Here is a 288,358-nt window from a genome sequence, read left to right on the forward strand (position 1 = left end):
CTTTTTACTGTTTTTCTTCAAAAAGCTCAAAGTGCTTATACTTTTATTTCCTCATTTGTTCTAACATTCCAGTGTGGGAGGGGAAGATTTATGATAACATTATTTATAGAGGGAGAAATTGAAATAGAGATTAAGTCGCTTACTCAATGTTGCATAGTTTGGGTGGTGGAGCCCACACTGGAATTTGGTTCTCCAAGCTCCTGCCACAAAGTGGAGAGAGCATGAGTTTTGGAATTAGAGAAATCTTTGTTTGAACAATCCAGATTTCTGCCCCTTAATAAGAATGTGGCCTTAAGTCAATTATTTCACCTAGGTCTCAGTTTTTCTCTTCTGTAAAATTAAGACCATAAAACCTCATACTAGTGTAGTGAAGATTAATTTAGAAAATGCATGTAAAGCCCTGCCACAGAGTAGTTCCAGAATAAGATTAGTTCCACCCCTAACCCAGTATTATCTGGTTAGATTTCAGTACAGATTTTAAGTAATCAAAAAAGAATCCTCCATGAATACTCATTTCTTTCTCTAGCCTCATCTTCCACCGAGAGCAAAACACGAATAAAAATGCTTCAACAGGTCGTTGAATTCAATGGGAGAACTTCTGCTTCAGGAGAGTTATTCCTGTTGGGATAATTAGAAGAAACAGTTCTGTGGAAGACAAGATAGTAGAGTGCAGTGCTTCTAAAACTGGAGAAGGTATCAGAGTCACCTGCAAGGCCTGTTAAAACACAGATTGCTGGGCCGCACCCTGGAGTTTCTGATTCACAAGGTCTGGAGTGGGGCCTAATAATTTGCGTTGGTAACAAGTTTCCAGCGTGATGTTGGTGTTGCCAGGGTAGGGAGTACACCCCAGAGAAGCACTAGCATGGTGAAGCGAAATTCAGGGGGTAGGGCCCAGCCATCTGTGCTTTAACAAGACTCTGGGTAATTCTGATGCACTTACCAGTTTGAAAACCACTGGCATAGTGATGCAAAGCATCTGAGGATTCAAATCCTGACTACACCGTTTACTAGTCAGACAACTGGGTTGGTTGACAGACCTCCAACATATGTGAGTCCTGCGGGAGCCTGACAAGGTCGGGATTCCTCTCCCTATCGCTCTAAGCTTCTCAGTGGAAAGTGAAGTTAGTGAGTCCTGCCAATCCAGGCTCGGTTTTTCACTCCTTCACACTGTGAGGCACGAAAAGTCTGCTTAAATTTGGGTATTAGGGAAAAGTATTTACAAACACTTCTGCAATCATAAAAATAAAATAAACAAGGCAGTGTTGTAAATAAAGCCAAAGGCAAAGGCATTGTTTACATTTTAAATTCATAATAACAGGTTCTGAACCATTTCCATTTTCTTGCCTTTCTTAGTAGAAAATTTTTAAAAAACTTTTCCTCCCTCACAGTTTTAAGAGATGCTTGTAAATTTGTTTTGCAGATAGTATGCATGCTAAGAGGATCCCCCACCCTCCTTCCCATATCTGGCCTCTCATACAGAATCTGCCTCAGATGTGCCTTCCGGATTTTGTGGCTGAGGAGTTTCTCCCACCCCCCCCTTCCCTTCTTTCCTGGCTTGGCATCTGACCCTGTGGGTCCTCCTACTGTCCCAGTTCACAAGTGTCACAAGTATCCAGGCTGGCCCCAGGACATTCTCTGGCTTACCTACCTTCATTTTTCCTATTGCAAAACCCTCTACTCTTTATTTCCTTAACCTTTTCTAGAGCCTATTGCTAACCCACAGTTTTCCAAACTGCGCCCACCCGCCCCCAGAGTGATCCACAGGAGGAGAAATTGTTCCCACTGATGGTGACGTAGGTTGACTTCTATCCAGTCCTACTTGGTACGGGGTACGCTCAAGCGTTTATCATTGTCATCTTGAATTCTTACGACAATCTAGAGGTGATTACACACCTATGCATATATATGCACACCCACACGCAAATGAGGAAACCCGGGCTTCAAGAAGTCAAGCAACTTGCTCCAGGTGAAAAAGTGAAAAGTCCATAGCAGGATGCAGGCAAGAAGATTCCAGAGTCTCCCGGCTCTTGGCTTCTGTTCAAATTCCAAGTGATGCTGAAATATAGGAACATAACCTGCCCTCTGCCCTTAAGCAAAGCGCTTCAAACTCTTGTTAGGAGTAGATGTAAAGGGACGCCTGGGTGGCTCAGTGGTTGAGCGTCTGCCTTTGGCTCAGGGCGTGATCCTGGAGACCTGGGATCGAGTCCCACATTGGGCTCCCTGCAGGGAGCTTGCTCCCTCTGCCTCTGTCTCTGCCTCTCTGTGTCTCTCATGACTAAATCAATAAAATCTTAAAAAAAAAAAAAAAAAGGAGTAGATGTAAAGATTCAATACGCACAACACAAGGTAAAATCGAGAGCCACTGTTTGTGGTATTGGGTTTGGTATCTTTGATCGGAGGAGGAAGGTACAGATAATGCAAGGTACAGATGATAACCAGCACCTCCCAGGGTTCGGGGACGATGCACGGGGTTAGGCACCTGCAGCGCATGACACGTAGTAAGCATCTAGCAGGGAGTTAACTATCATCATTTGGAAAGGACTGGAGAGGGACACCTGGTGGCTCAGCGGTTGAGCCTCTGCCCTTGGCTCAGGGCGTGACCCCGGGGTTTCAGGATCGAGTCCCGCGTCGGGCTCCCTGCATGGAGCCTGCTTCTCCCTCTGCCTGTGTCTCTGCGTCTCTCCCTCTGCGTGTCTCTCATGAATAAATAAATAAAATCTTAAAAAAAAAAAAAAAGGAAAGGAGTCTGGAGGCCGGCTGTGTAAGTGTGCACGCCCGACCCCCGCACCCAAATGCTCCCATCCTCGGCCTCGTGGCGCGTGAAAATAGGCGGCTGCAGCGGACCAAGTGCGAAGCGCAGTGAGGGGCGCAGGCGCCTCCCGGGGCTTCCGAGGGGCCTCGGCGTCGGAAAGGGTGAGCGACCAGCCTGGGGGCGGGCTTAGCGCGCTCGGCCCCGCCCCCGCCCCCGCCCGCAAGCCCCGCCCCGCCCCCCGCAGGCCCCGCCCCCGCAGGCCCCGCCCCCGCCCCGCCCGGGAGGCGCTGGCAGCTCAGCGCGGGAGCAGTTCCGGTGCCAAGACTCGTCCCTCCCCCGCTTCCCCGGAAGTGCTTCTCCCAGGCTCGGGCCGGAGAGAGGCCTTGCAGGCACAGCTGCCGAGCCTCGGTCGGCTCCGAGCAGGGGCTGGAGCCCGGGGTCCGCGGCCGCCCACCCGCTCCCGCCTCCTGCCAGCGCCCGGGCCGGCGGTGAGTGGCCGGGGGGGCGCCCCGGGACGGCGGCGGGGCGCGGCGGGGCTGGGCTGTCGGGCTCCGGGGAGGGGGCTCGTCGGCCGCCGGCGCCCCGGGCGAGTGCGGGGGGCGGGCGGGGCGGGGCCGGGGCGCGGGGTCCCGGGACCTGAGAGCGGGGCCGGGCCGGGCCTCGGCGCCCCGGGTCTCGGCGCCGCCTCCCGGGCGCGCTCTCCGCCGCCGGCCCTGGGCTCGGCCTCGGGCTGCAGGTCCCGACGTTGGTGCCCTCGGGGGCGGCAGCCGGGGGTCCTCCGCGGCGCTGCTCGTCCACACGCGCCGGGGGAGCGCCTCGGGACGGCGCCCCGGGGGCACCGGGTGTGCGGGGCCCGCAGCGCGCCTGCCCCGCTCCCCGCTCCCCGCTCCCCGGAGAGCCTGCTCGGGCGGCCGCTGCAAGGCGTTGAGGAAGACAGCTTGCCGGAGGGATATCAGTACTTAACTTCCCTTATTTTCTCCCACACTTAAAAAAAAAAAAAAGGAAAGAAAAAAGGAAAAAAAAGGGGGGGGAAAGGGAAGCTGTTCTCTAATCGGCGCTCCTGATTGTTGTGGCCACCCCGGAGTCACAGTGGGATGACGGCTTCAGCTTGCGGTTATTGCACGAATTGACGGCCGGAGGTTGGAGAATCACTGTGCCCCCTCTTCCCTGAAGTTTGTATATCTTCATATATGTCTTTTTATTATTTTTTTAAGATTTTATTTATTTATTCATGAGACACACACACACACACACAGAGGCAGAGACCCAGGCAGTGGGAGCAGCAGGCTCCACGCAGGGAGCCCGACGTGGGGCTGGATCCCTGGTCCCCGGGGTCACGCCCTGGGCCGCAGGCAGGTGCTCACCCGCTGAGCCACCGGGCTGCCCTATACCTTCGTATTTTTGGACCTGTCATTTTCCTTAACTTTCAAAGACTGTTTTCTTTCTTTCTTTTTTTTTTCTCAGTGGCTCCTTAGAGGTTCCAGTTGTGCTGCAATGCAGAGGTTGTCACAGGTGGATAGAGGTGGTGTGTGTGTGTGTGTGTGTGTGTGTGTGTGTTAAGCTGCATTTTGAGCTTTACCTCGGATAAATTGAGAATTTCCTAGAGGAGAAAACGATGCAGTAGGTAGGTAGTGTTTTTTAGTGGACTTAGTTCTTAGCTACTAGACTGTGTGTGGGGGGGGGCAGGGGGGAGGTTTGTATGCAACGAGGCTTTTCTGCATTTAATAGTGATTTTTCAATGATGATGGCAAGAGAATGCAAATGCATTCACTGAGGGTTGTGACCGGCTGCAGATGACCATTGCATTTTTTTTTATTTTTATTTTTTGCAATGTAAAGTGCACACAAACCGTTTATTGTGAAGCCAGTGACCCTTTTCCTGTGCTTCTCACCTTGTGCTTATATTAAGATGTATACTGTAGTTTTTTTAGGTACTTATCTCATTCTCTCTCCTCCCACTGCTGAAAGGGGAGGTAATATCCTGCATTAGGGAAAAATAGACTGAAGTGGTGAGTTCAGTGAGCTCTCTTCCTGTGCAAAAGAAAAGTTATTTCAGTGTTGTTGATTTTTCAGCAGGCAAAGGGTGGCTGACTTTTTAGAAATTCTTGTTTCTTTTATTCCTTTATTGATTGTGGTCAAAGGGTGGTTGATTTTTACAGTCCCTGGTGGGGGGAAAAGTTAAATTAGATTTAGACATTGTGGATTCTTAGCCATTTGCAATGCTTGATTGTTTAGAGCTTACGGTTGGAATATTGGAATTGAGAAAACCTGCAAAAGGAGTCAAGTTAGATATGATCATGGATCCATAGTGCAAGTAGGATAGTATGATAGGTTTTTTGATAGTATGATAGGTGTTTTGAAGGAGAAATATTTAAAGAATTGTAAGAGCAGAAAAAGGCAGTTGGGGAATTTCAGGTGCCCTTAGGCTCTGTAAATTTCATTAGGTTCAGGTCCATTCGATAGATGTTGAATATTTGCATTGTAAATTTTATTGTATTATTGAAGTCAATGAGTACTGAATTTTTGCTATGTTAGGCATCAAGCTCTGTTAGGCAACCGCGTAGGAATGAATATACAGCCGTAACCATTAAAATTCATGTTTTGGCAATAATTTTCTAAGGTGTGTCAGAAATCATGAAGAGGTGAATTGTATTGCTTGGGCATATTAAAATTTTTTTTCTAATTAGAGGTGGGTGTTGTGTGTTTTATGAAAAGTACTGTTAGGCATTATAGGATACAAAGATGAAGCATTTGGTCTTTAGGAATTTGAAATCTAGAAGTCCTGAGATGTAAGATATTTACATAAAAGTATGTAAATACTGTGTGAGTGGGATGACCTAAAGTTTGGAGTTCTATGAAAAGAAAATGGGTTCATTTTTAACTGGAGTAAGCAGCTAAAAAGTAGAAAGTGGTGGAGATAAAAGAGCACTCTGAAGCTGTTGAGCACTTGGCATCACGCTTCATGCTGGTCACACTACGTACATTTTCTAAGCTTCACAACGACATAAAAGCATCTTAATAAATAATGAGGGCAATGCTTAAGTATGTTAGGTAGCTGAGCCTCAGTTTGAATCCAGGTCTGCCTGGTGTCAAAGCCTGTGCATTTCCACTCCATCATGCTACTTCTCAATAAACTGGTAGCCTGAGTTTAACATTGCAGAGGGTGAGACTTTTCTGACACAAGAATTTAGGGGTCGGGAGTAGGTGGATGAAGACTTTTCAAATAAAGGGAGTGATGCAAGTGCAGGCATGGAGGTGGGAAAGTTCACTGTATACACAGAAGAGTTAATGGACAGATTGCTTAGAATATAGGGTTCATTTTTGGCAATAAGAGTTGAGGTTTGAAATTTTATTTTGGGGCTGGATTGAGGAATATATATATATATTTTAAGATTCTGTTTATTTGAAAAAAAAAAAGATTTTATTCATGAGAGAGACAGAGAGAGCGAGAGAGAGGCAGAGATACAGGCAGAGGGAGAAGCAGGCTCCATGCAGGGAGCCTGATGTGGGACTCGATCCCAGGTCCCCAGGATCAGGCCTTGGGCTGAAGGCGGCGCTTAACCGCTGAGCCACCGGGGCTGCCCAAGGAATATATTAAATGCTGTATTTAGGGGTTCAACATTTAGGAGGTACTGAGAAGCTACTAGGTCTCATAGTGTAGTGTGCAAAATGATTTGTTGTAGAAAGCCAGCTTTCAAGATACATACTGGGCAAGGGCAGTGGCATTGAGATGGGGTGGGTGGAGGAGGGATTGTTGGGGAAGGTTTAGAGAAACTGGAAGATGAAAATTATATTTTAAGTGTGGATGATGGTGATGGTGGTACTATTACTAGAAATATAGGCAAAGAGGTGCATAATGAGATCAGTTTTGAATACATTGAGTTTTTTTTTTTTTAATATAGTTGCAAAACCCTGGAAATGCCCAGAGGCTTTTGGAAATGTGGGTTTGTAGTTCATGAGAGAGGTCAGTGTGAGGCATGTATTAAACATGGGTGTAGAGAATAACACAAATAGATGTACTAGTTGAATCGGGGTAAGGAGATGAAAGAGCCGAGAGGGACTTTACAAGGAAAGGGGAAAAAATGAACCTTTATTTTTGATGGCATCTGCTTAAAACAGAAGGAGAAGATAGTCTGTACTGTATTCTGCTCCCTCTCATTGCAGATTCAGATGGAGTACAAAGACTCTGATCATTGAAAATCTAATGGGGAAATAAAACTTTCTTGCCATTGCTAGCAAGAATATTATGCTACGGTTTCATGGAGGATGAACTATTTCAGACTTACTTGTTCCAGGGTATTGGGCTCTAGTTACTTAAGAGCTGTTTGGTCGTTTCTCTTGAGCGTTTGTTGGCAAGTGATATGTGAGGATTTGGAAGCAGATCCCTGGTAGGTATTCTATTTATTTAAATTTATGACTTTCAATTTTGGTTTCAATAACAAAAGCCTTTGAATATTCAAATATAATTTTTGTCCCTCCTATTCCTACTGGCTGCTAATAGTGCCTTTCATGGAAAACCGTAATCAATTGCATATTTTTCTTCCAACTCTCTTTTATAAGTATTTCTGATTAACACAGATAGTTTTGTCTTTAATATTCTGATTATCCTAGAGGGCGGGAATGATAAGATACTTTCATCCGTTGTGTAATGATACATATATAAAGCTATATATTTTTATTTGGAAACTAAGTACTATGGACTTAAGGAATTTCATGTAGTTTTCTGTTTGATATTTAAGTGTGGGGAACCTGTGTATTAATGTGTAAAAGATTTTTTAGTTTGCAGAATGAGGCTTAGAGTTGTAACTTTTTGAGGGCAAGTTTATTATTTTTAGACTGAGTTACCAGGCAAGTGTTTATTTCCTTCTTGAGAGTTAATACATTCCTTTTGTTTTTGAGGAATATGTTTTTTACTATATTACAGGCACTTGGGAATGTCCTAAGAGTCCTGCGTCAGTCTCCGTGGAGGCAGGGGGTTTTGTGTGTGCTTTGTCTGGGCTGGTTGGCTTAGTTGCAGTGAGCCTGGTATTAATGAGGCAAAGGTCAGGAGTTCCATTTAGCTTCGGTCTGAGTGATGGCCCGGGAAGTACACCTCTAGCCAGCTGTCTTGGAAATTCCTCGGTTGTCATTGGTCACGAAGGTGACTGGATTAGGATGGATCTTTATACCACTGAAAAAATATTAAAGGAAACCTAGCATAATGGTTAGTAATTCTGACTCTGGAATTAGAGAGACCTGTGTCAAAATTCTTGGTCTGCAATGTTGGGAGAGTCCCTAAACCTCTCCAAGCCTCTATTTCCTCATTATTGAATAGGTTAATATTTGGTTTGGGCATGTCCTCCCGTTGTTTTCTTTTTCCAAGTGGGAGTTAGCTGCTTAGACCTGTGGTTCCCCAGTGCTGGACTATGGAGAGGTGTCAGCCCATGACAGAGTTTTCACTTGTCTGAAATGAGAATGGGTTAGCTTTTCATAAAGCTAAATCTATTGAATTTAAAAGATAATATTTTTTCCTAAAATTATCTTTTACCATTTTTGACGGAAGCATATTCTTTTATGAGATCATGATGGTAGCAATTGGTTGTTATTTTCTTTTTAAATGTTCTTGGCAAAATAAAAGTTGGCAACTCTGCTGGTCCCCCAGTTTTGTCTTTAAGATTACCGTTCTGTGAGATCTGAAAATCTTGACTTAAACAGAACCAGGGAATTGGGGGAGATTACTTATTCAATATATCATATATAGTCTGGTTTGGGGTACATTCTAACCCTTCTGTTGCCCTATAGAGGCTGTATTGTGATTCTCACGACCACTGAATTTAATCTTGTCGGGTTTTACTTTAAGACTTTTAAGGAGCAGTTCAGATTATTTTCAGTTCAGACAAAGTTGCTTCAAATTATTTAAGTCTGTATTTCTCAACCAGAGTCCCAGGAGGAAACTGGTGAACTGTGGGGGCTGCCTGGGGGTGCTGATGTAAGTCATTACTCTGTTGATTAGCCAACAAGATAAATAACTAGCCTTTGACATAGTGAAGTAGTAGAAATTGGCTTTCCTTTTCACCTCTTCTGCAGGGAAGCTAGAGCAAGAAAAGCTTTTTTTTTTTTTTTTTTTTTTTAAATTTAATATAGCAAGTAAACCTTGTACAAGTATCAGTATTCAAAAATGCTTTCTAGAGAAAGAATAGTTCAGCACTTTGCATAATGGGTTATGTAAGTGGAGCCACAGAAGTCCTCATGGGGACACAAACCAATTATTAGCATAAGCGCTATTGAAATTGCATTCAGTTGACTAGATGAGAAGCATTTTGACTCCCCTCCGTGCACTTAGCTTTGGAGGGGTGGGTGCGGAAAATTTAAGGCGCATACCTAGCCTAAATGACTGTTAAATTAAGGCTTAACGTTTGTTTCCTTTTAGTGTTTTTGGTTAGGTAATTTTCAAAATTGGGAGTGTTATAGAAATACTGAATATGTGTTAGAATGCCTAAAGCAAAATTTCAGATTAAGCTGATATAGGTTAGGCCCTCTGTCTTTTAATTTTAAAGGAACCTGAAAGTTTGCTGCATTAGAAAGTAAGGATGTTGTTGTTTTATAGTTTCGTTGTATACCATTATTTCTGGTAAATAAAAGACTCATACAGAATTCATTTATTTTAACAATGCTTACATTTTTCCTTCAAATTACTCCTATTGGCAGAAATGAATGGTATGCTCAGGAGTCTGGAGAGGTAGTCCAAAGTGTCCTGCTACAACTAGAAAATTTCACGACTCCTATAGGGTTTTATTTTTAAAAATTCACACAAATTTCATGTTTTGCTATTTTATGTAGATGTAAACAGTATTATAAAGTACTGTCAACCAAAATTGGTGCCCTGAAGAAGGGGCAGTATGTTCATCCTATGGATTTTCATATCCCTATGATATGGCTAGTGGCACTGTGCTTAACTGTTTAATTTTAGCTCATTTAAAAAAAAAAGCTGTGTTCTAATGGTTTTTGGTGGAACACAGGATGGTGGACAATTATTAACACTTTTACATGCTTTTAACAAACAGACTGTTTTGAATACTACCATGGAGCTGTAGTTTCATAGAAATCAAACGACTTTAAAAAGAGATTTAATCAATTTTAAGATGTTCATTTATATTTAAGATTATTGAATTATTAATATATTTCTATATTGATATAAAATATATTTAAATATAAAAATACAGCAGCAGTGTCTAATTGAACTTTCTTAATTATGGAAATGTTCTGTATCTGTGCTATTCAATATAGTTGCCCTTATATGGCTACCAAGCACTTAAATAAAATGTGTCTAGTGATACAGGGGAACTAAATTTTAAATTTTATTTGATTTTAATTAATTTAAATGTGAATAGCTCCAGTTGAGGCTAGTGACTACTGTGTAAGAAGTGCTACCCTCAAGGGCTGGTAAGACATGGAGAAGGGAGGTTAGAAGCCTTCATACCACTGCTCAGCTTAGTTATAGGCAAAATTAGGCCCTTGATACATATTTCTTAATGAAATAGTATTTTTACTGTTTCCATTTTTTTAAAGAATTTATTTATTTATTTGAGAGAGAGAGTGTGTGAGAGAGCACATCAGAGAGCACAAGCAGGGGGAGCGACAGAGGGAGAAGCAGGCTCCCTGCTCAGCAGCTAGCCTGATGGCGCTGAGCCCACCGCCCTGGGATCATGACCTGAGCTGAAGACAGACACTTCACTGACTGAGCCACCCAGGTGCCCTGTGTTCAATTTTTTAAAAAGATTTATTTACTTACTTGAGAGAGAGCAGAGCGAGTGTGCATGAACTGGGGGGAGGAGCAGGAGAGGGAGAGAGAAACTAAGCAGACTGCACACTCTGTTGAACCCCTCAAGGCTTGATCTCACCACCCTGAGATCACAGCCTGAACCAAAACCAAGAGTCAGAGGTTTAACTGAGCACTCCACCGAGGTGCCCCCATTGTTCCGATTTTTAAGACCAAAGTTTGTGAAGTGTTCTAGGTTTTTTAGAGAGTGATCACTAGTCTTGATTTTTTTCTTCTGCATTGATTTTTAAATTTTATTTTTATTACAAAAGTGTACAGTATCCTGAATGTACAATTTAAATAATTATAAAATGAACTACCACTAACTGGCTTGAAAAATTGAACATTGCCAGTATCTTTGAAGTCCCTTTATACTCCTTACCACTTGTGTTCTTGGACACTGGACACGCTTCCTAAGAAACCACCATCTAAATTTTGTGTTAATCATTCCCTTTTCCTTTTAATTTTCATGAATTAAAGAAAATTTCATTTCCCTCTCTCTTCCAGTTTGGAAGTTAATGTAGTTTTATGTAGTTTTCCTTTATTTTAGTTTTTCCTGACTCCCAACAAATTAGATATTATTATGTTTTAAACATTGTTGCTTTAATTTGCTTCTACATTTACAAGTGTCTTTGCTCAACATTTTCATTTGCATCTTGGACCTCTTGTTTGGGATCTAAGATAATTTTTTCTTTGCCTGAAATATATCCTATACAAGTTTCTTCAGTGAGGGTCTGTTGTTGGAAAACTTTTCATCTGTTTGAAAATATTTTTATCTAAATCCCATTCCCAAGATGGGCTTTTCTGAGTATACATTCTTTGTTATTTTTTTCTTTGCTCATTGTAGATTTTATCCCATTCTCTTCTGCCTTTTATTGCTGCTGAAAAATCTGTGATCCATCTAATTGTCATTCTTTTATGATGACTATATTTAGAATATTTAGAATCTGATTTCCATACTTTGATTTTGATATGTCTAGAAATTGATTTCTTTTTATTTATCATGCTTGGAATTCACTAGGCCATGGAATCTGACAATTGGTGTCTTTTAACAGTTTTGGGGGACTTTTGGCCATTTTCTCCTCAAATTTTATCTTCCATGTATTTTATCTGGAACTTGTATTTGAGGTAGGTCTTCTTACTCTACCCACCATGCCTCTTAACCTGCCTTTCATTGTTGCCATTTCTTTATCTTTCTGTGTTGTGTTCTGGATAGTTAGATAGATCTTTTCTTCCAGTTAGCTAATTCTTGCTTCAGCTATGTTCAACTAGGTTATTGAATTAAAAAGTTTTTTTCACTTTGTTTTAACTGTTATATTCATTTTTTAAATGATTTTATTTATTCATGAGAGACAGAGACAGAGACAGAGACAGAGGCAGGCAGAGACACAGGCAGAGGAGAAGCAGGCTCCATGCCAGGAGCCCAATGTGGGACCCGATCCTGGGACTCCAGGATTGTGCCCTGGGCCAAAGGCAGGTGCCATATCGCTGAACCACCCAGGGATCCCTGTTACATTCATTTTTATAGTAAAATATACATAAGTAGAATTTACCACTTGAAACTATTTTAAAGTGTTCAGTTCAGAGATGTTAAGTACATTCACTGTCACCACTGTCCATCCCCAGAACTTTTTTATCATTGCAAACTGAGATCTGTGCCCATTAAACAATAATTTCCTATTGCCCCTTCCACCTAGCCCCTGGCAAGAACTATTTTGCTTTCTTTTTTAATGAATTTGACTATTCTAGGTACCTCATATAAGTGGATCATATAATATTTGTCCTTCTGTGTCTGGCTTATTCCATTTGCCAGACACAGGGTTCATCCATGTTGTAGCATGTTGATTGAATTTTAAAAAAATTTATTTACTGTTTTCATTGTTAGGAGTTTTATGTAGTTCCTTTTTAAGTCTGCTTTATCCTTATTATTTTTTGGTGGTCTTAACTTTTTCTTGTCATGTTCTTAAGCTATCTTTTATTTCTTAAAAACGTATTAAATATATTTATTTTATACTTTGTCTCTGATAATCCTAATATCTGAAGTCTTTGCAGATATGATTCTGCTGTTTGTTTTGCTATGTTAATTTTTCAGTGTTTTTTCCCTTCATTTAAAAAAAATTAAATTCAGTTAATTAACATATAATGTATTACTGGTTTCAGAGGTAAGGTTAGTGATTCATCAGTCTTGTGTAATACCCAGTGCACATTACATCAATGTGCTCTCCTTAATGTCCATTACCAGTTACCCCATCCCTTCACCACCCTCCCCTCATTTATTTTCCTGTGACTGAGTCTCTTATGGTTTGTCTCCCTCTTTGATATCGTCTTGTTTTATTTTTTCCTCTTTTCCCCTGTGATCCTCTGTTTTGTTTCTTTTTTTTTTTTTAATTTTTATTTATTTATGATAGAGAGAGAGAGATAGAGAGAGAGGCAGAGACATAGGCAGAGAGAGAAGCAGGCTCCATGCACCGGGAGCCCAACGTGGGATTCGATCCCGGGTCTCCAGGATCGCACCCTGGGCCAAAGGCAGGCGCCAAACCGCTGCGCCACCCAGGGATCCCCCTCTGTTTTGTTTCTTAAATTCTACATATGAGGGAGATCATATGGTAATTGTCTTTCTCTGATGGACTTCGTTTAGCACATCTTCTAGTTGCATCCATGTTGTTGCAAATGACAAGATTTCTTTTTATTTTTTATTTTTTTAAGATTTTTATTCATGAGAGACCCAGAGAGAGAGGGGGTGGGGGCAGAGACACAGGCAGAGGGAGAAGCAGGCTCCCTGCAGGGAGCCCAATGTGGGACTCGATCTCTGGTCTCCAGGATCAGGCCCTGGGCTGAAGGCGGTGCTAAACCACTGAGCCACCTGGGCTGCCCTCTTTTTTTCTTGATGAAAAACTAAGTACAGTAATATACCTTACATTTGTATAGGGTTTTCTAGTTTGTCAAGCATTTTTATATATTATGATTTTATTTTGTAGTTCTGGAAACAAAGACTCAGAGACATAGCTAATAAGTAATAAGCATTGGAATTCAAACTCTGGTTTTCTTTTTTTTTTTAAATTTTTTTTTTAATTTTTATTTATTTATGATAGTCACACAGAGAGAGAGAGAGGCAGAGGCATAGGCAGAGGGAGAAGCAGGCTCCATGCACTGGGAGCCTGATGTGGGATTCAATCCCGGGTCTCCAGGATCGCGCCCTGGGCCAAAGGCAGGCGCTAAACCGCTGCACCACCCAGGGATCCCAAACTCTGGTTTTCTTAAGGTTCCTTTTACTAGCTATATTTGCCTCTTAAGCATGGTCTGTGTCTTGTTCATTGTTACACTGTCAGTATCTTGGACTTTTGAATGAATAACATAGACACATAGACGTGAGTTGCTGTCTGACAACTGTCTTATAAGGTAGTAGTTCTACTGTAATTGTGTTATTTATGTATTTTATGTTTACATATACTATACATATACTATATAAAATGTATAATTATGTATTTGTAATCACCGAGAGCTTAGGGCTTGTGTGGAGGAGTTTTTGATGCTTGCATAACCCTAGTTAAGATTTTTCAGATCAAAAATTGGATGTATTCACATATAGCAAAGACAATTTGGTTTCCTTGAGAACATTAGATGATGAAGATTAATGAGGTGGATTTTCTGATACTAATTCAATTCTTTTTCTCATTATTACACAAGTCTTTAAGACTTAGGTGATCAGAGGAAATGATTCGAGGTTTTCCTAAGGTCATTTTTTGTATTGATAAACTGGGAGGTAGTAGTGTTGGTTAATGGAATCTTTTGACCTGGTGAATTGATGGAAGCTGGGCCCTATCCAGATTCATGCCTTTTATCTCTTACCTCTAACCTTCTATCTCCCATTCTTGGTTAAAGCTAGAGGGACTTGGGTATTGAATCTTGGCTAGAACATGAATTCACTCACTGAATCACTGAGTCAGTAAATAGTTCTTGGGAGCCTGGTAGGTATCAAGAACCATGCTAGGCATTGAGGTTAAAATGGAGAATTAGGATGGATGTAGTTGCCGTCATGTAGCACAAACTAGAGGTCATGAACTATTATATCCTTTGTCTGTATTCGCCATTTATATATTTAAGTTGAATATATGTAAGAAAATCTTTATTATGTATTGAAACTTTTCTGGCAAGAGAGAATTCTGAGGGCTGTTGCTTAATGGAATATGTAAGTATAGGGTTTGAGATTCAGAAATATTCAGTTAAGCATATTCTGAAAATTGACTGATATTTTCATTTAAATTGAAGTCTTTTATTAAAGCCTTTTATTAAAGGCTGACCTAAATAAGTTATGGTTCAATCTAAAGACTGCTATTTGCCCCATATGTGGTTTTGTGAACAGTATGTAGTAGTGTCTTGGAAGTTCTATATTTCATGGCTCATTTTACATTGCTTTATCTCCCACGACCTCAAAAAAAAAAAAAAGCATAATACATATGCAAGCACGTGTATTTTTAAAAAAATTTTATTTTGAGGGACAGACTCATAGGAAGTTGCAAAAATAACAAGTGTCCTATATATTCTTTGCTCAGTTTCCCCAAGTGTTATATAGTTGTCACACAAAATGAAAACCAGGAAGTTGATATTGGTATGTTACTGTTAACTAGACTACACACCATAGACAGATCTCACTATTTTTTAAAACCTGCATTTCTCTGTGTATGTGTATAGTTCTGCATAGTTTTGTATGACTACCATAATCAAGAACCGTTGCATCACCACAGAACTCCCTAGTGTTATCTCTATATATTCACAACCCCACCCAACTAGTTTTGCCATTATGAGAATATTGTGTGAATGAAATAATACAGTATGTAATCTTTTGAGATACATACTTTAAAAATATAATTTGTTTAAAAAAATTTGTTTTAAAGATTTTATCTATTAAAAAAAAGATTTTATCTAATTTACTTGAGAGAGAGAGAGAGCAAGCACGGAGGGGACAGGAGAAGTAGACCCCCGCCAAGCAGGGAGCCTGACGCAGTGCTCCATCCCAGGCCCCTGAGATCAGACCCGAGCCTAAGGCAGACACTTAATCAACTGAGCCACCCAGGCGCTCCTAATTTGTTTTAATTCAAAAGTAAAATAAGATTTCAGAAATGTTAGACAATGGAAAAAGCATATTTTGAAGTCACCACTCTAATAGTCATCATTTTGAAGTTTTTTACAGCCTTTTTCGTATGATGTTTTATATCATATTTTTAGTATATGCTCAATTTTGTTTGCTTTTTTTAAACTTAGTGTTGTATTAAATATTTTCTGTTGCCATCATACTTAATTTTCACTCTTATAAGAAATGTTGCAGAAAACACCTTTGAGCATATAGATTTCTTCATACTTTTAGTTATTTCCTTAGGGCAGATTCCCAGATGTGTGATATTGAGCCAAAGGATATGAAGGTTTATTAGTCTTGAAACATTTGGTCAAATTGCTTCTCAAGAGGATAGTATTGCTCGTACTGTTTCACTGTATCCTTCTTAGATTGGGTATTAGTGTTACTTCCCTGCCCCCCCCCCCCCCAACGTAATAAGGTGAAAAAGGTACTTCATTGTTCTAATTTTAGAGTGCATTTCTTTATGTAACATTTTTTTTTCCTTGAAGAGGAAAATTGATTGTAATGTCAGAATGACATGAGCTTTTAAAAATGTGATTTTTGCATTTAAGTAATTTAGAAAAGCATTTTATTATCTGTTAGTGTTCAACAGTTTTGAGCAAGAGGTTGAATCACCAGATCCTTCTCTTTACCTTAACTGTAACCTCCTTAGTTGGCAGGTTTGTTACCTGCCAAATGATTGCCAGTTTCTGCATTACTTCTCTCTGGTCTCCACCATCATCTCTTAGTTACTGTGGTCAGTCTGGATCCTGGATCTTTCCCGTCTGTCCCCTCATCAGAGAGTGGCTGCTTCCCCCATTGGTGCTGTACCAGCACATCATTCATTTTTCCCGTGTTGTCAGCTTTAAGGCAGGGTTGTGCTGACTTTCCTGTGATGTTCTCCTTATGGTTAAGCCTAATCCTGGAGACTCTGTACAGTCTCTTGGGGCTTTCATTGCCATCACAGAGGTTATATGGCTGATAATGTATGGGGATACAAAAAAAAAATAACAGAATATAAGGAAATTGTATACTTTTTACTTTTCTGTATGTTTTAGAAGACAGCAGCATTATATTCTTAGAGCAGTAGACCATCAAGGTAGTAAAAAACCCTTAATGTAAAACAAATTTTTAGTTGAATGTTACTAAGTGCCAGGCACTGTGCAAGTACTTTATTTAGTCTTTACAATTTTCCCATAAATTTTTGGGGTATCTAGATATGAAGATCTTATATATGATGGGGAGTAGATAATTGAGAAAGTTGGCTAGCAGGAATCACCAAAAAATGATACATTATTTGTAGTAGTAATTTGGATATACACTACATTCCTTCACCATTTCTTTCCCTCTACAGCGTCAGTATTTTTCTTTGTGGATGGGTCCTTTGATTAGAAATCTGGATTGTGGGGACGCCTGGGTGGTTCAGCGGTTTGGCGCATGCCTTTTTGGCCCAGGGTGTGATCCTGGGGTCCTGGGATCGAGTGCCGGGTCGGGCTCCCTTGCAAGGAGCCTGCTTCTCCCTCTGCCTGTGTCTCTGCCTCTCTCTCTGTCTCTCTCATGAATAAATAAATAAAATCTTAAAAGAAAAAAAAAAAAAGAAATCTGGATTGTCTGGGGGTGCCTGAGTGGCATAGTTTGTTAAATGTCTGACTATTGGTTTTGGTTCAGGTCGTGATCTCGGGGTCTTGACATTGAGCCCCAAGTTGTGCTTTGCGCTCCGTGTGGAGTCTGCTTGGGTTCTTCCCTTTCTCTCTCCTCCTCCCCACTTGTTCATTTTCTCTAAAATAAATAAATAAATCTCAAAAAAAAATCTGGATGGTCTTTTTAGCATAACCCATACCCCTAATCTGTTGGATATCATAACAGCATCCCTTTCCTATAGAAGGGAGAATTTAAGACATTTTCAGTGTGTTTTAAAAAATCTTTCTACAGTTTTATGCTTTTTTTCCTTATTCTTTTAAGGCTGTTTTACATATGCCTAATTCCATAATAACTTTTTAAAGAATAATTAGCCTTTGAATCTTTCTGAACTTTTCAACATAATTTTCAGAGAAAACAACCCCTTTCACACTCATCATCTGTCAGAAACAGCTGGCTCTTGTTAAGCATCCAGCTCATTTGGTGAGAGCAGAAGGGTGGGGATGTATTAAGAAAGTGGTCTACTTAGAAGACTACCAGGTGCAAGCGGTCAGCCTGTGGTGGGCATCAAGGAGTGATTTATGGAGGGATTGGAGAGCTTTATTTCTGTAAGTTATGGTAAAGTAGAGGCCTATTAAAAGAGTTTCTACTGAATTATTACTCTTATTTCCATCTTTGAGATGAGAAAGCTGAGGCTTCAGAGAATTGAGTAACATTTCTGAGGTCAGACAGGTAATAAATGATAGCGTCTGGGATTTCTATGTGGCATCTATATAGATTCAAATATTGCATGTCCTCATACCTACTGCCTTTCAGATCATCTCATTTAGCCAGCTCAGTGAGTACTCTTGAATGAATGGTCTTCAGGCTTGGAGGTAGTGTTTTTGTTGTTCTTTCGCATCTCAGGTCCTAGGAGCATTTTGCATTTAATATTTCTTTTGTCCTAACTCTGTAAAAAATAAAAAAGGCGGGGGGGCGGGGCAGCCTGGGTGGCTCAGCGGTTTAGTGCCTACTTTCGGCTCAGGGCGTGATCTGGAGACCAGGGATCGAGTCCCACGTCGGGCTCCCTGCATGGAGCCTGCTTCTCCCTCTGCCTGTGTCTCTGCCTCTCTCTCTCTCTCTCTCTCTCTCTCTCTCTGTCTGTCTCTCATAGTTGAATAAATAAAAATCTTTAAAAAAAAAAAAAAAGGAAGAGTGCATTCCCAGGTGAAAACTAGGCTTATAGTCCTTTGTTTTAATTTATGTTGGATGTGCATACGTGAGAAATATGGCTAAAATCTTGCAGTCTTGTAACTCCTGAGGAAATTGTGAAATAAAAGACTTAATGGGGGAAAATGGCGTGAAGAACTTAGACATAAACTTTGCTCTTCCTCCTATTAAATTTCCTTCATAGTTTGGGATCTGACCAGTCATCTTTATCCATGTCACTACTTGTTATTTCATGAAGCATCGATTGGGGCATTAGGATTTAAAGAAAAAGATATTTTCTTGTAATGCATAGATGTCTTTCTGTGCTCACCCAGAATGCGTAAACCTTTTCCTGATAAATGTATTGTCAATATTTAGAGTCTGGTGTTTTTAGTTTGCATTTTGCTTTTCTAGAACAGTTTTTTTTTAAAGCCACCCTAAAATACTCTCATTTCCATGACTTTTCAGATGCTAGAATCCAAAAAAATTCTGCCACAAAATAAAGTAAATGTATTACATAGTAAATCATTGGGTTTTCTATTTTTATCACTATGACCAGGGCTTCTGATCACTATGAGATAATTGGTGTTACCACATTGAGTTTTAATTCCAGCCCTTCGAAAAGAAATTTGATTATTTTAGTTAGCATAGAAAGCTGTATTTCAGATAGTGTATGAGACTATTAGGCTATTTTTAAATGTTGAAAATAGCTTAAAGAACTGTTTTACCTTAGGTGGTACTTGACTCAGAATTGGAACCATTGATATGGATTTAAATATTCATTTGTGTAGTTGTTAATCCCTGACTTTGATATGATTATAATCAATAGTTTGATTAGCGGCACTTTTTTTTGCAGCAGTACTCTTTAATTGAGTATGTCAAGCCCCTCAGACACTCTAGAACCATAATGAACAGTTTAGTAATAAATATAGAATAAAAATGAAAACTGTCAGTTGATAACATTCTTGTCCTTTCTCTTTGTAAATGTCAAGATATGTAAACTCCACATAATAGTGCTGAGGCACATTTTACCTCCTGTTTTCTTAAGTATATCCTTATTTCATGAGTTTGTTGTTTGCGTTAGTCAGAATATTTGAATCTGGCAAAGGAATGTATGGATTCTTTGATATGCCAGCTAGCATCTTTCATTTACTAGATGTATTCTAGACCTTGTTAGACTAATTGGTTATGACAAACCTTTGTGCTATTTAGTTAGATTTTTTGTTTTGTTTTGTTTTAAACAGATCATCAAAAAAAAATAAACAGATCATCAAGTCTGTAAATTTAGAATGGTACATAGCAGTATAGCTGTGTGCGTAGATGCAAGTCAGTGTTAACAAGAGACCCAATACAAGGATTTTTTTATTTTATAAAAAATAAATTTGATCCTCTGCCTAAATATTACCATGTTATTTACTTTACCTCCCTTCAAGATTATTTTTTCTAGTTTTCTGGTCTTATAATTGAACAGTCATATTGTAATAAACTTTTGAAGCAGAGGAGGAAGAGGGCATCAGATTAGTATTAGCAGCTGTTGTATTATTTGTTCTTTTCATCTAGTAGCAAAACCAAAAATCCTGTTAAGTAGCAATGTTTAAAAATTAGCTTTAGAGTTTGAACTGTTTCTTTTAATTACCAAGGGACTATACTGTGTTCAATGTTACTTGGCATTTAAGAGAGAAAACCGCTGGGTGGCTCAGCAGTTGAGCCTGTGCCTTTGGCTCAGGGCCTGATCCTGGATTCCCAGGATCGAGTCCCATGTCGAGCTCCCTGCAGGGAGCCTGCTTCTCCTTCTGCCTGTGTCTCTGCCTGTCTCTCTGCATCTCTCATGAATAAATAAATAAAATAAAATAAAAAGAGAGATAAAAAGAAAATTGTATCTTAAAAGTTTGTTATTTTGCCATTTGAAACTTATTGCCCATGACTTTGTCCTTACCCTTCCCCCTGTTTTTTTTAACTGCCTTTTTGGATTCAGTGGTTTTGGCACTTAGATTCTTTACTGATACTTTTGGTGCATGTAGCCATTTGAGATCTAGACCCTAGGAATTCCAGCCAGATAGTTTTTTGTTCTTTTGGTAAAGCACGGTTTCAGAGTGCTGACAAAATTATATGGCATCCAGTTTTATTTCTGTAATCAAGGTTGCTTTGTGTAAGATAAATTCTTCACCTATTTCTTCATCTATTATACTTTGTTTTGACTGATGCAGAGTTGCTGAAGCTGTACATGTGCTCACTAGGGAGGAAATGGGAAACCCTCTGCTCTGGTGCTTTGGTTATTGGGCAAGCTCCATGGGCCTAGATTCTCGGTCCTAGTGGACGTTGCCTGCAGATGAGGAAGTAGAGCTACTCATGCATCAGAGGTCGGGGAGAATGGTCTAGATTCCTTAGCAAACTTTTAACTTATTTTTTTAAAAAAGATTTACTTATTTGTTTGAGAGTGAGTGAGTGCAAGCAAGCACGTGTGCGCATGAGGGTGCAGGGGAGGGGCAGAGGGGGAGTGAGAGACTCTCAGATGGACTTCGTCCTTGTCACACGTCTCCATCTCAGGACTCTGCGGTCTGACCTGAGCTGAGACACAGTCAGCTGAGCCACCCAGGTGTCCTTTATTCATGTTTAACAACACGGGCAATATGAGTACATGGTCCAAAATGTAAAGGTACAAAAGGATTTCTTGTGAAAAGCAAGTCTTCTACCTCTCTAATAGGTCCCCTTCTTGAGACCGTTGTTTTTGTAGCAGGTTTTCTACATTGACAACCATATCCACTATTTTTATTAGCTGTGTCGTATCCACAGTATTAGATATACTATAAATTCCCTTTGGTTTATGTGAAGCTTGTTTCCTATCTTTTCTTTTATAAATAATGTGGTAGTGAGTATTGTATGTATATTTCACTCTTGTGCAAATATATTAGTACTTTAAATTTTAGCAGTGAAATTTCTTTGCCAATACTATATATATGTGTGTGTGTGTATATATATATGCATTAAAATTTTTGATATGTAGTGACAAATTGTTCTTGTTGTATTCATCTCTAAAGTTAGAATATTAGTTTTATAAGGCAGTGTCTTGAAAAGTATGATCACCAATTTGTTGTATGTTGTTTGTAACTAGATTTATTTTCCTTATTTTTATAATAAGAGGGATGCAGATGGATTGCTCGAAGATACTGCACAAGACATTCGCTTGTTTACTTTATCCAAATGTATTGTTTTAATTACTAGTAGTCATTTTAATTTTTCTCTGTTATGTATGTAGGTAGCCTCTATCTTGTAAATGTGTTGTTTAAAAAGGGTTCTGACAAGGGGCTGGCTGTAGGAGAAATGAGTTGAAAAAAAGGAATTTGGAATTAGGAGCCTATTTTTCTAGTTAGTCATATAAAAATGGTGTTTAGGTTACTAGGTCAAGCCATGAAAAAATGATGTAACCCCTTATATCACAATGTTCAAAACACCCTTTATAACACTGGTGGAAATTCATCCATCCTACTGCATCCCTACCTTAGGGAGCTGGGCTGTGATTTCTGTTACCTGGGGCTGGAGAGTAGGGGGTTAGAGAGGGTGATGCCTGAGGAGCTGAATGCCTGGAGAGGACAATGAATGAGTTGGCTGTAAAAGAATGAGAAACAGCAATGGAATGAATATAAGGTGGTTTATTCCTTCCTTTTGTTGCTACCTGGCGGTGCAGGGTAAGGGAGGGAGCAGGGAAGTGAGACGGATAGGATTTTCTTTCCTTTACCTTCTTAGTAACTTGCCTCTTTTATTAGTCCCATTCAGGAGATCCTGATACCTGGGAGTCAGATGAGTTGAGATGAATTAAGGCTTGTTGGAGGTGATGGAGAGGGATGAAGAGTAAAAATGTCTGTAGGTGTCAGAAGGTTTATAGAGTCTGAGGATAGGGAAGTGGATAGGACGAATTTCTAGTGATAAGACCAAGACAAATGCTCATCTATAAATAATTTATAGCTCTTTTTTTGTTATTGTTAAAGCTTTTTTTTTTTTTTTTTTTTTTGGAGGCAAGTGGGTAAGCAGTGTTGAGGGCATTTTAAGCGTTTTCAGGGAGAGAGGACATTGACATCTTGGCTTCTTGTGGATTTTTTTAAAGGGTACTCTAACCATTCCTCCCTGAAGAGAAGACACACAAAGGCTCTGACTTAAGAGAATGTTCTATTGTATCCCAGTTAGTTTAAAGGTATCTGAGCTGGTCTCACTTGAAGTGGTAGCAATAATTCTCTATTTGGTTCCATGGTGGAGCAAAACAGAGTTGACTATACAACCGTTGTCCTTCAGACATGTCTAAATTTCTCAGTCTATTTATGAGCATCAACAAACACTTTGTGCATACTTCTGCCATGGGTTGAATGCGTCTATTTTCCTTTAATTTAGCTTAAAACTAGTAATGGAATTCCTGAGGTTTGAGAGGAATAGTGTTGGCAAGCTTAGTTTTGAAACTAAAGGCAAATTAAGATACCAAGCAAAACAGGAGACTATTACTTTAGAAAGGGATCTTAAAACTCTGCTGACATTTGCAAACCCAGTGTCTTATATTTATATAAGCTTTAGATAGGAACTGCTATTTTTCTAAAATTGTTGGTTTAAAAATAATTGTTACATTTGTGCATTTTAAAAGTTGCTTCTAACACACTTTGGGTATGCTGGAGTTCAGCCTTTTCAGCAAAGTAGTCAGACATTTGGGCATCAGCCCTTTTGGTCTCACTCTGTCTCAGACCATTTAAGATAATTAAGATGGATTGTGGATGTTAGGAATTTGATAAGCTTCCATTAAAATCTAATGTGGTTTTAAAAATTGCTTAAAGTGGCCTTTGAATATGTTAAAATATGCTACCATCATATGAGTTATGAAATTTAGCTGAGTATTGCTAAAATGACAAATGATAGCACTTGTCATTTTGATGTTTGTTCTTTACTGTTTCATTGCCTTTGGAAGATATTAGCTACAGGTACTCTGAAGGATTATACTAATTAAAGCTGGGCCTTTCCCTGATTAAATCTATTTAATTCTAACTTTTGTGTGCATGCCATTAGTATTCATTTGTGGCTCAGTATTTATGCAAATTTTGCCTATCAATCCCTGAGCTTTTTTTGAGTACTTATTCTGTGTTAAATCTATGTGTATTTTGTTTTGTTAGGCATCTCGTACTATTTTTAAATTTCTCCAGTACAAGAATTATGTTTTTGTATATTCTTTGGCCGTTCCCACAATGCAATGCAATGAATGCCTTCTTGTGGGGTAGACACTTAGAACTTACTTGCCTGCTTGGCCACTTAATAGATACTTACCCAAAGCTTACTTTGTTCTAGAGGCTGAGGATACAAAGGTAAGGACTCTGCCTTCAAGTTGCTTAGACTTTGATAGGAGATTCAAAAAATAATTATAGTACCTTGCATTCATATTTTGAAATTATATTCGAGAGGGCCACAGCTCTACCTCTGATACAAGTTTTTATACTCTTTCTAAAGAATAGAAGCTAACATTTTTAGGTGTCTAAAGGGCTCTGTGTCAGTTTATCTCCCTAAATCCTTTGGCACAAGCATGATACCCATTTTAAACACGAGGAAACTGTCTTATAGAGGTTGTATAATTTACTGAGGCCACTTAGCTAGTAAGTTGTAGAGTTGGGATTCTAACAGCATTCTTTCATTTTTAGCAGAATTTCTTTCTTTCCTCTTTTTTTCCCCTTTCTTTTTTATACCAGGATTTCTTAACTCTAGCACTGTTGACATTTAGGGCAGTGGTTCTTTGTTGTGAAGGACTGTCTTGTGCATTGAGGGATGTTTAGCAGCCTGGGCCAATACTAGGGTAAAGCGAGGAGGCACCTAACGCAGAAAATTTAAGGATTCATTCAATCTCAGGATTTTCAAAATGCTTACCTGCATTTAACTCTCACTTCTGAGAAAGTTCTCCCACACCTGCCTGTGGCTTCTAGATTTTGATTCAGTATTCTCTGGTAATGATACTAGAACTAAAGCCCCTAGGCATGTTCCTTGGGAGCTGAAGCACAGTGTGAGAGGAGGTTTTTGCATCCTTGTTTCCCTATGTATGTGACTATCATAAATAAATAAAAATTAAAAAAAAAGCACTAAGTATATACCTTCTAAATATTACAGAGTTTAGAACTTTGAGGTGATATGTTGTAAAACAAAGATACCAATTGCTTCAAATTAATGAAGACCTACCTAGAGCAAAAACTAAACATTGTATATATTCAGCTTAATTTACTTTGTGGTCTAGCACTTTCCTGCTAGTGTTGATTTTATACCATTAGAAATTCCATTAATTATTTTCTCATATCTCTGCTAAAATATATTTTTGTTGTATGGATACCTTTTGATTAACTGGACTGTAGTTTGCATGCTAAACTCAATCTGGGTTGTTGGTGTAGTTCTCTAGAATGGAATCTTTCAAAAATTGAGTATATATTAGACCTGAATTTTAGGAATATTGAGAAATAGCACCCACAAAATTATTAATAGCATCAGATTTGGAGTCTTAAATAGTTTTAACTTATATTTAACTTTCTGATAAAGCATTCATATTTGACTTGTGATAGTAATGTTTTTCTCTTTTTTTTTTTAAATTTTTTATTTATTTATGATAGTCACAGAGAGAGAGAGAGAGAGAGAGAGAGAGGCAGAGACACAGGCAGAGGGAGAAGCAGGCTCCATGCACTGGGAGCCCGACGTGGGATTCGATCCCGGGTCTCCAGGATCGCGCCCTGGGCCAAAGGCAGGCGCCAAACCACTGTGCCACCCAGGGATCCCTGTTTTTCTCTTTTATATTGGTAGAGTTGGGGCTAGTTTATAGTAGTTCCTGAAAAGCTAGGGGAGTAGAAATTCTTAATATTATAGACAATAGAGAGCCACCATTAAAGGCTGTTGAATAGAAGAGTGATTTAGTAAAGGTAACTTTTAAGGAATATTATTCTCACAACTATATATATAATATATTGGGCAGCAACCTTCACAAAGGTCAGTTTAGAGTCTGGCAAGAGGACATATTGAGAGTCTGAACTAGGATTGCTTGAATAGGAATGGAGAAATGAAGCTCGATGGGAATATTTTGTAGAATATATTTATAATCAAGAAGATTATAAAAATACAGTAAATGTATAAAATGCAGAAAAATGTGAAGAAGATGGTACCTATTTTTATTTCTATCATTTAGAAATAGAACCACTTTTCTCAGGTATATTCTCAAATATTCTCAGGCATTCCTTTTTAGTTCTGTTTCTTCTTATGTCCTGCATGCACCCTCACCCCAAATTTTGGAGAAAGAGTCCACAAGGTCAGATTCTCTTCTCATAGATTATGAAGTTTTTAAAGAAAATGGCTTTCTAAGATGACATAATTTTATTCATATAAATATGAAGGGCAAAGGAGCCCAATAGGTGTTAGAATGAATGAATTCATAACTGCTGGAATTCAGTGAATAGACAAAGAGAATGCCTCGATTTTGAGATCGTGTGAATAGAGGTAAAGGGGAATTTGGTTAGCTTTTGATGGTGAAGTTGGAAGTGGTGTTGGTAGTGATAGAGTGATCCAGAAGAGAATGGGTTTTATTTGCAGATATTGAATCAATGTGCTGGCATATCTTAAACTGAAATCTGGAGCTTAGTTGAATGTTTGAGGTGATCGCAGTGACAAAATGTGGAGAAAGAACTGAGTTTAGAAAATAGCCACAGTTCTGGTCGGAACAGTGTTTCTGACGTCCGTTTTTTGAGGAGCACTCCAAAATGCAATTATTTCCTTACTGTTGTTCTTTAAGTGACTCTTTTACTGAAATTTATTTTAAAGGGAAACATATCGGTACTAAAAATGGCAAACAAAACAAACAAACAAAAAAATAAATAAATAAAAATGGCAAACAAATGTAGCTTGCTTTAAACAGTTGGCAGTGGAAAAATGAGAGTGATGACACCAAAGATAATGGTATTAAATTTTAGCTAGGGTACCATTGGGTGTTAAATCCTCTGAGTTTAACTCAATAGAACAAATGAAATGAAAAAAATAAAACAGTAAGATTTTGTAATTAAAGGCCTGAGGGCTTGCTTGACAAGCTAATAACTTTCCCATGAAATTATTCATTATTATGTGTATGCCACCTACCGTAGTATATATCTCATGCTTTCAGAAACACTGAGCTGCGGTAGAGAAAGTGGAATCTGCTGTGGAAACAGAGCAGCTAGTGGTCAGACAGATGAGAACCAGGAAAGAGCAATGATGTCCTGGAAGTCTTAGGGAGTTTCAGAAAGGTATATGTGATGCTGTTGAAACATCAAGGAAAGGTTTTTGGTCACTTGTTCATCAAGATGTGGTGTTGTCTATTTAATGCACCCCAAGAAGTTTCTGCGTTCTGGTGATTCTGATATATTTGGATTCAGCCAATTCCCATTGACAGATACGTAGAGATTAATAAAATATTTTCTTATTGTGTTAGCAAGTTTTATCTGGGGTATATATAAATAGTGAACAAAAATGTGGAGAAGGAACAAGACAGTCATGAGGGAAATACATCCATGGCTTTCAAATAAGTAACTGTTAGAATGTAATTTTAGTTATGTTGTTATGCTTATGACAGGGATTTTAGCAGGACTAGGTACTTCAATAGTAATGATTCAGTAAATGGAGTTTGTAGATCCAGTAGTAAACATGAATTAGGCTGCCATATATATAGATGAATACATAACACACATACCTGTGCACACATTTGTGCATGCACACGATTATGGTTTCCCTAAACAAGCATTTCCCTCTCCTCTTTTTGGATCCCATTTTGAGAAATTTGATTGTATATCTTCATAGGGATAGGGAATAATTTTGAGGAATAGTTATTATTACCATTTTTTAAGATTTTATTTATTTGGTGAGGGAAGAGCGTGCGAATGTACAAGCAGGGGAAGTAGAAGAGGGAGAAACAGGCTCCCTGGGGACCCTGAGCAGAGAGCCTGACCCAAGACTCTATCCTAGGACCCTGGGATCATAACCTGAGCCAAAGGCAGATGCTTAACCAACTGAGCCACCCAGGTGCCCCAGGAGTAGTTATTATGTAGAGGTTTTATCTCTGAGTCATACTCCAAGGTATGAACCAACACTGGTCCCAGATGTGAAGTTCTTTTACTTTTGGTGGTTTGGTGAAATTAGTATCTTAACAGTTTACTTTGATTTGTGTTGTCCTGAAAATGAAAATTTGTCCTTGAACTCTGAATAAATTTTGGAATTTTTTTTTGAATTTATAGTGCTAAAATCATTCTGTGACTTACCCATAATGATGCTTTGTTGTTTTCTGCATTATAACATTTATTTTAAAGAATATCTAAGTAGAATAGGTGCTTTCCACACTTTATTTCAAACTGAATTTAGGTGGTCCTGATTTAAGATTACCTTTTTAAATTTAAGAAAGACTTATTTAGGAATTTAAGAAAATTCATTAAATTGATATATATGACGATTCAGCCTTAGTCCCTCACCCCCTTTTTAAAGAATGAGATGAAATATAGACAAAATACATAGTGGTAGTTGCCAGACCCCCCAAGCCCTATAACATACCTGAAGTGTAGCTTTGCCTCACCTAACCACCATTTATAACAGTGATTCTGTTCATGACTCCTAAGCAACCAAGCAAGAAGTCATTTTTTTGGAATGTACTTTGTTTGAGTTGGGAAGTGCTATAGAAGTAATTGATTCTGGCAGAAACATATGTTAAAGGAGAATTGGGTATCTCTTTTGCCATTATCTGCTCTGGAAAGTGCCCGAGTCTGAAGTCTGTATCTAGTGGAAGTATGATTACTAAGATACTTCTTTTGTGTTGTAGTAGAGCCTTTAAACTTAGTTTAAACTTATTTTGAGCAACATTTGATTTGTTACAACAACAAAGAAGCCAGATGGAAATGTGATCCACTGTGTAGAAATACGCTCTACTGCTCATCTGGAGATTTTTCTGGTTCTGAGTTTCTTCAAGCATGTTAGGATTCTTCAGCTCTGGCTCTGCACAGTGTGAGGTGGTTGTGTGGAAAGAGGCAAGGGCTTGAACTGGCCCCAGTCAACTGAAAGTAAATTCCTCAGTAATATTATGTTGAGATTTCATTATCATATTGTTTACTAAAATGGCATTCTACTATATTGATATATTTACCAGGCTACAAACATTCTTTAATGGATTGCATCAGTTTAGGCATCTGTAAAAGCGTATGTGAAACAATTATGTATGGAGAAACACATATCTGTTTTGTATTAAAGGGAAATTATTTATTAAGATGGACTTTGCTGGGTGCAGCATGTCCAATTGATAATGTAATTATTTCAGTTTCTTAGAATAAAAAAAACCTCATAAAGAACACAGTGCATTGTGAATTTTGTTGTGGACAACCCATTCAGGACACACTTATTGCTTGCCTATGTGCTAGGCATTTTTTAAGGTGCTGGGTATGCACCAGAGAATAAGAGACATATCCCTGTTCTGATGGGGCTTTTATGCTAGTGAATGAAACGTTCAGCAAACAAATGAATATATGTGATCTGGTAATATGATAAATGTGAAGGAAGTGAAAGCAGGGCAGTTTCCAGTTGCCAAGTGTGTTCCTCATTATGATTAGCCTTCTTTAGTTTTCAGGCAAATTGATGTTCTGTGTCAGACCTCCCTGTTGTGGTGTTGCTGTTGGTAAAAGGAAACCTGCCGCGTACTACACCCTTGCCCTCCAAGGAGTCCCTGTATTCAGTTTCTGTTGCTGTGTAACAAATTGCTGCAAACTCATTTATTGGCTCTCAGGTTCTGTATGTCAGAAGTCTGGGTGCAGTGTGGCAGGATTGTCTGTTCAGGGTATCAGGGTATCACAAAGCCAAAATCAAGTTGTCCTATGGGCTGGGTTCTTGTGTAGAAGATCTTCCAAAGCTCATTTGCAAAGCTCAAGTTGTTGGCAGGACTCGTTCTTTGCAGTTGTGGGACTGAGATCCCATCTGCTTGCTGGTTGTTAAGTAGGAGCCACACTTAGCTCATACAGTTTGCCATAGGGCTCTTTCCATCTTCAAAGCCAGCTACGGAGGATATCCCTCCTGGCTAGTCTGTCTTGCCCTCCGATCTCCCAGGCTTCTCTTGCCTTATTTCTAGACCTAGACTTAAAGGGTTTATGTGGTTAGCTCCAGCCCACCTGGATGATCACTTACTTAAAGTCAACTTTTTAAGGGAGTGAGCTTAACTGTTTCATAGAAATGAGATCGCCAAGGGCTTTTTTGTACCCCCAAAATGAAAAATGGTATTAGTTAAATGTTTTTACAAATTTTTAAAGATTTTAATTAATTAATTTTAGGGAGAGAGAGAATGTGAGTGGAGGGCAGGGGGATCAGCACAGAGGGAGCGGGAGAGAATCTCAAGCAGACTCTGTGGAGCTCAGTGCAGGGCTTGATTTCATGACCCTGATGAGATCCTGAGCTGAAATCAAAAGTCAGACACTTAACCAGCTGAGCCACCCAGGCGCCCCTTTACAGGTTTTTAAAAAAGAGCCTTTAAAGGAATTTGAAGCATAGATCTGGGAGACTGAAATGAGACTTTATTTGGGAGACTGCAGTGAGAATATATTTAGGAAGACTAATGAAACAAAGTATAATTTACAGAGGAGGGCAGCCCCGGTGGCACAGCGGTTTAGCGCTGCCTGCAGCCCAGGGTGTGATCCTGGAGACCCGGGATCGAGTCCCACATCAGGCTCCTTGCATGGAGCCTGCTTCTCCCTCTGCCTGTGTCTCTGCCTCTCTCTCTCTCTCTCTCTCTCTCATAAATAAATAAATAAATCTTTAAAAAAATAAAAAAAATAATTTACAGAGGAAAAGAACTTGTCTACTGTATTAGCAATTGCATTCCATTTCAAAAAATTTTTCGGGTAGAAAAATTCCTATAATGTAATAATGTCTTTTGTGTTTAATACATATTAATAAAACTTTAAAAACACACACATAACTTTTCCTTCACCATCAGAGTAGAGTCATAGAGTCTGACATGAGTAAATGAACAACCAGTTCCAATTCCACGCTTCCTAAGTTGGTCACAATTGTGCATCTGGTTGTAGAAATCTTCTAATTCTTAACATGTTTCCACTTTCCATTCCTAAGAAGTACTGCGTGTCATATGGTACCTGATATTACCAATGAGGAAATGGAAGCAAAGGAAGTGTCAACCTTCCTTTGCAGTAAATGGTTTCTGGCTTTTGTGTTGGGAGTATATTTCTGTGGGAACATTCCTCTGCTTTCAGTGGTGGGAAAGTAGGATTCACTGTGTAGTTAACCTTGGAAAACTAATTCCATGAAATGAAGGATACATATAATATAAATTAATCTGTTTAACAGGGTTTAATAATTGCTAAGATTGTATTCTCATACTAGGGAAAAATTCACATCTATTGAATCAATGAACAGTATGTCCCATAAGTTTTAATTTATATTTTAAAATACACAGGTGGTCTTAGTTACATATAAACAAGAATACCACTTAAAAGACTTGTAGTGGAGCATAAAAGTTTTATTAGACATGGAGCAGTGTTCCTGCCAGTAACTCGACATTTTGAGGACAGATAGCATCCCATTTCCAATTTGAGATTGGGTACAAAAATATCCTTGGGCTGAGAATAGTCATAGTAAATTGTACCAACAAAAACCTTTTGTGTATTTGTAGTGGAGGGAAAGTCTTCATTGTGTATGCATGGAAAAATGTGATATATGCTCTTTATGCTTTAGATGGGACCTCATGTTTTCTTTTCTTTTTAAAAGATTTTATTTATTTATTTGAGAGAGAGAGAGCACAAGTAGGGGGAGTGGCAGAGGGAAGGGGAGAAGCAGGCTCCTCGCTGAGCAGGGAGCCCAATGCAGGACTTGATCCCAGGATCCTGACCTAAGCCCAAGGCAGGTGCTTAACAGACTGAGCCACAGAGGCCCTAAGGGACCTCATATTTTCTAATGATTAGAAATTAATGTACCATTAATTTTCAAAGAAAATTTCAAAAAATGTTTCTGTACATGAATTCCTTGTTTGTTTGCTTTTCTGTTATTTTCATCTTTGGTTAATTAGAACCTCTTCCCCTTCTGTTTAATTTTTCTCTTCTCATCATACATTCTTCAATTAATGCTTTTGTACTACTTTAACCTAAAATTTTCTCCCGTGTTCAGTGAAGTTGTCTTCAGATGTCTTTTATTTTCACCCTAACACTGTTTGAGTTGGCTTTTAAGACATGCTTATTTTGCATAAATTTCTCCTCATGGAGAAGAGTCACATCTAGCATTAACACTTCTGGGAATTGTTTCAAAATTTAGTTTATTGTCTTAATGTTAATAAGACTTGCAGAAGTCTGGTTTTTGGTCCTATATTCCAAAGAATATATTTGATTTTGTTGTTTTAATTGGGTTGTATAACATTTGGTTTGCTCTCAGGTCCTTCATAAAATTAAAATGAACTTTTAGTTCTCTTTCTAGTTTATCCAGTATTTTAGAATGGTACTACAAATATAATTATGCTAATAAATTTGGGAAGTGCACATATGTATTCTTTATGGGAAATTATTTTAATAAGATAGAATACTATTAATAACAAATATATTTAATAAATGCTAATATACATTATTAAATATATTTAATAATGTTAATACTATAGTCAGCTATTAGCTAAAACTTTGTGGTGGCAGCAATTAAAAATTTTATTTTTACAATTAAAAATGTAATTTTTAATAAGATGGAAGTTTATATAAAGTTTTTTATACTTACAGTGAAATATAGCTAAGGTAAAATGGTGTCTAACTGTGTCCATTAGGGACTATTTTGTTGGTCAGATATTAAACTAGTCTAGTACATGATCATTGAAACAGACTAATAATTTGATACATAATAGTCTATGTTCTATGTATGTGGGTGTGCATGGCACATGAACTGATATATTTTCAAAAAATTAAAAATAATAAATTCCTGAGAGACTTATATAGTACTTTAGTGATTGTTACTATTCATTATTGAGTTTGCAAATATGATTGGTAAAACACTGATCTCAGTTTCTGCTTTGTTCTTGACACCCACTACAGTTATTTCCTTATTGATAGAATACAGATAATAAAATGTTAGATTTTCTTTGAAGATTTATTTATTTATTTGAGAGACCCAGCACCAGCACAAAGTGTGAGCGAGAGGAGTAAGAGGGACAAGCAGACTCCCAGTTCAGGGTAGAGCCCGATGTGCAGGGGGTAGGGTAGGGCCCAGGGAGAGAAAGTCTTAAGTGGACTCTTCCTTGAGCACAGAGCCTCCAATCTCACGACCCTGAGATTACAACTGAAGCCCAAACCAAGATGCTTAACCGACTGCACCACCTAGATGCCTCAGTAATGTTAAAGGTTAATCTAAGACAGATGTTACTTAGGAAGATGAGTACTAAAAATCACGCAATATATCCAGAGTAAGTAGAAATAATCCACCACTACATGACTGCTTAGTGGAGCAAGTAAGAACATAGATTTTAGAGTCAGATTACCTGAATTTGAATCCTGGCTCTATCACTTAGCTGAGTGACTTGGGTAAGTAAGTGATTTAATATAGGATCTTCGTGCTTCAGTTTCTCCATCTGTAAGGTGGGGATATCATACCTATGTCATAAGGTTATTAGGAAGACAAATTGTAAAGTGCTCAGAGTAGTTAGTGATACAAATAATAAACACTATATAAATGTTGGTTAAATAAGTAAGATTTTAAGTTATAGTTTATGGGACAATTCATCTTTTTTTTTAGTCATTTACCAGAAACCTAGGATCCTCCAGTCTCTTCATATTGCAGCTTCAAATGTTTGCCAGTTCCTAAGACTTATTGCTACCACCATCAATTCTGCTTCCCTATTTCTGTATTTCTATTTCTTTTACTTCTGCTGCTGCTTCTCTTTGTCTCCTTTTTCTGCTGCTGTATCGTCATCGTTGTCATCGTAGTCGTCATCGTCATCATCATCATCATCATCTCTGCTAAGTTAGGGTAGTTTCCAGAGGTGCCATTGGAGGCCACATGGCAAGTTGAAATGCTAGAAGGAGGTCACTCAACTAAGAAGTAGTAAAGTGGCAGATCTGGGCTTAAGACTTTGGTCCCCCACTGCAGGTCCCTTGCCATTTGTACCGTACCACCGCTGCTCTAGAGTGCTGAAGGCTGTCCTTAGTGGTTTTGTGGCTCTAGTCACGACTTCTTTTCCCTGCTTCTCCTGGGCGCACGTGAACACACATGAAAATATTAGAAGAAAACTTAATCACACCCTTCGTATACGAAGTAAATGGGATCACTTACTTCAGTGCTGGATTTCTGTGGAAGCAGGAAGGAGCACCTGGCTATCACTCGGGGCGTTTCAGGTGGGAATGGAATGGGGAAGCATGAGGATCTTTTGCTTCTGCCTATGGGGAAACAGAAGGAAGTGAGAGGATATAAGGGTCTATGACTCCTACCTGCTGGATCAATGAGTGTTTTTCAGTTTGTGATGACTATTTTTTTAAGATTTTATTTATTTGTTTATTTGTTTATTTATTTGAGAGAGAGCGAGAGTGCGAGTGCACACCAGCACAAGCAAGGGGAGGAGCAGGGGGGAAGAAGAGGGACAAGCAGACTCCCAGCTCAGTTCGGAGCCCTATGTGAGGCTTGATCTCACAACCCTGAGATCATGACCTGAGTCCAAACCAAGAGTCCGGATGATCAACTGAGCCACCCCGGCGCCCCTGTGATGAATATTAATCTAGTTTGGAATACACTAGTAAGAATGGATACTGTTCATAGATTTGGAAAAGCTGATAAGATCTTATTAACTTAGAGAAGGAAAAAATTTAGGTGTAAAAGTAATATTATAATTTCTGAGCAAGTTTATAAGTTTGTGACTAACCATATGGTATTAAAACTTGTAAAAAAAATCTTGTGCACTTCGTGAATGTGATTATTTTACAGTGTTTCATTTAGGTATATTAAGCATTTTTCTTTTTCTTTTTTTAAAGTTTATTTATTTTTTTTAGTAATCGCTATACCCACTGTGGGACTGGAACTCATGACCGCAAGATCAAAAGTTGCATGCTTTATGACTGAGCCAACCAGGTGCTCCTTCTTTGACTTTTATTTTATTTTATTTTATTTATTTTTTTTTTTTTTTTTTTTTTTTTAAGATTTTATTTATTTATTCATGATAGTCACACAGAGAGAGAGAGACAGAGAGGCAGAGACACAGGCAGAGGGAGAAGCAGGCTCCATGCAGGGAGCCCGACGTGGGATTTGATCCCGGGTCTCCAGGATCGTGCCCTGGGCCAAAGGCAGGCGCCAAACCGCTGCGCCACCCAGGGATCCCTATTTTATTTATTTTTTTAAACAGTTTTTTGTTTAAAGATTTTGTTTATTTATTCATGAGAGACACAGAGAGAGAGAGGCAGAGACACAGGCGGAAGAGAAGCAGGCTCCATGCAGGGAGCCCCATGTGGGACTCGATCCAGGACTCCAGGATCATGCCCTGAGCCAAAGGCAGACGCCCAACCACTGAGCCACCCAGGGGTCCCCCTTCTTTGATTTTTAATCCCTACTTATATTGCTGTCAGCTTACAACCAAAATAATTTAGATTAAAACATTGAAAAAATTCTGTATATGAATTCTTGAAACCATGACTTTAGCTCTGAAATTTGCTGCCTGAGCATCATCCTCCCTTTCTCTGACCATTAGGATGGCCTGTTGTCTAGAGGACACACTGGAATGGTAGTAGCATATCTTAGTTCATTGGAAAGACCATGGTTCTGGTCATAAAAGTTTCATGGTCTTAAGTGAGATCTGTTTGACTAGTGCATATTACATCAGACTTACTAAAAAATGGGTGTTGTTTCTTTTTTTACAGTGGCTATAGCATTCTAATGCTTTTGATTGTTATAGGAGATTGAGGTTGATAATGAAGTCAATCCAGTACTTAACATGTAAAGTTGTATGCAGTATAATGGATATATTTTATGCCTGGGAATCAGGAAATCTCATCTGTCCTTATATAGTTTTGTGCCCAAACAAAGGTCTCTTTATGGAAATGTGATTATAACACTCTTATTTTTCCTCAAATAATGGAATAAGGCTAATCAAAATAATGTGAACATTTACTGATACACAAGATATGTGGTTGTTGGTTAAGTTTATTTTTTTCTCTGGCTAATTTTCCCTCTGTTTATTACTTCATTTATTTTCTTTTTTCTAGGTCAGATTACTTTTTAGAAATTTTGCATACATTTGCCTTCAGTATGTCATTATGAAAAAATTTTAGTATACAGCAAAATCTAGATAGGCATTGATCTTTTCAAGTTTCTTCAAATACTTTTCTACTTGGGACCCAAGTAGAAATGCCTCTTTCCTTTTTCAAGGCAACTATTTTATCTTCTCTAAATTTATAATTATCATTTATATTTTATAGTTTATTTTTTTAAAAGACTTTTATTTATTCATTAAAGACACAGAGAGAGGCAGAGACACAGAGGGAGAAGCAGGCTCCCTGCAGGGAGCCCAATGTGGGACTCCATCCCTGGTCCCCAGGATCACGCCCTGAGCTGACGGCAGATGCTCAACTGCTGAGCCACCCAGGTGGCCCTATATTTCATGGTTTATTTATTTATTTCATAGTTTAAAACTCAGTAGTTTCACTCTTTTATATCATTCATGAATTGTTTGCATGTGGTAGTCTTGGCCAGCCCCACCACACACTTCACACCTCTTCTGTATTGCTAAATTTCAAACTCCTTGAGTGCAGGAGTCTTGTCTCATATATGTTTCTCCCTTTCGTGTTTCCTAACATGTGGGCACTCATTGATAAATAATTAGGTTTTCTTTGGTTGCTGTATCTCTGACTCTGTTTCTTGTTTCATTCTACGGGTTTTTAATGTAAATAATATAATCTGCAATAGTCCTCCTTCATCTGTGGGGGACATGTTCAAGGATGCTTGGCACCACAGATAGTACCAAACCCTATTCACTGTTTTTTCCTATACATACAAACCTATGATAAAGTTTAATTCATAGCATAAACACAATAAGAGGCTAACAACAATAACAAGTAGAACTACAGCAGTATAGTGTAATAAAAGTTATGTGAATGTGGTTTCTCTCAAAATATCATACCTATTCTATACTCACCCTTCTTGTGATGATGTAAGATGATAAAACGACTACCTGGTGAGATGAAGTAAAGTGAGTGACATAGGCATTGTGATGTAGCATTAGGCTAACTCGACCTGACACTGTCAGAAGGTGGATCATTGCGTCTGGACTGCCGTTGGCTGTGGGTAATTGAAACTATGGAAAAGGGGACTGGGATTACTGTATATGATTTTAAGGCTCTTACGCCTTTGTAGTAGTGGTTTATATTTGTAAATTTGTTATGTGGTCACTACATGACATTGAGCAATTAGATGTTTTAAATCAGCATAGTCCATTAGTACTACTAATGGAAAGGGACACCACATCTCATAGTTTTTTATATGAAAAGAGCTTCATTAATTTAAAAAATTAATAGATTCTGATGTAGTTGCTCATGGTTTTTATCTTGTGCTTTGCAGCGTTTTCTTTTTCTGGAATGAGGTTCTTGGTTTTGACTGTGTAGAAGAAATATGTTAATTAGATTATATTTAGTTGGTGAGTTTGTACCCACAAGAATGTGACTTTTAAAAAGTTGCAAGTTGCTACAGTTCTTGCAGATAAGATTGTTTCCTGTTTTCTTTTGCATATTTAATACTTTGTATATTTTTCCATGAGGTAGCCTTTCAGTTTGTCTGTTTGTATTGTTTGACATTCAGACTTAAATATAAATTAAACACTACCATCACTGGTGCTTACAAATACTAGCCATTGAAAATGTCAAAATTTGGATTTGACCCAAGAGTTACAAATAATACAAGCTTTTGTATAAATATATCCAAATATATATTCTTAGGGGAAAAGGAATAAATAAAACACTGTGTTTATGGAGTAGTTTTAAACAGTTAGGCTTTAGAATTGCTACATACCCAAAGTATTTCTCCAGTGAATTACATACTGTATCAGTTCACGAATTGTGTTATAAGAAAGGTATTTAATACCTAACTGGACCTCACTACTACAGAAAATTCAGTAGAATTAACAGAAATCAAAATAATAGTTTGAAGAAATGATGTATACTCAATTGAGACCATTTTAGATCTTTTTAAGAGGACAAAATCTAAAAAAAAAAAAGGACAAAACCTGTTTTACCTTTTTAAAGTTTTACTTAAAAATTAAAGTGATATTTGTACACATGTAGTTTTAAAAGTCGAGTAATATTTCAAAGCTTATAAAAATAGCAGTTGCCTCTCTCTTTTTACCCCTCATTCCCAATCTTTAGAGGCAATTAGTTTCAATTGTTTTAGCTATTCGTTTTGATACTTGCCTTTATTTTTCTAAGTCACTTCTGCTTTGTGTTGGCTTTTCATTTTAGACAGTAGTTCATTTTAGTAGTAGTTCATTTTGACTTCCTTCTAAGAAAAATGAGGATTAGTCATTGTAATTAAATCTACTGCCTGCAAACATTTACATAAACTTCCTTTTCTGTCATAATTCCTTTTATAGGATATCGGATATTTTGGGTAAATTCTTTATTTAGTATTTAAATTTATATGACTATGTGAATATTTTTCACAGCTGAGTCAGAAATTCACTAGGATTGCATTTCTTTTATTGTCCAACTTATTGTTTTCTCAAATAGTTATCCCGAGTTTGAACTTTTATGTACGTTGTGCCTATTATTAATCCATTTGCAATTATCTGACACGTCTGAGATGCTTTCAATATGGTTGGATACATCAGGCAATCTCTCAGTTCCATTTTCTTCTTGGAGACTACCCTTGGTATCCTATATAGAGTGCAAATTTTCACATAATTCTTCCTGTTTTTCAGTAAGGAATTTTGTTTTCAGTTGTGGCTTGTGTTCTGAGATCAGGGTCTCCGCTGCATTTTCTCCAAAGATGCATCTCTAAACTTTCTTTCATCAGGGATGAGGAGAAGATTGGTTTTGGGGAGGAGGCCACTTAAGTGAAGTTTCAGTATATCATCTCATTTCTAGCCCTGTGCTGTATTTTTGTTTTCATCAAGCTTCCAATATCTGAATTTCTCCAGCATGGATCCATTTACTTCTCTTTTTTATTGTGATCATATGATAAAATATACTTAACATAAAATTTTCCATTTTAACCATTTTCAGTTCAGTGGTATTAAGTACAACTAAAGGCAGGTAGCTATGTTGGCTATCAAATTAGGATTTATAGATGTTCTCCCTGGTTCCTGTTGTGTTGACTGGTTTTGATTCTTCACACTTACTACAACTTCCTCTTCCCTCTCCCTAGCAAACCCAGGATGGTGCCACCATGCTAAGACATACTCTGTGCTGCTGCGGCAGTTTCATGGCAGTGAGAACCTGGTCCTTCCTTGGGGAGTGATTTTAGGAGGTAGACTGTTACCTAGAAATTTCTGTAAAAGTCTGTTATTCAAAGTTTAGTTGAGGTATGTTCTCGTCTGTGCAGTTTCTCTGAGTGCTCTTGGCAGAATTAATTACTTCTTCTGGGCCATAACACCTGTCAATAATTTTATTTTATTCTAACTACATTAGATCTACACTAGATAACTTCATTATGTGATCTGTCTCCTTTCTTTCTTAAACCTATGGTTCCACAAGGTTTGGAGAGTGCTCCCATGTTCTAATACAGTTTAGGGTCCATAATAAGTAATAAATTATTTACTAAATGAAAAAATAATTCAACTGATTGAATATTCTACTTTCTGGCAAGTATATTGTCATCACACCCTTTATCACCAGTGTCCACTGAAAGCTATGCCAGGACCTGTTAAGTGCTTTTTGTTTATTGCTGAAGATTAATTCTGTGTGGTGCTTAGAGATGTGGTAAGAATGCTTGGGTTCAGATAAATAAGCAAGTTTCTTAACCTTAAACTAGCTTTAGTTTTTTTTTAACCTGTAAAATAGAGATAATATCTACCAGGTAAGTTGTGAGGATTACATTAATACTTTTCTAGTGCTAGATCCATGCCTGGCACTTGTTTTATAGTGAAGCTCCTTTTCATCGTTATGGGGAAATTACCTACTATAATATCATTAGACTCTGATGATAATACATGATGATTTTTGATAGAAAATCAAAGTAAAATGACAAAACTAGTTACTATTAAAATATTTAGTTCTTTGAACTTTGTATACAAACATGTTCTGAAATGATCTCCATGGACAATAACAGATTATGGCATCTAGATAATTAAGCTGGGAGAAATAGTGCCCTCCATGTGTTATATACCTGTTAAAATTCTGTATTCCTTAAATATAATCTAAGATCCCCAGATTCTTTTAAAAAGAAATACATTAGACAGCAGTTTCAATATTCATGTTCTTTTCCTTCCTAAGGAGAGTTTTAGGCAGCTCATTGGTGACTTTGATATCTGGCATGCTTGTCGTCTTCCAATATCCCCCTTCCAAGACTGTGCCAAAGTCAAGAGCGCCTTCCTTCATTCAGTTAGTGGTTATAGAAAACTTGCTTATGCATCTACGTTTGTGGATGCAAGTGAGAATAAGGCATAATTGTTTTTCTCAAGGAACCATCATGTCTTCGTCATTTCAGTAATATTAAAATCAGATGTTTTGGCAGAATGTACTCACACTCTTTGACCCAGAATTCCATTTACAATACTTTATAAGTGGAATAAAAATGTGCACAGAAATTTATGTACAAGATGTTCATTAAAAAATTAATTATAAAAGCAGTAAAAAAGATATGAATTTTGGTACATCTATTATATTTTCCAGGCTTTCAATTAAAAACACGATATTACTTAAATCATTAAAATTGTATTTAAAAAAATCTGTTCTGGTCACATTATGTGGGTGGATGGGTAGAGGGTTAGGTCAGTTGTTGAATTCCATGATCCATTAAGAGGAGTAGTAAGGTGCTCAGGTCTGTGTGTGGAGCCCCAGTCCCACCACTTGCTGCACGTAAGACTCTGGCAGGTTCGTTCTTTAAAGTTCTATAAACTTCAGTGGTTTTTCCCCCTATCTATAAAATGGGCATAATAGTAGTAGTTATGAAGTTTGTTGTGAGGATTAAATGAAACACTCTATGTATCCTAAAAAAAACAAACAGAAACTCAGATTTTGGGGCTCTTACTGTTACCGTTTTTCTTTACATTCAGTCCTTCCTTAATGGTTTTTCTCCATGATCTTCCTCCAAATCATTGTCAGGAATGGCAATGTTTTGTTTGGTCTGACAACTTCCATTGCTTTGTAATAGCCATCTAGAGGTTTCTGAGGCTTCTGTCAAGCTCTGTAAAGCTGTCACCTGTTACCTCTGTCAGCCACTTTCAAAGGAGAGGAAGTAGCAGTACTGCATATGTGCCTTGGGTTTGCTAGCCTTGCTTTATTTTATTTATTTTATTTTATAATAGTCACACAAAGAGAGAGAGAGAGAGGCTGAGACACAGGCAGAGGGAGAAGCAGGCTCCATGCACTGGGGGCCCGACGTGGGATTCGATCCCGCGTCTCCAGGATCGCGCCCTGGGCCAAAGGCAGGCGCCAAACCGCTGCGCCACCCAGGGATCCCCTAGCCTTGCTTTAAACCTTCTTTGTCTCTTTATACACATAGTCACTCTTTTCTCTTTTGGGTTTTAGGTATTTTTTGTTTTTGTATCCTATTTTGATAGGAGTTTGTTAGCTCTCATCTGCCTCCTTTTGAAAGCATTTTGATTGTTACTGTTATTGTTTGATTGCATAAATTACTCCTCATAATAGAGTAGTAATCCAGAGATAAGCCTTAGGTCACCTTTAGTCCTGTTTTTTCTAGGCCTCTTGAAATACAAATACAGCTAGCTTGTAAGGCTGACTTGAACACGCTTCATTTATTTTTTTCAACATGTCTCATTTAAAAAAAAAAGAGTTAGGTTCTATGTGAACTTTTTCTTCTTACTCCCTAAGTAGAAAGCCCCTACTATGTTTAGCTTTAACCAAGTGCAAAGGAACTTGACTGTAAGGGATTATGGCCCTCTTTTAGGGCACGTGGATGATAGCCAGGAAAATTTTGACATTGTTAAATGGTTTAAGTTTGAATTTATGTTGTATAGGTATAAGTCATGCAGTAAATTATAACTAATAAATTATAACTTGATTAATGAAATATCCCTTAGCACATAGGCAAAAATGATTTTGTTTTATAACACATCTTGGAAGTTATAAAGAAGTGAAATTATGGATACTATAAAAAGTCTTTATTTTTTTTAATTTAATTTATTTATTCATCACACACACACACACACACACACACAGGCAGAGGGAGAAGCAGGCTCCCTGCAGAGAGCCCAGCGTGGGACTCGATCCCGATCCCGGGTCTCCAGGACCATGCCCTGGGTTGAAGGCGGCGCTAAACCGCTGAGCCACCTGGGCTGCCCAGTCTTTACTTTTCTTGATGACTTTTTCTACATTGATAAGTCTAGACTATTTATAAAGTATTATAAATCAGACTTTTATTTATATTAAAAAAGTATTAACAGTTGGATTTTGAAATCACTTGCCTTTAGTGTTTTTTCGTAATTTTTAAATCCAAGAATTAATACCATATGGTGTTCAATTAACTTTATTTTTGACTCAGTTTGAAGGACAAGCTGAAGATGTTTTAATGGTATTACTTAGCTGGAAATCGGAAGACAAGTTCCCCATTTAACGCGTATGGCCTCAGCTACATCTGTCCTATAACTTTTGTCCGCTAATGCATGATTGTCATGAACCCTAGAAGTCGATGGCCTTCTTTTTTCTTACCCCACAAACCTCTGTCAAAATTTAGGGTTTTTTTCCACTAAATTTTTTGGATACATTAGGTATATATTAGATGTCAGTATGCATTTTTAAATGCTTATTTTTTCTAAATTTTAATAAAAGACTGTCACTTTTTTTAAAGACTTATTTATTTATTTATTCATGATAGAGAGAGAGAGAGAGAGAGAGGCAGAGACACAGGCAGAGAGAGAAGCAGGCTCCATGCAGGGATCCCGACCCGGGACTCAATCCCGAGTCTCCAGGATTGCGCCCTGGGCCAAAGGCAGGGGCTAAACTGCTGAGCCACCCAGGGATCCCTGACTATCACTTTTTTAAAAAGCTATATTTGATTTTGTTTAGATTGTTCTTCTAGTCATTAAAGCTTAGTTTTAAGCTTTATGGTAAAGCTATAAAGTAACTGGTAACTATATGGTAACTGGCTCCGAGATTGAAAATGAAGCAAAACAAAACACATTTAGTCCCCCGGTTTCACTCTCCCTACAAACCTTGTATCACATTTATATTGACAAGTAATAAAATTAACATGTTTGAGTTTTGACATTCTAAACAGTGGAAAAAGCATTATTGAACTTTAACATAGCTCTGCAGAGAAATCTGGCAGAGGAAAAGGAGTGTGTTTTATATATTGAAAAATCAGCCTGTGGCAATCAGGCACTTACTTGCTCTGCACTGTTTTAACAGAGAATTGAATAGTTTTGTTAAATACAGATATTTTACCTAGTTGTTTGTTAAAACAAAAGAAGGAATATTTAAGGCCTTTTGATGATCGTTTTTATACTTCTGACCTTAAAATGACCCCTAAAAGGAAGAGGGGGTCCCTTGGTTGTAGAACCTCAAGTCAGTAGCTCCTGCCAGGAAGAAAGCTGTTGAGAATAGATACAAGGTGGTTTAGGCATTTTAGAAAAATCTCTTGTCACCTCAGTGATAATTGCTCTCCTTGCATATAGGCATTTTCATGTGTCAGTGCTTATTATTGACTATATTCCTTTGAAATCAATCTAAAATTGATTAGTTATTTCTCATCTTCTAAATTAGGAAAATGATTATCTAAAATTTATAAAAATAAGATTTCCAGGACCTTAGAGGATAAATCAGTCAGTTGAAAGTGAACAGTACTTTTGTGTCTCTGGAGAGATTTAAAATAGTCTTTTTTTGGGATCCCTGGGTGGCGCAGCGGTTTAGCGCCTGCCTTTGGCCCAGGGCGCGATCCTGGAGACCCGGGATCGAGTCCCACGTCGGGCTTCCGGTGCATGGAGCCTCCTTCTCCCTCTGCCTGTGTCTCTGCCTCTCTCTCTCTCTCTCTGTGTGAGTATCATAAAAAATAAATAAATAAATAAAAAATTAAAAAAATAGTCTTTTTTTTTTCCCTTCTGGGGGTGGGACAAGTGAAGATGGATATTACCCTCACCTGATTTGTCAGTAAGAATTCTTGGTGGCCGGAAAAACCAATTCAGACACATCGTGTATTTTAAAAGGATACTGATTGGAGCTCGGGGGCTCATCAGATCGTTGCTCCAGGGTTAGAGCACAGTGTTCAGGGCTAAGCGGCCAGAAACAATGCCCCAAATCACATTGCACAATAATTCCCAGGAGGATGCTGGTAGCTCCAGAGACAGACTGACAGACGCCACAGCCTGCCCCAGGGACACAGCCCGCTCTGGGTGACTCTAAGTGCTGCCACCTCTGCCCTGGACTTGACCCTGCTGCACTTACCCATCGTTAGTGTGGGAGAGAGCAGTCGCTTTTGGTCTCTCTCTCGCCTGCCCACTGGTTGCCCCTGTCTGGGCTGGGCCTGTGTGTTTGGCAGAGCGGTGCCCTTCATGTACAGATGGGCTGTGTGCGGAAGGCTTGAGCTTTTGAAATCATAGACTAGGGAGGGAGCTTACATTCTCACATTTAAGATGCGGAAAACTATTTGACCTTCTGAAATCATAAGGTAGGGAAGTTGCCAGACTTAAGGGGAGGTGCAAATGCTCGGCAGACCAAAAAAAAAAAAAAAAAAAAAATGAACATTCACCACATCCAGAGTTTTATATGTAATGTGTTGAGCCCTCACTGTGTGACAGTCACCATGCTAAAGGTGTCCTGCAAGTACTATTGCAGATCATCCTCACAGCATCAGACATGAATAGGCCAAGAGAGATTGCACAGTTAGTTCAGAGCTGTGATTCCAAAGCCTGTGCTTATAACGTCTGTATTAAACTGACTCTAAAAAATTCCCTGCCCTCCCTCCTGATACATGTAGCTCAAAAATCTTGTAAATAAATCCGTTAGGTTGATTATTCAGTTTATTAAAATCTTATGCATGGCATATATGTACTTAGGCATTTTAAAGGAAGTTGAAAATCTGTGGCCTTAATTTTCTCTATTTTCAACTGACTGAATAATTTGATTCTTTTTCTGAATTGTAATTTCTCATTTTGTGACTTTGCCACAGGCTACAGCCTGATATAGTGCTTTCTTTCTTAATATCAGTCTTGGAAGCTGGTTACTGAGTGTAAGGGAGACAGACAAGAAGGAGAGGGGACATACGGTGACCAGGACTGAGGCCGGAAGGGAGAAACATCACACACACACACACACACACACACACACACCAGGGAGACACAGACAAGTACATATAGAAGGAATGAGAGGGATGGGGATGACATGACACACATATTATCTTATAAGCAGCATTCTTTGTGTTGTTATTTGTAATGGCAGCTTGAAAAACAGTGGAACTCCCCTTCCTCTGCTTTAGGAAAGTCCTCGAAGCCCCCTCCCCGTTTTTAGGTTGGATTCAGTGCTTCTCTAGAGTAAACAGTAAGTTTTAAGCCTCTGTACCACTTTGCATTTTATTTATTTTATTTTATTTTATTTTATTTATTTTATTTTATTTTATTTTATTTTATTTTATTTTTTACAACTTTGCATTTTAAATTGACTTATGTGCCTCTTTTTTAAAGCCAAAAAAATATGATATCTAGGAGTAATAAACAGGAGCTGTTATTTAACTTGGGATCGATCCAGCTTGGTTTGGGGGGAAGAATCATAGAGAGAAACTCCCATAGTTACTATGATGTCAGCCAAGCTAGAGTATTTCTTCATAAACCACAGCTCTTGTTAATTATTGCTTTAGCACAAGTCTGTCTGTCCTGCAGATTTTTCTGTGCCACCAAAATAGAGCTTTATAATGTTATTTTATTCACTTGTGCCTTTGGGACTAAATGGGCAGCTATAATTTTTATGAAAGTGAGTATATCAAGTGCCCTTCTCCATACATGTTCTTGTAGGCAGTCTAAATGTGGGTTGGGTGCTAGAGAAATACATGATGTAAGGTAAATGTCCGTGAAATTAAAAGCGATTTTTGTCGTCTTTACATATTACATTTTTAATACTGAATATACTATGCTTTTTGTCCTTACCTCCATCTGATCTTTCTTAGGATATAAATTTTAATTTGTGAACTCTTACTTTCCTATGAATTTCTTGTTTTGTTCAATGCTGGCTGTATACAAAGGATTTTTGATAAATGAAATTGATGTTACTTACTCGGCCATTCTATTACTTTACTTTGAGATTTATGCCTCTTTTATTAACAGTTTATAGTGGGCCAGCAATCCTCAAGTGGGCAGTAGTCCTTTTATTAAGCTACCAGGTTGAAAATATAATGTTGGAATAGAGACGAGTTTCTTATCTTTATGGACATTAGCTAATGGTGAGTTTAATTAGTCATCCTTTAAGGAATGTCCTGCTGGGCCAGAACAGTGATCCCTCCAGCGAGACTCTCCTAAAGAGTGCAGCAAGGAGACAGGTTACTTACTGGAATCCTGTCATTCTTAAAGGACATGTAGACCATTTCTAATTTCCTTTTAACATATACATATTATACTCAGAATTCATGCATTCTTTTGAGCTCTTCAGCACGGCAGTCTGTTCTGATCAAGTTATGTATGCATTAAGCTAAAATTATTATTACTTATAGATTTGTTGGAGTGGGTAGCTCTGGGGGAAAATACCATTTATAACATGAACTTAGTTCTTCTTTGCTCAGAAGCCGTTTCCATTTCTTCACCTGTAAAATATAAAATGATTTCACAGTTTTTTTTCCCCTGCTACTCTCAAAATCTGTTCCGCTATTTCTAATATGGCCCATTTATGAGGCTTGTCTTTCTCACCCTTCTTCTTAGCATTTTTCTCCCTACATGCCGTTTAAATATAGAATATTAAGCAAGTTCTTTATGTATCATGAGGGAGGTACAAGTTATGGAGGGTCACTGAATTCCTTTGAATTATCTGATGGCTGTAACTAAAAGTTCTGTGGATTTTTAGGAGAAACGCTATTTAATAGATGTGGTTCAAAGAAAACAGGTACAGCTTGTATTGAGTGCTTCAAGATATGGATTTACTGAAGGTCCTTTCATGCGGCATGCGTTCTGCTTTTTAATTCACTAGAAGCTAGTTGAAGACATTGATCTTCCTTTGTCCCTTGCACAATACCCATCATGAGAAATTCTCTTTAAAGAGTTTAGTTTTGGAAAAATATGTCTCTAATATATTGCTGAAAAATATTTAGAACCCACCAGAACTATTAAAGAATGAAGATGGTATTTTCTTCCTAACAGATAAGGGAAGAATTTAGAAAAAAATTATAACTCTTCTTGGTTGACTTCTATTTTTGAAGTTCTGGGTTACCGCATAGAAAAGGGCTGAAGTGAGCATTCTAAAAATTGTTTCCACTTTTGAGGACATTAATAGAGTTGGGTGACAGTTCCTGGGACATATATGTAGGATGATCGCATCTTCAAGAAGAGGCTATCAAATACTAAGGTCTTTGGTATTCAAATAACTCAGCTCCCTGAAATAAATAGTATCAAAGGTAAACCTGCTTTAATCTCCATAGTGACTATTTTATTGTGTATAGTATTAAAATTTATGAAAAACAGTAAAGCCACAGACTCTGTGACATTTAGATTGGTATAAATTTCCTTGTTAAGTATCATATTGAAGACCCAGAAGAAGAAAATTAACTCTGGAAATACTTACCTTGATATTCTACAATCCGCATGTTAAAGTGTCATATTGTTTCTTACTAAGAAATATATTTTTATCATGGCCAGCTTGTGTGTAGCATGTTTGCATACAAAACAAAAATTTAAAAAAATAAACAGTTTTTCATACTGTATGTGTGTGTGCCAGGGGAAGGAAAGGAAGGAGAGAGAGAAAGAGACAAACATTAACTATAGGGAAGGATCGTATGTATGATAAATTTTTAAGAAACAATATGCTATACACTTCCATTTTGTTAAAAAAACAAAATAGCAAATGCTGTAGGTGATGCCCCCAACATTGACTTCAAAACCATAAGGCTATGCCTTTATCCTTATTTAGTCTTAATGGTAGGTCTGCACATAAAGTATTTTGTCATGGAGAAACAAACACTAAAATCCTAAAGTTTAAAAAACGATAGTGTTATTTATAATTGGTATTCTGGGGAGATGGAAGTGTGCCCTACCCTTCGTCATTCCTAACTATCAGTGCAATGAATTAAAATTGAGGGAGATTTTTTTAAAGCATCAATTTATGCTTACAATTCCCAGGACACAATCAAGAATTTGGAAGACCACCATATGTATTTAGGCCTTTGGAAACTTTAAATCATCAATCTGCTGAGTCTCTTCTCTGTAAAAGAATCCATTATTTAAATGGCATGATTTTTAGTCAGTGGGGATAATTTATTCCAAGGAATTTTCCCTTTCTCCAAATAACTAGGACACTTGTGAAGCAAGGCTGTCTTTCCTGGGTGATGTATCTTAATTGTAATTGTCTTCTTATTTTACAATAGGTATGTTACTTTTATTGTGTGCATCTAATAAAAATCAAGTTTACCTTTCTGAGAAAATATTTCTACAAAATATTTTCTGACTAATGGATTCATTAAAAATTAGATTCTGTTCAGTATAAAGAACTGCGTTCCAGGAAGTATTATCCCATGGAATCAGGAACTAAGATGTTTCATGTGAGAGAATTTTCTAGAAAACGAAAATTAGGAATCGTAACTCAATTTTGTTGTAAATTTTAAGAAATTAATAGGATACTTTAATATATGTATTTGTATACATCTGTATATCTATATCTATGTCAAGAGTGAGATAACTATTTCAAACATCTAGAAAAGTATAGAAACCATTTTGATAAAACACCTGTCTACTCCGTCTATTAAATCTTAACGCTTTTTCCCTGACTTCTCAGAGTATATGGAATAGCCATCAGTGACTTAAAGTGATATAGGAAATCATCGTGAAAGCATACTAGTTAGCGAGCACTGGTATGCCTAGCTTACTCAGGTCCCTTAGACCTCAACACACCATATTTTTCTGATTCATCTTTTAAATGTCATAGGTTTCTCATTAATATATAACAGTGAATCTTCCCCTTTTGTCCTCTTATCTAAAGCAGCTTTGGAAGAATGGAACACATTTCTTAAATGAGCTGCCTGGACTTACATGTTCCTCCTAGAGGGCAGATGTGTTTGTGACTAATCATTTTTTTCCAATTTACTGCAGATTATAATAGTGAAAAGGAAGAAGGATTTTGTATCGTGGGAGCTGTTTCTTTCTGGTTTGGACAAGTTACTTGACCACTCTGTGTGCTTTGTTAATACCTTTCCCATAGAGAAGTTCTGAGAATTAGGTGAACTAATGTAAATAACTGGCACACAGAAGTTGCTCAAGAAGTGGGTACCTGAGTCATTCAGTCCGTTGAGCGTCCAACTCTTGATTTGAGCTCAGATTGTGATTTCAGGGTCCATGGGATCAAGCCCAGCATGGAGCCTGCTTGTGATTCTCTCTCCCTCTTTCTCTGTCCCTGTTCCCCCATCCCCTCACTTTGTGTGCACAGATTTTCTCTTTCTCTCTCTCAAAAAAAAAGTTGCTCAAGAAAGATTACTTTAATATCACAAGGCTTCTTTGAAGTGGTTGAACTTGCTAAAGTCTGATTTCTAAATGAGTGGGGGGTATTTCTGCACAAAAATACTCAAGACTTGTATTACCTCCCCAAACAAAGCAGATTTTAACATAAAATTTCATCATCCAACCCTTAGAACCCCTGCTGATTGTTTTCTTATACTGTTGGTTTATTTTTGTACCTAAGGTCTGATAGGCACATAACAAGTGCTTTGTGAACCTTAAACTAAGTGAAAATAGATTGTTCAGATGAAAGGTATGTGGATAAGTCAGTTTTGGGGCAATTCTAGAGATCTCTTGCCAGAACTGGTATCTTTGTTTTGGTCTTCAGAGACCATTAAATGTGATCACTGAGTCATACTTGCTGTTTTCTCTGTCCCCTGGCTATCTCTCTTAAGACTCTGAAGCTTGCCAGCCACAGGATGTTTAAAAGGCAGAGTAGGCTTTAGCCCAGGGGAGTTTGTTTATTTAAAGAAAAATAATTAAGTTCAAACATCCCTACCATGTCATAGCTAGTCTAGTCATGTTAGAGTTAGTGAGTTCTTTTGATTCTTTCTGGTGGTCATGGTGCCTAAAGGTAACAAATTTGAAAGCAAATTTAAACTTTTCCCGAGATTACTTGGAACTTTATAATGTAAACCCAAAGAGAAGTCCCTAAAGGAATGGGAGGAAAGGGCCATTTATTTTGCAGGTTGTTGTTTTTTAATGGGACTCATTTAATTCAAATCCTTTACCACCCCTTCCTAGAGTTATAGTACAGATGATTTAAAAACAAAACCACAACCAAAAAAAAAAAAAAAAAAAAAAAGAAGAAGAAGCACTATGGTGGCTATATCTTTATTAATTCTTTGAAGTTGGGACCATAAGAATCTTTTAAAGAATGTTTTATAAGGGGAGACATCTGGGTGTCTCAGTGGTTGAGCGTCTGCCTTTGGCTCAGTTGTGATCCTGGGGTCCTGAGTTTGAGCCCTGCATTAGGCTCCCTGAGGGAAGCCTGCTTCTCCCTCAGCCTGTGTCTCTGCCTCTCTCTCTCTGTCTCTCATGAATAAATAAATAAATACAATCTTTTAAAAAAAAGAATCTTTTAAAAGGGACTGTAGAGTTCTATAGATGTTTAGACACAAAGATACGGTGATTGGTGACTTACATATTTCAGATGATTATCATCTCCAGAATATTTCTTCTTACATATTCTCTGCCAGATAAGAAAATCTGAGACAGATATTTTGGGCTTGCCAGTGGTACAAGGAATCTCATGATGAGATAACTTGTAAAAACCAAGTCCTAGAGGAAATGGAGGAGGAATAAGAGATAGCTGGTGTTCCAGGCAGAGGGAAAGACAAGTCCTGAGGCCCTGAAGTGAGAATGTGCTTGAAGTGTTTAAGGAAAGGAAAGAGGCCAGTGTGGCTGGGATGGAGTGAACAAGGGAGAGAGTGGTAGGAGATGACATTCCAGAGATGTGGGAGGGAAGTAATAGATCCTTATGGCCTTTGTGAGGGATTTTGTCTTTGAGACTAGTGAGATGGGTTCAAGTATAGAGGCTTTGAGTGGAAGAATGGAATGATGTGACAAATTTGATTGACTTAATGAGGTGAGCAAAGGGAGAGGCTGAGAGATCAGATAGGGAACTTGCACTTGAGAACTCAGGTGCTGTGGACCCTCGTGGTCAGTGTTAAAAGTGGTAACATTATGGGTTGTCTTTTGAAACTGGAGCTCCTAGGATGGGCCCTGAATGGGTAGTGATGAATATTTCTGCATATAGTGTTGGATTGACCCATTTTTTAATGATATTAAGGTTAATCACTGGGTTCAAATTTTGTTTACTTGATTTATCCATTATAAAGTTTCCCATTAGTCTTTTACGTAATGGTTTTAGCAACCATTGATCATTTTTTAGATCCAGTATTTCATTAGATGTTACAAAGTGATGATTTTCTGATTTTATCATTCCTTCTACATTTATAATTTGGAGTCCTATAAAAAAGAGTTTTCACCTACTGACTGCTTGGCTACTCAAGGATATTTTCCATATAAGAAAGCCAGAATAAGGGATCCCTGGGTGGCTTGGCGGTTTAGTGCCTGCCTTGGGCCCAGGGCATGATCCTGGAGTCCTGGGATCGAGTCCCATGTCGGGCTCCCTGCATGGAGCCTGCTTCTCCCTCTGTCTGTGTCTCTGCCTCTCTTTCTTTCTGTCTCTCATGAATAAATAAATAAAATCTTTAAAAAAAAAAAGCCAGAATAAGTGCTTGATTCTTTCTCTTTATCAACTTTCAGAATAATAAGTTAGTGCTAGAGCAACCACAAGGGATGGCCATGATGTTTAAAAGTATATTTAAGTTTCACTGGCGCCTGGGTGGCTCAGCCAGTTTAGTATCTGACTCTTGGTTTCATTCAGGTCTTAATCTCATGGGTCATGGGATCGAACCCCACGTTGGGCTCAACGCTCAGTGGGAGTCTGCTTGGCTATTCTTTCCCTCTGCCCCTTCCTCCGCTTGCATGCTGTCTCTCTCTAATAAGTCCTTTTTTTTTTTTTTTTTTAAGATTTTATTTATTTATGAGAGACACAGAGAGAGGCAGAGGCATAGGCAGAGGAGAAGCAGGCTCCCTGCAGGGATCCTGATGTGGGACTCGATCCCTGAACTGGGATCACACCCTGAGCCAAAGGCAGACGCTCAACCACTGAGCCACCTAGGCATCCAAATAAATGAATCTTTAAGAGAAAAAAATATATTTAATGTTTGAATCAGTGGGAGTCATTACCATTTTAATGTTCAACATGTCATTTGATGTTCATTTGATCTTAAAACATGTCTCTAACATAAAAACTGCAAAACAAGGTCTGAGAAGTCTAACTTCCATCCCTGTCCCTTACATTCTGTTTTCTCTTTTCTCTGTAGATAACCATTTAAAAATGCTTTCAATTTATCCTTACGTTATTTTTTCTCTTATGAAAGAAAAAAACCCCAAGTCTGTATTTATATTTGTAGTCTTCCCATTTTTTTTTTTTTTAAACAAAAGAGTAGCATCATATGGAATACTAATTCAGGTATAGCAAGGGAAATAGAGAGCTACTACTGGTCTCCTTGAACGTTGTTCTTGAGAACTGTCAACTTTTTATTCCATGTAAAAGAGTTTCTTGTGTTCCTAGCTTTCTCCACAACAAGCAGCTAAAAGAACATACATGTTAAATAAAAATAACCTACTTGCAACATTTAGCAGTATTTAGCAAGATTGCTTATCTAGCAATTACCCTTTTGGGAGTTTTCCCCAAAGATTGCAACAATAAAATTTCAGTGATATATGAAATTCTGTTCTTTGAAAAATTCTTTGTTCTGTTCTTTGAAGACTGATACCACAGTTTGTCATTTATTTATTTATTTATTTATTTATTTATTTATTTATTTATTTTTAAAGATTTTATTTATTTATTCATGAGACAGAGAGAGAGGCAGAGACACAGGCAGAGAGAGAAGCAGGCTCCATGCAGGGAGCCCAACGTGGGACTCGATCCCAGGCCTCCAGGATCAGGCCCGGGCTGAAGGCGGCTGTAAACCGCTGAGCCACCCGGGCTGCCCCACAGTTTGTCTTTTAATTATGGGCCGAGTTTACTGGGGAAAAAACAATAATGGTGATGTAGTTGGCATTCATATCAATGGTGTATGTGTGGAAGAGATGGCATTATGAGACTTTGCCATTTTGAAATAGTACCAGGTTAAATATTTCATCAATTAAGATTATATCACTCATCAATTTATTTGTTCTTTCAATAAATATTAACTGGGTGCTTCTTGTGTGGCAGTCATTGTCTTAAGTGCTCAAAAGATACCAGTAAATAAAACCAATAAAAATCTGCTCTGGAGCTTACTTTCTCTAGGCCATGAGGGCGGGAGAAGAGACAATCAGCCATAATCAATTTACTGTTTTCAAATGTGGAGTTTTGGGGCTCTTCTTCTACATCTCCCTCTTTTCTTTTTCCCGTCTGTAAATGGCAATCTTAGGAATTGCAAGACCCTGGTGGGTGGAAGGCATTGAGGACTAAAGGATTTATAGATCTTTATACTCAGTATGTGTAACATAACTGTATAATTCTGGTCCTGTGGGATGATAGCCTATTTTCCATCTCTCTCACCTCATCCTCAGCCCTGTTAATGTTTTTTTATTAAAAGGTTACTCAAGAAATTTTTTGATCCTTTTATAGACACTAAAATTTAGAAAATTGTCCTTAAAGATTTTATGCTTTTCTTACATTCTTAATGACTACATTTTTATTTCAGAAATGACCATTAAGAAGTAGATGCCCAGATGCAAAAGTGATGAAACAGTCAATTTGTCATAAAGTAAGATGCAGCTGTGGCTTTTCAACCAGATTAGTAAGTGTGGCCAAAATTTTTTTAAACTTTATACTTATTTTATGTATTTTGAAAAACGTTTAACAAAAAGTATAGTGGACATTTTCTTAAGTGTCAACTTGTATTTCTGTTTTTACTTTGGATTGTAGTACAAATTAGAGCATGTAGCTCTAGAAAATGTATGTCTGTGCTGTACTTTTTAAGAACTATAAAGATAATATTATAAAATCATAACTTGAGAGGAAATATATGAAAAAGAGTCACTGTAATACCACTATCCAAATATAGCTACTTTTTAATTTTTGGGACATTTGTTTTCCTTCCCAGTCTCTGTTCTATACATTTTTTTTTAAATCATTTTGATTATAGTGTTGTGAAGAATATGCTTCTTTTATATCTTTTAAAATTAAATTTGTTTCAGATGTTTCTCCCTGTGAATAGAAATGTACTCTTCAGTACAGGGTTTCTTATTGGGGTAATGAAAATGTTCTGGAATAATGTGGTGGTTGGTAATGGTTACACAATTTTGTGAATATAGTAAAAACCACTGAATTTTACACTTTAAAGGGATGAATTTTATGACATATGGATTATACCTAAAAACCTCCAGGATATCAAATCTTGGTAAGAGTAAAACCAAATTGAGTACTGATATCTTAGAATATGAAAATGTGCCAAGACATCATTATGTACCTAGAAGAAATGATTTGATAGCCAGTAGAATAGTGTTTTTGTAATAATAAAAATAATACATTTTATAAATACTTTAATAAAAATATTAAAATACTTTGATTATTAGAGCCATTTGACTCTTATGTTTTGATAATACCAAATGTCATGACACTATGTACTGTATCAACGTTTTGTTAACTTTTTATTTTTCAGAGACTTCCTGTTTTGAAACTAATATTTCAACTTTTCTACCTGACGTTTTTTTAAGAACAGAATTGTATCTATTTTTCTCAGAAGAGAATTCCACAAGGTAAGAAATTGTTAATATAGTAATAAATCAAATATAGTTGAATATAGGTTTAGTTGCTCTTGGGTGTTTTAAATTATTTTCCCTGTATTTATTTCATATCTTTTCTTGATTATTATAGGATTATCACAAATTTGTTAGCTCCTCCTTTACTACCTCAGAATTTGCAAAGTACATTATATTTGAAGTTAAGATTAAAAGAGTGCGATAAAAGTAGTCACCTTTGGAACTCAAATACTGCTTTTCATGGCATCCTTATTCCTAGCATTATTAAGGAACTTATTCCTAGCATCCTTAGGATCAGGTTTGTCCATTTTAGGAGAACAGTTCTCTTCTTCCCTTGGGGCCCATCCAACTTTTACTTCAGTGGACATTACCTAAATGACTTGGGGCAGTAGAGGAGTCCTAGAAGTTCTATTAGAGGCTTTAAGTTAAGGGAGATTATTTACCTATGTTTCCACCTATGGAAAAGTATATAACTCCTACATTTAGGTTAAAAAGTGGAATACTTTCTATTAAGTAGATAATGAAATATTTAGTAACATTTGGTATTAAGAAAAATCCTAAAAATCCTAAATGATCATCTTTACAATGAATTTTAAATCATCATTGATTTAGATTGTTATACTTTTTGGACTTCTGAAAGGTGAAATGTTAAGTGGAGTAGATAGTAAAATCACCTGTTGGTGTCCTTATTACTCACCAGGAACTTAAAATCAATTGCTTGGTCTTAAGAGGTTACATTGTTTTAAATTTTCTCAGGAACTCTTTGATACAGGTAGTAGTGATCACTGCAGTTGAGTATAATTTGCCAACTGGAAAATGTTTATAAAGTGAATTATTTAGATTAGTAACTCTTTCTTATTTCTTATCCTTTTTGTTGAGGGAACATGTACTCCCAAACACAACATTCCCACCTAGTTTTGAAATTGCCACAGATTTATTACTCAGGTCAGTTTTATCTTGATAACTAAAAACAAAGGGTTAAAATAAAGAGACCCATTGGTTTGTGGGGGCAGGGGGTGGGGTCGAGAAAGCAATGCCTCAGTAGTTTTCACTTTCAAGTTTCTTGTGAAGCTTTTCCCCTATATTTTTCTTCTGTTGGTAGAGGGTTAAGGGAAGGAGTCCTAGAACATGTGTTGTAGCACTATATGAAACCTCCAGGGTGCTACTCAAAGGCAATAGTACTTCAGGAGAAATCCAGATCATTCTTTTCCTAGACCATCATGCTTAAAGGGAAAACAGAAATTTCAAATGATTTAATCTTAGTGAACTTGATCTTGTTACATACACCTTTGTCTCTGTTCTTTTGGCAAAGGAAGTTTGAATTCTTAAACATTAATACAATGTTTGATACAATGGTGATGGATCATAGTGTCTGGTACCCCTAAGGCCATCCTGTAAGTGTTCAGCAAATATTTTTATAAAAGCCCAGATATTTTCATATGTTTTTTAGAGTAGGAAATAACCAAAACAATATTATTCATATTTACATACTATCATCCTCCTATACAGTCAAAGATATTAAAAGGACAATGACAACTTTAATAAAAATGATTGTTAACTCTACTAGCAAATGATTGAAATGATAAATTTTATGTTAGATAGATACTTTACCACAATTTAAAAAATTGTTTAAATTTTTGAGCAACTCTGTTTTTATGAAGGAAGATGGCTGTGTTTGAAGTATCAGTTTTTAACCTCAAGTACAGAAATATTGAGTTAACAATATTCTTCAGTGTGTGTCATTCCCATTATCATTGGTTCATTAAAGGACTGTTTTTCTGTTTTCCTTTATAACGAGTTCCCATATAAGTGACCTTTTAATATGTTTGTTATTTATCCTTTTATGTCTTATAAAAGGTTTTATTATTTCATATATTTTAGTTAAATGTTAGGTCTTAGTCCAGTTCTTGTAGTCCCCTTCACCTGCCTCCCTCTTCCTTATTTCTAAGATCTGGCCACATTGCTGAGTGTTCCTCTAATTTGGTTTGTCCAACTGGTATATTGTATTTTCGATTATTTATTAGAATGAAACTATTAACTGTAAAATTCCTTAAATGTATAGGGATCATTAAATAAACATTTAAGAAAAGGCAAATTTGTGTTCATTTTCTTAATATTAGAATTGAATCTAAAGAATGGAATTAGATGCTATGGAAGATTAGAGGAAATATAAACATCTGTTTCAAAGGCTAAGAGTCTGTTAAAACAAAGGAAAGAATTGTGGGCCCTAACAAAAACATGTGTTTTTCTTCTATAAACAGTGTGTTAAATGCTCAGGTCTCAGTGTTAGCCCACAAAAGCTTAATAGTTCAAAGATACCAGTAATATTTTGGAACTTCTCTGTTACCTATTACCTATTAATCTCTACATTGTATTTTCTGTGAATTCCCATTACTGAATCTAATACAGAGTAGGAACAGGACAAATCCAAGTTTTTAAATTTGGGATGCAGAAATACAATTTCATCCATAGTAACATTATCAGTGAAAGCAACTTTTTTTGGATCCCCTAACTAGAAAAACTATAGAGAGAGGGAACTGTAGAAGCTCCAAGTCCATGGTGATGCTATGCCTCGCAGTAATGAAGAGAAAAGAGAGTAGAATGTTCCTATGAGAGAACAGAGTGATCCTCAACTTTAGAAGAAGGATAATGACAGCCTTGAACAGATCAGGGAAGGGCTTCCATCAGACAGAAAAAGCTAAAGGTACCTTGTGAGGAGCAGTTTGTGTGAGAGGAAGATCTTAGGGCCACTTAGTTCTGGGGGCTAGAAGAAAATGTGTTACTGATTCAGTAATGGAATGGAAAGGGGTAAGGGAATTTGTATTTGCTAAAAGTGAAGCCAATCCTGAGGCATTTTGAAAGAAGTAATTATTTATATGTCAACACTTAAGTATTTATAAGATCTTTGGTGGGAAGACCAGCAACTCTTCAAGTTGATATTGAGTTAGTATCCCATGCATTGTTGAATACTCCCCACACTCTCTTAAAAACAACAGTTCAGAGAATTAGTATCAGGTAACATAGTCCCCTTTTCTAGTTTCATTGGTTTCTGAGTATTTTATATGGCATAGTAATTTCATTATTCTCCCTTTGTTATATTGAGAGATGGCATAAGTAAAACAGATCTTTTTACAAATGATGAAACTGAAGTAGAGTGAACTTTAGGTTCTTTTTACTAATCCTACTGCCACCCTATCAACTGATATCTTGCTCTATATAGAAGATTTAATTTCTGGTTTTAGCTTAAAAGAAGTGTTTCTAACCTGAAGAACCTCATACCCTAAAGCTCCTAACTCTGGGAAATGAACTGGAGTGGTGGAAGGGGAGGTGGGCGGGGGGTGGGGGTGACTGGGTGACAGGCACTGAGGGGGGCACTTGATGGGATGAGCACTGGGTGTTATTCTATATGTTGGCATATTGAACACCAATAAAAAATAAATTTATATATAAAAAAAGAAACAGCAGCTAATGCTGGAATCTTTGATCTATAAAAAAAAAAGTTTTAAAAACACACGTATACAAAAATATAACCAATGAATAATTATTGATAGTCACTTAACCTTAAGGTTTACTAAAATAGCATTTAATAAATTTGAATTTTGTCCACTACTGTCATATAGAACATTATTTCAAAAATATTTCCAATTTGGGGCAACTGGGTGGCTCAGTAGGTTAAGTGCCTAACTTCAGCTCTGGTCGTGATCTCAGGATCCTGGGATTCAGCCCCATGTGAGACTTCTGCTCAGTGGGGAGTCTGCTTGTCCCACTCCTTTTGCCCCTCCCCCAACTCATGCAATAAATAAATAAATAAAATCTTTAAAAAATATTACCAATTTAGAACAAATACCATAAATTTAGATATTTTTAAGTTTAGAACATGCCTCTTAAGGATTAGGTGTCTAGTTTTGATGGATAGGAGAAATAGAATCCCTAATTTGTGGGAATGGAACGAGCAGTTTGATCTCACATATTTCAGAATATAGTAATCCTCTCCCCTCAGATCATTTGTTTGTAGTATGAAAATCAGGAAAACTGTATTATAAACCTGCATCTTTTCTCCAGAGTGACTTAATTTGGTTCAGGCCCAGCTTTCGTGGTGTAAATACAGATCAAGTTTGGTTTTGAATAATACAGTTTTATCCTGGGGCGTTCTAGGTCTGGAGTGTCTTTGGATATACTAACCATTTGTTTTCAATACCTCGTTGACATTTGATCCTTTAGAAAGATTGTGAGAGATTTCACATGTAGGTGGTGGGATAAAGGAACACAGATTGACTCATAGTCTATTGAGTAGATTGGAGTTATGGGACTTTGAAGTTTAGCTATGTTTTTGTTATTCAAAAATAGGCTATGGTGTTAAAAAGACAGGTCTTCTGACTCTGATTTCTTATTGTGTATTAAGACTTCAAATGTAATTTAAGTAAATTGGAACTTTAAAAAATGTGGATAGCTTTATCTTTTTATAAAAGAATACAGTTATTTCAGATACCTTTTTGTTTCATGTTCAGTCTTCTTTAGAATTCCATATGAGCTGCCTTTTTTTTTAACCACTTGCTTTCAGATTTAAAAAAAGAAAAACAAAACCAAAAAACCAAAAACTCAGAATAGGTTGAAACTTGACACAAATTGCTGCCACAGAACAAAAGTGCTGATCAAGTTAAATCAACCCCTGTAATGTGTATTGAAAGGAAAACCTCTCCTCTCTCCCCCACTTTGAAGAACAAGCATTTTTCCTGCCAAGAAGGGCTGACTTTAAATGGACCAGCTGTCCATATTAGGAGCATTGGGTTGCTAAGGTGACCATGGCTGTTTGGAGAAGAATGCAGCTGAGAGGGCAAGTTCTTGATGTGTGAGCTGAGGGAAGGAATGTGGTGTGATTGTGCATCATTCCTCCTAATCACATGCTCACAAAGTGCTGTGTGGGCAGCATGTAGAAACTACAAATCTGAGTGCTAGAGCTTGTGTGTGGTTAAAAATCATTCTGTTTTCATGTGAGCCAGAGGCTTACAGTTTAGGTTGAAAACATCTACCTTCTATGTATGTGTGTGTTTTGGGTGAAAAGGGGGGTGTTTTGATGGTAGATATATTGGGAATGAATTTATTTTACATAGTGGACACATACTGTATTGTAAAACAAAAATTATCTTGGGATGAATGTTCTTTCCAGCTCACCCCTTTCAGTCATATATACAGTGTTATTAGTGCCCAAGTGAATGATGTGTTCCTTGTAATTATATCTAGGGCACGTTTAGTTTCAGATTTATTTGAAAGTTCTAAGAATAGTTATCTATTTGATCCATTCTCCTCTCGACTTTCTTTATAGCTCTTACTCTTCCCAAGGAGATCTTACCTTAATACATTGTGTTTCTTCCCTGAAGTATCTGAAGATAGGTTGGGCATTTGGTAAAAAAATATGATTCAGGGAATGGTGGGAAGTGTCAAATTAACAAGCCCACTTACCTGAAACACTATTTAGACTTTACCATGGACACGATTGCTAATATTTGAAATGAGATATAGCCACATGCATTGATATAGACACCTGCTGAATGAACCATGAGGTTTTTTGTTTTTTGTTTTTATCCTTGCTTACAAATCTTGGCAATAACTTGTTGATCTTAAATGAGAGCATAAATATGTATCTTTTAAGATGTGAAGTCACTGGACATTACAGCTCTTTATTACATTAGCATCATATTCTTAATCATAGTATACTTGCTTTGACATATTTGCTGTTTAATTGATTAATTTATAAAATATAGAGGGAAATTTAAAAATTAAAGTAATTTGATTATTGATTCAGTTGATTATTCTCATGGTATACCTTGATAAGTTTTGATGGCGTTCTCTATCAGCTGAAAGCTTTATGGTTTTGCCTTTCACATTTAATCCTGAGGTCTCCTAGTAATTGATTTTTATGAGAGGTGTGGGATAGGAATTCACTCTTCCCATATGGGTAATTGGTTATCCCAGCACTGTTTATTAAAATTGTTCTTCATTTCTTCCCTGCTTTGCGAAATTTCATCATCAAGTTTTCATATGTAGATAGTTTTATTTCTGTACTTTCTTTTCTGTACCATTGGTCTTTTGTCTACCTCTGAATCATTACTGTAATATCATAGATAACTCAGATACTCAAAGTTTTGTTTCTTGTCTTGTTCATGACCTCAAAAATATGCTTTCAAATTTTACCATTTAAAGTGATATTTGTAATTTTTTAAAAAGATGGTGTTTATCAAACTAAGAAAGTTTCTTTCTATTCTTACCTGGCTAGGACTTTTATTTATTTCTTCGTTTTAAATCAATAGATGTTGAACTGTATTGAAAGGCTTTTGTTTAACTTCAGCAATGATTAAAATTTTTTCTCCTTAATTTGTTAATGTAGTCAATTACGTTGATTTTCAATATCAATTACATTGATATTTTTAGGTTAACTAAGCATTCCTGGGGTAAACCTAATTTAGTCATGTATGGATTATCTTTTTTATAAATTATTGGATCTAGTTTGCTTACACTTTATTTAGGATTCTTACAGTAGTGTTCATGAGTCAGATTGACTTTTAATTTTCCATTCTCATGTAATCCTGGTTGGATTTTTATCATATCTCTCATTTTATATGTTAATTGTGGTAAAATATACCTATTATAAAGTTTAATAATCTTACCCATTTATAAGTGTATGATTTAGTAGTGTTAAGTATATTCACATTGGTTGTGCAACTAATCTCCAGAACTTTTTCATCTTGCAAAACTGAAATTCTATACCCATTAAACACTCTTCATCTCTCCCTCCCCATTGCCCTGGCAACCACCATCCTACTTTCTATTTTTATGAGTTTGACTACTGTGGATACCTCATAGAAGTGAAATCATACCGTATTTATCTTTTTTGTGCCTGGCTTTTCATTTAGCATAATGTTGTAGTATGTATCAAAATTTCCTTTTTAAGGCTGAATAATATACCACTGTGTGTTTATCCACTCATCTGTTAGTGGACAAGTATGTTGCTTCCACCTTCTGGCTATTGTGAATAATGCTGCTATGAAAATGTATGTACAGATAGCTCTTCTACACCCTTCTTTTAATTCCGTTGAATATAGACCCAGAAGTGGTATTGCTGTTAATGTGGTAATTCTATTTTTAATTTTTTGAGAATTAAAAATAGCCTGTTTTTCATAGCATCTACACCATTTAGGTTCCTACCAGCAGTGCAGAAGAGTTCCAATTTCTCCATATACTTGCCAACACTTTTTTTTTTTTTTTTTTTTTTTTAAGATTTATTTATTTGAGAGAGAGAAAGCACACACATGTGCAGGGGAAGGGCAGGGAGGGAGGGAGAGGAACAGGCTTCCTGCTGAGAGCAGAGCCTGGTGTGGGGTTCAGGGCTCAGCCTCAGGACCCTGAGATTACAACCTGAGCTGAAATCAAGAGTCAGATGCTGAATCAACTGAAGCACCGAGGCACCCCTATTTTCTGTTTTTTGTTGTTGTTGTTGTTGGTAGCCATCCTAGTGGTTGTGAAGTAATGTCTCATTGTAGTTTTGATTTGCATTTCCTTAATAACTAGTGATGATGAGGATCTTTTCATATGCTTGTTAGCCATTGGTGTATTTTCTCTGGAGAAATGTTTGTTCAAGTCCTTTGCCCATTGATCAGGTTACTTGTGTAGTTGTTACTGTTGCTGAGTTATATAGGAGTCCTTTATATGTTCTGGATATTGACACCCTTATCAGATATATGATTTGCAAAGATTTTCTTCTACTCCATAGGTTGCCTTTTCAGGCTATTGATTGTTTCCTGTGGTGCAGGAAGTTTTTACTTTTGATGTAGTTCAGTTTAACTGTTTTTTACTTTTGTTGCCTGTGATTTTGGTGTCATAGCCAAGAAATTATTGTTAAATTCAATGTCGTGAAGCTTGACCCCTAATTTTTTTCTTAGAGTATTATAATTTTAGGTCTTATATTTAGGACTTTATTTTGAGTTAATTTTTGTATAAAATGTAAGGGTCAAGTTCATTCTTTTGCATGTGTATATCTAGTTTTCTCAGCACTATTTTGTTGAAACAACTGTCTTTTCCTCCATAGAATGGTATTGGCATTCCTTATCCTGGTTGGATTTTGATATGAATTAGAAAATGTTTTTCTTTTTTACTATTCTCTAGAATAATTTGTTTAATTGTAATTATTTGTAGTTCCTTCACTTTTTGGTGAAACATCTTAAATCTGTCTGGGTTTGATGATTTTTTTAGTGGAAAGATTTTAAACTGTAACTTTTCCATGCACCGGGAGCCCGATGTGGGATTCGATCCCGGGTCTCCAGGATCGCGCCCTGGGCCAAAGGCAGGCGCCAAACCGCTGCGCCACCCAGGGATCCCTGTAACTTTGATTTTTAAAAAATTATTTTTCTGTTTAGATTCTCTATTTCTTATTTTTAGATGCTTAATTGATTTATTTGCCCTTTAAAAGCTGATATATAGGGACACCTGGGTAGGGTAGCTCAGGGGTTGAGTGTCCGCCTTTGGCAAGTCCCACATCAGGCTCCCTGCATGGAGCCTGCTTCTCTCTCTCTGCCTGTGTCTCTGCCTCTCTTTCTCTGTGTCTCTCATGAATAAATAAATAAAATCTCGAAAAATATAAAAAAGAGAAAAACTGATATATAGTTCATATATAAAATTCACCCCTTTGAAGTATAAAATTCATTTTTTTAATATTCCCAATAATGTTTAATCTATGTAATATGTGACCTTTATTGTCTAGGATCTTTCACTTAGTGTAATATTTTCAAAGTTTATTCTAATTGTAGCTAGTATCAATATATCTTTCCTTTTTTGGTAGAATATTATTACATTGTGTGGATAAACTACATTTTATTTATGCATTAATCAGTTGTCACACATTTGGATTGTTTCCATTTTTTGGCTATTATGAATAATATGAATCTCTGTATACACATTTTTGCCTATACAGATTTTTCAGTTATTTCGGTATGTATTTAGGAATAGAATTATTGGGCTCATATTGTATGCTATACTTAACCTTTATACGATCTGCCAAACTGTTTTACAAAGCAGTTGTGCCACTTTACAGCCCCACAAGTAGTGTATGGAGGGTTCTAGTTTCTTCACATCCTTGCCAACACTTGCTATTGTCTGTCTTTTTGATTATAGTCATCCTAATGGGTGTGAAGTGGGATCTGTGGTTTTGAGGTGCATTTTCCCAATGACTAGTTTTGTTGAGTATCTTTTCATATGCTTTTTGGCCACTTGTATAACTTCTTTGGAGAAATATATATTCAGAGCTTTTGTTTATTTTAAAATTGAGTTGTCTTTTTATGGCTGTAGGAATTCTGTATATCTTTTGGATATTAGACTTTTTTTTTTTTTTAAAGATTTTGTTTATTTAATCTTGAGAGACAGAGAGAGAGAGAGGCAGAGACATCAGCAGAGGGACATGCAAGATCCCTTTCTTTCCACATCGAATTATCTAGACTCCCTTTTTGAAAATCAATTGACCATAAATGTATGGATTTATTTCTGGATTCTCAATTCTATTTCGTTTGATCTATATTTCTCTTTTGGCCAGTACCACACTTGGTGATTTGATGCTTGATGGCAGTTGCTTTATGGTAAGTTTTGAATTGGAAAGTTTGAGTTCTAAATCTTTTTGAATCATTTTTAATAGATTGTATTTGATATACAGTATTTTTGGCTTTTTTTAAATTAAAAAATAACTTTTATTTGCCTCATGAATTATTTAAAAATGTATTCTTAATTTCAAAATATTTAACTTTTAAATATAATTTTTATGATAGTGTTCCAAGTTGGTTTCATTATGGAACCAAGGTTAACATACTAACCTTAAGACCTAACACATGGCTAGTTTTCATGAATGTTCCATATGCATTTGGAAAGAATGTTTAGTACAGTGCTACATATATGTTCATGAACTTGTTAACTGTTCTAGTCACATCTTTCATGGTTTGCCTAGGTTTTGTTTGGATTTGGGTTTGGTTTTATTTTGGGACTCCCTGTCAGTTTCTCTGCTGAGAAAGGCATATTGATGCCTCTCACCTGATGGTAGGTTTGGCAGTTTCTTTACTAGATATGTTAATTTTTGTTTTATGTATTTTGTGTCTATGCTATTAAGTACTTATATTTTGAATTGTCTGTCTTAAATCAAATTTTCTGTCATTATGAAAGGCTGTATCCAAAACTTATTTGCCTTATAGTTTTATGTGCCTGGCTATTTTCTTGGATTAATATATCTGTTCTAGCTTTCTTTTGGGTAATAGTATTTTTCATCCTTTAGCTTTTCATTGGTCCTATAATTTAGTTTATCTTATAAACAGGGTATGGTAAATTAAGTTTTTGTTCTGAATGACAATATTTTTTACTGGAATTTTAAATACCGGTAGATTTAGATTTAGATTTATTTTTGCCTTGTGATCTATGTGTCCGACCTTTCCTTCCTATTCCAGTCTTTTGTTTGGAGTTATGTGTTTGAAGCCTTCATATAGGTGTGTTTTCTCATTTCAATCCCCCTAATACCTTACACACATGCAGTCTTGTTTGTAAGTTAATACTTATTCTTTCAGTGGTTACTCTAGCTTTTTAAAGATGTCCTTTTAATTTATTTTTTATTTTTTATTTTTTTATTTTTTTAATAAAGATGTCCTTTTTAAAAGGAAGAGTTTAAATCAGTATCTTTAACCTATTCCAGAATAATGTAATAAATGCCCTGATTGTCCTCCTTCCAAAAATGTATAACATCATTGTCTATTATATTAGTTTTAACATATTTATCTCTTGCATACATAAAATTTTTTTAGATAAATTATTGTTTTAGGTAGTTGATCTTTGTTTACATTTGTTTACTATTTTCTTGGTTCATTATCTGAGACCTTCTATGTGAAATATTTTTTTTCTACCTGAAGTACATCCTTTAGAAATTGTTATAATGAAAAGCTTTTGGTGAAGTTGGATGGGAATGTTTTTTGTTTATCTAACGGTGTCTATTTTATCTGTATTCTTGAAAGATAATTTCACTGTGTATTGAATTCTGTGTTTTCTCATCACATTATTTTGGTGTTTTGACTGCCACTGTTGCTGTTGAGAAATAAAATTGCCCTTCCTTTGTAAGTAATCTTTTATTTGACTGGTTTTTTTAAAAAATTTTTTCCCCTTCCTTGATGTTCCATAGTTTTATAGAATGTATTGAAGTTATTTTTTTACTTTATTATTTTATTTTAATATTTGTAATTTTACTTGGGATTCCTTGAACTTCCTGGATCTGAAAATGCCTTTGAATAATTATGTTAAATTCTTGATCGTTTTACCTTTCTGAATAATGCCTATTATTTTCCTTATTTTTTTCTTCTATAACATTTTTCACTTCAGTGGACAGTCTTTCTTCAGATCTTAAGTACTTCTTATGTAGACTTTGGCAGAGGTCATGGGGCAGCATCTGCAGGTCTGAATTAGGGTATTTAAAATCCCATGTTTGGTCCTTCCATGCATCGTGAGACTAATTCTTGACTTTCTTGTTGTGAATGGTACAACTCACACAGTGACGTATGGTTATACATATAGTTTGGGGACTTTGGAAATGTCTTTGATGCCTCTACTTTGTTTCCAAAGATGACTTTTTTTTTTTTTTAAGATTTTATTTATTTATTCATAGAGAGAGAGAGAGAGAGAGAGAGAGAGAGAGGGAGAGGCAGAGATACAGGCAGAAGGAGAAGCAGGCTCCATAGGGAGCTCGATGTGGAACTCGATCCCGGATCCCTGAGATCACGCCCTGGACTGAAGGCGGCACTAAACTGCTAAGCCACCGGGGCTGCCCAAAGATGAACTTCTTAATGATGTTGTCCTTTGCATACATTGGGTGCAGTTAAGTGCAGCAAATAGGCTATATAGGGCTGCAGCCTTTTTTTTGACATAATCATTGTACCTCCTTTTCATGGTCATCTTGGAAACATGGGCTCTATAACTCTGATGACTTATGTTAGGCCTTCTTAATCTATTTACCATGTTTCTCACCCCTTTTTATCTTTTTCCTTCTTTACAAATTCATTTAAGAGCGGGCTTTTGGTCATAAATTCTTACAAGAGATTTTTTTTTTCTACCTTCTACCAGCACCAAGGTCAAGCAGGCAAGTTTGCTTGTTCTCACCTTCTGCTAAGTAGGTTTTCTGTTCATTCAGCTCTACTTTGCAGGTGTAGCCTTTTGGATTTTTAGCTACATGCAAAGTTCTTTTATTACATTTCCCATATTGGGGAGTCTCAGGGTATACAGCCTATCTCCAGTACTGTAGTTTTCAAAGTAGTGTTATGAGGTAACCTGAAAGTCAAGAGCTACCTTCCATAGCTTTTCTGTACATTTGTGCCAAATTAGGAAATTTAAAAATATTAAAGAAATATTTATACAGCATTCTAGATTTAGGCAATAAATTCAGTCTGGGCATCTAACCTACTATGTTGCCAGAAATGGAAATCCCTGATGCATTTCAAATAAATATGCATTTTAGGTAAGGTTTATGTAAGAAATAAGGGCATAGAATTCCCACCAGCAGGCTTCCATTAAAAAAATTCTTAATTCTAAGTTTGGATAATTCATTCCTTTTTTAATGTTGAAGCTAAAATAAAATGTACACACACACACACAGACACACACAATTTTATGATTTAATCACTTAGGTCTGTTTTAAAATTGGACAAGCTGAGTTTTATTGAACTTACTTAAGATCTGTGGCAGTGGAAACAGTACTGCTTCCTTTGGGTAGAGTGCCCTTATGTGAGTAGCAATAAGATAGGGAAAAAGGTGGTTATACCGGTATTCTGAGTAATAGTCAAAGAATAGTTATAGCATACACCACCCCTTTAGGGCAGATGATTAATAGTAAGTCAGGGGCAACATTATAGGCCACCTTTGTCTTACAAACTGATTGTTATGAGAGGTTTGTTAAACTGTTGAACCCGTTGTGTGGGGTCATGGTAAGCATGACCGCATTTAATATGAAACATAAAAACTTGATTAGGATTTTGACTCTAATTTTTTTCTTTTGGAAAAAGTGATATTGGTAGCACCTCATTCCTGCAGAGGCTTCCTCATTCTGGGAGTACTGCAGCTTCATTTTTCCTTGAGGCCAGGAAGCTTGTCCTTTTAGGTTACTTGGATCTCCTAAAACAGCCTTAAAGCTTTGCTTTTCTGTTGAGAGAAACCTCTGAAAAGATTTATCTTCTCTGAATGTATTAATATTAATACATTTTTTCTTCTTTTGTTTATTAACATGGACAATTATTTTGGTTTTTCTAATATTAAACCTACCTTGGACGTTGTTTGCTAGTATTTAAGAATTTTGCACTAATATTTATGAATGACAGCCTGTAATTTTCTTTTGTTGTGCTGCGCTTGATATCAAGGTTATTACAAGTCTCAAAATGAGTCAGGGAGAGTATCTTTATTTTCAGGAATATGTTGTGTAAGATTCTTTTTTTCTTTTTTTAAATTTTATTTATTCATGAGAGACACACAGAGAAGGCAGAGACATAGGCAGAAACAGGCTCCCCATAGGGTGCCCAATGCAGGACTCGATCCCAGGATCCTGGGATCACGACCTGAGTCAAAGGCAAACATTCAACCACTGAGCCACCCAGGTGCTCACAAAATTATTTCTTAATTGCATGTTTGAGAGAATCTGTGAAGCTATCTAGGCCTAGAATTTCCTTATGAGATGATTTTACAATTCTTGATTGAATATTTTAAGATTTTAAGACTATTCATATTTTTGTTTCCTCTTGAATTAGATTAAACAAGTTAATTTTTTCTAGGAGTTTGTTTCATCTAAAATCTCTAATTTTTTGGTATGATACTGTTTGTAATATGATCTTATCATTGGAATATCTAATTTTGAGCAGTTTTCAAACTGTTCTGTAGAACTACACAGGTCCCTGAGGTCAAAATGATCTGGGAGGTCAAAACTATTTTCTCAATACAGATTTTTTTTTTTCTTTTCCACTATGTTGACATTTGCAGTGATGCTGTAAAAGCAATGGTGAATAAAACTGCTAATACCTTAACACAAATTAAGGCAGTGGCACCAAACGGATGTATTACATTTTTCATTGCCATACATTCATAGAGTTTTTTTTTTTTTTTTAATCCAGTTTTATTTAAGAATGTACTTGATGTGGGATGCTTGGGCGGCTCAGTCGGTTAACTGTCTACCTTCTGCTCAGGTGAGGATCACAGGGTCTAGGATCGAGCCCTGCATTGGGCTCCCGGTTGGGTGAGGAATCTGCCTCTCCCTCTCCCTCTGTCCCTTCCCCCTTCTTGTGTGTGCTCTCTTTCTCTGCCAAATAAGTAAATAAAATCTTAAAAAAAAGAATGTCCTTGATGAAGCAATAAAAGTACTAATTTCATTAGATCTTGACTCTGAGTACTTGCCCTGTATACTGAAGCATGACAAATCATCCTCAGAAAAAGTACTTGCTCAGCTGAGATATGAGCTGGACTAGCTGGTTTTATCTGTACCCATTCCTTTTTTTTTTTTTTTCTTGAAAAAACAGGAGAGGCAAACTTCCATTATTTGAACTTATGTATTTGACATTCATTTTTCTCAAAAAGGAACCAAGTGAACCCAACGCTTCAAGAAAAACATCTGTATTTGTACCCAGTCATTAAAAATAAATAAAACTTTCCAGTAAAATTTAGAATTTTGGAAAACTTGTACCTAATACCGTGAGCTTGACAGCTTCTCAGATACTTAAAGGCTTTTCTTGTGAGGTGTATAATGATATTAAAGAATGTGATTTTCTTTTTCTTCATCTTGTATTCTGAACTCTGTCAATTTGGAACACTTGCATAACACTGTGATTCAATATTTTCCAGATGACCAACGTGTAATGATACTAAATCACATATGAGTAAAAGATCCATTCAGAATGCAAGATAAACTAATGGAGTTTAATGTAATAGAACATGAAAAGTTCATTGATAGGGTTTTAGAATCCACAGTGTATCTAGCCTCCAGGAAACTGCCATTTGTTGAGTTCCTCCAGGAAACTGCCAGGAATATCAACAGTTATTTGAAATAATTATTAAAATATTCTCTTTCCCAACTATATATCTGTGTGAGGCTGGATTTTCTTCATATACTTACATACTTTAACCAAAACAACAAATTGCAGAATCAGTCTTAAAAATCCATTTGTCTTAAGATCATAGGGGAAGAGAGGAAAAAATAAACCAAGATGAAATCAGAGAGGGAGACAAACCATAAGAGACTTTAATCATAGAAAACAAACTGAGGGTTGCTGGAGGGGAGGGGAGGGGGTAACTGAGTGATGGACATCAAGGGGGGCACGTGATATAATGAGCACTGGGTATTATATAAGACTGATGAATCACTTAGCTCTACCTCCGAAACCAGTAATACGTTATATTTTAATTAACTGAATTTAAAAAAAGAATCTAGTCTTCTATAAAGTCAGATATTACAGATATTTGCAAAAATATAATGTTTATCTTATCAAGTTTTTTGGAAAATAAATTTTTTTAAAATTTTTTTTTAAATTTTTATTTATTTATGATAGTCACAGAGAGAGAGAGAGAGAGAGAGAGACAGAGACGCAGGCAGAGGGAGAAGCAGGCCCCATGCTCCGGGAGCCGGACGTGGGATTCGATCCCAGGTCTCCAGGATCACGCCCTGGGCCAAAGGCAGGCGCCAAACCGCTGCGCCACCCAGGGATCCCCGGAAAATAAATTTTTAAACAGGTTTTTTCATATAGGTATTATTTATAGTAACACATAATGGGCGTACCTTTTAAATAAATTAATAAATGTTTTAAACATTTCTCACATTTAACTTACAATTTGAGAAATATCAATAGATAATAACCCAGTTAAAATTATTCAAAAAATTTCTCATGGTTCCTGGCTGGCTCAGTCTGTTAAGAGTCTGCCTTCAGCTCAGGTCATGATCTAAGGGTCCTGAGATCAAGCACTGCATTGGGCTCCCTGCTCAGGGAGGAGCCTGCTTCTCCTTCTCCCTCTGCCCCTCCCCCTGTTTGTGCTCTCTCTCTCTCTCTCTCTCAAATAAATAAAATCTTTAAAAACTTATATAAATATGTAAGTAAAATTTTTAAAAGTGTAAAGGGGTCCCTGACACCAAAAAGTTGCTAAACTGCTTGCTGACCTACAGAAGTCATGATGACATTTCATATTTATTTCTGACATGCATTTGTCCCCCTTTCCTTTAAAAAAAAAGTGGGGGGACATGTCCTGGTTTTTATTTTTTAAAAAAATTTAAATATTTTTAAAAATTCAGTCTCCTTTATGGTTTTCAGCTTACTTTCAAAACAAATCTATAAAATGATGATAAATACATTAATAATTGCATTAACTAATTTTAACACTCCATAGGCCTAGTACAGTCTATGCATGACTGTATTTCTATATCTTATTCTACAAATTACCCCAAAATAACATAAAATCAGTTAAAATTAGGCCCTCCTGGAAGCAGTGACATCCCAGTAGCAAGAACACACCTGGTTCTCAGATTTTGGTTTCTAATACAATTATCTAGTAGAAGAAACCAGGGCTCCTTGGAGAAATGGCTGATTCAAGGACTGAGGCAAGAAATATGGGAGATCGGCCTAGAGCATCTTAAAGTGCCAAAAAGTGCTTTTAAACAAACTGAAAATGATGAGACTATGTCAAAGGGACATAGGAGGCAACTGAAAGAACTCCCAGTGGTCAAAGGTGGAATAATGTAAACAAGAAAATAAGTGTAAAAGTAGTATTGAATTCTAATGCAGAGTATATACCCATGGCTCCATGTGGTATAAATACATTGTTGAATAAATAAATGGTGAAGAGACAAATCTCCTGTGCAAAAGAACTCCAAATAATTTATGTTGGTACTCCATCTTCAACCCCACTCTTTGAGCATGGTCTCTGCATAATGACTTCCTTTTAAAGAGTCCACTAATGAAAGGAGATTGGGAAGAGTAATTTTACAGTGGAGAAATCTGATAAAAACTACCTAAGCCAGGTCAATAGTGATAAGTCATATGGATAGTTCCAAAGATATGCTGTAATGAAAATGGCACTTTTATCCCTGTGGTCTTCCTCCCTAAAACCCATGACCCCAGTCTGATTATGAGAAAATCACCAGAGAAATTGCAATAGAAGGACATTCTACAAAATACTTGACCCATATTCCCCCAGACTGTCAGGGTTTTAAAAAAACAAGGAAAATCTGAGACATTGTAGCCAAAAGGAGCCTAAGGGGATATAACTAAATGTAATATGGTATCCTGAATAGGATTCTGCAACAAAACATATTGTGTGAAAACTTTGAAAAAAGTATAGATTTGATTTTTTTTTTTTAAGATTTTATTTATTCATGAGATACACAGAGAGAGGGAGAGAGAGGCAGAGACACGGGCATAGGGAGAAGCAGGCTCCATGCAGGGAGCCCAATGTGGGATTCGATCCTGGGACTCCAGGATTATGCCCTGGGCTGAAGGCAGGCGCTAAACCACTGAGCCCCCCAGGGATCCCTGATTTGACTTTTTAAAAGTTTTTATTCATTCATTCATGAGAGAGACAGAGAGAGTCAAAGACCTATGGAAAGGGAAAAGCAGGCTCCCTGCAAGGGAGATTCCAGGAGATTCGATTCCAGGACCCCAGTATCAGGACCTGAGCCAATGGCAGACATTCAACCACCGAGCTACCCACATGCCCCAAAAGTATGGATTTTAGTTAATAATTATATATCCGTATTAGTTTATTAATGTGCCATACTAATGTAAGATGTTATTAAAATGTAACACCAGCTGTGGAGTCAGTATATGGGAATTCTGTACTATTATCAGTTTTTCTCTAAATCTGAAACTGTTTTTAAAAGTAAAGTCTATTTAAAAAACAAAGCACTGAGTCCCTTAAGTATGTTTTTAAACCCAGAAATCACATACTTAGCAACTTTTACCAGATATTTGCTCATATTCCACTCTTAAATACATTTACTCCTGGACCAACCTAAGTTTTTAAAAATCTAGTAAAAGAGCAATTTGCTTGAGGGTGTTGCATAATTGATTCTTATAAACAGGCCCAACATTTATTATTTTGTATTTAATGCAAACTTTTGGCCTACTCACAAATGGTAAAAAGTTGTATTTATTGATCTTAAATTCTTTTCAGGATCATTTTGAATTTTTTATCTTTAAATCAATCAAATTTTTTATTTAAAAATATTGACCATTTCGGGACACCTGGGTGGCTCAGCGGTTGAGTGGCTGCCCTCACCTCAGGACATGATCCCAGTGGAGTTCTAGGATCCAGTCCCACATTGGGGTCCTGTATGGAGCCTGCTTCTCCTCCCTCTGCCTGTGTCTCTGCCTCTCTGTGTCTCTCATGAATAAATAAATAAAATCTTTTTTTAAAAAAATATTGAACATTTCTTAGAATGTATAATTTGTTACTTGAAAGTCCTTTCTTATTTTTTGATATAATCTTACCACATTTTTGGTAAAGATTTATTCATTTGAGAGGGAGAAAGTATGTCCACAGGCATGCATGAGCTGGGAGGTGGCACAGAAGAGAAGGGAGAGAATCTCAAGCAGACTCCCTGCTGAATGTGGACCCCTCTGCAGGGCTTGATCTCACGACTCTGAGATCATGACTTGAGCTGAAATCAAGAGTTAGGTCGCCCAACCAACTGAGCTGCCAAGGGATCTCAGTCTTACAACATTCTTAATTTTTTTGAGTGTAGCTAACACACAATGTTACCTTAGTTTAATCTTAACATATTTTTAATAAAGAAAGGTATTTGTTTCAAACAGTGAGTAACTGATTTCTCTATTTTTCAGAATAAATTTGCCTTGGGGGGGGATCCCTGGGTGGCTCAGCGGTTTAGCACCTGCCATTGGCTCAGGGCGTGATCCTGGAGTCCCGGGATCGGTCCCGCATCGGGCTCCTTGCAGGGACCCTGCTTCTCTCTCTGCCTGTGTCTCTGCCTCTCTCTTTCTCTGTGTGTGTGTGTGTGTGTGTGTGTGTGTGTGTGTCTCATGAATAAATAAATAAAATCTTAAAAAAAATAAATTTGCCTTGGGTACTTGAATGGTGATTTGGTTATCTTTTTATTACTAAAGCTAGTGTCATTGGGACTATATATTGGGAAAACAGCATTTATTGCCTCTAATCCACCTATTTTATTGTTGAGGGGAGAAGGTGGGAAGCATGTACTGGATATTTTCCCCTACTAACAGACAAAATAAAAAAAAAGTGAAAACTAACAGACATACTTAGTTTTGACAAAATAAACATTAATTTGTAGCATTTTAATTAAAAACTGAAAATGTGCATGCTAACAAATCCAATCTTATTAAACAGTTGCAACCCTGTCACGAAGACAAACAAAGCCCTATTTTATTTACTTTTGGTTTATTTGTAGATGGAATGGAAAAAGAAAAAAAGATGATCTCTTTTGTCCTTTGAATTTTTTTAAAAGAATTTATTTATTTGAGAGAGAGAGACAGAGAGCACAAAGAGGAGGAGAGGCAGAGGGAGAATCAGACTCCCTGCTGAGCTGGGAGCCCGATGTAGGGCTTGATTCTGGGACCTGGAGATCACAACCTGAGCCGAAGGCAGCCGCTCAGCCATCTGAGCCACCCAGGTGCCCAGATTTTTTTGAGTCAACTAGTGTAAAGAAAGAAAATATTTGAAGAAGCTAACTAATATTAATAGCTAAATCATTCCAGTGGCCTGTGGTATTCCAAACTCATGCTTTTCATTTGCATAATCATACTCCTCTTTTTTTTTTTTAAGATTTTATTTATTTATTCATGAGGGACACAGAGACCGAGAAGAGAGGCAGAGACACAGGCAGAGGGAGAAGCAGGCTCTATGCAGGGAGCCTGATGTGGGACTCGATCCCGGGTCTCCAGGATCACGCCCTGGGCTGAAGGGCGGCGCTAAACCGCTGAGCCACCGGGGCTGCCCCATACTCCTCTTTTAGCAGAAATACCTTCCAAATAATAAGACCAACCCCCCCCCCCCAAATTAGACCAAAGATACTGGTATAGAATGGTATATAGCAGGTAATTCAGGTGTTATTCAAAGAAAATACCAATTTAATATTAGGCATCTTTTAAAGTTAAAAATTACAAGAGCTTAGGGAAAGGTTTAGAATCAGAAATCTAATATAAATAGAAGTCTCAATGCAAGAAATCTGTTCATCTTCACCTAGGCCTATGCCAAGACTGTAGAACTTCAAGGAATGACATAGCTTGGTAGAAATAATACAGCTTGGCAACTGAGTGGCCCAGTTAGACTCTTGAGGTATCACATCTGGTATAATTACAATCCAAATGACAGTCTTTGAATCTATGTATTATGAAAAGGAGGACATCTGGTGCCAGTTAAGTCTTGTAAGTATACTTGCTCACTTAGAAGCCATGTGATAACATGGCTTCTAAGATAAATTTTGTGACACCATATGCTAAATTTTAAAGCATTTTTCATGAAATAACTCAGTGTTCAGACCAATCTAAGTAATAAATTTTGACCTCCATTTAAAAAGATAATCTTAATAACTATTAAGTAACATGTTAATTAGTAAAAAGATAGGATTATTTGGTTGTAGTTTTATTTGATATGTTTTTATGTTGAAGAAATTCAGGGGGGGATCCCTGGGTGGCTCAGCGGTTTGGCGCCTGCCTTTGGCCCAGGGCACGATCCTGGTGTCCCGGGATCCAGTCCCGCGTCGGGCTCCCTACATAGAACCTGTTTCTTCCTCTGCCTGTGTCTCTGCCCCCCGCCCCCCCATAAATAAATAAATCTTAAAAAAAGAAAGAAAGAGAAAGAAAGAAAGAAAGAAAGAAAGAAAGAAAGAAAGAAAGAAAGAAAGAAAGAAAGAAAGAAATTAATTCAGGGGCTAAGTATGTTGTAATTTTGAAACATTATCTAGTACTTATTCATTCATTCAACTGGAACTTACTGAGCACTTAGTATAGACAGTGGGGCTATAGCAGTGAAGAAAACAGTCTTTGCCCTCTATGGAGTTTACATTTTGTGGTGTCTATGGAGTTTACATTTTGTGGTGTCTATGGAGGAGAGAAACAGGGAATCCAAAAATAAGTCAATATGTTACCATGCTAGTTGGTAATAAGTCATTTGAGAGTAATATAGCAGTATAAGAAGAGAAAGGGAAAAAAGAGGGCCATTGTGGGGTAGAGGTTTACCTGTTTTATAAAAGATGCTCAGGAAAGTGCCCAATAGTAAGTGAGGAAGCAAGAGTATCTGGAGAAGAATGTTTCAGATCGGACAAAGTTTGCAAATGCCCTGAAGTAGGAGCATGCTTAGTGTCTTCAGAAACAGCCAGGAGGAGGCCAGTGTGGCTGGAACACAGGTACCTGAGATCAGATGTGGAGCTGGAAGGGCAGGAAACAGTATTAAAATATTTAGTATCTTGTAGTCCAGGCCATTAGAAAGTCTCTAATTTTATGCTTTCAGGGAGAATAGAAGGAGACATGCAAGATTTTGTCTGGAAAAGTTGTGGACAGCTTTGAAATGGGCAAAAAATGATAAGCAGGTTTTTATCTTGCTCATCCATTGGATTTACTGCTGTCTCATTTTCTTTGAGTTACTTTGGAATTCTATAATTTGTAGAAAACTGTTAAAAAATGTGCACAATTCTTAGTCATAGGAATGCAAATTAATTGTGACCAGTAGAATACAATTGATTATTGCCCTGTGAATATACCCATTTTACATCTATTTGTAAATTCACACCAGAATTCCCTATTATTTGAGGGTGTGTGGTTCTTAGAATTTTTCTTTGAATCTGTTGTAACATTTTAATGACTCCCTTATTAGTTAATGACTTAAATGATATCTTGGACATATGTTTATTTTATGTTGTGTGTGGGTCATGATTTTTTTTATCATTAAAAAAATTCAGTAACACTTTTTGATAGAAGTAATCTGGTTGCTCCGTTCAGAGAAGACTGGAGCAGGGCAAGAGCAGAGGCAGAGATTAATGAGAAGCCTATTGCAAAAATTCAGACAAATGATGGTAACTTGAACCAGAGAATTAGTGGTAGGAATGCTAAGCAGTGGTTGAAATTGGTATGTATTTTTTTTTTAAGATTTTATTTATTTATTCATGAGAGACAGAGAGAGAGATTGAGAGAGAGACAGAGACACAGGCAGAGGGAGAAGCAGGCTCCATGCAGGGAGCCCGACGTGGGACTTGATCCCAGGTCCCCAGGATCAGGCCCTGGGCCAAAGGCGACACTAAACTGCCGAGCCACCTGGGCTGCCCAAAATTGGTATGTATTTTGAAGGTAGATCTATCTGAAAGGATTAATAGATGGAGATAGATTTTGAAGATAGATCTGAAAAGATTGATAGATTACATAGTGAGAGAGTGAGGTGTCAAGGATGACTATAAGATTTGGAGGTACTAATCATAATAAAATTTAGTAAAGTTAAAGAGATCTTTTTCCTAAAAATTAGTAAAAAAAAATCCTTTTCCCTTTTAATTATTTTTAGGTTGGTAGTTTTTGTTTTCTGTTCTTAGGAATTTAGTTGGTTTGAGTAAGAAATGTAAAAGCTCGTTACCATGGCTCTTTTCTCATAAGGTATTTTCTCCAGTGGTTAGAGTGCCACATATAATTACTATATTGAAAATATAGTAGCAACTTGTATCAGTCAAGGTTCTGGCAAGAAATAGGACTAGGACAAGTGTAATAGAAAAGAAGTCAGTGAAGGGGTTATTTGCAAAGTGTAGGCAGGTTAAAGGAAACCAGCAAGTAACGATGACCAGGTTAGCTAGCGATAGCAAGAAGCTGTTACCGCTTCTGTTTTAGTATATGTGCTGCCGAAGCGAGCACCTGTTACCGCTTCTGGATCTGAACGGGACAGTGGAGGGAATGATTACTTGAAGCAACAAAGGCCATACTTACGGGAGAAGGTTGCCTGATAGGAGCCGTCAGAAAAGCTTTAGTAGGGACTGGAGCCACAGCCAGCCTGGTCTCTTGGCATTCCATGCAGCTCAGGCTTCTAGCGAACAGAGCAGAGTGGGCTCTGGAGGGTCAAATGGAAAATAGCCAAAATTGCAAATAACTTTTAAACTCTACCATAAAAATAATGAAACAAATTGATGTGCTTGAGCTTTAAAAAGAAGAATTACTTTTTTAGTAGTAGTCATAAAAACTCAGTTGAGTAGTAGTTTAGTTTAATGACATTAAACTAAACAAGATTATTACAGCTAAAAATCAAACATAAAATTTGGTTAAGACTTAAAAGGTGTTTTTTTTTTTTTTTGAAGATTTTGTTTTTTAAAATAATCTACACTCAGCATGGGGCTTGAAGTCTTTTTGATTTAGTCTTGGAAGTGTGTTTCTAAATTATCCATTTCTTCTTTGTCCAATTTGTTGGATTATAATTGTTCATAGTAGTGTCTTACGATCTTTTGTATTTCTGTGGTATCAGTTGTAAGTTCTCTTTCATTTCTGATTCTTATTTGAGCCTTTTTCTTGGTGAGTCTAGGTTAAATTTTGTTTGTATTTCCAAAGAACTAGCTCTTAGTTTCATTGGTCTTTTGTTTGTTTGGTTTTTTTTTTTTGTAGTCTCTCTTTCATTTATTTGCACTCTGATCGTTATTATTTCCTTCCTTCTAATTTTGAGCTTTGTTCTTTTTTTTTTTTTCTAGTTCCTTTAGGTATAAAATTAGATTGATCTTTCTTCTCTTTCTTGAGGTAGGCCTGTGTCATTATGAACTTTCCTACTAGAACTGCTTTTGCTACATCCCATAGATTTTTGGATGGTTGAATTTCCATTTTCATTTGTCTCAAGGTATTTTTCTTTAATTGTCTTTTTAATATCTTCATTGGCCTTTGGTTCAATACATGTTTAATTGTCACACATTTGCAATTTTTCTAGTTTTCTTCTTAACTAATTTCTAGTTTCATACCATTGTGGTTGAAAAAGATGCTTTTTATTTCAGTCCTCTTAAATTTTTAAAAAGATTTTATTTATTTATTTGAAAGAGAGGGAGTGCACACAAGAGGGGGGTGAGCAAAGGGAGAAGCAGACTCCCCGCTGAGCATGGGGCCCGAGGTGGGCCTTGAGTCCAGGACCCTGAGATCATGACCTGAGTGAAGGCAGACACTTAATTGACTGAGCCACCCAGGTACCCCTCAGTACCTCAAACTTCTTAAATTTGTTAAGATTTGTTTGGTGGCCCAAGATACGATTTATCCTGGAGAATGTTCCCTGTGTACTTGAGAAGAAACTATATTCTGCTGCTTTTGATTAGATTGTTCTGTATGTATCTATTAAGTCCATGTAGTCTAATGTGTCATTTAAATAAGTATTTCCTTTATTTTCTGTCTGGATTATCTATCCACTGATATAAAATTCTCTGCTATTACTGTCTTTAGGTAATATTTTTGTCTTTAGGTAATATTTTCTCTATATATTTAAGTGCTCCTTTGCTAATGAATAAATATTTACATGTGTTATATTCTCAAATTGATCTCTTTATTATTATGTAATATCATTGTTTTTTATTACACTTTTTGTCTGATAGGAGTATGGCTATACCAGCCTTCTTTCCATTTCTGTGTACATGAAATGTCTTTTTTCCATCCCTTCACTTTCAGTCTCTGTATGCCTTTAGATCTGAAGTGAGTCTCTTGTAGGCAACATATAGATGAGTCCTTATAAAAAGAAAATGTATCAGTCATTCTTTGATGATTGGAGAATTTAGTTTACTTACATTTAAAGTAATTATTGGTAGATATGTCTTTATTGCCATTTTATTCATTGTTTCCTGGCTGTTTTTGTAGTTCTTCTTTCTTCTTCTCTTACTCTCTCTTCCCTTGTGTTTTGATGCCTTTCTTTAGTGTTGTGTTTAGGGTTTTTTTTTCATTATCTTTTGTGGCTCTGTTATAGTTTTTTGCTCTGTGGTTACCATGTGGTTCATATAGAACAGCCTGTATATTTAACAGTCTATTTTAAGCTGACGGCAAGCTTAAATTTAAATGCATTCTAAGAGCTCTAGACTTTTGCTTCTCCCTTCCCACATTTTATGTTTTTGATGTCATATTTTACATCTTTTTATTTGGTGTATTCCTTAACAAATTATCATAGTTGTAATTAATTTCTACTTTTGTCTTCTTCATTCCAGCTTACAAGTAGTTATATTTTCACCTTTACCAGTGACATTTTTACTTTGTGTTTTCTTATTAGTTGCTCTTTTCGTACTCTTTTCCTGGCTTTAACTTTTGACATTTTAATTATAAGGTGTCTTGGTGTGGACCCTTTGGGTTCATCTTAGTTGGAACTCTCTGTGCCTTCTACATCTGGATGTCTGTTTCCTTATCCAAGCTAGGGAAACTTTCAGCCATTATTTCTTCAAATAAGTTTTCTGCCCCTTTCTCTTTCTCTCTTCTCCTTTTGGGACCTTTGTAATACAAATGTTGCTTTGCTTGATTTTTTTCTTATCAGTCCCTTAAGCTGTCCTCACTTTGAATTGATTGATTGGTTGATTGATTGATTGTTGCTCTGTTTGGGTGAGTTCCACTGCTCTGTCTTCCAGGTTGCTGATCCTTTCTTCTGCTTCATCTAGTCTGCTGTTGAACCCTTCCAGTGTGTATTTCATTTCATTATATTCTTCAGCTTGGTGACTTCTGTCTGGTACTTTCTTATATTTTCCATCTCTTTGGTAAAGTTTTCACTGGTTCATCCATTCTTCTGATTGGTGAGCTTCTTTATGACCGTTACTTTGATCTCTTTATTAGGTAAATTATCTTATCTCTTTTTTATTAAGGTCTTTCCTGGGGTTTTATCTTGTTCTTTCATTTGGAACATATTCCTCTGTTTCCTCATTTTGCATATCTTTCTGTATGTTTCTATGTAGTAGATAAATCACTTATCTCTCTCAGTCTTGAAGGAATGGCCTTGTATAGATGATGAACTTATTGTTAAACCTTGCTCTAGCTCTTGGTTGTTTCTGAAACTTTTGTGATTTTCTGAGTAGTCTGATTTACTCTCGATAGGTCCTAGTTGATGAGAATGTGCCAAGACCTGCCAGTGTTCCAGAGGGAGTGATCTCAGTCAGTACCTGTTTCAGGCCCATTGGAAGCCAGATTCTCAGGCTTTTGAAGTATGAGAATATATATAGTCTTGAGGGATTTGTAGTCATAAACCCTGCTGACTTCCAGACTAGCAGATCTGGAGGTGTCCCATGGGCCACACTTGCAAAAATCAGGGCTTCAGAGGAGTCTGAAAGCTCATTTCTAGGAATTACCAGCAATCCGTGGTACAACCCACGGAGGGTACACAGATGGTTTCTCCCTGCTTATGTTCCCTGAAAGCACCTCTGTAACCCCTGTGGCAAACCTGAATCCTGTCTCTCCTGGTACTGAGGTTATGTTTCTGTTTGCTGTCTGTGCAGTGCCTTGGGTGCAGTAACCTGCCTAGAACTGTCTTTCTGATTTTTATAGTCCTGTGGAGTCCCTTTGGCTCCCAGGGCCAGGTGATCAAGGGACATCCCCTGTGTGGACTGTGCTTACCCATGGGCTTTAGTCAGACTGCTAGAGAGTGCCAAGGGCAGAACAAGCCTATAGTTGTAGCAAGGCAAGAAGCTTTAGGGGTGGGGCATGCCCATGGCTTTGGCAGGCCTGTGTCTGCATGTGCCTGCCTGCAATGGTAACGTAGAGGGAGAATGTGCCACAAGAATGGCACTTGCTGGGATCTCTCTCCGCAGAGAAACTCCCAACTGGTCCTTGCTTCTCTAGCAGATACTTTAAGATTAGTGAATAAATCTCCTCCACATATAATCCAGTTACCTCTCAAACTGCTGCATTTGTACTGGATTTAGGGATAAGTGGTAAGACAAGGGATAAGATCCCCACAGCTCCCCAGGTTCCCTAGACATAAACCCTATTGGTTTCCAGAGCCAGATATTTGTGGGGACTTGTCTCTCTGGTGAAGGCCCCAAGATTAGAGTGCCTGAAGTTGGGCACAGGCTTTTCACTCTGTGGGGAGAGGCTCAAACTATGAGATTGCTCCTTATTGTGGGTGGTTGTGGTGGGGGTTGAGAAGGTAGGATAGTTGGTAAGACTGTGTCTCTGCCTCACTTCCCTAACTGTATGTGGCCCTTTTATCCCTTCTGGAGGGAGCTGTTCAGATAGCTAGTTTTTAGTTTTTTAGTGGGAATTTTTTCATATATAGCTGTAGATTTGGTATGTCCATGGGAGGAAGTAAGTTCAGGGTCTTCCTATGCATTCTCTTGGACCACTTCCTAGAAATTTTTATATCATATTTAATGTTTTCCTTTGGGGTGCCTGGGTGGCAGGTGGTTAAGCATCTGCTTTAGCTCAGGTCATGATCCTGGGGTCCTGGGATCAAGCCCCACATGGAGCCCCATGTCAGGCTCCTGGCTCAGCAGGGAGCCTACTTCTCCCTTTCCCTCTGCCCCTTCCCCTGCTTGTGCTCTCACTCTCTCTCAAATAAATTAAAATCTTAAAAGAAAAATATTTTACTTTAGACTCACAAGGTTAAAAACACATTTTATTGGGAGCACGTGGGTAGCTCAATTGGTTAAGCTTCTGACTCTTGATTTTGGTTCAAGTCATGATTTCAGGGTGGTGAGATTGAGCCCCACATTCAGCAGGGAGTCTGCTTGAGATTCTCTCTCTCCCTCTCCCTCTATCCCTCCCCCCTGCTCATGTGTGTGTGCTCTCTCTCTCTCTAAAATAAATCCATCTTTATAAAAAAGGCCTTTCTTTTTTGTGTTTTACTTAGAATTAATTGAATATGATTTTTAAAAATTCAAAGAACCATTATATTTCTAAATATTTAAGAGCTTTTTTTGTTGTATCTTTCCCTTTGTCCTTTTAATGCAAGTGTTTAAAATTTAGTTTAGTCCTAGAAAATTACTTCAACTGAAAAAAGGTAGGGGCATCTAGGTGGTTTAGTCAGGTTAAACCTCTGCCTTGGCTCAGGTGGTGATCCCAGAGTGCTTGGATTGAGTCCCGCAGGGGATTCCCTGCTCAGCGGGGAGTCTGCTTCTCCCTTTCCTTTTTTTCCTCCTCCCCTGTTCGTTCTCTCTAAATAAATAAACATAAATAAATACATAAATAAAATATATATTTTTAAAGATTTTATTTATTTCTTCATGAGAGACACACAGACATACGTGAGAGAGAGAGGCAGAGACACAGGCAGAGGGAGAAGCAGGCTCCATGTAGGGAGCCCGATGTGGGACTCGATCCCAGGTCCCCAGGATCACGCCCTGGACTGAAGGTGGCACTAAACCGCTGAGCCACTGGGGCTGCCTCATAAATAAAATCTTAATAAAGGTCAAAGTCATCTCATCAACTTCAGACTAGTAGTGGAACATTGTTAGTGACTGGGAACTCGGTTCTTTTTAGAAGATGAAGTCTGTTTTATTCTCACAGACTTCTGGGGTTTGGTCCAGTTTCTGTTTTCAGGAGCAAGGAGCAAGTTAATTCTATTATTCCATGAGCAGAAAGAAATTTGATGACAGCTGACTCTTTCTGCTCTGCTTTTCCTTACTGCTAAATAACTCTTTTCTTCAAAACTAACTTTCCCTGGTTTCTGCAGTCTTACCAATTAGACACTGTTTCTTATCCCATCTCACCTTGAATCATTCTGTTCCCTAGGCTTTTGTGATGGCACAGTCTTGAAGATTTTCTTTTGGGTTCTTGGACGGTGCCTGTCCAGTCTCTTTTGTGGACTTCCCCTTCCTCTGAAGTTCTCTTAAATACTGGTATTTGAGTTTCTGTAGGTCTTACTTTTCTTCTCATTGGGCACTCTCATCTTGTCTCATACCTTGCATCCGTAAGTTGATGACCTAGATTTATATCTCCAACTCAGATCTTTTTCCCACCTCCGTACCTGTATTTCTGTTTGCCTGTTGCCTATTCCCAGATGGATATCTCAAAGGCATCACAATGCATTCAAAACTGGGCTTACCTACTTCTCTAAGCCTTGTGTCCTTCCTGTGTTGCCCAGCCCAGCTCAGTAAATGTACATTCCTTGAGTCTTGCTTTCTTCCCCGTTTAATCAGTCATCAAGTATTATTAATGCTAAATTTTATGTTTTGCTCTAATCCATCTTCCTCCTTTTTCATTGTTTACTACCCTAATTCAGACCCACCCCACAATTTTTATGACTGCAACAGCCTCCAAACCTGTAATAACTATAAGAAGTTGTTGGTGGTGGTGTTTTTAAGCTTACCTATGAGGAAACATAGATTCAGAGAGGTTAAATATGAATTCAGATTTCTGTTGCCCTAAAACCCATGATATTTTCATTCTGTCATGCTGCCTTCTGGCATTATCAGAGATTGATACTGCCTTCTGCTGGAGGCATTTAGAATGCTAAAAACAAGACCTTTCATTTTAGATTCTGATATGGCATACTAAAATATATTAAGACAGCAGAGCTGTTGTAGGCCATTTATCAACTATATGAGAATTAAAATCTTGCCTTAGCTGCATTATGCCTTACATATCGCAGGATTCATAGTTTCAGAGATTTCACATTTGTAATTTGCATGTAGAAAATATTTAAGACTTTGACAAGAATGTTACACGTAACCTAATTAAATGAGACTAATATTCTTTGTAGCTAACTGTTGAATTAGGTTCACAGATTTCTTTTTGAAAAAGTAAAGTAGATAGCTTTTCAGCCAGTACTGGTGGAAAAAATATTGTGAAAGTGAGACAGGGTAAAACATCTTAAAAATTCTCACTGTTTTCTATAGACATTTGTTTTCTCCACATTTGCCTTTAAAAAAGAAATATTCTCACCATTGCTTTAAAATTATATTTTATCTAAGTTGTGCTAAAAGGGAATATCCCCAGTGATTTTAGCTGTACTTTTGAAGATAGTTCTTCAGAATTACCTTGACCTTGGATGATTGATATCCTGAGGTTAAGATCAAGACTAAAGGAAAACAAACCATAAAACAGTACACACTGTTTTTGTTAAAAGTGGTAGACAGGGAAAGTATTCTAAATTTGGCTTTTAGTAAAACTTTGATTAATTTTTTCACTTCATTTCTCCACTTGAAGAATGAAGAAAATAGTTCCTAGCAGTCTACACTGAAAGATTTCTCTAGACAAATATTTATCAAGACTCAAAAGAACACTGGGTTTTGTACTCTCTGAAATCCTGTCACTTGATGGTAACTATCTTCTAGCATCTGAGAAGGAGCAGAGAAAAAAAAATTTTTTTTAAAGATTTTATTTATCTATTCATGAGAGACACACACAGAAAGAGAGAGGCAGAGACACAGGCAGAGGAAGAAGCAGATTCCATGCAGGGAGCTCGACGTGGGACTCGATCCCGAGACTCCAGGATCATGCCCTGGGCCGAAGGGAGGCACTAAACTGCTGAGCCACCCAGGGATCCCCGAAAACAAATTTTCTTAACATAATTCCCTTCATGTTATTTGTAATGAGTTGATAGTTTTCATTGTATAATATACTTCATTGATTCTAAGAGACTTTTTCCAATTTTATTTATAGAAATTTAGGCCTACTTACAATCAATGTGTAAGTACAAGTATGTCTTAGTTCAACTGGCAACTTCTTTTCTTACTGGTGTATAAATTATTAGCCTTGAAATCAGTTGTGTCTTAGCTTTGATGAAAAACAATGTGTATCTCCATTGGTATTCAAAGTAATAACAACAGCAGTCATACATTGTTATTGTGGCCTCAATACCTGAGGATCACTTTTGGTCACCTTTATTTTCTTAAACATAACTATGACTAGAAAGTAAGCACATAAGCCTTTTGATGCTTAAAATTGCTGTAATGAAGCTCATGAAGTAAATATCATATATTTTAACATAAAATATTCCATTGTCTGAGTACAGGGCTGTATTTTGCACCTATTCTTAATATGTTTAGTTGTCTGATTATAGAGTTCACAAGAATTCAAGAGTAAAAAAGAATGCACATGCATGTTTAAATGACAGTTCTAGGACCTGCTGTACTATCAACTGAGAATAAGGGTGACCATAAAAAAATAATTTAAAAACTTTTAAAAAAATGACATAAAACCCAGAACTGGCCATATAGTGCTATTTCAGTAGGGACAGACAGCCTGATACAAATAAATCACCCTGATTACAGCTTGGAAGAAATTCTGTCAAAATGTGGTCTCTCTGATTCCACTGGCATTTCCTCTAAGGGACAAAATGTATTTTATTTTTTCATTTTTGAGTGAGAAACATTTGTTATTGATTAATTTCCCCCTCTTATTGCTTATTAGAGTTTTAGAACATATTTTGCCCTGAAAATATCTGAATAATAACTTTTGTGATACCTTTCAGATATTCTGAAATAAGGTTTCAGATATTTCAGATATCTGAAATAGAGACCCCGTGGTCTCTAGATCCTGATCATCCTGGAGTGACATTTTTAGGCCTTAGGGCTAAGAATTGAGCACAGGTTGTAAGAAGGTGCTAGAGAAGGAAAAAGAGGAGAAATACCTAAAGAGCATAACATGGTACTAAAAGTGTTCCAAAAGCTTTCAGTGGGCAGTTGTGCACCAGATGTCCAACTGCATTTCTATTATTTTTTTAAAGAATTTATTTATTTAATCTGTGTTCCACCAACTGAGCTAATCAGGCACCCCCAACTGCATTATCTTTGTAATAAACCCAAGCTATGTATCTCCACAAAGTCTTAGTATTACAGGAGCCTTTCAGGACATTGCCCTAAGACATGAATTCTGAGCATAACTTTGCTGGCTGTGAGCACCTTTAGCCTCAAAGTGGATGTTAAGTTCTGTGTATTGGCAGGTTTCCAGCATTTACTAATTAGGTTATGCCTACTTAAATACTCCTGGCAATTTCCCTTGGCCACTGCATTCTTCACACTCTGCCCTAACCTGTTTTGTATGCAGTCTGCCTTTGGGCTCTGCTCAGACATTTATAGCTTTTCTTTCAAAAGAAGTTTTTAATAAAGTATTGATTTGTATATTCTTTAGCTAATAATTTATTGTTGATTATAAAAGCAGTTTACACTGTAGAAAATATAAAGAGAAAAATTTGCTCTTCATCCTACCAATGGTGAACCAATGTTAATATTTTAGTGTGTTTTAGTCTAGTCTCTTTTTCTGGGTATATGTATTGCGTGTAGGGGTGGGAAAGAGAAAAATAAGTGTGAATGTTATTTTTAAAAATGAGAAGCCTCTTATATTTGCTACTGGGCACAGAGAGTAATTTTTAATGTAAGCTTTTTGTTTTCAGAACAATTTTAGAGTCATAGAAAAGTTGGAAAGATAGTACAGAAATTTTCCTGTGCCCTTTACCTGGCCTTCCCTAATGCGAATTTTATGTAACTATGGTACATATTTCCAAACTAAGAAATTAACACTGGCACAATACTATGAACTACAGATTTTATTTGGATTACCCTAGGTTATCCACTGATGTCCCTTTTCTGTTCCAGAATCCAATCCAGGATACCATATTGCATTTTATAAGAATAGTTTTCTTCTTTGTTTCCGCTTAACTTTATACCACAAACATTTTTTTTTATCATTAAGTGTTCGTTAACAGTGCTTATTAATGGCCCCATAAAAGTTCATCAAATGGATAGATGTACTCTGATGTAAATATTTCTGGTTACCTTTGTGTGTTGGGTGGCATTTGTGAGGTTGAGGAGTGTTAAGAAACACACATATCAACCATTTTTATTAGTGGTGTCCTTCAATCAGGTAATTTTAATGCTAGGTTATAACAGTAATTTTTTAATGCATTGCTTCAAAAGTAGAAAATAATCACGTTTATTTTCCTTTGAGAATATGTTTAAGAGCATTTTAGATTGAGTTAAATGCTGAAACTGATGAGCTATTCATGAAGCAATTTGTTTTGAGGGTTATTTAGAGTTGCTTGGCATTTGCCTAACCTTACTTTAGGCAGATTGTGTGTACGTTTTATATACACGTGCCAATATTTAGCCTTTTGAATACGAATCTAGTACTAGCATGATACCCACCTGTGTTTGGAAATTCAGATTTATGATATATTCTACTTATATACTTAAATATTCGGTTTTGAAAATTACCACTTTATTTCCTTCTCTGATATCCTTCATTAATGTTTATTTAGTTCTAGGATAAGTATATAATAGAAAAAGCAAAGATACCTATAGAGATTTTTTTTTTTAAGATTTTATTTATTTATTCATGAGAGACACAGAGAGAGAGAGGCAGAGACACAGGCAGAGAGAGAAGCAGGCTCCATGCAGGGAGCCCAACGTGGGACTCTATCCTGGGTCCCCAGGATCAGGCCCTCGGCTGAAGGCGGCGCTAAACCGCTGAGCCACCTGGGCTGCCCCTATAGAGATTTTCTTGCATGTCTTGTATTATTTTGTGGATATTTACAGCTTGATTGATACTGAATGTGTTTCATATTTAACATGAAGTTTGAAGTTAGAGTGGCTTGTGTTTACTGTTTTGTTGTTTTACAGAATTAAGCCAGATGCTTATTAAGAACTATTTGGTGTACCTACTAAGCAAAATATAAATTCATACTTAGGTTTTACTGCTGTTGCTCAGTTCGATAAAGCCTCATAGGTTAAATATTTATTATGTTAGAGTTCAGTCTGGGCTAGTGGACTATTGTCTATTAGGAAACTTATAAACTAGAGGTTTATTATGAGGATTAAGCAATCATTTGTTAATTTGACACAGTTGTATGAGTTAACATATAGAAATGCCCGAGTTGAAGAATATGAACCTGGAATTCTAATATGCAGTTCTTACAGAAAATTGAATGCATCATCTCCATAAGATCAAATATATTTATTTCAATTTTCAGAGTTAATGATAAATGTTTTCTGGAGAATGCCTGTACTTTCTTACTGCTATCTTACATGTCTTCTTTCTGTGGTGCAGGCTATGGGTTTTTAGTGGAGTGAGTTACGTGATCTGTCACATAGAATGTTCATCACTTTGATGTTGCTGGAGGGCAGTATTTGATTTCCTTGTACATATTTTTATATCACAACATAAAGTACTAAACTAAGAGTTTCTTTGAGAGTTCCCAAGGTTGATGATATTTTTTTTCCTATGATTGAAGGTGTTGGGATTGTTGCCCATTGGGGCTAATTACATTATTGAGTTAGCTAAGGCAGAGTGACTCATCTGCTGAGTTTGCACATCTGTAGTTGTCTTTTTATTTCTTAGGTCAGAGATATGGACACTCAGACTTAATTGTATAAATTTCATCACCAGTGTTTCTAGGTACAAGTATATTTCAAGGTTATAGATGACTCCAGGATTGAATTATGACCAGTATAATTAAGATAGAGTGGTGTTTTATATCATCCTCCATTTGAATTTCTCTTGTTTTATTTTTAGCAAGGCATTTCAGTACCATTTTCTGAGTATTTGCTAAGTGCACACATATAATTGTTGATAGGTAGATAAATGGTAAAGATATAGCTATATAGATTATTTCATTTCATTCTTAAAGCCAAAATGTATGATTGAAAGGAATTTCTTCAAATTCAATGTGAAATATGAGGTTAAAGTGGGTAACTTTTTTTTAGGTCTGGAAGGAGTAGCTGAGATTTAGATCAGCATCCGTTAGTGACACACATTGCAGGCAGGTCCAAAGGCTGTTGGGAGAATGCTTATGTTTATAGATAGGTGCTGTGACTGATAGGTTAGGCTTTGGGCATCATAGACTGTAAAATACCATTAATTGTATTCTTAGGAATTAAAAGTTCTCCTTGTATGGATCCTAGATTCTTTTCCTCTATAGGACAGTATTGTGGTAAGACATTAGTGTCATCTTTAAGATTATAGGGGAGAATGGGAACTGTGGAAGTGCAAACTACCCCTTCATGAAATGGCATGATCCTGTCTTCCTACCTATCTCTTAATATTTTCCCATGCATACACTGCATTCCAGCTGTAAGGAATTACTTGCTGTGTCTGGAGCAGGCCATGTCCTTTTATGCTTCTGTGCTTTTGCATGTACTCTTCTTGATCTGGGTTGCCCTTGCCCTCGCAAACTCCCCTCAGTCTTTTAGGACTTGACTTAGAGGTTACCTTTCTCAGGAGGCTTCCTGTCATTTGTCTTTCCTTCTGCTGTGAAATAGATGTTCTGATTACACTGGCCTTTGGGCTTGTAACCCAATCATGTTTTCATTTTCTTGTCTGCCTCTCTCACTAAACAGTAAATTCCTTGATATCAGGGGATATGTGTGTTTCTTATTTCTAGCAATTAACTCAGTGCCTGGCAAAGAGAGTTGGTGCTCAGAATATGCTTGTTGAATACTTCAGTGTGAAGATGGAGAAGTGAATGAACTCAATTTTTTATTCTTTTATTCTCTCAATATTGATAACTTTACAAATCATTGTTATGTACTAAGTAATTTTTGCTGTCTTAAGTAAAATGGCTATATCTGAAATAAGGAAATGTTACTTTGCTAATATTTTAGATTTATCCACAGGAAAATGAATTGATAACAGTTTAAATATACATAAGTATGTGCTTAATTTTTCTTGATCATGCTGGTTTTACTTATCTCTTACAGAGAAAACAGAAATGAGAGGAATCTGGTTTAAATTGCAGTACCAGGAATTTAGATTAGACATAAAGAGTTTCCAGAAAATAAAGTACCAGATATTGAAGTGTGTAAGTAATGTAATTGATTTTTTGAAGAGTTTAAAAAGGAGGGTGGTGGTTAGATGGTTATGAATTGCAAAGTGACTCACCAACATAGTCCCTAGTAAAAGAAGAAACCTTAAGGAAGAAACATCTACTTAGAAATATGCAGATACTACCATATTCATGGATAGATGCTTAAAAGATAGTTGGGTACTTTTTTGGTTTTGTGTGTTTGTGTTTGGTTCAGATTTTCAGCTAACACGAAACAATATTGCAGGTTACTCTACACAGAAAAGGCTCTGGTTTTGGTGACTAGCAGACTATACAGAGAAATCTCTTCTCTTAGCTTGTTTTTTGTTTGTTTCTTAATTCTTCCTCAGGATAGGGCAGCCCAGGTGGCTCAGCAGGTTTAGCGCCGCCTTCAGCCCAGGGTGTGATCCTAGAAACCAGGGATCGAGTCCCATGTCGGGCTCCCTGCATGGAGCCTGCTTCTCCCTCTGCCTGTGTCTCTGCCTCTCTGTGTGTGTGTGTCTCTAATAAATAAATAAAATCTTTTAAAAAAAGATTCTTCTTCAGGATAATATACATAATACAAAATCCTTAGCAATGCTAAGAATAAGCAGAAAACGAACACATACCAATAGCCAGTCAGACCATTGACCTAAAAGAACAAGGTTTTTAAATGTCATTCTCCTGATTGTTTTAATGTGATTGAATGTGGCAGTGAGCTGGGCCCCAAATTTAGAGTTACATTGCTGTGCTTCTAACTATAGAGATTCTGTCCTGACTACATTTGAACAGAACTACTGTAGTAGGAGCCAAGTTCACCCTCAGTGCTAGTGAACTGAAAGAGCAAATATACCTTCCTAAGCACCAAATTTATAATCACACTCATGAATAGAGTTCAGTGTTCTCTTTGCTTGTCATTCTGCAAGAATCATATTGGAATAATTTAAGACAGCTTTACTAAATTTATTAATGTAACTCTTGTTATGAGGATAGTGCTTAAGTTTTAGGCTTCTGTGCTTATAGTGCAAAAGGCTCCTTTGTAATACAAGAGACAGGATTTTACCTGTAGCGGTGATATAATAATTCCTTGTCTTCTTAAATGCTATATATTTTTCTAAATGTTTTGATAACTAGAATTTATTTGGTTTTTACCATAACTCTGTGAACTCTAGGTATCCTAATCTTGTAAATGAGGGCATTTAGGCACAGAAAGGTTGACTGACCGCCATCTAAAACATTGTTTTAAGATAAATTACTGTTATTATTTCAGTGGCTAACATTTACTAATTGCTTACTATTTACAAGGCACTGTTTTAAGCTTTTTATATATATTAATTAATAAGAGCTTGGGCTTTGGAGTCAGATTTGGATTTAATTCAGCTCTTCCTCTGATCAGCTGTTGACCTTGGGAAAGTGACCTAATTTCTTCAAGCCTTGGTTTCCTCATTTGGAACACAGAAATAACGATAGTACCTACCACATAGGTGGTTTTACAGATTGACATAATCCAACTGAATCTATGTCTAGTGTACAGTGAAGGCTTTAAAACCAGCTTGCTATTGAAAAATAAGATGTTAATAGATAATATTTAGTATAATTTTTAGCTTCTTGATAATTTTCCTGGTAAATCATTGTATTCTTCTGGATTATGGAGTAGTGGTTGATCTGATATAGGATGCCTATTTTACAAAGTAACATCCATGTTACAACAAAATTATAACTCCATACAATGTCTATAACTACCTCTTTCCTCTCATTACCTCCAAATCCGCCTTCTGCTAGTGGGGAGAAACCAAAGACAGTTAAGAAGTCATGGATAGTCTCTAACGCATTCATGTTTCAGAGTCAAATGCAGGACACCAATGGTCCACTGGATTATGTTCATTCTAGGAGTGCTGTGATATATCAGGTATCTGGAATTCAGAATGAGTTTTTGTATAGAAAGCATCCTTTTGAGTGAGGCGCATAAAGTCTTTCAATCTCTGATACAACTGACATGCTGAATATATGCATTGAAAAACAGTAGAAGCTAGAAGAAACTTCATAGTACTTTGGCAGTGCTGATAATCAAGAAATTAAAATGATAAAACTGAATATATATTGATACTCATAAAGTATAGGGGAATAGGAAGTATCAGTAATCCGTCTCCCCACCTAGGCAACAACTGCCTGGGCAGAATCTTGCATGACTGTTTGGTACTCTAGACTTATTGAAGACTTGCATCTACCAGAAGGCCTGGACACAAATTGTGATTAATTTCAATCAATCTCAGCTCTTGGAACAGCTACCCATCTTTTCCTCCCAGCCCTGTGCAGCTTACACACAGCTAGCCTTAGAGAGCCAAGATAGGCAAAAAAGATCGTCTTTCCGAATGTCAGGGATTTGTGCTTGGGTTACTGATTGCTACTTCTGATCACAGAGGTGCACACAAGAAGTGGTAGCCACCCATTGTTGTACCTTCCCCCACTGTTGCAAATCCCTTCTCTCCATCTAAAGTGACTTCTAGAACACCTAAAGGGCTAGCACCTTCTTCTGCCCCATTCATTTTTCTCTTTTTCCCCTTTTGGGAAGCAGACATTAAGGACTACAACATTCAAAAACAACTGCATATACAGGGAAAATTCAGAGGTGACCACATATCCCCAGGAAAAGACCTAGGGAAGATCTGAAAAGACAAGACCTTATGTTTACATGTCAGACTGTTAACACAGAGACAGCCTACAACAATTAAAAAAAAAATTAAAATAGTGACAAAAAACAGCAAAGGGAAGAAGGAGGAGAGAATCTGCGAGATTGATTGTATTCTTAGATTAAAATGTCCATTTATAACAAAAAAATCATAAAACAGACAAATAAGAAAGTATGGTCCATTAAAATAAACAGAAATTGCCCCTCAAAAAATCCTGATGATGACATATTACAGAAAGATGAGAAGAGTGGTCTTAAAGATGCTCAGAGAACTAAAGGAAAACGTGGAAAACAATAAAGAGAAATTGAATAGAAATTCTGGAGCTGAAAAGTACAATAACTAAAATGAAAAAATGAGGAATAGAAAGAAAACAGACTGAAGAAAAATGAACAGTCTGAGAGACCTGGGGGACACAGTGAAGTGGAACAACATACATACTATTGGAGTGCTAGGAGGAGAAGTAAGAAAGGAGCAGAGAGTTTTTGAAGAAATATCCCAATTTCCCAAATTTGATGAAAGATGCAAATATAAACATCCAAGGAGCTCTTTGCACTCTAAGTAATATTAACTCTGTCTTTAGTTTAGGTCATGGTCCCAGGGGCCTGGGATCGAGCCCTGCTCGGTGGGAAGACTGTTTCTCCCTCTCCCTCTACCACACTGCCTGCTTGTTCTCTCTTTCTCTGTCTAATAAATAAATGAAATCTAAAAAGAAAAAAAGCTACAGACCAATATTCCTTATTTTTTGGTAATATTTTATTTTTAAGTAATCTCTACACCCACATGGGGCTCAAACTTATTAACAGCCGAGATTGAGCCACATGCTCCACTGACTGAGCCAGCCAGATGTTCCCTAATATCTCTTATGAATTTTGACGCAAACATCCTCAGTAAAATACCAGCAAAGCAAATCCAGCCACATATTAAAAAGATTATATACCATGACAAAGCGGGATTTATTTTTGGAATGCAAGGGTGGTACAACATAGAAAAGTCAAGCAATGTAATACACCACATTCATGAAATGAAGGAAAAACTCCACATGATCTCAGTTGATGCAGAAAAGGCATTTGACAAAATTCAATATTTTTTTGTCATAGGAACATTAAAAAGACGAGGAATAGAAGAAAACTGTCTCAACATAATTAAAGCCATCTATGAAAAATCCACAGTGATCACACTCAGTAGTGAAAGACTGAAAGCTTTTCCTCTAGGATTGGAAAAAGGCAAGGATGCCGCTTTCATTACTTTTACTCAACATAGTACTGGAAGTTCCAGCCAGAGCAGCTAGGCAAGAAAGAGAAATAAAAGGCATCCACACTGTAAAGGAAGAAGTAAAATTATCTGTTTGCAGGTGATACGATCTTATATGTACTGAAAGATTCTACAAAAAAATTTTTTTTAAACTAGTAAACGAATTCATCAAAGTAGTAGTTTACAAAGTCAGTATGCAAAAATTAGTTACACTTCTCTCCACTAACAATGAATAACTGAAAGCAGATTACAAAAAACTGTTCCATTTACAGTAGCATCACAAAGAATAAAATACTTTGTAGGACTTAAGTTAACCAAGGGGTGAAAGACTTGTACAATAAAATCTGCAAAACGTTGCTGAAAGAAATTAAAGAAGACATAACTAAATGCACGCCATGTTCATGGATTAGATGTAATATTGTTAAAACGTTGGTGCTATTCAAAGAGCTCTGCAGATTCAATGCAACCCCTATCAAAATCCCAATGATGTTTTTTTCAAAAATAGAGAAACCTATCCTAAAATTTATGTAGAATCTCAAGAGAACCCCTAAAAGCCAAAACATTTTTTTTTCCAAAACAAAAAAAGAATAGCAAAACTAGATGACTCACACTTCCAGATTTCAAAATTTACTACAAAGCCACAGTAATCAAAACAGTATGGTACTGGCATAAAGACAGGCTTACAGGCCAGTGGAATAGAAGAATAGAGAATCCAGAAACAAACCCTCACATATGTGGTCAACTAAATTTTGACACAAGTGCCAATTCCATTCAATGGTGAAAGGGCAATATTTGTAACAAATGGTGCTGGGGAAACTGGATATCCATATGTGAAAGAATGAACTTGGAACCTCCTCTAACACATAAAAATTAACTCAAAATGGATCAAAGACCTAAATATAACATGTAAAACAATACAGTTTCTACAAGAAAACATTAAACAGAAGCTTCACAACTTTGGATTTGGCAGTGCTTTCCTGGGTATGACACCAGAAGCCTAGGCAACAAATAAAAAATAGACAGATTGGACTTTACAAAAAATAAAAATTTCTGTACATTAAAAAACACTATTCAACAGACTGAAAATAGCAGCCCACAGATTGGGAGAAAATATTTGTGAACCATATATTTGATAAGGGATAATATCCAGAATATATAGAGAACTTCTCAAAGTCCAAAACAAAAGAATATCCCAACTCAAAAATGGGCCAAGGACTTGAATAGACATTTCTCAAAGGAGATATATGAATGATTAATAAGCACATGAAAAGATGCTCAAGATCATTAATTATTAGGGAAATGCAAATCAAAGCTACATTAAGATACCACCTCACACCCATTATGATGGCGAATACCAACAAACAAAAACAGAAAGCATGTTGGTGAGAATGTGGAAAAGTTGAATTCTTGTGCACTGCTCATGGGAATATAAATGATGCAGCTGCTGTGTAAAACAGTATGGCAGTTCCTAAAAAAAAAAATTGGATTAACCATGTGTTCAGCAATATCATTTCTGGATCTATATTCAAGAGAATTGAAAGCAGGATCTCAAAGAGATATTTGTATATTCATGTTCACAGCTGCATCATTACAGTAGCCAAAAGATGGATAAATGTCCATCAGTAGATGAATGGATAAGCAAAATTTGGTGTGTGTGTGTGTGTGCATATACACACACATACATAAATGGAAAACTGTACAACTTTTAAGAGGAAATTTTGATACCTGTTACAACATGGATGAGCTTTAAAGACATTATGCCTAGTGAAATAAGGCAGGCACAAAAAGGTAAATACTGTATAATCCCATTTATATGAGTGAGGTACCTAGAATAGTCAAACTCATAAAAACAGAAAGTAGAATGGTGGTTGCCAGGATTAGCTGGGAGGGGAAATGAGGCGGCTAATGGGTACAGAGTTTCAATTTTGTAAAATTAAGTTCTGGATGGTGATTGCACCACAGTATTTGAATAATTAACACAGCCGAACTGTGTGCTTAAAAATAGGTAGGATGGTAAATTTTATGTCTTTTACTTAAAGAAAATTAGGAAAAGAGAAAAAGTCTAAAGATGGGACAATAAAAAGTTTTCAGAGATTTTGTTGATTGCTTTTTAATATTTTCAAGAGCTGTGTAGGTTGGTACACTGATTCTTTAAGGTTTCATTTCAAAACTTAGGACTTCTCCTTGTTTTAGGGTTATGGAAGGATCACTCTCACGTCTTTTAATAATATTTACTATGATTAAACCTATTCCAGGATGGGAGTTTTGAGATGCTTATAAATGGAGTGAATAAAAAGAGGAAGAGAGATTTTCCTGAGTTAACTGGCTAGCTAACATCTCTCAGAAGAGAGAGATGAATAAACAATACGTATTCATTGAAGAGAAACAATTTTATGTTGGAATCAGCTAGATTATTTTATGAGCCAAAGACAAAGCATAATATATATTAAGCTTCTGGAGGAAGGAAAAGTGTGCTAAGGCAGAGGCACTGGGTTGCTGCTCACTCTAGCATCGGGTGTAGCAGCAGCTTTTGAGGGGTGCAAGGGACCACCTGGCCAGACTGCTTATTTAGTATTGGTTTGAAGTCCAGAATTGAAAATTTTGTTTGCCTGTGGGTTCATGATTTGGAAATGTTCATTTTGGATATCAGTCGTTTGTTAACTCTAGTTAACGCATAGATTAAAACGGGACTATTTGCAAACCGCAACACCTGATACAGTGCAGTTACTCAGTAAATGTTAGTGCCCATCTTTGACTTTGACTTTTTCTGTGTTGTGAAAAGGGAATAGATTGGCCAGAAATTCTCCAAAAGTATATGGAAACCTCTTGAAACCCTGGATTATAATTTATTGGTATAAGGTATATCATTATCCTGTGTCAGTATGGCATGCTCATTTATATCAACTGTTTCCTGATGCCTGACTCCTGATTTGGTTCTGGAGGGGTCTTGTAGATTAGCAGGGGACCACAGGTGGACTTCTAGAGAGTCTGTTCTTGGGAGGAGCAATGGTGAGGTTTAAGAAAAGTGACTGGAGGTGGAGAATTAGCCTGCTGCTGGGTGAGATTAGAACTGGAAAGGAACTCCGGAGGTGGTTTAGTCTGACGTTACATTTTCTGGCTGAGGAGATAGCGAAGTGATTTGTCCCATGTAGGTAGCTCTAGTGGAGAAGCCAGAGTCAACGGCTTCTGAAGGTTCTGATATCCAAGAATCATAGAACTTAGACTATAGCATTTTTACCTGTGAATGATAACCTTTACATGCCATATTCATCTTAAAATAAATCTTTTTATAATAAATCTTATATATTAATCAAGTTTTCTTATATTTTTGTGTTTATTGAAATAGGTTAACTGAACTAACAGTGCTACCAAAAGTCTCATAAGGAAAATCCTTGTTTTAAGAGAAATAAGAAATTCTTGTCTTTTTTGTTTCTAGGTTAAGTCAGCAAACAAAGAAAACATGGTATTTTGAAGTATGATTAAACTCCTGATGCTGCAGAAGAGGCTAAGAATATTAATGGCCAGATCTAGGTAAGTTGAGGTTTACCTATAGGGGAAAAATAAAAAAATTTTAAGTTCACAAATTATATTCTTTTAAACAAGAGATTTTTAGTTAGGTTTTCTTGAATGCAATCATGTTGCCTCCTGACTTGCTGTCACCTTCAAAGAATAAGGACATATGGCTTTAATTAAACTAAGGCAGTGTTTACGAATTTAAAAATATTCAGCCAACTTGCTGCAGTATTACTCTTCCGAAACAGCAGCTCCCTTCTGTTCTCACATGTACCCTCGGTTACTTCCCTGTGTCACTTTCTGAGGGAGCATGGTGATGTTTGTGCTGAGTTACGGATTCGGTTGGTAAGATGGTGAAGGCCTATGGTTTCTCAAGTGTTTACAGTATTAGTGCACGTTATTAGGTCTTACACAACTCAGAGGTGGTCTTCAAATACTAATCTGGTGGTCATAGCTGCAGAATATTTAGTATCTTGCCTTTCCCCTTGCCTAGGAGTTTGTGGTTCAGGAGGAGGATTCAGTGATGTGGATGAGACCACATTAAAAAGTCTCCTTCTGGGGTTCCCCAGGATGGCTCAGCAGTTTAGCGCCTGCCTTTGGCCCAGGGCATGATCCCGGAGTTCCAGGATCGAGTTCCACATAGGACTCCCTTCATGGATCCTGCTTCTCCCTCTGCCTGTGTCTCTGCCTCTCTCTCTCTCTCTGTCTCATGAATAAATAAATAAAATCTTAAAAAAAAAAAAAGTCTCCTTCTGTGCTGGAAGATTGACCACAGCTTCCCATTGTTCCAGCTGTTTCAGTCTCTCGTTCCTACTAAACCGATTATTCAACCTTACAGAGGCCTCCTGTTCCTTTTTGCCTCATTTCCCTCCATTTCATCAGGCCTCTCCTCTTTATTTCTGTCCTGACCAGACCTGATGATCCATCCCTTCAAACCCCCATATTGCCAATGTCCTTTAATTACTTTGTCCCCTTATCCTCTGACCCTGGGTCACTTGAACGATCTGCCCTCTGAACTGCTGAGTGCTGCTGCAAAAACAGCATCATCTTCCTCTCTAGCCTCTGCTGAGCTCTCAGGGCAGCCTCCTTAATCAGCCTGCAACCTTTCTTGAGAAGACCCTCAGGGAATAATCCTACCATTTCTACAAGTTCTCATTCTGCAAACTTGCCTTCTATTTCACAGAGGAAATTTAGGATGACAGATGTTACCTGCTTTAGCTTCTCTACTATGTTCCACCCATCTTTATTTTCTTCCATCTCTTGTCAGAGGACAGGGCATTCCTACTTCTGGGGGCAAACTTCTCATTCTGAGCCCTGCAATTCCTCTTCTCCAGTCTCTCCTTCTGTCTCAATCCATCATGTAGCACATTTTTTTCCTTTTGTTTTTTCTTAAAAATTTTAATCTTTCTTGACCTACTGATCACAACCTACACAAATCTATGTCATCTAAAAACAAATAACTTTTTGAAACCATGTCTGTCTATACCATAGTACTCTGTCCTTTCCCTTCTGAACCTGTTCTTGAAAGAGCAGTTTCCATTCTCTGGGGGCCTACTTCCTTATCTTTTGTTTGTTCACTTGAGTTTGGTTTCGGCCTCCAACAGTCTGCTTCCACCATGAATGGCACCCTCCTTCTTGACACTTTCTTTTTTCAGTTGGTACGATTTTGGTTATTTTTTTCCTCCTCCACGTCTTCCCTCTACTCTAGTACTTCACATTTCCTAGAATTGGAATTGAAACTCCCCAGAATTTTAACTGTAGACCCCGCTTTGTGCTGTCCTTGGGCAGTGTTTTCTGTTTTATGGCTTCAAATACCAAGTGTATATCAATATTTTCCCTCCTTCCTCAAATCCATGCTCTTGTATTTTACTCTCTTTGCATATCTCCATTTGGTTGTTCTCTAGAATCTCAACTTACCATGTCTAAAACTGAAATAACCACCATCACTTACACTTGAAGACTGCCATGGTGTTTTCTGTCCCAGGCAATGGAACTGGCACCCTTCATCTGCCACACTGGAAATTGCCCCTTCCTTCCTGTCTGCCTAGCCAACTACTCCATGCTGCTGACTCGTCTCCCTGAATGTTTTAAAAATTCATCTTTTTTTACTTTATTCCTACTATTGCCATTCTGGTTTTAGGTCTGTAGCATATTTCATTTTTCCATCTTCTCAAACTGGTTTTTCTTCTCTGCACTGAACTGCCACTGAAATTTATTCTGCGGGGGAAGTATTTAAAATGAAGTCCCGAGCACCTCCACTTTTCTGCTTCAAATTCTTCCCTGGCTTTCCATCATGTGTAAGATAAAATTTATTCTCCTTTAGTATGGCAAACAAGGCTTTGGGGTCACATATTAGGCTTTTCACTAATTGCTGTTGCCCTGAATTGAAATATTCAGTGCAGACAGCTTTCAAGTAGGTGCACCACTATCCATATATCCCTGACAACACAGGAGGTGCTGTCCTAACAGGTAGCCTGTGAAGGTGGCAAGTAGAAGAATGATTTTCTAGGGGTGCCTGGCCCGCTCAGTTGGTGGAGTGTGTGGCTCTTGATCTCGGAGTTGTGAGTTCAAGCCCCATGTTGGGTATAGAGATTACTTAAAAAAATCTTTAAAACAAAACAGAAAAAGAAGACTGATTCTGTACTCCTTTTGAGAAATAGTTTAAGAACAGTCCTTTGAGGCACCAGCTTTTGAGGTAGAAGCTATACTTAGCTCTTTATGTTCAGGAGCAGGTCAGTGGTGAAGATGGATGTGTAATTTCAAGACGACTTTGTTTCTGTCATTTGTCCCTCTACTTAAAAAAATGTTTTAAATATTCTTTCGCCTCTTTCTCATCCCATATTTTATTAAGTATTTTCAGACATTCCTTGTTTTCTTGCACTTTGCTTTATTGTGCTTTGCAAATACTGTGATTTTTACAAATTGAAAGTTTGTGGCAACTGTGCTTTGAGCGAGTCTGTCAACACCGTTTTTCCAACAGCATTTGCTCACTTTGTGTCTCTGTTTCACATTTTGGTAATTCTCACAATATTTTAAACTTTTTCATTACTATTTTGTTAAGATGATCTGGGATCAGTGATAATGACTTACTGAAAGCTTAGATGATGGTTAGCATTTTTAGCAATAAAGTATTTTTTAATTGAGGTACATACATTGTTTTGTTAGACACATTGCTGTTGCTTAGACTTGGTAAGCATCACTTTTATATGCACTGAGAAACCAAAAAATTGATCTGACTCACTTTATTGCAACACTTGCTTTTTTGCAGTGGTCTGGAAGCAAACCTGCAATATCTCCAACGTATTAATTTTTTTAAATACAACATTTATGGGCCATGGGGTATATTAGGTGGTATGCTTTGTGCCCTAGGAAATTGAGAAGGTTCCTATCTTCAGGGAAATCATAGTGAAGTGAATGTTGAGACAAATACGTATTACAATAGGATGTGATAAATGCCATGGTAGAGTCATGTCATCTGACCGTGAAGACACTGGATGCCATCTAGCTTCCAAGTTAGTTGGGGTGCCAGATGGCTACCTCATTGTTCAGGTCCCTTTACGTGGTTTGGCCCCAGCTGGTATCACAGCCTACCCTGTACTCCAGTCATATCAGGACACCCCACTTCCTTCTGAATGCAGTGCTACCTTTCCTGATGTTTCCTGACCTTTGTCTTTGTTTTCTTTGTACTCTTATCTGTCTCAAGTATCTACTTCTATTTTTGGCCCAGTGCACTGTTTCTTTTCACCTTTTTGAATACCAGCTCCAGCAAAGCTTCCTGCCCTGCTAACCCGGAAAGTTATGTGGTCCCTTTTCTGTGCCCACAGAACTCTTCTCATATTTTCATTTTCATTTATTAATCGTAATACGTTATTTGTGTACATCTCTGTCTCTCCTTTTAGATTCCTGACTCTTCAGAGGTACCTACTGTGACTCAGTCATCTTTATGCCATGTTATTTAACTGGCACATTACCCAGAGCGAACTAGCAATACAAATCTTAATTAACTTTACTATTTTATTTATCACTTCTTTTGATTTGTGCACTAGTATACCTTTTCATCTGCTTAATACTTAGACCTGCCAGCATTCTTTCCCTTTGCTTAGTACAGTTCAGTTCATTCAGCTCCCAAGAGACGTAGAACACCTACTGTGTGGAAGGTAATATGTTAGGCCTGGGGAATGCAGAGCTGAATGAGGTCTGTCCCTGCTTGAGAAGGAGCTTACAGTGGAGGGAGAATGATAGTTGAATAAACAGATGATCTATCACAGTTTCGACTGAGTAAACAATGTGAAGAATGCTGTGGTACTGGGAAGCCCAGGGTGCCTTGGGGGATACATGAGAAGTGTAACTCTCTCAGTTGCTTGGAATCAGAGAGGTTTCCCTGAAGGAGCTGTACCCTTGGATCTTGAGGGGCATGGGACAGTGTGGGAGGACAAGCTGCTCTGGGGGAACCGTCCAGTGTTTTGGTAGGGCCTGAAGCAGAGTCAGAGAATTCAGACTAGATCTACCGCCCGGTTCGAGATTGTGAAGAATCTCACACCATGCTGACAAGCTTCGAATTTTTTCCTGGAGGTAGCAAAGAAGCACTGAAGAGTTTTAGGCAAGTTTTATCAGATTTATGGTTTTTAATATTTAGTAGCTTTTTGCCCCTCCTTCCCTTCCCCTTTTCCAAATACTGTCACATTCATTCTGATTCCTTCCCTTTTTGGTAAGTGATGTTTTGAATTTTTCCTTTGTTTGTTCACGTGGAGTTTTCCTGAATACTTACTGTCACCTATGACCTATTATCTCTAAACTTGTGTGGGAACGAGGGATTAGACAGGCACGCTCTATCCATTTTGCCAGTATTCCCTACATTAAGTTACTCCTTGATTGTTGGGTTGTTTTTTTCTCCTAATGAACTATTCCAAATTTGTTTTTGTGTCTTATTTTGCTTGGTGAGGTACATAAAGGATACACTACAGGGAGTAATAAGAATCAAAATGCCTTCCAGCCTTGAAGTCCATCATCCCTTTGGAACTGCATTAAGAGAGGGACATGAAATTTCTGATAAATCATTAAGGATTAATTCTATGAATGACTTTATTTAAATAGTGCTACATATGAAATGAGACCTTAGTTGGTTTGGTTCTTTTAAAAGATAACCTAAAAATAGGCAGACCTTTGCAAATTAAACTGAAAATTTGAGATTTCTGTGACGTCGACCTCACAAAATTATTTTCCTTGTCACTGAGCAAAATTTACCAGCTGAATGTGTGAAATCTAGCTCAGTCCTGTACCTTCTTGGGCCTAATTTTCCTCATCAAAATAATGCAGGACTTGTGTTAGGTGATTTCTAGAGTCTTTTTCTGTTTTATGGTTTTTGTATCCTACATTTAATAATTTTTTCCAAATTATCTTTCATGTAGCGCTCACATGGTCTTCTGAAGAAGCCATGGGTAGCTGTTGTAGCTGTCCAGATAAAGACACTGTCCCAGATAACCATCGGAACAAGTTTAAGGTTAGTAAAACTGGTTGAGTTTATATCTCTCACTGCCTAGTTGGATGTTCTTTTTCTTCACATGATATATCATACTTCCTCACTTTTATCTCTAGACACTTCTATTTCTTTTTATGTCCACTCTGCCTTTTCTTGTTTTAACAAATGTTGACAATATGTTCTTGCTGACGTAATGGAATCCTCTTTTGCTCTCCCTTTGGTCCTCTATATCCAATTAGCCATATAGTTCTAGTATTTTTTTTTTTTTAATGCCATTTTATAGGTGCCTCTTCAATCTGGTCACCACCTCCCAGTCATTGCTTCATACCTGGATAATTTCCTAGCTGAACTGTACCTCGAGTCAGTCATCTTTGTGATCCATCCTGCAGTTGACATCATATTAATCTTACTCTTTCATCATTCTAAAACTTCCGGTGTTCTGTTGCCTAGAGTACAGATGCTCCATTTCTTACCTATCCACAGCCATTTAGTGTCTCTCATAGTCTGACCTCAGATTATTATAAATCATAGCCTCTGGGTCACACAGAACTAGGTGTAAGTCGACAGCCTGTTGCTTTGTAGCTTTGTGACCTTGGGCAGGTTGTGTTGTCACTATGTGTTTGTTCCAGTTTTGTGCACTACAGTGGTTACCTGTGGTTTAGGATTGTTACAAGGATTAAATGGGAAAAATATGTGGAAAGCCCTCTGCCAGCCCCAGTTCTAAGTATTACCTACTCCTCATAGTCTCTGGCCATTTGCAGAAACTCAGCAGTACGAGGCCTCCCCTTCTGTGAACGCCGTGCCAGTCGTCTTGGTCTCTGAAACATACCTTCTTCATCGCTGCTGCAGCACTGCATCTCCAGATAGGCCCTACAACCCCTGACCCCACCAGTTCTCTCCGGGGGCTCAGCCAAAGTCTCTCCTCTTCTCGTGTGCAGGCTTCTCCAGCCACCCTACCTGCCTCTTGCAGCCTCTATTGCACCCATTCGTCAATTGCTCACGTATAGCTTCATGTTGTTGACTTCATATTTGTATATCTTACATCCTCACTGGGAGTGTGAGCTTCTTGTGGACAGAACCAGGTATCACACTGCTGCATAGTCCAAGCCTGACACACACCTTGGTTGATGAAAGAACTAACAAAGGAGCGAATAACTGAACCAAATCAGCAACAATGCATGTTACTAATTGGTGAATTACGTGTATGTTTGTCAAGTGGGAACATTAGGTAAGCTCTAATTAAACGTTCTTTTTTAGGTCATTAATGTGGATGATGATGGGAATGAGTTAGGTTCTGGCATAATGGAACTTACAGACACAGAACTGATTTTATACACTCGCAAACGTGACTCGGTAAAATGGCACTACCTCTGCCTGCGACGCTATGGCTATGATTCAAATCTCTTTTCTTTTGAAAGTGGCCGGAGATGTCAAACTGGACAAGGTAGGTAGAGCCTTTAATTTTTTTTTCCTTCAAACATTAGCACATTTGAAAACTGATCTTTCAGTTTTTTCACAGACGTTTAAATTAATACTTTGCTTTTCTCCTGATAGAAAAAAAAATCCCCAAATTAGTAGATCATTAAGAAAGAGATATGTAAACTGTATATTCATTTACCAGGCATTTATCAAGTACATTTTCTATGCCTAGAATTTTGACTCCTAGTATTAACTTGAAGCTTTTCAGTATATGATTAGCTCCAGTACATTGGGTATGTATCTGTATTGTTATAACTTTTTGGGGAAAGAACCTAACCTTTGGACTCTTTATTGTTAAAGCTTTTTGTATCTTTATTGTTACAACTTTTTGGGGGAAAACACTTAACCTTTGGACTCAAACAGAGTGGTTTGGCTTTTTGCTACCTACTGCTTGAAAGGCGGGGGCAAGTTACATGCTCTCTATAGAACATCAGGTATCTTCTCTATCAGAGAGGAATGCTAATCCCTACTTTACGGAACTGTTGTAATAATTAAAAAAGGTAAGGATTGTAAACCATGGAGCAGGGGACTGTCAAATTGTAAAGGATCACCTTGCTAATGGTGATTTGGGCTCCCCCTGCTGTTGAACAGCAGACCAAAGTAAGTGTTGAGATCTCGTTTTCATCTGCCTCGTTTTGGGCCATCTCTCTTTAGACGTATGAAAATTATTCTGTGAATTTCCTTTTGGGTTTATGTTTTGAAACCGTGAATACCATTAATTTATCAGACATTTATAAAAGGCCTTTCTTCCTGTCAGTGCATAGAATGCTTTACGGTTTTGTTCTTTGACAGGTATCTCTTGTAGCTTTTTTAAAACTGTAGCTACCATTTTCCCCTTCTCTTTTATATTTGCAGGAATCTTTGCCTTTAAGTGTGCCCGTGCAGAAGAATTATTTAACATGTTGCAAGAGATTATGCAAAATAATAGTATAAATGTGGTGGAAGAGCCAGTTGTAGAAAGGAATAATCATCAGACAGAATTGGAAGTCCCCAGAACACCTCGAACACCTACAAGTAAGTGCCAGTTTTCCCTCTTGTATTTTGAATAATAGACATTTAAAAACTATGAATTATGGATATTTAATCTGTAACATTTTAGAAATCACCATTGGCTAACATAAATGTAATGGTTGTTTTTTAAAAAAAAAAACTACTGTGAGAGCTATAATTATAAACACTTCTAATATTTTAAGTAGGAAAACGTTACAAGTTCTATATTAGCTAAAGGGTGAATGGAAAGTTGGAGTGGAAGGGGAGTGTCGTTTGTGCTCTGGTTTCTCTTGTCTTACCAGAAGCACTTTGCTTACTCCTCTCAGTGCAGATTCCATTCTCTTTCATTTTTATCTCTCTGTCTTGTCCCCATATTTTACTTTTCTTCTTTAACCAATAAACCATAACTCAGCTCCAGGGTTTGCTGCTCAGAATTTACCTAATGGATATCCCCGATATCCCTCATTTGGAGATGCTTCATCCCATCCCTCAAGCAGACATCCTTCTGTGGGAAGTGCACGCCTGCCTTCAGTAGGTGAAGAATCTACACATCCTTTGCTTGTAGCGGAGGAGCAAGTAAGCATATACTTCTGTCTAATGGGATAATGGATTGTGTGGAGTTAAAACGTTACTGTGCTGATACATGAAAATTGTAGTCTGTCTGAATTTTAACTTTCATTATTTGTTTATGACTTATAGTGAAGAATCAGAGGAAACAGCATATATTTTCTAACATATGCAAAATAGGTGTAGCATCACAATAGTCTGGGCTCACAGGAAAGGGTTATCTATAAATAAATACAGATATAACTAAATAGTTCCTCTTATGGGACGCCTGGGTGGCTCAGTGGTTTGGTGCCTGCCTTCGGCCCAGGGCGTGATCCTGGAGTCCCGGGATCCAGTCCCAATTGGGCTCCCTGCAGGGTGCCTGCTTCTCCCTCTGTCTGTGTCTCTGCCCCTCTCTCTCTGTGTGTCTCTCGTGAATAGATAAATAAATAAATCTTTAAAAAAAAAAAAATAGTTCCTGTTATAATAACCTCCAATGGATTTGGAAGTGATACTGCTTTTTATATTAGTGGATTACTAGCAGGAAGGTAGATTTTTGTTGTCAGTGTTTTTATGAAGCTATTTGATGATTCTGACTTGTATTTTTCATTGGTGGAATGAAGTTATTGGTTGAACATTGTCTATATATTAATTAGTTATTCTTTTGTAAACCAAAAGGTCACATATCATGAAGAAGTTTTTTACTATTTTAATCTGTTTCTTTGTGTTCTTTACGTGATAAATGAATTTTTATGTTAGTTACTATAATTATACCTCCCTCAGATTTTGCATTTTATTTTTTAATTTTTTCAAATTTTATGTATAGTCTTCTAAATTTTTTTTAAGTTTTTTTTTATTTTAATTTTAATTTTTTTTTATTTTAGAGAAAGAGAATGGCAGGGGGCAGTGTGAAGGGAGGAGAGAATCCCAAGCAGACTCCCTCCCCTCCTCCCCCATGAGTGCAGAGCCTGATGCGGTGCTCAATCCCACGACCACAAGATCATGACCTTAGCCAAAAACCAAGAGTTGATGCTTAACCGACTGAGCCACCAAGGGGCCCCTAATCTTCCAAACATTTTTATGTTGTTTTTCCCCCAAAATACCATTGACCCTTTATAAACAGTGATGATTTCTGAGTAGGTGGTGTTTATTTTTATATCAATGCATTTTATAGAACTTTCATTAAATCTAGTAGGGTTTAATCTTTTTATTTGATCACATTATCTGCAAATCATGATAAATTTGTCTCCTTTTTAAAATACTCTTACTATTCCTTATTTTTGAATCATGTTTTAATGCATTGATGAAAATTTCCAAAACAACATGAAAATGCTAATCTCAATTCATTCCTGATTTTTTTTAACAGAGTGCTTTTCGTGTATCAAGTACAATGTCATGTGTTATTTTAGAGTAGTTATTCTTTTATCAAGTGAAGAAGATCTTTCTACATTCTTCCCCTCTCCCCACCTTTTCCTTAGTGAAAACTGGGTACACAAGCCTCGAAGGGAGAGTATAGTGAGAGAGAAAGTTAATCGATTAAGTTAACTGATATGATCAGCCTTTTTTGGTTTTTGTTTTAGGCAAGTTATTGATTCACTTTCCTGTTTTGTTTTAGGTACATACCTATGTCAACACTACAGGAGTGCAAGAAGAGCGGAAAAACCGCACAAGTGTGCATGTCCCATTGGAGGCGAGGATTTCTAATGCTGAAAGCAACACACCAAAAGAAGAACCAAGTAGTATTGAGGACAGGGACCCTCAGATTCTTCTTGAACCCGAAGGAGTCAAATTTGTCTTAGGACCAACCCCTGTTCAAAAGCAGTTGATGGAAAAAGAGAAACTGGAGCAACTTGGAAGAGACCAAGTCAGTGGAAGCGGTGCCAATAGCACAGAATGGGACACTGGATATGACAGTGATGAGCGAAGAGATGCACCCTCTGTTAACAAACTGGTGTATGAAAATATAAATGGGTTATCTATCCCTAGTGCCTCAGGGGTCAGGAGAGGTCGTCTGACATCCAGCAGTACCTCAGATACCCAGAATATCAACAACTCAGCTCAGAGAAGAACTGCATTATTAAACTATGAAAATTTACCATCTTTGCCTCCTGTCTGGGAAGCCCGCAAGCTTAGTAGGGATGAAGATGACAATTTAGGACCAAAGACCCCATCTCTAAATGGCTACCATAATAATCTAGATCCAATGCATAACTATGTAAATACAGAGAATGTAACAGTGCCGGCAAGTGCTCACAAAATAGAATATTCGAGGCGTCGGGACTGTACACCGACAGTCTTTAACTTTGATATCAGACGCCCAAGTTTAGAACACAGGCAGCTCAATTACATACAGGTTGACTTGGAAGGTGGCAGTGACTCTGACAACCCTCAGACTCCAAAAACACCTACCACTCCCCTTCCACAGACCCCTACCAGGCGCACAGAGCTGTACGCTGTGATAGACATCGAGAGAACTGCTGCTATGTCAAATCTGCAGAAAGCACTGCCGCGAGACGACGGTACGTCTAGGAAGACCAGACATAATAGTACTGACCTGCCCATGTGAGCCCGGAAAGCGGTACATTGTTTGCACCTTTGTGAAGTTTCAAAAAATGAAGATGCAAGTGCTTCATTTTCATTTCTAAACACTAACTCCTTTTATAGACTGATAAGATTTTTTTTCTGACTATTTCATGTGCTTCTTTAACTAAAGGGAATTAACGTTAGAGCAGGTACTCATTAAAGAACACTAATTTCAGTACATACTACTCATTACTGTACAGCAGCATTCCCATTTTCACAGTGCCTATTTAAAATGAGAGTTGAAGTGAGTGACATGCTGGTTGATTGTTATCAATATTCCGGACTTACGCATATCATTCATGTCTAAGTCATGGTTGGCGTTTAAAACATTTTATAAAGCCTCTTGATCATGTGCATTGCTAACAGATAACTCTAGGCTTTGAAAGTAATATTTGTAGACTCACTATTCATGGTATATGGCCTCCAGCATGTAACATGAGGAATCCTTTATTTCATTAATTGTAGGCTTTTTGCCTTGAGCCAAAACATATGTAAAGGAAATAGAAGTACCACACCTCCTTATATACCAGTCAGTTCCTTTGCCTTCTACGTTACTAGAAAGAGTCCTGTGCCCATGAATAGGGTTTGTTCTCGGTGTGTCGAAAGGCAGGAAGGAGTCAAAATTTTCTCTTTACTCATCTCATGATGTCATTTGAAGGGCAGGCCCAGATAATATCTTAATCAGAATTACACTAGACTCCAGAATCAGTCTCAGGTCACTTTACCCAAAAACATTTGGAAATCTGAACCAGGATCTCTTGAAAGTTGCTCTCCCATAGATTATGAACAATAACATTGTTTCCTGGAGGCATCTGGGCCATTAGATTGCCATTTACCTTCAGTTTTTTCCTTTGGTGTTTGGGATGTCTTATTCTGTTGCTTACTGTCTTTTTCAATTTAAAATGTTTGAGTTTGTATATAGTTTTGAAATTGGACTACATGTTCGTTGTTGTTTAGTTTGCATTTCTGTCGAATTGTGGTTTTGAAGGTTCGTTTGGAACTTACTGTTATTCTGTAACAGGGTTGCCCTTGTCCAGTATTTATTTATATGCTGTTTACTTTTCAAGTTGATAAAAACATTCACGCAATTTGAAATTTCACTCGTGTCCATAGGTGATCTCTTTAACAGTTGAGGAAAAAAAAAAAAAAAAAAAAAAGAAGCTACTTTTCACACGCAAAGTTCCCTAAAGGTACTGTGTTTTCTCTGTGGGCACTCTCCCCAGCACTTTAGCAGCGATTCCCTCATCACACGGCTGCAGTTGTTCTTTGCCCGCAGTGGTGTTCCCCCCCTCTGCTGTCCTTTCACTCATAGATGGATCTTTGGTTATCCCTTGATTTCAGTAGAATGTTAGGATCGTGGCCAGCATAGCAGGTACAGTGGAAGTCTTACAGCAATGAGATTGTGTCATAATTTAGGATTTAAAATGAATTGAAGTTTATATAAACTGAAGAGAGACCGTATGTCGTAACTCTCGGAAAGTCAAGAATGTTCCAGTTTCTCAAAACACTAGGGAAGACAAGAGACGGCAGAGCGGAACGGTTAGGTTACTGTTTTCTCTAAATGTTGAGGAAGTTTGAGATCATGATTTGGATCTATCGTCCAGATGTAACTAAGGTCTCAGTCATACAGCACCCAACCTGACCAGTGAATAACCTGATTAATTATGGGACAGTGAGTGGATTAGCAGAAGAGAGTGGGACCATTATAAAGAAAATAAATTATTAAAGCTTGTCGTTATTATTTTCAGTGCCATTGGTTTATGTGCATAGCAGAATTTTCTTTCTTTCTTTCTTTCTTTCTTCTTTTTTATTTTTCTGTGAACCTGGTGCTTACTAAAGTGTTCACTGTGCTCTAAGGAGAGAACATTGGTATTGGTGTGCAGTTTCCATTTTTAATGTATTGTTCCATTTATGCTTTCCTCTGAGTAGATTGCTAATCGTGCCAAATTTATGTGATGGTTTTTGTAACGTGGAATAAGAATTATAATGGAACCAGTACATGTGGTTTTCTCCAAAACAAGCAGTCAAGACAGGACCTCCAGATGAAAGGGCTGACCTACTGATTCATTTTGGAGGTCGGATACTTTATTTTCTTTCTTTTCCTCACCATTTTCATTTTCCTCTGGATTCTAATTAGTTCTTATATATTTTAGGTAGCTCCAATATAATCATTGCAGTTTATGCTTTAAATACTGTGTGCTTTAAAAATGAAAATGGGACCAATTTGTCTGCTAAGAATTTGATTTTAGGTACTATGAGTATTAGGAAGATGTATACAACTGGTGTTTATTTCCAGATGTCTCTGGAAATCACCTGTGTTCCTATTTAATAAAAAGTAATGTAGAACACTACTTGTCCTTTGCAGTAGTCTAGTCACGGGCATTAAGCTCTGTCCTGGAAGAATGTACCTGTTACGAGGTGCATCGTAGAATGAGATATTTTATTGGGTATAATTGTGGCCATATGTTTCAGATTTTTCTGAGACAGACCTAATTTTAGATATTTTGTTCTGTTGATGGACCATGTGACCCCACTTTCTGGTTTTGGAAATATAATCATTGTCCATATGCTTTCCCCCCAATAGAGTCCTCTTTTATCCATACAGGTGATAACAGTCCTTTTTATCCCACATCAGAGGTTGGAAACTGATATGGGTATTACCTGTGTTTTTTCTTCATGTATTTTATTTCCCAGTTTCATCTTCCTTTAAAAAATGAAAATATGGTGCCTTCCCTCCCTCCAGGAAGATTGGCAAATAGTTCCTTTTATTTACTGCTGCTGTGGAGTGATGAGATATGCACTTTACTCTTGAAGACTCAGCAAAAAGCTTTTCACTTCCCAGTATATCCAGAATAGATCACATTTGGGACTTATGAAAATTTGCCAAGCAATCTTTGTTTTTATAGATATTAATGTTGACCCCACAGTTCAATGTTATAAGTCAAGCTAGTGTTTGTTTATGCCCTCCCCCCCTCAGAAAAAATCTGTGGCACAACATATAAAAATGTACCTCAATAATGTTCTATTAAAAATGGGACAGGGGCCTTATGTTTTCATAATTTCCCAATAATGTGCCACCATATTTTTGCCTCAAGGTAAAGGTTTTAACAAGCTAAAAAGTACTTCCCACCTCCCCCTGTGCTGTTCCTAACCCATAATGCCCAAGTGTTTTGTGCAATGTGTAGTGTGTGTGTGTAAATATATATATGTGTATAAGTGTATATGCATATATATATATATATCTCCTTGAAATAGACATACCATCAGAGACAACATTCAGAAGTAACTGATGTATTGACATCTTATTCATATTTCTGATATGTGAGGTATATGGTACTAATTACCTTTCCCTGTTGTTTGCCAAATTTGAATAAAGGCATTGGTACGAAATTAATAGAATGTATAGAAAATGTTTTTGGCTTGAAAAACTAACATTTTATGACATACCACAATATACTCTGCCCATACCAGCACCCTATCTATCCTGTTCTTTACATCCCTATTCCCCATTCCTACTTCCTCATTTTTTGGGGGTATAACACAATTCTTTTGTAGCATCAATACAACTGCAATTCTATGACAATTGGACAATAATAGCATGGAAACGGACTGGTATTAATAGTACAGTAGTCACCGGTGTGCCACATTTGCATTAGTAAATGCAAAATATACATTTTATAAAGGAAAAATTTTGTGTTATGTTTTTATTTTCATTACATTGTATAATATTGTAAGATTATTGTACGTCCTAATTTGCATTATAAATGTTTTTTTCCTACAGTAAAGGCATAAATATAGCAACTTTGTATAAAGGTAGCTTATTAGATTTTTAATTTTTTCTTTTATAAAAAATTGTCTAACAGTGGGACTACCATTGCCAAATTGTATATGAAATAGGAATTTTATCCCCTATGGTTAATTTCTTTTATAAACATTCCGTATTTCTCTAATAAAAGACATAAGTGATACTGTACTATGCATAAATTGTATATTAATGCTGTTTCATATCAGCATTTTAAATTTTGGTTTGCATTTTTAATACTGGCAAAATTTACCACTGTTGATTAAAACCTTGTTGTATATGTAACAACATCTTTTGCCCTCTATCCCTTCCTACCCTTTGTTCTCTGTTTCTCCCTATCAGTGCCAACTTCATACATTTTGTAGCATGGCAATAAAATATAACTTTTACACTGAGGCCAAGTGTGGCTTTTTGGAGGACGTGGAGCTGGGAGGATTGCCCTCTAGTCATTCTTTGCATATGACTTTTTGCCATATAAACCGTATCTCCAGGCATGAGAAGTTTTCTCATATATGATGTAAACATGCTTTTAAGGACAAGTGTGAATGTGCTTTTAAGCTTAATTTTTGTCATAACAAATAACTAATTTTTTATCTTTGGAAAAGTCAGAGTTCTTGAAGTACAATCGAACCTTTATTAACTGGAGTACTTAAAGAATAAGCTAATAATTGAATTTAGTTCAACAAGGGCTAAGCAACACATTTTTAAAATCCTTATTTATTGTAGAGTATTAGTATACTGTCCTAAAGATTATATGTAAAATATGGTTTAATCTTAGATGATTTAGGATCTTGCAATGCCTTACTGTTGTCATTCTGGCATAAATTTTCATAATGAGGTACTCAAGTTGATACTGGAAGCTGAGCTGACTATACACTGACCTTAAGCATTCATGAAAAACTGCTTTGTTGAATAAAATCTGATCAGAGTTCTTATGGTTACTTTCCCCTTATTGCCGAAAGTAGATTGCAATAAAACCCCAATAAAAGTTTGGTTGGATACCTATTTAAAGTTTTCCTGTATTTCTATGTCATACATTTCTTAAGACTTTACGGTAAGAGGTTTTGTTTCTTAGTCCCATACCAGTGCCTCCATTTTCAAGCGATCATATAGTGGGCTAAGGATCATGTGTCATCAAAGTGAAAGGAAACTATAAGTAGTTGACAGACTCTTCGTGGCTTCATCTATGCAGTCATCCTAGCAGTTCTCAGCTTTGGGACTCCAGACCTGTTTTTAAATCACAGTGTGACAGTACAAAGCCTATTTAGTAGGTACAGCTCAAGATGGAGATCACTTAGACAACGAAGGGGTAGACACATCCACCTGTACCTGGCTGCTTTACTATATACCAGACAACCATGGACCCATAAATCGGTTAAGATGTGGCAGGGACATCACCTTGGGAAATTTGAGCATTTGGTTTCAGAAAGTAAAAACTTCTTTGGATTATTTCTGTGTTTTTCTTTTGGTTCCTTTGAAGATAGCTCTTCACATTTTTTTCTTATTTAACGAATGAGCACCAACGAGGCTCTCTGCTCCTAATAAAGATGCAATCCTTGTGCTCAAAAGGATTGGTAGTTTAGCTCTTCTAATGGGGGCAGTGCTCTTCTTCCCTGCCCCTCCCTCCAAAGAACTAAGCCCTGAGACAAACTGTATATCATAAATTCTTCTGATACCTCTAGAATGGTACTAGCTATATACTGTAGGAGAATTGAAAAAATTGTTACTTCAATTCTTAATAACATAATAATATAAAGGCACACAAAAAGGAAGGGCGTCAAACTCAGTCTAAGTAAGATTTTCGAGAAAAGCCTAGAGGAGGTAATCCCTAAGGTGTCTCATGAGAGTCTTCATAGATTTAGAGGACGTTCAGAGGAAAGGTGGTCTTAGGGAGAAGGAGTAAATTTCAAGGCACAGTTATAAATAACTATACATAGACCATGATTGTCCAGTGGTGGCAAGGGGTTCCATATGACTGGAGCAGAGACTGCAAAGGCAGGGTAGGGGACAGAAAAGGGGGAAGAGGGTACCTGGGCGGCTTGAGTGATTGAGTGTCTGCCTTCAGCTCAGGGCATGATCCTGGGGTCCTGGGCTCGAGTCCCGCCTCAGGTTCCCGGCAGGGAGCCTGCTTCTCCCTCTGCCTCTGTCTCTGCCTCTCTCTCTGTGTCTCTCATGAATAAATAAATAAAATCTTTTAAAAAAATAAAAGGAGGAAGAAATGAGGGTACATATGTGTAGAACACTGAAGAATTTTTGTTTTCTCTGAGAATTCGGAGGATTTTAAACAGTGGAGAAACAATAGATTGCTCTGACATCAACATGAGGAACACTGGAGGATGTGATGTTTTAATGAAGCAGGGAGACTGATTCAGGCTCTTACAAAAATGGAAGCAAACTGGATAAATGCCTCTTCAAAGGCATTGTTGAAAGAGTATTTAGGTTAGTTATCCAGTGCAACAAACCACCCTAAAACAGAGTGGCTTAAAGCAACAAATTGTTATTTCTCCCATTGCTATGGATCAGGGTGGGCAGACCTATGGAACACATCCAAAGTTAGAAAACTAGTCAACTAGAAGAGATGAAATCCAAACCCATGCAGCCTGGATCCAGAAGCTGAGCGTTTAACCCCTGGGGTACAAGGGTTTCCTACCCTTGTAGGAGGTAGGAAAGGAGGAAGAGTCAAAAACACATGCAAAGAGGAAAGGACAAATTGCTGAGAGTCCCCAGATAGGTGGTCCCCTCCTGGTTGTCCCTGGCTTAGCTCCACAGGTGGCAAGGCCTGCCTCTCAGTCCCCCATCCAAAGGCCCCTGACAATCCCCGCCCCCCCCCCAACTCTCTAAAGCCCAGAAGGGAGGGGGCATTGATTGCTGTCTCCATCACCCAGTCTCAGGCCAAAGGAAGTCTCAGGCCTGCCAGAGGACCTAATAATGTTTCCAGGTAAGTGATTTGACTCACCATAAAAACAGACCCTTTGGGGCGGCCCAGGTGGCTCAGTGGTTTAGCGCCACCTTCAGTCCAGGGCCTGATCCTGGAGGCCCGGGATCGAGTCCCATGTCAGACTCCCTGCATGGAGCCTGCTTCTCCCTCTGCCTGTGTCTCTGCCTCCCCCTCCCTCTGTATCTCTCATATGAATAAATAAATAAATAATTTTTAAAAAGACCTTTTTAATATTGTGCAGGCCTCTCAGCTTCTCATTGAGACTCTTCTCATCCCAGACTTGGGATCTGCCCATTCAAGTGCATTTCCTGCAAGAAGAGCACGTTTTCAAAAAAAACTGTTGGTAGAAGTAAAATAATTTATGTCCAATCTGAAGACCCCTTTTCATGGTGGACCTTGAGAATAATGTAAAGCATGGTCAGCAAATTTTTCCTGTAAAGGATCAGATAATAACTATTTTAGGCTTTTGGGCTAGACAGTGTGTCACAGCCACTCTGCCACTGTATCATTCTGGGTCACACTGCACAGCATAAAAATGAATGGGTAGGGGCAGCTGGCTGGCTCAGTTGCAAAAGCATGTGACTACTGATGTCAGGGTCATGAGTTCTAGCCCCACACTGGGTGCAAGATTACTAAAAAAACAACAAAAATGTAAAAACCCCAAAACTTTAAAAATATGTATATTAAAATGGGTATGCTTATGTTCCAACCAAGCTTTATGGACACCACAATACAAATTTCATATGATATCAGCATGCCACGAAATAGTCTTCTTTCTTTCCTCCATCATTTAAAAATGAAAAAACCCATTCTTAACTCTCCGGCCGTAAAAAATCAAGTGGCAGGTCGGATTTGGTTTCCTCCCCAGAGCCTGTCAATCCCAGACGTAAACTATTCTTAAAGTTTATCTCAAGAGTTAAAAACAATTAAAAATGGGAAACAGGGGATCCCTGGGTGGTGCACAGCGGTTTAGCGCCTGCCTTTGGCCCAGGGCGCGATCCTGGAGACCTGGGATGGAATCCCACGTCGGGCTCCCAGTGCATGGAGCCTGCTTCTCCCTCTGCCTATTTCTCTGCCTCTCTCTCTCTTTCTCTCTCTGTGTGACTATCATTAAAAAAAAAAAAAAAAAGGGAAACACCCACCAGTGTTAGCAACTGCAGGTAAGTCCAAGCACTTGCTAAGTGATCCATTCATTAGTCAAAGGGAGAAAAGGGGATCAGTCGGTAAAAGACAACTAATAGATTTTTTTAAAGCACAAGCATTTTACTGCAACCATCCTGGCCGGTTAACTTCAAATAGAAAATTTTGTCTTTTATTTTTATTTATTTTTTTGAAAATTTTGGTTTTTATTTTTCTTTATTTTTTGAAAGTTTTGTTTCTTAATAATAAAACTGAAATATGTGGGATCGACCTTAGTCTGTACCAACACATCATGTAAGAGTTTACTAGTCGTCTCTAGTAGTGGAGGGGAGAAAAGGAGCAAAATGTAAGCCCTGAAAATGAGCAAACTGGGCACAGATCTCCACCAGCCTTCACAAGACTGTGTCCTAGACAATGTCCCATTAAAAACCGCTTTTTAAAATGCAATAAAAGGAGCGTAAGTTCAGAAACCATAAACGAGTGAGAAAATGTTGGGAAGAAAAATTTTTTCTTTTTGAAGACTTCCGGCTTCATTTTATACTACTTTGGCATGGACTGTATTTTCAAAATGGCTTTGTTTTTGTTTTTCTTGGCAAGTTTTATTGTGAGTTTTCTAATTATGAAGCAAAATCTCTTTTCTCCAATATGCTTTATGTGATAGTATTTAAAATTGCTGTGAGTTATTATGTCAAAGAAGTAATTGGCCTTTCTGAGCTGATTTTTCCATCTTTTATAATTATCTTTATTAAAAAATTGTACTTAGAAAAAAAAAGGAGTGTAAGTCTTCCTCGTCACTCAATAAATAACGCTTAAAATTAAAACAGCAATAAAAAATATTCAGTAATATAAGGTAACCCTCCCCCCCAAAAAATAAAACACCTGTCAAACTGCACAGCTTGCACAAGCTGAATGTGGTTGCTTCTGGGGAAAGAAGTGTGGCTGGGGAATTATTTTTTCGTTGTTAGTCTCTAACGCTCGAAAAGCTGAGCATCTGTGATATTTTTAGGGCGAATTTTTAAAGATGAAATTGGGGGGAGGGGCGGAAAACTCCGTTGCTATGGCAACGCGAGGCTCGGCGTCCCCTTTGTTCGCCGCGGGCTCCACCCCTGACGTCGGCCCCGCCCCCAGTGGGCGGTGCCGCAGGGGGCGGAGCGTGAGCCGAAGCCCCGCCCCCTCCCTGTGACGTGCTACGTTTCCGACGCCGTCCTCCGCTCCCAACGGCTTCCCCGCCCTGGCCCAGAGGGCGGCGCCAGGCGGCAGCGGCGCGCGCCGGCCGGGCCCCGCCCCCTGCGGTGGAGCGTGTGCCGTCATTTCCGGCTTCTCTTCCCTCCGGTCCCGGGCGTGAGCCGTGAGGGGCGAGCGCGTGTGCCGAAGCCGCGGAACCATGGTGAGTCTGGCCCCGCGGCCCTGCCCAAGCCCCCCGCCGCCCCCCGCCCCCCGCCCCCCGCCGCCCCTCGCGTCCGCCCTCCCGTCGCCGCAGGCTCCTCGTGTCCGTCCCGCGAGGCCGCCCGCCGCGCATGGCGCGGGCCGCCGGCCGAGCCCTCTGTCGCTCCCGGCGCGGGGGGGGTGGGGGGTGCGGGCATTCGGTGCCGCGTCTCGGGCGGGCTCGGCTGCTCCCAGGGCCCGAGGCCCCGGGCTCAGCCGCGCGGAGAAGCTTCTAGTGCCCGGGGCGGGCTGGCGCGGCAGGCCCCGCCCTCCTCGGCGGGGCGGGGCGGGGCGTGGAGCCGCGGGCGCAGATGGAGGCTCCTGCCTACCTCGGCCTCAAAGCCACCTTAACCCTTTTTTTTTTTTTTAAAAGATTTATTTATTTATTTAGTCATGATAGACACAGAGAGAGAGAGAGAGTCGGAGAAGCAGGCTCCACGCAGGAGCCCGACCTGGGCCTCGATCCCGTGACCCCGGGGTCACGCCCTGGGCCCAAAGCAGGCGCCAAACCGCTGAGCCACCCAGGGATCCCCAAGCCTTTAAAAAAAAAAAAAAATTATTTGTTGATTAAAGCAGAGACACAGGCGGACGGAGAAGCAGGCTCCCCACTGGGAGCCCGACGCGGGACTCGATCCTGGGACCCCGGGGTCACGGCCCGGGCCGCAGGCGGCGCTAGGGCTGCCCCGTGTTCAGCCTGCACAGCCCTCCTCCGCGCTGTGATGTTTACCCGGAGGGCGAGCGCCCGCAGATCCCCTCGTTCACACAGCTTTGCAGCCCCTCGTCCCCGCTTCCGCAGACCTCCGCCCCGGGGTGATGCACAACGTCATTTGCTGGGAGAAGTGCGAAGTGCGCTTCTGCCGTGAACTGACCTCTCTTAAATGCCTACACGTATTTCTAGCAGGAATGCATCAATACGCGTTAAATATTGGTATTCAAGCTGATTGTTGATTTTTTTTTTTTTCTTCTTCTTTCAGGCGTCCCTTTCCCTCGCACCTGTGAACATCTTCAAGGCTGGAGCTGATGAAGAGAGAGCGGAGACGGCTCGGCTGGTAAGCTGCCTTCTCCCATTCTCTAAAAGTCTTGCTGTTGCACTTTACGAATTTTCAGACTGTAAGATTGATTTTTACTTCTAATTTCTTTATCTTTTTTTTTTTTTTAATTATTCCAGTCGTCTTTTATTGGTGCCATTGCTATTGGAGACTTGGTGAAGAGCACCCTAGGACCTAAGGGCATGGTAAGGACAACAAGGAATCCGTATGGTTCGATGCTGCTTGAGACCCGTTGTTGGAAATCTATTTAAGAACTCCCTCTTGGGGGGATCCCTGGGTGGCACAGCGGTTTGGCGCCTGCCTTTGGCCCAGGTCTCGATCCTGGAGACCCAGGATCGAATCCCATGTCAGGCTCCCGGAGCATGGAGCCTGCTTCTCCCTCTGCCTGTGTCTCTGCCTCTCTCTCTCTCTCTCTTTCTGTGTGTGACTATCATAAATAAATAAAAATTAAAAAAAATTTTTTTTTGAGATTTTATTTATTCATTAGAGAGGCAGAGACACAGGCAGAGGGAGAAGCAGCCTCCATGCAGGGAGCCTCATGTGGGACTTGATCCCAGGACTTCAGGATCATGCCTTGAGCTAAAGGCAGATGCTTAGCCACTGAGCTACCCACGCGTCCCTCTGGGGATGCTTTTTAAACTTCAAAATTAACTTTTATATATGTTAAGACATGGATAGGTTCTCTTTCCTAAAAATCAGAACAGTGCTGATACAACTAAAGCCCCTTAGACCACCATCTTCAATCCCTTCTCCAGTGACAACCATTCTTCTATCTGGGTGTAAATGTTCCCAATAGATTTAGGCGCCTATTATGTGTTTTGTTACATGTATTCTTTAAAGATACTACTTTGTGTACTTTTTCTGTAGGTTTTTTTAAAAAAAATATTTTATTTATTCATGAGAGAGAGAGAGAGGCAGCCTCCACGCAGGGAGCCCAACGTGGGACTCAATCCCAGGTCTCCAGGTTCAGGTTCTGGGCTGAAGGTGGTGCTAAGCTGCTGAGCCACCCGGGCTGCCCCTTTTCTGTAGGTTTTAAGAAAATCCTTTTTAGTATAGATAATCTGTATTTTCTATTTATTAAACCACATTGAGGGACACTTAGTTTGTTTCCATTGTTTTTGCTATTGTGGTGCTGAAACAACCTGGTTAATGTCTCCTTGTTTGAGTGTTTTTGGGGACAAACACCAGGGTTTGCTTACAGAGTGTATGCACTGGAAAAATTTGGATTTTTGCCAAATTGCCATCCAGAGTATTTACACGTTAGCAGAATATGAGAGTACTGATTGACCCATACATTCTTCCAGATGTGTTTGTATCTTAACTTGAATCAAATCTGTTCCTTTTAGGATAAAATTCTATTAAGCAGTGGACGAGATGCTTCCCTTATGGTAACTAATGATGGTGCAACTATTCTAAAAAACATCGGTGTGGACAATCCAGCAGCTAAAGTTTTAGTTGGTAAGTCTGAAAGTGATAAAGTTTTTTTTACCATTTTTAAAACACATTTTTTTTAATTTATTTTTTAAAAGATTTTATTTATTTACTCATGAGAGACGGAGAGAGGCAGAGACACAGGCAGAGGGAGAAGCAGGCTCCATGCACGGAGCCCTATGCGGGACTCGATCCCAGGACCCCAGGATCACGCCCTGAGCCGAAGGCAGGTGCTAAACCACTGAGCCACCTGGGCGCCCCTGAAATGATTTTTAACTAGGCTTTATTGACTACTTTTCAGTTAATTGATGTCCAATTTTTAATTACTACCATTAGTAAACTAAAAGCTTCTGAAGTGCCATGCAATTAATAATAAAACATTTCTAGGCTGAGAATCTCTAAAGAGTTTGTCCAGTGAGGAAACCTAGATAAGTGAGATTGAGGTTAGTAGTCAATATGTTTGGAGAATTAGGTAAGCTATGGAGAAGTAATTCAGAATGCATTTATATCAAATATAAATGAGTTACGAACTAGTTTCTTACTTCTAGATATGTCAAGGGTTCAAGATGATGAAGTTGGTGATGGTACTACCTCTGTTACTGTGCTAGCAGCAGAATTACTAAGGGTAAGGGTATCTGAGCAACTTTAACCTCATTTTACTGTTTTTTGCTCTTGTATCAGAAGTAGTTGAGTTCTTTCTGTGTGTTTTCTATTGAATGTTTTCCACCGTTTATTAATAGGAAGCAGAAACTTTGATTGCAAAAAAGATTCACCCACAGACCATCATTGCGGGTTGGAGAGAAGCCACAAAGGCAGCAAGACAGGCTCTGTTGAATTCTGCAGTTGATCATGGGTCAGTATACCAAAATAATACTGTTTTAAACTTTTAACATTTTTTTCAAAATGATGCTCGATGCAGGAAGTTTGGAGAATAGTGAAGAGCATACAGAAACATGACCCTGTTGCCTCATCCTGTCCCAATAACAAAACATCCCCACATTACACTCCAGAATGTAAAATCACAAAAAAACAAAACACAGAGTCATTGTGTAGAGGGTTTTTTAGCTTCTAACTAATTGAATAATAAGCATATTTCTGAATGTTAATATTTTCTTCAATATTTTAACAGGTAAACATTTGATTATAGTATAGTTTATCTATCTAGAGTTGGAGATCTGTATTTTGATAAATTTAAGATTTACGATAACAGTTGTGACAAACCTCTTAACCAGAAAAATGTTTCAGGAAGTGTAATTGTTGGGTTCAAATGTATATGTGTATTTTAAGACATTTTTATTTACAAATAATTCTCTAGAAAACCTTTATTTTTCACTCTCGATAATCTGTATAGCATCTGTATAGCAATACTCATTTATCCGTGTTCTTGAAGCATTTGGTATTATTTTGTCTGCTTGTGTTTCTATTTTGGTGTGCTGCCAGATTGGTGGGGAAGGTGTAGTATCCTTTAATTGTGCGTTTCTTGATTGCTGGTGAACTTTAATTCTTTTGCCAAAGCTTAGAGCCCTGACTGAGGTGAAATTATCTTTTGACAAGTATTTGGATGAATTTTGAAGAAAAAAATAGGACTGATATCTTTGGAGAAGCATTTTAAAAACAGGCATGAGTCTTTTTGCTTTTTTTTTTTTTTCCTTTCTTTTAGTTCTGACGAAGTTAAGTTCCGTCAAGATTTAATGAACATTGCGGGAACAACATTGTCCTCAAAACTTCTTACTCATCACAAAGACCACTTTACTCAGTTAGCCGGTAGAAGCTGTTCTCAGACTGAAAGGTTCTGGTAATCTGGAGGCAATTCATGTCATCAAGAAGCTAGGAGGAAGTCTGGCAGATTCCTATTTAGATGAAGGTATGTGTGTGTTGAATATGGGAAAACAGGCTTTCGTCAGGTGTTGAAGGATAAATAGTGAATCTTTTTAGCTCGTTGGGACTAGTGACACTTTACAAAGCCAGAAAAGTCTTGAAGGGTACAAATCATATTGCAACCGTTTTTGTCTTTTTAATCCGCTTCTCATACTTAACTGTGTGCTTCATTTCACACCATGCCAGCATTTCTTTGATAATCTCAAAGGTTTCACTTTATACCTTGAAGTTCTTGCAGTCTCTAGTAAAGAAATTACAGTTTTAATAAAAGCTATTCTGAAATGGCACTTTTTCCAGGAAGTTAGTGTAAGTCGTATCATTTAGCTGGTAGGTATTGAAGTTTTAGTTCTTGGTTTTCTTAAAAAGTAATAAATGTTTTAGCAACTACAATTTCCTTAGTAATAACATATTTTGTTCTTAGAGTATGAATTTTTCAAAATACCTTTATTTTATTTTATTTTATTTTTAATTTTTTCTTAATTTTTTTATTTATTTACGATAGTCACAGAGAGAGAGAGAGAGAGAGAGAGAGAGAGAGAGAGAGGCAGAGACACAGGCAGAGGGAGAAGCAGGCTCCATGCACCAGGGAGCCCGACGTGGGATTCGATCCCGGGTCTCCAGGATCGCGCCCTGGGCGAAAGGCAGGCGCCAAACCGCTGCGCCACCCAGGGATCCCTCAAAATACCTTTAATTTAAATTCAGCTAGCTAATGTAGTACACCATTAGTTTCATTTGCAGTGTTCAGTAATTTCTCAGTTGCATATGACATGTAGCGCCTATCATATTCACGTGCCTTGCTCAGTGCCCATCACCCAGCTACCCCATCCCCCTACCCCGAAACATCTTTATATTGTATTTATCAAATGTGTAAGCATTCTCTTCTATAGAGGAGAAACAGCTTTACCAGTGATTTGTCTCCAGATCTTACTGTATGTTATTTGTCTCTATTTCAAGGGAGTAACAATTCTGAAAATACTCTTGTTGAATTTATATGCAAGGGCTGTGTAGCATTTTTAATAGGGGCTAATGGTGAGGAAAGGTGATGAAAACAGGATAGCTACCATTTTTGAGTGTTCTGTACAAGTATTCTAATACAAATTTTGCTTAAAATGTCGTTTATTCCTCATGGTATCGATTCCAGTGATTGAGAATTAGGTTCATCTGAATAGAGCAGAAAACTCAAGATGGTAATGGCTTAAAAAGGTGAAAGTTATGTGTGCATCTAAAGGAAGCCTGGAAAGAGAATTCCAAATCACAGGCCCATAGGCTGGAAACTAGAATCTTTGCCAGTGGTGATAACTCTTGTTTTACACATGAATAGCTAAGGTTAATTTGTCCAAGGTTGCACACATAGAGCCTGTAAGCAGCATGGACATGATTGGGGCTAGGTTTGTCTGACTCCATTGTACATGCGCTTTTTTCTTTTCTTTTTTAAAATTTTATCACCAGCCTCAGTTCTTTAAAAAGTTTAGTAATCTCTAGCAATACCTTGTTTTCCTGAATCTTCACCATTTTTCTTTGGGTTGGTTTTAAGCTAATGAAAGTGGACTTAGTAGCTTTATATTACAATCCACAACTGCATATTTTGTTACATGTGAAACAAGTTTCAAAATACTATGTTTATTTTAATATTTGTGCTGTGCCCTTAAGATTTCCACCTGCTAAATTGATTTTTATGATCACTTGCTTTAGTGAAAAGCTTTATAGGTTCTAGGAGTTTGGGAATTGAACTTAAATGTGTTCTTTGAAAGAGTAACTTAATAAAGCAGACATAAAGATTTATCAACATATTTTGAAGTATTACAACATTCTATTGTAGGCTTTCTGTTGGATAAAAAAATTGGAGTAAATCAACCAAAGCGAATTGAAAATGCTAAAATTCTCATTGCAAATACTGGTATGGATACAGACAAAATAAAGGTACGTTCACTATGTTTCTTGGAATTCTAATTATTAGCTGCTTTATAAACTCTGGCTCAAAATGAGTTGCGCTAAAAAAACCTAGAAACATATATGAATGTATTCAAATATGTCGTTTTAGTGTATTTACATAAAAATGTTTTTGCTGTGGGACTCTTAAAAGTAAAAGAAAGTGATCCTACTGTTTATGCTTTTCTTTGTCTTAGATATTTGGTTCCAGAGTAAGAGTTGATTCTACAGCAAAGGTTGCTGAAATAGAACATGCCGAAAAGGAAAAAATGAAGGAGAAAGTTGAACGTATTCTTAAGCATGGGATAAATTGCTTTATTAACAGGTCTGTATGCGCTTTTGCTAACAATATTTGTAATCTAATAAATGGTTTTTGTCTGCAAAGACGGAAATACTTCATATTAGTGACATGTTGTTAGGAACGGTTTTTTTTTTTTCAAATAGAATTTTATAACGGCATTTGCATCACAATGATGGTACTGTTTTATGTTAATATACTTAATAAGCTTTGTTACATTAATAAGTTTTCTGCTCTGGCAGTTATATTTTAGTCTTGGGCTATAGTATACATATAGTAGTAGAGAGATTTTTTTTTTGATACTTTTTTTTTTTCCCCAAAGATTTTATTTACTTATTAGAGACAGAGGCAGAGACACAGGCAGAGAGGGAGAAACAGGTTCCACGCAGGGAGCCCAATGTGAGACTCGCTCCCTGGACCCAGGGATCATGACCTGAGCCACCCAGACGTCCCTGGTGAAGAGATTCAATTCCATATTAAGTGGTGGGAGTTTGAAGTAGCCAAAAACCAATAGCAAAGGAATAAAACAAGAACGAAGAGATGAAAAGTAATAGTTTTAGGTCTTTTTTTTTGTATGAAAGTATGTGTAAACTGTGAACTTTTAATTGTTAGTATCTAAAGTGTCTGTAGATTTTTGTTTTCCCCCAAAGGCAATAGAAAAGTTTCTTCAGTAAAACTAGAAAAGACTATAAAAAGTCATGACTCTTAAAAAAAAAAAAAAGTCTATCCACTCCAGTGGTCTGAGGCAGCATAACACGGAATCCGTGTCCAGGAGGTAGGCACTCACTCACAGCTTTCTTCCATGCCTCTCTGGCCAGCTTCCTTCCATCTTTGAGTCCTTGATGTTACGGGACCACATACCCAGGATCCAACGGTAGTGAGTGCCACCTCGCAGTAGGGTCTAGAGTAGGCAGTAGAGGAGTCCGGTACTCACCATGTCGCCCTTTTGCTCCAGAAGCCCAGGCTGGAGTTTGGGTAGAAAGTCTTCTAATTGCTTCCAGGTTCAGGCGGCCTGAACCCACTGCTTTGAACTATTTGCTCATTCCTATCTCAGGGTCTCTGTCTAATTTTCTCTACTTAAATCCTTTGGATTGTTTTAAATGGTGAAAAGACCAAGAGAAACAGCATATTCCTAGCAATAAAATGGCAGTGGTTAACTTTGACAGTTAATATTTGATGGAAAATCAAATATTTGCAGGGAGGGGCAAAGAGAATCCTAAGCAGGCTGCATGCCCAGTGTGGAGCCTGATGTGGGGCTCTATCCCACAGCCATGAAATCATGACCTGAGCTGAAATCAAGAGTTGGGGGCTTAACTGAGCCAACCAGAGGAGACCCTTACACTGATTATTTGTTTAAAAATTTTTTTTAAGTTCTAAACTTCTAAATGTGTCCTTTTTACTCCTATTATAAAAATAACATGCTCATTTTGGGAGATAAAATAGGAACAATCTGAGGTCTAACCTTCCTGAAATTTTTATTAAGCCGACTTGTGTGTGTATGTGTGGTTTCTAATTCCAGTTTTTCACTTAGTTGTGAACATAGGCCTTTATAACTTGCCTTTTTTTGTTTTTTTTGACTTAACAGTATAAATTTTTACTTAAAATATCAAGCTTTCATAATTGGTAAATTGTGATTTGCACAAACACATTCCTGATAGACATTGAGTCATTGGCAGGTTTTGCTGTTGATTGTAAAAATTTTTATACATCCCTTCATTAAAGATTTTTAACGTTTAAATTCATTTTCTTACTGTAGAGCCTCCGAAGTGGAATTAAAGCATGTGAGCATTGATAGGTTTTTGATGGATTTCTGTTACATTGCTTTTCAGGATTATGGTCCGGTTTATCCTGTCAATAGCAATATAAAAAAACTATCTGTTTGCAGTGCTATTGCAGTTAAGTTATATAATTTATGAATTACTGCATAGGGAAGATAGGGGATTTCTAATTTGTATTTCCTTATTGGTAAGGAAAAAATGGTTCCATGTTTTTTAGCCTTGTGAAGTAACAATTTTGAACATTTTTATTTATAGGCAGTTAATTTACAATTACCCTGAACAGCTCTTTGGTGCTGCTGGTGTTATGGCTATCGAACATGCAGATTTTGCAGGTGTGGAACGCCTAGCTCTTGTTACAGGTAGGAGAAAAAAGACATTAATTTCGAACATTAATCACTCTTGGATTTATTGAATGTTAATATATGTAATTTACACTGTTCAGAGTACAAAGACATACTTTTTAAGGAACTTGAGAATATCTTCATTATTCTCAGAAACAGTTTTTTGACATCCTTAGATAACCAAATTATCTGCCATGTTTGCTATAGCTATAGGTAACTTTTTGTTGCATTGTTTTAAAGATAATAGGTCTTTTCTCACAAACGCACAGGACCAGTGTTCTACCCCTAGTCTAAAACTAAACCTTAAGGACTAAGTTTTATCTAGTTTATTCATTTGTTTATTTCTAGTGCTGAGTCTCAAATGCTTTGTGCCCTTTGCAGTAAGTTATAATAGTAACGTTTACTGAACACTTGACTGTGTCAGAGAGTGTGGGTCCAGTGCTTAAACATTATTTCTGTTAACTTTTTTAAATTCGTGGAAGTAATGTTGAACTACATGTGAAACAATCCAGCAATGAATAATGAAAAGTTAGTATAGTGTGATACACTCCAATAGAGGTATGAGTTTGAAAATCCCAGTTGTGTGGAATAGAAATTTGTTTAAAAGTAAGATAATGTCTGACATCAAAATGACAACGAGCAACTTGACTTTTTATTGTAGTAGTAGTTTTTAAAATAACCACTAAGTAGCCCTTGAAAGACTACGTTTTGCAGCCTTTATTCTCTAATTTTCAGGGCTTTGAAAATGAATGAATGGGTTGGAAAGTTGGTTTGGGATCCTGCAATGAGAATTAAGAAGAGGGTTTTGAGATATAAAATCAGTTTTCGAGTGCCATGAGTATTAGAAGTATGCTAATTATTATTAAGGGTAGAATTGGTTTCATTTCAGAGTAACTTCTTAATCCGCTCTTAATATTTTGAGAAGTGTGGTCTTCTGACCTAAAAAGAGATGTTTTTCCTTTAATTACTTTGAAGAGAGGTTACTTTAATTAAAGTTCTTTAAGAGCCATTAGGGGGGCAGCCTGGGTGGCTCAGTGGTTTAGCGCCACCTTCAGTCCAGGGCATGATCCTGGAGAACTGGGATCGAGTCCCACATTTCTCCCTCTGCCTGTGTCTCTGCCTCTCTCTTTCTCTGTAACTCTCATGAATAAATAAATAAAATCTTTTTTAAAAAAAGCCATTAACGTACTTCTAGTTTTTTTTTTCTTAAGATTTTATTTTTATTTATTTATTCATGATTGAGAGAAGCAGGCTCCCTGCAGGGGAGGGGGCCCGATGTGGGACTCGATCCTGGAAATCCAGGACTGTGACCTGAGCTGAGGGCAGACACTCAACCACTGAGCCACCCAGGCATCCCCATACTTAAAGAGTTCTTTAAGAGCCATTACATATCTATCACTTGCTTAAGGTGATAAAATTTACGGGGTAATTTCTCCTTTAAGGCAAAAAATTAAAAGATACGACATAAGAAATAAACGTTAATGATAGCACATTCATGGGATAAGTTTGATATCGACTTGATACATTGCCACATACACTCAGAAGAAAATTCACTGCGCCAAGCACAACCAAATGCAACGTTAACCCTGTGGTTCCTCCCATTCTTAAATTGTGTGTTGTCAAGGTGTGTGAAGTTGGCTCTCGTAATGTCTAGAAATATTTTCTCAGATGTGGCTAAGTGAAAATTCTCATCAGCCAAATTAGTCTCATTTTGGGGGTGTGGTGTCCCAAATATCTTGCGTCTATCTAGAACACATAGCAGGCTCAGGTGCAGACCAGTCAAGCTTCAGCTGTACAGATGAGTATAAATCAGCTGAGTTGGAAAGATCTGAGTCTTTTTAATAAATTTTCTGTAAATTAGATGTCAAGTATCAGTAATTCAGACTTAACAGTAAGGAGTATGAAAAGGGTTGGTTGATGATGATAGAGGGAATCTGCTTTATTAAAAGAGTAATAAACTTAGAGAAAAGGATTTTAAGATGGAAACAACTTTTACAGTTAAAACCAGAAAAGGAAATGGCTGAACCTTTCAGTTTACACCAGGGAAGATGGAAGGAAAATAGGAATAGAAATAAGACGCAATAAAATATATTTAGTTTTTGTTTTAAAAGATTTTATTTATTTGAGCGAGTACATGGGAGAGGAGCTGCTGAGGGAGAGGGACAAGTGGACTCCACACTGAGTGCGAGCCTGACACACCACTCTATCTCATGACCCTGAGATCATAACCTGAGCCAAAACCAAGAGTTGGATGCTTAACCGACTGAGCCACACAGGCGCCCCAAGATACATTTACTTTTTTGACACCTCATGAGGTTTGCTCTGGGAAATTCTTAATATAGGTCTCCCCTTTTTCTAAGTCTTACAGGGGCTTTCTGAGATTTCAGTTGATGATTAGCAGGTTTCTGATACTCTAAGCAGTTTCTAATGTCTACATCTGTTGACGTAATGAACTAGTCAAATACTTTCATATTTTGGGAAATTGGATCATGAGGGTACTAGTCGTCTAGACCAGATTCAACAGAGAATCTGAATTTAAATTCAGGCTTAACAGTAAATGTTAAAATCCCAGTTTAAGCTTATGGAAATAGAGTATGCACAGGTAAGTCTGAAAACAGAGTACTTGGATTTGAATCCCAGCTTCACCATATTTTTGTTTGAGCTATGTAACCTTGAATGAGAAGCTAAGTATCTCTTTGCCTCAATTTTATTATTTTGTATCGGGTAATATCTCTCATGAGAGTTTTTGTATAAAGATTAGTCAATTTATGTGAAGTGCTTAAAAGAGTGCTTGGTATATAGTAAGCAGTCAACTTAAATGTGTTCATTAGTTCTTGTTAGAAAACAAATTTTAAACATGTGTGTTTAACTAACATATGTTCATGTTCATAGGTGGTGAAATTGCCTCTACCTTTGACCACCCAGAACTAGTGAAGCTTGGAAGTTGCAAGCTTATTGAGGAAGTCATGATTGGAGAAGATAAACTTATCCACTTTTCTGGGGTAGCCCTTGGTAAGTGATTATGTAGATCCTGATTTAGGTTCCTAAATCTTTGATAGGCTCCATTGAATTTAAAAGAAATAGTTACTATGTTTAGTGGAATGTGATGTGTCTTAGTTCTTGAGAAGCATAGGATGCATGTTAATTTCAGTCTCTTGAGGTCAGATTCATGTTAACCTTGCCTTTGTGAACAGTGTGTATTCAACATGATTGTTTTCTAGATAATTTAGAATTACTGTGAACATGGATTATTAGCAAAAAAGAATGTATAACAGCCGAGGACATGTTCATTTTTAAATCAAGTAGTAATCATAACCAGTATCTGCATAAATAGAAGACAAACTCTTTACTGTTATGTAACTAAGTATTCACAGTGACCTAAGAATATTATTTTTTAACTTCAGGTGAAGCTTGTACCATTGTTCTGCGTGGTGCCACTCAACAGATTTTAGATGAAGCAGAAAGATCTTTGCATGATGCTCTTTGTGTTCTTGCCCAAACTGTGAAGGATTCTAGAACAGTGTATGGAGGAGGTAAGTGTTTTAAAAGTATTAAACCATGTTTTATAAAGACAGTGAATGTTTTGGCTATAATGATATGATATATATAGTGCATTTATACTTAATTTTAAAATATTTTACATGTTTGAAGGAAAATCAGTAATTGAGTTTGTTGGAGATAACTAAACATCATATTTTACTGGAATTTCATTTTAATCTGAAGGCTGTTCTGAGATGCTGATGGCTCATGCTGTGACACAGCTTGCCAGTAGAACACCAGGCAAAGAAGCTGTTGCGATGGAGTCTTATGCTAAAGCACTGAGAATGGTAAGTTGATAAAGAGATCTGAATTTATAAATTTTGTGAGTGTTGATGGTTTTTTAAATGAATACATTTTTCTGTTTTGGACACATTTGTGTTTTTGGCTTTAAGAAAAAACTGGTTCACACTGCTTAAATTTGATTCTGTAGTTTATCTTTATGATGAGTAGTAATTACAAAGGGAACAATTTTACGTTGCATATAAATGTATGATTTTTAAAAGTCCTAGGTGGAAGTAAATGACAAATGGTTACCATTTGTCTTTTTCACTTTATAGCTGCCAACTATCATAGCTGATAACGCAGGCTACGACAGTGCAGACCTGGTGGCCCAGCTGCGAGCTGCCCACAGTGAAGGCAACACAACTGCTGGCCTGGGTAAGAAGTCGGTTAGAACCCTGTAATAAGTAAGGGTAATAACAAATTTTTTTTTTTTTTAAGATGAATTCTGGTAACCATAGAGAAGATTCCTGTGGTGCTTGCCTCTGTAACCATTACATATCTTAGGAGAATGTTTAACTTCCTATTTTCAGCACTCTCAGGAGTGTTCTTCATAAGGGGTTATAGAGTTAGTTAGAAGACTTGTAATTAGTTTACTATGTGGTGGCTAGGATTTTAAATACATAAATAGTACTAATATCCTGAAATAAATGTAAACTTTGTTAAGTTTCTTAGAGTATAATCAACATTAAATCCTAATCTCACTGGGAAACTTATTAAGAGATGAGACATTCTTGAGTGCAGATCTTTTTTTTTTTTTTCTCAGATCTTTGATACATAGATAAAAGTGACCAAAGAGGTAGATTTAATAATTCAAATAGAAAAATTTCCCAGTCAACTGTCCAAGACATAGGAGCAGTCATAGAGGATAGATAATTCTGCACCGGAGAAGAGAGAGCTAATGAATAATATCTGTCAAAAAGTCAAGTATTGCATTCTCCTAAAAGGAAAAGTAGATGGCTTTTGAATTCTCTTCCAGTTCTTAAGAATCCATGGTAATTAGTGATGAGCGCATTTTTTGCAGTAATTTTATATATACGCGTGTACATATATACACACATACATGCGTGTATATAGATAAAAACAGGGGACAGCTGGGTGGCTCGAGGGTTGGGCACCTGCCTTCTGCCCGGGGCGTGATCCTGGATTCCCGGGATTGAGTCCTGCATCGGGCTCCCTGCATAGGGCCTGCTTTCTCTGCCTATGTCTCTGCCTCTCTCCCTCTTTGTCTCTCATGAATAAGTAAATAAAAATAAAAAAAATAAAACAGGTGATTGGGTTTTCTGTGTAAAATTTCCATTACCTGACCTAGTTGTCTTCCATTAATACAGATGATCCAATAATTGACATTTTCATTTTCTAAAAGGCTTGAGTTAGGTTGATGAAATTTCTCTAACAAATTGGGTAGTGTGGTCTTGTAATCTCATTTTTCATAACAAGATTAATTTTATTTGTTGTATATCATTAGGGATATTTTTGTTAAATTTAGTTAAAACTGTAGTTGTTTAGTACATTACTTTCTCTCTTCAGATATGAAGGAAGGTACCATCGGAGATATGGCAGTACTGGGTATAACAGAAAGTTTCCAAGTGAAGCGACAAGTTCTTTTGAGTGCAGCTGAAGCAGCAGAGGTGATTCTGCGTGTGGACAACATTATCAAAGCAGCACCAAGGTATTGTAGCATTTTAATGAACAGTTTTTAGGAAGCAACAAATAGATGATTGTATTTGGTAATTGTAGTTGATAGAAAAAGGCATTTCTGCGTAGCTAAAATGTTATGCATGCTAAAATGTTATGCATGTTATTTAAAATACGTAGTCACAACTCTTAGATTTAAGGCAGAAAAGCTTAGGAGGAGAGAGGTATGGGTGACATAGAGGAGCTCACAGGATTGAAAGGTCACATCAAGAGCCAGGCTTGAAAAGGTCAAAACCAGATTGGGAGTGAAGGGCTGTAGTAGTAAGAACAAATGTCTTTTCACCAGGCTGAGTCTGCAGGCTCCATGCTGGGATCCTGATGCGGGACTCGATCCCGGGACTCCAGGATCGCGCCTTGGGCCAAAGGCAGGCGCTAAACCGCTGAGCCACCTAGGATCACCGCAGTTAATAATTTTAATTGTTCTTACTAGTAGTTATTAAAAACGTTAATTTTGCCTGTTCAGTGGCCGTGGTTCAGGGATATGGGTGGGGAGGACGGTGGCTTGTACCAGTAGATACAGGTAAGGTTGGTGAGAAGAGTTGGTAAAAGATTTTGAAGTAGAGCCAGCTAAGTTTGATTATGGTTTGGATATAAGGTGTGAGAGGAAAGGGAATGAAGGCTCATCCAAGGTTTTTCTTGGAGAAGTGAGAATTTCTCTTATCTCAGATGCAGAAGACTTTGGGAAGGAGGGTGGGGGTGTCAGACTTGGACATTTGAGCTTTCCATTGTGAAAGCAGTTGGGTAGTTGAGTCTGTAGTTTAGGAGAGAAGTTTGAGGTGTGATTGCTAAGTTTAGGAGTTGTCAGCCTACATGTGGCATTCAAAGCCGTGAGACTGATTGTGTCCCCAAGAGGGAATGTAGCTAAAGGAAGAAAGCGATTTTAAGCACTGAACACTTGAGAGCTCCAGTAGTAAGTTTAGGAAGATTCAGAGCAACTGGCAGAGGACACTAAAAAGGAACATAAAAGTATGGATAAAGGATAATTATTAAAACTGGGTAATGGATACATGGGGATTCTTTATACAATCTCTGTATGTTTGAAATTTTCCATAATACAGAATTTGAAAGGTTGGGGGTGTGGGTGCCACTGAGGTAGGAGGAAGACCAGGAAATGTGTGTCTCAAAAGCCAAATGAAAAAGTGCTTAAGGGTGGGGAGTGATCACCACGGTGATAAGAATAAGTAAGATAAAGCCTGAAAATTGACCTTAAAGATTGATTTAGCAAAGAGGCCGTTGGTATTTTTAACAAGCAGTTTTGTGGAGTGGAGAGGACAAGTCTAAATTAGGTTCAACAGAGGCCAGGGGAAGAATTGGAGGAAATGTATGTATAAACTGCTTTCTCGGGGAGTCTCTTGTGAATGGGAGCTAGAGGATATGGGTCTCTACAGTGAGCATTCAGTGCTGTCGGTGGGAGTGATCTCTGGGGGTGATGGATGCAGGAGGGGGGGCAGCCCGCTGAGTGGCTGCGAGGAGGAATGGGAGAACAGGAGGAGGGCTTGGTTTTAGATGGGAGCACGGAGAGTTCGTTTCTGGAACAGGAGAGTAGGAGGAGCACTATGAGATTGCACCTTAAATGGACTCTGTCACAAGGATTCTCTGTGCGGAACCCGGTAGCGCCCACTTCAGTGGCTTTCTTCCTGTGAATGGCAGCTGTTCTGTTACTATCAGAAGAAGGAAAGAGGAGAAAATAGCGATTTGGACATAGAGAGAAAAGGGGAAATGGTATTTAAATCTACTGTGGTATAGTGGAAGGAAAACTGGGCTGAAAAATCTGAAGATTCTCTGGTCCTGGTACTATGATAGGGTAGGGTAATGAGGAGTGCCTGTGTTTTGGAATGGAACATTGGTGAGGGAAGGAGAAGTTGAGAGTTTTCTTAGAATTATGCCAGCAAGTTGGTTAAGTATGGTTGTTTGCTCTTGTTTGGGTTTTTTTTTTTTAAGATTTTAAAAAATTTATTTATTCATGAGAGACAGGGAGGCAGAGACAACAGGCAGAGGGAGAAACAGGCTCCTTGTGGGGAACCTGATAGCAGGACTCGATCCCAGGACCCTGGGATCACAACCGGAGCCAAAGGCAGATGCTCAACTGCTAAGCCACCCAGGTGCCCCATATCCTGTCCTTAAGCAAAATGATAGCAAAAGGAAACTGGTCTATCAGGTTTTCTGGGTTGGCAGCAAGGTCTGCCACCCACTCATTGCAGTGACTTGGTACCCTCAGCCACATTTGAAGTACACACGATAATACCTCGTTTGAGCTGATGTCACTGTATGTATGTATGTGTTTGTTTGTTTGTTTATTTATTTATTTATTTATTTATTTATTTATTTATTTATGTTTTGTTTATTTATTCATGAGAGACAGAGACACAGGCAGAGGGAGAAGCAGGCTCCTTGGGTGGAGCCCGATGCGGGACTCGATCCCAGGACTCTAGGATCACGCCCTGGGCGGAAGGCAGGCACTAAACCGCTGAGCCACCCAGGCATCCCAGCTGTCACTGTTTTAGTGGTTTAAGTCTTTATTAAATTTGGTAGACGATCTCAGTAATTTGCAGTAAAGAAACATTGAGTAATTGTGTTTAACTCCACCTTCTCAAACATACTGGACTCTGGGGACTCTTCATATTTTACCTCCAGGGGACTTGTTTTCCCGGAGTTGACCTGTGACAGCTGCTGGAGAACTTTTTCTGTTACCGATGTTTTTCAGCGTCCTGTAGTCATCCCATAAAACTTCAGGGTTAAAGATCTTTTAAGGTTTTTAAAATGTTTATTCATGAGAGACACAGAGAGAGGGGCAGAGGAAGAAGCAGGCTCCCTGCAAGGAACCCGATGCGAAACTCGATCCCGGACCCTGGGATCACGCCCTGAGCTGCAGGCAGACGCTCAAACACTGAGCCACCCGGGTGTCCTGAAGATCTTTTTCTGTATGGTCCCAGTATGCTGCTCTTTGGATCTGTTTGTATGCTTTTTCTGCTTCTCTAGAATGATTGTTGTACTTGCCTCTAGAAGCAGTGGCACTAAGTAAAAAAATTCTCATAGGCACTAAGTAAAAAAATTCTCATAGGCACTAAGTAAAAAAATTCTCTAGAAGCAGTGGCACTAAGTAAAAAAATTCTCATAGGCACTAAGTAAAAAAATTCTCATAGGCACTAAGTAAAAAAATTCTCTAGTACACCTGCCATGCCACCTTCTTGAGAGATTCATTATTTTCTCACCAGAGAATAAAAGTTTAAAATCTCAGATGTATGTGAAAGGCATTGTCGATATACTTGAGTGAGTTGTCTGACCCTTTTCTAGCTTATTTGCTGGCATTTGTTTTCATTCGTTTAGGATAGTGATCCAGAGATGTTCATCTAGATGCCCAAAGCCTTGTCATTTTACAACTTCTGGTTAAGAGTAAACTGTCTTTGTCTTTGATTTAGTAAAATGACTAACACATTAGTTGAAAACATGAATTAGCCTTTTTTTGGGAAGAACGTGTATTTGTTAAGTTGTTTAGAGAAGTTGAGAATTGTTAAATATTTATAGGTCTTCACAGTCCACAGATTTTGTAATGGCTTCTTACTAATACAGTAATAATTGAGGGATGTTAGTTATGAGGTAGAAACATCCTTGTTATAGGGAATCGGTTTTAATGGTTTGAGGATTCCAGATGGGTTTGTATTTAATGTAAACCTTTGGTTACAGTCCTGCTTTTCAGTTTTACCATTGCGTTTTTCTTAAGTGTCTGTTTTATAATACTTGCAGGAAACGTGTCCCTGATCACCACCCCTGTTAAACATTCCCATGTGCTGTTGAGCTCTGGACCAGTTAGTTCATAGCAAAGGTGTGTTTGAAAGACTTCGACCTCTCAAAGAAGACTGTGGAATCGAAGTTTATCTGTGGCTCTTATATCCTTAAGTTTGGACGTATAACTGACCTTCTATTTTAACATGGGTCTAATTTATTTGCTGTTTCATTTTCCATAAGATTCAGATGATTTAAAAGTTTGTTTCTCATACTGTGCATCAAAATAAAAATTTGAACGATTAATTGTTCTTATCTTAGTGGTTTGTATCATTTTTTTTTTTGTATCATTTCTAATTATTTAATGGGAACAAACGATTATACTCTATGGAGTTGTTTGGTTTAACTAATGATTGACCTTATATGTTTTTGAAATAACGATCTTGTCCAGTCCAAGTTAGATGTGATAAATACAGGTTACTCTCTTGGTTTGTAATTGTATATAACCTTTGTTAGTGTTTAATTTTGTTTAGTAAAAGTATCTTAAAGGTTTAGTTCTCCATTTTGGGTAGTCTAAATACTGTTCTCTTACATAGAAGAAAATAATTATGGATTCTGTTCAAGTTTGAAGGGGTCCTGTTTTAAAAGTCGTTTGTTACAAGCTGCTTCTCAAGCATCTTTGATGCTTTAAAAAGGCAATATTCTCTTAAAATGGATGTGGTTAGATTTAAGCATTGTTGATTGTTGTGTTAGGGTTTATTGTTTTTGGCAAATGGATTCGAGAGTGATAAAGATAGGCATGTAAAATTAATGGTTTAAAGGTGAATTTAGATTCAGAGATTATTCATCAGTGTATAGGAGAATGCCCAAGAAATGAGAGAAAGCCCAGCAGTAGGTTGGTTGAGGTTTTATAGGGTACCTCTGCTACCTTAATGGGGAGACATTTTATTCCCATAGAGCAAAAAGGTTTTCTAAGAAACATGGATAAAACGACCTGTTTGGTTGTGTTTGTTTTTCTAAGGTAGGCGCCACATGGGGCTTGAACCCTTGACCTTAAGATCAAGAAGTCGCATGCTCTACCGGCTGAGTCAGCCAGGCACCCCAGTCCTGTTTTGTTTTTGTCTGAAAAGTTTGTCTTAACATTGTAGTATAACTTTGGTAGAAGCTGTTAAAACTGGGGAAACTTGGTTTTCTTTGCGATATTAGTATATGTCCTCCAACATTCACATAAAGGAGAAACTTTTCCTGAGATGATCAAAAAGAATTGTACTGAATTTTTTTTAAGTACTTTATCACATCATAACATCCATTTTCATCCCCACACCTGAGATGGAACAGGTGAACTTGTCACGACCAAGAAAACTTATAAAGGTTTCAGTAGAAGTGGGTTTGAACATCTGTCTTGAGTACTAAATAGCTAGAGTAAGATCTTACTTACAAGGATGCTTGAGCATGTTCTCTCCAGTGATCTTAAGTAAGCGTTCATGAGACATGGCATCTTCATTGTCACATCCAAGATACTCCCTTCTTTGAATTCATATCCTTTGAAGCCCTTATTACGCTGTTGCCATAAACCTAGACTATCTCAAGTTCACAAATTTTAATGTCTAAATGTAAATACCAAGCTAGGCCTCATTCCTATAACAGTTTTAGAATAGAGTTCCTTATAACTCAGAAATCGTAGGTACGGAAGCAGCGAGTTTTTCACAAAACTTTTGTGCCATGGAATTAGAGGTTTAGAATGTGTGTTAACAGTAGCTACATGAAAGATTGTGTGCTTAGGATCTTTAGGTGGCCTTCAGTTTTTCTTTGAAGGAAAATCTGTATCCTGTTTCTTCTCCTTTTCCTGTCCTCAAGCCAGGATCCATTCTTTGGCTGCTCGGAGGCCATCGGCCCATTTTTCTCGCTGACTGCCTCTCAGCTGCCTGTGGTGGAACTGCAGGGGCAGTGGCAGGATCTGGGATAGGGAATCCCTCCTTCCTGCTTGTGTTGTCTCTGGAAATGGCTGCACCCCTGTGAGACCTGTCACTAGACTTTGACAGCCCCTTTTTTCATGCCTTTTAGCTCTTATTAGATTAGGGTGACATTTCTGTTCCCTGTTCCTCTAACCTTATGGTGATGACTGCTGCTCTTAACATTCCTATCTGGTTGTCTGGGTACTATCTTGATTCCCCACCCCCACCTCCCCAGTCTTATCTAGTAATAGGTCCTCTGTTAAGGTCTCTCCTTATGAACTGTGGGATGAATGCATTTTCCTGCCAGGACCTTGACTGATAAAAGACAACAGAATACTCTTGTGCAGAGTCCTTTTCTAAAGTCTGCCTTGTTTTGTACCTACTCCAGTGTATTAGGACATCAACAGAAATGTAAAGAGGACTTGACTTTTTTTTTTTTTTTTTTTACTTTTTAAAATCAGAATTACTATGGAACATTTCATATTGTCAAAATGAATAAGAACAAACAAGTTCGGGTTTTTCTTTTTTTCCTTTTCTTTCTCAGTAGGCTCATTGCCTGGCGTGGAGCCCAGTACTGTGCTCAAACTCAACCCTGAGATCAGGAGTCAGATGCTTAACCAACTGAGCCACCCAGGCGCCCATCAGATTTATTATTTATTTGCGGGGGGGCAGATTTATTTTTAAATTGAGCAGCACCTAACACCTCTTTCAAAGGGGTATTAAAACGATTATATGAATTGATTTACACAAGACCTGAAGGCAGTACCTGACCAACAGTGGTGTTCAAAAGTGTCAGTCTGTCCCCTAACCCTGTGGGCTCAGTGCATGATCACATCTCCAAAAATCCGATAACCTGGTAGTATTGCAGTAGACAACTGATGATCCAAAGGTAAATTTCTGCTTCCTGTTCTCTTCTCCAGAAGTAGTCCAGAAAGGAAGAAAAGCCTGTAAACTTAATTTTTTCAATAGCATTAATACCCCTTCTACGGTGGTGAGATTACAAGGTATATATATACAGTGACAAAGGGGTAGAAAGTCCTGTCTAGCAGACACACAGCCATGTCTTTAGTCCTGTGACTCTTGCCTCTCATGGTACATGGGTTTACTGTCAAGGAACAGTCTCACATTTTCAAGTACTTTGGTGATTTTGCAGATTCTAAAGTAATGTAGGAAAAGGGCAAAGTATATTCATTTAGAAATTTAAAAATAAATCCTTGGTAATCATGTTGGTGTGTTTTCCCTAAGGATAAGCCAGAAACATTTCTCACTGCATTGTTCTAGTTCTTCAAGACCACAGATGCTGAAAATTTTACCAAGACAGAAAAGGCCTTTTTGTCCCATTGTCCTCATATTTTTGCCTTCAGGCAAGGAGTTCTGCTTGTGAATAGAAGTACTGTGCTGCATGGTACAATACTTAGTAAAGGAACATGTTACGTAAATATTAGCTGTCACCTGCCAGGCACTGTTCTTTGCAAATTTTGCACAGTAACTTGGTTAATCCTTACAGTGCCCTTGGGAGTGGAAATTTACCATTTTACTGATGAATAACAAACTGAGGTGCAGAGATGATAAATGACCAGTTAATGGCAAAGCTGGGATTTGAACTCCCATAGTGAGGAAGGCTCAGCCATCATACTACACTGCTTCTAAGTTACTGTATAGTTGATAACGTGCTTTTAGCTAAAATTTGTAGTTGATTTTTAGGGCATAAGCCCACCTTTTTTTTTTTTTTTTTTCAGATTTATTTATTTTAGATAGGGGCAGAGGGAGAAAGAATCTTTAAGCAGAGCCTTGTTGAGCGCAGAGCCCTGGCATGAGGCTCCATCTCAACCCATGAGATCATGACCTGAGCTGAAACCAAGAGCTGGATGCTCAACTGATTGAGCCACCCAGGCGCCACCCCCGCTATTTTAAATGTGAAATTGCAAACTGTTAGTGATGTTCCTTTTTTTTTTTTTTTTTTTTAAGTAGGCTCCAATGCAAAGCTTGAACTCACTACCCTGAGATCAAGACCTACGCTGAGATTAAGAGTAGGACTTAACCAATTGAGCCACCCAGGCACCCCCATGATGTTGCATTTGGGGACAAAAGAAAACTTAGTTCATTTCCATAAAATCCATGTTACAGATTTTAGTGCCTGGGTGGCTCAGTGAGATGGGTGTCCAACTGTTGGTTTCCACTAAAGTTGTGATCTCAGGATTGTGTTGGGCTCCACACTCATCAGGGAATCTGCTTAGGATTCTCTTTTCTGCCGCTCCCGCCTCATGCGTGTATATGCGAATGCTCTCTTTCAAATCTTAAAAAATTGGAAAGAGATTTTTCTCTGCTGCATCGCATTTTGGGTTTCAGTGCTTCATTTCCCCCATTTTTAACTTTCTATTATGAAAACGGGGTTTTTCAAATGTTAATATGCTTTACATGAAAAAAAATAATATGCTTTACATGGTTACTTAATAAAACATTGAAATCCTATAGTGAAAACATTTTTGGATAACAGAGTCAGTGGTGAACACTTTATTGTTTGAGAAATGTTTGTTCCATATTATTTTAGAAAACCCCTTGACTGTGTGCCACATGTTTATAATTTGACATTTGATTCAGACCACTTAGCTTAGTTGGCTTCACTCTGTTTCATGGCTGTAGCTTATCGGTGTGTGGGAAAAGGTGGACCCGTTATTAATCTTGGGAAGAGGAAGACAGGGTCAAAAAAAGTCCAATCCATCTATAAAGCTGAGTGTAGATACAGCTCAGAAGGCAGTTCTGTTGGCATAAGGTTCCTAGCATCAACCGAGTGCAGTTTCTTTCCAGTCAGGCTTGCGAAAAGAAACTATAAATCCTGGCTGCCTAATGGGAATCTGGAGTCGTTACTAAAGGAGTTAACTATTTGACAACCTATTACATCCATGATTAAAGGGACCTGTTGGCAGTCTAATCGCTGGGTTGCAGGTACTCCACAGACTGGGAGGTAGCAGTAGAGATTGTGATAAGGAACTGTTTCTTCCTCTGGTTTAGCAAGAAGTATTTATAGTAGGAAAGCATACGAAAATAGTCTGCTTACAGTGTCATTTTAGAACCAAACTTTGCTGGATTAAGATGCTTTATGGCAAAAGTAACTGTAAAAGCTACACACACACACAAAATAAAAGCTACACACACATTGTTTTAGTTATGATGACATGTTTTGTGTCCCTGGCGGAAAGGTCCAAGGTCATAAAGGACTGTATTACTAAATCACCCGCCGACAGCAGTATATTGAAGGTTGATGTATTTGTGGAAAGAGGAAAAGGTCGTTAATTTACACATTTAAAAACATGGCCAAAATATCTAAGCTCTACACTGACCATCAAAAGACCCAATCTATGAAAATCAAACCAAATCACAACAAAGGTTGGGAGGCTTGAGGCTGGAGGCAGAAGCGCCCTGTGTACACCACAACCCGCAACTCCGATTTCCAGACGCTCATTTCAAGTAGACCTTTTTCACCTACTACCTTTATCCTAATACGGTTCTGGAAATGTGGTTTCCCTACACGAAGGGATTCAGCTCAGCTCGGCTTCGTTAACGTGAAGCAGGGGCCTCTGCTCTACGGAGGCAGGCAGGTCACAGCAGGTTTGATCATAGCGGGACCATGCTGCCACTGAGGCCTTCTGCTTTCTGCAGGCTTCCTGGCATTGTAGGAACAGTAAGCATTGGAGGGCAGACCTCGGGCCAGGCCCCGGAGGGAGAGCAAGCTAAATCAGTATGCGCCGCCGGCAAGTGGCAAGTGGCAGCCCGACCACCAGGAGGCCTTTTCATCAGGGTCTTCGCGGTCACTGAACGGCCGGGGAGAAGCTCCGTCAGCCTGACTGTACAGGCGTCCTTCGTACATGGCCTGAATTGGTAATACTTTCAGATCACATTTGGCCATTCATAGAAACCCAGTATAACCCGCAGAGGGGCTGGAGCAGGGCCACCAGAACTCCGGTGAATCCCTAATAAATACCTTCTTTGAGGAGTTCATGAGCTTCGTGACCTGCCGCTTCTGGACAGCGGAGGACAAGACGTCCCAGGCCTTCTTGCTCTTCAGTGTCCCACGATACCTGTTTGGCCAGGCCGACTTTCTTGCAGAGAAGTTCTGCTCCCCGTAGCACGCAGCTGTTGCTCACAAACGTCCACTCCTTGGTGCAGTTGAGGCCTTTCCTCCGCCCCTGCTGGCAGAGGCCCCCCGCGGCCCAGAGCAAGCCCCTGCGCCCCACATGGAGGTCTCGGGAAGGTGCCTGGACCTCCGTCCTTGGCCTTGACCCACATGGAAGCCTGTCAGGAGCCAGGAGAAAGCAGCAGAGATGGCAGGACAGGTGCCTCTCCCTCCTGGCTGTCCTCCTGGGTCAAGGCGTAGCGTCTGGCCTTCCTCGGGTCGGGCTCCGGCGTCTCCTCGGCCCACCTCCCCACGCGGCGCACACCTTTGGCCACCCTGGGCGCGTTCCTGCAAGGGTTGTGGTCGTAGATGACCAGCTTCAGGCCGGACAGGTGGGCCAGGCTGGGGAAGTGACGGATGCTGTTCCTGTCCACGTCGATGACCTCCAGGAAGGGCATGTGCAGCAGCACGGCGGGGAAGTCGGTGAGCAGGTTGCCCGAGAGCCAGATGGTCCGCAGCTCCCGCAGGCGCTGCAGCCGGCCCGGCAGGCCGCGCAGGCCGTTGGAGCCGGCGTGCAGGGTCCTGAGGACCGCCAGCTCGCACACCACGTCGGGCAGCCGGCCCAGGCAGTTGGCCTCGATCCACAGGGTGCGGAGGCTCTGCAGCCGGCTCAGCTCGGCGGGCAGGCCGCAGAGCTTGTTGTTGCCCAGGTAGAGGATGCAGAGCTGCTGCAGCGTACACACCGCTTGGGGCAGAGCCTTGAAGTCGTTGAAATCCAGGGCCAGGATCTGCAGGTTCTGCAGCTGCGCCAGCTCGGGGGGCAGGCTGCTGAGGCGGTTGTCGCTCAGGTAGAGCTTGGCCAGCTCCCGGAAGGAGCACACGTGCGCCGGGAGGCGGCGGAGCTGCCGGCCGCTCAGGTCCACCGTCTTGTCGGGCGGCATGTCCCGCGGGTCTCTGGCCCCGGAGCCCCGGCAGCAGTCGGCGGGGACGCAGGCCGCCAGGGCCCTGAGGGCGTCGCCCATGGCCGCCCGTGCTGAGGCCACCCTCCTCCCCCGTTATAACCGGGCGGCTCCCGTCAGCACCGCGGGGTGCTCGTGACAGCCCCCTGAGTGCTGGGTGACAGGCGCGACACGCGGGCTGGGCCGCCCAGGCCAGCCTCACGTACTCGCTCTCAGGGACCTGAGCCCCAGCCGCCTTTATCTACATTTTTTTTTTTTTGGATTGTTCCTTTCAAGCTGAAAATAGCACCACTCTTTTTTACCAACGATAAACCATTTGGCCGATACGTGACGGTGTGACGGAGGAAAGCGGCCTGTTCCCCAGGGCTGAGTACTGTGCCCACGCTCATGCGTATCCCCCAGCCTTTGTGCCCCCAAGTCACCAGTTTATCTTAAAAAATTCGTTTACCCCGCTGGGGAGTCTAACCTTTATAACGTATGGATGTATTTTTGTGTGTTTGCAGGTATCTACGCAATTATGTTAACCACCCGTGTTCCGTTATGCCGAGGCACCGTAAGTGTAAACAGCCTCCGCTGGGGCCCTGGGAGCCTGCAGCTCTGCTCGTACAGGCGGAGCGAGCACCCCGCCACCGTGGGCCTGAGCACGCGTGGGCCCTCACGCGTGTCTTGGGGTCACGGACACGCATCTTTCAGGGCCTTTCCCTTGATAGCGCCCTTCCTCCCCCGTGGATCTGAAGCAGTGCACGTGCTCAGCCAGGGAATAGTTTTCCACAGTTTCACAGTTTGCCTTTTGACAAAGGACAAGGAGAAAAGCAGGAGAGAGAGGAGAGGGACGCCAGGCTCCTGAAGGATGTATTTCTACGGTGCGTCTGCACGGAGCCTGGGGTAGTGGCCAACCGAAGGTTTGTGCTCCTCTTCCACAGTGTCGAGCCGTAGGGAGCAGCTGTCCGGCCCCGACATTTCCTGGTGCCAGCCTCGGGCACAAGGGTCCTTGCCAGCGGGATGTGGGCACAAGTGACACGCGTCTCCTCTAGGCCTGGCTCATGTAGAACCAAGCTTGCCTTCCTCCACTCCCACCCCGTCTGCCTGCCGGATGGCAACACCGCAGGGTGACCTTAGACGCCCCCGTGTGGAAGTCACACGTTGAAGCCGGCAGGGCCTCGGTCACCCCGGATCCCCAAATAGGCGCCAGGATCGGAACACGTCTCCTGTTATCACCAACTGGATTTAGATAGATGAGAAATAAACCTCACTCCGGTTAAGGTACCCAGCTCTGAGAGTGTCTGTATCTGTCACAGTATCTTAATATGAATAAATAGAGCAGTTGTTGAAAATAAGTAGGTAAATCTACACCGACCGATATGCGAAGATATTCAGGGTAAATGAATGAAGTCGGGGGGCGGGGAGGCACGAGCCCATCTGTGAAAGAAATAAGTACAGATCCCTGTATATATGTGTAAAAGCTCTCCGAGACATAACTCTGGGGAGTCTTTGCCCGAAGGTTTGGGGGAGATAGGAATCCTGACCTTTCCGTCCTTCTGCAGGTGCCCTCTTGGACTGTTTGAATGGCTTTTTTCTAAGTTACATTTATTTTATTTTTTTTTAAGATTTTAAAAAATTTATCTATGAGAGACACAGGCAGAGGAGAAGCAGGTGCCACTCAGGGAGCCCGATGTGGGACTGGATCCTGGGTCTCCAGGATCATGCCCTGGGCTGAAGGAGGTGCTAAGCCGCTGAGCCACCCAGGCTGCCCTAAATTACATTGATTTTATTTTATTTTATTTATTTATTTTATTTATTATTATTATTATTTATTATTATTTATTTATTTATTTATTTATTTATTTATTTATTTATTTATTTATTTATTAAATTACATTGATTTTAAACCTGTTTTAAAACAGTCCATCAGCCTGCTTGCCATTCGGCTGGTTGGGAGGGCTGCTGGGGGAGCCTGGGCCACGGTCGCCTCCTGCAGGGCCTCTACTGCTCAGGTGCTCGTGGGAGACTGAGCGGAGCCCAGAAGGGCTCCCTGGTGAGTGGCCGCTGTGCCGGGCTGCGCGCGAGGCAGGTGGTGCAGGCCCGCTGCCCGGCTTCCCTCCCGGTCCCCTCCCCGCCGGCGGCGGGACGTCCTTGGGCTTCCTGCGCTTCGGAGGTCAAAGGCTGTTCTCTCGGGCCTCCTTGCCTTGTGGATTCGGCCTCTAGTAACCAGCCGGGGCCTGGGCCTGGGCTTTGCCTCCGTATTCACCCGGGCCCCGGTGACCACAGCTGGTCCTCAGGCAGCTGCCTGGTTGCGCCTGGAAAAACCGAGAACGCTGACCGCTACCGGTTAGTGTTTGTAACTGATTTGCTAGGTGCTAAGCACTGGGCCAGGTGCTCTGCGTGTACTGGCTCTTCTCAGAACACCTGCCACGTAAATCTCTTTTTTCTAGCAAGTACTTACTTAGAGTGTGTGCGAGCAGGGGACGTGGAGCCCATCGGGGCTCGATCCACGACCCTGAGATCATGACCTGAGCCAAGATCAGGAGCCGCAGGCCCATTGAGCCACCCAGGCACCCCTCAGATGGGTTTCCTCCCCAGGTCCCAGGTGAGAACCCCGAGGCTCCAGGACGTGCCGAGCACCCACCGCGCTGTAGGCGGGGGCAGCCCAAGGCCAACAGGCCACACAGGTGACCTCGTGGAGCACACGATGCCACAGGGCAGCGGCAGGCTGCCAGGGACCTCGAGGGCCTGGGGCTGGGCGCGGGTGCAGGCGGCGGGGACCTGGGGGCTCCGTGCCATGTCTAGGCCCGCGTGACCCCCCAATTCACTGGGAAGACCACGTGGTCTCTAGCCGCAGACGTCCGTGACTCTAACAGGCATCACTCTAACAGGGTCACCCCTGTGACCCCCTAGGACCCCCGCCCAGGTTCGGGGCTCAGTCGGGCCAAGGACTAAAATGAAAACAGCTGTGAAAAGCCACAGAGTGTGACCGCCGGGGGTGGGGACACAGCCTGTCCCCGCCGGCCGCTGGTTCCAGGGGCACCCCTGCCCGCCCCTTGGGGCCCGGGGGTGGGAGCTGGGGGCCTCGGCAGCCCGCACCCACCGCCTCCTCGCTGCTCCCGCCGCTCTGGACCGCTGCGCCCTCGCCGCGCCTGCTACCCGGGTTCCCTCGCGGTTCCCCCCCCACCCGTGGCCGCGCAGCCCCACCTCGTGCCCTCTACCCCCTGCCCGCCCTGTGCCCTCCACCCCCCACCATGCCCTCCGCCCCCCTGCCCTCCACCGCCGCCCCCCCCCCGTGCCCTCCAGCCCCCACCCTGCCCCCCCTCTGCCCCCCCCCCCCGTGCCCTGGGCAAGTACCTGCTTGAGAGTCTCTCTCCCCCTCACCCTGCGCACACGTGTGCTCTCCTCTCAATCAATCAATCAATCAGTTCAATAAATAAATACATAAGATCTTTAAATAATACAGTCTGTGGGTCTTGGAGCAAGTGCAAGGCCAGGCCAGGAACAGAGGCCTCTCCTTCCCGCTCCACCGCAGCACCACGACGTCGAGGTCTTGTCACGAATGTATCACCCGGTGTTGCGGTCACTGTTCCGGGAAACCGAGTCTCTCCTACCCTTTTCACTAAGTCCTACAAAGAGCTAAGTCTTGGGGTCTTTGTACTGGAATCTCTCCCCTCAGCCCCGAAATGTTCCTGGAAGCAAAGTGTGTGTGTGTGTGTGTGTGTGTGTGTGTGTGTGTACATGTATATGCATGTGCTCATCTGTGTGTGTACATGCATATTCGTGTGTGTGGTGTTTATGTGTAGTGTATGCACGTGTGTGTACACAATATGGGTATTTGCATGTATGTGTGTGCTCTGTGCGTGTGTGTGCATATCTACGTGCGTACCTGTGTCTGTGTGGCGTGCATATCTGCATCTGTGCGTGTGACATGCATGTGTGTGCTGTGTGTGCATATCTGCATGTGTACGTGTGTGGTGTGCATGTGTGTACATGTGTGCACGTGTACCTGTGTGTGGTGTGCATGGGTGTGCTGTGTGTGCATATATGCATCTGTGCATGTGTATGTGTGCTTGCGTGTGCACATCTGCATGTGTGCTGTGTGGTGTGTATGCACATCTGCATGTGAGTATGTGTGGCGTGCATGTGTGTGTGGCGTGCATGTGTGTGTGGCGGGCATGTGTGTGTGGCGGGCATGTGTGTGCCGTGTGCGTGCGCCTGTCTCCGCCGCGGAGCCACCCGGGCGCCCCGAGGTTCCCGCTGCGCTGTGGGAGTGCCAGGGCGCAGGGCGCTGGGTCCTCTGGGGGGGAGCCTGCCCCACCCCCCGCCCGGGGCCGCCCCTCTGCGCTCCCCCCAGCCCGCCCAGACCTCCCGTCTCCCGCCGCCAGCGCTCGGCCTTGCGGGCCTTCGGGGCTCTGGGGGGGTCGGACCCTCCGCTAACTCGGCCCCGGGGTGAGGCCCCGAAGCCGTTGGGGGCTCGGGGCTGACGCGGGCCCGCAACGCCGGGGACCAGTTGGGCTGCTGGGCTCTCTAGGCCGCTGGAGCCGAGACGCGGGAGGGGGAGCCGGGGGCGGTGGCGGGGGGGCGCACGTCCGGCCCGAGGGCGCCGGAGAGTCGTGGCGAAAACGACCTTCCCGTCGGGGCTGGATCGCGCGGCGCGGAGTCGGGCCGGGAAGGACTTCGCCTCCCGCCTCAGTCCAGCTCCGCTCTGGGTAACCAGCGCCCCCGCCACCCCGCGCACCCCGCCACCCCGCGTCCTCCTCCACCCAGCGCGCCCGCCACCCCGCGCACCCTCCACCCCGCGCCCCCCTCCACCCAGCGCGCACCCGCTACCCCGCGTCCTCCTCCACCCCGCGCACCCCGCTACCCAGCGCACGCCTCCACCCAGCGGGCACCCCGCTACCCCGCGCCCCCTCCACCCAGCGCGCACCCGCTACTCCGCGCCCCCCTCCACCCAGCGAGCACCCCGCTACCCCGCGCACCCCTCCACCCAGCGCGCACCCCGCTACCCCGCGTCCTCCTCCACCCTGCGCACCCCGCTACCCAGCGCACCCTCCACCCAGCGCACCCGCCACCCCGCGCCCCTCTCCACCCAGCGCGCACCCGCTACTCCCCGCCCCTCTCCACCCAGCGCGCACCCGCTACTCCGCGCCCCTCTCCACCCAGCGCGCACCCGCTACTCCGCGCCCCCCTCCACCCAGCGCGCACCCGCTACTCCCCGCCCCTCTCCACCCAGCGCGCACCCGCTACTCCGCGCCCCCCTCCACCCAGCGCGCACCCGCTACTCCGCGCCCCCCTCCACCCAGCGCGCACCCGCTACTCCCCGCCCCTCTCCACCCAGCGCGCACCCGCTACTCCGCGCCCCCCTCCACCCAGCGGGCACCCGCTACCCCGCGTACCCCTCCACCCAGCGCACCCCGCTACCCCGCGCACCCTCCACCCAGCGCACCCACCACCCCGCGCCCCCTCCACCCAGCGCGCACCCGCTACTCCGCGCACCCCTCCACCCAGCGCACCCACCACCCCGCGTACCCCTCCACCCAGCGCACCCCGCTACCCCGCGCACCCTCCACCCAGCGCACCCACCACCCCGCGCCCCCTCCACCCAGCGCGCACCCGCTACTCCGCGCCCCCCTCCACCCAGCGGGCACCCCGCTACTCCGCGCACCCCTCCACCCAGCGCGCACCCGCTACTCCGCGCACCCCTCCACCCAGCGCGCACCCGCTACCCCGCGCACCCCTCCATCCAGCGCACCCCGCTACCCCGCGCACCCCTCCATCCAGCGCACCCCGCTACCCCGCGCACCCTCCACCCGGCGCACCCACCACCCCGCGCCCCCTCCACCCAGCGCGCACCCGCTACCCCGCGCACCCCTCCACTCAGTGCGCACCCCTCCACCCAGCTCACCCCGCTACTCCGCGCACCCCTCCACCCAGCGCGCACCCGCTACTCCGCGCACCCCTCCACCCAGCGCGCACCCGCTACCCCGCGCACCCCTCCATCCAGCGCACCCCGCTACCCCGCGCACCCTCCACCCGGCGCACCCACCACCCCGCGCCCCCTCCACCCAGCGCAACCCGCTACCCCGCGCACCCCTCCATGCAGCGCACCCCGCTACCCTGCGCCCCCCTCCACCCAGCGCCCCCTTCCACCCAGCGGGCACCCCGCTACCCCGCGCACCCTCCACCCAGCGCACCCCGCCACCCAGCGCGCACCCCTCCACCCAGCGCACCCCTCCACCCAGCGCACCCCGCTACCCCGCGCACCCTCCATCCAGCGCACCCCTCCACCCAGCGCACCCCTCCACCCAGCGCACCCCGCTACCCCGCGCACCCTCCATCCAGCGCACCCCTCCACCCAGCGCACCCCGCTACCCCGCGCACCCTCCACCCAGCGCGCACCCCGCTACCCCGCGCCCCCCTCCACCCAAGGCACCCGCGCCGCCGCCCGTTTTGGGGCGAGGACGTTACAGGCGACAGGTGGAGCTGCCCCGGCCGGAGTCGCCCGACCCGTGAGCCGAGCACGCGGTGCAGGTGACCCAACGCCGCCGCGCTACCCCCTTGCGACACGGCCCCGTGGAGTCACCGGGTCAGGGTCCCTGGGGACCACCGTCGGGTTCAGCGGAGGGCGCCCCTGTGAGCGCTACTCGCACCCACGCCGGACCCATCCAGCGAGACGGTCGCAGCGACTGCTCTGTCCCCCGGGGGCTCGGCGGGTCTTGGGGTGCGCGGGGGTAGGGGGGGAAGGCTGCGCCCCGGCTCCCCGCGGGGCCCGCTCCCGCGCGCCCGCAGCCCGGGACACACTGACAGGGAGACTTCAGGCTGGGGCCCTGGCTCGTTGGGCAGCCCGTCCTGTCCCCACGGTGGCTCCTGCCACCCCGTCGCCTGTGGCCCCCTGAGGCGCAGCCCTCGAGGCGGGGCCCTGGACGGCCCGCAAGGGGGGCGGCAGCGGGGCACGGTGGGGGCAGCAGGTGTTTGCAGGGGCCGGGCAGCGGCCTTGGCTGTTCTTGGTCCAGGCCCAGGCTGCAGCCGACGGGGGACCCCCTCCCTCGGGCTTGCCCCACGGGGTCTGGCCTGTGACATGTGGCTTCGGGGTGTCTGCTGGGCGCCTGCAGCAAGGGGGCCGCCAGGGGGCACGGTCAGGCCGCCCTGACAACGCGTGGAGTCCGGGGCAGCTGCACCCCACGGGGCTTACCCACTCTGCGGCCCCCCTGGCCTCGGGAGGGGGGCCCCAGACTCACCTTCCTGGAGCCTCAACGGGGGTAAATCAGTTGGTACCTGCTGCTTGGGGCCTGTTTGTTGTTAAAGTGTTAACAGGGGGCAGCCCTTGGGCGTCTGGGCATGACCCGGGGTCCCCGCAGGCACCTGCTCCTCCCTCCGCCCGCGTCTCTCTCTCTGGGTCTCTCACGAATAAATACATAAACTCTTTAAACAATAACTGAAAGGGAAACATATTGCTGGATCCGTAGGTAAAGAGCCACCGCCTGGAGTCCGAGGGTCCCCCCAACGCACCAGCTTCTCTGGTCCGCTCCCTAGACCCCCTTGGGTCCCCACAGTCCAGGAGCTGGGGGGGCACGCCTGGTGCAGCCCCCTGAAACAGGCTCCCAACACCCTGTTTCAGCTCCGCGGCTGCCGTCCTACTTCTTCAGCCTGATTCTTTGGGAACCCGAGCGACCCCCACCCCCTCGCCCCCTGCGCTACCGGAAGCGGTGCAGGGAAGAGGCCCAGAGGGGAGGCGCAGGCATCGGGGTGGGAGGGTGGAAGTGGGGGGGGACGTGGGGTGGGGTGGGGGTGGGGATGGGTCTGTGCCTCCCACCCAAGGCCCAGCGGTCGCCAGCCACCTGCTGCGGGGACAGCTGCCCTAGGTGTTCTAGAAGCCCGCGTGGGCTGTCTCGGGGCGCCGGGCTCCCCTGCCCCCTAGAACAAGGGCCGCTGCTTGCGGAGCTCGGTCCCCACGCAGGTGGATGTGCACTGTCCTCTCCTGACAAGCCTGCGGGGCCTGAACCGTAGGCCGATTCTGGGTGGGAGCGGGACAGTTCCCAGTCCTCGGTCACTGAGCTGGGGGCAGGCCTGGGTCACTGCCTGGGGCCCCCCAGAGTCTTCCCGCTAACCTCTGCCGGCGTGAGGCGGCCGCGAGTCCCCAGGGCTCACCCCCACTGCCGTGCTGGGGGCCGTGCCCTTGGCTGCACCGCCGGAGGCCCGCGCTGAGGTCCCACAGCCACCCTGGGTCTGGGGGGGGCGGGGGGTGGACACGGGCCGGCCGAGGGCTGCAGGGCCTGGGGCGAGGAGCCTGGGCCCACAGATCCTGGGTGTCCAAGTAACGGTCTGTGCTGTGCCGAGGGAATGGGAAGTGTCACCTAAGAACGGAAAATCCTTTAAAAAAATTTTTTTATTTACTTATTTATGAGACCCAGAGAGAGAGGCAGAGACCCAGGCAGAGGGAGAAGCAGGCCCCACGCAGGGAGCCCCATGCGGAACTCGATCCCGGGACCCCGGGGTCACGCCCTGGGCTGAAGGCAGGCTCTCAACCGCTGAGCCCCCCAGGCGTCCCTAAGAACAGAAAATTCCTGAAGAGAAAAACCTTTGAGCTTATCCTTCAGTGAAAAATTTATGCTATGCCTAGACTTCACTTGGGAAAAAGACATGGCAAGGAGACCAAAGAAAAGGGATGGAAAGGAAGCGCGTTAAGATGCGAGCAGTAGTTTTCACAGGGGCGATTTGTTTTTCTTTCCAATTTCTCCAAAATAATGTGTTTACTTTTACAATGAAAACCACACGTGTTTAAATTCTCCGTCCCCTGTGGGGTGGCTTATGTCTCTCTTGAGGCCCTGGAAGGGGACCACCCGGAGCAGGCCGGCCTCCTCTTCCTCCTCCTCCTCCTCCTCTTCTTCCTCCTCCTCCTCTTCCTCAGAGAAAATCATGTCGCTGACCTCACCGACTTCCTCATTTGTAAAAAGGGGAAAACAGTAGCACAGGGGCCGAGGTAGGGGTGAGCACCAAGTGGGGTGACCTGGGCAAGTGTGGCTCGTGGTGCATGTGTAGGGCAGGGGTAGGCCTGTGACCATGAGTTGGCTCCTGCTGTTTATTCCTTACCCCCCCCCCGCACCCCTGTGCAGCTTCAGCACCCAGAGCAGGAGCTGACGCTGCGCCCTGCACCCCGCTGCTTGCATAGGTGCGGCCACGGCCCCTCCGGCCCCCCACGGGCTGCCTACGGCTGCGACGCTTTAGGAAAGACACCGGCCCGCGCCCCCGGGTGACTGTGCGACACCCCGGGTAGCCACAGGCCGGGGCCCTGGGGGCGGGGACGGTGAAGCGGGGGCCCCTGGACGGCGGCAGCGGCGGAGGTCAGGTGATGGCCTGGGGTCCGCGGACCCAAGCCGGGGACCCAGGCCTCTGGGACCTCTGGCGGGGCGGCGCTCCTGCCCTGGCGCTTGCCCTGCTGGTGCTTCCGGTCCCCCACCCCCTGCTGGGCTGGCAGGGGAGCAGCAGAGGTCAGGCTGGGGTTCAGCTCGAGGGAGGGAGTGGGCGGGGCGGAAATTGCCACTGAGGGTGTGGGACGGAGGGACGTGTAGGGCACTTTCTCAGGACCCTTCGGGAAGCCCCGCCGGGTGCTGCACATCCGTGGAAGGCCCTCGAGGCCCTCGAGGGTCACCCTGTGTGCAGCGCTGTCCACGGGGCGGGGGGGCTCAGGGGCGGTGCCCAGTTCTCCGGGGCTGACCTACCAGCGGCCCCTTTCCGTGGGCAGGTGCTGATGGCCCGCGGCCCGCGCACCCACGGGTCTGGGGCACTGGGTGCACCTGCTCTCCGGCCCGAGTCCTCTCGTCTCTCCTCACCAGTCTCCCTGACGCTGCTCTCACTTGAAGCTGCTGGCCGAGGTCAGGGTCCCGAGGTCAGGGTCCCGACTGGGTGCTTGGGGCCGCTCGGCGGTCGGGAAATCCATGGGGCGCCGGGTAGCATGGCTAGCAACGCCCCGACTCCACTCACCACATGCCAGTGTGACCATCCGGACACCCCCAGACATGGCCCGGCATCTCCTGGGTGCAGCGTCGCCTCCGGCTGAGGACCAGTTGCCTGGACGGAGAAGCTGAGGGGACACACTAGCATTTCTGTACAGAATCTATTTTTCTTTCCTTTTTTAAAAAAGATTTTATTTATTTATTCATGAGAGACCCAGAGAGAGAGGCAGAGACCCAGGCAGAGGGAGAAGCAGGCTCCACGCAGGGAGCCCCATGTGGGACTTGATCCCGGGACCCAGGGGTCACGACCTGAGCCAAAGGCAGGTGCTCAACCGCTGAGCCTCCCAGGCGTCCCTGTTCAGAATCTATTTCAGGAATGTTCTTACCTGTTCCAGGATACAAGGTGCAGCATCCCCTTTGCTGACTCTGTTAGGTGAACATTTAAAACTAGAGGCTCAATAAATAAATAAATAAATAAAAATAAATTAATGAAAAATAAATAAAATAAATATATATATATATAAAACTAGAGGCTCTGAGAAGGTGGTTCCAGACCACCATCTGGCCAAACCTACCCGTGGCAAAAAGGCTGGGGCCTATTTCCTGAATTAATTCAGAAACAAAACAACAGGACACAAAGCTAGAGCCCTCGGCCCCGGTTAACTGAGTAATTAGGGCCAACGTGGTTGTCGTGCCTCTACTTTCCTGGGCAGTTGCTTCCGTCTTTCATTGTCCTTTGCTGTGTGAAGGGGGGTTGGAAACAGGTGGTGTTTGCTGGGGTCACCTGTCTCGAGCTGTGCCAGGCGGCTGGGACCCTTCTCCTGGGTTTTGTATGACTCTCATTGAGAGGACAAGCCTGGCATCCTCGAAATGCTTCTTTTGACTCAGTGGCCATTTCGGTGGGAACGACTGTCCTAAAGGTTAGGGCTCACAGAGCTAAGGAAAGGAGAACGTGTTTGAAGGGACTGAGGCTCTCCGTGAGATAGCGGCGTGAGATGACGTGAGGGAAAGCCTTGCTTGTCGCTGTTAATCCCGGCACTTCAGAAACTGTTGCGGGTCATGCACCTGATGAGTTGAGGGAAGGGCACGTGGAATCAGATTCGAATCTGACTCTTGGGAGGGTTTTTTTTTTTTTTTAAAGATTTCATTTATTTATCCATGAGAGACACACAGAGGGAGGCAGAGACACAGGCAGAGGGAGAAGCAGGCTCCATGCAGGGAGCCCGACGCGGGACTCGATCCCAGGACCCCGGGGTCATGCCCTGGGCCGAAGGCAGGGGCTCAACCGCTGAGCCCCCCAGCTGCCCCTAGTTAGGAGCTTTTACGGTTGTGGTGCTCATTCCAAAATTACCTGGTAGAGGAGCAGGTGTGGGGAGAGTAGGTGCCCTAAGAAGGTCCTCTAACTTCAACCCAGGGGTGCTAAATCCTCTGAGATTACAGTGGGAAGGACAGGGGCAGTTAATGGTTTGCAAGTTCCCCACTGTGATGCGGGGATGGGTGCGTCTACTGGGCCGGGGAGGCACTGTCGCCATGGGGGTGAGGTCCGGGCTTTGTAGGGTGAGAAGTGAAGGAAACATAGAAAACGCCTGAGACAGGAAGATGGGAGAGACCCAGGGAAGCGTATGAAAGGAAAAAAAATAGGGACGCCTGGGGGGCTCAGCGATTGAACATCTGCCTTCGGCTCAGGTCTTGATCCCCGGAGTTCTGGGATCGAGTCCCGCATCATGCTCACCGCAAGGAGCCCGCTTCTCCCTCTGCCTCTCTCTGTGTCTCTCATGAATAAATGAATAAAATCTTGAAAAGCAAAGAGGAGAAATACACACACTTCTCTAAGAGTTCCTTCTCGTGAGGAGCTGAGGGCTTTATTTAGGATTTAGTTGGTACGTAAAACTGCAACCACCTCCCCGGCAGTAACGACTTTTACTTCTCTTTGTTCCCAAGGTTCTAAGACTGTACAGATCCCACAATTTCTCCCTTGCCAGCACGCGGACGTTCCAGGGTCCTGGGTCCCCAGGCCCCGCCTGCCCCCTCCGCTGCTCACAGGGGCCCAGGTGCGGGAAGGGCCCGCTCCCCAGGGGAGGTGGAGTCAGAGGACGAGCCTCCGGGCCCGCTCGGTGAGGCTGCCCGAGCTCAGGGCTCGGGGCTCGGGGGTACCTGGAGGCAAGAGGAGAATGCGGCTGGAGGGGGAGACACTGAAAGACAGGATGTGGGAGTCTTTAAATACCAGGTAAATTTTACCTTTCTCCATTTAAAATATGTTTCCGGGGCAGCCCGGGTGGCTCAGCGGTTTAGCGCCGCCTTCAGCCCAGAGTGTGACCCGGAGTCCCGGGATCGAGTCCCATTCGGGCTCCCTGCGTGGAGCCTGCTTCTCCCTCTGCCTGTGTCTCTGCCTCTCTCTCTCTCTGTGTCTTTTATGAATAAGTAAATAAAATCTTTAATAGAATAAAAAAAATGTGCTTTCGGTGGCGGTGGGCCCCGAAGTACAGGGTCAGTGGGAGAGCAGAGAGCGGCCTTCTTTGGTGTGGTGTGTGAGCGGGCTGGTCACCCCCAAATCCTTGGACGACGGAGCCGTTCACGGGCCCTCCGCTTGGCTGAGCTGCGGGCGGGCATCAGGCACAGCCAGCTCCAGGGGCAGGGAGAGGGCAGCCGGGGCCTGGGCCTCATGGCCCTCCTGGGCCGGGGGCTGGGGGCGGGGGTGGCATCTAAGGCGCAGCTGGGGCTGCCGTGGGATGGACCCGGCGGCCAGCTGATCATTCATGTGGGGGCTGGAAGTTTCTGGCGTGGGCAGTGGCTCGCTCGCATTTACGGCTGATCCCAACCGCGTGGGGCCGAGCGAGTCGCTGTTCAGTGTCCCGTGCAAGGAGGGAACGGGAGGCCCCTCAGAGTCTGATGAAACATTGAGGCAACTAAGTAATTCTCTGAACAAAGGAATTACGAACAAAAATTGATTATATTTTGAAAGCAGCTGCGTAGAAACGTATTTGAATTTGAGCGACAGGTAAAGCCAGAGAGAGGAGACTAGAGGGGCTTGAGTGGAGACAGCCACGTACAGGAGCCTCCGGGCGGGGGCCGCGGGGGGGCTGACTCAGCTGTGCGGCATCGGGGCGCGACCACACAGTCTCTACCTCACGCTTTGGGAGCTTCGGTCCCTCCCCAGGTGCTGCCACTCTGGACCCCACAGGCAACCATCCGCGTGCAGTATTTCTTCCGGTATCTCCCAGCTACAGTCCCTGTCCCGGCTGCCGCGCAGCGTGCGTGGCCCAGCTGGGCGCCGTGTCTTGTAAAGATGTGCTGATTGTGGCCCTGCGTGCTGGGAGAGGTGGGGGACGAGGAAGCGAGACGGGTCCTGCTGACTTCTCTACCGTCGGGGGAACGAAGGGGACCGCGTGGGCCTCCCGGGTGCACTCAGGGCCCTGCCCTGGGCTCTGTGCTGAGTGCAAGGTCGGCCTGAGAGTCTCTCCCCCTCCCTCTGCCCCTCGCTCCTCTCTCATAAATGAATGAATAAATAAAATCCTTTTTTTTTTCTTTTTTCTTAAGACCAGCAGGGAGGACCCAGAGGGCCTGCCAAGGCTGGAGACGCTCAGGCCTGGCTTCCTTGGGGCGTCCTCCAGTTTGTGGGCACACGGCTGCGGGGTCGGGGCCTTCCCCGTGGCACGACTCGGGGAGGGAGGGAGGGCCCGGGGTAAGAGGGTGGTTCTCGAGGCGGGTGGACCCAGCTCCACCACCTTCTGGCTGTGTGACTGTAAGTCACAGCACCTCGCTTTTCCGAAGGCCCTGTTTTCCTCATCTTGAAAGTGGCGAGAATGGTGCCCTGGCCCTTGGGGTCCTGGGGGGCTTCTCCGTGAACCGTACACGCGCCTGCCTGGGCCCATGAGCACTGGATAAACGGTAGCGATTGGGGTCACTTTATTTAAGTCCCGCGTGGTGATGATAGAGGTGGCGAGAGCCGCCCTCCTGGGACATGGCCTCTGCGCACAAAGTCGGGGCCCTGACCCACCACTGCCCCAACAGCTCCTTGGAGGGAGCTGGTCCCCGTCCTGTCCCCGTCGTGCAGTCTCGGACCCCTTCTTCACCTCCCAGCTCCAATGTCCGACCCCACGCCAACAACCTGGCAGCCGCGGTAACCAGTCCTCGTTGTGACACGACTGGGATTTCTGCTCAGGAGTCCGAGTGAAACACACTCCGGCCTTGTTATTCTTTGGTTCCCTGGCATTCGGTTAGGCAGGTTCCTTGTCCTCTTGGCTTCTGATGTCTCCAGGGTTCGAGACCAGGGGGTGGATGGAGAAAGGATGGCGATGTCTGCCATCAGCACCCCCAGACCCCTTCCCGCGGGAGGCCCGGGGTGTCAGGCTAGACCTGCGGACACCTGCAATTGCCCCGTGGGAGTTTGCAAACTGTGGCGGGAAGTAAGCAGCGGGGAACAGGTGGAGTCGAAGCAGGAGACCAGGGGGTGAGAGGATAGAAAAAAAACAGAGAAAAAGAAACTGAAGGGAGACGACAGTTGTGACGCTGATGAAGCTTAAGAATCAGGAAGTGGTGATAGTTCTAGAAGGTGCTATTGGTTAGAAAGCCTCAAAGAGTGGCTGTTAGGAAGGGGCAACGCGTCTCCCTCTTTTTATGACTGAAGAGCGGGAGGAAAGAGAAAAAGTGGGGAGGAGAGCGTCCTCTGTCTCCCTCTAGGCCAAACTGGGGGGCCGGGCTGTGGTCTACACGGCCCCTTCCAGATCTACAGCTGTCTGAGCCGCAAGTCACGTGGACACTATTGGGACTCCTTGGTTGAGCCGTGCCTCCGGGGTGAGGGTCACCTTGCAAGGCGCCACGTGCACGTGTTTGGGGTTCCCGGTTCTAGCAGCCCATCCCATGGGTCGGCTCTGTAACGCGCTGACCGGTCCCCGCGTGTCTGTCCTGGAACTGAGGCTGAACTCCGGGGAAGGCGAGAGCCTAGGGCTGGAACCGGGTTCTGGGCCTTTCCGGGAGCCCCTCAGGTGATGCCCCCCCAGCTTGCTCGTTGTCAAAGTCGATGATGTCCGTTTCCTTGGCGTCCAGGCTTTCGATGAAGTGGGGCACGTCGGGGGAGGCGCGGGAGCCCCCTGCGGCCTTGACTCCGCAGGTCTCCGATGACGCCTCGGTGGCAAGTGAGAGGACGGGCTCGGAGCTGGGGGGCTTGGGGCGGTGGCCCGCGGGGGCGGCCTGGCTGGACACAGGGAGGCTCCACCTTTTGGGGAACCTGTCATTGCTTGGGTCTTCGCCAGAGGCAGGCGTGAGGATGCTCCTTTGGTCTCTGGCTGGAGTCGCCGGGGGCCCCGGGTCCCCAGGAGGGGGGGTCCCTGTCCCTGCGGGGAACGGATCCCATGCCCCGGGCGCCTGCTGCCGGCCAGTCCCACTCGGCTCGACTCCTGTAAAGTCCGCGCTCTGGAGGGAGGCCGTGGAGCCCGGTGCCTCGGGCCCCGTGACCAGCACCTCGGGGAGCTGCGGCATCTTGCTGGGGGACACCCGCACGCTGGCCTGCGGGCTCAGGCTCTGCGGGGTGCTGGCCTCCCTGATGGTGGACAGCTCCCCCAGGCTGCAGTGCAGCGGGGTGCCCCCCGGGGAGCAGGGCTGCCGGGCGCCCGGGGCGCGGCGCGGGCCCGTCGGGGGCACCTCCAGCAGGTCCCCGGCCGGGCTGGCGTCGCCGCTGGACGTCAAGAACATGGAGCTGTCGCTGGCCTGCCGGCCGTAGCTCCTCCTCCTGGGGCCGGCCGGGTGCTCGTGGGCGCTCAGGAACCTCTTGACCCTCCTGATCACCGAGCGGCGCTGGCCGTGCTTCTCGAAGCTCCAGAGCCACTCGTCGCCGGGGAGCTCGGTCGCCGACAGCCTGAAACACAGACACGGTGCGGCCCCGGCGGTTCCGGAGGCTCGCGTCACAGGGCCGGGAGGGAGGGGATCGAGGGTCCCAGACCCCTGGGGCCCGGGCCCTTTCATAAACTCTTAACGATTATTGGGGACCCCGAAGAGGTTTCTTTCTGTGGGTTATGCCTATTGCTATTTACTGTATTAGAAATAGCGCAGGGATGTTCAACGACAACCACGGCCCGCACATGCAGGATGTGCACGCACACAGCCCGTGGGCTAAGTGATGACCTCTCACGTGGCACGTGACAGGCCCACCGCGTACTCGGAAAGAATGAGGGTGAAAAAGGTAAAAATCCTTTTAGTGTTGTTACAAAGATAGCTTTGATCTGGAGGACTTGGGTCTGGGGGAGTAGGTGGGGGGGGGGTCCTTGGTTTTCAGGGATTTCCAGTGGGTCCGGACCGCACTTTGAGAATCACTCATCTAGAGATGCGGACGTTAAGACAAAAGAAAAGAAAAGAAAACAAACAAAAAGAAAACAAAAGGCACGATGTGTGTTCCTTCTCCCTCATGACCGATGACCCGGAACTCAGGCCCTGAACTGAGGGTCCGTAAAACCCCCCAGAGCAATGGATCGAAGCTGAATTCAAGGTCGTTCGAAGCTGAATTCAAGGTCGTGCAAAAAGCAGCTGCCGTTCACTTACGTTTACTTAAGTGCCTCCCATGCATCACCTCCCTGAATTATCACATTCATCGGGTGACCGGGTACTATTAGGATTTTCACTTTACAGATGAAGAAACTGAGGCCCAGGGAGATTCCTGAAGGCCGCGGTGTAGCCCGTAGGGCCAGAACTCAGAAATCTGACTCCAAAGCCTTTGTTCTTTTGATTATTATTATTATTGTTGTTTTTTAAAAGCCTTTGCTCTTAATTAATGCCTTTTATACGAAGTCTGCTACCTGGTGTCAGGCGCCAGGTAGAGATTCCTGAGTAGGACAGTCCCTGCCGCTCCCCTGGGGCTAAGGAAGGAGAAGGGTGAACCCTGTGGACAATCCCCTCCATGGACGGGGGCCTGCGGCCTCCAGCGTGGCCGGCTCCCCCTGCTGAAGTGTGCTGGCTTTGGTAATGCTGACCTGTCAACATCTGAGGCTACGACAACCCACCCTGCCCTTTGGACTCTTCTCCTGCAAGGCGGAGATAAATAAAACGGGTGGCGGGTGGCGGGACAGCAGTGAGGCCTGCAGGCCGAGGGCACAGCCACCACGCAGGTGCCTGCTAGCTCTGGGCCGTTAGGGTCCTACTGAGGTTAGAGAGGAGCCACTTCCTTAAACTTCAAGTGCTCCCAGGGCTCTTGGGAGCCACCGTTGGGGAGGACACCCGTGGGGATGACACACCTGTAGGCCGCCACCGGAGGGGAAGAGGCTGGAACAGAGGGTGCTGGGGTACCCCGAAGGTGCAGAGTGAGCGGCCACGGGAGGGTGGCGGCTTGAGGTGGCCAATGGGCCTCTGACCCCCAACCTGGGGCTGCTAAGCTGAAGCCCCGGCAGGGCCCTCGGCTGCCCCCCTCATCCATCCCCCCCCCCCCCGAGCTGTTACCGTGATACTCTGGCTTGGCAGCACAGGCCCCAGCCTCAGCACCACCCCCTCCGGACCCCGAGGACTTCGTGGGTCCCGCCTCCAGACACCGGGGCAGCCTCAAGCTCCTCATTCATGGACGTCGCCCCGCTCCGCCGCCCTGGGAATCGGGGTGCACCGGGCAAGCTCGCTGTCTAGGGCAAGCCTCTGGCCTGCATTTGCTGCGATCTTGACTTTTTTTTTGGGATTTGTCTTCCTTGACTCCTTCTAAACCACACACCCATGTTAAGAGTGATACAATCCTCCAGGAAACGTGTTTGTACTATCCTTTGTGGCCCTTTGGGCAGCCCTAAGGGTTAGTAAACCCCAAGGACAAAATGCTCTCCCTGTGCATTGATGTGATGGATACGTAGACCCAATGGAGGTGAGAGGGTTCAGTCCCTGCGCCACAGAGGAGAGAAAACCAGCCCCGTTGCAGAGAGCAAGCTGAAAAAAGGGCAACACTCTGGCTGATTGATTAGTGATCAATAAGCTTCTGGCTTATTGATTCCCCACTGGACACACGAGGCAGGGCTGCCAATGGGAGCCCACCGCACCTTCCTGCCTCGTGAGCCTGTGCTGCGGACGCGGGAGATTTACCCACTTACCCAGCTAAATCCATTGAGCACCTGCTGTGAATAAATTCGCTGCCTCAGCTCTGCATAGCACAGTGTAAAAGGAGGGAAGAAGGCATGTCCCTGAGCAGCTACATTTGGGGCAAAGTAAGTCTTTGGGGCAGCTATGGACTGTCTTTGCGAGTGGAGGGCGGAACTAGACTCGCGCTATTTGGTAGTGTGCAAGGTGGGCAAGCCACAGGTCGGGCAACTTTGAGGACCCCTGTCATCCCCAGGAAGGCTTTGAGGTTAGGAACACGGTGTGGGAACTTCCCATGCCTGTTGGTGAGAAAGACCCATGAGCAGGTCCTTGGGGGAACGCTTGGCGGCCTCGCTCTGGGGGCCCGAGGTGGGGAAGGAAGCCCTCCCTTCGCCTGTTGGTGCCATCAAAGAGCAGTAGCGAGGAACCTGGCGACCTTTCGTCCAAATATTTCCAAGAGGGGACGTTCCACTGCCCGTGCAGGATCCCCAGCTCCTCTCTCCCATAGTCAGGCTTCCCGACGCGACGGCGGAAACCGTGGTCTAAGAACAAAATGGTTTGAAGCTGAGAGTACACGGAAGCCAGCGCTGGTGGCCAAGTTCTCCATCCTCCTGGACGTCAAGCCTTGGGACGATGAGACAGACATGGCCCAGCTGGAGGCCTGCGTGCGCTCCACCCAGTTAGACGGGCTGGCCTGGGGGGCTCCACGCTGGTGCCGGTGGGCTATGGCATCCGCAAGCTGCGGATCCAGTGTGTGGTGGACGACGACAAGGTGGGGACAGACCTGCTGGAGGAGGAGGAGATCACCAGGATTGAGGAGCATGTGCAGAGTGTGGACATGGCTGCTTTCAAGGAGGTCGGAGCCCCAGCCCTGGCCCTGGGTGTGTGAGGCTCCGTAGCCAGTAAAGACAGATTGCAAAAAATAAATAAATAAATAAATAAATAAATAAATAAATAAATAAATAAATCAGAGATTCTTCAGGTCCCAGTGGGGAGGCTTGGATGTACCTTTTAGGTCCTTTTAGACCTTCATCTCCTCTTCATTTGGTTTTTCCAAGTGTATAGGGTCAGGACAGTCCTGAGGCCCCAATACAGCACCTCTTAGAAGGCCTTGAAACAATCACAGCAGAAACATTATACGTTGAGGGTAATCGCACTTGGTATATTGCTGTATGTTAGAGAAGGTCGGATGAGAAAGGGCTGAGGTTCCGGGACTCGCTGGGCAGGTAATCAGAGCCCTGAGGACGCTCGTGGAAAGGGCCATGGAGACATTAGTGTCCAGAAGATGGAATTTGAGAATTGCCTCTGTGGTGAGGAGCATGATTTATTTTGGGAGCTTCGCAGAGCCAGGATTCCTGCTGCCTGGGCTGCCGCGGACCAGCCGGGTGGCCTGGGGGACCCCCTTACCCTCCCTGCGACTCAAGAAGCTATGGCCACGGTGCTCCCTGCACCCGCCCCGCAGGTTCACGAGGAGACCCAGGGCGGACGAGCTTCGAAGGGTGCGCGGTACGGAAAGGACTGTGCACGACTGGCAGGTTCCTGGAGGGGACCTCCGAGGCACTGCGGCCTTGTCGCACCTGCTGGAGGGAACGAGAGTGTCTGCCCAAAGGTCACTCCCTTTTCTCCTCCAAGAGAGGACACCCCAGAGGGGAGGACGCAGCAGTCATTTCCCGGGTAGCTGGGGGCTCGGAGTCCGTGGACAGGAAGCAGGAGGCCGGGAGACACTGGGTCCTCCTGGAGAAGGAGGTGGGACCCCCCGGGGGTTCCTCTGCCCTTGCAGACTTTGCCAAATCCTGCAGCAGCCCTGAGTGCACAGCTGTAAAGCATCCATACGGAAGCCACGAGGGGAGGGGGGCTTGTCCCAAAGGGGTGGAGGTGGCGGGGCAGGGGGCGGGGGGGACACAAAGAAGAGGTTCCGGGAAGCCCGGCAGGCCGCTGGGTGCAGGCCGAGCCTGGGGGGGGGGGTCACCCTGCAGCTGCCAGCCTTGGATGGCACAGCCATGGGATGTGCTCTTGCCTCAATCTCAGCTGTCGAAAAGACCAACAACTCACATTTTCAAAATACCCGTGGAGCACCCGGGACAGGGTCAGCCCCACAGGGCCCCCTGCCAGGGACAGACCTCTGGGGCCACCAGCGGCCGTGGTTCAATTAAGGACTCAAGAAAAACGCTCGGGCTGCTTGTCCCCTCCTGCTGCCGTAGGAGAGGCAGGGGACGGGGCTACTGGAGGCGACAGCGACCCTCGGAAGCCTTGGGCCGAATGACTCAGAAAGACCAAAGCAGCCCTGAGGACTCGGGACGCCTGACGCAGGTTCCGTCGAACAAGTGTGTGTTTGCTTTAACAAACCTCGCGTGCGCGGTCGTGTAAATACGCGCTTCAGAAGACGGAAGGATGAGCGTGGAGGATGCTTGCCTTTCTGTCTCGGGGCCGCTTGTGTGTTTTCTTAGCCCCCCAGGTTTACTGACCTCTGAGGGACGTAGAACATTCGGAAGTCAACGGGCTCGGGCTGAAGACCTGATGCACCTGCGCGTCGCGCAGCCTTAGCCAACGTCCTCACCTCGCGCGGTCGTCGTTTTTGTGGCTGTGGCTGCGTCACGTTTAAAGTGGTCATTTGACAACTTGAATTCAACGAATTTTGGGTCATGTCAACAGGATGTCAATGAGGAATTTGGGGACTTAATGTCTGCTATGGTGAGTTCCACTTCTCACGGCGGATTTGTTGTCTCCAAACGGCTGGGGTCCCTCAGAGCCTGGCAGCTGCCTTGGTGGGAGCTAATGATGATTTGCCAGAAAAATCTATCAGAGCCGGAGCAGCACGTGGGGAGGGGCGCGTATTCGTGGCAATGCAAAATGCCCTCTCCCGACCCATGAGAGGCCAGGCCTGGCATTAATGACCTGCGCCGCAGAACCTTGTCGAAGCGGGAGCCCAGGACTTATAAGATGGGAAAGGCCAGTCCCACACTGAGCTGGGAGGTGCGGGCCCACGCGGGGAGGGAAATCGGGTGGACGGAGGGTGTGTCCACCCGGCGCTCCTCCCAACTCCCTTGCTGGGGACGCAGTTTCCAGAGGTGGAGCGTCGTGGGAGGCCTGCAGAGCCTGGAGAGGTGACACGCAGCTGGCCACGCTCTCCTGCTTCTCTGCCGGCTCTGCCCAAGGCTTGCCCACACCAAGGGCAAGGTTGTGGTCCAAAGCGGGGTTTCAAAAAATAGAAAACAACAACAGAAACCAAAGTGGGGTTTCACTTGGTGAGAAGTCCCCACGTTTCCCTACTGCTGTATTCTAGGAGTTTTGCTAGAAAAGGAAAAAGTCCTCTACCCCTCTCACGTCTTTGAGAAGGTGGAAACCGAGTGCCAGTGGTGAACCTATGCCGACACGTCAAAGAATCCTCAGGAAGGTTCTAAAATTACCGACGTGATGCACCTTCCTCTCCTTGGGAGACTCCATCTCTCCTTCCTTTCTGGTGCATTAAGTGAAAATCAATGTTCCCAGAACACATTTTCGTTGAAGTTAGTGATTCAGAAATTGAGGTATTTTTGGTTGTATACAACCAAGCATGCAATAGTGACTGTGTATTTTTTAGTAAAGCTAAAATATTTGAACATAGTCAGCTAAGAAAGGATTACGGACTAAAACATCCACCTAGAAGTGTATTTAACCACAATTTAATAAAGTTTTAGCTTCTTAAATGTATATTTTGGAATATTCAGACCTGTATCACTAACAATACTTTTTTTTTTTTTCCACTAAGAATACTCTGTGCTGGATAATCCTAGTGCTTTGCACACTAGGACATACGTACACTTGCAAAAAAATAATTGTGTTATCTCTACACATTCTTAGAACCTTGGGACTAAAGACAGAGAAGTAAAAGTCGTTACTTCTGGGGAGGTGGTTGCAGTTTTACGTACCAACTAAATCCTAAATAAACCTCTCAGCTCCTCACAAGAAGGAACTCTTAGAGAAGTTTGTGTATTTCTCCTCTTTTCTTTTCATGATTTTATTTATTTATTCATGAGGGACACAGAGAGAGGCAGAGACACAGGCAGAGGGAGAAGCGAGCTCCCCACAGGGAACCCCATGTAGGACTCGATCCGGGGACCCCGGGGTCACACCCTGAGCCAAAGGCAGATGCTCAACTGCTGAGCCCCCTGGCGTCCCTATTTCTCCTCTCTTCTAAGTGCATCCTGAGCTGACTTCATAGACCCAGGCCCTAAGGTCACTGTGAACGTGAGGCAGTGGTGACCTGTCTGAATCCTGGCAGAAAGCCCACGGCAGCAGCGTTCTTCATGGGCGCGGCGGCCAGCCCCTCAGGGCTCACAGGCTGAGCGCGAGCACAGACCCATGCTGCACAGTCAAATGATCCATTTCATAAGCAGCTCCAGCCTCTCTCCTCCAGGATTTGGGATCCTCCAGCTGTTATGGATAGGTATCGCATTAGGGTTTTCCCAATGCCTTTAAGGGATTATTGCTTCTTTACTCGTGGTGGTTTTGAGTTTCAAGACAGGATTAAAGGGAGTTATGAGACATCAGGTCTTTAATTTCCATGGGTTCCATTCCGCAGGGACTTATAAATTTGTGCTAATGGATAATTCCAAGTATTCAAAAAAGAATTAGGATTTTGGAGTGACTCATGGTGGTATAATGTGAAAAGCATCGTTCCTCCCACTAGTGGCAGGCTAGGCCTGAATCTTATTTTTCGTGGGTTGTAAAAGGAAATTTATTTTCAGCAACGCTGGCTTGAGTGTAAGCATTCTAGGTTTGTTCTGGTAAAGCTCGGTTTATTGGGCATAAGTGTTTAGTAGTGCCCAGAGAAGACCCATTTGCATTTCAGGGCTTGGGCGTGTTTTCCTTACATGTATCTCGTAGACAACTCTTCCTACGGTCGTTTGAGGGTGTTCTCTTCAATTTGATTAATGGTGTCTCCATGGACAAGATAATGACAAGATGCCTAAATTAAGACAGCAGATCACCGCAATGTGTCCTTTAAATATCTTATAATTTTATATGTCAACTCTACTTCAATAATGCTGAAATTAAAAAAAAAAAAAACCTGGTACTCCAAATACAGTATCATTTCTTGCTGTTTTGGCTCATATTGGCTTGGAATTTACCCTCTGCTGAATCCCCTTATTCCTCTCTGTGTGCTAGCTCCAAATTTATTCTTAAAGACGCACATTAGACTTCTCAGCTCCTAGGCTGGTTGAAGTGTGTCCCTTCATTGTGTTCCCATAAGACCGAGTATTTCTCTATTGCTTAGTTTACCACACCGGATCATAACATTTCTCTTCATTATGTCTGTGAGCTTATGAGATATTTGGTTTTGATTTTGGTTTTTCGTCTCTATGTAGCATTTGGCATAGAACCCACCATATACCAGGCCCTGAAAGCATATTTTGCCTGAATAAATGGATGAGTTCATTCCCTATGTGAAGATACAATGAAAAACATGATATTGGAAATCTGTACTTGAGATTAAAAAAAAATGGGGAAAAGCTTACTTTACTTCGCTAGTGCACAGTTGGTAAATGTGTAGAAAATAGAGCAATATTTTCAACATGTTCTTGAATACGGAGAAGGGAGGAATTGTCTCTAAGGAATTTCCTTTTTTATGTGGAAATGAGCAGTGTGCTGAATGTGAAAGGAAACTAGGAGGCAGAGTGATTTCTCAGGTTGCCCTTGGATAGTACTTTTGCTCAGTTATTGAAGGGCATTGCCTTGATTTTTAGAATTTCTGGGCCATGGGAGTTGTGATCATAAGCTTGAAACACTGATCTGAAAAGATAAGGGAAATTTGATTTTGAATTACGTATGCTGGGAACATACATCCTAAATAGAGTAAGAAAATAAAAGACTCATCCAGGAAATGATTTTATGTGCACTTCAAGCAGCCAACACTTGTCTGAAATGTTTGCATCCATACCATTTTGACACCTGGTCTTTATTCACATGCAAAGAGCTCATTGGCTCAGTCATCATCAATAAGATCACCTGTGCTACAATAATCCTTACTTTTCCCTTTCCCTTTCCCTGAGCCTCAGTCAGTTGGCTCTTTGATATTGACCCTGTATTCAGTGAGTGAATAATACAGTGCCTGGGGAATTATCTTTTGTGATTTTAGAGGACATCTACTGCTTTGTCAGCCCAGCGAACCATTCGTCCTTTCCTGGTAATAGCACTCTCATTTTCCTAAGACATCATCTACTCCATATGGTTGGTTGGGGCTGACCACACCGTTGGTCCAAAGATGGACACGTGAACCAGCCTTGGCTCATCAAAACGTCATGTCTCCCTGTTGATAGTGATTGGTTCAAGAATGGGTATGTTAGCCAAGTCTAGCCAATTAATTCATTAGTTTAAAGAGTTGGAAAAGAGATGTACTCTTTCCATAGGATTTGCTGAGAAGATAGGCTGCAGGCCTAAAGCTTCTGGCTGCCGTCTTGCCGTCTTGCCACTGGGAGGGGAGAGCCTGCCTGAAGCCTGAGCCAGTGGAGAGAAAAGCCGAACAGAGACACAGGGCAATAGTGAGTCCCTGGCGACATTCTTTGAACCTCTGGATCCAGCCAGACCCAAATCGAGGCTAGTCTCCAGATGTGACCCAAGAAACCCCTTTTTGCTTACGCTAGCTGGAGTTGGTTTTCATCACAGGCAACCAGAAACAACTTGTCTACTAGCACAGTCCTGGAAAGAATCGACAGTGATGGATCAAAGAGGGCATTTCTGTGAATTCTCCAAAAGCCTGCGTCCCTAGAGCGACGCTTCCTGGGTTGTGAGGCTCCCCTTGAATGGTCCTCACTCATACAGGAAATCAAGATCAAGTGAGCTTTTGCCCAATTGTTTTTCTGATCAGCTGGTTCTAGAGGAGTCCAGTTAATGCGGCTCCGATGGACGCTGGTCCTTTGCCTGTACCTGTTCCCATCGTGCCAGCAAATGGGCGGTCTTAATTCGAAGAATTCTGACAACTAAACACTTTGCTGCATTCTTAAAGATCCTATCTCCTAATTTTCTCTCCCGCATTTTATTTTGTGTCCCGGAGTTCCCAGAACTAGCTTAATGCAAAAAATAACTTAGACTTGTTTCATCTTTCCACGTCTTACTCTGACATCCATAAGAGATTTACACAAGCCAACAATGACAATGCTCCATGGTTCCACCTGGAGTGTTTTTTATGTTTACAATCTCTAATCTTCTCGATACTTATCTTGGGGTAGCTCTTTTCTGTGAGGTCTTGTGAATTCCTAATCTGAATTTCTATATTTAGAAATAGGAGAAATACAGATTTTAATACTTCCTAAAGAACCTGGACACACAAGACTGTAAAATTATAACGATTGGGATGAATGTGCAGATCAAGATAAAAATCTTGACCAGAAAAAAAATTTTTTAACCGTTCTGCAAAAACAATTAAATGGACAATAGAAATGGAACCCACAGGCTCTTACAGCCTAAATAGCGTCATCACAATGATTTCCCTGTTGCTACCCAATGTGCTGGTTTCTTTTCTCTTACAAATTAGGTCTTCAAATAATTTGTATTAATCAGTGATGGGAATGGAGTGATCCAAAAAGAAACTCACAGAAGAACATCTGTTAATTTTCAAAATCAAGAAAGTCTTCAAAATCCCTGACAGTGCCCCTGCGGGATGTATTACAAAATGCTGAGAAGTGCAAACGACAGTGAATTGCTATTGATGGAGACTGAGCAACCGGCCGGGGGAGGGATGAGCACCCCGGGCTGGAGGAAGTGCTGGACCGCAGAGTCCAGGCTTAGCAGGCCCTCTCGGAGCAGGCAAGCCTGGCAGGGGGTGGGGGGTGTGGGAGGAGGTGGGGGGGCAGGTGGGGGGGAGGTGGGGGTTGGAGGGTAGAGGGGTGGGGAGTGCGACCCCCTCCAGGGTGTGCTTTGAGGGCAACACCACAAATCTCTTCGGCTTCTAAATCCTCTCATCATTTGGCACAACACCCGAAATTCTACTTGTCACCTTTCCCTTTGGATCTCGAAAGGCTTTCAGCCTCAGAGGCCTCTTTGGAGGAGAAGTGCCACAAACCATTGTGAGTTAGGATTAAGAGACATTCAGCCAAGGGTAAAGCCTTGTAGGAGCAGCGTTGATGCTCCATGTCCTGATGGTGGGGAGAGAGGGAGGGTTGACCGCTGGGGAGGACAGGAAAGGATCCCAGGTGGCACTACAGGAGGGAACCCACCTCACGAATCTGCCTGCCGAGAGCTGGCCTCAAAGACTAGCAAACATAGTTTTGCCAAAAGTCATAAGGAAAATCCTGCAAAAGTGTTTTGTGCCTTTTCTACAATTTTTAGAGGGGTTTCTTCTGATTTTTCTAAATTTGTCCACAGTCGTCTCTTTGAGTTACTTGGAAACTGTGACATCTGCCTTCAGCAAACATACTTAAACTTCCCCCACATTCACACATTTCTCCAAAATCAAATACATTATCAGATTTAATAAAATTATTCCAGAACTGTGCATGATTTCCTTCAGGCCACAGCCCATTTATTTAAAGCTAAGTACACAGGGACAGATTGTTATGGTAAAACTATAGAACAGAGACTGACTTGTCTACCAAACATAGTTGAATTAAATCTTAGAGAAAACTTTTGATAAAACTTATCTCATTCCTTAAGATTTGCTTGCCTCCATGTGGTCTAACCCAGTGCCTGCATGTGCTATATGCTCAATAAATACTTGTTAAAAATATACTTAGTTTTGATAGTCATGATTATATGACTCTATAATCGAATAACTAAACTACTTTTCAAATTGGAAGGAAAAAAGGGGATACTTTCATAATGATTAGGAAAAAAAAAATATTTCTGTTGCAAAATAAAGTGCAAAGTATCCCCAAATACACACACACACACACACACACAAGCACACATGCCACATTTAAACCAGAAACTATAGTCTTTTCACTCTTAAACTTGGGCATATTAATTATATCTGAACATTTGAAAAGGCTAGCCTTCTAAGATATTAATAATTGAGAGTTATCGTGAAAGTAAACTCAAGATTGGGGCATAAAAAGATCAGAACAGAGTCCTACTTATTTTCCAAACATTGATGAGTTTTTAAAAAATGCACTTACCCCATTTCGACCGTTGACCCCAGGAATGAGGGTATGCAGTAGTCAGCAGCTGCCAGGGTATAAGGCGGTCGAGCAGCAGAATCATCCCAGTAAATGTCCTTCTTCATCTTGGGTAAGCTCATGTGCATCTCATCCACAGCCAAAAGAGAGACCTAAAATCATCATTTTACTGTTAGATGAATTTGGATATGAATTGTATAAAGAAAGAGGGGCCCCTTGGGCAGGGGGTGGATGGGATTTGCAGTAGGATAGAACAGTCTGCAAGAGTAAAAATACAAATGTCTATTGTTCATATTTGCTCTAACCAGGGCTGCCACGGAGAGTTGTACATGTTGTGTACTGCACAAGAGCGCTTGGCAATGGAGGTGACAGCACTTGGCTATAAAACTGCCCAGACTTGGTTTAGCAACCACTGGCCCGGAGTGGACCTGGCTACATTTTGCCTAGAGGCAGGAGTGACACCTTCTACTACTTTCTTCAAAGTCCCCGTGTTGTCTAATGTCTGTCCCGACTGCAACCTGATCGTCCCAGATCTTACAGGAGTCAGGGATTCTCAATATCCCATTCCGTTGATTCCATAAACACACTTGATATCATTTCTTTTTTTTATTTTATTTTATTTATTTTATTTTATTTATGATAGTCATACAGAGAGAGAGAGAGAGAGGGGCAGAGACATAGGCAGAGGGAGAAGCAGGCTCCATGCACCAGGAGCCTGACGTGGGATTCGATCCCAGGGTCTCCAGGATTGCCGCCCTGGGCCAAAGGCAGGCGCCAAACCGCTGCGCCACCCAGGGATCCCTTGATATCATTTCTTACGTGCCCTGACTTTTTGTTTGTTTGGGGGGAAGCACATCGGCAAGTCTCCGCTGCTCGGGCTGTAGAGTGGTCTCCCTTCTTGACCTTGACACGCTGATGCATGAATAAATGATTAATCTTCTGCAAATCCAATTTTTACAAAGAGCGAGCGGCCTAGCCATTATGCTCCCTCCCTGGTAGACTGAGTGTGATCATTGGGGGAGGTTCGGGGCCACGGCCTCAGGAGCTGTGTGTTGAGACCCTCTGGACTGAGTGTGTGGCCGAACCCGGTATAAACTGGCGATCCTGGCGGCGGGCATGGAGATCCTGGCGGGCGGCTGCCCAAGAAAGGCCTGGGAGTTCCCTTGCCTACCTGACCTGCCACCCACCAGTCTGGGTGGCCTGTCCCTGAGTTCCCTCTCTGCCGGCTCTCCATGTTTGGGGCCAGTTTGTGAACCAACTGGTGAAACGTGTGAGACCGGTTAGGAGCTGGGTAAAACATGAAATTCTTTCCCAGCCTGTGGGGGAAGAGAATGGTCTCGGGAGAGAGTCCTGCCTGAAAGGAAAATTCTCTCATGCTGGTTCCTCATGGAAAACCTCTCTGGGGCAATGCTTTGGGGTCAGGGTCCTGGGGTCTGTTCAGTTCAGTGCAGGGAGATGTGAGATGGGGGCCGGTGTGGCCCATGCTCCCGGTGGCCCGCAGGCCCCTGCAGGACAGGCATCTGGGGACGCCGGCCAGATCACGCCTGGCTGCCCTCCACGCCCCTGCTAGCCTCCCATGGGCGGCCACAGAGAACAGATGACAGACTGAGTGCGAATATCGCCCTGCAGTAAGATGGAAGAGGCTGTGTCGAGCTAATAAAGAAACAAAGAATACGGGCTTGAAATTCTCTTTAAAAGGGGCTACATTTCCCTGCAACTGAGACCCAGGACCTGGGAGGTTCCAGAAGGAGGTGAGACAACACGGTGCAAAGCCAAGCCTCTTCCGTTTGCAGCTAAAGCTCTCAGGTGTGTTCGCAGCACAAGCAGTTCATTATTAAATTATTAATGCTTGTACAGGAGAGAGAAGCTGCTCTAACCTGCAGGTTTCTGTCAATGCACCAGTTGGTTTCAAAATCATCATCGTCTTCTCCAAAAGGGTTGATGAGCTGCTCGGCCACCTGTTGTCGAGGACAGAGAATGAGTCGGTTGTGATGCTCGTGAAGACTGAGTGCGGGCCGGAGGGGGCAAAGGTGGTGCCCTTTGCCATGTTCATAATGTGAGCCCAGAGGGGAGTGGGTCACCCCACGGACACGGATGCTTACCTGCAGGCGAGGCCCTAGGCTCAGGCTCCAGTGCGGCACCTGCCGGGGCCTGCTCTCCCTGTGGGTCTGGCATACAGACCCCCTCCAGGGGAAGCCCTGTGCCGTTAGAGCCCAGCGAGTGACGTTCAGGTTCAAATCGAACCGGTGCGGGCTAAGGGGCACGACAAGGTGCAAGGTGCTGGGCACGTCCAGGCTTCGGGCCTGCGATCTTTGGGAAACTACAAGCACCCAGGGGATAAGCCGAAATGCGACCATGGGGAACGTATGACAGCGAAGAAAGAGTTAAAGCGCGATTAAAGAAAATAATACAAGGCTTTTCCACAATTCCTGGACGTAACCACGAAGTGCAGGAGTCGGAGAGCCAGAGTCACAAAGCTGGAGTTTGCCTCACTTTGTTCTATGCTAAAGGGTTTGCTATTGTCTGGTGAGTCAGTTTTCCCACTGGGAAAAGCTTAGGTAGCTTCTTTTTTTTTTAATTTAATTTAATTAATTAAATTTTTTTTAGGTAGCTTCTTAGCACATTTTTTCCACATATTTTCTAATAGTTGATCAACAGGACACGAGCTTACCAAGTTCTGGAATTGGATAGCCTTGTTGAGAGATTTATAAGCCAAATAGGACTCCCCTGTTATTCTCCTTTTGAAATAATCCCTTTGAGGGGCGCCTGGGCTCAGTTGGTTGAGCATCGACTCTTGGTTTCGGCTCAGGTCATGATCTTGGGGTCATGAGATTGGGCCCCACATGGGGCTCTGCGCTCAGCACAGAGTCTGCTTGGGATTCTCTCTCTCCCTCGAAGTCCTTCTGTCCCTCCCCACTGCTCACGGTTTCCCTCCCTCTCTCTCTCAAATAAATAAATATTTAAAAAAGTAAATAATCCCTTTGTTTTTAATTATTTTGTGTGTGTGAGAGAGAGAGAGAGAAAGAGAGCAAGATTTTACATTGGGTCTAGATGGGAAAAACAAGTGTACAAAATAAGGACGCCATCGATTGCTTGAGTTTCTATATTCCCAGGCTTTGTGGTAGAAAGTCTACATATTTAATTTTTAGGATTTAAGTCTAACCACTAACCACTTAGAGCAGTTGCTCTCAACCTTGGATGAAGAACCAAATCACCTGGGGAGCTTTAAAAGTGTGCGGTCCCTCCCTCAGAGATTCTGATTTACTGGGTGAAGCTCCAGGAGGCTTGAGTGAGTGGCTGGAGTTGAGGAGCACCCCCGTGGAGAGGTGCATCTCCCTTAGTCTAAGGGACAAACCTGGGCAGACCCTGAGTCCCGGGCCAGGCAGCCTCACAGCTTGTCCACGTCCAAGCCCTTCACTGTAACGTCCAGGGCCTAGCCACCCTTTCTTGCCTGGGGTTTTTCCTTAAATGGGCCACTGGATAGGCCCTAAAAATATTTTTGTGATATCCAGGATTTCACTTTGATGGGGTCAGTCCTGCATATAGGATTAGAGTCTACACTTACCTCCCCAAGTGATACGTTTCTGGATGGACTCTCTGAAAAAATATCCTTCACTTTCTTGGACGCTCTCATTTCCAGCAAATAACTAATATACTGTTTATAATATTAAGATGGTTCTTTTACACTTTGAAAAAAAATTTGTAAATATTAGAATGGGCAAGATAGAATAGTTGCTTGGAAAGTGAGAGATAATCCGCCGGGTGGGAAAATACTCTTCTTTTAGGGTCGTCTATCTCTTAAAGGAGCTAAGATTGTATTTTCATATTTTGCCTTTCAAAATATTTTATAAAGAAAAACAATGTTAATATTTTAGAGCTCAACTCAGGGGACAAGACCATGAATGACCAGAAATATTGAGCATTTGGCTAGCGTGTGATTTTCTGTTTATAAGTCTAGAGTCTAGTTTTTTTCCTCTAATGGGAGATGAGAGCTATTAGTCTCTCTTGCTATTTCTCTGTCTTAAGTGGGTAAAAATAATCGAGAATCACCGTCACCCAGCTGCCAATGTCTTTGCCATTTATAAAGGACGTCCCTTAAAAGCTTCTTGAAAGACCAACATGTTTACTTTTCTTGGTTAAGAGTCAAACCTATGAAAGTCAAGACAATGGTGGGGAGAATTTTGCCACAGCCTGGAAGGCCGCCTCAGAGCACAGCACCACGTGGCTGGCCGGAAGGTCAAACATTTGAAAATTGGATTTTTTTCAAGTCATCCTCAAACTGTCATTAGATTTCGATTACCTTCATGGAGCCCTTGTCTTGGTGTGTGTGTACTTCTCTTTAGGAAGTTCACAGAAGCGATGGAGGACTCAGGTTTTGGGGCACCCAGGGAGGGGTGGGGGGCACCCGGAGATGCTGGGGACCTGTCCTTCTCTGTGCTCTGACCTGTTTTTCATTTCCCGGCAAACCAAATGTCATCAGAAATCCTGGTGTTTCTGGTTTTGATTCTGATGAATCATCTTCGGAGTCTCAGTTCTGGTTTTGAAAATGGGTTGCATTTAATGTGACACAGCTGGTGGGATTTCAGAGACTCGTAGCTAACTACAGAGTTAAGCAGAACCAAGATAATAATATAATATGGGGCGCCTGGGGCGGGGGGGCTCAGTCAGATGAGCGGCGGCCTTGGGCTCAGGTCAGATGGTCGCCTTGGGCTCAGGTAGAGCCTGATAGAGGTTGCGGACCGGGCCTCGGGCACCAAGACCATGGCCTACCTACCTTGAGCCAGTCAGATGAGCGGCGGCCTTGGGTCAGGATCCCAGGGTCCCAGGGTCGAGCCCCACGTCGGGCTCCCTGCTCAACAGGACGTCTGCCTCGGCCGCCCCCCAGCCCCCCAGCTTGTGATCTCTGTCTCTCTCTCCCTGTCTCTCTCTCAAATAAATAAATAAAATCTTGAAAAAACAATAATATAATACTAATGCTTAAGTCTAATATACAAGGCTTATTTTTTTTTTTAGATTTTATTTATTTGAGAGACAGAGCAGGGACCTGATGCAGGGCTTGATCCCAGGACCCCGGGATCATGACCTGAGCAGAAGGCGGCTGCTTCACCGACTGAGCCTCCTCAGGCGCCCCCCCAAGGCATCTTAGTCTCTCCCTTTTACTCTGCCTCGTTGCCTATTGTGGCATAAAATATCAAGGCAGTTAGTTATTACTTTAATTACATTATTTTAATCCTCACGCAAGCACACAAGGACTTAAAACATCAGTGGCCATAAAAGTGTGTTCTTGCAATCTCTTGGCTTCGTGTGCAACACGGAGCTCACCACGCTCTTGAATCCCTAGTTTAACAGTAATGACCTCCCTGGGTGCTTAACTGTTACCTCTACCTGTGACCAGCTCATGCAGAGTGACTCGGCCAAGGCCCGGCGCCGAGCGTAGAGCCTGATGGAGGTTGCGGACCGGGCCTCGGGCACCAAGACCATGGCCTACCTACCTTGAGCCATCCTGCGTAGAAGAAGAACTGTAGGAGGGTGAAGATTGGAATGTAAAGATCCAAGTCGTGCCCCGCGTAGCCTTTGGTGGGATCCAGAAACTGGCGTCCGATCAAGCAGGCGAAGAAGAACGTGTAGACGGCCAGCGTGACAACCTGCAGTGGAGACAAGCCGGAGTGAGGGCCCGGCACCTGAGCACCCAGGTGCGCAGGTAGCAAGGAGAACCACGTGCAACGTGTGTGATACCTGGGTGTAAACCAGCGGAATCCCGACCCAGTCGTAGCCAAATAAAAGGCTGCACCAAGAGCGGTATTTGTTCATCTCCTACGCCAGAAACAGATAAAACATGGTTTACTAAAATGATGGGGGTGCCAATGAATTCTTCCTGGGGTTCGTCACTGGGTCTTCTATGAATTTGTCTGTGGAGAGGCGGAGACGGACTCTGGAAGGCTGGTAGTCGGTTCTGAAGGCGAGTACAGGGGCAAAATTTGGAAAATGACAATCAGCATCTTCAGCAACGCAAAAAAGGTTGACGACGGTTGGACATTTTTTAAAATATTAAAGTAAATCTGGACTTTATGGAACTATCCCCTACTCTGCTAAAGCCACAATTTCCAACGTGTATACTGGCCCCAGGTGGTGATGGGAAGGCTCGGGTTAATAGGTTAAATAAGTCATTTCTACCCATTTTGGTACATTTCTGTGGAGAGCCCACTTTGTTTGTTTCTCTACTTCTTTGGAAAACACGCTTGCTATAGATTTTAGATAAAAAAGTTTTACATCCTGCACCCACCCCCCAAAATGAGGACTTACTGTTATTCTTGGGACAACCTTTATATTGATAGGAAATTTCTCTGTTGGGAGCAGAAAGGACTGGAACCCATTGATTCTTCCTTCGTCGCACCTAAGTTACTACGCGAGACTGGGCAAGAGAGTTCACGTTAGATCGGGTGTTGTTTTTCTGTGATTCGCTCCCTTGGCCTAGTTCAGGCAGGAGGTTGTCACGTATCAAACGTTTGAAAATTGGATTTTTTTCAAGTCCTCCTCGATGACTTGAAAGATACGACATATCTTTCCGGCCCTTCCATAAATGTGTTTCTCAGATGAACTCAGGGGTTATTTCGTTTAATGAAAGCATAATCTTGTTTCCTGGCGTACCTGACAAGTTGGCTTAACCTCAGGAAATTCCAGATGGGGAGAGCTGACCGGGTGGGTTTATCTTTACTCCAGATTTTATTCCAGGACCTGAGAGCCAGGGATGGTGACTAGGCCGCGTGGGCACCAGATCGTTCCGAACTCCTGGCAGCTCCTGCTAATCAGTGAAGGGACACTTTCCTACAGAGCCTCGTACGAGGCTGATTCCATTTGGCCAGAGGTCCTACGCAACCACTACTGATCCACCTGACTTCAAACCTGTGCATCATCCCTGTTTCGCACGTTGAGGGTTCTGATACTAGCCCCATCTTCCTGGTTCTAGAAATGGACGAAGCAGACTTGTCCTGTCTGACCTGTGACGTCCAGACCCCTGTCGGCGTCTGACTGGCATCTTATACCGATGGCTTGCGACATACTCACAGTCATCAACGATTGCAGATCAACGCTGTCTCTGATTCTACCCTCCTTCCGGGCTTTAGCTGCAAGATTTCCAAACCAGATGAATGGGACCCAATATTTCAGGTGAGGAGATTTGAGATGGTCAAATAATTTTCTTTCATCAGCTGTCATAAACCCTTGAGCACAAAATAAGAGTAGTGCAATTATGCAGAATGAGTTTAGCACTGATGCCATGTGTATTTTCGGGGTTGCTACATGAGCATACAGTGGGGGTCAATTAAAAAAAAGATAAAATGAAGGTTGTTGCCCTCAAGTAGCTTATACTTGTTTTTTTTTAAATAATAAATTTATTTTTTATTAAGTAGCTTATACTCGTATTAGAGATAAGGAACGTGTGTGGGTGGTGCACACGCAAGTTAGGTAACAATAATACATAAGGCAAGGCCTGTTGGCAATCCCTCATAGGGTGGCCAGGAGGAAGTAAGCTGACATTAAATGGGGACTAGAACATCTGGGGAGGGACACCCAGGGGCCCCAGTGGGTGAGCATCCGCCTTTGGCTCAGATCATGATCCTGGGGTCCCAGGATCGAGTCCCACATCGTGCTCCCTGCATGGAGCCTGCTCCTCCCTCTGCCTGTGTCTCTGCCTCTCTCTCTCTGGGTCTCTCATGAATAAATAAATAAATAATCTTAAAAAAGAAAAAACATCTGGGGAAGGTTTCCTTTTTAGGTTCGGGTTGATTCATCTAAAATTGAGAGAAAGAATACTTAGAAATATTAGGATTCAAAGAATAAAAGGTGTCACCTTTACATTTAGTGCAAACTCTAATAAGTTTGCACTAAATGCAAAGCACTGAGTGTAGCGCGGAAAGCACGGATCACGTACTTCTCCCAACCCTCGCTCCCTTCTGGGTCCTGGCTCGGCGCGTCCCGTGGAGCCTCCCGTATGCTCTCTCCTCCTTTCCTGGGGGTTTCTCCCTTTCAAAGCTCCGCCAACAGGGCCTTTTGTCACCTCATGTCATAGCGATGTCCTACATAAAGTTTTCTCCTGCCAAGAGCATCTGGAAGGGCGAAGCGCATGCAAAGTGCACGGTGCCCGCAGCAAGTCGTGGCAGGATGAGCGTTACAATCCGTGTGTGTGTGTGTGTCTGTGTGTGTGGGGTGCATATGACCTGGCTTGTCTGAGCCTGGGGTGACCTCCGTGGTCGCGGGTGGCCCAGGTGGGAAAGAGAGATGATGACCTCTGCCTCCCCGGGATGCCGCGGACCAGGCCCAGCGAGGACCCTCGCTCAGTACATACTCAGCCCTTGGTGGGCCCCCCGCTACCACGTTAACTGCTCACCCCACCTCCCAAGCTGCACTGCACGCCACGGCAGAGAAGAGATGGGAACCGGGGGCAGGAGAAAGAGGGCAGCAGGTTCATTTAATTGACATTTACTGAGCATCTACTATGTGCCAGGGCTTGTTCACACAAATACGTACTTTTAGAAAATTAAGTTTTTTTGGGGGGAAAGGAGCAGAGGGACAGAGAGAGGGTCTCAAGCAGACTCCCCAGGTGGGGTTCCCCTACCCTGAGGTCACAACCTGAGCCAAGATCAGGGGCTGATACTTAACTCATTGAGCCCCTCAGGAGCCCCTCGAGTATATACTTTAAACCTTTGCGGTTTACACTGGACTTTTTATTTATTTATTTATTTATTTATTTATTTATTTATTTATTTTTTAAAGATTTTTTTTTTTTATTCGTGAGAGACACGCAGAGAGAGAGAGAGAAGCAGGCTCCATGCAGGAAGCCCGATGCGGGATTCGATCCCAGGTCTCCAAGATCACGCCCCAGGCTGAAGGCGGCGCCAAACCGCTGAGCCACCCGGGCTGCCCCTGTTTTATTTTTTTTAAAGTTTGATCAAATCATTCAAATGGTATAGAAATCCAAAAGAATATTAATAAGAAAAGTCAGTCTCATTTCCCCAGCCACACGTTTTCCTCCCTGAAGGAATCACTGAGACCAGTTTCCTGCATATCTTTCGGGGGAAACGTCACACGGGCTTAAGTTTTAGGAGCACAAGTGACTTTATACCACATACGGATCTGACCTTGTTCCTATTTTCTGGTTGTATCTTGGAGATCCTTTTTTTGTTAATACACACAGAGCAGCACCATTGTTCCCAATGCCTGCCTCTTAGTTAATCATGTACAAATTTTTATGTACATAGTCCTCTTTTGAATAGACATTTGTTTTTAATTTTTTTGCTGTTAAGAATAACGATGCCATGATGACCCTTGTACCTATTCCCTTGACCGTTTCGGTGGACTTTGCAATATTAATTATGATTTAATACCTGTAATTTAATACATGTTTTCTGAACTAAAGCGTTTTTTTTTTTTTTTCAAAAACTGAGGTTAGACGTTAATTTTGAGTTAACTTTTGAGTATTGGGAATTTGATTATTATGATGTTCTAACACATTCATTTTTATTTGTTTTTTTAAAGATTTTGTTGGTTTGAGAGAGACAGAGATTGTGAGAGAAAGAGAGAGAGAGAGAGAGAGCATCAGAAGAGGGAAGGAGGAGGGTCAGAGGTGGAGAAACAGACTCCCCGCTGAGTGGGGAGCCGGGCTGGGGGCTGGATCCTGCGACCCTGGGATCACGGCCTGAGCCAAAGGCAAACGCTTAACCGACTGAGCCACCCAGGGACCCCAATTCTAACACGACCCGATGTCACACAGTTTATATCCTTAACCACCTGCCATCAGTTTCTGGATCTAATTATTCTGCTTTAAGTATCCTCCCTTCGCACCACGTAGACTGAGCTTAATTTCACAGGCGCTACCATAACTGAAACGGAGTCACAGGAGGAGTGAGATGAGCTCATTTTGAGAGTCACCGATTCATGGAGCTTTGGGGATCCTAGATCTAGGCCAGTGTTTTTGAGAACAAGTTCCCCTGTACGGGTCCCTGAGTCTCGTGTGACCCCCATGACACGGGGAGAGGGCTAGGCGCCACCCTCACCTACTGAACCAGTCCCAGTGGGGCTGGGGTTCTCCGCCGAGGCCTGCACCTCAGCGTCTCCTGTGGGTGCTTTTCGAAAATACCTTGGCCTCGTCCCCAGAGATTCTGATTCAGTGGGTCTGGAGTGAGTCCGGGGGTCAGCAGTCGTTGGACTCGTCCTGAGTGATCCAGTGGAGTTGGGCCAGGCAGTGACACGTGTGCCACGCTCTGCGGGCAATTCGGACACACGGCAAGGTTTGAGAATCACTGCCCGCCCCAGGAAGGCTCTCTTTATTCAGTATGTGAAGCACACAGAGTATCAGCTGCAAAAGCACTATTTACCATTTTAGATAATGCTCAGGTTATTTATATCAGCCTCGAAGGGTCCTGCGCACGGCCGGGGAGTTGGGCTTCTCTGGTTGGCAAGAACAACAACGAACCCCGATCCTCTCTTCTCGTTTCTCCGTGCATCTCAAAGTGGTTGCATGAGCCAGATTATCTGCTTTATTTCTTTTTCTCTCTTTCTTTTTCAAGACTTACAGGGATCCCTGGGTGGCGCAGCGGTTTAGCGCCTGCCTTTGGCCCAGGGCGCGATCCTGGAGACCCGGGATCGAATCCCACGTCGGGCTCCCGGTGCATGGAGCCTGCTTCTCCCTCTGCCTATGTCTCTGCCTCTCTCTCTCTCTCTCTCTCTCTCTGTGACTATCATAAGTAAATAAAACAACAAAAAAAAAAAAACAAAACAAAAAAAGACTTACAGAGCACAATGAGGCCTCTTACAAGAAGTTAACAGACCTGACCTGGGACACCTGGGTGGCTCCGTGGTTAAGCACCTGCCTTTGGCTCCAGGCGTGATCCTGGAGTCCAAGGATCGAGTCCCACATCGGGCTCCCTGCGTGGAGCCTGCTTCTCCCTCTGCCTGTGTCTCTGCCTCTCTCTGTGTCTCTCATGAATAAATAAATAAGATTAAAAAAATTAAAAAAAAAAACAAACCCTCTCGTTTAAAAAAAAAAAAAAAAGACCTGACCTGTCTTGGTTCTGTATTAAAGATTCATGGCAGTGGTTCAACCTTTACCTGGAGGCCTATTTTCAGACATTTCATATCAATTGGCTGGCGGTTATATTTTTGGGATTTATACCACAGTTTCCAAAAATTACCCCATTTCTATACTGGCTGCAATCTCTGTCCTTTAACCAAAGAATAACTTTACCTCTGGTTATTTTTTATTCAGGTGGAGGGATCATATTGTGCTGGCAAGCTCTTTCTTGGCTTCTTAGTAGAACACAAATATGCAGACTGAGGGGTTACCCAGGGCGTGCACTAAAGCCAGGGTCAGCGCTTTCCCAGGTAGCACACCCACCACTTGGAAGGGGACGTGTGGAGCAAGGAAAGCTGGTGATTTTTAGCCTGGAGGTGTGAGTACTTTGCTAGGCTCTGCAAAGGACGCGTGACAAACCGGACTTTGATGTGTCCTCCAAGAGTGCACGGACATGGTGATTTTTGCTGTGACCCCCCGCCCCAATGTGTGTGTGTGGGTCACACACATTATCTGAACTAACCCTGTCTTTGGAGATCAAGTCATTGGTCAACTACAAGGAAACCTATAGATGGTTGGTTAAATCAGTTGCCATGGAACGCCGTGCTTGTTTGGTATGGAATGGAATGGAATGGAATGGAATGGAATGGAATGGAATGGAATGGAATGGAATGGAATGCTCTCCTTATCAGTACTTGAGGCCACTGTAACCAGAGGGATGATCTTCAGAACAGGGTCGTTATCCTCATCTCTAGGACTAGGTGAGCCCCCGGCACGGATTCGCCACAGTTTGGTGGCACTGTCAGGTGGCGGGTCCTCACACAACCCTGGGACCTTGACACGACGGCCTTGAAGCCATGCTCCCTTGGGCCCTACCCACACCCCAGACCTTGCTATTTGAGCCTGCTGTTACATCTGCCCAAAGCTTCCCTTGCTCTCCGAGTTTGGCCCCGCTCAGCAATTTTCATCCTGCTTATCCCAAGAAACCCCTTAATATTTCAAATCAGAGTAAAACATGCACACGCGCACACACACACACACACACACGCACACACACACATTTTTACTTGCAACTTGCATTGTGATTGGATGGAGCAGGTCCTGCTGCGTTAAGGCAAAATGTTATTGCCCTCAAGCCAAAGGCATAATGAAGTGCACTGATAAACAATATTTCAGTCTTTATAGATTTTGTCTGCTGCACAGGTGGGTCTCTTTTGCCTCCATGGAAGCTGAGTGTGCAAATGAGACTCCATCGGCCGAGGAACTAAAAGCTCTGTATCTCAGAACTTGAAGGCAGAATGGGTTTATTGCCAGTTCTTCCTGAAAGAGAAAGTTGTGCGTTCAGCATCTGAGCCCTTCTCTGAGACGTGACTTTTCCAGGAAGAGTGCAATGCGCCTGGCTCATTTTCTTCTCTGTCCTGTACTTTCTTTCTTTTTTTTTTTTTTTTTTCTGTCCTGTACTTTCAAAACGAATGGAATGAAGCCACCAGATTCAAGTACTGCTCCCCTTTGAACTCAGTGGTAGAGGCTTAGAAATCCTTGTCCCCAGGAAAAATCAAAAGGAGGTACAAGAGATTGAGGGAGAGAGATGGAATCACATTATGGAAGCTCCGCGCAGAGCAGTATGTCAGGTTTTTTTTTTTTTTTTTTTTTTTTTTTACCATGAACCACAATAAGATACACGTGGTTCCCAGAACAATTATTGGTTCTCCCACCTGGTGCTCTCTCTGATATTTTCTGATCTGTTCTGTTCTAGTCTATGCTGGTTGCAAGCCATTAATATGACTTAAGAACCCACTAATGAGGTACGACCCACAGTCTGAAAAGCTCGAATAGGATATGGCTGAGCAAAATCAGTTTCTGGGATAGCCATGCTGAGCAGAGGCGGAGAGCCTCCTCCAGGTCCCCGAGACAGGTACGACACCTCGACTGTGCCATAGCCCTGGCCCCTGGTAGTTCCCTGCCTTCTACACGTGACACAGGAAGCACCCCCCAACCTCTGCTCTTAACCCCCACCTGGCCCCAGAGTTTCATTTGCCCCGAATGAATGGACCCAAGGTGATTTGCAGATGAGGTTGGAGGAGTTAATAGATGGGTCCGGTCCAGTGGTTCCTAGACTCCGCTGTCCATCAGAGTGATCGGGGGAGCTTTCAAAACTCCTGGTGCCCAGGTTGCGTCCAACCCCTGTGGATTCCCAGCGCCTGGGGTGGGAGCCAGACATCAGTAGTTCTCAAAGATCCCCAGTGATTTCAACTTGCAACAAAATTTAGGAACATCTGCCCCAGTGCACAGAACTGCACAGCGAGCTGGCCATTTTAGCCTTCTGGGCCTGGGCCGGCACCCTGCGGCGCTTCCCGGGGCTTGTTTAAAATGAGGAATCTTAGGTCCTAAGCCCCAGATAGTCTGATTCCACCATCGCCCAGGAACGTGCAGTTGGAATTCAAAGTACCCTCGGCTCATGGATGTAGTCTGTGCTACTTTGAGAAGCGTTGAGAGGATGCCTTGATTTACCTTTTGGAACTGCATGGAAACTTCAAACCCTGACCAGCTGAGACCACCCCACCCCACACCCCCTCGGCATTAATACAAGCAGGTCTGGTTCGGCCGAGCACATTCTCTCCCATGTACAGGTGTGCGCGGGTGAGTCAGGTGTCACTCCCAGGACGACATTCTGCTTGCTCTGGGCACACGATGGGAGGCTAGGGGGGGAGCTGACTCAGCCTATAAGAGCTCGGCCAACGGGGAACCCTGGCACAGCCGTGAACACCACCGTGCCCTCGTCACCTCCGTCACGCAGAGTGGCTGCAGCCTTTGCTGAGCCCGAGAGGACCGCGCCTCTGAGACCTCGAGCCACAGAGCACAGGCCAGGAGGCCTTCCTGGGCCACATCCGCGGGGTGCTACTTAGTGAAAGGGGGTCGCGGGTTACAGGACCTCAGGAGGCGGCGGGGCCTATGGCCCGGGCATCACCTAAAGGGAGAGCTTGGGTCCCAACGGCCACTTGACCACTGTTTTAACGTCAGTTAACCCTAAGCATAGCTAAAAATCCCAATGGGGTCTCTTCAGACTCTCTCATTATAGAAGAAGCTCAAGGAACTTCATGATCAGATTCCAGGGCTATAAGAAAACTGAATACTGCTCTTTCTTCAAATTTTACTGTTCTCTCTCTCTCTCTCTCTCTTTTTGAGTAGGCTCCACTCCGGAGTCCAACGTGGGGCTTGAACTCACAACCCTGACATCAAGACCTAAGCTGGGATCAAGAGTCAGACATTTAACTGACTGAACCACTCAGGCGCCCCAAATTTTACTGTTTCCTAATCACTCTCATGGGCTACCAGGCACAGAAGGAAATGCTTTTAGGGGGTCCCTGGGTGGCTCAGTGGTTGAGCGTCTGCCTTCGGCCCAGGGCATGGTCCTGGGGTCCTGGGATTGAGTCCCATGTCGGGCTCCCTGCATGGAGCCTGCTTCTCCCTCTGCCTATGTCTCTGCCTCTCTCTTTGTCTCTTGAATAAATAAATAAATAAAATATTAAACAAAAAAAGGAAGGAAATGATTTTAGAGAAAGAGAAATGCGATGTAAGGATACAAAGTTCAGCTGTAAATATATTTGTGCCTGACTCTGAAAATGATTCATGTGAGAAAAGATTTGTAGCATTTTTTACTGACTCATAAAATCCCCATCCATTAGGGGACCCCATGTACTTAGGGACCCCATCCATTCCCGCTGATAGCTGTGCTCCTGGGATCCGCACGGTGCCTGGCATGTGAGCCGCACTCCACAGATCTTTGTTGAATAAGGACACGTGTGACACACTTAGCGACAGCTCTAGTAATGTTTCTTTGAGAGGAATGTAGATAATGTCCCATTACTGATTTTGTGCTTCTCGTGAGTAACTTTGAAGAGAAATCCTTTTTTTTCCCTGATCACTGTGAAACACCCGATAAAATGTTTTGATTCAGTCTCACTCTGTAAAGCAAACACCCAATTACGGCCATGGCTTGAATCGGTGAAGGTCCGGAATTGTGCACCCAACTGGATTTAGGATGAGGGACACGGCCCAGGGCCTGCGGTTGGAATGCCTGGAATTTCCCAGGGCAGCTTTGTCGCCAGTAGGCGAAGTGATAGAGACACTTCTGCTACAGCTCCTCTGGCGAATAACTGATAAGAGACCAGTTTAGGGAATTTTCAGCACACTAGGCCGCGTTTTGCACCGGATCGTTATTTCTATTTTCATGTGAGCAGAAACAAAACCATTTAATCTCTAATTTGAGAAATTTAGCCTGTAACATCAAAGCCTATGTACTACCCCGAGAGCATGCATTTGGTCCCTTGAATGATCCAGACGACTAACTCATCTGTCCGACTTAGAAGCAAGGCAAGTTCAAGGACCAGCAGAGGAGTGACCCGGCCATCTGGTTCCCACCAGGGGACTGCCAGCCGCGTCAGAAGGAGCTGCCGTTCCTCGCTCTGTCTGCCCTCCCTCAGTGCCCCCCAGCCTGTCCTGAACCTTTGGGGCACAGACCCTTCCCAAGCGAGGCCTACAGGGGACAGGGACATTCTCATTGCCTTAAAGGCCACGGTTTCTCAGAGTGTGGTCCAGGGACCCCCTGCCTCAAGGTGTCCACCCGGGATCTACTGAGTCGCAATCCCTGACCTCTTGCGATCTGCAGTATCAATTTTCCACACTAGCTACTGTGCCTTGGGGTTTGAGAAGCCGTCCTTTTGCTTTTTTTTTTTTCTTAATTTTTTATTTATGCATGAGAGAGAGAGAGAGAGAGGCAGAGACACAGGCAGGGGGAGAAGCAGGCTCCATGCAGGGAGCCCGACGCGGGACTTGATCCTGGGTCTCCAGGTTTAGGCCCTGGGCTGAAGGCAGGTGCTACACCCCTGAGCCACCCGGGCTGCCCTTGAAGCCGTCCTTTCTCCGATGGGCGATTGCATGTCGGAGAGTCACCTGACCCGGAGTAGGTCCTCGGGTCCCCAGCAGGACCCAGCCCACGCTCTCCTCCCTGCCGCGGAACAGGAGCCTGGAGCAGGTGCCTAGGTGTCAGCGGGCCTCGGTGCATCCCCGCTGTAAGGGCACGGCCCCAGGTGGGGACGGGAGCCTGGGGATGGATGGCCCAGGAAGCAGCGGGGGACCCAGTCCTGTGTGCGCAGGAGCACCCGGGCCTGGGGTCCGCGGCAGCTCTGCTGTCCTCTTGCAGGGCCCAAACCTTGCCGTCTACACCCCTTCCTGATGCTCCTTGCCTACTACTACTGACTTTCCCGGTGGACGCCAAAGCCTTTACCCCTGGGGTGACGGAAAGGGTTTGATCAAGCTCCGCAGGGGAGCCTGGCGCCCTCCACCTTCAGGGCGTAAACCCAGGCACAGGAGCGGGTTGAAAGGCAGGAGGCCCAGGCCTTACAGCCAATGGTCTGGTCCAGCAGGTGTGAGCCAGGGCCCGGGAAGACGCATTTTAAATAAACAACTTGGGGCACCCGGGTGGTTCAGCCGTTGGGCATCTGTCTTGGGCTCAGGTTGTGACCCCGGGGTCCTGGGATCGAGTCCCACATCAGGCTCCCTGCAGGAAGCCTGCTTCTCCCTCTGCCTGGGTCTCTGCCGTCTCTCTCTGTGTCTCTCATGAATAAAATTTTAAAATCTTAGGAAAAAAAAAAAAAGCAACTCAAGCTTTTCAAGATGTAAGGGGCCTGGGGTCTGCAGAACACACCTTGAGACGCACTGGTTTAAATGCCCAAGGAGTGAACATTTCCAGATTCACTTGCAATGGTCGGGGGTGGTGGTGGTGGGGAGAGCAGTAGTCCAATATTCCAAGTGCCTTGGAAAAGGGCTCAGGGTAAATACAAGTAGAAAACAGACATTTGCACAAGTTTGACAAGGATAAGCCTCGGTATTATGAAAAGTACCCCTCAAGGAAATGACATCGCGCCGGCCCCGCAGAACCGAGTACAGCTCAGCCCTCTTGGAACTCCGCTCTGAGCAGAGCCCCGAGGCCTCTGCACCCTCCCCACCCTCCCATCCTCTCCATCCTCCCCATCCTCTCCACCCTCCCATCCTCTCCATCCTCCCCATCCTCTCCATCCTCCCCATCCCCACCTTCCTGGCTTCCTCCCGCTGCGCTTTGAGTGTGAAGGTGATACTGGAAGGGCAGTTGGGCCTGGCAGCCTGATTCCCGTCGGCATGCCCTCTCCTCTCCCCACGGATGCGTCAGCACTAGAGAAACACCACCTTTATTCACCCAAATTAACTTGCACTCTCACTCATCAATTTGGAGCAGTTCAAACCCTTCCTGCTGGTTTTTAGGACTTCCTTCGGAGGTAGAAATTTTTACTGCAGTTGAAAGTTCAGGACATTAGAAAATTCAGTTATCAAGTGGCATTTCTGACCAGGTCATTCGGAAGTAGTATTCAGCTTTTAAATTTGGAAGTGGCAGGATGATTTTTTTTTTTTAAGTCTCTACTGGTTTTGCATCATAATAAACCTGTGTATTTGCCGGGCTATTTGTACCCTTCATCTGAATCCTTGGCCTACTCCTCGGACCACGCTGGCTTCTCACATCTTCCTCTGTACCCCAACACCATCCTCTACTCTCCTCCTTCCTTACTTCCACCCTGACTTTCACAACTTCCTGGTCACAGCAGATCAAGAAGACCTGGGATGTCACATCAAAGGAGCCTTCTAAAGTGACCAAAAGGTGACATCATGCCCATGTGCTGCATGATTTCATTATTACCCGCAAGATTTCATTACTGCCGTGTGCCAAGTACTGCTCTGAACGCTATGCAGGTGTTAATTTATTTAGTCCTCCCTACAAGCCTGTGAAGTGTAGGAGTGTATTATATTTTATTACCGTATTATAAATTACTACTAGTTCGTTTTATGGATGAGGAAACTGAAGCATGGAGAGGGTAACCAATTCACATAAGTCATGTGGATTATAAGTGGTGGAGGAAGGATCCGAACTCCTACTCTGCTCTTAGTCACTACCTACATCGTTTACGTAAGAAGGCAAAACTAGATCAAGCCAAAGCCAAGCCAAAACTTCCAAAAGAAGCCCCCTGATACTAATCTTTAAAACAAAATCTGTTTTCAAGGACATATGGAAAAAGGAGACTGTACTCTATGCAAAAGCAGATTTTATATTGCCTGTCTGCTCACGAACACATCCAGCAAACTCTCGGATCTACTAACAACAACCCAGCACAACGACCAGTTTTTATTCAGTGCCTTCCAACGATGATCTCATTTAATCCTTACCCCATTGAAGGCTGGTTTAACAGCATCTATCCTAATTGTTAACACACCAGAGAGAGCCACCCTTCCAACATGATATATTCTCAGCATACTGTGTCCAGCAGTCCAGGCAAAACAATTGCATCTATTTTTATTCTAAGATTTTTCTTTTTTAAGTCATCTCCATACCCAACCTGGGGCTTGAACTCACAACCCCGTGATCGGGAGTTGCATCCTCTACAGGCTGCACCAGCCAGGTGCCCCCAACTCCATCTACTTTGAGGAGTAACAGAAGCAAAAGATCCACACTGCCTAGATGAAAACCCACAGTGCTGGTTCCTTCTAGAATCCGCTTATGTTTTGGGAAAAGCGTTGACTTAGGAGTTCCGAACCTGAGTTATAATTCTGGCTCTTCCATTAATTAGCTGTTGATCCAGGGCAGGTCTCAGCCTCTCTGAATCTATTTCCTACCTTTCTCATGGGTTGTTTTTTTTATTTTTTTTGAGGTCCAAATATAATATTTATGAGAATGGATAAACTATACAGTGCTAGAAAAGGTTGGATAGTATTAAAGATGGTTCTAATAAATATGCTAATTATTATTACAGTATATTTACCTAAAGTGACTCTCTGCCACTTAATTTGAAATTGACTGCTTACCACTTCCCCTCCTTCCTCCCCATCCCCCAGGTAAACTTCTCAAGAGCAGTAACTATGTGTTATTCATTTTTGCCTCTTAAGACTGTTTCTGGGGCCCCTGGGTGGCTCAGGGCATGACTCCGGGGTCCTGGGATCGAGTCCCACATCAGGCTCCCTGCAGGGAGCCTGCTTCTCCCTCTGTCTGTGTCTCTGCCTCTCTTTCTATGTCTCTCATAAATGAATAAATAAAATCTTTTTAAAAAAAGATTGTTTTTGGCACATAGTAGGTAATCAATAAACGTTTTTTGAATGAATGAATAAATAAAGGACAATTTCAGAGGAATTTTGAAGGTTCCCATGTAGGTTGAGAGAAGTCCATGGAGGGAAAAGCCATTCACAATACCTGCTTCAACCACATGGTCCATGGTGGGGAACCTTTTGTACACAGCGGTGCTCACAGAGCGGAAGATGAGCAGAGACGTGAGGTTGACGTAGCGCATCAGGGTCCTTCTGAGCAGACGCCCATGCTCGTCCCTCCCGTGAACACTGCTGGAGATGAGAAACATCAGCCTGTCGGGCCAGGGCAGATTCACAAACTGGTTCCACCACCGGTTCACTACCAGAGTCACATAAAATCCTGTAAAATAACACAAAACTGTAAAGCAATTTCTTACAGCAGTTGTTGTTGACACTGATGCTTTTAGCAGAATTTCAGCCTTTTTTTAGGGACTGGGGTGTAAAAATATGTTGTTATCCGTATCTTATGATTTTTGCCCTCCAAAAAATAAATAAATAAATAAATAAATAAATAAGGAATTTGTGCCTGGCAATGCCATAGTAAGTGGGTGTTAGGGGTCAAATAGTGACAGCAGAAATGGACAGTTAGTGAAGAGAAAGCTTGATTGTCCAATAGCAAATTATTACCTCAAACTGGTTTGGTGTTAATTTAGCAAAAGCAGCCTTGAAGGCAAGCCTTGTGGATGATTCTGGTTCTATTGCAAGCAGTGGCTTTTCAGGCATGCCTCTCAGCTTGGAAACACTCCCATGCAGAGTCATCGGTGTCATCCTAATGGAGACAACTGTGTGGCTGCATTCTGCGTGTGACCTATACTTACCAAGCACAAAGGTTACTGGAATTTGTTCAGCATATCTGTCACAGTAAATTGATAATTTTTCAAAGTAACGTTTTTGGGCTCCTGTAAGTAACAATCTGGAGCAAAAATAAAATGCACAGCCCTTTATGATATTATACTTCTGCACCTGCTTTGCAAGTGATATTCAGTGCAAACAATTAAGCACAAATAATTGTAAATTTTTTTTTAAGGAGCAATAATGTATATTCCTACCTAAGCTGATGTATCTCAAAAGCTTTTTAATTGCTGAATGTTTCAAGTACCAATATTTTTAGGACATGAATGTTATTGGCCATTAGACAGTGGGGTTTATTAACTTTTATTCTTAAATACTTAATATTTTAAACTTTTATATGATGAATGCATTGGATTTAGAGCAAAATACCTCATTAAAGAGTCCAACTTTCCAGTATTCACCAGGTAGGCTTAAAAAAAAAAGTGTCTTGATTAAGTGAATTACAGTTATTAAGTTAATTACTAAATAATAACCCCAAATTTGGCATCTTAATCTTGCTTTCCCCTGAATTAGCATATTCTTGATTATATGTGTTATACTTCAAGGGATGGTTATAACTATTTTAAAGCCTACCATTACTTAAAATATAAAACAATAGACGTAACAACTAGAGGTAAGCATTTTTATTGCTATATTTGGTGGGTTTGTATTTGTATAATATAAATTTAAACATTTATATTACAGATCTGACCAAAACCCATCATCTGGTATTGTTAGACATAAATTCATTTAATGAAACTATTATTGATATTGATGTTACAGGGAGAGGATTCGGAGTCAGAAGAAATATCTCAAGGCAGGTTAATGGTAATGGTCAAGATCTAGAAAGAGGAGCAACACAGATGAGTTTGCATTAAAGAATGAGAACAGCTGTTCCAGGGGAGGAAGAAATCCCTTGGAAATCTGTTATAACCTGTCAAAGGCCTGAGTCAGTAAAACTTTGGTAAAGGGAGCGGAGGGATAAGGGGTAACAGGGCACCGCCAGTCAGGTTGCAGATGAAGAGCTGGTGCTGACAAAGACTTTGGGGTGCAAGGTGGGCTTGCGATTCCTGCCTCAGCTTTGGAGGAGGCGTCAGGAATTCTGAAGTCAGGAGCTGGTTGCACAGGCCTTGCAAGGTCAGGCCAATGACAAGTCACAGCCAGAGCAGTTTCGGATACTCAACTAGAAATGGTCAAAGAGGATTTAAATGTGGAAAGCACAGACCGTAAGGTCAGAAAAAGCCAGGTCTGGATCCCAGATCTGCCCCTTAACAGATGTGGACTTGGGGCGTACGTTTAAATATCTCTGAGCCTCAGTTTTCTCTTTTGTAAATGGGGCTAATAATACCTATGTGTTATGAATGTTACAAGGATTATAGAATTTATTATATATAAAACCACTTCACATGTGGCATCACAATTAATCGATAATAAAGTGGTTGCCATTATTAATGATCGGCCAAAGGAAAAAATACTGAGCTAATAGTTACATAGAAAGTTTACAAGCTAGAAAGTACTAGAATGATGATTTTGTCAAAGTCAACCGAAAATAAAAAGAGATATAATCAAAGTAATGAAATCTGGCTGGGTCTTAGGATTTTTGCTAAGTACAATTATTTGCTTATAAGAGAATTTTAAAAGTTAGGATCATTGGTACACATGAGAATGACACTATGTCAATATTTTTCTACAGCTATATTTGGCTTTCTTGAGACATTCAGCCTATAGTCCTTGGTATACCTTCAACCAGGATTAAGTATCTATTTTAACAAGATTTTTATAGTTGGACTTTAAAAAAATGAAGAATGACTTGCACAACCAATCATTGTTACAAATGTAAGCACTCTTCGGTCTTTAGAAAAAATATATGCGCACAATTTTGTGGGGTATAAATAAGATAGTGGAGCAAAAGTTGAGGCCCCATGAGCATTTCTGGCTACGGTGCAGCTGCTCTAAGTGCTATTCTATCCTAAGCAGCGGTAGCAGCAATAAACTCACATTAGTAAAAATAAACTAATGAGACAATTATTCTGAAACGTCACGTGTCTTCCGCCATTTCATATTCTGAAGGATTAAGTGGCACAGAAATAAATTGTCAAAATGATATTGCACTTACAAGACACATCTGAAAAATTACTAGGGGTTCGTAAATAAAACTTTCCCTTTACAGATATTTTGATATGCAGCAAAATAGCTGTTCCTATTCTACTTTTGATAATTATCAGCTGGCCAGATTACTACCTTCTTCCTCAGAAGGAGTCCTGGTGCTGCAAAGAAGAAGGTAGGTAAAAGCAATGATAACACAAATTTGTTCATCTGTATGCAGGAAAGAACAAACTGAAGTTCATAGAAAAGGTGGAAATACAGCCTCAAAAACCTTTAGCTTTTTATTTTTATTTTAATTTTTTTTACCTTTAGCTTTTTGAAGTTTTAACTTCCCCCAAAGTAGAAATATATGCAATCAGTTTTAATAAAAAAAATAACTCATAAAGCTGCTCTTTTGTACTATGGATCAAATTTATTGAGACTATAATTTTATGCATGAAAGTATTTCTTGGACATGATTTTGTTCAAATTTTCTGTAAATCTGACAGGCATAGTTTGTGATGTTATAAAGAATAAACATCTTGTGAATATAACATGCTCCAAACTCAGAAGATATAAACAAAATAAATTAGGTTTCAGGCCTTTATTTAGTTGAGGTTTTGGCAAGATTGGCAGGCGCCATCCAGGATAAAATCTTGTCATTTCAGGCAAAAGGAAGGAAAATTGCCTGATATACATCGTTCAGGAGCATGTGAATTATGCAGGTAGTTGCTATAAGCTGTCAAATCGCACATTGAAATGATCAGTGACATAGCTGGGAGAGGCACGGACGGTTATTTGTCTGTGGCCTTTGTCATTCAAAATCATCCCTGAGCGAGGATTTAAGTATCAATCTTCCTTTTTACACCTCTAGCAAAGTTCTGGCAGCGTGACCAAGCCTCATCGTGGTCCATTAACGTGGGGCTAGAATGAGAGCCACCGGGATATGATAGTCAGAGTCCACTTCACATCCCAAGCACGGCTAGGTGTGGATTAGAATACCTTGTCCTGGGTTGAAGGTAAGAGAGGATCATGCAAAGGAGGAGGTTACATAATGCAAAAGTCAGCAGCAACCAAAGACTTGGATTTTTGAGACTGTATTCTTACATGATACTTGATGGCCAGATAAGGAGACATGCAAAGGAAAGTACCTGTACACCAAACTTATGGCCGTGTAAAAAACAGCAAAGACAATAAATTCCCTGTACAGTAGTTTGTAGATGCTCCCTCTCCACTTGAGGAGTAACCTATGAAATCCAAAAAAAGTCGCATTTGCTACTTTACTGGAGTACGTGACAGTCATCTTGGGGAGCTTTTTTTTCTAGAAGAACAAGAAGACAAAACACAAGTAAAAAGCAATGTGTAAGACTGAGCGTAAGTCTATGTGTCAAAGAAACCCAAGCCACTAACCAGTTAGCCACCTCCTCATTCTGTCTTTCTCTGTTTAAACAATTTGGGATTTGAAGATAAGCACCATCTCCACGCGAAATCTTTTAGTAGAAAAGGGGAGGAAAGTAGCCTCTGGGAAGAGTGATATTAGAACTTGCCTTAATGTCTACATATTATTTTCAGGTTTTGTAGTCATCACTCGGTAACATTTGAATGGACAAGTATGATACAGGAACTGTATCACCTGTGTGGCATCACCTGTCATGTATTTTCTTAACGTGTGGGAAGATTGAGGGTATCGATATGCTTTATTAGTGGACATTTTCCAAACACTAACCAAACTTAACTGCTTGGGTCTTTATTTGCTCAAGTATGTAAAGAAGTATTTGTTTCACCCTTAAATTTCCTAAGGGGGAGCTTAATGGCTCTCTTCTTAGAAATCAGGAGATATTGTTGGAAAGAATCAAGCCTCTTGTGGGAATTTAATTCCTGGGTCCCCTGGAGGCTTTAGTTGGATGTAGGTATCTCTGTGGTGGAGCTTCACCTGCCCGGTTAGCACTTTGTACACTTTTTGAAAAGTAGGGCCACAGTGGTGCACTTGCCCCCTGGACAGTCGTGTACAAAATACTTAGGGGAGGGGGGGTTCACTTTCTGTTTGGAGCTGACCAAAATGTGGCCATTATTTAGGGCTCTTTCTACTTGGGCCTGTTCCCTGGATGTGAGTCGGATGAGAACTGGACCCCAATGCCTCGCTCCAGGGAGTTCCCTGCAATTCCATTGCTTTTCAACAAGACAGCAAACATTCAGGTTCTGAGATGGCCCTGAAGTAACCTTCGCTTGAAAGTCCTGCACCGCTGCTCTCTAACGTGGAGCATAGACAGACAATGAAAGTTCTTTGCAATCTTTTTTGTTTCCAAAGGATCTATAAGGAGTCTTACCGAGCTGCTTAGATGGAAATTATGGAGGTTTTCGGTGGAATTGGGGTAGACAGAGGAACCAGATCCTCTAGCACATTTCTTACATGGAGTAGCCTGCCAAGCACATTTTATCTAAACAAGAAAATTTCCTGTCTTTATTCAGAGGTGGGAAAACAATCCAATTCTAATTCGCCTAGTTTCCCTAGAGAAATAAGACGCTGGCACCATATACTCACAAACTTAAGACTTCAACGTCACGGATTTTAGTAAAGAAGCCGGGGCCTGTTGGCATGAGTAAGTGGCATTACGAGAGGACGGGAAACCAGTTTCATTTTTCCATCTTTACCTTGTCTCTCTGTCTAATGTGAGTGCAGCCAGATTTGGGGAAGAGGGACATTAGAAATGAAGCCCACTTCATAACTTGCTCTCCTGGGCAGCACCGTTTTAGGTAACAGTCCTCAACTCTCTGCAACGGGTCGCCCCGCTATTCAGCCTTCAGAAAAGTTAAGGTCACATAGAGCAGAGGTCAGAGTGAGAATGCATAGGGTACACTCCTTGTGCACTAACCTATTTCTTGGGTTGGGAGGCTCCGGCAGGAAAGAAAATCTTCACATTTCAGGCTCCCCCTGAAGAGGTGCCTTCAGCTCGGGGTTGTGCTCGGCTTCACGCTTGGCTCACGCACGGTCAGATTTCTTTCCTTCCCTGGCCACCGAGAAGGCCCAGAGCGTGACAAGCACAGGAGTTCAACGTCTTTCCGCTTGTGGAGGCCTGTTTATGCCAATTTGCCCACTGATGACAGTTATAGCCGGGAACAAACAGAAGCAACAGCTGCTGATGTAGCTTTTCTCTACTCTATAATTATAACTCCACCTGCCGCCCCAAGTACCCCTTTGAATGAGAAGTCGGAGGTGACATGAAGGAGGTTGGGCCCTTGAAGTCTGTTATTTTCATTTTGATTTGACCCTGGGACCCAGGGACAAGGATCCATTTTTCCCCCAAAGTGTTCCTTCTGAAGAGGCTTCACTGGCCAAAAAGGGGCATCGGGACAGTCTGTGTGTGCTCACGATGAAGAGTGAGTTGTTGTGAGGCCATAAACTGGGGCAGAGGAGAATATAAACGAGATTGTCACTCGTTTGAAAGGGAATTGAGAATGTGACCAGCATGCTGTGTGTGTGTGCGTGTGCATGTGCGTGCGTGCGTGCGTGTGCATATTTTAGAAGAGCATAGAAAATAATTTTTTTTTTTTTTTAGCATAGAAAATAATTATGTGACGGCTTAGCCAGTGGAAAATAACACACGGATTCATTATGTTTGTTATCCTTCCATGGTGAGCTCAGAAATTTTTTTAATAATTCAAAACGACTTCCATAGTTTCCGTCTTCAAAGAGAGAGTTCATTGGCATTTTTAAGTTAATGAAGTAAATCACTTCAGGGCCAATTTAGGGCCTTTGCAACCCTCTCAAGTAGTGTGTGCACCAAGCATTGCAACTGCAGCTTACCTGAAATGACTACAAAAAACATATTTTTGTGAGAAAAGAATAAAAAAAATATGCTTATTCTAAAATTGAGAAATATACATTCAAAAGGGTTTTGTTGTTGTTGCTGTTTTTTACAGCATTTTAGGTTTTCTATGCATTTGCCTGGTTTCTTTATCAAACTGTAAGTACCCCAAAGCAAAGACAGAGGGTGGGTATCTGATTTCGTGCCCCCATTCCTGTTCATAGTTCCAGAATGAAGCCCTGTGTATAATGGATATTCAATATGCATCTGTTGCTTGGTTATCATCTTACCTGTCACTGTGATGCTTCCCTCATTTGGGGAGAATTTGTGAACATTTTAAAAGCACATATATAATGCTGCCCCTTTTACATTTGGTTGCCATGACGAGTGGTTGGAGAGACCCGATGTTGCATTTATAAGGGTTTGCAAGATTGACCAACGTTACAGAGTTTGAGCGAATCTAAATTCAAGTGCTTGTGAGACAGAGACATGGGAGGTGTTTTGGAAAATTCTTTCTTTTGTGTCTCCTACTGGACGCGTGGAGGCCTGATTCCCAGCAGCATGACTGTGTGGCCAGCTCGGTGGGGCCCTGTTGGCTGGTCTCACTTTTAAGCACACTTGATGATGTTCATGTTTCCCATCAGGCTGTTTTGAGGAATGACTAATTCATGGTCGAGATCGCATTCTAAATGCAAGTTAGTCACTAATGATTGGACTCAATGAAAAAACTCTCCTTATTGAGCTATTGAGTGTGGTGCTATTTTTAATATGTCCCAAAGATGCCTTTAAGAAATCAATTCATTAGAAGGGACAAGTCACTGTACTTATTTCAAAACATCCAAAAAACACCAAATTGCGCAGTTAACTGTTCACATGACTTTTTGAAAAAAGCTTTAATGTTTCTTGTTTACAATGGATATTTTTCCAGATTCTGAAAGTAACATATGTTTATTAAAAGAACAAAGAAGAAAAAGCAAAACAGCATATGAAGAACAGAGTCCTACTGTATCATGCCACCCTAGAGGAATGATAATCATTTGGCATAAAGTTCATCTTCCTAGACTTTTGTAGAAAATATTTTAATTCCTATAATTAATAGCAAACAATATGACAGACATCTGTGTGTGTATATATATATATATGAACAAGCTATATATATATACACACACCAGAAATATTTTCTTTTTTTTTCAAGATTTTATTTATTTATGAGAGACACACAGAGGGAGGCAGAGACACAGGCAGAGGGAGAAGCAGGCTCCTTGCCATGAGTATGATGCAGGACTCAATCCCAGAACCCCGGGGATCAAGACCTGAGCCGAAGGCAGATGCTCAACCACTGAGCCACCCCAGGTGCCTCCAGACATATTTTCTTTTCGCAGCAAACATCAGGTTATGTGATCCTGACCACTCTGACTTCCAATGACCCCGATAAACACACTTGTCTTTGACTCCAGTAAAGATCCAGTGATGGGAAAATTCATCGAAAAGAACAACTGGTCATTTCAAAGTGATAAGAATACGAATATTTATCCATAGGTATCAGGATAAATCACCCGTTGTTCCTCAAGAGCAAACAAGAACAAATTGAGGTAGCCACCGCCCCTTCCTCGAGAAGAACCAGCTATTTAAAAAGTCCCACATTCATTTTATTTTTTGTATTTTTTTATTTTCTAAAGATTTTATTTATTTATTCATAGAGACACACACAGAGAGAGAGGCAGAGACACAGGCAGAGGGAGAAGCAGGCACCATGCAGAGCCTGACGTGGGCCTCGACCCAGGGTCTCCAGGATCACACCCTGGGCTGCAGGTGGCGCTAAACCGCTGAGCCACCAGGGCTGCTCCCACATTCATTTTAAACTCTTCTACTTATTTCATTGATGGGAGAAATCTTTGCCAAATTTCTTTTGAGTGTTTGTTTGAACATGGTCATGCGCATGCACAACTTTGCATTCAAATATTCAAACACCAGAAGTTGTGTTTTGGAGAACTGGATTCTGACTCTAAGACTTTTGGACCTTATTTTTAAATTTATTCTTGATTTTTTAAAAGCCTTTATCCACTTGAGAGAGAGAGCAGAGGGGCAGAGAGAGAGGGGCAGAGGGAGAGGGAGAGGCAGGCTCCCAGCTGAGCAGGGAGCTCAACCTCAGGCTCTGATTCTGGGATCCTGGAATCATGACCCAAGCCAAAGGCAGACACTTAACCAACTAGGCCACCCAGATGCCCCACGTTTAGACATTCTTAAATGAGGAATAAGAGATCAGTAACGTTTTTGAACAGGAAAGGGGCTTGAAAAAACTCTGTGTTGCAGAACGGTGAGTCTGTGAGCGGAGTGCGAGGGATTTGAGCAGGCAAGGACTGTAGGAGGGGAACCAGGCTGGAGTTCTTAGGGCTGTTCTGGTATCAACTGGGGTGGTGGGGGAGTGCAATGCAGAGGAAGGATGGTGAGAGAAAGCCCAGAGGAAAACTGCCACCTGGAGGGAGAAAAGGGAGCAGAGGCTGTGGGGAGCGCGAGGAGGGGGGAAGAGAAGTCTGATAGGATGCAGGCTTCGACTTTTGGGCCCATTTGCTTATGAAGAACTACAGAATAGGATTTCAAATTTGTTAAGTGACACGCTTCTCTGTAGGGCACCAAGTAACTCTGATATCTGATCTTGCAAATAAGAACATTTTATCAGGGAAAAAAAAATGGATGCAAAGTAAAACCACAAGTAGGAGCCCATGTGCCCATAAAAGGTCAAGTTGTTGAATTATGTATGATTAGCTAATCCTCAATTTTTCTGTTAATAAGTCTGTTACTGACGTTTCCCACACGTACTCATTTTGCTCTGTGCTGGATCTCTCCCAAAAGACAGTACTCAGTGCCAGAGCCCAAGAAAAATTCATAGAGTGAACTTTCAATTGAGAACATTCATTGATGCATTTTTTTTCCCCCACAGCAGAGTACCTTGGTTCAGTTGGTCTGAGAACCATGCACAGTGCTATTTTTTTCCCAACAGATAATCTTTCATGGGCTCAGAGGGACTGTAAACTTCTTGAGAACTGCTTTACTCTTTCTTGTTTCTCTTCCTCTATTTACTGGTTGCCATGAAGCGTGCAACTGTGGCCTAGCAAGCAGCTGATTGGGACAAGGCACGTGTCAGTCCAGATGTATGGAGGTTTCTGATACACGTTATTGGCCATAGGACTCTGCTAAACATCAAACCAAATTCGGGTTAATTAATTAGTTTCTTTTTGACTTCAGGGGAGAAATAGAGAACTGCCAGGATTAGAAAGACTATTGGATTTTATTACAGACGAAGCTCTAAGCTCCTAAGAGACTGGATATTTGAGGAGTCATCATTACTTTCTTTACACTGAGCAATTGCCAACTCAGCAAAACAGAAATGCTTTAGTTCAGATTCTGAAGGTTATCTCTTTCTAATGGAAGGTGCAGCAACTTTGTTCTATTTTAGGGATGGAAGCTTAGAGTCTAGAGAATTATTACAATGGTGTTTAAAGTGTATCCTGTGCTTTCTAATCAATGATATTGCTTAAATGGGTGGTACCACTTAGCTCAGGTACATTCTCGAGCGCTAAAGAAAAAAAAAAAAAACCCCACAACATAGAACATTAAGAAACAGTTTAGTTTTATATGAAAAAGCGTGCAAAGCCAAGTATATTGTTTATTCCAAACAGCTGAGAAATTCTGTTGCTTCGCCACCATAATAGTAGAAGATTGGTCATCTGGAAATTGTAGAAATTATGTGGGCAAAGGGAAGATATAGGTAAAGAGAAAAATCCTATGCATAACTATCTGGACACCTCTGACTGACACCTTTTTGTCTGATGTAAAACGCAGGTGGAAATGAACAGATGTCGGTTCTGGTTATCTCCTATAGTGGGTTGCTGTTTAATGGCTGGGGAGGGTATTGGGTTTGGAGTAAAAGAATGAAGGAGAAACTTCGGTTTGTGCTCCATATGATTTTTTATTTTTAAAATATCCATATTTTCCTATTTAATCATATGCAATAAAAAATTTATTTGATGTCACTTCCAAATCTATTCCTCCAACTCTGATTTTTTGCCCAGCTCCAGAATATTCTTAATGTTCTCATCAATATCTCATATCCAGCATGCCCCAAACTAGACTCCCGATCTTTTCCCTAAAAAATGCTCCACCTGCAACCTCTCATCTCAGTGGATGAAAATTCCTTCCTTCCAACTGGTGAAAACCTTGGCGTCACTCCTAGCTCCTCTCTTTCTTTCATACCACAGTCCAGTCTTCCACAAACCCTTCACTGTCCAAATATCCGCAGAATCTGTCACCTTACTCTCTTCTAACATCCCTGTTTCTTTCCCTCTCGCCTCCCCAGAGCCACCATGGTGGCTCTCCCAGCTTATTCCAGCAGCTTCCTGGCAGGCCTCCCTGCATTCCACTTGTTCCCTTCAGTCTTCTGACGAAAAGGCAGAGTGCTCACACTGAAAGGTAAGTCAGGTGAGTGATGTCACTCCTGCCTAGAGCCCTTCTATGGCTCCCTGTTAAAAGCCCAAGTCCCTAAATAGTCTGCAAGGTTCATGGCTTGGCCTACTTCCTCTTTGGTCTCATTTCCTATTACTCTCCTCTATCCTATGGGTTACACTCATCTCCCTTACTTTCTAAAACATATCTGGCGTAGTCCGATCTCAAAGTCCTAGGAATGGCTCATCTTTGTGCCTGAAATATGCTTCCCACAGGTATTTGAGGGTCTGTCTCCCTCACTTTTTCAAACCTTTGCTCAAATATTTTCTTAGTGATCGGATAATCTTACTTAAAATTGCATAATGACCCAGCACACCTCTCTCCCCATTGCACTCCTGACCCCCTTTATCCTTTTGCTTTTTACCCACACCGTTTATCTCCTTTAAATATACTGTCTAATTCACACATTTGTTATGTTTATCGTCTACTGATTCCTACTCAATTGGAAATTTCACGAGGGCAGGGGGCTGTTTCATTCATTGATGAGAACAAAGTGCGTCCAGTGCCTCATTCAATAAATATGTATTGAATGAATAAGTCAAAGAAGAGACTAGAGAGGGTTCCACTGTTTCTCATGTGAATTTCATGAGAACAGATCCCATTATTTTGTTACTTGCTTTATCTCTAATGCCCCAAAAAGTGTCTGGCATCTAATAGGTGCCCAATAAAGATTTGTGAAATGAATAAGAGAACGAACATATATTTTTATTCAGATGTTTAGCCCATCTTTTCTTTTTTTTTCTTTTTTTTTAGCCCATCTTTTCATATAAATGCTTTTTATAAAATGAAAATGAAAAGTCTCAGTATTTTCCTCACAGCAGACTTATAGCACTCCAGAAAGCTAAAGACTGATATCATTTAGGGGCCTCTGAGTACTGACTTTGCATTCTCTCTGTACTGTGGAATGCTACACCTGCCTTGTGTGGTCACCTCTCTTCTGAATTTCTGTATCTTTAGATAACTCAGGAATTTAGAGAATAGGGGTGTGAATGGCCTTTTCCAGACATCTATCTGTAACTGTGCATCTTACATTTTCTTTTTCTTTCTTTCTTTCTTTTTTTTTTTTTACTGACCCCTCAGGGAGAGTCAGATGAGGATACCACTGTACATTAAGTAGCAATAAGGAAAGAGGCAGAAATAAATTGATCCCTTCTACTTCCTATTGGCTACTCCAGAGCCTCATTTTGTTCCAGGCATGGGACTGAGCACTCACTTTGCTGGTGGCAAATGCATTGTACACCCATTAAAATAACAGGGTAATGAAAGGATGAATACAGTGAATGTTCTTTGATGATGATCTAGGTGGTGGTGATATCATTCTTGTGGTGCATAAGGTGTCTTGAGGTTCTTGACCCTGAATGCCTTTCTGGGATGGGCATATGATTCTTGGTGAAGATTAAATTACCCAAGTCCTTTAGTGAAATTTTAATAACTAAATCCCAATAGCAGAGTAATCGTATATGAGGGGTATAGACATTCCATTAAAAGGTATTTCATAGCCCATTCTGATATGTTTCAATATCTCTGTGACATAAAAATGGAGGTAAATTGAGAATTAAGTTTGCTTCACTCCTTACCACCCTCTACCTACACTGATAGTTTGAGGATGACTCATATTCACGCTTATCTGTTTTTCATATAGACTCATGATTAGACTAAATGAAAAGCACAGAAATGAGTTGCATAAAAGCAAACTCACAGAACTCAGCTCATAGACCTCATGGCATCCTATAAAAACATAAATATTACCTTTAGGAAAGTGAGGTCTGTTTGTGTGTGGACAAGGCTACTTTTCCCGTAGCATAGCATTATCTTGTTATAAGAAGACCAAAGAAAAAGTTAAGTAGTAGAGAGTTTCTTTTCTCTTATGGTACAACTACGGGGTTGCTTCTCTCTCTTTTGCTCCCCTTCTGCAAACTTGTCTTTAAAAAGTTTAATTTTGTTGTATTTATCATTAGACTATTTAAGAGAACTGGGATTGTTCTTTGCTAACTTCATTAATACCTAACAAAATTACATATTACTGACTCAGCAATCCCATTACCAAGAATCAACCCTGAAGTGTGCCTCCAATAATGCATTATTGCAATAATTGCAATAATGCAATTGCCTCCAATAGGCAAGTGGTTGAATAAACTGTGGTAATCCACAAAATGGAGTACTACACAGATACAAAAGGGAATTGAATGATCTTTACAAATTGATATACAGTGACTTCCAGGGTGTATCGGGTGAAAAAAAAAAAAAACAAAATGCAAAAGAGTACCTGCAGCAAATAAGCGCGTGGAAAGATATTCAACATCAGTAGTCATTAGGAAAATGCACATCAAAACCACAGTAAGATATACTCCACACCCACTAGGATGGCTATAATTAAAAGGCAAACATGGAAAATAGCATGTGTAGGCAAGGATGTGAAGGAATTGGGACCTTTGTACATTGCTGGTATGAATGTAAAATGGTTCAGCTGCTATGGAAAATGGTTTGGTGGTTTTTCCCAGAGTTAACCATGAAATTAGTCTATGACCCAGCAATTCTATTCCTAGGTTTTTATCCCCAAATATTGAAAATAAATATTCAAACAAATATTTGTACATGAATATTCATGGCAGCACTATTCACAATAGCCAAAAGATGGAAATAGCCCAACTGTTCATCAACTGATGGACAGATAAACAAAATGTAGTAAGCACATATAGTGCAATATCGTTTAATAACAAAAAGAAATGAAGTATTGATATGTGCTACAATGTGAATGAACCACAGAAACGTTTTGCTAAGTCAAAGAAGCCAGTTACAAAGGTCACCCATATTGTATAGTTCCATTTATATTAAATATCCAGACCAGGTAAGTCCATGGAGACAGAAAATAAATAAGTCATTGGGCAGGGGCTATGGGGAAAGAGATACTCTGTTTTGTAGTTTGGGAGGGCTCTGACTCTTAGAACCATAGTACTATTTCACATATTCCCAAAATAAAGAATTAAAATCCACTATAGGGATGCCTGGGTGGCTCAGCGGTTGAGCGTCTGCCTTTGGCTCAGGGCATGATCCTGGTCCCAGGATCGAGTCCCACGTCAGGCTCGATCTGCAGGATCTGCTCCTCTGCAAGGAGCCTGCTTCTCCCTCTGCCTGTGTCTCTGCCTCTCTCTGTCTCTCTTTCTCTGTGTCTCTCATGAATAAATAAATAAAATCTTCTAGTAAAATAAAATCAACTACGATGTGGGGGGACCCCAATTTGGAATACAAAGAGTAACAAACTATGTAAGTGTGTTACTGATGAATGTCATGACCATACTAAAGAAGTTGGGGAAGAACCAACTAACTCTGGAAAATAGTATTTAGACTGTATAATGTAAGGTTAAAGACAGAACTATCTGCAAATATTATACTCTAGTTAGTAAATTTTTATCCTCAGGGGTATGGGTTAGCAATTCTGAAACTACTTTATCTGTATACTAGGATTGAACAAATGAGTAATGAGCTTCTTTGAGAAATGATTGATTCCAGGGAAGATAGAAGTTGAGTCTGGAATATCTTATGGTGCCAGAAAGTACGGAAGTACTAAGAAATGATGGCATGTTTAAAAATGATACAGGAACCAACTTGAAGGAGCTTCTAATGAAAGCTGGGACAAGTTGAGCTAAAAAATAAACAATGATAGTGCTGGATTATAACCCAGAAAGTAAAATAAATATCCCTGAGTCCATATGAATACAAATAAATAATTGAATAAATAAATAAATGGAGAGAAGGGACAGCTCTTATTTAATAAATATAGAAGGAAGGATAGGAATAGAAAATCACCAAAAGGCAAAGACGAGAATAGTTAATGATCACTCAAAGTAGTGAAGGAAAGAATGTTGAAAATTGGATATTTGCATAGTCTCAAAGTATTTCCTCACAAGATAGTTTTATTTACAAAAGGATAAGTAGTCACTTTATAGAGATGAAGCCTGGCCAATACTGTATAACGGAGCAATCAAAATCAACTTGGCCATTAATAAATCATTGACATCGGAGCCATTAAATGAGGCACTGAGAAAGACACACCCTCACTCCCATGCACTCTCACCTCAAATGCATAACTTCAATTTAATAATGAGAAGACATCAGACCAGCATAAATTGAAAGATATTCTGCAAAATAATTGACCAGTACTCTTTGAGAGTGTCCAGGTCATGAGATGCAAAGAAAGACTGAGAAACGGTCACAGACTGGAGGAGGAGACTAAGGAAACAACTGGATCTTGGCCCAGAAAAAGGACATGAGTGGGACAACTGGTCAAATTTGGGTAAGGTCTGCAGACTAGTTAGTAGTATTGCATCAATGCTAACTTCCTGGTTTTGACCATTGTGCTGTGGTTAGGTAAGATGTTAACGTTAGGGGAAGCCCGGTGAACTTGCACTACTGGTGCAACTTGTCTCTAAGTCTAAAGTTTTTCAAAATAATAAGTTAAAAAAGAAGTCCTCATTTAAAACCTTTTTGTTGGGATCCCTGGGTGGCGCAGCGGTTTGGCGCCTGCCTTTGGCCCAGGGCGCGATCCTGGAGACCCGGGATCGAATCCCACATCGGGCTCCTGGTGCGTGGAGCCTGCTTCTCCCTCTGCCTGTGTCTCTGCCTCTCTCTCTTTCTCTCTGTGTGACTATCATAAATAAATAAAAAAAAAAAATTAAAAAAAAAAAAACCTTTTTGTTTATTTTGCTTGCTTTCACATTTAGCTGAACCAAGACTTTGAAAAGATGGGTAGAGTGACATCATTACTTTCCCTTCCAAAAAAGAAATTAAGGGATTAAGGAAGGACACTGGGATTATTAAATTAAGTTGCCTCTGGTCCCTCTCCCTTCCTAGAGAAAAGATTTAATTGAAGTAGGAAAATGGCAGGATGCGGGTGAGAGGATCCAGTGGGATGGAATGATCTGGGAACATGTTACCGTCCCTCTGCCGGAATGAGAGAGGGGAGGGAGAAGTCAGTGGAACCCAGAGAGGGTAGCTGAATGAAAAGAACAAGGAATAGGATTTGTGAGTGCCTTCGGAGGTGGGAGCAGGACACGACCAGCTGACAGTAACCAAGTAGGGGAGCCAGGTGAATAAAATGCCCCCGTCTTATTTCTCTTTTGTCTCCCAAGCTCCTGCCAGGGCCTCTGACTGGCTGTCCCCAACCAGAAGCTAGAGGTCATTTTCAACTATCCACCTCTAGGGACTCAGAGCAGAGTACAGAAGTCTGGAAGCAGATCTGGAGGAAAAAAGGAAGGGTATCAAGTATCAAGATCAGCTAGTCTTTCCCTCTCATTTTACAGATGAGCAAAAGAAGCCTCAGAGGGGGAAAATTGTATTCCATGTCATAATAAAAGGCAGTGTGGTAGGACTGAAAGCCCACTGGTCTGCAAGTTGAAGCACTGAGGTTCAGTCTTGGTTTGGCCACTACACTGGGCTTCAGCTTCCATGTCTGTGAATGAATGAGGTAGACTAAAGCAATGGTTTTCAAACTGGGGTACATATACCCTTGGTATATACCTAAGGGTTTGGAGGTAAAAGGGCATGACTAGTTTTAAATGAATCACTTTTTAGACCCACAACTTCCTTATGTGTGTGTGTGTGTGTGTGTGCGCGTGTTCTCGTCTAAAATTAACATGTACTTTCCTTTTCATGATTGTTCTACTTGAGAAAAGAACATTCCCCTCGGCCATCTCAAACATTACTGTAATGCATTATTGCAAGATGTGAAATTTGGGGACATTTTGAAAATGCATAGTTTTTGAGGCACTACCTGCAACAACAAACCAGAGAGCTTTAATGAAGAAATACTGAAAGGGGCAGCAGTTACTTAGGGCAAATGTGTGGTTCATACTTAGTACTTCTGGGAAGGGTTTGAATCTTACAAATAAACGCTTCACATGTCAAGCCTAAAGTTGAAAGCAGGTCTTTGTCCATTTAGGAGGATAAACAAAAAAAAATCAGAGTCTTAACTATAGAGAACACACTGGTGGTTACCGGAGGGGGGTGGGGGGATGGGTGCATTAGATGATGGGGATTACGAGTCCACCCACCTTGATGAGCACCGAGTAATGTATATAGTTGAAACGCTATAGTGTATGCCTGAAACCAATACAGCAATGTACGTTAATGACGGAGGCATTAGTTTTTTTTAAAGAAAAAATCAGATTGTGTCAAATAAACCTCAGTAAAGCTGTTAAGAACATTTAAAAAAAGAAGATTCTGATCTGATTCTGATTCAGATGATGAGCAACTTGAACTCTTCCAGGAACCAGTCATGCCACATACCAGGCTGACTGGCACAACCACAAGTGATAATACACAATTATTATTTCTTCCTCTTACACACATGGTTTTTATTTATTGTACGGAGCTCTTGCATCCTCACAGAAAAACCAGTTCATGGTGAGCTAGATGAAGCCAGCAGTTTCCAAGACCAGTTGTCATTTCCTTTGAACATTCTTAAACTCAATCATAGGAATTGCCATGATGGGCCGGCCTCATGATTTATCTTACTCTGTTATCTATTTGAAGGGCAGCAGTGATCTCTTTGATGCCAACTTTAAGGCGAAGAATTTTCAAGTTTACAGTAGTTGTCAATTATAATCCCGCCTTCCTTACACTTCCCTAAACATCCCTTCCAATTTTTGAAAATAGTATTATTATTTTGTTAAAATGACAACATGCTCACAGTAAAAATGCAAACAAATCAGGAGAGTAAAAAGAAAGGACAAAAATACCCCAGATTCCACCAATCAATAATAACTGTTAACATTTGGTGGCTGTCTTTCCAGACACATTCCATGCCTAGATACACATGCACATTATTTTCCACAAATGAGACCATATTATACCTGCTGCGTGGTAATCTGCTCTTCCGCTGAACAACATGCTGTGGTATGTATGCTGCACATCACGTATGTTTTACGTCTGTGTTCAGCGCTCCTTACTGAAGTCCACTTAGATTGTTTGCGATTTTTCATTTTTAAAAAACGCTATGATAAACATCCTTGTGCATATTTCTTTTCATGTTTCTGCAAGCGTCTCTGCATTAATGGATTGTATTATTTTTTAGATCGTAGACACCGTGGAGACTCTAATGAGAGCTATGGACCACCTCCCTTGCAAAATACACGTATTCACATACCTCATTTTGACTTGGACTTTTTGGTATGGTTCTTTTTTGTGTGCTTCCTAGATACACCCCTTGAAGCTCGTCCTTGCTAAGGATGCTTGCTAAAGATCTATGGCCCCCAAATTAAGAATACCCATTTTAATTCCAAGATATGAATTTTAATAGCCTTTACATTTATTTCTATTAATTTATGGCACTTGTGGTGCAAAGCACTCATATCTCTCTCTGTCTCTTTTAATTGGGTTCACCCTCCAGTCTGTGTCTAACTCTGGAGGTTTGGTGACACAGTAAATAAGCAGATTACATTAATCTCCATTGATTGCCATAGGGGCCAATGTGATTTTAAACGCAAAACAATGCATTCCATGTTACTTTATAGGCTTTAAGGAAATTTCATGAACAAAAAATTTCAGTGGTTAAAAAAATGTATCTGAATATTTGGTTCCTTCATTCAACAAATATAGTTATTGAGCTGTGTGCCTGTCTTGGTTCTGGGAGCCAGAGATAGAAAAGAAGAGTAAGGTTCCATCCCTTCCTTCAAGGGATTCACCCTCTAGAAGGAGAGTCGGACATATGAACACATCACTGTCAGGTGGAGAGAGATTACAGTCGGCTCTAACAGGGCAGTATGAACATAGAGGTGGGAAATATGGGGACCTTCAGGGGGCCTCTGTGGCCAAAGAACGGTGGCCAGGATGACAGAGCCATCCCCTCTGAGGTGTATTAGTAAGTCTGCTCTCTTCACGTGGCCCATTCTCCAGCTCCATGCCTCCGAATGTTCTTCCCTTTTCTCTCCCCATTGTTCACTTCCCAGGGAGACTCAATACTGACTTGAAATTCAACCGTAGAGATGGATGGCTAGAGTGAACCTAGGAAGCCAAATGGCTCACGAAGCCACTTAGGGAACAACCCACGACGCAGGTAGGTTGTTTGAGGATAACATTCACTTCTGCAGATTTGCAAGTATAGACGTCCTAGCTGTTGTGTCAGTCCAGTAGATGAACAGCAGGAGAAACCACAGGTCAGGTTTGCATATGAGTAAACTCAAGTGGATACGCAGTTGCTTGCTGTCCCGTGGAGTGTGTGAATCTTGCAAACACAGCAAAAGGCTGAAGATCTTGCTTATTTATTTATTCATTTATCTAGCCATACTTTTCATCTCTCGGCTTGGACTTAATAGTTTCAGCGCCCTTAGAAAGAAGCCACTTTGTCTCCACCACAGCCCAAGAGTCTCTTCAGTAGCTTGACTTCCTTTTGCAATAGGGTGAATCTCACCCGTCTGGTGTGGCTTCCACACCATTTCGGTCCTCGTCTCTATCATTGACTCTGTTTTTTCTGGTGCCTGTGTCTTTCCTCTTTCCTCACTGACCGTCATCTCTTTCTCTAGGCTTCTCGCATTTGGATTGCCACTTATTAGCAATACATTTATTATTTCTAGGTCTTCAACCCACCTTCCACTCCCCTCCCTTACCTGCCCTCTTGAGTTAGGCCGGAGTTGCCCAGCACATGGCAAAAGGACATCCTCCAGCAGGGGTTACCTTTATATTTGAAAGAGGAGGAAGGAAAGGAGTGCAACCATTTCCCCCAGTGCCGTATTTCCTAAGGACAGCACTTAAAGTATTTAAATATATTTTCACTACGTTGGCTTCCCCTAGGATGTTGATGTATGGTTGTTTTCAGGACAAAGACAGATTAAACGAAAAGTTTGAGTGTGTGTGCACATTTCATTCAAAGTGAAAGTATATGTTGATGCACAGAATGTGTTTTTAATACATTTATTATTTACAGATATGAGTCACAGGCGTCTGAAACCAAGCCTATTCAAGCCTACTGAGGATAGGGATAAGTGACATTTAAACAGGACAAAAGAGGATGACTGCTAGATCGTCCAGCATCCCTGTCATCGCTTCAGGCCAGTGACTTCTAAGAAAACATTTACAAATCTCTGTAATATTTCCTGCACTCTTAATGGTTTTCTTTGCCTGGGTTTCTCTTTTTCTTTTTCTTTCTTTCTTTCTTTCTTTCTTTCTTTCTTTCTTTCTTTCTTTCTTTCTTTTCTTTGCACAATGGTGACAAAAAAAAAAAAACTTTGTTAGTATCTAACGTTACTTGGTTTTGCTTTTTTTTTTTTTACTTGGTTTTGTTTTTGATGTAAAATGCAACTTTTTTCCCTTAACATTTTATACTGCCCTGACGTGAACATATACAGTGTTTTTCAAATCTGGTTTACACCGATAGCCAGGGATCCTTTTTGAGGTTTGAATGGGATTTCTGTTACATTTTAAAAACTGGTAGAGTTTTTGTGTTTCCTCATCAGTAAATGGGAGATCACAGTAGGATAGGCAGAAGGTCACAGGGTTGTAATGAGTTTAAATGATTTAATATGTATAATGAGAGCAGCAACCGACATTCCTTGAATATTTTCTATGTACTTGGTACCACTTTAGGTGCGTTGCATGTATTCCTACGCTTACTCTTCCCTAGAACTCTGTGTGGTGGGTCCTTTTATTACCTCCTCCCTGTTTTTTACACACAGGGAACCCGAGGGCGCAGAGCATCTGAGTAATGATCCCAGGCTGCAGTGTGGCCAAGAGCAAAGCCAGGATCGGCCTTGAGGCAGGCAGGCTTCAGGGCCTGCACCCTTCGCCATGGGGCTATCCTGCTGCCCAGGCGAACTAGTACCCAACAGAACCAGCCTGAGGATGGGTAGAAACTTCCAGAAAACTTGAACAGTACAATCTAGAGGGTGACATGAATGTTGTCACGTTACTCATGCTCCATGTGGTCTGGGCACGTGGAGCACCTGACAGTGGCTGCCATGGTCCATTCCCAGGCCCCTGGCTCTTGTGTTCTCCTGAATGCCTGGGCCCATCTGACTTCTGGGAGGAGCACTTTGGTGGCAAGATCATGAGGTTTACAATCAGAAGGCGTTCAAGACCTTTGAGCCCTGTGGTCCTGTCTGAACTTGGGCCTCCTCCCTCCTAGAGATGCCAATAGCATGTGCTTCAGCTTCTTTCTACACTGGGAGGCGCGAAGCGCTCAACTCTTCCAACTCAGGGTAAGACAATCAGGGAACTAAGACAACGAACACAGAATAGGACACCTGGACCTGGGGCCTCACAGCCTGGTCCTCGCCGCCTCCCTGGCTCAGAGCTTTGCCAGTTCTTGGGGACGATGGCCATTAGTGTCAGGATCTCACTGAATATCACCGTTTTGTCGCTTATATACTTATGTCTTGAATGCTCTCTCTAGAAAATCATATATTATTCTGATTCTGTAATCCACGTAACCACTCTTAGTGGATCTGCTTGGTATTTTTATCCAGAGCTTTTTTAAACATACGCTACACATATTTCTGATTTGTGACATTAGTAAGAATTCCAGTGCACAAATGGTATAAACAAGCACTTTGCGGAATAGAAAATACAATCAGGAAAAAAAAGAAAAAGAAAAAGAAAATACAATCAGGTAGCTGGTGTATAAGGAATAGCTCAGGGGATTCCCCAGGTGGCTCAATGGTTTAGCGCCTGCCTTCAGCCCAGGACATGATCCTGGAGTCCCAGGATCGAGCCCCAGGTCGGGCTCCCTGCATGGAGTCTGCTTCTCCCTCTGCCTGTGTGTGTCTCTCTCTCTCTCTCAGGAATAAATAAATAAAATATTAAAAAAAAAAAAAAAAAGGAATAGCTCAGCCTGTCTAGAGACCAAAGGAACGCAAAACAAAAGCCATAGATCACATTTCGCATATGAATATATCCCGTGCCGGCGAGGGTCACATTTATTATTGATGGGCATATAAACCAGCTAAAAGCCTGCTTGAAGGCCTTTTATAACATACAACAAGAATCTTAAGTATGTTCATGTGTTTTAAGATAATTTGTTTCTGGAATCCAGCTCTGAGAAATAACACAGAAAAGGCTTTTAGTGTAAAGTGTTCATTGCGGCACTATTTATAAGAAGCGGGAAACAACCTAAATGCCCCACAGGCTGCGAATAGTTAAGTGAACAAGATGTTCTTTACTGTGCAGTTACTTAAAATCACGCTTATACATAATGTATGACGACCTGGAGAAATACACATAATATAATCTAAGTGAAAAGCAAGAATGATAGGGAACGATCACAACTAAGTAAAAGAGGTCATAAAAAATACAAACATTTGGAAATAAATATACAGAATGCTAATAACAGTTACTCGTGAGGTGATGATCATGAATGATTCCTTTTCCTGCTTCTAACTTCTCTACGTCTTTCTTCTTTCTTTCATTCTTCTTTCTTTTTTTTTTTTTTCTCTACGTTTTTCAATTCTGCTGCTGCACAGGCCTTGCGTGACAAGCCAATCCTCTACTCTGGGTGACTGGGGCCACGCCAGGTGCAGGGGGCCACCTGGTGAGCCCTGCTGGAGAAAATGGAAATGTCACCACCTTACATAGGACACGGGAAAGGCGTGGCAGAGGGATTTTTTTTTTTGCATCCCCAGCGAATCACAAGTTTCCATAACTAGGGATCTTGCTCAGGCCTTCTATAGCTCGCCACCTCCTGGGAACAGCTTCCTCTGTGTCCTGGGAGGCTACACTGGCAGGTGCTGGCACCTGTACCAGAGGCACACCAAGAAAGAAAAAAACACATTTGATTTCAGTCAGTTGTTTTTTAAAAAGTTTTTACCCCCTATTTGGCGGTGAGAAGTAGGGTCCTGGTTTATCCAGGACGATCCTAGTCTACAGCTGCGGTCCCTGCATAATTACCAACAAGGCTCTCCTTTTCTCTTGGGAATTGCTCTGCTTTGGGGTCCCTAGGGGACTCAGTGGTTGAGCGTCTGCCTTTAGCTCAGGGTGTGACCCTGGGGTCCTGGGATCGAGTCCCGCATCGGGCTCCAGGATGGAAGCCCGCCTGTGTCTCTGCCTCTCTCTCTGTGTCTCTCATAAATAAATACATAAAATCTTAAAACAAACAAACAAACAAACAAACAAACAAACAAAAACCAAGGAATTGCTCTGCTTCAGAGAATAAGTTATATGGTCACCCTAGCAATTTTGGATGTGGGGAGAGGGGAGGGATGAGGGTTATCATCTGGACGCTGACTCTTGAGTGGAGGGGGGGTGAGGGAGGGACAGTTGGTTCCTGACAGCCGGCATGCAGGAGAAGGAGCCAGCAGCGACACTCGAAGGGACAGAAAGTAGCCCAGCTGCCAGCAAACACTGGCCTGTGGGCTGTGTGACTTGGCTAATTAGCTGCATGTCTACCACCTGACAGTGATTTTGATTCCGACAGCATTGGCTGTTCCTGGAGGTGGACCAGAAAACCTGTCTCGTGGATTTAAGACACCAGGGACACAGCTGCCCCAGGGATCTTCTCTGTCAGCCCCCCTGGTGCCTGGTATTTCGACTTGTAATGAAATGTTAATCAAAATAATTCAAATTATCATCTGCAGAGAACAGTGCAAAGGAACAAGGGAAAAGGGCCCCTGGGGGGGTCAGGTGGTTGAGCATCTGCCTTCGGCTCAGGTCATGATCCTCTGGTCCTGGGATCGAGTCCCGAGTCGGGCTCCCTGCTCAGGGCGGGGAGTCTGCTTCTCACTCTTCCTCTCCCTCTGCCTCTCCTCCTGCTGGGTTCTCTCTCTCTCTCTCTCTCTCTTTCTCTCAAATAAATAAATAAAATAGAAAAAGAAGAAGAAGAACAACAACAACAACAACCACAACAGGGGAAACAGTACAGTTAGGGAACTGGAAGGATCTTCACACCAACTGTGCTCTTCTCAGCGGAATAACCCTGAGCAAAGGACTCAACTGCTGAGGTTCAGTCTCTCTGGAAGGAAAAAGAGGAGAATAAACCCCACCCTGCCTCTTCCTTGGGTGGTAATGTGACCAAAATGATCACTGAGTATGAAAGTGCTCTGCTAATACGAAAGCACTCTGCAAATACCAGTATTAGTATCGTGAAGTTTTTAAAATAAGTAACACATTAGCTTGAGCTAATAGCAACCCGTTGGAACGTTTAGTGAGCAAGTCCTGGAAGAAAAACACACAAAGTGGGCAAATGCTGATGGGTGGCAGCAGGGAGGAGAGAGAGGACTGACGCAGGCTGGCTCCAGATGAACCATCTGGAGAGGGTATTGGGGGAAAAAAAGATTAGTGGGCCTCATCCCAAGAGCTTGAGATTCAGTTGACTAGACACACAGCCCAGAGTAAGCAGGATGGGGGTGGGGGAGCTGCTAAGCAAGAGGCACAAGGGAACAGACAGGACTATAAAGAGAGTGGGGGTGGGGAGAAAATAATAGAACCCTGTTGCTTTTTTTTTTTTTTTTAAGATTTTATTTATTTATTCATGAGAGACACACACATAGAGAGAGAGAGAGAGAGAGAAGCAGAGACACAGGCAGAGGGAGAAGCAGGCTCCATGCAGGGAGCCCGATGCAGGACTTGATCCCAGTACTCCAGGATCACTCCCCGGGCTGAAGGCAGGTGCTCAACTGCTGAGCCACCCAGGATCCCAGAACCCTATTGCTTTGACAAGTGTTTTTAAGAGCCTACTCTTGCTAGGAAACTGAGGACTAAAATTAATTTTTGTGATTTTTTTTTGTTGTTATATTCCCTCCCAACCCACTACCCCCCCCCCCCCCGCCCCCGCCACCAGTTCCAGAACATAAACTCCATGTGGGTGGGGATTTTTGTCCCTTTGCTTCACCGCTGAATCCCAAGCACTTAGTACATCTCCTGGCACATGGTACTGGGATAATAAAAATTGCATAGGTGAGTATTTGCCTGTGTCAACTGTTTTCCCCGCCCATGGCTGTAATTTCAAATTGGCTAATTGTGTTATTGCAGCTCCGAAGCTCCTGAAAGGAGGGCCGGCCGTCAGACCGGGTTGAGGGTTGAGGGCCTTGCTCCACATCACCGAATGGTAGCTCTCGCTTGTGGTAATTGCTACTTCCACCACCAACTTAAATTCTTTGTTGGTGACTCGTCAAGGTCTGCCGTCGTGACATCTTATTTATGTTTTTCTTCTCAAGCACTAGGACCAAGGACAGAATTCTCTTTAAAGTTGAGTTTAACTGGCTACAGTGGTCCCCCTCAATCGGCAGGGGATACGTGCCCAAACCCCCAAGGATGCCCAGAACCACAGATAGTACTCGACCCTATGCATACTTTTCTCCTACATACATATACCTGTGATGAAATTTAATTTATAAATTAGTTACAGAAGAGACGAACAACAATAATCTAGTAATAAAATAGAACAATTATAATATACTGTAATAAACGATCTGTGAATGTGCTCTTTCTCCGAATATCTGATTGTGCTGTGCTTACCCTTCTTGTGAGGATGTGAGATGATACAATGCCAATGTGAGGACGTGGAGTGAGGTGAATGGTGCAGGCACCGTGATGTGGTGTTTCCTCTACACTGACCTCCTGCAATCTGTCAGAAGGTCGCTCGTCTGTCCAGTGCATCATTGACTGTGGGCGACTGAAACCCTGGAGATTGAAAGCACAGCTAAGGGGAGTTGCCTCTTGTAAGTTGACTTTATCACAGGCAGGTATTTATAGGAAAAAAAAAGCATAGTATATATAGTGTTTGGTGCTCTCTGTGGTTTTAGGCATCCTCTGGGGATCCTGAACGTGTCCCTCACAGATAAAGGGGGAACTAACTGTATAGCTTCAGTACTTCGGTTGCTGTGATCTTAGGCTGGTTCCTCTAAGACAAGAGAATCAGAGGCAAGGATGAAAGTGTGGCCACTTTATTTGGAAGATGCTAGCCGAAGATGGGGAGGGTGAAGGAACAACAGAAAAGAGGTTTAAAAAAAAAAAAAAAGAAAGATGCAAAGCGATGGGATGTGATATGTCACCACACTGGCCAGGGTCTCTTAACAGACCTGGCAAAGACATGGCAGGTGTGGCACAGGTGTGTTGCTCAGGGTGCAGGGCTCCCCTGGGAAGGCTGCAAGAAAAAGCCAGACTCGGAGTAGTCCTCTGCAAGAGGGCAGCGGGAGAGATTTTTCTGCCTCTCACTTCCCGTCGGCCAATGTTCACTCCACTGGGAGGTAGCTCCTTATATTTTCAGCCCTTGGCAGCCACTCAGGAAGCCAATTCCCATGCTCCATGGTGTGGCGTTTCACCCAAATCTAGAGAGACAACTTGCTGGGATGAGGCTTAGTGTGGGGGGAGTAATGCCTCCGCGGGGCCAGGGTTCCAACTTGAATCCCAGGCGGGTTGTGTTAAGGATACCATACAGGTGTCAGGGTTACCTTCAGCAAGAAGAGGCAGTAGAGGAAATCTGAGAAGGTGCACAAAGATTGCATCCAATACACTTGCTCTGCAAAATGGAAATTTTATAATAAGGGAATCATACCGATTGTTGTAATACTTGTTTTATTTTAAAAAGTCATAGCCAAAAAATAAAAATAAATACAACAAATAGTCACAGCCACTTCTTCCCATCAGTAGTTGTGATCATCCTTTTTAACAGAGGCCTAAGATTCCAGAGAATGCAGATGCCATGATTTCTCTTGCCATTTCCTTATTGATGGACATTCACATTGTTCCCAACTTTCCACATTATAGTAATTATCCTTAAGCACTGCGTATGAGTCCCTCTGGAGGACATATAAGTGCTAAAAATAGTTTGAAGAGAAAGATCTTATTTAAAATCAGTCACCACACTCATCTGGAGCTTTACTGATCTGATCCTTGTGACTGCATTAATTAGGCCCTATCGCATTTTGCCCAGGGTCAGGCAGTTCTGAGTTTATGCTCCTGACTGCAATCTGCTGGCTTCTCAAATGGAGGTCTGCACCCTTGATAGGGCACGCTACTCTCCTGGGAGGCTCCTAACCCAGAGAGGAGGGTACTTTCCATTTTCTGCATACATCCAAAGCCTTTCCATTTGAGTTATTTTGTCAGCGAATAAGTGTCTTGAATAAATAAAGAAATGAAATCCTATGCATTCTGACTTGCGGAGCCTGGGTTTCCTAAGCCCTATCGTCTAGAGAGATGTGATTAGTCAAGCTATGGCCTATGGGTGAGAACTTGGACCAGACTGTGCATTCCCTGACAAGGGGTTTGAAGTGCTCACTGATAAGAAAAACACCACATGGAAAATTTTGCATATCTTCTATCTCAGGTTTCTGGCATACTTTGGAGGAAAACTCTTTTGCCTTATGTTTTTATCTTGTTAAGGCTTTGACATCTTGACAGTTTTGAAGGTAATGACCCCTTATGGGGAACAACAGGGACTCCATCTGCTTTTCTTCTTTTCCAGGCAGCCCATCCTCATCAGTCTCTGGCCCACTGAGACAGCCTCTGAAGAGCACTCTGGTTTCCCTCTTCACTTTTCCTGAAGTGGTTAACTACAGCATTTTTCAGACCTGCAATTTTTCTGACTGTAGTAAACCTATCACTTAACTTTAAAAGTCGACTCACCCCTTCAGATAGTAGGTTTAATTATATTATAGGATATAGAATATTCTTTATACTAGCATCCTTTTGATTTCTTTCTCAGAGAATCTCAATAACATGGACATGTTACAAAATAGAAACAAATTTTACATGAAGCTATTTAAAAACTTGATCAGACCAAATAGAAAAGACAAAATCATAAGTGTAACTTAGCCCTTAAAAGCATCGGACTGGTAATGTTGAGGGAACCAAAGAATGCTTCTACAATCTTAAAAAAAAGCAAATCTGACCCCTGAATTTAGAACCAAAACAACATGTTTTTATTTTATATGACACCATTTAATATTAATGCAACCATCTTATGCCACTGTATTGCTTATTCATCATATTAAGCCTGGAGAACTAGTTGATAATCTCGGGTGAACAGATTACAATCACCATATGATAATTTAATTACGGAATAGAGTAACTGTATTACGGAATAGAGTTTGTGATTCTTAGTGATAAAATAATTTCGTAAATTATAGACCATACCTTCTAGATTCAGTGATCTCTAAGATCAGGAAATGCCTATCACCTATCACATTTCTGATCAGCATGAGTTCACAAGATACCAGCTCAAGCTAGAAAGCATGACATTTCCATTTGCTTGTACAGGAGAAATTTCTCCCGTGATACAATTCCTATGTGAGACTTTTTCAAAATGTTGAAAATAAATTATTGAGCCCCATGATGACCTTTGTGCATCTTCCAGTTTCCAGAGACCCCAGGTTGGTAGCCATTTCCTTAGGAAGGTTTGATACCATTTCTTAGATGGTACTGATGCTTTGAAACTTGTACCCTGCCTAATACTCTTCTTATTATAGTGGCCTTTAATCATTATTATTTGACTCTGAGTCGGTGGCAGAAAATGACAGAGAATGATAAGAGAGAGAGAGTGGGTACGAACTTCCATGGTTCTTTCCATGCTGAGTCACCGCAGGCTGGTTGTGTCCTCTGTCAGAAGGTGATGGCCCCTCTCAGGCAGCCCTCCCCACATAGCCCTCTTCTTGTTCCTGATTCAAGTACCTAAGGCCTCCTTCCTTAAACAAATCGTTTAATGAAGCCTTTAAAAAATGTATATTTGGAGGTGCCTGGGTGGCTCAATGGGTTACACGTCTGTCTTCCGCTTGGGACATGATCCCTGGGTCCTGGGATCAAGTCCCACCTTGGGCTCCCTCCCTGTTCAGCAGGGTGTCTGCTTCTCCCTCTGCCCCTGCCTCTCTCTCTCTGTCTCTCTTGAATAAATAAACAAAATCTTTTTTAAAAGATGTACATTTGGTTTGTTTCTAGTATTCTATTAGGAATAATGCTGTAGTGAATAACTTTGTATATGTTATTTTTTTCCTTGATTAGGGATCAAAGGATTATTGGGAGCCAGGGCACTAACAGAAGTAAGTTGGAAAGATAGGAAATGAGAGGTCAGAAAATAGAATGATAGAATTAAAATCATGAAAAAAAATTTTAAATAGACCTTTAAAAAAAAAAGATTTTATTTATTTATTCATGAGAGACAGAGAGAGGCAGAGAGACATAGACAGGGGGAGAAGCAGGCTCCCCGAAGGGAAGGATCATGAAATTATTGATAATGACAAGGTCTGGAGCATGACTATGGGGTGAGTGACTGAGGTGTGGTAAGAACACAGTTATTTGAGTGGAGGAGTTCAAAAAATTGAAAGACTATGGTGTTGGAAGGATCACCTACAGTATTTATTAAAATCACCAAGAATTAAGACTAAAGAGAGAGATTACCAGAGGGTAGCTAGTATCATTGAGAACCAAGAACAAATGACCTAAGTGTCAACAGATGAGCAAAAATGAAAATTATTAGGTGAATTAATCTGGTCACACCATGTGCTTTACATCTGGGGAATTTTAGTGAGCAGAGAGAAAATTCTGAAAGTGAGAACGAGAGCAAAGAGGTGGCCTATTCCACCCGAGGTCCAGGTATATGACTGTGGGAGAAAAACAGCCACTCTGTATGATGGTTGTAGGGGAAGCAGTATCCTCAGGGAAGAGCCAGGTTTCTAGAGCAATGAGGGGAAAGAAATGTTCAGAGAAGAGGTGGAGGATACAGAGAATTGAGTTGATGACAGCTGAATTCCAGAGGGCATAATGGAAGGATTCCATTTAACTACATAATGTTCACAAACAGAACTTCGGCTGTAGTTTTGCCAGTTATCTCCTTTTTGCCTGAAGTTCATCTTTTAGTGGCTTTCTTAAGAAAGACTAATAGGAACAATGTTACCTGGGTTTTTGTATATTAAAAACTCGTCTCTAGTCTTTCTACTTGAAAGACAATTTGGCTAGATTTTAAGTCTTCGTGTCTACCTTCTATATTTGAGTATCTTATATATTTGTTCCAGTATCTTCTTGTAATGAACATTACTGTATAGAAATGTAAGACCAGCCTGATAGTTTCCCTTTATTATTTACAACCTTCTACAAAAGATAGTTTTTTGTTCTCATTGTAGTCAGCAGCTGTTCTAGGCAAAAAGTCCTTGGGTTATAAGACAGTTTTTCAATAGAATTGTCTTTTACTTGAACAAAGTTTTCTTCAATTGTATCTTTAAATATTTATTTTGTTCCATTATGTTGAATCTTTTTCTTGGGGGGAGGGGCACAAATGATAAGTTTCATAAAATCCCCTTTGCCTGTTTTCTGTATCTATTTTTTTTTGTTTCTAATCCTTTTGATTAGAAACATTTTATTTTGCTTTTGTTCTCATTTCTTTTCTCTATATTGCTATCTTTTCTTTCTTACTTTCCTTCTAATTTTGTCTTTATGTCTTTGAAGGTTTAATTTTTTTCTGCTGCCTCTCTTCTGAATTATTCTAGCTCATGGTTCACTATAATCTTCCTTGAATTCCTGCATTTCTGTTCTATGTTTTTGTTTGTTTTCTTTTCTTAGAGGTGATTGACTCATTTGTCTTTTATTTAAACGATTTTATTTAAAAAAATAAAAAATAAAAAATAAAAGATTTTGTTTATTTATTTGAGAGAAAGAGAGAGTGCATGTACATAAGAGTGCATGAGTGGGAGGAGGGGCAGAGAGGGAGAGAATCTCAAGCAGACTCCCTGCTGTGGGAGAGCCCAGCACAGGCTCCATTCCGTGATCCTAAGACCATGACCTGAGCCAAAATCAGGAGTCAGTTGCTTAATCAACCCAGTCAGCCAGGTACCCCAGAGAAAGATAGTTTTCAAAAAAATGTATCTATCATAGTGACATTTTGCTGGCAAAGTGTGCTTCCCATGTTAAATTTTACTCCTTTTCCACCCAGATTTTTGTATATAGTTTCTTTATGTTGGTGCTGTGTTACTTTCTTTCTTATTTCTCATCAGTGAATGAAATTTGTTTTCCTGGACTAGCGGTTTGTAAGAGTTTCAGTATAGGTGGAAATAAGGGTGAGAGGGAGTTCGTTTTCACTCACTTTCACAGGTATGTGCTCTCTTCTCCTCTGCCACATGAACAGATTGCTACCTGCAAATATGGCCTCTCCTTGTGATTCTTTTTTTTTTCTCCTTGTGATTCTTATTAATATTATTATTTTTTTTTTATTTTAGGAGGAGAGGGGTGGAGGCAGAGAGAAAATCCTCAAGCAGATTCCCCACTGAGTGCAGAACCTGACACAGGGCTCCATCCCAGCATGGCTTGCCCCAGTTTCCACACTCGCTTTTGCAAAACAAAGGATAAAATTTTGTCAACTCAGGGCATGTTCCTTACCTTCACATGTCATGCTTTTGTTAACAGTGTCTAGCTGGGTCTTCTTGCTGTTGAGATCCTACTTATTTATTTCTCTCTACTTTTTCCCACATAATTTCTACTCAACTTCAGCTGCTTTTGGCAACTCTTATACATGTTTTAGAATCTATGTGACATACTAGTGTCCTAGTTTGCAAAAGAAGGAAAAAACTGTGGATTTGGGGGGAGGGGGGTGTAGGCTGTGTTTATAATCCTTGTAGCTCTTAAATGATTTCCAAAGATAGGAAGAGAAAATACTAATATATCTAGTCATGTTCATACCAAAAGTTCTAATTCCTTAGAACCCTGATATCCACATTTGACGGGTAATCAGAAACTCATGTGTGTGGCCTAAATTCTTTCTCAGTGATATTCAAAATTAGGGATTTTTAGGATAGCATTAAAAGAGTCCTTAATTACTTAGTTAACTATTAATAAAATGTGCAATAGTTTACCAATACTAGGGATGACTCATGCCTCTTGGCTGGGACTTACTAAAGCCTCAGAATTATGATATGCTAGAAATTTTAAGACCCCAAGAGACAGACTAATTAAGGTTTGTATTGTTCATTTACTCCCTATAAAATACCATGCTAAGCAGTATTCAGATATTTCCCATATTACCTCCAGTTTGTCTCAAGGTCAGATTCTATAATTATCTGAATTATTTCAGTACTGTGCTGGCATTGCTGGCACTGATTTGGGGACAGAAGTCCATTCCTTGCAGCCAAAAGTGTCTGCTTGTCTGACAAGGTTTATTCCACACGGGAATGATGTCAGAGTAGTTCTGGTCCTGAAAATTTTTTGCCTAAAACAGAAACTCACTGATGAGTTTTTATTATAGCAATAACGATATAGTCAGGTGTGTGACTGAACAATTCTTGAGATGTCTGGACTGTATTCAAGCAGGATACAGTTATTTCTATTTCAACTTTGTGTTACTGGTAGTTGCCATCAGCTTGGATTGCAGTAGTTTCAGGAAAGAGAGCCATGTAGACAGAAATTTAGGACGATTTTGTGATTCATATGCCACTTCTCAAATTCTAATTAAATTGTGTCTTTTTTGATAGTATAGTTTCTTCTTGGGTCTGTAAAAGTAAATTCTTCTTGTCACCAAGCTGCACAGACTGAGAGTTACTTGGTAATTCAAACACATCTTGAGGTTTGCATGCCAAAAGCAGCTGCAGAAATGTAAAGTATGATTCATATTCATCAAAACACGTGTCTTTGGAAATTTGGACTTTGTGTCCACCAAAATAGTACAGCAACTCCTCAAAATCTCTAAATGCATTAAGCCCAGTTGCCACAAGCTCAATTCACACACCTGATGTGAGCCTGAGCTCTTGATTTCCTAAAACAAAAGCCCTTCCTTTCCCCCTATGGTTTCAAAGTGTATTCAAGTGTTTCATCAGATCAACAGGAGAGCACAATCTCTGGGGCCCGGCATGTTGAGTAAGTTGGGCCTCTGAGAGCCCTTTCAATTCCCCAAAGTCCTTGACCTCAAAACGTCTCTTTAACGACTGCCTGTAATCTAGCCTGACTGCATTAAAACAAAGCCAACTGTACACACTGCTTTGTCTTTGTCCAATCTGCCGCTGGTTAAGGGCACAGGCATAAAACATGCTGACAACCGTGACAATTTCCATTCTTATACCAGGAAGAGAATCTGAACACGGCTTGAATCACAAACTTGCCTGATGAAGGATGCAAGGAGCATCAGACTTCCCTTTTGTCTTGACTTAGGATGGAGCATCCCCTCCCACCCACTTCATTGCAGGTGCCCCCCTATACTGAACACCATGTGTATGCCAAACTTCCCAAATCCCCTGCTCCCTGAGATAGCCCTTGAAAGCCTTCTGTGCTCTAGCTAACCAGGGTCAATTCAGTCACCTGCCGGATACTGCGGCTCTATAGCACCCCATTCTATACATTTGGCATGCGGGCTGTGCATCTTAAATGTTAAATAAAGTAAACATGCTTACATTATTAAGTGTATGTGGGTCACGGTGGTTTTCAAGCTTTTTAATTTTTTTTGACATCTGGAAATTCGGTATGCAAAGGAAATAAACAGAGTAACCAGCTCTACTGAAGGGGGCAAGAATAAATAAGGATTCCCTTGCTTTAAGGCCTGTTTGAAGCCCCTTTTGATGCATAGTCAGTTTTTGTAAATAGTGCATAGGTATATGAAAAGGAGATATATTCTTATTCTCTCTCACATCTGTTTATAGAAATTTATAAATATACATATATAACCTACCTTATTAATTATGTTAGTTAGGGCTTTTATATCCTTATTTACTTTATTATTTTTTACCACTTGATCTGTTCTGCATGAGAGGTAAATTCATCATGTTTCTTATTGATTTCTCTTTGAAAGTGCTGTAGTTCTTTCTTTATAAATTTCAATGCTATGCAATTTGGTATATAGGTATTTATAAGTGTGAGATCTTAATTTTTGTTTCTTATGCTTTATTGTTATAAAGTGCTTGTCTTGTCTCATTTAATGCTTTTTCCCTGAATTAAATTTTGTTTAAGATAAAATTTTGATATTGGCTTCATTTACTTAATATGCTTTCATTCTCATTCTAAAGCACTTTGTTTTCATCATCTTACGCATATATACATAGCATATAGTTGGGATTTGCTTTGATATTACATCTGAGAAAATTTTTCAATTAATTGGTAAATTTAATCTTTTTATATTTTATTGAAATGAAAGTTATGTTCTATTTTAACCTATATCATTTTTTTGTCATGCTTTTAGTTTACATTGCTCATTTAACCTTTTGTCACTCTATGGCCTGTATACTCTTTGGTATGCATGTTTTTGAGTTTGGAAAGCATGTATTTCTGTTCCAGTGGTTATCTTAATAACTTTATATTTTTTAGATATTATTCAAAGCAATAAGCAGTATACTTCCTCTTCCTTCTTTGCCATTCCCTAATTATACATATATTTTTGTAGTGTTTACCGTATTTCTTTTCTCTCGCATCTTCTATTGCTTGTTTCATTGCTACATTGTCAGGATTTAGAATTTACTCTCTGTTCAATGACCATAATTGTCACACTTGTTTTAGATTTAATTCTCCAGTTAAATGGATTCAATGATCATTGTCAGTTTTCTTTTTTTGTGGGTTCTTTGTTTTGTTTGGTTCTCTTTTGTTGGTCCTAAATTCATCTCTTGGTGGATAAAGTTCATTCTCTGCTCGTGTCCTACAAAAGAGCTCAGGAAAATCATATTGCTTCATGTTAAAAAATGTTGTATATTACATTTGAATTTAAATAAGCTTCTCTGGGGGTACCCGGGTGTCTTAGTCGGTTAAGCATCCAACTCTTGATTTCAGACCATGAGGTCTTAGGGTCATGGGATGGAGCCCCGCAACAGGCTCTAAGCTCAGCGGGGAATCTGCTTGAGGTTCTTTCTCTCCCTCTCCCTATGCTTCCCCCACACCCCGAGCGCCCCCGCCCCCACTTTCTTGGCTCATGCTCTCTGTTTTTCTCTCTCTTTCTCTAAAATGAATTAATAAATAAAATCTTTTTTTTAAAAAAATAAGCTTCTCTGTTATAAAATTCCTGGATATAAAATCCTTTGGATCGCATTTTGATCTTCTTCCTCCTTACAGATGCCTTGATCATTTTTACCTAGATATCCAAAAGATTTTCATTAGCTTTGAAATATAATAGATTTACCACAATAGGTCTTAGTTTCACTATTTATTCTGTGCCATTTTTTTTGGAATATGACATACATTTATATCTATAGATTTGGGTCTTTTATTTCTGAAAAGTCTCTAAAGATATTTGAGCTTTATTTTTCCGCCCTTTTCCAATATCTAAAGTCTTTTCTTGGTTTTATTTCTTCATTATGCATCTATTGGATTTCTTTTGTTTCTTTCATTTACATAATTTTCTAATTATTTCAATTTGTTCATTTCCATTTCATTCTATTTGTTTCTTTTAATTTGATATTCCATGGCACTTTACAAATACTGTATTTTGTTTTTAATTTTTTCCTTAACAAATGTTTATTCTCTTTTATGCTGTTTCCAAGTTTGTCTTCATTTCTGAAATAGTTTAGTACTTTTCCTCCCTCTTCAATTTTTTTTTTAAGATTTTATTTATTCATCAAGACAAGAGGGGAGGGGGCAGAGACACAGGCAAAAGGAAAAGCAGGCTCCATGCAAGGAGCCCAATGTGGGACTTGATGCTGGGACTCCAGGATTACGCCCTGAGCTGAAGGCAGGCACTAAACCACTGAGCCACCCAGGGATCCCCCCTCTTCTTGAATTTTGAAGTTTTTTTGTGGTCTTGCTTCATTTTTTAAGATTTCAAGTAAACAGAGTTAAGAAAGTTGAGTTAATCATATTTATCAGTTCATGCCACATTATTATAGTTGATCATGCAAAGTTAGTGTTACTGGTTTCCTTCTTATTCCTATTCCTATTCCCCAGGCAGGCAACCATTCAAATGTGTTAAGTGTGTATATTTGTATGTGTTTTTATAAAATGTGTATTTTTTATGTATATACTTTCTAATGTACCTGCATGATATTGATTGTATATCTAATTTTTTTTCCACTTAGCACTATGTAAGAGCCATCCATGTTGCTTTGTGGCCTTCTTACCAGTTGCTTCTAACTGTGGTATTAATACTCCATGATGTGCATCTACCATTTTTAACCTTGTTCTTCTGGTGATAAACACTAGAGTGGTTCTAACTCTTCCAACTCTTCCAAATAACCCTACTTAGTCCATTTGGGCTGCTATGACAAAATACCATACACTGGGAAGCTGATGAACAACAGAAATTTATTTCTCACAGTTCTGGAAGTTGGAAGTCCAAGATCAGGGTGCCAGCATGGTTGGGTTCTGGTGAGACCTTCTTCTAAGTTGTACTGTTAACTTTGAAAATTTATGACTATGTTTGGTTAAAATGTTCTTTTGAAAAAAAAATTAAAAAATAAAATAAAAATAAAATGTTCTTTTGCTAAATGACAAGGTTTTTATTTTTTAATGAAAATTTTAATTTGGCATTTTTTTTCCAGTTCTCTTTTTTCTTATGGTATCTTTGCATGCTGGTTCCTTTTTTTTTTTAATTTTTATTTATTTATGATAGTCACAGAGAGAGAGAGAGAGAGAGAGGCAGAGACACAGGCAGATGGAGAAGCAGGCTCCATGCACCGGGAGCCCGATGTGGGATTCGATCCCGGGTCTCCAGGATCGCGCCCTGGGCCAAAGGCAGGCGCCAAACCACTGCGCCACCCAGGGATCCCACTGGTTCCTTTTTGATTGATTACTCATCTTTGAAGGAGTTTTCCAAGTTTTCCAAGGAATGCTAAGTGCAGAAAGTTTGTGCTGAGAAAGGGACCATGCCTAACAGAAATCCTTATGATACAAAACAAAGATCATGCATGACCGCCTTCAATTTCTCCTTCTCAGAGACTGGCAGTGGTAGGACTGCTCAAGTCGCAGTCTTTTTTCCATCTTGCCTCAGCAACAGAATGCTTCCTGCATATATGGGATGTTTGAACATTGCTCTTTCAACTGTGCCTTACCTCCCTCTCTTTTTAATAAGTCAGGTTGACTGGAGGCACTGCTGCCAACACATATACTGGATTCCCTTGTTTCAAATGCAGGACTGTTGGTTTTGCCTCCAGGGTTAGTCTTTTATTTGTCTGACAGTGTGCTTTGTTAATGCTTCCTGATGGCTATAGCCCTCGACATCTTTGATCTGATTGCTTAAGCCTGGGTCACATGCTCACCCTTGGAGAGACAGAAATCTGTTCCACTTGAATCATATGGACTGAACATGGTGAAAGGGTACTTCTCCAAATAAAATCATTGTGCTGATTTCAAAAAGGTATAATGTATGCTGAACATGAAAGACAGAGGGAGGGAGGGAGAGAGAGAGAGAGGGGATATTTAATGGCTTGCTGCATTAAACAAATTCATCCTTTGAAATGTTTCTCCTTTCCTGTATTTATCACAGTGTAGGCGCTCATTATCTCACAGTAGCTTCCTATTTAATCTTCTTGCCTCCCATTACCCCAACCCCTCACCCCCCAGCCCTGAGTACATTTTGGGCATTGCCACCACATTACTCTTCTTGAAGCACCCTTTTGACCATTTCAACCCCAAATCTCTTAGGAACTCCCTTCTGACTCCCAAAGGCCGCATTCCTCAGTTTGGCATTTATAATCTCCCACCGATTGGCTGCCATGTATCTCTCCAGGCACCATCCACCTGTACGTGGTCCGGGTGCCACTAGTGTGCCCTGCTCCCCATCACTGGACCCTCTGCACACTTTCGTTACCATGCCCCCTGCCTTTGCTCCATTTGTACCTTCTCCCCCAGCACCATTTTCCTCCTCTGAAGTCAGCTCAGATGATGAGCCAGAGACAGCTAGTTCCCTCTAAGATCTGTTCTCCTCTTGTTCTTTAGTATTAGAACTACTGATTTTTAGCTGGGCACGTGGCTATCAGATAGAAAGGACATGTTTCAATGTCACTTATACTTAAGTTCTGATCAATGGGGGGTAAGCATAGTGATGTTTACAACAACTTCTGCAAGTGTTTTTTTTTTTTTTTTTTTTTTTTTTTTAAGATTTATTCATTTATTTGGGAGAGAAAGAGGGAGAGTAGGAGGAGGGGCAGAAGGAGAGAACCTTCAAGCAGACTCCTCACTGAGATCAGAGTCTGATGCGGGGCTTGATCCCAAGACCCATGAAATCATGACCTGAGCCAAAACCAAGAGTCAGACAGTTAACAAACTGGGCTTCCTGGGTGCCCCTGCAAGTGTTATTAAATAAGAGGGGTGTGTCCTTTTCTGCCCCTATCTCTTTTCTGCTGGCTGGAAATAAGGATGTGATGGCTGAAGCTGGAGCAGCCATTATGGACCATAAGGTAGAAGCTGCTTGTTCAATATGGTAAAGCCATATGATGAAGACCTCCTGTGTCTGCGTTGATCAGAGAGCCACCAATGATTCCGAATCTAAGCAAAATGGGGGAATTCTTTTAAGAATACAAGGATTTGGGGATCCCTGGGTGGCTCAGCAGTTTAGCACCTGCCTTCGGCCCAGGGCGTGATTCTGGAGTCCTGGGATCCAGTCCCGCATTGGGCTCCCTGCATGGAGCCTGCTTCTCCCTCTGCCTGTGTCTCTGCCTCTCTCTCTCTCTCTCTCATGAATAAATAAATAAAATCTTAAAAAAAAAAAAAAAAAGAATGCAAGGATTTGTCACAGAACCTATGCGTAGGAATGAAGGACGCCTCAGGAGGAATTTGTGACTGTGGGGAAGCCACGAGGTCTCTCATTGTGCCTCACGTCTCCTTCTCTTCTCACTGCAGATTATTTATGTGCCTGTCATAAGTATGTGTTTAATAGATGGCAATGTATGCAGCTTGTTAAAATGACTCTGAGAAAACCGTACATTTTTAGAGTCTAAGCTCTCCTGTTAACCTTTTTTCTCTCAGCCGTCCAATTTTTTTTAGTTGTTTATTCCAACCTCAGAAAAAGGGCCTGAAATACAGAATTGTCCATAACTGATCTAATAAAAGACACTTCAGAGACAGCTCTCCTTTTGTACAGGAGTTGCAAAAGCAAATTTTTATGGGAATGCAAACACTGGCTCAGAAATAATTATTTTGCTAGACAAGGAAATGATAGATTATTCTTGGTTTATTTTTCCCTGTAACCAGCCTTTTCCTTCCTCTTTGTTTTTTTGTTTTGTTTTGTTTTGTTTTTGTTTTGTTTTTGCATTATTATTTACTGTCTGGGTTCCTGCTTTACTTAGTTTTTTGCCCTTGAGGATTTCTTATGTTCTTGTCAGCTTATTAAAATGTTTGATAAGATATTATATATATTTTACTGAGCATTTTGAGTTGCTTTTCATGGGACAATCAGCCAGTCTCTAGTGTGCCATTCTGCAGGACATGAAGTCCGGTATGCTTTTTAGAGTTTTAGCCTCATTTGTTTGTAAGATATTACCCTGTATTCTGAAGACCCAGGTCCTAACTTTGGTGGCCCAAGCTCCCCATCTGAAAAGAGGAGGACTAACTACCCTTCTACCTAGGTCCAATTGTTTTTTATAAAAGACTCATGACACAGTGTGAAGTCAGCTTGAAACTGGGAAGTACCTAGTTTCCGGGCTTTGTAAAAAAAAAAAAAAAAAAAAAAGAGGCAAACAAGCAATAAAAGATTATAACTAAGGATAACAACTCTAGAAAGACTTGTTCAATTGAAAATTTCTAGATATTTGCAATCACCTCTTTCATTTTCTGGAATCAGGAATGGATGGGAAAGTCTTAAGATCTCGTTTAAAATACAGTATTATTTTATATGAATGAAAGAGAAAGAAAGCAAATTTGAGCACCCCACAAAATCTATCATGTTTTTAAAGTTTGTGAAGGGTCTATCCTTTAATATATGGGTGAGCAATCTAATGGAAGATGCTTACAACACTTTATATACTTTGCAGGCTGAGATTCTGAGTGTTTCACGCTTTGTAATGCATCTTGGTCTCTGTGCTGCAAGGACAATGAGATGTTATTATAGGTGACTACTCATATCACTCTTCTCATCCTCAAACTGTGTTCACAGGTTAAGTATGTGAGAGGAAACACCTCTACATACATTCCGAAGACCTCTTAGATTTGCAAATGGACCAGCCTGGGACTCAGGCATAAGGGTACTGCTTACTACTTCCAGTAGATGCTTGATGTCTTCACTCCTGTATCAAACATATCACAGGGCCTGTCCTCTTAACATTTATATAACAAGATAGTACATCTGCATGTATGCCATTTACTCATCTGCCTTTATTGAGCCAGTCATACTACATGTCAGGTCTTGTGCTAGTTGTCAAGAGATTCATAGTAATTAGGAAAATAGATAAACTGCAATTATCATTCTACGTGATAAGTGCAAGAAAGAGACAAGGTCCTCTGGGAGCAGAGTCAAGAGCACCTAACCCATACGAGGGCGGATTAGGGCTGAGTGGCAAGCCACAGGGAAGGGTTCACAACAGAATTGATGCTTAGTCTGGATAATGAAGGATAAGCAGGAATTAGGTAAGGAAAAGGTGGAAGGTCAGGACTTAGCAAGAAAAAGGAGTAGCATATGCAAACATGACATGTCTGAGAGAGTACAAGACTGCAGAACCCCGTAGTTTGCTGTATGCTGAGTTTATCCATCCCACCTAGTTATGGTTAATGCCTGTCTCCCCTGCCATGTTCCAGTTCTTGCAGCGGAGATTGTGTGTCATGGTTTCTTTGTCCCTGTGTCCAGCAGTAGGCACAGAGATGGAGCCCAGTAAATGACGAGTAATACTATTCACCCAGGACAGGACATCAGTGGAAGGGAGGATAGTTAGGAGTCCACTCATGGAGGAAGATTATCTCGTGACAGTGAATAGGAAATGGGATAGATTTAATAATTATTTGGGAATTAGAATGGATAAGACTTGCTACATTGGCCATGGGATATAAAAGAGTAAACAATGACTTTCCAGATTTCTGTTTGGATTATAGGTGGATGAAAACAACAACGTTATTAATAATAATAGCTGATATTCATGAGGCCCTGTGCATCATGCAGTACACTCTTTTACATGTATTAGACCACTTAATCTCTGAACGAGAAAAAAAAAAAAAACTCAGTGAGGTAGATACACTTATTATCCCTGCTTACCGAGGAGAAAATTGGGACTATTAGAGATCAACTTGCCCAAAGTCACCCAGCCAGCAATAGCGATTTCAAGCCCAGGAATTGATTCCTGTGGTCCTAATCTACTCCTCTTCATTGCCTCTAACCAATATGATCAATATTTATAATGATGGCCCAATTCAATGTCTGTCCCATAAATTGCACGTCTTTTGCTAAACCTAGAGACATAAACGGTGATCGCCCCTTTTGGATCCGAGTTGGGAATTTCGTGCTGTATTTTCACTTTTCCTATCTGGAGAACTCAAGTGGGGTGGAAGTTTGGTCTAAAAAAAAAAAAAAAAAAAAAGTTGACCCAAAAGAGAGAAGGCGGGCACAGAAGGGACATTCTCGAATGCTCTAGGCGCTGTGCAAAGGATGGAATCCGGTGTGTCCCACCCCAGTCGCACCCCCCCCGCCCCCCGCACAGGGTAAGGTACGCGTGGACTGCGAGTTGCAGGTTGTGCTCGCGGCCCCCCACTCGCGCCGCCTGCAGAGCCCAGGGCGCCCCCGCCCCGCGCGGGGAGCCCCCGTTCCCACGGCAACCGCCCGCCCAGGCACCTGCCGCGCGCCCCGGACCCTGCGAAGACCCCGCCTGGCGCCAGGGGGCGCCGGAGCGCACCGGCTCCTCCCGCCCCCGCGGGCCCCGCCCCGGCCCCGCCTCGGCCCCGCCCCCGGCCGCTCCCGGCGCCCGGCCCCGCCCCCCGCGCAGGCGCAGTCCCGCGCTCCCCCGGCGGCCCCGGCGCAGTGCGCCCGCCGCGGCCGAGCGTGTAGCGGCGTCTGCCGGCCGCCCTGTGCCCTCGGCGCGGCTCCCGGGCGCGCTCGGTACCGCGCGGAGAGCTCCGCTGGGCGCGGGCAGCGGCCCCGGTGGTTTCGTCAGGTGAGTGCAGCCGCGGGAGGCAGAGGCCCGGGCGCGGAGCACCGCCCCCCCCGCCCCCCCGCCCCCCCGCGGCGCCCGCCTCCCGCCCGCGAGCCCCGAGCGGCGGCCGCGCAGGTGCAGGTGCGGGTGCAGGTGGGGGCGGGGACCCGGCGGGCGGCGGCGGCGGGCTCGGCGCCTCGGGGTGCCTGGGGCGGCGGCAGCAGCAGCAGCTCCTCCCCCGGCCCCGGCCCCGGCCCCGGCCCCGGGCGCGGGCGCGTTACTCATTAACTGCGCGGCCCCGAGCGCCCGCGACCCGGAGCCCGGGGTACCTGTCGGCCGGGCGCGCGCGGCTCGGAGCAGGGGGGGGTTCCGAGAGAGCGCCCCAACAGGTGGGGACCGGGGCGGGGCCTGGGCGGGGATGGGGGGCCTCGCGGTCGCGGGGGGTTCACGGGGGGACGGGTCCCGAGAGAGCGCCCCAACAGGTGGGGACCCCGCGGGGGGGCCCGCGGTCGCGGGGGCGCGGGTTACGGGGAGGTGGTTCCAAGAGAACTCCCAAACAGCTGGGGACTCCGCGCCGCGCGGGACCTGGGGCGGGGCGGGGATGGGGGTCCCGCGGTCGCGGGGGGGTCACGGGGGGGGCGGGTCCCGAGAGAGCGCCCGAACAGGTGGGGACCCCGCGGCGCGCGGGACCTGGGGCGGGGCGGGGATGGGGGCTCGCGGTCGCGGGGGCGGGTCACGGGGGCGGGTTCCCAGAGCGCCCGAACAGGTGGGGACCCTGCGGCGCGGGACCTGGGGCGCGCTGAGGCCGTGGGCCTGGCCGCGGAGTCCCCCCCGGAGGGACGAGCGACGCGCGGGGCCGGGGCGTAGGGGTCACGGTGGGCAGGTGTGGGCAGGTGTCGGCGGGGCCGGCCAGCGCCGGTGGACTCGACAAGTGACGATGCCAGGTGCACTCCGCGGCGCGCGAAGAGGTGCCAGTTGTGGGATTAAGGAAGCAGACCTGCCTGGCTCGGGGGATGCGGGGTACCCCGTGCCGACCCTGAAGCCGCAGCGGGTGTAGGTTCGTGGAAGGACCGCGTATCCCCAGGCCACCTGTTTCACGCTCCTCTTTCCCGCTCCAGCCCCTTCCTTTCAGGGTAGGAAAAAAAAAAGCCCTGTGATCTTTTGCCGTGGAATGATTGCATAACTGGAGGAGACCGATAAGCGGATTAAAACTGTCCTGTTGTAAATTGATCGGAAGACCCGGGTTCTGTTCCTTATCCTCATTCTTATTTTGTTGTTCATACGGTTGGTTTTTTTTTTTTTTTTTTTTTTTAAAGGTGAGTGACAAATCAAGGGGAAAAGAGGCAGAATAGATTTGTAGGTCATAGTAAATATTTGATACTGTTAAATATTCCACCAGTATTATGGGGCCTTGTTCTGTTAACGTTTGTTATTTATTTACTAGTACTAGTACTGCGCATTTTAATAGGGCTTTCCATGTGTGGACAGACATTGAATCTCAGCTGTGGTTTATGGGATCTAATCCTAAAGCCCTTGTGGAATTTATAGAAGTTACTGTAGCAGTTCCTACTATTTTACTACAGTAGCGTATTCCTTATTACTGGAAGAAAAGCCTTTGAATTTTTTTTTTTTTCATTTTCCACTAAAGTTAATGTATTAGTTCATACGTTCATTAATCAAAGAGGAACACTTTACTGTAACTCCTCCTTGTGTGTTTGGGCAACAATTCAACTGTGATATTGAATACCTCTAACCTTTTACCAGGTTAGATACTTGTTTGGCAATTTGTGGGTTTTCTAATTAGATATACTGTACTTTTTGAATTAGTATAGTTTTGCATAAGCTTCCTTTAGTATTTTTTTTCCTGTAACTTTTTTTAAACCCTCAGTTCCCCACGACACACACACACAGGTATTCCACAAATAATTTTTATAATGGAAAGTTTCTTAGAAATCTAGATCCCCAGCAGTGTTTAATACAGCAGAGCAAAAACTTGTAGTTCACAGTAGTTTTGCATCTATTATTGTAGTTAGTGCATTTTTTTCCCCCCTCTTCTCGGCGGGACTGACTAAACCATCAGCTAGTGAAATGAAAAACTATTAATCTGTTTTGAAGTTTTATTTCCATTACTTACTGTGCATGTGATCTTCAGTAAATCATATAACCTCCCTAAGCTTATTTTCTCCATTTGTAAGTGGATAGAGTATTAGGTCAAACCATGTGACTGCCAGTTTTCGACTGTTTTCAACATGATTCAGACTAATAGGAACGTTTTAATGGGGGGATGCGAATTAAATGAGTACTCCACGTGAGATGTGGGGGATGGGGGAAAGCAGCAAATACTAGCTTGGTAGTGGGCCATACACTGTGTCCTAGGTACCTTGACTCTTTTGGTCTCGAATTCCTGGGATATAGGTGGTATTATCACATTTTACAGATTAGGAAATTGAGGCTCAGGTAAAATAACTTGCCTGTGGTTACTTAGTTGTTGGTGGTCTTATAGATGATTAATGGCAAAGCCGGGATTGAAATCTGAGTATGGCTGCCCTAAACGGAACTCTTAACACGCTTGCTCCTTCCATTCCTTTCTACATCTTCTGTAGAAGAGCTTTATAGTTTTAAGCAGACAGCTGATGAAAGGTGTTATTGTCATTTGTATTTCTAATTTAAAAGCATCCAGGTTTTCTGGTGATGGTGCTACCTCTACTGCTTCTCCTGCTATTGAGCTTATAGCTTACCGGGTGTCAGATTCTGGTCTAAGCACTATCCCAAGTCATTGACTCTCATAGTGACTTGGGAGTTAGCTAATGCTTTGTTCCATTTTATAGTTGAGAAGACTGAGACACTGGGAAGTTACGTAGCTTGCTTTAAGGTCACACGGCTAATGAAGCGACAGGACTGGATTAGAAAAGTCAGGCAGTTTGTGTTTAATGTCCATGCTCTTAACGCTACACCCCACTACTTCATGCGTAGATTGTAACACTGAATTGTTTTTAATTAAGCTTTTATGAGATACTTAATATTAGTATAATAAGTAATTCTTGATGTGTCACCAGAGATTTGTAAATGAGATCTTCATTGAGCATCTATCTACTCTGCAAGTCACAGTGAGAAGTGAAAGGAAAGGATTCATGGAGCCCAGAAGACAGGCCTTATAATCACTCTCGTGTGTTTTGTAAGTTTCTCAGAATTTAGAAGTCATGTTTCACACGTACCTGTTGTCATTTTAAGGAGTGCCAAACAAGACAAAGCATTAGAAACAGTTGGAGAGTGGGGAGGAAGGATGAGTTGTGGACAGGTAGTGCGTGTTAAGGTAATGAGGGAAAACTTTCAGGATATTCGGAGGGAGTACACTTTTTTAAGTGTAAAGCTTTATCTCACATAAAGTTTCAGTTCAGGTGTAGTTCACTAAAGGGTAGTAAGTTGATTCCTAAATTAAATACTTCATTTCTCCTGGGTATTTTAAAAATAAAATATCTGAGCTTTTGAAAACTCCTTACTAGCTAATTTCTCCTGTTCTCCTTAGTTTTTCCAGGTAGTATTTCTTTCTTTTTTTTTTTTTCTCTCTCTCTCTCTCTCTTTTATGCCTCCAGAGTATGGAATACATGCTTTTCTTAGTTTTGGCAGTCATATTGTCTTCTAATGTTTGTTGACAGTGAGTTCTCTGTCTCTAGTGTACAGGTGCCTTGAAGGCAGGGCCTAAGTCATCCTACTCCGTGTTACCACTTTAGCACTGGGCCTGGAACCCGGAGGTACTGGGCTGTGTTTGGTGATGCGTGTCAGTGGAAGAATGTCAGGATGTGCTGAGGTTGATCTAGCAGGAGTAACGGAAGTATGTGCGGAGTAAGAATCGCAGGGACTAAGGGAAAGAGGGGAGGGATATACTTCCAGCAGGTAGCATGAATTTGCTGTTTTTCCCTCTGTTTTCCTTTTCAACTTAACAACTAAATGAGGTAGTTTTTATAAGCTTGAATTGTATCTAGTCATGGTTAGAAAAAGGTGAAAAAGTCATCTTGATTCATATTAGAGTATGGGCATCAGAAAATTAGAAAGCTGTAGCCATACGCTGAGATTACTCAGAGGAAATGAATGGAAATTATTGAAATAGTTCAAGTTTGTAGAGGATTTATTTCTTGTAGTTAGCAGGGTTGTAAACATAAGCGTACGTAATGAGGTGGATAGAAGTCTACACACGTGAACTGTCGTCTGGTATAAAGAAACTCTGCAAGTACGTGAGAGTAACTTAGAAGCTTAAAAGAGCATATGATGCTAAGAATTAATTTTTTTTTTTTTTTTTTGCTATGAATTAATTAAATAAGTGAATGGTAATTTGATGTGCCCAGATAGTAGTAGTGAGTGTTTGGGAGCATCTGGTTGAGAGGTCAGGGTAAAATATAAAAAAACAAAACAAAATAAATTCAGAAAAAGTAAAGTACTTTTTTTCAGAAAACTAAAAATGCATTAATTTTTTATAGGAAGAAAATTACATTTGAACTCTATATGTCAGGAGAAAACTTGTTTTCCTTTTTATGTTAGATAAATAAGGATCCCTTGTGGTTGTAAGACAAAACTCTTAGTATGCTCTTGTGATTTTCTCTTTCCTGTATTCATTCTTAGATCCTTTTTTTTTTTTTTTTAATTTATTCATGAGAGACACACAGAGAGAGACAGAGGCAGAGACACAGGCTGAGGGAGAAGCAGGCTCCACCCAGGGAGCCCGATGCGGGACTCGATCCTGGGTCTCCAGGATCACGCCCTGGGCCGAAGGCAGGCGCTCCACTGCTGAGCCTCCCAGGCGTCCCCTTCTTATATTTTTATAGATAGCACGTGTTTGTATTGTGCTTTGCAATCTCTGGAACATTTTTACACTGACAGGTAAGCCATTTGATTTTTTTTTTTCAGATATAGGTACTGGAGGTAATACCACCCATTTATAGATGTTGAAACTGAGGCCCAGAGAAATTAAGTGACTTGTGCAAGTTTACACAGCTAGTTAATGACGGAACCTGAGCTAGAAAAGTTTTCTGAAACTACTTTGATAAAATGCTCAGGGTGCCCCAAACTTTTTACAAACTCAGTTTATCTAGTCTTGATACTCTTTCAAGGAACTTAATTGTTTTACCTCTATTTTTGATTCCAAGGTAGCCTGGAATCACTCTACTCTTTCTGCTTTGCTATTCATTCCCTCTCTAAAGACTTTTATTGCTTTTTTTTTTTTTTATCCAGTCAACATACATCTCAGTGCCTGCTGAATGTTGACATATATTCTTGCACATGTAAAATAAGAAGGCTTCCACTATTAGGAAAAAGAAACTTGGAAAACATTATTTTTTAATATTTCTGTTCCAAGGATTTGTAAATACAATATTCATAAGCCAGTTGCTAATTTCTGAGCATTTTCTGAAAACCCTTAATTTAAGGATTTGCAATAACTAGCATCTCTAAATAAGTCAGGTTGTGCATTTGCATCCTGTAAATTCGTAAATGGAACTTAATTTGTGATCTGTTTTAATAAGAGTGGGAAGATTGGGGATCCCTGGGTGGCGCAGCGGTTTAGCGCCTGCCTTTGGCCCAGGGCGTGATCCTGGAGACCCGGGATCGAATCCCACGTCGGGCTCCCAGTGCATGGAGCCTGCTTCTCCCTCTGCCTATGTCTCTGCCTCTCTCTCTCACTGTGTGCCTATCATAAATAAATAAAAAAAAAAATTTAAAAAAAAAAAAAAAAAAAAAAAAAAAAAAGAGTGGGAAGATTGTGTAGCTTGATTGACCATCCAATTTTTCCCTTTAGTTATTAATTAAATTTACACATAACATAGAGTGCTTCTTAAAATAGAAATGTGCTTTTTTGTTACTGTTACTACTAAAATGTTTGGGAAGCTGACTTTAAAATTATGGTAAATATTAATGGGAAAATTATTTATATATGTAAATACCACACATATATTTTTCCCCTTTGTTAATACAGTATTTGAATAAGTTTTAAAGCTGTTTAATTATGGAGAATTTCAAATAAAATAAGTAGATGCAAAAATGTAATGAACCTCAAAGTATCATTTAGCCCAGGAGTCAGCGAACAGGGTAAGTCCTGTCCTATCTACTTCTCCCCTTCTTGTATTATTTTGAGCAAATTCTAGGTATTGTACACTTTCATCTGTAAATACTTCAATATGTTTTTTAAACATTGAAGAGTAGTTACAATACTGTTACACACTTTTAAAAATTAACAATTCTTTAGTCTCAAATATCCAAGTTTTTTTGAATATTTAGGGGTAAGACCCCAATAATCAAGCATCTGTTTATTTTTATTTATATGCTTTCCTCCCCTCCTCCAAGTTCTATAAGAGGCTGAATTAGTATTTTAAATCCCACAAAACGGCAAAATAGAGAGGAAACGATGATAGCAAAGAGAATATAGGAAAAAAGAAGACAAAGCAATAGTGAATGCTCATTTCAGTAGCCATGAGAAACTTTAGTTTTCCCTTTCTGGACGTAAGACAAGGGTTCAGAGATTAAACAGTACTCTATTTAGATTACTAGAGTACTGTACATTAGATTACTAGAGAACGGATTACTGTTCACTCATTTATGGTTCATGGAGTGAGACCTGCCCTAGAGAGCCTCTGTCTTGATCTACCCTTTATCTGAATCCTGCCTCTCCACCCCACAATCAGTTTTGCCTTTTAAGTGGTTCTTGGGTGCAGTAGAGTCACGTTTCAGAATGACACACAGCAGGGTTAGAATCCTAGCCATTATTTACTGACCATTTGACTTTGACAAAATTACCTTTTCCGAACCGGTTTCTTTTTCTGTAAAAAAGAGATAAGAGCCAGTTCAAAGTATGCTTCGAGGAATAACTGGAATAATGTATATGTGTGTATGTCATACATGCAGAATGTGTATGTGTAAATGTAGGTCACACTCTTGTGTGTTTTTTTTTTCTTGTGTGTTTATATATGTATATGTGCACCTCCATCCCTTCCATCTCAAAGTATGACCTTGATCAGGCCTTTATAACCTCTTGGCGAGCCTGTTGCAGTAACGTCTTAACCAATTGCCTCTAGTCTCTCCTCTCTAGTTAAAAGTCCTCACTGCCTTGGGAGTCATTTTTTCCTAATGACTCCATCACAGCACTTGCTCAAATGTAGATCTCACCAACTCTTCAGGATAAACTACGCATTTTCCATGTTAAATGAAGCTTTTAATGATCTGTCACATGTTTGCTTCTCCAGCCTGATTTTGTCACTCTCTCCTTTGTTAGTTTCATTAGCGCCAAACCGTTATTCCCTGACTGTCCTGTTTTATTGCCTTGTCCATCTATTGGACTCCTACTCAGCATTTAAAATCTAGCTTATATTTTACTTCTGCTTGAAACATTCCATTCCCCCACAACCCTCAGGGTAATCATTTAGTGGCTCGCAGCAGGCTGTGCACCATCTCTTTAGTCCATTTTTGTAGTGCCATTCTTAGAACTTGGTGCCAGCATTTGCCCTGAGGATTGAAGCTGACAATCATTCTTCCGTTCTATGTAGAATAAACACAATTGATAGAAAATTTTATTTTAGGTGCACTAATATATGGTGCATATATTTGTTAAATAAAAAATATTTGTTAAATATGTTTTAAACATTAATGTTTTTTAAGCAAGTGAATGAATAGATGGAATTTGTAACACTCCAATTCATTATACACTAATGGCAGTCTAATTTTTAGTGACAGAAGCTGTTTCTTCTGTAATTCATGCTAAATTAAGAAGTCATTTGGGAATAATAAAAGCATCTGGACCTTCCGCCCTGCCTTCCATCCTCCAGCAGTCTGTCAATAAATTGAAAGAGGAAAATAACACATATGTAAACATCTATGTATGTTATATACAGTGTGTATATATACGCAGTATCATATATAGGTGCTTGCTTTGTTGAGGAAGAGCATTTAGAACAATACACTTATGATTTAATTTACTTTTAAATATTTTATTTATTCATGAGAGACACACAGAGGCAGAAACACAGGCAGAGGGAGAAGCAGGCTCCCTGCGGGAAGCCTGATGTGGGACTCGATCCCAGGACCCTGGGATCACGACCTGAACCCAATGCAGATACTCAACCACTGAGCTACACAGGCAACCCACACTTCTAATTTTAACAATATTTTTAAACCAAAAAAAAACAAAAAAACACCTTTTTTTTTTTTTTTCTTCTTCTTCTCTTTGATGATGATGTTTGTGCAGAGATAGTGTGAAAGAATATTTGGCCATTATTAGAAAAGACCTTAGCATCATAATTAGTAATAACTAATTTTAATTGGTCAGTGGCAGCTATGGTGCTAATCCCTTGATGAGTATTGTCTGGGTTAATTCTCAGAAACTTTTTGAGATAAGTACAGTTATTATCCACATTTTTCAGGTGAGGAATTTAGAGCTCTGAGGTCACATTGTCAGTAACCAGTAAGGCTAGGACCTGAGTCTAGTTCCAGAGTACAAGTTTTTTGGTGAGGTAGGGAATACTGGTTAATTCTTCCTATTGGGAAGTCAGACCCTGGTCTTCCTTCTGACACACAGATACACTCACCATCTTACAATCAGGATCTTGGGGGCCAGTTCAGTCACTACATAGGTGAAGATATTTGGGCTCAGAGAAGTTTAATGGCCTGTCCAAGTTTGCAGGTGTAAGTAGAGACTGGTCAAAACTAAAACCTTAGCTTTCTTCAGGTACTGGTGTTTCTGTTTTGCGGTGTACGTGTAACCTCCTGTGTTGGAAATGTTTTGCTTTCAAAGCATGTGCTTGGAGGAATTTTAGCAAATACAGAATTAAAAGTATTTAATTTTCAGATATTAAATTGATAGGGAAAAAGATTAAGGCTACAGCTTAAAAGTGCTTTTTCCCCCCTAGAAGTAGATACTTTGTTTCTTGCTTGTTAAGTAAGTCAAATGAGGGGAATGTGCTTTTTGTGAGAAAACAGATTTTATTTGTTCTTTTGAACTAATATAAATTGAGTTTCTTGATTTCATTTAAATTACGTACGCGTATTCATTTTATCCAAGTGTTTCAGTTTTTAACTGAAATATTGTACCAGCAATTCATCTTAATTCCTTGAGTTATCCTAAGGATGCCTCTTATTTTCAATTAGAAAATTCATTGTAATTAGAAAAATTTTTTTATGACATTAGGATTTTTTCCTAGGCATTCATTGATTAAATGAGCTAATACATGTGAAATTCTTAGCAACAGTATCTGACACATAGTTAGCTTTCAGCACATACTGGCTGCTATTTTTGCTAGGATGATACTTTTTGGAAGAAGAAATAACATGAAATACATATGGGTAATCAGAAGTAAATTGTTTTGGTCAACTTTTCCTTATGACTTGATGTCAGCTTTATTGCTTAGAATTCAGTAATAATAAAGGCAGATAGACTGTGTTGGTAATTCAGCCATAAGAATTTAATGTGGTCAACTTTTTCACACATTGGTAGTGATCCTTAACAGGTTTAGTTTATGAATTGGGATAATCTCCAAAAGAAATTAAATTCTTTGAATTCTTCATTACTTGATGCAAAGAATACTACTGCTTCAAAATAGCAGTTTATTTTTCTCATATGAAAACTTCAAATATGAAATAAATCTTAAAGCTTCCTTATATTTTAAAGAGCAAAAGATTTTCAGATAAGTGTGATGGGTGGCTCAATACCAGCTAACTTACATTTTATGGAAATTGTGTATGTTTGAAAAAAGGGACTGAATTTAATCTTATAATCTTTTTCAGAAGTGACTTGAATTTAAACAGTGTAAATGTATCCTCCGGAATGAATACATGGTAGGTCGAGGCACTGCTCAGAGGTGCTGTCCTAAGTGTTATGTGCATTTCTTTTCTTTGTCGTTATGTAAGGTCGAAAACCCGGGCACAGGGGCATCTGGGTAGCTCAATTGGTTAAGCACTTGACTCTTGATTTCAGCTCAGGTCATGATGTCAGTGTGGGAGGTTGAGCCTTGCATCAGGCTCCACGCCCAGCATGGGATTCTCCTTCACCCTCTCCACCCCGCTCAGCTGCGCTCTCTCTAAACAAAACAACACAACCCAGGCACAGATTTCCGGATGAGAGAGCTTAGGCACAGGTTGGCCCAATAATCAGACAGAAGCAGGATTCAAACCTGCCTCTCTTTGAGATTTGTATTTTCATTACTTTTGCTTCAGATTTTAGCATATTTATAATCTCAATATTTGTTTTGCTTTCACACCTTTGACATGCCTAAAAGCCCTTCCAAGGGCTTTGTCTTTCTTATTCTTTTTTTTTTTTTTTTTTAAAGATTTTTCTTTCTTTATTCATGAGAGACACACAGAGAGAGAGGCAGAGACACAGGCAGAGGGAGCAGGCTCCATGCAGGGAGCCCGATGTGGGACTCCATCTTGGGACTCCAGGGTCACGCCCTGAGAGGAAGGCAGATGCTCCACCGCTGAGCCACCCAGATGCCCCATTCTTATTAGTTCTTACTTGTACCTGATTCTTTTATTTTACCAGTTTTCAAAATAATGAATTGGCTCCCTAGCACCAATGAAAGGAGATTAATGAGATTTTGTTTTTATTTTTAGTATCATCATGAATTCAGTGATTTAAAAATATTTTTGTTTCAGTTCCTTACAGATAGTATCTGTTTGACGTTCAGATTGTCCTATCTTTGGTTAGTGGGAATCCTTTTGATACCACTCCAGTAGTCTTTGATAGCTCTCTTGCTTCCTGGTGTAACAGGATGTTCCAGGGTCATTTTGTACGGTACTGCCCTTGGCCTGGAAATCAGCCATTTCTCTTAGGAGGCCTTGTTCTTTTTTTGTAGGAAATGATATTACTCTGGGCACAAAGGGTACTCATTGCTCCTGAGTTGGTTACTGTTGTTTTTATCCTCCTCAGTGAATAAATTTAGGAATTTTTTGTTTTAATGGACTTTTTTTTTTTTCTGATTGATTCAAATTTAGAACTTGAGTTTTTACTTCTTTGATTTGATATTTGTATCTCATATGCTGAAAATCTTAATTCTGAAGGACATTTACATGATAACTTATTTCCTTAAAATTAATAGTTTCATGACAGCAATAATAATATTACTGAAAATAGTTAACTCTCTTCATATTCTTTTATCTTGTGAATGTATTCAGTAAGTGCATGTCTATGTTTTAAGACGACTTATATTAGCTCTTTTTTATGTTGTTAAGCTACTGTTCAATACACAGCTAAATTTGTTTTATTTTTAGGGATTCTATCTATCTATCTATCATCTATCTATTTATGATTTTATTTATTCAGAGAGATACAGAGAGAGGCAGAGAGAGAGAGAAGCAGGCTCCATGCAGTGAGCCTGATGTGGGACTCAGTCCTGGGTCTCCAGGATCATGACCTGGGCCAAAGGCAGGCGCCAAACAGCTGAGCCACCTGGGCATCCCTAGGGATTCTTTTCAAAACTTTAGTATTGTTTTATCATTTACATGGTTCCAAGTTCAAATTCAAATCTACAAGGCAAGGTCCATTTGGAAAAGTCTAGCTTTCATGCCTGTGTCCTCTTTCATGCCTGTTATCTCCTCTTCCTATAGATTCCCTATTTCTATTAGTTTTTGGTTTATCCTTCCACTTTTAAAATGTAAGTCCATATGCTTGGTAATACATCTATTGTACATACATGTACAGTTATATGTGTATGTTATATATATGTATTTTTAAAAAATTATATTTTCTCTTACGTAAAAGATAGCTTCTGTGCATAGTCACTTATTTTGTTTTTTAATTTGTTGATATATCCTCAGGATCCCTTCATAGCAGTATGTAGATATTATTCACTTCTTTTTACAGCTGTCTAGTGCTTCATTATTAAGATGTACATTAGCTCATTCAGTCTTTTGCTATAACAAGACTGTAGTCAGTCTTTTGCTGATGTTGCTAGTGTTATGCGTGTATCTGTTCTTTTTTATTTTGCTAGTGTATCTTTGGAATAAAGCCCTGAAAGTGGGGATGTTGGGTCATAGGTTTAATGAATATGTCATTTTGACAGATATTGTCAGATTTTCCTCCATAGGATTTGTACCATTTTGCATTTCCAGAAACGCAAATGCTTTCACATTCTATGACTCAGTGAACTTGTAAGGTGTAAAGATGTGCATTAAAAGCATAAGGGGTAGATGAAAGGAAGTCTCAAGTAGTTGCTGATAAAATGTCAAAGTTTAATGAAAACCTATTGTCTACTTGAAAGTGAATTTATTAGTAAGCTATATTCAAGTGAAAGTGAAATTTTCAGGGTTAGATGTTTGGTGTATGTGCGTATTATTGATAAAGAATGAAGAATATTCTTTTGGATGAAAAATAATAAGTTGAGTGTTAAACACTTTAAATTCCTGGTTAATATGATCTTTCATTTTGCAAGTGAATATTTTGGGTGAAAAAGAGAATTAGTTTTGTTTTGAGGACTGAAACTATTTGCTACAACAAAGAAAATGTTGATTGGATATGAAATTTGGCAGTTACAGGTTTAGTAGTTACAGTTTTCATTGTATATACCCTTGAAGGTTTGTGACATATTGTAATTGTACTTTTGAGAGAATATAATATTAGGTCACTTCTCTTCCTTCTTTGCTTTACTGCAGCCTTTTTATTCTTTACCTGTCTTATTTTAAACTCTTTTTATTAAGGATATGAAAGAATTTTTCAGTTTAGCGAATAAAATTTTTTGTATTTTATGAAGAAAGTAGGTGCTATATTGGTGCTTTTGTTTGGGAATTTGGGTAAGTTCTGGGAGGATACTGCTCATGATTATCACAGTTTTATTGTAGGAAGGAAAAAATTGAGAAGTGGGGTTGGGTTCAGATCATAGAAGACTGATTTTCAGGCTGTTAAATTTGGACTTTATCCTGTAGACAGTGGAAAATCAATACAGGATTTATAAGATTTACATTCTTCAAGTTAGAAATGTGAGTGGTACACTTTTTAAACTTGATGATGTAATTGAGTAGTTATGTGAAATACTTTTTCCTTACGGAGAAACATGTTATTGTTAATAGCTGACTATGGTAACAAATGTTTATTGAGGTCCTATTGTGTGCCAAGTACATAGCACAGTGTTAAGTACTCTATTTGGATTCTCTTAATCCTTATAGCACCCTGGAAAATGGAGAGAATGTTGTCATTCCCATTCTCATCCCTCAGAGGAGAAATTTAAGGCTTAACGCATTATCCTAAATTGGATCCGGGGCCTATAAAGAAAGCCATTATTGGGGCATTCTATGAAATTTGACTGGGGCTTATTGATTGAATGGTTGTATTAATCAGCATTAACTTCCTGATTTTGATGGTTTTATGGTTAGACAGGAAAATCTCCTTGTACTTAAGATTTATATATTGAGATATTAAGTGGTAATGGGCATCATGTCTAAAACCTATTCTCAAATGGCCCAAAATATGAACAGTTTCATAATTTGGGTAAAAGGTATACCTAAATTTGAAATTATCCATTGATCCTTGACAACATAGGTTTGAACTGTATGGGTCCACTTAAATGTGGATTTTTAATTTTGTTTGGATAAACACAATACTGTAAGTGTATTTTATTTTCCTTAATATTTTCTTTTAGCTTTATTGTAATAATAGTATATAATACATATAAGTACAGAATATATGTTAGGTGACTGTTATTGGATAAGGTTTCTGGTCAACAGGCCAACAGTAGTTAAGATTTGGGGGAGTCAAAAATTATATGTAGATTTTCGACTCTGTGGGGATTTGATGCCCCAGTTGTTGTGTTGTTCAGTGTCAACAGTTTAGGATAACGAATATATCTCATTCCAAGCATGCACGTCTATATATACATATTTTTAACTGCCTCTCTTACTCTAACCAGTGTCATATGATAGAAGAATTAAAAATCAAGCAAATTTTTCTTTTTCATCATACTTATTAGTTAACTCAGTTTAATAGCATATTAGCTATAACTTTCAAGTTTTGTTCAAATCAGATTGTTTGCCTTTTGTAATGTTTATACTTTGAGGTTAATAAATGTTAAAATGACTACAGTATTTTTTCTTTGCTTTTATTGTAAGTTTATAATTTATGATGGACTCTTAAACACATTCTCTAAGTTATACGTTTTAATTTTAAATGTCACTATAAAATAACTGCCTACTTTTTGTTTTAACATAGGTTGTCTTATGATGAGGCTTTTGCTATGGCTAATGACCCCTTGGAAGGCTTCCATGAAGTAAACCTTGCTTCACCTACTTCTCCAGACCTTCTTGGTGTGTATGAATCAGGAACTCAAGAGCAAACTACCTCACCAAGTGTCATCTATCGGCCACATCCTTCAGCTCTGTGCTCTGCCCCTCTTCAGGCTAATGCCTTAGATGTTTCTGATCTTCCCACACAACCTGTGTATTCATCCCCAAGACGTTTAAATTGTGCAGAAATATCTAGTGTCAGGTAGGAGATCATCAAGATCCTTATTTTGGAATATTATGTTAAACAAATGGACAATTTGCTTGGTTACCTTAAGTTTTGTTATTTCAGGAAATTTGAATAAGCTTGGCCATGAAAAGGAACAATACATGTTAATGTTAAAGAGCAAGGGTCTGTGAACTTTATTTATGTAAAGGGCCAGGTAGTAAATATTTTAGGCTTTGCCAGCCATACATACAATCACTGTTGTAGCTATGCAGCTCTGCTGTTGAAGTGTGAAAATAGCTACAGACAGTATGTAAATGAATAAACTCCAATAAAACTTTATGTATGGACACTGAATTTTGAGTTTCATATTATTTTCCTATGCCACAAAATATTATTTTGATTTTTTTTCAACCATTTGAGAATGTAAAAATGAATTCTTGGCTTGTGAGTCTTGCAAAAGAGGTAACAGGCTGGATTTAGCTTGCATTTAATTTTCTGACCCTTGTTCTAGAGTAACACTGTCATTCATTTTTTTTCTTTTATAAAGATTTTTATTCATTTTTTTCTTTTATAAAGATTTTAATTCATTTTTTAATAAAGATTTTTATTTTTTTCCTTTATAAAGATTTTTTCTTTTATAAAGATTTTTATTCAATTTTTTATAAAGATTTTTAAGTAACACTTATCAAATAGAACTTTCTGTGATAATGAAAATGTGATAGCCATTGGCTGCATGTGGCTATGAGGTTTGAAATGTCTTAGTTTGATTTTAATTTTTTATAATAATTAATTTTTTAAGTCAAATGTTAAATTCTTGCCATTAAACATGGTGGCTGTCACATTGGATAGTGTAGTTGTAGACCTTTGTGTTTATGCCAGATCTGTGTGAGCATATGCTGATGTTTTCTGAACTCTCCTTTACAGCATCCATGTTACAGATCCAACACCTTGTTCTACCTCTGGAGTCACAACTGGGTTAACTAAATTAACTACAGGAAAGGACAACTGTAATGCAGAAAGGGAGTTTTTACAGGGTGCAACTATAACAGAGGCTTGTGATGGCAGCGATGATATTTTTGGGTTGAGTACTGATAGTCTGTCCCGTTTACGAAGCCCATCTGTTTTGGAAGTCAGAGAAAAGGGCTATGAAAGATTAAAAGAAGAACTTGCAAAAGCTCAGAGGGTAAGCAGAAAAGATACTTTATTCTTTCATGTTTTGTATCTGAAATTAACATTTATTCATGAAGTGGGGCAACTCAGATGAAATCATTGCAGTGCTACATTTACTTTCCTATGTGCACAGTCTCAGCTCCTGTTGGGCAGCATCTAGGAATCTGTGAAATTAGTGGAGTAGTAAAGAAGCTCATCTGATAGTACTCACTGGGAAAATGAGAATCTGAAACTTTTTTTTTGTGTCACCTATGTTGCTTGCTCCCTGTCTTACAGTATCATTAATGCAAATTTGGTGGGTTATGTTCTATGTGTGGGTTTTCCCCTTATGTGTGGTTGACTTTATGGTCCTTCACTTGAAGTCATTTCATCCAAATCATTTTGTTTTGAGGAATTGTTTAGTAATAATTACCTTTCCCATTCAGCTGGGCTTGAATATTTTCTGTATTTTACCTTAGAGAATTTTCTTTTCTTGGTAATTTGCTGTATTTCCCATTTGGTCATGTTTAAAATTTCTGCTATTTCCAGTTTTATGGCTATGTCTTATTCTTTTTCTGTGACTGTAATTACATTTCAGAGGAAAGTTTATAGCACCAAATATTATAATTAGGAAAAGGGAAAAGTCTCAAATCAGCAATCTAAGCTCTCACTTTAAGAACCTAGGAAAGAAATAGTAAAATCAGATCAAACAGAAAGAAAGAAGTAATAAAGAGCAGAAATCAATGAAATTGACGATAGAAAAACTAGAGAAAATGAATGAAAGTGCTGAATCTTTAAAAAAAACAAAAACAAAAACAAAACCGGTATTGACAAACATCTAACATGACTGACAAAAAAGACAAATTATCAGTAGCAGGAATGAAATAGGTATCTAACTTCAGACATTGCAGATGTCAAAAATACAATAAAGGAATAATATGAACTCTATAAACTTGAGAGTTTACATCAAATGGACCCATTCACGTTTAGAAACTTGACAAGACATTTTTTATGTGTAATTTTTAGCATGTCAGTGTCATTTCACAAACATATATTCCCACTCTCTTTGCTACCAGACTTTTAAGAGTATAACATTGATTTTTGTATCCCTGGTGCTTAGCATAATACAATACAATGCCTGGCATATATGTCTCCTTATTAATGCTTCAGTGAATGGCCAATAACTAAAATAGCTATACACATAGCTTATATCTTTAACCTATTTTTGTGTTCCTTAAAGTGAGTTTCTTGCAGGTGATACAGAGTTAGGTTTTGCTTTTTTATCCATTCCAGTAATTTCTACCTTTTAATTGGCATATTTAGACCATTTACACTTAATGTGATATTGATATGGTTTAGTTTAAATCTGCAATTGTACTGTTTTGTTTGTTCCATTTGTTCTTTTTCTTTGTCCTTCTTTTGGATTAATTCCACATTTCTTTTTATGATTTCATCTTATCTCCTTTGGCTTATCAATTATGTATCTTTGTTGTGCTAATTCAGTGATTGCTTTAGGATTTATAGTATACATATTTAACTTCTTCCTGTCTACCTTCTAATGATGTTAAACTATCTCATATACAATGGAAGAACCTTATAAAAGCATACTTCTGTCTGTAACCTTTGTACTACAGTTTTTGTATATTTCACTTGTTTATATGTTTAAACTCCACAGTGTATTGTTACTATTTTTGCATTGAATGACTCATTATCTTTTGAAGAGATTTAGATGATAAGAATCTTTATATTCACCTGTGTTATCTGCTGTTTCAGTCACTCTTCACTTCTTCCTGTGAATCCTGATTTCCATCTGATAATCATTTTTCTTCTCCTGGGAGGACATCTTTTAACATTTTTGTTATGTACGTTTACTGGTGATAAATTATTTTTAGTTGTTTTTTCTGAAGAGGTTATCTTTTCTCCACCTTTGTTTTTGAAAGATATTTTCACTTGGTAAAGAATTTTAAATTGATAGTTTTTCCTTTTGGTACTTTAAAGATGTTGCTCCATTGTATTCTAGCTTGCATTGTTTCTCACAAGAAATGAGGTGTTATCCTTTGTTCCTCCACATGTGGTGTAAGCTTCCTCTTTAGCCCTGGCTATAAGCAGTTTGATTATGGTGTATCTTGGTATAGTTTTCTGCATGTATCTTATGCTTGGGGTTTGTTGAGCTTCTTGAATCTGTAGTTTGTTAATTTTCAAATTTGGGAAGTTTGGGCCATTATTTCTTCAAAAACTTTTACAACCTACCCTATCTCTGTTCTTCTTCCAGACTCCTGTTACACATTCATTAGACTGCTTAAAATTGTCCCACAGCTCACTGGTGCTCTGTTCATTTTTTTTTTTTTAATCTTTTTTTTCTCTTTGTGTTTCATTGTGTGTAGTTTCTGTTGCTGTTTCCAGTGTCACTCCTCCTTTCTTCTGCAGCATCTCATCTATAAATGCTATACAGTGTATTTTTTTTCAGACATTATAGTTATCATCTCTGAAAGTTTAATTTGGGTCTTTGTGATATTTTTTTGCTGTTTAATAAGTTCAGTCTTTTCTCTAGGTTCTAAAATATATGAAGCTCAGTTTAACAACTGTTTTAATCCTTGTCTAATAATGCTTTCATCTTTTTGAGTGATAAGCTGGACCAAATTGTAGGGCTCACCTAATTTGTTTCCCGTATTTGGAGAATTACTGTCTGCTGTCGAGTGCCTAGTGTCTTAAAAATATTTTAATGTATTTTTTCCAGGTTTTTAGTTGTGTCAGGTGGGGTTGTAAATATCCCTGTTGGTCCATCTTGATTAAGAGTCAAAGTTCTGTTTCTGTTTATATTTGTTCTGTACCACCCAGAAACCCTAATACAAAAACCTACACTTATGCATATGCTCCAATAATTCTGAGCTTCATGAGGATAAGATTGCAAGTGTCTTTTGCTCCTGATTATATTTTGAACACCTAATGGGTTCTCGATACATTTTGCTGAGTATATGAATATATACATGTGTATACAGTTACATTGTTATAAAATAGATGCACATATTAATTAGGGACATGCTAGCTGCTTGTAAGCAACTCTTAAATTTTAGTGATTTAACGTTAAAGTTAATTTTTATTTATTGAGCATTTTGCAGCAGATGCGTATAGTTGATATGTGGTTCTTTATGAAATAATTCAGGGATCTGGGTTTCTTCTTGGATCTTTATAATCTTTTAGAATTTTATTGTTATCTGTATCTAATCAGTGAGGTGAAAGGAAAAGAAAGCTTGGAGAAGGCACACCTGTTTCTTAAAAAGACTTGGTTTAGAAGTGACACATAACCTTGACTCACATTCCATTGGTGCAAACCAATTTCATACTGATATGTAGATGCGTGGTGGGCTGGGAAATGTAGCCCCTGGGTAACCACTTCCGAACAACAAATCCATACTGTGTACAAGGGGAACACCCATGTGATCATTGATTTTGAGGTACAGGGATGCCAGAGATGTAATTCTCCACTTATTTGGCCTTCCACAGGTCATTGCTGAAGACCAGTTTTGGTAGAATTCTGGGGTAGAAGTTGGACTTGAGTTTACCTTTATTAAAATGTTGCTTCCTGGACTCTACCCCAGATTCTGCTGAAATAAAATTATTGTGTTGAGGTTTGAGAATATATATTTTTAATAACCCCCCTTCCCCCCCGGTGATTCTTACATTGTTAAGTGTGAGACTTACTGGTACAATGTGTTATTTTCAACTTTTAATTTTTTTTTCCTTAAAAGAAAATGAGTTAAGTTGGAAGATAAAATTAAATGGAATAGCTTGCAGCCAGATAAAGTCATTCAGAAATGCATACCTGTGTCAGATCCATTGTTCAGCAGGGTCCCACTAACTGTGGTCATGGATATTCATAAACATTTACTACATTCCTTCATAAACAGATATATTTCTTGGAGAGAGGTAGTACTGACAATATTGTACAAGGCCCTGTAGGGGGCAAAATAAATTACATTTGACCCTGTCTTTAGGTGTTTACTAGTTGGGGAGATAAGATGTATACATGGTCATACTTCACAGATTCTGAATTATACACTTTTTTCCATATTAACCATCATGACACTCATCATTGTCTACTTGTATGTGAACTTGGTCATAGTTGTTCATGTTGTGATTAATTCAATTGAATTCTGTGAGTTGGGTTCTGTATTTTTTGGTCTTAATTGCTGGCTTAAATATCTTCAAAATGACTTCACTATGATGACATTGAAATAGAAAGGTGTAAAAAAAAAATAAAAATCTGTGTTAGCTTAAAAGAGTTTTTTCTTTAAGTTTAAAATGAAAATTCTTAGTGAGAAAAATCACATAGTTTCATTGACAGCATTTTTTCTTTCTTGATATATAAAATGTTTATCTTAAAAACCATAGTTTTGAGTTTGATGGAATGCGTTTGATCAGAGTCTTGATGTTCTGTGTTTTGAATATTTCTCAAATTTCTTTTCTCCAGTACAAGTACTCTAAATTTGTATCTATTGCCTAAAATGCAGCAGTAATCAGTGAACTGTTTTCTAGTCTTTTTTTTTTTAAAACCTCAACAACCTCACCACACTTCCAAGTAACCATTTTGAATTGTAAATCTTATTGTTGCTATCCTGTTTAAAATCCTTCAGTGACTTCCCTTGGCCTTCGAGATAATCTCCCCTTATTTTTAAAGGAAGTCCTGATTTCTAAGTGCGTTTTGGGATGGGCCATAAACCCAATTTTCTGGCATTAATCTTTCTGTGGTGTTCATCCCTCATTTTTAGCTACTATTAAACATACTGTTTTACTCCTTCCTCTACATTTGGCAGATTCCCACTCTTAGTATGGAGTATCTTTTCATATGTATATTTGCCTTTTCTCTATCTTCTTTGTTGAAGTGTCTGTTGAAGGATGCCTGGGTGGCTCAGGGGTTGGGTGTGGTCCCAGGTCCTGGGATCCAGTCCCACATCGGGCTTCCTGCGAGGAGCTTGCTTCTCCCTCTGCCTGTGTCTCTGCCCCTCTCCCTCTCTCTCTCTGGATCTCTCATGAATAAATAAATAAAATCTTAAAAAGTGTCTGTTGAGGCACTTTTTGCCCATTTTTCAGTCAGGTTGTTTGTTTTCTTATGGTTGAGTTCTAAGAATTTGTTTATTTTTTTTAGCAGTCTTTTATCAGCTGTGTCTTTTGTAAATATTTTCTTCAGTCTGTGGCTTGTCTTTTCATTCTCTTGATATGCCCATCTTTTAGTTGTAGTTCTACAGTTCAGTATATTTGCTTCTCACCCGTCTCCGTCCTTAGTGTTAAAGCTTCCTCCCAGCCTCTTCTGGATTATGTAGATCTTCATTCTTGATCACTGAATCACACTCCTACGAGAAAGATTCTCTAAAATTTTACAGGTTTATAATTCTTTGTCTCTGACCTTTCACTTGAAGGACACTTTGGCTGGTTATAAAATCCTCATTTCACATTTTTTCCCCCTTGAGTATCTTCAAAATGTCATTCTGTTGTTTTCTAGCATAAAATGCTATTGACATTTAATACCTATCTGATTTTCTTTACCTTATAAAGGTGACTTAACTTTCTTATTATGGTAGCTTCACATACTTGTGTTTGTTTTCCATGTTTAAATGGATTGAATTTCCCTGGACCATTAGGAGGAGGCTCCTGTGAAGGAGTAGGATAAACCAAGGTAGCTTTCTCAATTTTATGTTCAAGAGCTTTCCCTTCTGTTGTTATTGGTATATCTGTGTAGCCACTTCTGTCTCTCAGAGGTAAGCCTTGTTCAAGAAGGCTTTCTCCTCTAGCCTAGTGTCTCTGCAAACTTTACAGGCTTAATATTATGTCTAGGAATGATATTTCTAGAAATAGAAGAAAAAATACTTTTTCGTATGCTACTTTTGCGATCTGTTTGCTTTGCAATCTTGCCACCCTCTTTCTCCTTTAATATCTGAGCCTTCTGTCTCTCAGCCTCTGTTATTCTTGTCCTGCAATTTGGTTTCAGATTCCAAGAGGGCAGTATCCTGGAAGAGTCTCTTTGCTGGATGCTCTCTAGTTCCTGAGAGTTGAGGGCTTTGTGGTAGTTTGCTGCTTCAGGGCTGCATATAGGGTTTCATACTCCACCTGCAACTTGGAGCCTGTGGAAACCTTTTCCTTTTTCTCCATTTGTTCTCAAATTCTCCCAGTTTCCGCTAAGGTCGAATCCTCTCCTTTTGGGTATTTGTAGTGATTTTTTGGGTTCTGAGGCTTCATAGGATACCTCTGTATTCCCTTCCCCTTCCTGCTATCCTTCCCCAGAGCTGCTCATTTTCTGGTGTTGGCAGTGTAGCCAAGTTCTGTCATAGTGTAAGATTTGTGGGGCTTTCCTTACCTAGTTTTGTTGAAGATGTGGTCATTGGGTTCTTCTGATACTTTAGTTAGTATATTTAGTTTTCTGGAGTTGTCTTTGGGGGATTCAAAAACTGTGCTGCTACACAATTACAATACAACTAACTCATTATTTCATTAGTGTAATTGTGATCAATATATAGGAAGCTTCGATTTTTTTTATCCTAAATTTGAAAAATTAGAGCAACATATAAAAGTACGTATTATTTACATTTTTAAAAAGGATTTTTTAAAACATCTATTTGAGACCTTTTGAGAATTCATGTGTAAATGTAGGATGTGATTTTGTCATTAACATTTTTCTTAGTTTTAAATGCAAATATGTATCATTTGCCTCTGGTTGCAGTGCTAAATGGGTATAGTCTCCTAATGGAAATTTTAAAATAATTGCCATATGGTACATAAAGTTATCTATAAGTGAATAAATTTTAAAGTAAATATGAAAACAACCCACTGAATTTTTATTGAAATGTTAAATGCAATTAAATTCCTGTTTGATGGAAATAAATATGTTCGGAGAAAAGGGAAAAAAGAATGAAGTCATTTAATTGTTTATTTTCACACGTAACATATAATCCTACTTAATCTTTGGACGTCTCATGAAAGAAACATGAAAATTTAATATGTGAATTAGAATTATTTATAATTTTAGATTTGCCTGATTGTCTTCCACATAGCAAGTGCTAAATAAACATTTTCAGTTTGAGCGTTGTAGAAGGGGACAGTATTAATATTTTGTCATTTTATTAGTAAAGATTATGTAGTCTGCTGAATCTAACTTCAAACTATGGAAATTCAAAATAAAATGATCAATTTTTCATAGGAACTGAAGTTAAAAGATGAAGAGTGTGAGAGGCTTTCTAAAGTACGAGATCAACTTGGACAGGAATTGGAGGAACTCACAGCTAGTCTGTTTGAGGTTGGTCTATTTACATGTTGGCCAAGAGCAACATCTTGATTTTTATATATTGATAGAATTGTTTTCTGAGGGGATCTTGAAAAAGATATGCTTAGCTTCACACATAATTTATAAGTCATCTAAGAAAAATGAAATCTTTAAGAAATGTAGAGTCTGCAACTTAAAATGATGGGAAAAGAAAAAGACCCTGTGGGCTACCAGTATCAGGTTGTTTTAAAATGCCTGTGTGGACAGAAACGAGGTAAATTTTAATTTTGTTTTTATCAAGCATTTAGGGGCTACTTTAGGGTAATCCTATAATAAATATGACTCCACAATAAAGATGGTAAACTCTTGACGTAGCTGTCTGAGAGGCGAAGGTTTGAGGATTGTTAGAAGGCACATCTACTTGTTAGAAAGCCCACCTCTTTATCTCCAGCCTGCCAACAGGACTATAGTTTCTACCCACCTCAAGCAGTGTTTCTCATTAGAGGTGCAAATTGACTTTGTCATTTTGTATTTTTGATGTATTAGCCAGGGTTCTCCAGAGAAATAAAACCAATAAGATGTGTATATATGTATACATAATTATATAGAGACTGATAGTAAGGAATCAGCACATGTGATGATGGAGGCTACTTTACCAAGTTCTGCAGGGTGAGTTAGCAGGCTGGAGACCGAGGAGAGCTGATGGTATAGTTTTATAGTCCCAAGTCCACAGGCCTGAGAACCAGAGAACTGATGGTGCAACTCTAGTCCTAAGGCTGACAGGCTGGAGACCCAACAAGAACTGGTGTTTCACTTGGAGTTTGAAGGCAGGAAAATTCTCTCCTACTCCAACGGGATCCGCTGTTTCATTCTATTTAGTCCTTCAACTGATTGGATAAGGCCCAACCACATTATTGGAGAAAAATCTGCCTGAGTTAACATATGTTAGTTTCGTCCAGAAATACCTTCATAGAAACAGCCAGAGTAAGGTTTGGCCAAATATCTGGCATCCAGCATTAACCATCATACTTGGCTTTGGCCCCAAAAAGCTAGTCATACTCCTGATCATTTTGACAACTTTTATAAGTTGGGGGTGAGGAGAGGATAGTACTTACTTGATTAAGAACCACTTTCATAGAATGTGGTTCTTTCTGGTTAAGACCTTGAGCCTTTAAGAGTTCCTTATTCAAGGGTACCTGGTTGGCTCAGTTGGTAGAGCATGCAACTCTTGATCTTGGGGTCATGAGTTTGAGCCCTATGCTCAGCACAGAGCTTATTTAAAAAAAAAAAAAAAGATTTCTTAATCAAAAAGATTGAGGTGTTAACTGGAATGACTAATGCCATTATCAATTGTTAATAATTTCTTTTTGAGACTCTGGGCTAGTTCATTCAGCAGAGCATGTGACTCATGATCTCAGGATCATAAGTTTGAGCCGCACGTTGGGTGTAGAGATTACTTAAATAAAATCTTAAAATTATAATAATACTAATTTTTTTACTCTAAAAATTTGTTTTTAAAACTGAGTGTGGTAAAAGATTTTAGAAAATTTTCTTCCCCTTTTGTTATTTTTATTTATGCAGCATCTGTTTCAGTTTTAGAGGTATGCATATTTTCTTACATAATTGTAATCCTAATATATTTTGTATTTTTTCTTCAAATAACATGTTTTCATGTTCACCTACATGGTCACTGTCATGAGAGTCATAATCCACCAACTGCACATATTCCACCATTTCTGTCATTACAAGGAACATGGTAACAAGTTACGTGTGGATTTCTTCAGCTGTGGGCTTTCCATGTCCCCTCTGCTCAACACCCCTTTGCCCTGTCCTCTGTCTTTTTCAGGGGTCCTTTTCTTTTCATGGACATTTAAAAACTGATTTATTATTATTTTTGGTTAGCTAGTCATCAAAGACTAGAGGACAGGAGCTATATGACTTGTTACATCTTTGTTTGTAGAGGGGGTTGACAAGAAACCTTAGACTTTTTCTTCCAGTATTGTCTTGGCCAGAAGAGAGTTTTATAATGATATATGGATACTAGATAAGAAAGCAAATATATTAAGCTTCTCACCTGCCTGGCCATAATTTTAGCCTTGCTTACTTCCTCTTGTCTGCACTTGCATGTATATTCTGTTAGATGAAGGTAGGAGAACAAATGGGAAGAAACTTCTCCCTCTCCATAGCAGGATGTGAAAAAGCAGAAATGGAATTTTTGGAATAAAAGGTATATCTAAAAAAAAAAGGTATTTGGGTCCCTGATCTATACCTGGTCTGACAATGGCTAATAGCCTTGACACTGGGAAAGGAATTACACCGACAGAAGATGATTTCACTAATGAAGGACACTGTATTCAAACCAGTTACTTACGAATTTTATAAAAAGGTGCTAAAAGTTTTTCTGTGGTCTATTGTGCATTCATGATCTAGTTTCTCATTGTCTTATGAAAAGATTTTTTGCTTATATTTTACATATATATAAATATAATATATAAATATGTATATAGTTTTGTAAGAATTAAGGATTATTTTGAATAAATAGAAATTTGCTCAGCTTTGGTACACTTAACATGTAAATTAAAATTAGGAGTTTGTTGTATATGAATAATCTTTAGTATAATTACACTTTGTAGGAAAGTTGGGTTTTAAAACTATCAAATACAAGAATTCTATATATATACACACATATACATATATATGGTCTCTGATTTTGAGATAACAAAATGAATGCTTAAAAAAGTAGATCCATTTGACATGGAAAAAGAAAAGATAGATAGGTAGCCTTCAGATTTTTTTTTTTACATTTTGTCAGCCAGTTTTAGTAATGTCTATGCACACTGAGTTTTTTCTTCATAATGCTAATAGGTATATAGTACAAATTATTATCATTTTATCGGTGAAGAAAATGAGGCATAAAGGATTAAGGAGCTGGGATTCAAATTCATAACCCTGATCCTTGCTTTAAGTACTATGAAAATCATAAATGGTACTTCATTGGTCTCAGGCCACAGAAGAGGAGTCCTCATTGAGGCCTCTCCTGTATTCCATATTCACAAGGCAAATCTTGTGACAGATTTATAAGGCAAATCTTTCTACCTTTCATCATGATATTGCTAACACCATTTTGCAAGCCATCATGATTTTTCTTACCTAGACCGATAGATGCCAAACTTTTGTTGAGATCATGTACTTAATCTGTAAAAGAAAAATTTGAGTGTGTACCTTTATTATGATGAAAATAAGTAATATTTATTGAGGGTTACCTATTGGTAGGCACTGTTTTAAGAGCATATGTACTTATAAATTATATATATACACTAACATATAATACATGTTATGTAAACTATAAAACAAGTTTTAAAAAGCAAGTTAATAAGTTTATTTGTAATAATACAAAAATATTTTATCCTCACTAAAATATATGTATAGTGTGTGTATATATTTAGTAAGAGGAGTATGATTGAATATGTTACCTTGTTTTCAAAAATCTTGTTTTAACAATTCATGATTCAGGTGAAGGTCTAGTCTTTATTCCTTTTTTAAAATTAGATGCAATATGGCTGATAACTCATGAATATATGGATCCAAATGGAAGAAGTACATCTTTCCCTGTATTAAATCATTATATTGAATTTTCAGTTCCATTGCTGGTTATGTGAAGGTTTCACCAGAATATTCTCTGGTGCATTTGTCTTCTCTAATACCAACAGACTATCTTTGCAAATTAATCAGAAGAGAACAAGTTTAAACATTATTTTAAAGAAAGAGAAAAACCACCTTCTTCATTTGAATCATTGTTAACCAGATAGGAAGAAAATTCCATTTTCAAAGTCTGTGAGTGTCTACACATGAATGTTTGTATCAGAGGTCTGCAAACTACAGCCTAGAGGGCAGAACTAGCCTGTCCCTAATTTGTGCAGCCTCATCAGCTAAGATACGTTTTTACAGTTTTTAAGTGGTTTGGGGGAAAAAAAACAAGAGTACTTTGTGACAAGAAAATTCAGATTTCAGTGCTGATAAGTGTGTATTGAAATGGCCACGTTTGCCATTTGTGTGTTTGTGGCTGCTTTCACACTGCAGCAGAGACAGGATGGCTCAGAAAGCCCCAACTGCTTACAGTCTGACCCTTTACAGAGGAGGTTTGCTGACTCCTGGTATAGAAGATACTTGTATCATTTTCACATTTAGAATGACAAAGTGATAGTAAATTTTCAAACTTTTTTGGAATCTGCTATTTGATGTCTTGTCAGTTTGCAAATCCTATGTGTTATCTTTTCAGCTACTGCTTCAGCCTCATTTCTTAGCTCTCCTCTCCTTTTGGGACTCTAGTTACATGTAGGTTACACCACGTCTTCACTGTATACCTCAGATCTCACCCTGAATTCTACCTTTCTTTTCTTAGTTTCCATCTTCTCCTGGGTCTTGGTCCTCTCATTCTTCACCGTTTTGTTAGCTCTCTAATACCTTCTGATACATTTACAAAAATTTTGTCCAGCTTTTTAAATTATCCTCCATGGGAGGTTTTGTCCAGGTTGCATAGTCCACTATTAAGGAAAGCAGAGTCCATTTCCAGACATTTAAACAAATCTCTCCTTAGCCTGAGTTACTTTTGCATTTATAGTTAAAATGTCACTTATCCTAAAGGGTCAGATTAGATATGTTTATTATTTTATAAATATCTGCCAAATAGTGATCTGTTGACAGCCACTCGTTATAGAAAAATTCAGCAAATCTGAAACTTTTGTTATTTTAGAAAGAAAACCACTTACCTCATTGGCAGCTCTTAAGGACTTTGATACAAGATAACCAGCATAACTGTGCATGGAAGATTTTCACAGTTAATCTCTTCTCATTATAAAGTATTGATAGTAAAGCATCTCTTATTTAAGCTAATGTGATCTGTAAATTCACATTCATGAGCATATAAACAAAGTGCAGTTCATTACAATACTGTGGGAGCAAATGGGAGTCGGATGTGGAGAATGTTGACTCTTACACTGAACAGTTGACAGACTTAGTAAGGGTGCCATTGTCAAACACGTATTAAATGTGTTTAAATTAAATTTGAAGCTGACTTCCTCCCTCCCTCCTCCTTCCCTTCTTCTCTTCCCTCTCATAAACTATAATTTGAAGTTCTAACATACGTGTTTTTCAATCCCAGGGTATTATCTCAAGCAGCCTATATATGGTTCCAGTCCATCCTTAATCTTCTTTAGGACTGTTCCGTACAGCAGAGTAGTTTTTCAAAAATACGAGTAAGATCAGTGACTTTCTTTTCAAAAGATCATAAGGCTTCGTATTGCACTTAGAGTAAAACTCAGAATTCTTACTTGGATATTTTGATTATTAGAATGTAAACTGAATGTAAGCTCCTTAAGAGGGAGGGACCTTGTTTCTTTTCCCAGTATATTATCAGCACCTGGTATAGCACCTCACAAAGCGATGTCAGGAGTAAATTTGGATCAGTAAATATAAGGGAAAAAGGAATTGAATACCTAGAATTTCATATTTATGGTACTAAAAAATTAAGACCATCTTAAAGGCTAATTTCTGATTTGCCTTTGCAGATTGCTCTGCATGGAATTTGTCACTTCGTATCATTTTGTGAATGTTTTTATTAGAAGCTCTAGGGCTTCTCAGCTGTGTCATTCTTATAAATGCAACATTATTGATGTATTAATATTTTTACTTGTCCCTTCTGTATGTCTTTGCTGTGATTGATAATATGAACATTTATATAGTAGCCAAGTTACAGAAACCCAACTACAGAGAAGTGGGGTTGGCACACGGAATGTCAAACATTCACAGTCTTTACACAAACATTGATCCACAATGATTGAACTTAATGTGGCTATGTCAGTGATATTAGTACTAAAAGTACATATTCCTAATTTATACTTGTTTACCTATCAGATGATAATTGCTATTTCAAGAACTGACAATTGACATTGAATATTTATTTTCAGGTTAAATTTTGGTAGTTTTGGTAAATTTTGCTACAGTCGTAGACACGTGTTGAAAGATTTTTTGAAAACAAAGGCTAAATACTTTGTTTCCAAAAGTTGAGATTTTAACTTTTTCAGGAAGCTCATAAGATGGTGAGAGAAGCAAATGTCAAGCAGGCAACAGCAGAAAAACAGCTAAAGGAAGCACAAGGAAAAGTAAGTTTTTGCTGCCTTAATAGTAAAAAAATAAAGAAATTCGTGATTACTGTCTTAAAGATACTTAAAACATTTATTGGATATTCCTATTTATAAACTAGAGCTTATTTTAGAAGATTTGGGAACTACAGGAAACTATAAATAGAAAACCTACTACAGAGGTACAATTAATAGTGAACAGTAGGCACTCATTTATATTAGAACCAAAGGAATCTTAAAAATAAATAAAATTAAATAATTTATTTATTACAAATTTATTAAATAAGGGCTCCCCGTGGGGAGTCTCCTCCCTCTGCCTGTGTCTCTGCCTCTCTGTGTTTCTCATGAATAAAGGAATAAAAAAAAAATCTTAAAAATAAATGAATAAATAGAACCAAAGGATTTTAAGTCTTATGAATCATATGTATTATCAAAAGGATTATATAATCACATTTTAAAGTTAATGATATTTTTCTTAATTCGCTGGGGAAAAAAGCCACCAAACTAGGATTATTATTCCTGTTATTTTAGGAATGAACCACAACTATTCATAAGCTGTTTCTATTTTGAGGATTTTGAAAATTCACATGAATCACATGTTAGGCATTTTGATAACTTAAAAAATTTCACTTAGCTCTGTGAATAGCAGCCAAATCCAAGCCATATAGAAACATTAAAAAACTTGGTTTCACTTTCTTTGTATTACTCCACAGCAAATACAAATTAAACTTTATTTCATCTTTGAAAGGAAAAGTGTTTTTATCACATTGCTAGCATTTAGCTGAATCTGTCATAAAACAGTGAGTGTATGAACTCTGTTGCTTTCTTTCCAAGATTGATGTCCTTCAAGCTGAAGTCGCTGCATTGAAGACACTTGTATTGTCCAGTTCTCCAACATCACCTACGCAAGAGCCTCTGCCAGGCGGAAAGACACCTTTTAAAAGGGGACACACAAGAAATAAAAGTACAAGCAGTGCTATGAGTGGCAGTCATCAGGACCTCAGTGTGATACAGCCAATTGTAAAAGATTGCAAAGAGGTAACTCGCCAAGGACTGTCCCCTCTGACTCTCTTGATCCTTATTAATTCTCATCACTGAGGTGTCAGTTACGATTTTTGCCAGCAAAATCTTTAGTACAAAGTATGCAATATTAAGATGGGGGAGGCTTTATCTAGAGCTGGCTGCTTTCAGGGAGTCTTCAGTTCCGTTCTCTACTTGGCTGACCTTGGAGTTACCTGCTGGAAACTTGGTGAGTTTCTTACTCTTGGTATTTCATTTAGGGAGCAAACTGTCATGTGTTGTATAAAGGAGAGTGGGTGGCTTTAATGATCTGGCTAGGCAAAATTACTTGGTAGGATGCTCTAACAGAATATGAAATTTAAAAAAGTGTGAAAATAAGGCAATTCTCTTGAACAGCACATTGCTTTTACTTAAATCCTGGGAGAGGTAGAGTTTTATATCAGTGTAAAAGAGCGTTAATTCCGATAATTAAGCAACAAAAACATAGAACTAATGGTAGCCTTATCATTTTAAAAGACATGTTGTGAAGGTAACAGATGTGAAAATATTTTGAGCTGTTTTGAGTAAAAATTGTATAATTATATATATATTTTTTTGGTTTTCTCATTGCATACAATGAGAAAACATTTCCAAGGAGATTGGAAGCAGGGAGCAGCCCTTCCCTCCTTTTTTCTTTTTCTTAAAAGCTATATTTTACATTGTTGTATTCAGGTTCATCATGAATCTTTAAGAAGCCGTATCTGCTCATTTGGTTAAATTTTTGCACGGAAGCCAGGATTTTATTAGATTGAATAACCAAAATCGTTACTTAACTTTAATTGAATGCATTTTGGTTGCTTATTAATAAAAAAAAGATGCTGGTGAAGGAGAAGTTCAGTATGTGACCAAATCTGAATTTGATGGAATCTAAAATTCATGTTGGTTAACTATTTCAGAAACTTTTTAATTAGTCTTAACTTTAATTTCCTTGAAATTAATTAGCATTTTTATTAACTTGCACTTGGTACAACTTGTATTTTGCTGCAGCTTCTTGGTGTGTGTGATTATATACCTTGTTTTCTGCTGTTTACACTAACAAAATTTAAATGTTTTCTCATGGAACATTTTAAAGTTTTGTTTTTAACTTAACGATGTCTCATGAAATATGAATAGGCAGCAAACAACTTCAAAATGGTAACGTTTTGCTTTCCAGATATATCCTGTATTCTAATGTTTTGTGAAAACTTATCAAAAAGCTTTATTAGACAAAGGAAACACGTAAAGTTGACCTGTTTAAATCTTAGGAAAAGATAAAACATGATGAGATGAGCACTGGGTGTTCTACTATATACTGGCAAACTGAACTTAAAATTTAAAAAAAATAATAAACCATTGGAAAGAAAGTGAAACGTCCATATTTTTGTAGAAAATGTGACAGGCAGGCAGAAGCGACATTTGCATTGTAGCTTCTGAAAACACTTAAAGTGCACGTCTGTGCATCTATACACACACCTGCATTATGCAAGTCTTTGCCATCAAGTCATTTAGATACAAATTTGAACTTTTACCGGTTTCTTGGTCTGTAACCTTGGGCAAGTTCCTTTACCTTGCTAAGCCCTAGTTTTCTTTTATACACACACACACACACACACACACACACATATATATATATATATATTTATATATTAAAAAAATGAAGATCATGATGTCTGTCTTGCACAGCTGTGAGGATTAAGCATTTGGGAAGTTCTTACTTCTCATGGTTCCTGACACAGGGTCAGCTCTTACTAGCTTAAATTACTGCCTTTGAACTAGAATCTTACCTGCTTTGGGGCTTATGTCCATTAAAGGGTAAACTTTACAAAGAAAAGTAATTTGAAAATGTAAGTATTATTTATCCTTTTGCCTTTAGCTCTGATTCAAAGAATTTATGGATTAGGATAAAAAAAAAAAACTCATACTGAAATTTCCATGATATACCTTAAAAGAAAGTCTATAAGAAAGCTTGGATACACTTAGTCTTTTATTATTTTCATGTAAACCATCTGCATATCCATTTAAGCTGTCCTGAAGGTCATGGGTGTAGTTAGTGTGTCGTTTATGTGTCCAGTTCTCGTGGATGATAGCGGCTTAGAGCCGCAGGAGGATGAGGGGCATTACCTTGAAAGGGCAGCCAGGGGCAGGTGTGGCTCTGTATGTGATAGGTAGTGTTGAGCTGAGTAGAGGGCATTTGGAGGGAAGACTACTTTGGGAAAACTTATTAAAGGGCAGGAGGGGAAAGGAGGGACCGCCCGGAAGAGTGACTAGGAAGATGAGTGTCAGCCTGATAATTGTCGATAATTCAGACAGTAGTCACCGGATGTTGCTATGCCAAAAATAGATCTTAGTAAATGTTATATTTTTAAAATAGTTTAGGGGGTTATATATGTGCTGCTTACACAGTAAACATTTTCAAAGTTCTTTTGAAAATGCCCTCAGGTAATAGAACAGTTAGTATCATTTCGACCCCAGCTAGGTTTCACAATTTAGTCTCCATTTCTTCACTTTATTTAATGAACTTGGCTCCAACTTAACCTTTTGATTATTTTCAGAAAAGACTTCTCATCACTTGTTTTATATTCAGAGCAGTGAGCACAATGTATCTTAAGAGGAGCGCCACCATTTTTTGGGGGGGCGGTGGGGAATCCAGGTAGCATTGCTGAATACACCAGGGTAGATCTGTTGAAAAGAGCTAGTCAGTCATTTGGGACTTGGGATTTTTTTAAAAAGGAAGTTGGTATCATGAATCAAGAATAGTTCAGTTCATTATTTTAAATGAAGACGACTTCTTTATCAGTAATGTTTAAATTAGGTTTTGGTTTTATAAGATGATTTTGTGTTTGTGCCTTTAAAAAGATTATTCTGTGTTTTCTTTTGGTTTGTCAGGCTGACTTATCTCTGTATAATGAATTCAGATCTTGGAAGGATGATCCCACAATGGATAGATCGTGTCCTTTCTTAGACAAAATTTATCAGGAAGATATCTTTCCATGTTTAACATTCTCAAAAAGTGAGGTAATTTTTTTTTATTTTAATAGGAATGCGTTAGAGTTGTTGCTGTACCCTTTGCTAAATCATGTTATATATTTTCTCTTACATAAATAAGTTATTATAACATGTCACGTTTTATCATTTTCTCCATTCCATACTAAGATCATGATTATTTCTTGGCATTCAGTTACTGAACATCTTTGTTTACTTGAGCAGAGGCTCATTCACAGTGAAGTATGTGTTGCACCAGAGTGAAGTAAATGTGCATCTGGGGTAGGGCTGCTTTCTTAATTCTCGGTCCAAAGTTCACTATAAGGAAAGTTTTATACACTACGAAGAACTAAATAAAAAATCATTTAGTTTCTTCATCTTTAAAATGGAAAATACCTGCCTTGCTTGTGTCACAGGGAATGAAATGAATGAAATGAAGTAAATTAAGTACATAAACTTTTATAAAATACAAGGTACTATATAGACGTAAGGTCATAAATTTAATTTGTTCATACCTGTGGAAGGTTTGTCTATAAATATCTTGTCAATCTCTGTTTAAGAAATGTAATCCTAAGAGTCTTATACGAAGTCTTTAGAGGATTTAACTTTAACATTATTTGTAAGGAGAAGTTAAAACGGACAGTAAAACACTTTTGACATGTAGACATGTCATTCATTGTGCCTCTGTGTCTGTTTTGGGGGAGGCCATTCGTATTAGTAATCTTGCCACTCTGAAGAAATGTGCTGGTTTCATCTCCTGTTGGTCAGTTGCTACCATCGCATCTGTACATTTAATATTTGATAATCCAGCCGGTTCTTTTGTAGATCACTCTTGTACTCTTGCATACAAGTTCAGAAAATACACAGCTGTAGTTGTATATATTGCTGTGTCATGAATGACCAGTGTTAAAAAATACATATGAATTTAGCAAAATAAAGCATTAGCGTATTTATTTTGACGTGGCATTAATAGTGGATGTTAATTGTGGCTAAGAGGCGGACCGATTGGAATTGATGCCCTCAGCCCTCTTGTAGACAATGAGAAAAGTTACTTAGCTACAACTGAATTGCCCTTCATAACAATATTTGGATTATAAAAGAATTCCAACCAAGATTACAGTTTTTCCTTGACCTAAGACCAAACTAGTGGGGCATGGGGAAAGAATAATTTTTTTTAAAAAACCCAGTTTACTGTAGAATACAATTTTAATATTTTTATGCCAGCATAGCATCTGATACTTTTTGTTTTTTTAAAGTTGGCTTCAGCTGTTCTGGAGGCTGTGGAAAACAATACTCTAAGCATTGAACCAGTGGGATTACAACCTATTCGATTTGTGAAAGCTTCTGCAGTCGAATGTGGAGGACCAAAGTATGTTTTCAGAACCATGTCTTGTGGAAGACACGGAGTTTTAAAAATCTTATATGTTGTAAATATTTAGTTTTTCTAGTTTTAAATGTGATTAAATTTCTTGTTTTCTGTTGAGTTTATGCACACTAAAGAGAAATCCTCAGTGCGAGATGCAGCATTTCAAACTGAGCATCAAAGAACTTTTAATTACAAAAATATATACACATATATTAGATCAGGTATTAGACACATTTTTTTTTTTTAGACCACATGTTGTGACTCATTAGTTAATCATAAAATCAGTTTAGTGGGTCATAAGCAGAACTTTTGTTTGTTATACATAGAGATTTTGGTGTAAAATACTTCTTCCTGAGGGTTGCCATTAAAGATAGTTTGGGAAGAGAGTGAATTAGAACAGCATGAAAACGGTGCCAGAAAGACTTCTATATGATCCTCCGCTTTCGTAGTGTCCTAGAAAGGACTCTCCCCCTTTGGTAGCTAACCAGTTCGATCTTTCATACATGACAGACACTCGGCGATTACAAACCTTCCAACATGAGACCCCTTCATTTCATGGCAGAGCAGGCTCTTTGCTCTCCAGTCCTAGAAGAAGGAAAGACCGAAACCAGCGGTCCCTGGGACCTTTGGCAGAGCTGTTGGCGATGTGACTTGGAAAGATTTGGAGGACGCTGCTTAGTTGGCGGTTAAGAACTAGGTCTGTGTAGGGGACTGGAAAGTCTGAGAAAGCGCCCAGAAAGCAGGAATTGACTCGGGTCTGGGTCACCGTGAAGGCAGAAGGGAAGAGGGCTGGTTGAGAGGAGATAACAGGTCTGTGTTAAAGCCTGATGTAGGAGTCGTGTGATTCTTCGTGTTTCCTGTTGTGCACACGCATCCTCGGCCGGATCACATGCTGTTCGCGTTCAGGTGGTCCTGAACCTGGTCACGGGTTTGTTCTGCGAGCCAAACACCCCCGCGCTCCCCCTGGGCCATGACTGTAGCACAGCGGCCTCTGAACCTTGGTGAGGGGATTGACATTTCTAAATTCTTCTCCTTCTACAAGCTCCCAAGTATTTTTATCCTGATCATCGATAGCAGTTTTTGTGCTTTTAAGGTCTGTGTATACCTTATTTTAAATATAGCATAGAGCAGTTGTTAATAGAATTTTACATTTCTGCTTACATTCTATATAACGCATACGTGTGCCAATGACAAATGAGGGTACCAGTTTAAGTGGATTTATATAGTATTTTAGTAAAATAATTACATAGATTACGTTTAGGGAACAGTTTTCATAGTATAGGGATACTTTGCTTGTAGGAATGGGGTGAGATGCCAAGGTGTTTGGAGTGCATGTTGTGTGGAGAAACTTGAGGAACATATTCTCTTCTGTGAAGTGTGAAGTATGGCCCTGGCCAAGACTCCCAGCGGCTTGGTGTTGAAGATAATCACAAAGTAAATGACACATGCTGTAGGAACTTTGTGGAAGCCAGGACCAGTCTCATGAGTGGAGGTTAGGGCCCATGAGGGAGGGAGATTTGATCTGGGTTTTTGAGCAAGAGTAGAATTTGGATAAAGAAGACTACGTAAGACTGAAGGCCTAGAAACAAGCACCCGTGTGTTCCGAAGATGGTGAGTGTATGGAGAGAAGGATGTGACAAATCTGAAGAGAATTTTGGAGAGGAAGAAATTCAGGTGGGGATGATAAAAGGAAAGGAGTTAAAGGCCCACTGGGAGAGTGCTGTGACATTTCCAAAATTAGTGGGAAGGGCTCTGCTTCAGGGAAGAAGACGACAGGTCTAGATACAGACATGTTGGCATCCTCAAGTGAGGATGGCAGGTAAGGGTTTGATGTCTTGGGACTAGGGGTACCTGGGTGGCTCAGTCAGTTAAGTGACTACCTTCATCTCAACTCATGATCCCAGAGTCCTGGGATCCAGTCCCACATCGGGCTCCCTGCTCAGCAGGGAGTCTGCTTCTCCCTCTCCCTCTGCCTGCAGCTCCCCCTGCTTGTACTCTCTCACTTGCTCTCTCTCAAATAAATAAATAATCTTTAGAAAAAAAAAAAAAAGAAATCTGGGGACTAGAGTTGTTAAGGGGTCCTGAGGAAGTGTAGCACATTAACAATGCCGGACTTGGAAGTCAGAAGGCTTTGACGTTGAACCTTAGCTCAAATAAAAATACGTTGACTGTTGATGAACAATTCAAAGATGGCTTTAGAAATGAAGTAAGAAACACTTTCATTATTTCAGAAGTTGATACTTTAAAACCACTTTAAACAAAGTCCTTTCAAAATTAGACAAAATACTAGACAAATAAGTATATTTGTGTTTCCAGAAGAATAGTGTATACATGGATTTTTATCAGTTCAGTGCTACTTTTCCTTCTTGTGTAAATTATACTTTTGGAAATTCCAAGGACTTTATCACTTGTGCCTTAAATTTCTCGATCTTTTATCCTTCCTAAGCTAGTTATTAGTGTTTTAAAAATATAGTTACAAATCATTAAAGGAATTTTCTAAGAAAAGAACAATGAGGCAAACTGTCTTTGAAAAGATGAGAATTATTTTGTGGTTGGAATGGCCACCTCCAAAATACCCTATTTTATAATTTTTTTTTAAGATCTTATTTATTTAGAGAATGAGAGAGTGTGTGAGCAGGGTGAGGAGCAGAGGGGAGGGAAGAGGAGGAGGAGAGAATATCACAACCCTGAGATCATGACCTGAGCTGAAACCAAGAGTTCAATTAACTGAGCCATCCAGGCACCCCAGAATTACCCTATTTTAAATACACTCCATATGTTTTCTTTATTATCGAGGCACATCTGTATCATATTTGTTGTAAGTATAGCTGAAATTTAATGTTCATGTAACATATTTTTCTTTATTATATAATTTATAATGTTATTTAAAATGCTGTTAATCACTTTATTTTAGTTACAGCTGTACTCATTTTGCCTCGATAGGGAGTAGTAGTTTTTTCAGCCATGGTTTTAGCTTAGGAGGGTAATAACTAGGCTGCCTTCAGAGTCTGCCCTGAAAGACAGTCCAGCATCATTGTACTGAGCAGTAGAGTGACAGGTGGCTCATCACTTGACCAACAGTCATTGAATGTCTGGTGTGTGCCAGGCATGTGCTTGGTGCCTCGCATTTAAAGATGAATAAGATACAGTCTCTGCCTTCAAGAGACTTACAGCCTCATTCTAACCAGAAAGCCCTCATATCAAATCTGAGAGTCTGTAGTATGCAAATAGAAAGGATGGTATGTCTGAATATAGTGCACCCCTTCTATAATTATTGAGAGTCCGTATTTTTGCAAGGTGGTTTATTCCTTTGTATTTGTCAGTCCTGTCTGCATGTAGAATAGTGCCAGGTACCTGCTAGGTCTCAAATACTTGTTGTGTTAGTGAGGATGAAACTTCTACAGAAGGGTGGGAGCAAAACGCTTCCAATTTTAAAAAACTAAAATTTTGTCATTGTTTTGCAGAAAATGTGCTCTAACTGGCCAGAGTAAGCCCTGTAAACACAGAATTAAATTAGGGGACTCAAGCAACTATTATTACATTTCTCCTTTTTGCAGATACAGGGTAAGTAACTTAACCATGAATTTTAATACAGCTCACTTTGATATGACACATTTGACTATTTATGACTTTTTTCCCCTTTTGGCCTAGATCACCTCTGTATGTAACTTTTTTACATACATTCGATATATTCAGCAGGGGCTCGTGAAACAGCAGGACGGTGAGTTTTCTTAATTGGTTATAAAATATTTACATAAACCTTCAGAAAGTGTAGAACATAGTAATGCTTAAATAAACTTTATTATTGGTATAGTCATATTGAATCTCTCATAGTTGTATGAGAGTTTGGGAACTACTGTCTTTTAAAATGTATTTAACCCTTAAAACTGCCTCATTTTACTCTTGAGTTTTAAGCAGGATCAGTTATAACTCTTAAGGGGGGGTGTATTGATAAACCAGACAGTAAAAATGAGGGGAGTAAAAGGCTTATTGAACTTACTCTTAAGAAATAAAAATGAGTAAGCTCTAGACATGGTCAGATTTATTTTAATTGGTGGAAACCATGAGGATCTAACAATAATTTTTTTCTGTATTTTCTACTTTCACGTGTGAATTAATAAAGCAGTCATGAGGATAGTTCTGAATGGAATAAAGATTACTATATTCTGAATCAGCCGAAACATATAGATGATATATCCAGGAGAGCCAACCTCATGCAAGTGTTTTAATATTTTTAATACAGTCTTTCATGATTACTGATGATTCTGTAGTCAAATGTCTTAAATGCCAGGCATGAAAATGAAAAAGGCCCACCAGCTCCAAAGCAGTGTTTCTTGAGTATATGTGATTGTTTTAAAACAAATAGCAGATCCCAAGCTAGGGATAAAGTCTACACTCATTTTGTATTTGAAGTTGTAGGAAATTTCCTATTCATATCTTTTTAAGGACTGAAAATATTTTTCTATTTAAAACCTAGAAGAGGCCTACTGTCTTAGTAGTGAATCTCAATTCTGTGGAAAAGTTAGTAATGCTGATAAAAATTTAGGTTAGCATTTCAAAGCCTTGGTATGTTGGGAAGAGTCCTATTTATTTAGAATCCCATATAACTGGATTTTACTGCCTAAAAGAATGAGGGTGAAACCTCTCATTAATATTGAGTTTCAGAAGGCTGAGTAGTATAGTCTTTAAAGGGTACAGGACTTTTTACAACTTCAATAAAATTGAAATATTTTTGAATACCTGTTGGTGGTCATAGGATTTAAGCCACAGAACAGATGATTTATGTTAAGTTTAATTGTCAAGTGTGTTTTTTTCCTCCTTGTTAAAGAAGTTTTTGTAGGGAAGATGCTTTCATCTTCCTTTCATAATTTCCTTTATGAAAAGGAGAAATTGTCGTGAGTGGTAGTAGGGTGATGGCGATAGAAGTGGCCTCTTCTCTGATTTCTGTCACTCTCCCTCTTCACAGTACTTGGTACACATCGTATAACATGTGGGTTTGTAGCAAATTAATACTGTAATTTAAAAATCTGTGTTATCTGTGCCTTGTGCCAGAGGGATTTAGGGCAGCTAAATCTAAAGCAGGGTTTCTCAGGCCTGGTTCTATTAACATTTTGAGCTGGATAAGTCTTTGTTGTGGTGCATAGGGACTATCTTGTGCGTTGTAGGATGTTTAACACCATTGCTGAGCTTTACTCAGATGCCAGTAATGAAAAACGTATCCAGACATTTTGTCAGATGTACCCTTGAGGACAAAATCTCCACTGGTTGAAAACCACTGATCTAAATCAGTCTCTAATCTGAGGACATGTTAGAGGAAGACTTTTTGTCTGAAATATAAAGCCAGCTTTTTTTGACTCAGCAGAGAGGGCTTGTCTGAAGTAGAGATAATTGACATCTACAGATCGACCTCTACATTTATTTCTATTTTTAATTTGAGCCATATGCAAAATCTTTCTCTGTTATTCCCACAAAGAATGTTACTGAGTTCTCTGGACTCTTATTTTCCTGTTTCATTCTGCACTGGTGTTAACAAACAGTGGAATGGCCAAGATGTAGCAAACTAGAGCAAGAAGATCCCTAAGTTAGAATAATTGAGGATTGAGGGTAATTGCTTATGAAGGCAAAAAGATTGCCATTATTTACTCAGGACACTGAAGTGTCTACCTTCTGTTGGGCTAAAGTGGTCATTGACGTACCTAACAAATAGTTGCGGCAAAACTGGTGAATATTTGCTCATTTATTGATAACACTGAGATTGTCACAGATACATGAAAAATGTAGTGATTTCACTACTGGGTATTTACCCAAAGTAAATAAATTTGTTTGACTTAGCAGTAAAATGGTGAGGCATTAGATAGGTCATTAGGAAATGCCCAGATGGCATTTCAGCTAATGTTAAGTTTTCAGTGAAACAGCTGAAAAATAATTAAGATGGCATCTTGTGATTTATGTGTCTCCTTTTCTATTTGTATAGTTGATCAGATGTTTTGGGAAGTTATGCAGTTGAGAAAAGAGATGTCATTGGCAAAGCTGGGATATTTCAAAGAGGAACTCTGATGCTGTGCCTGGGACCATGCATGAACCTCCCTGAATACCTGGAAAATGGCTGAATATTTTTATGGTTACTTGATATTTATTTCCAAGGAGTGGGCCCAAGACTGTTTTCCTCTTTTGCAGATTACACTAAGAAGTACTGTGATTTCTTTTAAATTGACCTATGCTGTGTTTGCTTTCTCTTAGTTGAACACACTATAAAGAATTACAGGTGTACCAGTGATTGTAATTTATAGTTGCAAAAAAAAAAAGCTAAATAAAGAAATAAGTCAACATTAGATTGAATATGTTTTTGCTTTCTCCTCTAGTTCTGTTGTGGCATGTAGATAACGTAAGCTGAATGTATTGAATTATAGTTTTCAAAGTGTACAGCAGCCTGTGAGAGGCAAGGAAGAAGGCTGAGTGGACATCAGCTCTGTCCCCCCCACAAGAATGGCTCTATTTTTGTCCGTTTTGTAGATTGGGCTTTAAAGAAGGATTTTATTTAAATAAGGCAAAAAGAAATCAGGAAGCACTTAATCTCTCCATCTAGAGAATGCTGTTAGTATTTCTGAAGAAGAACCTTTCAGCTTTCAGATATTTTCTAACTACATGCGCATATTTCTGAAACAAAAAGTACACTTTGTTCTTTAAGTATTTTTTCTACATGTCTTTCATCACTACATGGTTTTGACTATAGTATGTTAATATTGTTTGGAAATTAGCTGTAAGTTTTTTTTCATATCATAATGCTGTGATGAATATCCTCATGCATACTTCTTTATACATTATTGGGTTATTTTCTTCATGTAAGTGCCTAGAAGTAAAATTGTTGGGTCAAGGTATATGTGTATTTTAAAATATTTGATCTGCTTTGCCAGATTGACCTCTACAGAAGTCGAACAAATGTATTTTTACAGTAGCATTGTGTAAGAGACCTAATTTTCTGAGGATGGCATTGTTTTCAGTCCTATCTTCAAAGGTTCAGGCAACCCTACCTGTAGAAGATTCAGTCATCAGGATGGGTGGGAGTCTACAGACAAAAGGATATGTTTGAGAAAAGTATCGTGTGGGAGAAACCATCACCATCATGCCCAGCTCAGGAATCTGAAATCGAACATGTAAAGAACTTTGAAGCTAGAATTTTATGTCCTGATAAGTAGTTTTTCAAATGTTAGGGCGTAATAAACGTTCTCAGACTTTCAAAACTTGAGAAGATTTTCCACACAAAGATGTAAATTAAAAACACTTTTGGAGAAAGTACCTAAGTATGAAGAGAAACAAATCCAAGAGATACTACAAGAGATTTGGGGGGAAAAAAGAGATACTATGGAATTTGTTAATGACTTTGAAAGAATAACTAAAAGGTAAAGCTAAAGAAAATAACAAAGTATATCTATAACAGTCTAGAATTAAAATTCTTTACAATATCAACACAGTAGCAGTGAGAGGAGACCCGAGATTATGAGGATAATTACAGTTCCAGTCTTGTCAGATGGGAGATATACCAATTAAATTGAAGGACCAAAGGAAAAAAAGACCAAGTAGAGAAATGAATAGTGTGATATGGAAATAATATATTTATACACAAAGCATAAGGACATGGAAAGGTTGAAATAAAAGCATGGAAAAAAAGGAAAATGTGGTTACGCTTTATCTGACAAAATAGATATTAAAACAAAAGCATAATTTGGATAGAGATGGGTGCTATCTAATGCAAAAAATCAAATTCACCAAGAAGACTTAGAAAAATAGTAATAATTGAAGAAATTTAAAAATATTAGGACTAATACCGAAAATGAAATATAAAAACAACTCCCAACTCAACAGTAGGAAACTAATTATCTCCTTAAAAATGGGCAAAGATCCTGATAGACATTTTTCCAAAGAAGACGTACAGATGGTCAACAGACACATGAAAAAGGATGCTCAATATCATCATCAGGGAAATACAAATCAAAACCACAATGAAATAGCACTTTATACTAGCCAGAATGGCTTATAGGATCAAAAAGACAAGAAATAATAAGTGTTGACGAGGATATAGAGAAAGGGAACCCTCATGTACTCTTGGTGGGGATGTAAATTGGTGCAGGCACTCTGAAAAACAATATAGAGTAATTTCACTATTGGGTATTTACCCAAAATAAAACACTACTTCAAAAAGATATATGCACCCCTATGCCTCTGTGTTTATTGCAGCATTATTTACAATAGCCAAATTATGGAAGCAGCTCAAGTGTCCACCAATAAATGGATGGATAAAAGGGATTTGGTTCTCACACACCGCAATATTACTCAGCCATCAAAAAGAATGAAATCTTACATTTGCAACAACATGAATGGAGCTAGCAGATATTATGCTAAGTGAAATAAGTGTGAGAAAGACAAATACCATATGATTTCACTTAAATGTGGAATCTTAAACATGAACAGAAACAGACTCAAACACAGAATAGACTTGGTTGCTAGAGAGGAGAGGAGTGGGCATCAGATAAAATTGGCGAGGGGGATTAAGAGGAACAAACTTCCAGTTACAAAGTCACAGGGATGAAAAGTACAGTACAGAGAATATAGTATTATAACTTTGGTGACAGTAACTGTACTTAATGTGAACATTGCCCGATATATGAAATTGTGGAATTAGTGTGTTGTACACCTGAAACTACGTCACCTATGCTTCAATTAAAAAAAAAAAAAAACAAAAAAGTGCTTCAAGGGAAATTCTGTAGCTTTAAATGTTTATTTTTAAAATGAGCTAAGTGTTCAATTAAAGATACAGAAGGGCAAAATAAAGGTAAAGGAAGGAGATAACAGAAATAGAAAATGATGATGCCATAGGTTGACAAAGTTGTATGTAGACTGAAAAAAAACCAAAATAGATGAAAGTTTCTTTCAAGTTTATGGATAAAAAAATAACCCATATCAGGAATGAAAAAGCATATGTCACTCTAGATACTGCAGATATTAAACATGATTATGATGAACAACATCCCAATATGTTTGAAAATTTAGGCAAAATGACAAAATTCCTAGAAAATGTTATGTTTTGATTAAAAAATCAGAAGCCTGAGCAGTACTATTACTATTCAAGGAGAAGAGTAATTAAAAATTTTGTCACAAATAAAACTCTAGGCATAAATTAACGAATTTAAAAGAATGAGTTATTCTAATCTTAAATATATTCCTCTGGAGAATAGGATCACTATGTTTCATACATCAAAAACCAATAAAACCTCGATAGTAAAACCAGATTGGGACAGTCAGTACAAGAAAGGAAGGTTATAGGTCCATTTTGTCATGAGTAGATATGCAGAAGCAAATAATGTAACATACTGACCAACTGGCATTTATCCCAGGAATGCAAAAATGATAGAGGGGCATCTGGGGGCCCAGTCAGTAGAGCATGTGATTCTTGATCTCAGGGCAGGGTCAGGGGGTGTAGAGACGACTTAAAAAAGTTTTTTTGAATGGTATATTAGGAAATTTATAAATCTAATTCACAACATTTACAAAATAACAGGGAAAACCATCTGATCAAGATACAGGAAGATAGTAATCTTTTCAGGTTGATAAAGGATATCTTTAAAAAAATCTTAGTGAACACCATCCTAAGGTGGGAATGTTAGAATCATTTTCTTTAAAATCAGCAATGGAACAGAGATGATTACTCGTATTAATTGTACTGTAAATGTTACTGCAGCAAGATGAGGGAGGAAAATAAAGATACAGTGATTGGGAAGGAAAAAATAAAACTCATTCTGATATGATTGCATAGAAAAAGTCTTCCATCAAATTATTAGATGTAATTGGATAGTTTCTAAGGTGGTTAAACATAGAATCAATATATGTGAATTGTACCTAAATACAGCCATAATTAGAAAATGAGATTTTTAAAAAGACACCAAGCAATTACAAAAAGAATTTTGAAGTACTTAGGAATAAATCAACCAAAGATATGCCAGATGTGTGGGGAGAAAGTTATAAAACTTTACTAAAAGATATTGAAGGGGACCAGAGTGATCCTGTGTTCATGAGTAGAAAGAATATTTTTTTAAAAAATGAATGTATAGATTTAGTGCATCTCCAAACTAAATCCCAAAATTTCTGTTGGAATTGACAAACTTGTCAAAATTTGTGTGGCAGAGTTAAGGATGAAGAATGACCAGGGCACTTTTGAAGAACAAGAAAGAACGGAGACTTCATCATACCAGAATGGCTTTTTATGGGGCAGCCCGGGTGGCTCAGCGGTTTAGCACCGCATTCAGTCCAGGGCCTGATCCTGGAGACCCGGGATCGAGTCCCATGTCAGGCTCCCTGCATGGAGCCTGCTTCTCCCTCTGCCTGTGTCTCTGCCTCTCTCTCTCCTTTCTGTGTGTCTCTCATGAATAAATAAAAATCTTTAAAAAAAAAATAGAGTTAAAAAAAAAAAAAGAATGGCTTTTTATGAAGCTCGATTATTTAAGAAAGTGTGACGGTGCAAAAATCGAGAAAATGGCCAATGAGTAGAATAGAGAGCCCCAAAGTTAGACCCACATGTATGGTAAATTTTGTATTCACAGAGAAAACATGTAGGTCAGTGGCTGATAATTAAATGGAGCTGACAAAGACAAATATGAAATTGGATCTTTTCCTTACACCATACACAAAAAACAACTCTCAATGTCCTGAAACTTTAGAACTTCTGATGTAGAAAATATAGTTGAAGTTATAGGTGAAATGTATTTTGAAAATATATGTGGGTAGCCCCTGCTTCGAGGGACTTCTTAAACTGAAAACAAAAGAAACCATAAAAGATGACCATGAAAGGAAGTGGTGCTGTTGTAAGTTGTTAATTTAGAACTTCTGTCCACCAAAAGGCATGTGAAAGCCAGGCTACAAGCTATGAGAAGTTATTTGCAAAATTCATAACCAGTAATAGATTAGTATCAAGAATACATACAGAAATTCTACTAAAAGCAAAACCAAACCCCACAGAACATTGGGAAATGGCCTGAATAGGTCCTCCAGACTCTTCAAAGTGTGTGTAAGCTAATAAACTATTAAATGGTCTTTCTTTATTAACAGGGAAAGCAAATCCACACCGCAATGGTAGGTTTAAATTCAACTGGCAAATATTAAGCCCAACAAAGTCAGATGTTGCAGAGAATTTCAATAGGATTATTCATAAGTTGCTGGTGAAGTGTCAATTGGCATATCTGAAAAGCCATTCATTTGAAAAATTGAACATTCCCCAGGGCCCACCAGCTCAGCTTGTAGGCATATACTCAAGAGAGAAATACTTGCACAAAGTGCCCCAGAATACATCTATAAGAATATTTTGGAAAAAATCCAAAGGCCCAGCTAACAGAAGGGTAAAGCACTGTGTGCTCTCATAACGGGCTATCCCGTGGCAGGCGAAAGGAATGAACATCAGCTCCATGCAGCACAATTTCGTACAACACAGATTGAGTGAAAAAGCAAAATGCTCAGAAGATGGTATGACGACAATACTTTCCTCATAAAGCTCAGAAACCAAAACTGAGCGTATATATATATATATATATATATATATATATATATACACACATATATATATACACACACAAAACTATTTTTAAAAAATCCAAATAGTGATAAACCCAAAGTTTGGGATGGGGTTACCTCTGGTATGGAGGAGGAAAAGGGAGAGAACAGGGAGGAACAAATGTTAGACTAAGTCGTCGTCGATATTCTAGTCCCTGGATGGGATGAAGGGTTCCCTTGTCATGAAGAGTACATATATGAATGAGGACGGTTGTGCACAGACCATTGGTGGTGTGTTATGAACCGAGGGTTATGAATAATCCGATGCTCCTGCATTCAGAAAGGTAAAACAAGACCCATGTTGGTGAATTGGATTTGGGAGAGAGGAAAGGAGAGAAGTCGAGTCTGAATCCTAGGGTTTTGGCTTGAGTTGTTACTGCCATTTATGGACATGGGGAAATCTGGGATAGGTTCAAATTATGCACGCGTGGAGTAGAGAATAAGAACTCAGTGTTGGACACGTCCCGTAAGCTTCAAAATGGAGCTACTATGTAGATACAGATATTACAAGTTCACATTCAGCAGTAAGGTCAGGCTAGGTGATAGAGTGAGGAGTAGGTTAGCCATGGGATCAGATAGGAGCTCTGGGGATACTTCGTTGAAGAAGTACAACACCGGGCCCTGTGTCACCATGATGGAGGGAGAACTGCAAAGAAGACTGACTACAGAGGAGCTACCAGAAGTGGTGAGGCAAAGGAGACGGGAGTATTTAGTGTGCTGACTCATCTCGGCTCAGGAGAGTGTTTCTAGACAGAATTAAATTGCCTAGATGACCAATTCTAAAAAAAGAAGAAAAGACTTTTCAGTTAAGTTTCCATAAATAGGTTCAGAGCTGAGGAGCCCAATGCGGAACTCAATCCCAGGACCCCAGGATCACAACCTGAGCCAAAGGCAGATGCTCAACCCCTGAGCCACCCAGGTGTCCCTCCACTTGGATTTCTAATGGGCGTCTCAAACCCAACATTGACACGTGGCCCAGGTGCTTAAGCAACAGTCTAGGGCTTATTCTTGGTTTCTGTCTCCACCACCTGGATGCAAGTCGCATCACCTCTGCAAGACACCTTGAATCCACCCACTTCCCTGCATGGCCACTCTGGCCACTCAGTCCAAGCCAGCATTTTAAAAAAAAACTAAAGTTAATTACAGTACACAAATGAGCAAAGCTGCTGAAATATAGAGAAGAAGAGAAACCCTAAGAGCAGCTCTCCCGAAGTACAAACCCACATCTAGTCTAACTTCAAGAGTCGGGCCTGTGGTATTAGGACTAGGATTCTGGAGCTATAGATCTCAGGGACGGATGTGAGAGAGACAAAGTTCCCATCACCACCTTCCCAGCTTGAGTCACATCACCAGATTTAACCACTGCAGCTCAGCTTTTACCTATTTATCTTTGGAACTCTCTGAAAAACGTCTGTGCCCAAACATGTAAACCACAGCTACGTTAGATTATGTCTCAAGAAATGAATCTCCACCAAATCTGTGCAAAATGGCAGATACCCGATAAAATTAAGGGATATTAGAGACGTAAAGACCATAATCAAGGAAATATGGACGGCATTTGTTATTCTCAGAGAGGGAGAAACCTTAAATCCCAGTTGCCACCAGCTGGACTGTGCCTTCAGCTGGGCTCATTAATTAATACAGATATATTTTCCGGCCCTTCCAACAACTTTCTGCTAAATTCTCTTTACTCTCCTCAAACCGTGTTGGTTGTTACAGGTCAGCCTTTCACCTGGGGGTTGCAGACTGAAGCCCTGCAGGCTGAATCATGTTTTCACATATGTACTGTTTGTCCTTGACAGTGTTTTGGTTTATTTTTACCTTTGATTTGTTTCCAAACAAATTAGTGGCATCATTAAAAATGAGATTTAAAATTAAAATCTGTGCCTTTGGCCCAGGGCGCGATCCTGGAGACCCGGGATCGAATCCCACATCAGGCTCCCGGTGCATGGAGCCTGCTTCTCCCTCTGCTTGTGTCTCTGCCTCTCTCTCTCTCTCTCTGTGACTATCATAAATAAATAAAAATTAAAAAAAAAAAATAAAATTAAAATCTGCAATTTCTAGCTTCGCTTTTAAAATTGGTCATTTGGGCAACACTGAACCCACATTCCTGGAGCAGGTTGAGTGATTCCACCTTTTGGGGGGGCTCCACCCTTTAGCAAGGCCTGGAGCCTCTCTTTGCTCTATCCCCCCCTCCCCTGTCTTCCTGACACCAAGACTAAAGGGTCACTTGTCAGTTATTGATATGCTCACATGGTTGGTTTTTGCTTATTTTGACCCATTATACTCACTTATCTCCCTGGCCCTGTAAGTATTCGAGCATGGGATCCTCTTCTAACCTTTCCTTCTCAGCCCATTACCTGGAATCTAATTTCTTTCCCTGTTATGTTTCCGCTTACTCATTACTCTGCTGCTGAGAATGTGAGGTGTCTGGGTGAACTGTTGGATAGAATCCTGAACCGTCGCTTGGCAGTGAACACAGTGCGATGACTTATTCCAACGGCCTCCAGAAAACTTGGCTGGGAACTTCTCTTGGAGTCTAGATTTAGCCCTGGGCTGCACATTTTCAGCATCTTAATTCATATTGCACCTAAAGGCATGTACTTAAAAACATCATTTGACCTCTTCCTTGCTCTGCACGTCCGATCAGTAGCCAGTTCTTGGTTCTATACCATCTTCAGGCTCTATTACTGGTCTGACTTTAGTTACTGCCCTAACCAACACATCCCAACAGCTGTCTTTCAAATTAGATTTAATTAGATCGTGCATGGCCACGACCTAAATAGAAATCGTCAACAGAGAGCAAAAATATGCATAAAGTCAGATGTAGCCCAGCATTCAAAATCTACCAGAATCCTGCTTCGGCCTATCGCCACCTTTCCACTCCACGAAGCTCACGCTGCCACAGCAGCTCCTGCATATGCTTCCCCATTGAGTCTCTTCAAATTTCAGCTCTTGGTGACACCTCTAGATTAAATAAATCTTTACTTCCTCCGTTTTCTTGAGATGTTTTCCTCAGGCCTTATCAGAGTCTGCCTTGAGTTATAGTTACGTGTGTTTTTCTCTTGCACTAGATTTAAAGCTGTGGAGGGCAGGACCATTATTTACTCATCTTTTTTACCTCCTGCACCCAGCACAGAGTTTAATACAAGTTGAATTCAAAAGAAGAAGAAAAAGAAAAAAAAAGGAAAACTAATTTCTTTAAGCAACTCGATGACTTGTCATTAAAAGTCTGGGGCCTAAGGGGACCTTCAAAATCAGATTTTAAGCCTCTCTCTCGCTCACTCTATTTCCCATATAGAATTGCCTTGCTTGTTTTCAAGGAATAGTTTATATGTGTAAAGTTTTAAAATACTTAATAGGAAGCATACGGTATCCCTAGTAATTCTAACAGTAATGAAACAATCAGACAAATTCAGAATGTGGGACATTCTTTAAGACAATGGATTGTTTAAAAAGTGTCAGTGTCTTAAAAAGCCACACAACTAACCAAAATGACAAGAGTGTTCTAGATCTCTAAAAGACACAACCAAAAAGCAATGCGTGAGTGTTCGTTAGATCCTTGATCAGAAAACAAAAAGTCATAAAAGATATTTTGAGGACAGTGGGATTAATACTAATGAGATATTAGTATTTAATTTATATTACATTTCTTGGGTATAATAATACTCTGATTATGTGGGAGAATGTCCTTTGTTAGGAGACATATACCGAACTATTTCTGGGTGAAATGTCAAAATTTTTTTGACAACTTTTTTTCAAATGATTCAGCCAAAAATGTATATAGCAGAGAGAAAAAGCAAAGGTGGGAAAATATTAGTATTTAGTAAATCTAGATGAAGAGTAAGTGGGTATTTATTTCATGGCCTATAGGTCAAAAACATTGTCAAGATAAAAAGTTGGGGGAAAAAAAGAAAAGGAAGGGGCTGAAAGAGCCGATTTAGCGTAGGAATTGCATCCTTAGGCTATTATTAAGTAAATTAGTAGTTGAGCAGTAAAAGCAAAACTGATATTTAGGAATGAAACCAGCTAATAGCAAACCATATACTCCATTGTAAGCGTTACTGAATCAAATGCAGTTTTGCTGATCGTTAGAGGGGCTTTGCATAGTTTATACTCTTCGAAGAAAATAAAATCTGGAGATAGACTCAGTGTGTATCAAAGGGATGTAGGTTTTCACTATGATTAAATTTGAAAATACTTAACAAATCCTAACTTTTTATTATCGCAAGTCTGTTTAAATGATCTGCTATTCAAGCTACCTATAAAAGCAATTATATTGATTTGCCCCCATTCTCTAAGAAACACACACAAACTCTGTATATTTGCCCAGTTATGGCTAAATTGATCCATCTGATAGAGAGGGAGATACACATATACTGGTGTAAAAGGACACATAAGAGATAAGACTCTGTATTTATTGCCCATTTATGTAATTACATGTGTCACTAAGGACAAAGGTCCCTAAAACAAAGACAAAAGGCAGAGTAGAAACAGTTCCCTACAGTAAGATAGATGGGTCTGTTACCACTTCCCTCTCCATGAATTTTTCTTCTGCATAGTCACCGATTCCGGTTTTATGATCATTTCAAAAACCTAACAATCTTTCTGGATACAGTTTGTTGGCAGAAGATATGCTTCGCTCCAATAAAAAGAAAATGAAGATTTTTCAAGAGCATTCTTAAGCTTCCAGTTGAGAGGACAGCATTTACTTCCAGTGGAGAGAAGCCTTGTTCTGTGAGGAGGTAACCCTAGGACCCCAGCAGCATGGATGTGTTAGGGGAAAATGAGGCTCTACAGCAGTTCTTCGAAGGTAAGAGGCCAGTTTCTTTCTTTCTTTCCCTTTCTTTCTTTCTTTCTTTCTTTCTTTCTTTCTTTCTTTCTTTCTTTCTTTCTTCTTTCTTTCTTCTTTCTCTTTCTTTCTTTCTCTTTCTTCTTTTTCTTCTTTCTTTTTTTTTAAAGATTTTATTTATTTAATCATGAAATTCAGAGAGAGAGGCAGAGACATAGAGGGAGAAGCAGGCTCCATGCAGGGAGCCTGATGTAGGACTCGATCTTGGGTCTCCAGGATCACACCCTGGGCTGAAGGCAGACGCTCAACCACTGAGCCACCCAGGGGTCCCAAGGGCCAGTTTCCAACACGCACTTCCTGCTTCTGAGAAATGCTCTGCTCACGATCACTGTTTCACTTTTCTGGAATTCACTTAAATTTGGCCTTGGAAGGAATGCTATCATGCTAAGTGTCCTAAAATTGGAAGTGGAGATGTGTTTGCAGTGACCATCAATGGTAATGATTTTAAAGAAAAAGAGATTTCCATCTTCTAGCTTGGTTGTTAAAAGAATCAGGGGTTAGCATATCTATGTTCCTAGTATTTGTGTCTGTCCTGTGCTAGATTGTGTTTCTTCCAATCCCCTATGTTTCAAAAATTGCAGATTTGTCTTGTCTCTAAAGTTGTTGAATATAGCACAAGAAAGAGTTTATTAAGACAATTTTTCTCTGAGCATTAAATATAAAACAGCAAAGGAACACCTCCTCTCTCTTCTCATTTTTGTTGTTTGACAACACTTTTTTTTTCAACTAAATATCTTCTCTCGTGACTTTTTAAAATTTAAGTTCAAAAATAAATAAATAAATAAAATTTAAGTTCAGTTAGCCAACATGTAGTACATACTTAGCTTCAGTTGGAACGTTCAATAATTTGTCAGTTGCGTATGTATAACACCCAGTTCTTTATTATTTTTTTTTCTTTAAAGACTTTAGTCATTTGAGAGAGAGAGAGCATGAGCATAAGTGGCATGATGAGTGGGGAGCAGAGGGAGAAGCAGACTCCTGGCTGAGCAAGGAGCCCGATGTGGGGCTTGGGGATGCAGGGGTTGGCGCTCGATCCCACGACCCTGGGATCATGACCTGAGCAGAAGGCAGATGCTTAACTGACTGAACCACCCAAGAGCCCTTTACAACACTTTAAAAATGTGCAACTGAGGAATGATCTGTGGTTGCAGAGACGGGCATACTACAGGAATAAGTACCTTTTCCCCAAGGGAGAGGCTACGATAGGACATGCACATTTTCTTCCTTCTAAAACTATGACCTGGCGGTCTGGCAGTAAAACTCTTTCTTTCTTTCTTTCTTTCTTTCTTTCTTTCTTTCTTTCTTTCTTTCTTTCTTTCTTTCTTTCTTTCTTCTCTTCTTTCTTTCTTTCTTTTTTTTCCTTCCTTCCTTCCTTCCTTCCTTCCTTCCTTCCTTCCTTCCTTCCTTCCTTCCTTCCTTTCTTCTTCTTTCTTTCTTTTTTTTTAATAACAGAGAGTAGAGAAATTATATTTTGATAAATTTGTCTGTGAAGGAGAAGAACGATTAAATAGTAGCTAGAGAGGCAGTATAGGACAGAGGCAAATCCTCTCCCTTCCTTCCCTTCCTTGCTCTCTTCTGTTCTTCTTTCCTTCCTTTCTTTTTCTTTTTCTTTTTTGTATGTATTTTTTTTTTTACTGGAGTTCGATTTGCCAACATAGAGCATAACACCCAGTGCTCATCCCGTCAAGTGCCCCCCTCAGTGCCTGTCACCCAGTCACCCCCGCCCCCCGCCCACCTCCCCTTCCACCACCCCTTGTTCGTTTCCCAGAGTTAGGAGTAGTAAAGCTTTTCATATTTAGTTGGGCTGATATTCTAACTGTGGATCTATTGGAAATGTCAGCGAGGACTTGCCTTCCGAGACTCCAGGGTGGCTGTGGTTCTTCAGCCATGCTCAGCACTTCCACTTGAAGGGAACTGTGACCATAGCTTTTACACATTTCAAAGATATTTCCCAGGAGGAAATAAGAAATTGAGGGCAGACCTGTTTATTCGCAGAATCCAGAGGGCAGTTAGCAGCATCCTGAGAAGTGCTCTTGGCATTTTTTATGATTAGTAAAGTGCCTGACAAATTCTCGATGTTAAAAGGTTGCATGGAATTGACCCAACACCAAATAGAACCAAATCTAAGAGTAAGATTCTAGATTCTCAAGATCAGAAGGAATCAATACAGTTTGGTGGTTTCTATGGCTTGGATTTTGTGGGAAGTGACAAGAAGAAGTGGTGTAAGACCAAGGGAATTACCACGTTATCTCCGTCGTGATCCATCCCAGTGGGTGTTCTGTCTCTGACAGTGGCCAAATCCGCGTGTTGACCGGGGCTTTGCACGTAGTAGGCACTCTGATGTCGCTCAGTCGTTACTGTCTGATTTTATAATCCGTGTATTCCAGTAATGGGTAGCAAGCTCCAAGCTACAGCTACACATACTTTATTTTAGGGGAACCGAACCACCAATTCATTTTATAAACGCATAAAGTCTACTTGATTTCCTTCTAGAGCTAGGAAAGATCTAAAAAGCTAATTTGGTAACTTCTGTTTTTTGGAAGTTCTATGATTTCTAGCCTATCTTTGTCTTATTTTCAGATGTCTCTAGGGATATGGTTTCCACGAGTCTTCTCTGTAGCTTGCTAACATATCTGATTATTATTTTAATAGTGTTTTTCTTAGCTTAAGCCAGACTCTGTTGCTCCATTTGAAGCCCTTCTTTTCATGAGAGAGGAGTAATTTCTCCTCATTTTTAGAAATAAAAAAATAGAGGCACTAGCTTAAGTGATTCGCTTTCCCCGAAAACCACATGGCTAGTTGTCCATTTCTTATTACCCCCACTATTCAGCAAATATTGAGCACCCACCATGAGCCCAGTCCAACAACCACCTCCTTTAAAATGGTAGCTTGTAGGGCTTTGAAGTCTTTCCTTTAGAGCTTAGTGATACCTTTCTTAAATATTCCGTAGGATGAGGATGGCAAAACTAGAGATGATATTCTAATGAGGAGAGCCAGTTGTTGCATATCATGCTGCTGTTGATGTGCCAGTTCTTTGATCTTTTCTTTTTCTTTTTTCTTTTTTTTTTTTTACAGAGGGAGAGGGAGGGAAGGGGCTGAAGGAGAGGGAGAGAGAGAATCTTAAGCAAGCTCCATGCTGAGCATGGAGCCTGACACAGGGCTTGATCTCACAACCCTGAGATCATGACCTGAACTGAAATCAAGAGTTGGCCACTTAACAGCCTCAGCCAGCAGGCACCCCCATCAGTTCTAATTAAATTACATCTTATATAAAAAAAATCAATTGGGGGGGATCCCTGGGTGGCCTAGCGGTTTAGCGCCTGCCTTTGGCCCAGGGCCCGATCCTGGAGTCCCGGGATCGAGTCCCATGTCGGGCTCCCGGCATGGAGCCTGCTTCTCTCTCTGCCTGTGTCTCTGCCTCTCTCTCTCTCTCTCTATGTCTATCATGAACAAATAAAATCTTAAAAAAAAAAAATCAATTGGGCTATAAATTGGTATATAAATTGGTATATGTATATGTAGCTTCCCAGAACAGTTTATTAAAACTGATTTGAAAACAGTTAATAAGGCAGCCTGGGTGGCTCAGGGGTTGAGCACCGCTTTCAGCCCAGGGTGTGACCTTGAAGATCTGGGATCACGTCCCGCATTGGGCTCCCTGCATGGAGCCTGCTTCTCCCTCTGCCTGTGTCTCTGCCTCTCTCTCTCTCTCTCTCTCTCTGTGTGTCTGTCATGAATAAATAAATAAAATCTTTTTAAAAAAGCCAGTTAAGATATATACATCTATCCATACATACACGCTCACACACATACATAGAAACAAGTGGATGAATACATTTCAAGTATTAATAGTGTTATCTCTTAGTGATAAGAATATGGGGATTTTCATTTTCCTCTGTACACTTTATTATCTAAGTGCTTCGTAATCAAAACGTATTATGTTATAATCAGGTTATCTTAAATAGAGGAGAATGAGTTTAATTCGGCAAAACTCTTCTGTTTAAGATCCACATATAAAGAAAAATTACAGAAGTCTTTGACACAGATGAAAAAGACTTTGGACAGGGGATCCCTGGGTGGCTTAGCAGTTTAGCGCCTGCCTTTGACCCAGGGTGTGATCCCGGAGTCCTGGGATTGAGTTCCGTGTTGGGCTCCCTGCATGGAGCCTGCTTCTCCCTCTGACTGTGTCTCTGCCTCCCTCTCTGTGTGTGTCTCATGAATAAATAAATAAATCTTAAAAAAAAAAAAAAAAGATTGTGGACATCTTCCCTAGGAAACCATGCCTAGATCATGTCCTTCTGGGCTATCAGATTCTGTGGGATTTAGACCTTTCATTGTCGTAGAAGCTACTTTAAATCTCTATACATTGTAGATAACTGATATCCATGCAAATAATTTTGTCTATAGATATGCAAATGAATTTGGTTTTAGGAGGAGCAACAGATCCAGGAAAAGCCAGTTTTGCATTTACTTGTAAATTAGTTCCGTGGTGTTGATATATAGGTACAAGTGGTGCAGATCTTGACCTAGACACTTATAACATCTTCCTACTTCCTTCATTAATTAGGTAGTTGAGGAGCATCTGAGTGGCTCAGACAGTTGAGTGTCAGGCTCTTGATTTTGGCTTAGGTCATGATCTCGGGGTTGTGGGATGGAGCCCCATCTCCTGGTTGTGGAATCAAGCCCCATATCAGGCTCTGTGCTCAGCAGAGAGTCTGCTTCTCTCCTTTCTTTTCCCTTCTCCTTCTCTCCCTCGGTCCCACTCCCAGTTTGTACTTCTCTCAAATACATAAATCTTTAAACAGGTATTAAATGAAATCTTTGATGTGCATTCATCTTCTGTTTGTATGAAAGTCATGATTTTATCTTTAAAAATAGATATCCTTTAATACTTGAAAAGTTTTAAGTTGGTTAACTTGGACACTTTATCAATTTCACCTTAAGTCTGAACCAGATTAATAACAACATTCATGATACATTTACCATGTGCCTAGCACTGTGCTATTCACTTTACGGTTCATTATTTCATTTAATTCTTACAACAACTGTCTGGGTGAAAAGGAATAAGAAAATGAAATGCAGTAAATCTCATTCTTTAGCACTTCATTTGTTTTTAAAAGCTCAGACTTCACACTCTTAATTTGTTTCCTTATGGGTATTTTGGGGGACTACCTTGGTATCAGTAGAAATCGTTATCTTATTCCCAGGCTTTTAAGAACATTTTATAAAAGCTGATTTGAGAAGAATATTTAATTGTTCATTGTACTTAATTTTTAAGAGGAAGTTTCCTGAATTGAGAACCTATTTCACTCTTCCTCTTGGTCATGTCCTGAGGCAGGTTCTCCAACACTTGTTGGCTAATCATGAAAGCAAAAGAGATTCCTGCCCTCGGTGGAGTGGGAAAAGCCACCTAGAGAGAGCAGATAACAAGGAGAAGCACAAGAAAGACACTGGTCCACTGAAACTCCAGCACACTCCTTGGGGTTTGGGGCGCAGATAGCTTCTAAGAACCAGAAGCTGTGGACAGACAGGAACCACCTGATGGCTCCTGAGATCTAAGAGGAAGAGCAGTCTATTCAGGAAGCAGCTGTCAACAAATTCCAAATAGTTTCTGCCCCCATTGCTTTGCCTCCAATTTAAATTTCCAGGTGGCTGTTCTTGTAAGAGAGTTGTAGGGATGCAGGGTAGGTAAAAACATCTGCTGCCCATGAGCTGTGCAGGAAGACCAGGGAGGGGCCAAGTGTTCAGGACAATGGGGAAAACGCTGGAGGCTCTGGAGCAGTGACTCAAGTGTCCAGCCCCCGTGGGATGGATCCAGAAAAGCTTCCAGGGAAGGTAAGCAGCATTGCTGAGGAGGAGAGAGAGGTAGCTTGGAAAAGTGCCTGTATGCACATAGTAGACACTCAGTAATATTAATAGGATAAATGAAAGAACAGCGCAGAAAGGGGTCAACGGAGTGACTGACCTCTAGGTTCGGAGAACCCAGCAAGTTCAAATATAGGAAGAAGGGAAACTTGCCCAGTTAAGTGGAAAGGTTCAGTGAATAGCATAAACAGGAACAGAGTGTTCCC

The 288,358-nt window shown here is 40.8% G+C and overlaps 7 protein-coding genes and 1 long non-coding RNA gene across 21 annotated transcripts; 4 read left to right on the top strand and 4 right to left on the bottom strand.

The window, feature by feature from the left end:
* Positions 1-3,091: 3,091 nt before the first annotated feature.
* On the top strand, positions 3,092-113,641 carry FRS2 (fibroblast growth factor receptor substrate 2). Of its 7 annotated transcripts, none has more exons than XM_038549982.1 (11): positions 3,092-3,240; positions 53,559-53,654; positions 54,519-54,615; positions 64,199-64,241; positions 90,221-90,321; positions 97,681-97,775; positions 103,166-103,257; positions 104,494-104,680; positions 105,571-105,729; positions 106,118-106,281; positions 107,867-113,641. In XM_038549982.1, the coding sequence occupies exons 7-11, from the start codon at positions 103,192-103,194 to the stop codon at positions 108,815-108,817; spliced, it is 1,527 nt and encodes a 508-aa protein (XP_038405910.1). In that variant the 5' UTR covers positions 3,092-3,240; positions 53,559-53,654; positions 54,519-54,615; positions 64,199-64,241; positions 90,221-90,321; positions 97,681-97,775; positions 103,166-103,191; the 3' UTR covers positions 108,818-113,641. The 7 variants fall into 7 exon arrangements, with proteins under 7 accessions (XP_038405910.1, XP_038405913.1, XP_038405912.1 ...); XM_038549985.1 differs by lacking the exon at positions 64,199-64,241 and adding an exon at positions 103,998-104,318; XM_038549984.1 differs by lacking the exon at positions 90,221-90,321.
* LOC111097593 lies at positions 75,867-117,786 on the bottom strand. Of its 2 annotated transcripts, XR_005365404.1 has the most exons (4): positions 117,594-117,786; positions 115,798-115,882; positions 77,586-77,706; positions 75,867-76,049 (listed from the first exon to the last, which is right to left on the bottom strand). It is a non-coding gene; the product is annotated as an uncharacterized LOC111097593 (long non-coding RNA). The 2 variants fall into 2 exon arrangements; XR_005365405.1 differs by lacking the exons at positions 75,867-76,049; positions 77,586-77,706 and adding an exon at positions 113,631-113,863.
* A 169-nt stretch (positions 117,787-117,955) lies between these two features.
* CCT2 (chaperonin containing TCP1 subunit 2) lies at positions 117,956-136,398 on the top strand. Its single transcript, XM_038549988.1, is given in 17 exon segments — positions 117,956-118,101; positions 119,114-119,188; positions 119,308-119,373; positions 120,535-120,646; positions 121,168-121,244; positions 121,360-121,472; positions 122,280-122,382; positions 122,384-122,483; positions 124,317-124,417; positions 124,624-124,751; positions 126,758-126,861; positions 129,736-129,855; positions 130,248-130,376; positions 130,567-130,670; positions 130,941-131,040; positions 132,193-132,334; positions 136,105-136,398. Coding segments are annotated over 17 exon segments (1,608 nt in total). The 5' UTR covers positions 117,956-118,098; the 3' UTR covers positions 136,136-136,398.
* Positions 136,399-140,537: 4,139 nt separating this feature from the next.
* Positions 140,538-143,221, bottom strand: LRRC10 (leucine rich repeat containing 10). Its single transcript, XM_038549989.1, has one exon. The coding sequence runs from the start codon at positions 143,172-143,174 to the stop codon at positions 142,335-142,337; it is 840 nt and encodes a 279-aa protein (XP_038405917.1). The 5' UTR covers positions 143,175-143,221; the 3' UTR covers positions 140,538-142,334.
* LOC119876716 (vegetative cell wall protein gp1-like) lies at positions 143,173-149,609 on the top strand. The gene is made up of 4 exons (XM_038549567.1): positions 143,173-143,246; positions 143,615-143,664; positions 145,317-145,439; positions 147,814-149,609. The coding sequence occupies exons 1-4, from the start codon at positions 143,173-143,175 to the stop codon at positions 149,607-149,609; spliced, it is 2,043 nt and encodes a 680-aa protein (XP_038405495.1).
* Positions 149,610-157,990: 8,381 nt separating this feature from the next.
* BEST3 (bestrophin 3) lies at positions 157,991-181,856 on the bottom strand. The gene is made up of 6 exons (XM_038549568.1): positions 181,770-181,856; positions 177,244-177,398; positions 175,915-175,992; positions 172,056-172,136; positions 170,179-170,330; positions 157,991-158,903 (listed from the first exon to the last, which is right to left on the bottom strand). Exons 2-6 carry the CDS (start codon positions 177,391-177,393, stop codon positions 157,991-157,993), a joined length of 1,374 nt encoding a protein of 457 aa, XP_038405496.1. The 5' UTR covers positions 177,394-177,398; positions 181,770-181,856.
* Positions 181,857-182,510: 654 nt separating this feature from the next.
* LOC119873591 (bestrophin 3) lies at positions 182,511-195,376 on the bottom strand. The gene is made up of 4 exons (XM_038549990.1): positions 195,202-195,376; positions 193,480-193,649; positions 189,519-189,752; positions 182,511-182,566 (listed from the first exon to the last, which is right to left on the bottom strand). The coding sequence occupies exons 3-4, from the start codon at positions 189,679-189,681 to the stop codon at positions 182,511-182,513; spliced, it is 219 nt and encodes a 72-aa protein (XP_038405918.1). The 5' UTR covers positions 189,682-189,752; positions 193,480-193,649; positions 195,202-195,376.
* A 36,015-nt stretch (positions 195,377-231,391) lies between these two features.
* On the top strand, positions 231,392-272,174 carry RAB3IP (RAB3A interacting protein). Of its 7 annotated transcripts, none has more exons than XM_038549995.1 (12): positions 241,286-241,310; positions 245,671-245,946; positions 246,835-247,093; positions 254,252-254,347; positions 260,398-260,475; positions 261,289-261,492; positions 264,379-264,507; positions 265,731-265,843; positions 269,305-269,404; positions 269,492-269,561; positions 269,964-270,056; positions 271,815-272,174. In XM_038549995.1, the coding sequence occupies exons 1-11, from the start codon at positions 241,300-241,302 to the stop codon at positions 270,008-270,010; spliced, it is 1,383 nt and encodes a 460-aa protein (XP_038405923.1). In that variant the 5' UTR covers positions 241,286-241,299; the 3' UTR covers positions 270,011-270,056; positions 271,815-272,174. The 7 variants fall into 7 exon arrangements, with proteins under 7 accessions (XP_038405920.1, XP_038405922.1, XP_038405921.1 ...); XM_038549996.1 differs by having other exon boundaries at positions 269,967-270,056; XM_038549992.1 differs by lacking the exons at positions 241,286-241,310; positions 269,964-270,056 and adding an exon at positions 231,392-231,518.
* Positions 272,175-288,358: the final 16,184 nt, after the last annotated feature.

Source organism: Canis lupus, chromosome 10 (assembly GCF_011100685.1).
Source record: "Canis lupus familiaris isolate Mischka breed German Shepherd chromosome 10, alternate assembly UU_Cfam_GSD_1.0, whole genome shotgun sequence".
Classification (NCBI taxonomy): Eukaryota; Metazoa; Chordata; class Mammalia; order Carnivora; family Canidae; genus Canis; species Canis lupus.

Coding starts and splice junctions, on each gene's coding strand:
- FRS2 (XM_038549982.1), top strand. CDS start 103,192: ATGGGTAGCTGTTGTAGCTGTCCAGATAAAGACACTGTCCCAGATAAC. Junction 104,681..105,570: donor GAGATGTCAAACTGGACAAG/GTAGGTAGAGCC, acceptor TTATATTTGCAG/GAATCTTTGCCTTTAAGTGT. Junction 105,730..106,117: donor AACACCTCGAACACCTACAA/GTAAGTGCCAGT, acceptor ACCATAACTCAG/CTCCAGGGTTTGCTGCTCAG.
- BEST3 (XM_038549568.1), bottom strand. CDS start 177,393: ATGACAGCTGATGAAAGAAAATTATTTGACCATCTCAAATCTCCTCAC. Junction 175,993..177,243: donor ATCTGCAATCGTTGATGACT/GTGAGTATGTCG, acceptor TTTCTGGCGTAG/GAGATGAACAAATACCGCTC. Junction 158,904..170,178: donor GGGTCAACGGTCGAAATGGG/GTAAGTGCATTT, acceptor TCTGTGTTTCAG/GCTGTCGGCGACCGAGCTCC.
- RAB3IP (XM_038549991.1), top strand. Junction 265,844..269,304: donor GTCGAATGTGGAGGACCAAA/GTATGTTTTCAG, acceptor ATTGTTTTGCAG/AAAATGTGCTCTAACTGGCC. Junction 269,405..269,491: donor CTCCTTTTTGCAGATACAGG/GTAAGTAACTTA, acceptor CTTTTGGCCTAG/ATCACCTCTGTATGTAACTT.
- LOC119873591 (XM_038549990.1), bottom strand. CDS start 189,681: ATGTTTCTCATCTCCAGCAGTGTTCACGGGAGGGACGAGCATGGGCGT. Junction 182,567..189,518: donor GGACCATGTGGTTGAAGCAG/GTATTGTGAATG, acceptor TTTCTCTTTCAG/GAAGAACTGGCAATAAACCC.
- LOC119876716 (XM_038549567.1), top strand. CDS start 143,173: ATGGCCGCCCGTGCTGAGGCCACCCTCCTCCCCCGTTATAACCGGGCG. Junction 143,665..145,316: donor TTCCGTTATGCCGAGGCACC/GTAAGTGTAAAC, acceptor TTCGGCCTCTAG/TAACCAGCCGGGGCCTGGGC. Junction 145,440..147,813: donor GAGAACGCTGACCGCTACCG/GTTAGTGTTTGT, acceptor CTGGGTAACCAG/CGCCCCCGCCACCCCGCGCA.
- LRRC10 (XM_038549989.1), bottom strand. CDS start 143,174: ATGGGCGACGCCCTCAGGGCCCTGGCGGCCTGCGTCCCCGCCGACTGC.